This window comes from Hippoglossus stenolepis, chromosome 6, assembly GCF_022539355.2.
Source record: "Hippoglossus stenolepis isolate QCI-W04-F060 chromosome 6, HSTE1.2, whole genome shotgun sequence".
Lineage (NCBI taxonomy): Eukaryota > Metazoa > Chordata > Actinopteri > Pleuronectiformes > Pleuronectidae > Hippoglossus > Hippoglossus stenolepis.
The window spans coordinates 9214483-9502840 of NC_061488.1; the positions used below are offsets into that span (position 1 = coordinate 9214483).

The 288358-nt window shown below is 42.4% G+C and overlaps 10 protein-coding genes and 1 long non-coding RNA gene across 27 annotated transcripts in view; 6 read left to right on the forward strand and 5 right to left on the reverse strand.

Moving 5' to 3' along the window:
* The first annotated feature begins 925 nt into the window (after window positions 1-925).
* LOC118110542 (sodium- and chloride-dependent taurine transporter) lies at window positions 926-16549 on the forward strand. Its single transcript, XM_035158388.1, has 14 exons — window positions 926-1070; window positions 3198-3427; window positions 3532-3666; window positions 5802-6036; window positions 6610-6742; window positions 7423-7557; window positions 7801-7904; window positions 8045-8169; window positions 9602-9714; window positions 10858-10995; window positions 11421-11523; window positions 13163-13263; window positions 13409-13579; window positions 14811-16549. The coding sequence occupies exons 1-14, from the start codon at window positions 1060-1062 to the stop codon at window positions 14964-14966; spliced, it is 1890 nt and encodes a 629-aa protein (XP_035014279.1). The 5' UTR covers window positions 926-1059; the 3' UTR covers window positions 14967-16549.
* LOC118110545 lies at window positions 7299-9968 on the reverse strand. Its single transcript, XR_004696974.2, has 2 exons — window positions 9428-9968; window positions 7299-8218 (listed from the first exon to the last, which is right to left on the reverse strand). It is a non-coding gene; the product is annotated as an uncharacterized LOC118110545 (long non-coding RNA).
* A 978-nt stretch (window positions 16550-17527) lies between the features above and the next one.
* LOC118110541 (glutamate receptor-interacting protein 2) lies at window positions 17528-47448 on the reverse strand. Of its 4 annotated transcripts, none has more exons than XM_035158385.2 (24): window positions 46876-47448; window positions 43315-43395; window positions 42451-42586; window positions 39894-40039; window positions 38095-38178; window positions 37921-37996; window positions 36826-36971; window positions 35613-35760; window positions 35369-35538; window positions 31651-31779; window positions 31287-31448; window positions 30388-30574; window positions 28237-28382; window positions 28055-28135; window positions 27643-27706; window positions 27096-27241; window positions 26460-26604; window positions 26051-26190; window positions 25269-25451; window positions 25016-25175; window positions 22568-22682; window positions 22024-22251; window positions 20825-20971; window positions 17528-19491 (listed from the first exon to the last, which is right to left on the reverse strand). In XM_035158385.2, exons 1-24 carry the CDS (start codon window positions 46913-46915, stop codon window positions 19294-19296), a joined length of 3258 nt encoding a protein of 1085 aa, XP_035014276.1. In that variant the 5' UTR covers window positions 46916-47448; the 3' UTR covers window positions 17528-19293. The 4 variants fall into 4 exon arrangements, with proteins under 4 accessions (XP_035014276.1, XP_035014275.1, XP_035014277.1 ...); XM_035158384.2 differs by having other exon boundaries at window positions 42451-42589; XM_035158386.2 differs by lacking the exon at window positions 46876-47448 and having other exon boundaries at window positions 42451-42651.
* Window positions 47449-52117: 4669 nt separating this feature from the next.
* On the reverse strand, window positions 52118-55462 carry rpl32 (ribosomal protein L32). Its single transcript, XM_035158391.1, has 4 exons — window positions 55316-55462; window positions 54549-54649; window positions 54258-54439; window positions 52118-52282 (listed from the first exon to the last, which is right to left on the reverse strand). Exons 2-4 carry the CDS (start codon window positions 54642-54644, stop codon window positions 52153-52155), a joined length of 408 nt encoding a protein of 135 aa, XP_035014282.1. The 5' UTR covers window positions 54645-54649; window positions 55316-55462; the 3' UTR covers window positions 52118-52152.
* Window positions 55463-55604: 142 nt separating this feature from the next.
* ssuh2rs1 (ssu-2 homolog, related sequence 1) lies at window positions 55605-61869 on the forward strand. Of its 2 annotated transcripts, XM_035158389.2 has the most exons (14): window positions 55605-55829; window positions 55922-55953; window positions 56051-56118; window positions 56652-56771; window positions 58404-58479; window positions 58656-58785; window positions 58926-58986; window positions 59400-59521; window positions 59629-59691; window positions 59789-59871; window positions 59957-60049; window positions 60229-60334; window positions 60914-61021; window positions 61135-61869. In XM_035158389.2, the coding sequence occupies exons 2-14, from the start codon at window positions 55931-55933 to the stop codon at window positions 61273-61275; spliced, it is 1194 nt and encodes a 397-aa protein (XP_035014280.1). In that variant the 5' UTR covers window positions 55605-55829; window positions 55922-55930; the 3' UTR covers window positions 61276-61869. The 2 variants fall into 2 exon arrangements, with proteins under 2 accessions (XP_035014280.1, XP_035014281.1); XM_035158390.2 differs by lacking the exons at window positions 55605-55829; window positions 55922-55953; window positions 56051-56118 and adding an exon at window positions 56213-56441.
* Window positions 61870-61900: 31 nt separating this feature from the next.
* Window positions 61901-76233, forward strand: LOC118110540 (DDB1- and CUL4-associated factor 1). The gene is made up of 25 exons (XM_035158383.2): window positions 61901-62116; window positions 63510-63630; window positions 63726-63802; window positions 63887-63960; window positions 64072-64185; window positions 64919-65056; window positions 65235-65831; window positions 66445-66546; window positions 66643-66801; window positions 67125-67304; window positions 67487-67696; window positions 67872-68041; window positions 68164-68288; window positions 68683-68918; window positions 69738-70813; window positions 70903-71101; window positions 71366-71448; window positions 71966-72050; window positions 72142-72375; window positions 72862-72955; window positions 73336-73440; window positions 73628-73701; window positions 73833-73928; window positions 74023-74263; window positions 74890-76233. The coding sequence occupies exons 2-25, from the start codon at window positions 63518-63520 to the stop codon at window positions 74943-74945; spliced, it is 4638 nt and encodes a 1545-aa protein (XP_035014274.1). The 5' UTR covers window positions 61901-62116; window positions 63510-63517; the 3' UTR covers window positions 74946-76233.
* A 2963-nt stretch (window positions 76234-79196) lies between these two features.
* On the forward strand, window positions 79197-125551 carry LOC118111673 (dedicator of cytokinesis protein 3). Of its 4 annotated transcripts, none has more exons than XM_035160472.2 (54): window positions 79197-79555; window positions 85823-85906; window positions 87051-87091; window positions 89724-89779; window positions 91987-92083; window positions 93526-93674; window positions 95263-95347; window positions 96664-96705; window positions 97749-97975; window positions 98189-98270; window positions 98352-98412; window positions 98521-98668; window positions 99680-99768; window positions 101903-102028; window positions 103331-103455; window positions 103604-103766; window positions 103904-104010; window positions 104987-105158; window positions 105260-105357; window positions 105651-105734; window positions 105838-105938; window positions 106036-106117; window positions 106538-106708; window positions 107325-107517; window positions 107648-107775; window positions 107976-108122; window positions 108242-108340; window positions 108429-108523; window positions 108716-108791; window positions 108944-109044; window positions 109140-109198; window positions 109751-109899; window positions 110034-110119; window positions 110228-110254; window positions 110366-110461; window positions 110543-110603; window positions 110687-110780; window positions 113529-113677; window positions 115612-115698; window positions 115933-116037; window positions 116974-117115; window positions 117613-117779; window positions 118963-119049; window positions 119172-119351; window positions 119470-119553; window positions 119650-119766; window positions 119945-120087; window positions 120188-120323; window positions 120950-121031; window positions 121246-121361; window positions 121446-121530; window positions 121612-121734; window positions 121843-121925; window positions 122675-125551. In XM_035160472.2, the coding sequence occupies exons 1-54, from the start codon at window positions 79519-79521 to the stop codon at window positions 123281-123283; spliced, it is 6333 nt and encodes a 2110-aa protein (XP_035016363.1). In that variant the 5' UTR covers window positions 79197-79518; the 3' UTR covers window positions 123284-125551. The 4 variants fall into 4 exon arrangements, with proteins under 4 accessions (XP_035016363.1, XP_047196426.1, XP_035016365.1 ...); XM_047340470.1 differs by having other exon boundaries at window positions 119966-120087; XM_035160474.2 differs by having other exon boundaries at window positions 97821-97975.
* A 2329-nt stretch (window positions 125552-127880) lies between these two features.
* On the reverse strand, window positions 127881-160124 carry LOC118111391 (poly(rC)-binding protein 4). Of its 4 annotated transcripts, none has more exons than XM_035159952.2 (14): window positions 159956-160124; window positions 147873-148062; window positions 147657-147680; window positions 146307-146339; window positions 144355-144471; window positions 140698-140829; window positions 138934-139062; window positions 137669-137743; window positions 136044-136115; window positions 134220-134261; window positions 134044-134119; window positions 133468-133517; window positions 129935-130104; window positions 127881-128890 (listed from the first exon to the last, which is right to left on the reverse strand). In XM_035159952.2, exons 2-14 carry the CDS (start codon window positions 147978-147980, stop codon window positions 128554-128556), a joined length of 1365 nt encoding a protein of 454 aa, XP_035015843.1. In that variant the 5' UTR covers window positions 147981-148062; window positions 159956-160124; the 3' UTR covers window positions 127881-128553. The 4 variants fall into 4 exon arrangements, with proteins under 4 accessions (XP_035015843.1, XP_035015841.1, XP_035015842.1 ...); XM_035159950.2 differs by having other exon boundaries at window positions 134023-134119; XM_035159951.2 differs by having other exon boundaries at window positions 134220-134276.
* Window positions 160125-174211: 14087 nt separating this feature from the next.
* LOC118111429 (dystroglycan 1) lies at window positions 174212-186166 on the forward strand. 3 transcript variants are annotated; one of them, XM_035160011.2, is made up of 4 exons: window positions 174212-174515; window positions 178996-179119; window positions 180505-181069; window positions 182276-186166. In XM_035160011.2, the coding sequence occupies exons 3-4, from the start codon at window positions 180647-180649 to the stop codon at window positions 184583-184585; spliced, it is 2733 nt and encodes a 910-aa protein (XP_035015902.1). In that variant the 5' UTR covers window positions 174212-174515; window positions 178996-179119; window positions 180505-180646; the 3' UTR covers window positions 184586-186166. The 3 variants fall into 3 exon arrangements, with proteins under 3 accessions (XP_035015902.1, XP_035015901.1, XP_035015904.1); XM_035160010.2 differs by lacking the exon at window positions 178996-179119; XM_035160013.2 differs by lacking the exons at window positions 174212-174515; window positions 178996-179119 and adding an exon at window positions 174773-175165.
* Window positions 186167-196801: 10635 nt separating this feature from the next.
* LOC118111447 (metabotropic glutamate receptor 7) overlaps window positions 196802-288358 on the reverse strand; it is a 94367-nt gene continuing 2810 nt past the window's right edge. The window contains exons 1-10 of one of the 4 annotated variants that reach the window (XM_035160056.2): window positions 257076-258655; window positions 234366-234582; window positions 228781-228916; window positions 227984-228138; window positions 223299-223436; window positions 221188-221388; window positions 214320-214459; window positions 209602-210537; window positions 200893-201145; window positions 196802-197795 (exon numbers count right to left, since the gene is read on the reverse strand). In XM_035160056.2, coding sequence (XP_035015947.1) covers window positions 197692-197795; window positions 200893-201145; window positions 209602-210537; window positions 214320-214459; window positions 221188-221388; window positions 223299-223436; window positions 227984-228138; window positions 228781-228916; window positions 234366-234582; window positions 257076-257579 — 2784 coding nt within the window. In that variant the 5' untranslated portion in view covers window positions 257580-258655 and the 3' untranslated portion in view covers window positions 196802-197691. The other 3 variants (XM_035160058.2, XM_035160059.2, XM_035160060.1) reach the window with 3 other exon arrangements.
* Window positions 283887-286967, forward strand: LOC118111448 (amphoterin-induced protein 3-like). 2 transcript variants are annotated; one of them, XM_035160061.1, is made up of 3 exons: window positions 283887-284074; window positions 284296-284342; window positions 284946-286967. In XM_035160061.1, exon 3 carries the CDS (start codon window positions 284994-284996, stop codon window positions 286380-286382), a length of 1389 nt encoding a protein of 462 aa, XP_035015952.1. In that variant the 5' UTR covers window positions 283887-284074; window positions 284296-284342; window positions 284946-284993; the 3' UTR covers window positions 286383-286967. The 2 variants fall into 2 exon arrangements, with proteins under 2 accessions (XP_035015952.1, XP_035015953.1); XM_035160062.2 differs by lacking the exon at window positions 284296-284342.

A 288358-nucleotide genomic window follows, 5' to 3' on the forward strand; every position in this document is an offset into this window, starting at 1 on the left:
AACCTACTTTTTCTGTCACTGCCCCATTCAGTGTATGATTAATTAACATGTGTCCTTTCATAAACCCAATCCGCCCTCTCAGCAGGATAAAACCTGAGGTGTGGCTGCCCCTGTTTAGCTGCTGGGGCTGAAAACAACGTTCCCAGACTGTGGACCTGGAACTTCAGGGATCAATTTGGTTTAAGTTTTATGGTTTTCAGGTAACATCTCTCCTCAAAACAACACAGTCACGAACAACCACATCTGCTCCCCACAATGTGTGTGTGTGTTTGTGTGTTTTTGTGTTTTTGTGTGTGAGTATGTGTGTGTGTGTGTGTACGTCTCATCATCAGTTGATGTTTAACATTATAAACCCCTATGAGGAGTTCATCAGTTTGAGTTGATTGTCGAGTGCCAGACTTTGTCAGGCCATTGTGCTCTCTGAGAACAGTGAGTGGTAACCAAACAGACTGCAGACGAAGGACGCAGAGGAGACATATTCCCTTATTAGGCCTTGTTATACGCTGATACTGTACTGGTTTACATTTCCCAGATAACAAACCAGAGCGGAGGACAGTGATTCAGACTGATCGCAGCACACACACAACCATGAATAAAGATAGTTTTCACTCGAAGATACTCGGAAGTGGCATGGCGATGTTACGGAGGGAGCTGGTTATGAAACTGTGTTGCATATACAGTAAATAACAATGTAAACAAACTCAACTCTGCATTTGTAGCAGATCATAATTCAAGACCAAGCACCAAGCACAGCTCTGTTTTTCTCTTCCCCTGACTTGTCCTCTGTGTCTCCAACATGAATAAAGAGTGTGTGTGTGTGTGTGTGTGTGTATGTGTGTAGTAGTGGGAAGTGGAAATTTACAGTCTACCACGTTGGTACCTGAGTTGTCAGTCACAGCGAGGCTGCGTCCAATCTCCACTTTGGATTTAATTGTCTTACAGTCAGGGGGCGGGTCCTGCTGTCAGCTCCACTCCTGGTGACCCGTGTCTGCATAAAGACTTTCAGTACAGTGGAATGGTGACAGCTGAGAGAGAGGGACATTACACACAGCCGCAGCCATGAAGGAAATGTAAGTTTACTCTCATTTGCTTTGCTGGAAAAAGAAACTTGATTTGTTATTACCCTTTAGTTTGGATGCGCTTTTTTTGGTGGTCTGTTTTCATTTTATATTTATTATTTGTTGCATTCGTTTGCTTAAGAATAACCCGTTAGTTGGTGTGTTTAATATTTCAGTTTGCATGTTGAAAAGGTTGAATGAACAGAGGAAGCACAGCGAGTGTGTTATCAGAGCGATCCGCGTTGGACCGGTTTCAGTCGCGCATCTTTCGTTTTTTTATTTTTTATTATAAGGGAATTTCAGGTGAAGTGCGCGTCTGGGTTTATTGTCAGGGACAGTTTGCGTTCGGTGTTATCTGACGGGCTCGTGACAGCAGGCAACCAGGTGAGAGAGAGAGGAGTGCACGGAAAGAGGGATAAAGAGAGATAGAGAGAGATAGAGAGAGATAGAGATAGAGAGAGAGAGAGGGAGAGAGGGATTGAAACAGGATGAGAAACCGAGTGGGCAACTACTGATCCAGTTACGTAAGAAGGTTTGGGAATGGAAAGCGGTTCATGTTGACTTGTCATGCATAACAGGAAGAGAAAAAAAATCCTACAAAACGATGGGACACACACACAGACACACACAGACAGACACACACACACACACACACACACACACACACACACACACACACACACACACACACACACACACACACTCTCTCTCTCTCTCTAAGGGGATGCAGGGCTTGTTGTTCAAGCGTTAATTAAGTGAGGAAACGCACAGTTCCCAGTAGGAATACTAGAGGTTTCTTCATGTACAAGGCAGCTCCTGAGAGGTGGATGTTAGTATGATCATCATCACTCTTTTATTTGAAAGTCTTAAGTTGCCATCCTGAAACCTGTTCACCGCCTTCCGCTTCTTGCACGTTCCACAGTTTTCCACTGTGTTTTCAGCAAAGGTTGTCATATTTTTCAGCGTAGAAACTTTTCCGTACAAAATGTTCTTTCATCTGAGCTTCAATGAACAAGGCAGTCTGAATTTGTTCTTCTTCCATTGGCCCACAAGAGTTAAGGGGGAGTATTTGAAGTCGCTCTGCCAACTTCTCTTTTAAAAAAGAGGTATTTTCCTCTTGTATTACTACTACTCTTGTATCTTAGAGCAGATGATTCATTTGAGCTTTCTCATTGTCCCCTCCTTTGTTCCATATGGTGTCCCAGCCTGGGAGCTTAAATCACAGTCACTCCTGACACATAGTTTATCCTGTCCTATTAGGGTTTCTTTTTGGCTCGAGCAGGGGGATACAGGACACCTCAGCCGGTATAAGAAATCCTGTCTTTCTTGGAAAGTTTACAGTGTAAACACTCTGGGAACTTAAAGCTGTTGCGTCTTCCTGTGTGAGACCAGTGCTTAGGGAATGCAAAGGGGTTATATAACCCCTCCCCCTCTAAATTTGGATTACGGAGGGCTGACCTGTTGCTGATACAGTAGCATAAGAGAAAGCAAAAAGAAAAACGTTGCCCCAGGTTCAGGCGAGGTCTCGGCAGTGTGTCCAAACATTCCCTTCCTCTTCCTCCAGTGACAATGTGCCCCCCCTCTGAGCAGAAAAACTCACCCTGAGAGCGAAGGGTCACACTACTGGCTGTGCCGCATGAATACAAAATAAAACACATGATATATAGTATATAGATGTTTTTACTTATCTAGAAAGTGATTGGTTGATTGAGGCTGATAAATAAACACACTGGGTATTCTCCTTGTTTGTTTGCCCCGGAAAACTGTGAAATGCAAAACCTGTGTGTGACTGGGCTTGTCTTTTATCACTAGTCTCCATCGCATACGCTTGCATATATTTTTCATTTTCTAACTTGATTTTGCTCCATGTTTCCACCAATCGTTGCTCCAATCTGAATGACCTCAATGCATCAGTCTTTCAGATTAGCAAGATTAGCTGCATAGTGCTGTATATCATGTACGCAAGCTGTAACGCAATCAGGAGACAGCATTATCTCCCTAATGCTCCTCTCTATCTGCGTCTTATCCCTCTCACCTCTGTCACTGTCTCTCTCTCTCTCTCTCTCTCTCTCTCTCTCTCTCTCTCTCTCTCTCTCTCTCTCTCCATCAATGTGTCCTTTTCCCATCCGCCGTCCACAGCATGGCACAAAAAGAGAAGCTCCAATGCTTGAAGGACTTCCATAAGGACACCCTGAAACCTTCGCCGGGGAAGAGCCCGGGCACGCGGCCCGAGGACGAGGCAGAGGGCAAGGTTCCTCAGAGGGAGAAGTGGTCCAGTAAGCTCGACTTTGTCCTGTCTGTGGCCGGAGGCTTTGTCGGATTAGGAAACGTCTGGCGGTTCCCTTACCTTTGCTATAAAAATGGTGGAGGTAAGCAAAAGCTTCACGACAAACGCCAGAGCTAAAAACACGTTGCGATGAAATCACTGCAGCTCTAGGATTACTCAGAGCTGATTCCTGTTTCCCTTCCCCAGGTGCATTTCTCATTCCTTACTTCATCTTCCTGTTTGGGGGCGGCCTGCCTGTCTTCTTCCTGGAGGTCGCACTGGGCCAGTACACTTCTGAAGGAGGCATCACCTGCTGGGGCAAGATCTGCCCCATCTTCACTGGTCAGTCCAAACACATAAACACTGCATAGATTCACACACAGAAATAGAGGCTGTTTATCGCAGTATAAATATCCCCTGACAAGATCATCTAATATTCATTGCTGAGTAAAAGCCTCATTTGCTGGAACAAGAATTCAGCCCTGGTTGTCTTCCTGTTTCAGTCCAGTATTCAACAGTCAGATTTTGTGTTGTGCCAAGGCCAACACCCCAGGTAATTAGAACAGTTTTACTTCCTTCGGGTGGTTTATTTTGTGTAAACAACATTTTACAGCAAAATGAAGCAGGAGCTGAACAACGAAAGCACAGAAACATGGACAATCAGGGAGAATGAATGATATAAGTGCTTTTTAACTGCAGCGGTCCGCCTCACGTAGAGGGTTTACAAACATACATGCACACACATGTAAATGAATATAGATAAGTATAAATATATAGATTTTAATGCAACGTAATTACATTAAATATAAAAAAATACAAAGAGCACATGCTTGAAGGCACCCCATGTCATACAGTCATCTTTGGATGGAAGATCTGGTGTGTGTAATGGTTTTGATGAGGTCTTGGTTACCACGGAAACCAAAAGCAATAAATAAATACATAAATAAGTCAAGTTGCCGAGCAATGGGGACTTATGACGATTATGTGATGGTCTTTGTTGACATGGAGCTGCAGTGTGGATCCACTTGTTTTGTTTTATATTATAAATGTCCTCTGTGGCCGTGTTGTCAGGGTGGGGTTCTCTCACCATAAGTTTACTCTAAGACACCCGAGGGCCCATCATTCCTCCGAGGTGCAGCCCCTCTTCTTTTGAGCAACAGCTGTCGCACTGAGCAGCCTCAGCAGCTGCCGTGATGCCTTTACTCATGTTCACATGGGCAACGTTACATGAAAAGGGAGGAAACTGCGCGGTACCGGATCTCCAGCAGCTGCAGATGGGCTCAGCTATTCAAGAAATGCTGAGGCTGCTGCCTGTCCATCTGGCGTCTGACACGGGAGTGAAAGTCCACAAGTGGCCACAAAACGGGCGACTCACAAGTCTCCCATTGTTCCTCCCACCTCCTTGTGTTTTTATCACACTGTGAATTCATGACTTTACCCAACACACACAAACACACTGTGGACTACACACACACACACACGCGCACGCAAGTCCTAGAAATTAGTTGTCTATCTGTTTGCATTCGGTATGTGGGAATGAGGAGGTGGGGGCGATAGAGATGATGAGTTTATAAATACTCTGAAGCAGTGGAAGAGTACCGGGGATTTCTGCGTCCAGATTCATGGCAAAGTCATCTAAAAATAGCCTAACACTAAGAACTTAACAACAGTTGGTAATGTAGTCAGGTAAGTTCATTATGAGTTAGTTGTTAGGAGTTTGCTCAGCAGCCTTATCCCCCATGAGAAGTCAAATTGTTTGAGTTTAAAGAGTAATTTAATAATGTGCTGCATCATAGAGTGCTCTGTATTACACAATGCAACCACACCCATCAGTGATGGCATACTGCACTGACACGCCCAGGAGTATAATTCTTCATCATTGCAGCAAGATGAGAAGTTTCATTTCTACAACAATGCATCACATTACATCTTAAATATGAATTATGAGTCTTGTGCCGCTGGTAGGGACAGTTTAAAGACCAGAGAAAATGTTGTAGACCTTTCCCCTGGAGACATTTTCTGACATGAACTCCAGACAATGTCTGGGGAGTGGCTCATGGGCAGATCATGTGAGGCAGGACTTAATCTATAAATTCTGCTTCGGAGATCATGTGTTTTTGTTTCCAGCACATTGACCCTTATCACCAAAAGATTTTTTTCAGTCTTGCGTCTGTTGCATTCTAGAAACTTCATCAATGTGCCCAACTTGCTGTGAATTGGAAATGGACTTAATCCTGAGTTTTTGTGAGGGAGCTGGCAGGAAAAACTCCAGAGCCTCTGACTCTGTGATTTACATTCTCACTTACACCCTCTTAGGATAATTTCTGGAGAATAAAGTTCAGCGCATGTATGAAAGCAGCTTATGTCATCCCACAAACAAAAGCTCATTTGTAAAATGTCTTTTTACCAGAGCAGAAATCAAAATGCTCAGCCGAGTTGGTTGATATAGAGCTAATCCAACCTCTGTTTCTCCCCAGGTATTGGATACGCCTCTGTTGTCATCGTATCTCTCCTGAACGTCTACTACATTGTGATCTTGGCCTGGGGTCTCTACTACCTGTTTCACTGCTTTCAGCCGGAGCTCCCCTGGGCAAAATGCAAGCAGCCCTGGAACACAGAGTTCTGTGTGGAGGACACGGTCCGCAAGAACAAGACCCTTTGGTTGGCAGCCAACATCACCAACTTCACATCCCCCGTCACAGAGTTCTGGGAGTGAGTATTCACGGACGGCACGCCTAACGCACACATGCACACATGAGAACATGAGAACATGCACGCAACTCACTGCCATCTTATCTTGCTTGCACAGTTTACTTTAGAATATTAAATGTCGGCCAGTTTATTATAAACTTTATTTGTACTGCACCTTTCATGTGTTACATGCAAATCAGAGTTTGTCAAACTAAACTGAAATACTAATGTTTTTCATGGCCTTTTTTTACCCATTTGAATTTGATGGTAATTCATCACAACAATTAGGACTAAGTTAGAAGTGTTCATGGTGCATCAAGGCTTCGGCTTCAAAGTTTTTCAGATAATCTTCTTCACATTTAATAGTCCTCAGACTCTGGACAAGTAGCAGAACACCGATGAAAGGCCAAGTTATGTGCCTGTTTCATTTCAACGAATCCTATTCCTTATCCTCTTAATCATTCTCTTGTGTTCATGGTTTAGAGTTACTACATGACTTCTGTCTTTGAGAGTGTTTAAAAATGTGCAAGATAACTTTTTTATGTTTCAAATCCCACAAACTACCATTAACTGGTGCCTCTGTGTCGTCTGTAGACGCAATGTCCTGAGCATCTCCAATGGGATCGAGGACATTGGACCCATAAAGTGGGACCTGGCCCTGTGTCTCCTGGCAGTTTGGGTTATCTGCTTCTTCTGCATCTGGAAAGGAGTCAAGTCCACTGGGAAAGTGAGTGATGTAGTGTATACTTTACTTATTGTGTTGCCTGGAAGCTGTTTGGCCTTTTACTTTTCTACCCCAACGAGTCGGTGACAAAACCCTGTTGCTCAGAGAACAGCCACAGTTTTAGAAACAAGCTTGATTTAGTTGATCTAGAGACACAAGTCTCAGCGCTGCCCTGGAGGTTGTTTCTTGGCCAGACTTTGTGTCGCTCCTCAGCCCTAAGTGTGTTTCTGTTAGCTGGACAGAAACCGCTGCTGTGTCTCAGTTTGTGTTCTTCTGTACTCATTATTGCTATTGAGCACAAGTGCTTTCACACTGATACATATGATAATATAAAGGACAATGCAAATTCTCAGTTGTTACATTTAAAATGGCCAAAAAGGTGAATGCGAAATAATTGACTTTAGAGGTTTTCTGGCTGATTGGATCACAACCCACCCTCAATGCATCTTCAGTGAATTTACACTTGTAGTTTCATGTGGTCAAACTCCTTCTCATTGTAATTTGATCACCAGAAATGCATTGTTCTATTTGGAAAAAATATGAGTAAGAGTCGAGGAAAAAAACTTAGGGAAGTCGTGTTTATTTGGAGGTAGAGCTTATTCCGTTGTATCTCAAGGTTGATGAGTCCTAAGTCTATAACTGTTCTCCTGCATTTTTAGTAACAATTCCTGTGTCCTGTCTAGGTGGTGTACATAACAGCGACTTTCCCATTCGTGATGTTAATTGTGCTGTTGATCCGTGGTGTGACTCTGCCTGGGGCAAGTGAAGGAATCAAATTTTACCTTTACCCCAACTTGACCCGACTCCAAGATCCAGAGGTAAATTTTAAAACCAATTTTTTTTATTAACATTTCTGTCCTCAGGTGTCCTCTTGGAAAAGATGTTTACTTAGTGAGTTGCTGGTAAACTAGATCAAACTTTCAAGCAAAGTTTGAAGCTATAACCTGCAGCCAGTTAGATTATCTTAGCATAAAGACAGAAAGCAACTAACAACATCCACCATCTTCATGAGAGTGATACCAGTCGTCTCAAAACCAAGTCCTCTTCCTCTGTCTCCTCAGGTGTGGATTGATGCAGGAACCCAGATTTTCTTCTCCTACGCCATTTGCCTGGGAGCCATGACGTCACTGGGGAGCTACAACAAATACAAGTACAACTGCTACAGGTGAGCTGCGTTTCCGCTGGGATGAGTGAGACTGTAGTAGTGACAGCAACTCGTGTCAGAGACGGTTGCGTGAAAAGAAAATGGGAACTTCGGTTCCACCTGTGTTCATTAACAACCTCCTCGACATATGTGTGACATAGGGACTGTTTGCTGCTGGGAGGCCTCAACAGCGGAACCAGTTTTGTGTCTGGCTTCGCAATATTTTCCGTCCTGGGCTTCATGGCACAAGAACAAGGGGTGGACATTGCCGATGTGGCAGAGTCAGGTACGAGGGTCGAAGGTGACAGTAGCAGTAACGGTGGGTGCTGCTGCTGCTGCGGAAAAGAGAAAGACAGACAATTGGAAACCTTATAATAAGCAAAATTTTTAAAATGATGGAAAAAATATAGATATTTAAGTCTCGGAAATCATGATGCTGAAATGTAGAGGTATCGGCAACTGCACACTCCTTGAAAAAAAAAAAGCCTTCAAAGAAACAAACATCGAATTGCTCATGTGCTGCGTGTTTAAGCCACAGAACGAACTGTGGTTCTGCTCCATCATCATTATTTACAGGCGGTCAATTGCACCCGGTGTCCTCACGTGCCACATCCAACCTGCTTATGTCATGTAGTTTACTTTACGTCTTTTTGACCAGGGGACATTGCTGAGACGATTGGGCACCCTCCTGTATGTACTCTACTGTGTGTGCACTGTTCTGTTAACAAGCTGTGGATCTCCTGAGCGAGGTGGACGCCACCGGTTCTGCTTCTGCTTCTCATGTGGACTTTGAAGGAGATGCGTCTTATTTCAGCATGCCTGCTCTTTTCTTTTAAAATCAAACTTTTGCTATCTGTAAGACTGCAACTTGAATATAATGATGTGAAACCAGTGACAATGACGGTGTTTCTGTGATGGACATAGTCGTACATGTATGTAGATTCTGTGTGCGACATAAACACATAGATTGTACATACGTATTCCTTTATATATGAAATCACAGAAACTATTTATTTGAATTGTATTGCTAAACTCCTCAATTGAGGCATTAGTCTATGTGATTGTTGACTTTGTGTCTCTTGCTTTAATATAACCTGTTAAACCAGTTCATGGTTTTGCTAAAATCTTCAACTGCATTATTTAGATTAGATTATTTCAGAATCCCCTTGATTGCACAGAGTTAGCACCAGTACAACACAATACAGTTTAACATCTTACAGACAGTAGCAATTGCATATATAAATATATATAAAGATTATCTAATGTAAAGAATGGATGATACACCAGCGCAGGAACAAAATGATGTAGCTGTGACATGTGCAGAACAATACGTAAAATGTAATGCATCAAAAGAGCCTAATAAATAGTGTTCTGCTTATTTTATGGATAATACTGTCGGCAGGTATCCAGTATGTCGTGAGTAAAAGAGTAGACAATGTAGTTGTTTATATCTGTCCTGCAGCTACGTACACGCAAGACGACTGTAGAGTGGGAAAACCCTGTAACCAAAAAATCAACACTCAATCCAGTTAAATTTATCTTACCTCAATTGATGGCCAAATTAGATCGCATTTCCTGTCAGCGTCTCTAGCTCAGCTCAGCCTTTACATTATTTTTTCAGATCCCCTTACCGTATGTCGTCCAAGCTGAAATCAGATAGAAATGTTAATTCTGTCCTCTGCCCCCTTCTCCCCATCCCCACTCTGTTCTGCTTCCAGGTCCCGGCTTGGCCTTCATCGCCTACCCCAAAGCTGTGTCAATGATGCCGATGCCAACCCTCTGGGCCGTCCTCTTCTTTATCATGCTGCTGCTGCTGGGCCTTGACAGCCAGGTCGGTATGTTCACAATCAATCTGCTGTCAGCTTTATGCAGGGTAGCTGTTTGGTATAGGTTAGATGGCTCCTGCCAAACCCTCAATGTGTAAAACACATTTAGTGTCCCTCTGATCCATATCTAATGTCTTGAAGAGATCAGATATCTGACAGCCAAGTAATGCAGCCACAAAGACTTTTTACGGCCATGCTCTGTGTAAGGTCTAAGGCCCCTTCTCGTGCTCTGTAAAGCCACGAATTAAGTTTTTAGAAGCTGTTTGTCAAACATTTAGTCAGAAGGAGTCATCATTATAGCTCGCAAGCCATTATCTGGCTATGATAGGAGGCAGAGCTTTGATTGATACGAGATAATCTAAGTAGACAAAACCCAAGTGTGCACCAGAGTGATTATTTGGCTGTATCACATTTCCTGCATCCATGTGTAATTCTAGTCTTGTGCTAACTCAGTCCTGCAAATGGCCGGCTACTCATCTCAGCCAAATGCAAGATCAGGCCAATGCTCTAAATTTGAGCCTATGTAAATAGTCAAGCAAGTGCAGCTATTTAGAAATGTTGCCAGTGACGGCATGTGAGCGTGTGTGTGTGTGTGTGTGTGTGTGTGTGTGTGTGTGTGTGTGTGTGTGTGTGTGTGTGTGTGTGTGTGTGTGTGTGTGTGTGTGTGTGTGTGTGTGTGTGTGTGTGTGTGTGTGTGTGTGTGTGTGTGTGTGTGTGTGTGTGCGTGTGCGTGGGTGCTTTGCTCAACCATAAATTTCATGCAGATTTGTAGCCCTGAATGCTACATATTGTTAACATGGCTCACACACACACATGCCACTGTTATGTAAGGGGTTTTTGTTTGGTCCTCATGCAACAAAGAGGGCCTGCCCTCGGAGCATAAAGCCACTGCACATTGATAAATGGGAGCAAATTCATAATGTTATGACATTATGTAGCTTATGAGGAGGCACAGCAGAGACACAGACGGTGATTCACTGTTGTTTTGTTTCTGTTGTATCTTGGTATATAAATAACATAAACCAGTGTTACAGATATAAGTCTTATTTACAAGATCTCATTTTTAGAGCTCTGAATAAAAAGAGACACTGGTTGTTTAGTTATTCTTTTGTCCTCTGAGAAGTAACCAGTTGCTTTTGCCTCCACAGTTTGTCGAAGTGGAAGGACAGATCACCTCTATTGTGGATCTGTATCCATCAGTCCTCAGGAAGGGTTACCGACGGGAGATCTTTATAGCTGTGATGTGTTTCATGAGCTATCTCCTGGGACTCGCCATGGTAACCAAAGTAAGTTCACCAGCGGGCTCCTCGCTGAGCTTCCTCTGCTGCTCGACCGTGTTTAGAAAAGGAAAAGAGACCCTGTGCATTCGGCTCTACAGTAGAGATAACAGACTTTCCACTTGCTCGCCGGCCGCTGCGCGTTTGCGACCAAATATGGCTCCCTGCGGCGTTCACCACTCGCGTCCTGTGTGTCTGAATGGAGCGAGCTGGAATGCCGTTTTCCGTTTAGCAGTTAACCGTGTTTCAATGACGTCGCAGCACCTGTTGAACTCTGCCTCTATTGGTCAAGTGCCAGCATCCTTGTACACTGCTTTCAACACCCCCCGCCTGCCCCCTCTGCTTCAATGTCCCCATCTATCTCTGTGATTCTCTTTCTCTCCATACACACCAGAAGGATAATTGATGCTCTTTTCTGTCTTTTCCTCTTCCAGGGTGGCATGTATGTGTTTCAACTCTTTGATTACTATGCAGCCAGTGGTGTGTGCCTTTTGTGGGTTGCATTCTTTGAATGCATTGCTGTAGCCTGGGTTTATGGTAAGTGGAAACAACTCTATGTGATAGATTTCTGTCGTGCGTGTTTTTTTTTTTTTAAGTAATTACAGTGAGTTGAAGTAAAGCACAAATGAGTTGTATGGGGGTAATCAAAGGTGTCCATTGGGGTTCAGCACTAAATAAGTTTAACTGCCTGCAGGGGTGTGACGAGTGGGGTGGTAGTCCTGGGGTGTGATTGGATAGCCGTGGTTCTCTCCCCTCACATTACACCCATCATCATGAAGGAAGAACATTGAGTCTAATTAGAAAAACCCTTATTTAAACTAAATCAAGCCTTCCAGTAATAAACTACTGAGATCAACATCTAATTCTTTCAATAACAATAAATCATCATCTGACATCATTCAGCAACCACAGTATAGTGTACACACTGAAAGGCCCTATTATTCCAAAATGTTTTCCACCAACTGCCTGTGTTAATGACACTGTGGTTAAATCATGCACAACAGTAGCCCCTCTCACTTTTTGGTTGGGTGTGTTCTACACTATTAGTTCCCAACTTGAGGGTTGGGATCCCTCGAGGGAGCATAAGATAAGATCTAAGGAAGTGAAAGATTTCTTACTGTGAGAGTACTACATGCACATTTTCTGCCAAAGTGAGAGTAGCTTTTGGATATTTTTACATATCAAATTCATGTATTTTGGTTACTCTCTCTGTTCTTCTCACGTGTTTGAAGTGTAGGCATATTTGTCTTTATTCCCAGGCCCTTGTCAATCAAATCTGCTTGATTTGCTTTTTAAACAAATTTAGTGCATTTACACAAAATTAAAGGCTAAACAAAATAGAGGATTTTCTCCTTTAAAGACAGTAAAGCGCATACCTCTGCCAAGGCCCTACAGTCTCCTTGAATTCATTACACTACATTTCATTTAGCTGACGCTTTTATCCAAAGCGACTTACAATAAGTGCATTCAACCATGAGGGTACAAACCCAGAACAATTAAGCCTCACTAAATTACACACACGTAGAAATCTGTTCCCTAAATTTGGCTGATTTCTTTTATCAAGATCAAAAAATGATTCCCTGGTAAATCAGGTAAAATGTCAGAAAACATTGAGTTCAAGAAAACTTTGTCCGGATCCATAGCAAAATTTAACGGGTCGTACCCTGGCCCATTCTTCCTTTTAAGTTTCAAGAAAATCGGTTGGGTATTTTTCTTTGCTGAAAGACAGACCAACAACAATGAAAACATTGTCTCATTGGTAGTGATAACAACATAATGTTAACATGTCCAAACAGGCTTTATCAGGGACATCAGCCACGTGTAAAACACAGCACACTCCCCAGTCAACAAAGCAATAAAACACATTATTATCGCAATCAACACAGGAAGCATCAATATTGACCTAGTATCCTAGTTTTAACTGATAGAGCTCAGACAGTTTATCTTATATTGGGACATGGCCCAGTTGAAATATATGCTGCAATTTATGGCGGACAATAGAGATAAAGTGTTCATAAATGTTCTAATTTCCATAGGTAGTTATAAAGGTTGTTCTGTAACAGCAAACAATAGCACGAGTACAGTACAGTGATGATAACCTATCTTATAATATTCATTATACTGACACACTTTGATTCTGTGAGGTCTCATGTTTTTGTGTCTTTGTGTCTGACAGGAGTCGATAATTTCTACGACGCAGTTGAGGATATGATTGGCTACAGACCAAACCCATGGATGAAATGGAGCTGGACCGTAATCACTCCTGTCCTGTGCATGGTGAGAGATCAGAGTCGGCCTATTGTGTCAGAGGGATCAGAGATACTGTTGTTGATGACAAGTGACAAATGTCGACGGTACCTTCAAGGTCACAGGGAGCTGTGCAACTGAAGAACTAAAAGCAGCGTGTGTTTGATTCCTACAGGGCTGCTTTATCTTCTCACTGGTGAAGTACAAGCCCCTGAAGTATAACAAGGTGTATGAGTACCCTGACTGGGCCATCGGTGTGGGCTGGTGCTTGGCCCTGTCTTCCATGATCTGCATCCCATTGGTGATGGTCATCAAGATCTTGCAGTCTGAGGGACCCCTGATCGAGGTTAGCCGACACAACCCTTTTTTTGGGAAATATGCTCTTTATATTTGCTCTGTTGTCTAGAATTAGATGAGATGATCAATGACTTAGCGAAAACAACTGTGTTTCCAGGGGAACCAAAAAAGTGCTGAACCTGGCTGTAGTTCAATGCTTTGAAGTTATTGAGGTCTGCTACTTGTCAGTGGTGATGGAACCTCACAAAGCACTTAACTAAAGGCAGGTTCATCACTTCTTTGGGTCCCTCGGAAACATTTCCGTTGACAATTTCGCAATTTGCAGTGCTATTCTATATTTGCATGCGTTGTATGTGTTTTCTTAATTTGCAGTACGTTGAGCTCTCTCGGCCACTGAATTCCCCCTTAGTGACTTTAACCAGCACTATAATGAATGTAACCGCAGCACTTCCAAAAGCAATGGGAGGCTGCTTTAGTGTCAGACGTTAATTTGGGATAACATTACTCAACATCTGGTGTGCACAGAAATATCATTGAATGAAGGGGACAGAGCTCAGTGAAAGGAAACAGTTGGTAGGGAGTCAGGTCAACCTGTCTTCTATGCAAACAGATAAGAACACATTTTTGAGCTGAAACATTTGGTGATTCATAGACTTGCAAACACAGACGGGACTGTACAAAGTAGCAGGTTGAATATTTCTATTACACCAATTTATAATTATTTGACAGCAAAATATTTCAGTCTTGCTTGGTCAATGTTGTCAGTCTGCATGCTAATAAGTCGCTATGCTAACACCATGGGTCACCTATCATAAGGTTGCCAGGCAGCCAGGCAAACTTTTACTCCCCGTGTCTCTTTTTATGCTAAGCTAATCTGCTGCTAGCTGTAGCTTCCCATTTAGCATACTAACGAGTGTGGTATCGATTTTCTCATGTTACTTGGCAATGCATGCTACTTTAGCATCTAGCAACCAGGCTAGCTGGTTACTCCTGCTTCCCGTTTCTATGCTAAGCTATGCTAAGCTATGCTAATCTGCAGGTGGCTACAGATAGGAAAGTGGTATCAATCGACGTCTTGGCAAAAGAAAGAGGAACATATTCTCTTATTGAAATATTATTTCAATAAAATGCTAACATGACGTTAGTTATGAATCGTTGACACAGAATTGATATAAGTTCAATTACGATGTCGGACATTTAAAACGGCTTTGAGCCCTGAACCGCCCCTTGTATAACACTGGTTACTGATGACTGTCTAACCTCTGATCTCCTTCCCTCAGAGGATAAAAGCAGTGGCAGCCCCGGCGAAGTCCGGTGTGAGCTCTCGCCCAAAAGAGTACAACGTGAAGGGCAGCGAGCTGACACAGCCCCTGGACCCAAACGGGAACAATGGCTTGATCAAGCCCACCCACACCATTGTAGAAACAATGATGTGAGCGCTCTCTGTGAGAGGAATACGATTGTTGTGCTTTCTGCTATATCATATTTGCTAACTTTGATCATGGTAGGTTTACATTGTCCATATATTCACTTTAGAGAAACTCCGGATTGATTTCTATGGAGAGTTATTATTGTTGTTTTTATTTTTATTTTTTACTATATCAATATTGTTGATGTTACACTTGTCGCTGTAGTTGGCACTGATCTCAGTTTAGGCAGTATTTTGAGGTAGAACATATTCAGTGTTTACTACCTTTCTGTTGATTTCTGGAGAGATGAGGAATTTTATTTTATTTTTGTATAAGAAGAAATTATGGAATTCTCACTTCTCATAAATTAACTAACCTAAACAAGTTATTAACCATGTAAATGTAAGAAAATGTTTTAACACTCTGACTTGATCGTGGCAGCCCTCGCTGCCCAAGCTAACTTCTAATCTATTACTGTTGTTGTGTATCCCACAGTGAAAATGAATGTACCTCTGCTTGCGGCAGAAGCAAACCAGCCACAGCTCTTAGTTTATATCCATAACATGTTCAGTGGAAACATGCGTGGCATAGATTGAATTTTGCTTGACATCCTTCAAGTTCAACAAGGCCTTTGCCAAATACTGTGAGAAATGCATTCATAAGAAGATACATCCTCAAAAACTACCAAGACAAAAATAAGGAAAAATCAGATAAGGAAGAAAAAAGGAGAAATGGAAAGTGGCATTTTTAGAGTATTTGTACACTGCCTGTGTGACTATTATAGTCAGTCCCAGTGCATTTATTGAAACCTCTCTTTGCACTTTATATGTCGTTTCACCTTTAATGTAGTATTTGTTGTTTTTGTTGCAAGGTATTGCAGATACCTTTGCAGCACATTACAGGAGGATATATTTTTAGCTTCTAACTTTTTGATATTGTAAACTTTGATATACAGTATCTAGTTGTCCCAATGATAAGACAATGACAAAATAGAGTAGAAATCTAAAGTCAAATTTTCTGACTCATCATTAGTAGTAGGGCCTGTGAGAACATCACTTAAATTAATAACATTTATTTTCTAAACAGACTGACTCTCCATCGTGCTCATTTCAATATCAGAACTACCACTGGATTAGTGTCTAACGTTCACTGTAGACGTTTGTTTGTAGAAGTTGAATTGTTTGTAATTCACATATGCCTTTTTGTAACAATTTTATACTGTACATCATATTACACCATCAAGGATCCTACTTAAAACTCAGCAATCTCACTTTTCAATATTGATTACATTGTGAGCCAAGATTCAATTTTTCAGCGTCCACTATTCTATGAAGCAATGACATTCTCTGCTCCTTCAAAATGCATCAAATTGAAAGTAAATGTAATGTTTATCACTGAATCTGCCTAAACAGTTATATGTAAAGTCCGAATGAGTTGTTATCCTGAAGCATGTGCAAGACTCATCACAGTACTGTGCTGCTTTGTCCATGAAAATCTTGTGCTTGGAAATTCATGTGTACCAAAGTAATTTTGTCTCACAGTTGTCCCCTTTGAGATGCATATTGCATCATTCTATAGAGATTACAAATAAACGTCTTTTTTTCTTTGGATCCATTTGTCTGAATGATTCTTTCTTTTTCTCTCAATATGTCTCAAGCATTTTCTCATAAATGCACCTGCGAAGTGAATAAATGGCTGTTTTTTCTGTTCTTTCCTGTGTTTGTAAAATGGAGATCTCACACGTGCATGTACAGATAATTAAAGAGACTGAATTTCCGTGCAGTATCATCTTATCGGTCTTCACAGACATCCGGCTCAATGTCACTCCTGCAGGGCATATCACTGCAGCGCTTAAATTCAATACACATGCGTGCACAGCCACAGAGGCTGCAGTTGTTTAGTAAGTTGTTGCATACTTTGTTCACTGCCATGAATCATTTTAATGAGTCTTGGACTGCAAACTGTTCATTAGATCTGTTTTGAACTGCTCCCACTTACAACTTTCATCAATCTATTTTCAAGGAAGTACTACTTGTGCGAATCGCAGCACGTTTTGATTCCACCCCTGAAATAGCGCTCTTTATTTATAATATTTATTTCCTTTGAAGGCCACCCATGCCACCCCCACTCCCCGCCATTCCCCTGTGACAGCTCGTTGACACTTGTCCTACATTTTCAGGGAGGGTGTCCGTCCCACCATTAGTCTTACACCCCCCTAGCAGGTGGGAACTGCATTGACAGCTCACTCACAAAGGGGAGACTGGCTTATTTGGGCATGGCTGTGGTGTCCCACTGTCCATCCTAAGGGCTTGAAAAGCCAAACCCCCAAAGACTTAAATTTATGCATTTAAAGAACAAATCAGATGCTAATGTGATCATCCTTGGGAGAAAGAGTCTAAATAATATTTCATCACAATCCTTCCAGTATTTGAAATATATTAGTCTGGACAGTTCAGTGGAGCAGTCAAATTAAAATCAAATAACTTGGCATTACACCTTCTGTTAAGTGTTGACACATTTCCTGGTTCAGTGTGAATCATCGCTGTGGTTAAATTAAATTAAACAACACACTGTTGACAGCTGAGAAAAACTATCTATGGTTTCATAATTTTATTTCCATAAAAAGAAATACATTTCTTAGTTTATAATAAATTAAATAACAAAAATAAAATAATATCCAATTAATCTTTCAAGTTCTTTCGAACAGATTCCTGACATATTCAGGGAGGATGTGGTAATCAACCCAAAGAAATGTGCAGCCACATTCAGTATCACAGCTTAAATGAAGACACTACACCGTATGTTCATGTACGATCAATAAAAATAAAGCACTGCATACCATGATACATTATACAGTAAAAATAAAAAGGTACAATACATTAAATTAATATAAAATTTCAAGAATCGACGTCAGTACATGACATTTAATAAAAGACATGATTCAGAAATAAGATTTGAAAAAGGATGAACCCGTCTCTGAGAATGCTCTTAATAAAACCGCAATGATCTCACATGTTCACATCAGGCAAGACGTATTAAATTAGTATTAATTTCCAGAGAGGCAGCTTGATCGACACCAGATTTGTTACACATATGCTTTATAAAAAAACAATTTCATGATTAAAGAAAAAGGGTGAAGCACTCGCACAGAAATCCAGTTGGTGCAGAGATTAATCCAGTGTTTTGTTTTTTTTTATGTTTTACGAGGAAGAGCTACTTATGCATGCTTAACATGCTTATAGATACTGGTATGGCACAAACAAATCCCACTGATGGAAAAACCTTGTCAGACGTAGAGTGAAATCATTCGTCACTGAAAATGTAAAAGGCATTTCATCCTCTGTTCCGGTAAAGGATGTGATTCATTTAAGGAAAAAAAATCAGTGATAGACCACGAACCATAACAAAAAATATTCTGGTGCCACAAACAGAAACTCAAACTCACAGTGAAAGTGAAAAAGTGAAAGTGAATTTTTGGATGAAAACGTGGGCTGTGTATGCAAATGCGGTGTTGAAAAGAAACTTGCAGAACGTGCAAAACAATCTTTGTAAACTTTGTGTGTGGATTAAAAAAGAAAGTAACCAAAAAATTATAATAAATACAAATTTGTGGTATTTAGATATAAGGGGTGTAAATTATAGTTCATGATACTTGGAAAGTAGCTGGGAGGTTTCTGTCTATTTGGAGGCACTGTCCATTCTGTGGGGGGGGGGGCGCAGTGTGGAGGAGAGACTGGAAACAGGGGCAGTGAGCCAAGACATGGCTGAAATAACTCAGTCCACCCCCACCCCCCATCTATGTGTGGGCGGGCATGTGTGTGTTCTATGCATATAGAGCAATGCATGAGTCTTTTGTGTTCAACATAAAGAAAAAAAAAATCCACTTTGCACAACTGGATTCTTGTTCTTTGAATCAGAACATGAATCCCATTACAGGAAAGGAAGGTAAATGTATGCTGTGGTTACGTGTGTGTGTGTGTGTGTGTGTGTGTGTGTGTGTGTGTGTGTGTGTGATGACATCCTGGCTCCGTCAGAAGCCATGAGACCCCTGTTATATAACTCTACATATGGCTTTGCCTCTGGTGTTGTGGGGGAGGAGGGGAGGTGGGAAGATTCAGAGCCTCCACGGAACGGTGCATAAAACCGGGAACAGTGAACAACATGCACTTGTAGCTTTGTGAGTGACAAATGCTTTCAGGGGGTGGAGAGTGGCGGTTTGTGTTTGTGCATGTGAGCGGATGCTCTGCGAGCGGAACATGAGTGTGAAGGTCTCTCTGAGAGGTACAATGTGACAAACTAAACTGTGCGTGACGCGTTTGGTGTGTGTCCCAGGACCGGTGTCTTTTCTTTGCGATCACAGGGCGATGCTGCTGGTCATGTGTTCGGGAAAGCAGAACAGTGAGTTTGAGGGTTCGTCACAGTCGTCAGGCAGCCCGGTGTCTGCTGCTGCCAGTGGATTCCTGCTAATGACCAAGTCCAGACTGTCTCCAGCCTCCATAATTAGGGGCACAGTCAGACAACAGTCCAAGTCCCTGGTTCTCACACGGTTCACCTGGAAGAGCAGAGCCAATGAAAACTCATCGTTCAACGTGCTCTTACATTCACATGAGCAGTTTGACATTTTGAGACAGGAGAGGGCTCGTTGAGTTTAGGGAAAACAAATAAAATCTGCCAGAACCACTTAAGCCAATTATCCTTTATCTCATCTGTTGAATCCAAAACCTGAGGTGAGAAAAAGAAAAGACTCTGGTTGTGTTCCAGATTATTTCTTGTCCATCTGCTGTTTGCTTGGAAATATCACAATAATCTCATAAGAAGTCCTTATGCTAAGATGGACATTTTTATCTAGCCGTCACCTCAGCTTCCACTTTTTACGCTAAACAAAGCTAACCAGCTGGTGCCTTTTATTCAGCACATATTTAGCATTCATGTGATTGGCTAATTAGTGAGATTTAGAAGTGCATAGAACCTATAGCATATTGTTGTGTTTGCAGTCTTCATGCCAAACCAAGATAACCAGCTGGTCCCTTTAATTTAGCACTTAAAGACATGATTAGCTAATTATTGAGTGCTACAAGTGCACATTGTGTCATTTTCAGTCTTTAAGCTACGCTAACGACATCCAGCTTCACACTGAACAAACACTATTTGATCTTGTCATCTGAGTCTTAGCAGGAACGCAAAGAGACCATTTTCCCAATATGTCAAACTATTGATTTAAGGATCAAGTCTATGGGCAAAAAACGTAGACTGTATATAAAGATGGACGACACATGTCCACTTCCTCCCACTATCCAGAAATGAAGCCAAAACATCAATGATGCAAACGCTGGAATCCTGCACATTTGGAGCCCGAGTGTGCACTGTAGCGATTGGTGGATGGAGCCAATGGTAGCGAGGTCGATACACATGCTCGACCAATCGTGTCAGTCTCAGCTGTTTGTTTATATGGCATCAAATAACTAATTAAGACTAAACTTACCCCCAAAATCAATAATTTAACAAATACATTAGTGTGATCAGAACCATTTAAAATGAAAGAAACCATCTTTGAGAAATTTGTGTTTTAAAGGTTCGTAGAGAGGACCCACTCCCGATGTAAAGATACAGTATTTATATATAAAGGGCCCATTCAAGGGTATAGAAAACATCACAAGGATTATTTTATATTAAATTTCTGCCAATAGATCCCTCTCACCTAAATCTTACACACTGAACCTTCAACGAGAACTTTGATCAATGTCCCAGCCACTAACATGGAGGAAGCAGGGATTATGAGCTACACTGCAGCCAGCCACCAGATGGCGATCGAGATGCTTTAGTTTCACTTCTGGGGTACTTTCATGTTGTCCACCCTTATCTACGGTCTATGGCGAGAACAGTACCTGAAGAATGCGGTCGAAAGGCTTTACACCCGCCTGATCAGCTGGGCCATCAGGACGGATCATGTTGACGAAAACCCCTTTCTCCAGGAGCCCGTCAGACACACTGAAACCAAAGTCATGGCTCTCCAGGTCTTTCCTTACGGTCACCTGCAAACACACGGGACCTTAGAGTTACACAGAGATTACATTGCACAGCACATATTCATAAATATCTATCTCTATCTGTAAGAGTCAAAGATAATGGACACTCTTCAATCGAAGTAAGAATGCAAATCAATGCTGACTCCTCAAAACTTCACATCTGTGCATCGCACCTTGTGCATGTCACAGGGTGAGAAGCAGTGATGACAGCAAACAGTGCTCAGGTAATGCTGTAATAATGGGTGTTGTGTGCTTTTGTCATACACACGGTGCAGGTCCTGACTGGCCAGGTATCCACTGGGTCCAGTTATAATGAACTGAAAGCAGGAGTGAGTCAAGTGGAGGAGGCACGCAGGTCTAAACTTTATAATGGGCAGGTTCCCTCGGGACGCTGTTGTTTGTACCTTGTTCATCAAGCTGTGAGAGCAGTTGGGTGATCAGTCAATAATGATATAGATGTTTTGATCACGCCTCGGATCACATCTTGCAGATTACATTACGAGTATATTGTTTATAGAGTATGAGGTTTCAATAGAATGCATAAGGTGGCTGCATGCAAGTACAAGGGAATAAGAAAAGAGGGCAACAGCCAATGTTTTAGTGTTTCCGGTGTAGACAGTGGATATTCAGGCCGAGACACTATTTATAGTCTGATCCTTCTATCACATGAATCCAACATCTCTCCACACAAAACAGGGATATTCATGTAGGGGTTTTAGGTTCAGAGGACATTTTTGCGAACATCTGCTTACAGCTATCTGCATATGAATGAATTAAAAAGCCCATAAGCCAATGCATTTCAGTCAATGGGTTGCACCACACATACAGTTAAGCTACGGACAACTGAACTCTGCTCAAATGTAATTGGTCAAACTAAAGAATGGAAACCGGAAGATTTTTTCGGCCCAGAATCTTGTCCCTTGCCAACAGATTCTAACATGTGGAGTGTGTTTATAGAGATTAGGTCATAAGGTGTAAAACCTTATTGTTGAAGAGGGACACGTTACACTTATTCACGCTTGTTCTGATGAGCGATGTTTAGAGTGAACACAAACTACCTTGTGCAGTGCCAGGGTCGTACTGGACAAACCGTCGCAGAGGTCCCCTCTGCCCCTGGCCGCTGCATTTCTGGCTCCAGCCGATGTGTTCAGGCTACTTTTAGTCTTTGACTCCGTGTGGTTGATTCCCTCCCTTTTAATGGGACTAAATTCAGACTGAAACATCAAGTCCTCATTGGTCTTGGTCTCCTCTAGGTATAGACTAAGTGCACTACCTGTCATGGATGCCTGAAAGAGCACAAAATTAAACTGATTATTATATCATCATGCACTAAAAAGACAAAAAAAAACTACTTAAGTACACACACAAGCATAATCTCTACTATGTTGCACACAATGTGATTAGAGGCAGACGCTTTGCACAAACCCTTCCTCGGTCAGTATGGCAGCGAGTGCCTGGCCAGTCTTGTCAGATTTAATAACAGATTACACTCTGGTGATTATTATAATGCTTCATCTGGCATGATCATTTAGGTCGACACTGGTCATGAGGACGAAGCAGATGGAGGAGGAGAGGAAGCAGGAGAAGGAGGGGTGAGCGTACCTCCAGCTCCCTGAGAATCTCCGATTGGCCGCAGGTCTCGAGGTCCTGCAGAGCCTGGGACCAGAAGCTGTCGTCATGGTTTAGGGTGCCATGGCAACGAGGAGGGCTGACGAATCTATATGACAATGCAGGAACCAGAACGTGAGAGCAGCCCTGCAGTCTGGAGGCCGGTACTGCGTACAAAGGCAGCATGGGAGATGCCGTTTTTTGGGCCGCACGCTGGAGAGTCCCTTTTGAAAATCTCACAGGACCAACAGTGAGGGTTTATTGTAAATCCGCTAGATTAGATAAAGCTCTTAAAAGAGTTCAGGTTTACAAAAGTAACGTCGCCCCCCCAAAAAAATACAGAAAAGTGAGAACATGTGACAGAAGAGTTCAGGGGGAGAAAAAGAATTGAAATGTGAAGAGACATAAGCCTGATGTATCCGTGGACGTTTTGAGGGGTTTTGTTGTGGACAAGGGGGTGACAGAAAAAGATGCGTCTATGTGAAAACACCAAAGAGCTCGTGGGCAGTTAGTAAAGCAGATGAGAGAGAGAATACCTGAGAAAACAGAAAAGAGGACAGTTTGGAAGAGCACAAAATATGAAAGCATACAATACAGAATGAAGAGAAAGTAGCTCAGACAGTGCAGTTTGCTTATGTCAGTGACTTTGAAAAGTAAAAGGTGAAGGAAAGAAGCTTTTACTCGTGCACAGTGGTGGAAATAGTACTCAGATTATCAGAATAAAAGCAACGATACACCACGTAAAAATAAGCTATTACAGTCAAAGTACTGCATTCAAAATTTAGGTGCATAAGTATTATCAGCTAAATACACTAGAATCCAAAATAGAAGTACTCATTCTGCAGTAAAATGACTCCTGGGACAAATCAAATTTTTGGAATATATGTACCTGGATCTCTGTATTAACTTGGCATAAAATGTGATCTGATCTTCATCAACACAATGTTCATAAGAATATAACACACAAACAATTATAGTCTTATTATGGAACACGCTCAATCATCTACAGTGCTGGTGGAAAAAATAAGTGACTCCTTAAATTGAATAAGTGGTTGAACCTACTTTGGCTGCAACGATCTCAGACAAGTACTGGAGCTGTAGTCAGAGCTGCACAAATGTTCAGGAGGACTTTTTCTTGAAGTCATTCCTTAGAATTTCTGCTGGGTTAGAGTCTGGGCTCGGACATCAGGAGGTGGAATCATTTCGTTTGAATGAATTCTGTAAAACATTTACTTCATTGGTCCCAGAAGGGCTACAAAGTGTCAAGCTGCTCTTTGGCAAACTTCAAGTCACGTCTTCTTCTATTCCTTTTGAAAGGAGCAGCAGCTTCCTCTCCCGCTGTCAAGCTCATGCTTCATGCAACCACGCACCGTGATTAGCACAGGTTGGACTCAAACAATGACGTCAAACGGCTCCCATGATTCCTCCGTCTTTACCTCACTGAGCATCTGGGTTTTGTGTTCGGAGCCATCTTAGCTGGGTGCCCGCCTCGAGGGAGAGTAACAAGTCGTCTCTATTTAAAGACACTCTGCTATCTCCGCTGCACAAGATTATGTTTTCACCCCTCTCTACAGGTTCACACACAAACTACAACAGATTTCCAGGAAGATGGGAAATGGGCTAAGAAAGAAGCGAGATAGTGTCGTTTTTTGACATTTTCATCTATTTCTCAGGGAATCATTGATGAATCAGGCATATTTAGAGAACTGTTGGGCTGAGGGACGTCCTCTACTGCCATTCTAATTGAGCTATATGAATTATGAATATCTAAAGCCTTTGACATTGCTTTTCAACCCTTTCCAGGGAATTCTTAATCAAAGTCTCTTGATCCCTTCTTTTGTGATAATTGGTTCACGTCAGCAGATTAATCTCAGAATAAGTTTTTTAAATAGATGAAAGAAGCTCTAACCCACGATCTTTTTCCAACCTACACTGTGAATGCTTGAATGATATATTCAACATGAACAAGAACAATACATCTGTAATGAATCAATGATTTAGTTGTATTAGTTCATATAGATTGTTTTTGTTCATAATTGAAACATACAAGGAGATCTGACCATATCTTAGACACAATTTAAAGGTAACTTTTCCATTTTAGCTAAGATGACCTCTGAGATGTTTAGAGGGGATGTATTTGTTGAAATATCAACAACCCACATATCAAACCTGTATTTATATCTGAATATGAAAAGCAATGACTGGCACTCAGATAAATATAGTTGAGTAAAATGTACAATATTTCCATCTGAAATGTGCAGTCTAGAGTTGCATAAAGTGAAAATACTCAAGTTAAATTTTTACCAAAGTACAGTTTTCCACCACTGTTTATACACATAATGACTTAAATTAGATTAAACATGTTTTTTGCTGTGAAATCAAAAACACCTAAAGCTGCACTGACATCAGACAAGTTATTGACAGGAATGAAACTGCACTCACCCTGGTATCTTGTCCCACTCATCCTCACTGAACCTCCCGTCATACAGCGCCGAGTGGTGGACTAAACCCGCAGAGCTTGAATTCGTGTGGCTCCTGAGCTGAGTGCGCCTCCAGTCGCTTGGATTGAGCAATATATCGGAGGTTTTGTGAAGATATGTACCTGGAAATACGAACACAAGAAAACGCCACCGATCTAAATTGATGAAGGGGAAATGGTTCATTTTTAGGCAGCGACCATCCAAGTGGGCCTCACCTTGGCTGCTGTACCCCGCGTCGAACCCAGAGCTGTCCCAGGAGCTCATGGCAGAGTCTATACTGGGAACAGTGGCAGAATAGACCTCCGAGTGTTTACTCATCTTATGGGAGTCCATCAGTTCGTCCTCTGGATCACTGAGAAACCCAGCTTCTCTGTCCAGAGACTGTCGACCATCAGACTCTGAGAACAAACACTGACTCAGGTCACGATGACACGCGGAAGAAATTAACAATTACATTTTTAAAAACACGCAAATAAAACTTTAGAATAGCATCATAAAAGCACGTTTTATAGCATATTTTCTGATTTACATTTGTGTCTATGTTGTCTTCTGTCTCATTTAATAACTCCTCCTCTTTCCCCTCCCCTTCGTTACCAAAAGTGTTTTTTAAATCAAGTTTATTTTGTGCTAGGAAATGTATGATCAGTAAAGGGAAGGTGTCGTATATATGAAGGGAATTTGATTTTTTTGCTTCAAGAGTTGATGCAATTGACTTTTTCATTGTAAATGGCACCCAGTCACTAAAATAATGTCTTTGCCCACAGAGAAAACAAAATGAAAAAGAAAAGTGAATATTAGTTTCTCATTGTGTCATTATCATCATCAATCTATCTGCACTTTTTATCTAATTACATTTTGATGTTTTTCAAAATATCTCTTGTTTTTATCCCAATACTTTTTTGTTTTGTTGGATTTTCTTATCTCACCTCGTTAATGCAATTGGAAATATGAGAAATAAAAAAAATGAAAACAATTTGAAATGAAAAACCAAACATACTGTCTGCTTGTTTCTTGATCTTGAGGGTGACGGACTCCCCGGCCATCTGCAGGTGGTGGATGGCCTCGCTCAGTGGCTTTCCCTTCAGACTGACCCCATTGATGGCCAGGACTCGGTCCCCTATATGGATGGCACCGGTCCTGCAGGGTTAGGAGGAGACAGAGATACCAGAGTATACCAGACGGTACTGACAGGCTGGGCCAGGAGACCGGCCAGGCTGCCAATGTGCTGACTGAGACGGACACAAAGAGGCTTCTTGTCATAGGCAAAGACGAGACAGCCATTGTTTACTGTCTCGCTTACGTTAAAAAAAAAAGTGCTTTCAGAGTGGGTCACTACAGATTTGACCAGGCTCTGTTTAATGGAAGTGTCAACATCTTCATCCTCATCCCCCCCGCCCTCCTCTCACCTCTCTGCCAGCCCTTTCCTAGTGAGGCCAGAAATGACGATGGGGTCGAAGGGCTCCTCTGTGCCAGAAATCGTGATGCCCAGTGGTCCATTGTATCTCTTCAGCTCCACTGTGTAGATTATAGAGCCGGACATCTCCAACTCATCTGCAGCACATGGAGAAACAGAAACAAAAAAAAAAGAGTCAAGATTATATAAAACACAAAGAATCCTGAGAAGAAACAAAACTATTTAAAAGAGTAATTTATTTGAGCTAATGGGAAAATATACCCAAAGCATCATAATAATATGACTTTAAGAGAAAAACGGTTATTAAAACTGATGCATTGATGCATTAACAGCATTTTACTGTGGTAGCTGGACACGGTGGAGCTAATTTTAACTATAGTTATTTAGTGTAAAGCTGAAACCAACAGTTGATAAAATGATTAGTGAGTTGACAGAATATTAATCTGTTGTACAATATTGGTCAATGAACTGTTTAATGTTTTAAGAAAAAAATACTAAATGGATGTGGATATTTGTTGGATTTACTTATTTTCTATGATGTTTAACTTGAAATCATCATGTCGTCATTTTCTAAATGTTTAAATGAACCCAAAAATACCATGGTGTGTGTTTTAGGTGATTAATGTACCAATGTTGTCCTCGTCCTTCTGGATCCGCAGCTTGACCATGTCCTCGGCCTGCTGAAGGACGTGCATGGCGTCCTCCATGGTGCAGTTCTCCAGCCGCACGCTGTCGATGGCCAGCAGCCTGTCTCCGGGCTCCAGGGTGCCTGTTCTGCCAGACACAAGAGCGAGAGGATCACAACTATTAACTGGGACCAGAGAGCTGCAGCTCCTGACTCACGGTGGGAATCCTATTAGCCTGGTGTCTCGGTGGGATCCTTGGGGGTGACCCTAACCTCACCCTCAACCTAATCAACACTGAGCCCTGCTGAAATTCTGCTGCTCTGCCCTACTGATCCAGTTATGATTGCTCAATCCAATTAGGCTAGTATTACACAATGGATTCACAAAACTATTTTGTTTCACTCATGAATAACCCCTCATGAGCCTTGTTCACTCTGAAGTGTTCAGAAAAACCTGCTCCCAACTGTGACCAGCATCCGAACTGAAGGCCACAGACTGTTTTTGTATTTACAAGAAAATGCACTTGACGTCTTTGTTGACAGGACTTACCTGTGTGCTATACTTCCTTTTCTGATGTCGGAGATGATGAGGGGTTTGCCAGGTTTCTTACTCGCTGGAATAACAGAGGAAAGAAAACTGTTATGTGATGATAAAAAACACTGTAGCTGTGAGCAAATACTTTAAATGAATCAACTTCGTTTTCTCTTTGCTGCTCTGCTCATTCTTCGCCTCCTGTTTGTGTCTTTTTCCCGAGCTAGTTAGTGCAGAGAGGGTCACGATGAATGCTGGTACAGACCATTATTATTCGGAGTTAATGAGCTATGCGCCCTCATGCTTTTGCAACCATGAGTTTTATGGATCACAGCACATTGATTCAAAGGAAGTTTACTGTATGCCGGTCCGTGTGGGATTATTGAGCAACACTGCCCCCTGGTGTACACTTTGCTGCCAACAAACTCACCACTGATGGTGATGCCCAGCTCCACTCCTCTCCTCTTGGGTAGTTTCACATGGAAGGTGCCACTGCTGGGAACCACCGACTCTACGGGAGATTCAGGGTGAAGATTTAAGCAGAAGGGCACAAATAAACAAGAGTCCATGAAGTTAATCAGGTTTAAATGGAGGATGTCGGCTGGAGGATACCTGCTACGTCAAACTCAACGTCCACTGTGACCTTATTGGCCAGAGCCGAGTCTCTGAGCAGCTGATGAGCTTCCTCCAAAGTGCCGTCCTCAGTTAGGATCCCGTTGATGGACAAGAGTCTGTCTCCAACCTGCAGCAGCCCACACCTTTACACACAACAATAGACAGGTTTTAATTGTTGGAGAACTTATTATAGGACGACAGATTTTCAGTGAGCCTGTGTACGCACGTGTCAGAAGAAGGTTATGATTTGAGAATGTAAAGTTAAATTTAACACCGCATCATGGGCTGAATGTTTAAAATACCATCTACAAAACAGAGTACAGCCTCTGGGCTTGAAATACACACTTTTCAAACTGACCTTATGTGAACCTGCAACATAACCTCAGACAGACACAGAGCGAGAAAAAAAAAATAATCACACACACACATCACACGTTTGATCAGACCCCCATTTGTGAGGGCAAACGCAGAAGCACTGTCAACTGATATTAATTCACCGACGACCGCTGCTCATTAACCTTGCGTGGAGGCTGAGATGCCAGCATCACGGTCGGATGCTGTACTTGACTCACTCCTGTCCAACCCGCTGCTGGACTCATCATGTAACCAGACCTCGGGGAGAAGGCCCAGAGCTGCCGGCACAGACGCCGTCATTAATCGTACCAGACAAGGACAGATACTACGCGCTGGCCTGATCAGAGCTGCGTGGTAATTGGACTGAAACACGTAGAGTCGATCGATATACAACACACCAATACAAACACTGGCTGCTTCAGTGGACCATGGATCCACTACTGCTGCTCTTAATTTGTCAGAAACACTCAAGACTAGAGTAACTGTCCTGATGATTTTCTGTTGATGTGTCAAGATGATTTGTTTTGTTAGTTATTTAGCTGCATTGCACAAACACTAGCAGACGGATGAGCATTAAACTTGGTGGAAGGATGTTTAATGGGTCAGTGAAGAGCCCGTTTCATTTTGTTGTTTATCCGGATCAGGGAGCACTTACAGCATTTGTCTTTCTTTCTTGAACATTTTGTGATTGTGAAGCCATTCGTTTTAACATCTTTGTGAATTTCTCAAGTTAAAATGCTGAGATCTTAATGAAAAAAGGAAAATCAGCCATCCATGATATTTATTCGGTTACTGTAGAGTAAAAAAATAAAATTGAATGAAATTCTTTTCAACTATGTCATAGAATAAGTGAGGTTTGATGTCAACAGATTGCAGAAAACATCTGTCCACATATATGTATCTGATCTCAATACATAAAGTGACCCATCAGCCTTGGTGGTATGTGCTCTCCGAGTACCCCTGTAGTTTTTAAAGTATTTGAAAGTGAGTTCCTGATGAAGGTACAGTCAGCAGCCGCCCTCAGACCCTCCGAGGCCCCACAAGTGTGTGTGTGTGTGTGTGTGTGTGTGTGTGTGTGTGTGTGTGTGTGTGTGTGTGTGTCTCTCTCTCTCTCTCTCTCTCTCTCTCTCTCTCTCTCTCTCTCTCTCTCTCTCTCTCTCTCTCTCTCTCTCTCTCTCTCTCTCTCTCTCTTTTTTTCTCTCTCTCTCTCTCTCTCTCTCTCTCTCTCTCTCTCTCTCTCTCTCTCTCTCTCTCATTTAATTTGTCAGATAACACTGAAGTAGATTATGAACCATGTTGTTTCCCTGAGGCTCTGATCATTTAGAGGGAACATGTGTCAAAATGACTGAGTTCGTGTTGAGCTCATTAAAAAAGCTCATTGTCAAGTTGTATTGTAGTGGTGCTATAGTAAAAGTCGGAGAATCACCAAACTCACTGCAGGGTTCATTCTCTGGGGACCATGATTGTCTGTGTAAACTTATATGACAATAGATTCAGGGTGGAAAAAATTGTTGTACAGAGCGAGCACAGCTAAATTAAAATAAAGCAAGTACTATATGGAAAATAATACATATAACTTTGTCTAACAGATATTATGACCCCCTAACATCTGATTTGCTACCCGTTATGTGGGTCCAGACCCAACATGAGATTAATGCATCTCTCCTGCACCAGGCTATAATCTGACTTTTTTTAAAAACACATGATGTTTGATTGCAGAGCTGAATGATCTGCAGTCCTCTGGTTCAAGGTGACTGTCTGTGTGTTTACTGGTTAGGTGTTAAGGCTTGCTACCTCTCAGCTGGGCTGTCGGGCTCAATAAAGCGGATGACTGGGGGAGCGGACAGGGTTTCTGTGGCAAAGACACCCCCCTGCAGCTGGAGCCCGAAACCTGTGAGCGGATCCCCCCTCAGGAAGACCTCGCTCGTTTCCACGTGAAAAATCTGCCCCCCCGGGCCGACAGAACTGGACGCCAGAGACACTGAGGGAGAGGCAGAGAGAGGAGGAGGGGGGACACATCAGAGATAGATAGTGGTGGAGACGTGGCAGATAAATGGAGCACGAGAAGGATTGTCAGCCACAGAAAAAAAAGTCAGGAGGGTTAGGGGAAGAGACGTTGGGAATGAGTCACGGATCAGAGTGTACGTCAGTCATGTTTTACGTCAGTGATCAGTCACATGTGTTCACACAGTGTGGTGGAGAAGCAGGAAACAGAAAAGGTGTTTCAACAGCTCTGCAGCAACACTTGAAGGGTCAGCACACTCAAATTACAGAAAACATTTTATCACTCGAAGTCTGATTTAGATTCTAAACCTATAGGCTGCATTTTAAAGTCTGCGATTTGAGATAGGTGGCAGTCCAATTCAAGAGTCCTGCAGTAAACCTCACCGCCATGGAGGATATAATGTTTTTTATCTAAACTGTTTAAGATTTTGGAGGATGCACTTTGTGGCTGAGGTGTTTCTGTTATTCAGTCTATTCTCATTGATATAAACTGGGCAGCCAAAATTACAGAGACAATACAAACATCAGGTTTGGTTTGATGTAAATACGTCAAACCTGAGGAGATAAAAACCAAAACTCTGTGCAGTAAATTGCCATTTAATAACAAGAAAATATGTTTCTTTGTCATTTGCTTGAACTGACCCTTTAATGTGGAATTTAAAAAAAAGATAAAAGGAGTTTTGCCATACGTGAGCTCTTGTGGTCCTTCTTCCTGTTCCTCCTCTTGCTGGTCGTGCTGCGGGGGCTGTTGGGCGCCATCGGAGGGACGGAGCAGGGCAGTGTGTTGCTGCCCTGGCTGCTGAAGCCTGAGGTGGCAGTGGAGGAAGGGGAGAAGCCCCCACTCACCAGAGCTGTGAGGAGACATTGGTACAGTGAGCGTACACCACATGACAGCTTTAATCACAGCAGCAGCAGCATACAGTCCTGGGAACATGCAACAAAAGAGATGAGGTAACAGTGTCGGAGGGATAAGATGGAACAAACGTGCAGGAGAAAAAAGGCTCCTGCTATGGTGTCTCGCCAGTAGCACTGCTGTCACAAGTGATAACTTACATTTGCAGTGGTCTTGCTGGTTGTGTGGGTGGCTGGGGCTGCTCCATGTCTTGCTGTGGCTGGCGTGTGGGGGATGGCAGTAGTTGCTGCTTTGGTCCCAGTGATGATGGTTGCTCTTCTGCACTTTTACTGCAGCGGCAAAAGAAATCTATTAAGTTAGACCAGATCCCCTCCTCTAGATCCAGCCGCACACATTTTTCTAAATACGACCCATGAAATCACGCTTTCATTCGCCACGTCTAAATTTGCACCACACCACACAGAGCCTGGAGGCAGATTGGGAGCAGAGTAATTGATATTTAATGTTGTCGTCACGGTGCACTAGATGTAATCCTGTTGTTTAAATGTGTTTTGATGAGCATCTGAGAATCAGTTAGACACTGGGAGCTGAATTGGAAGAAGAAAATAACAAGTCTTACATTTTCTAGCAAGCTTCCACAAAACTGAGTGTAGATTGGAGATCATTTTTATCATTTCATTTTCCAAACAGCCCAAAGGTGCGAAAACAGGGTGAGAGAGTTGACCGGGGGCTCTCATGATGACAGAGAGAGGAACTCTGCTCGGATGCATGTGCCTGCACCTTGATTGGTCACAGCTGAATGCTTGATGGTTGATGATGCAGGGTCAGTGTCTGCATCAGGGCCAATCAAAACGATTTGCTCTAAATGTGCCGAGATTTAATCTTTTACTTGATTCATATGCATGTGTTTTTTCTTTCTTTCTCTTTTTAGCATTTCTGGGGATGTTTCCTGCTTTGAACCAAAGATAGATCAGAGATTGTTGTTAAAGGGATAGTTCACCCAAAAATGAAACTTCACTCATTATCTACTCACCATTGTGCCGATGGTGTTTGAGTCCACAAAACACTTCTGGGGTCTCAGGGGTAAACAGCGTTGCAGCCAAATTCAATACAAATGAAGTAAATGGTGACAACGTCTTTAAATGTAAAGAAACTACATAAAAAAAACATTGAATGGCTCCATACTGGTCCTGTGGTGTCATCCAAGTGTCTGTAAGCCCCGACATTCAGATTTGACTTGAAACAGCATCATTTACACCATGTTTTTAGCGTAAATGTCCTCTGATATCTTCCTCTGGAACCGCATTCACGTGTGGATCACTTAGGCTTAAAGATGGTGTAAATTACACAGTTTCGAGTCAAATCTGAATGTCGGGGCTTACAGACACTTGGATGACACCACAGGAGCTGTATGGACGTTTGAAGAATCTGTCACCATTTAATCCAACTGTATGGGATTTGGCTGCAACGCAGTGTACCACTGAGACTCCTAAAGTGTTTTGTGGACTCAAACACTTCACCCAATCCTTCCATCGGAGTAGATAATGAGTGTATTTTCATTTTTCGTTGAACTATCTCTTTAATTCTTAACGACATCTCATCCCTCATGTCAAATCCTGTGCATTCACTCAAACAGTATCTATGAAGTATGCAAAGGGAAGCTGACCTACTGCGAGATACACACACCTCAATAATTAACTTTCCTCTGCGGATTCACGCAGCTAAATTTGTCACTGAGTGTTACATGTGACAGTAATCCTTGCTGCTTCATTTGCAGGGGTCTAATCGCTGACAACTCGCACACACAGACTGGGGGGTGGGATTTGCTGGGGACTACACTAGTGCCTGGGATGTTTGCCACATTCAGGGGACCTGGTTAAATCTGACTGTATATAATCAGAATACATGCAGGAGAACCTCGGGCCCTTCTCCTGAGAACCGGTTTCCATTGGACTCAGTCAAACCTGTAAAGCTGTGGCTCTGCCGGCTTACGCTAAGCCCACCTAGGGGAAGCTCTCCAAGAAATGGTGTTTTCAGTCTGTGCTGGTGGTGGGAAACATTAAATCTTAATCTCTTAGTGGCCATATCAGTCTTATTAAATCCCCAGAGGAGATTAGACAAATTGCATCTTATAATCGCGTCTTGTCCCGAGGGGGAAACTGTAAAAAAATATATCGTCTCATCGTGACGATTGAATTTCAATTTCTAAAGACAAGATTCACGACTGAAATGTTATAGAGGAATGACGCATGTGCTGCTTTGAATGGAGACGGTTCAATAGTCAACATGAGCCCATACAGTTCAAGTATTTCACTGAGATGTGCTGAAGAGTATTTATATATATCTTTATCTTTATCTCTGGGCATGGAGGAAACATAGCACAAATTTTAATCAATCCATTAAAATGTTATATTACTTATACATGTCAAAATATCATAAAAAATATGTACAGATTAAAAAATCCATCCATTGGAAAGGCCAGTCCAGAGGATTTGAATGTCAGTGGATGAGAAATAAGATCATCAAAATGCAAATACTGTGTAGATTTGTTCTGATTTGATTTTCGAATAATAAAATCACTTTATATAAGATAAGAGTATTTATCGTCATTTTTACAAAGCCGTGTTTTCTCACGTTCAGATTTGTTGTCCATTGGAATTGACAAATAAAAGTAGTTTTTTTTAATGCTACTGATTTATGAGTGCAACTTACGGCATTACAATATTATTTTGTCTTAGCACAATTATTCTAATCTGAATGAGTACATTTTCACTGTGGTCTTAGTACTCCCTCCAACACTGGAGGATTTCACTCTCTACTAATCTCAGAAACTGATTTGGCACATATGGAAAATAAGTGTCAAAGGCAGTTGGAAGAGTCGCCTGCAGGCTGGACCAGGCAAATACACGAAGACGGGGATAAAGAAAGATATTAGAGGAGAGGATTCCGTCATCCCATTAAACTGCAGCTTATTTCCCTTTGTCATGTTGTATGATTCCTCCCGTGCTCGCATGTTAAATAGCTCCTGCAGCTGCTGACCCACAAATAGGTCTGCAGAACATGGCACGAACATGATATCCGAATGGGGAATGTATGCGTGTATCTGCATGTGTGGGAATCTTCTTGGTATGCATATGAGGTCAAGTGCGACGGCAGGGGGATTGTGGCTGGCAGCACGCACACACATACGCACACACAGTGGCTGATTCACATGGAAGAGGGCATGTGGGAGGACATGGCTCTTTATGCCTGCAGGTAACGCAGCTAAGAGCAGAACAGTCACAATAAGGCGAGGGCAACACGCTGGAGCTAGAGTCTGCATACTGTTGATTTTCTACACAGATAGAAATGATGTAGTGGTAAAAACAATTAGTCCCAACAATTAGTAAACTTTGTGCTCTGTAGGTCCTTTGCATTGTGCTGCAATTTTGTATATTTATAAAACAGACACTGCATTTTAAGATTTTCAAGATGTGTGCTATGTTTTTTGTTTCAAATGTGAATTTTTTAGCCTTGTTGTTAAATATGTACTGTGTGTTTTCAAATGTGAATTGTATTGTTGAGCCCTGTCACTTTGGGACAGACAATGAAGTTTATGCGTCTGTCTGTCTGTCTGTCTGTCTGTCTGTCTGTCTATCTATCTATCTATCTATCTATCTATCTATCTATCTATCCAAGTTTAGAGAAGAAAAGTATCTTTGGTAGATATGTTAAATAACCGTACTGTAAAGTAATAAATCTAAATGTAGTGGGGTTTTTTTTATGTGGTCAGACAGAAACTGGTCATGTGAAGTTGTCATCTTGAGCTCTGGAAATGATGCTTCCACAAAATGTAACTGACACTCTCTGTGACAGCTTGTGTCACATGATGTAATGTTTCACACCGTGTTTCTGTGGCGGCTGCAGGACACACAGTACCTGTGTCTTGTGGCCTGACAGGAAGTCTGCTCTGACTCGCTGGGAGAATCTCCAGTTTGACGACATCGGAGGTGCTGGCGAGTAGCTGCGTGGCCTCCATCAGGTGGCAGTGCTCAGTGCTGGTCCCGTCTATGGACAGGAGGATGTCCCCTGCATGCAGCGCTCCACACCTGACAGCGAGACATTAGTCAGACTGAGCCGGGAGAGGCCTGTGGAACAGTACAACACAGGAGGCTGGTTTCACCTCTCCACCACGCTCGCTGCCTTGATCTTGTCAATGATAATAACTTGTTTGCTCCTGTATATTGTTGTGGTGAGGCTGATCCCCAGGCTGGCAGAGGGACCCTTCACTATCTCCACCAGCAGAGGGCCTGAGGCTTGCTGCACCGCCTCTGAAAAGGATAATACACACAGAGGTGATAGAGGCCAAGATTGTGTCTGAACATCACACAATCATCACAACACTGTGGTGAGATTCAAATTTTCATTGCATTACAAATAAATGTAACTCTCCAATCCTGAATAATTTTCTCAGGACATTAAATGAATCTCTTGTTGCTTGAAACCAGAGATATATTTACACCCGAGTACATTTTTCAACATTTTCTCACATTCAACACCCGACACCCAACCATCACAACCACTCAATTTTAAGTGTTTCGCATATTCATTAATCTGGTATGTACATGGATGGATTACTGAATATATATATTTTTTCTGTTACCCATTTGTACTTTTTTAGTTTTTGTTTTTATGACTTAACATTCTTTTTCTTTGTACATTACCAAAAATATTATTTTATAGCTGCTTTTTTCTACCGTTACTACTGTGGATGGGTAAAACACATTTCTAACAGAAAGCCTGTGTAAGAAACTGAGGATGTTTCCCTAGTTAATAAAAAAGATGTTGACAAGCTGCATCATGGGAACTGTAGGATAAACCGAGGAACTAAAACTTAATGACTATCTCCGCCTCTGCTGCTTAAATGTTTAATAACTATTCAGAATGAATCGCCCAACTTTACAACTTCACAACCCAACTTCCTTACAAGTGCAACACTAAATCACTGGAGTGTCCCTTTAATGCAAAGATTTAATACACAGTTTGTTTTATCTTCTAAAAAATATCCATGTAAACGAATGTTCCTGGAAGTTGTCTGCCTGAAAAATAAAAGTCAAGCCTTGCAATGACAGAAAAAATAATAATACCTTCTAGAACAAACAGAGATTAAACCTGCTGTAATTCAGGAGAGGAGAGAGACATTATAATAAAGCCCTGGATATTACCCATACCCTTTCTCTGCTGAAGTGTGCTCTCAGGGCCAGAGTGACTCCCCTGGTGGCGTCTCCAGCACCGACACTCCCCCGCATCCACACAGCCAAACGGCCACATTATTTACCCTCAGAGCAACGCTGCCCTGCCATGCCTCCACATATTCCCTGTGTTTGTGTGCTCACCCATGACAGAGACGTCATACTCAATCAGGAACAGAGCTTCCTGGCCGCTCTGCATCAGCATGGTCAGAGCGTCAGCGTGCTTCTCCCTGTTTAAAGGCATCCCGTCTATGCTCAATACTCGGTCCCCGGCCTTCAACGTGGCCTCTCTGCAGACACACAGATGAAGGAGAAAGAGAGAGAAGCACAGAACATGGTTAACCATACAGGCGTTGAAGCACCGGTCACAGTAAATCATTCAAGAGTTCCACATGAGAGTTCCCTCCCAGGTGAGATGAAGGATAAACAAGATAAACGGCCATAAAAGTCTTTGATGTTGAATTATGTCTGCTCCACTGTTTTGATCCTCGCACTTTTCATGGGGAAGTGCAACGCTGCGTTAGCCTCAGGATGAGCACTGCCCTTTCTGCTTGGAAGATAACATACGCTATATGTGTCGCAGCCACAATTTCATGCAGGGGCCCGAGAACACGCTAATACACAGGCCACATTAATGTGCACGTAAATGTATTGTTGTTTAAACCTGAAGTAATTCTTAAATATAAGGCAATTAGCAAAACGCACATACATTCATCTATACATCCAAACGCACACAATACGGAAACACACATGCAGGCACAGAGACTAAAATGTGAATAGGCTCATTCATGCATGATCAAGAGATAAAATGGATACAAGCCATATAAATAGCCTAAATTGCCACACTTGTGCACGCACACACACACACACACTCAATTCTAGTGAGCTAGTTCAAGCAGCTCACTCTCCACAATCCTCTCTCATACACACCCTCCCAATCTGGTCTATTTAAGCTGCAAAGATTTCCCATCTCTCCCTTTGCCTGTCAATGCCTCTGCTGCCCTGTGTCAGTGTCACTGCCTGTCGACTCAGCCCCTCCACCCCCCACCCCACCCACCCCCCCCAGCATCCACCTGTAGGTTCTGACATGGAGGTTGAAGATATTTGCTCATCACTTAAGTCGGAGCCTAGATGCCCAGCTCTATGTGTGACTGTGTTCTGCTGCTGCAACAGACATTTCAATCGCGAGTTGTATGTATATATATATCTCTATGTATGTAGATGTATATACGTCCTTACCTGTCAGCAGGACCCCCTGGTCTGACGTAAGTAACCACCAGTGGACGAGACCTGCGCCAGTCTTCATGGAAGCCTCCTGAAAATCCAAAAATCAAATAAATAAATCATTGCAAATATAAAAAGCTTACTATTCTGTCTGAATTGTTCATAACAACTATTTCACCTTACACGTACCTCTCATGACAAACCCAAAGCTGTTTCCCTCCTTGTGTAAACACACCTCTATGGATTTGGTTAAGACTCCTGCAGGGGACTGGACTGAGAGTAAAGAGGAAATAAACAAGTATTACTACAAAACTTGTAAAGTTTGAATGTTGGTGTTCTCTGTGTTGTGTGTTGAATCAAGGGAATGAACGAAACCTTGAGAAAATGTCTTTAATTGATCTCAGTGGAGAAATTAATTCTCAGTATTTGCTCCATGTTATTGATGCAGTGAGCAGTGGACACGGTGCGGCCCCTGGGGAGCAGCTCTGCGTCCGAGGCCTGATGCCTTGATCTGGGAAACACGATAAGTATCGACTTGGTGATTTGCATCTTAAAAGAAGTCGAGATGTGGAGGTTAAAATGAGACTAAATAAAATAAAGGAACAAAAATATCAAAGATGACTACAGGTTACAACTGTGGTTCAAAACATGCAAATGCAAAAAACTAAATTTCATGTGACCTAGATGTCTTTAATTGTACGTGTGTGTTCAACTGTAATTCTCATCTCTGCAAAACACTTGAGCTGCTTTACATATGTTGTTTATAAATGTGCTCTGTGAATAAATTGACGTGACTTAGATGCACGTGTTTTGCTGAGGGAGGATTTTACATCAGCTGAGCAACACATGAAAACAGAAAAGAAATGCAAACATGTTGACCTCAGTGCTTCTGGAGAGGCTGTGGCCTCGACATAACTCGTTCATCTAGATGTCCAGGTCTGAATTTGTTAAATTTTTTACAATTTGGTCCCTCAGCTAAATATTCTAGACCTTTATTGTCATTGGATAAACCCATTGAGATGTATCGTCTTGTTTTCAAGGGGGTAAATAATATGGAACACAACCGAAACAAACATAAAAAACAAGAGAACAAATTAAGGAAAGAAATAAAAAAATAAACAAATCGTATTTCCTATTTCAGTGGCATGTTTATAGTTCTTGTGAAGAGGACCCTCTTCAGCTGCCATTAACAGACTTGCTCATCTTCCTGGGGTCCATTAATCAACACATATAATTTGAGCTCTATTCATTAACAGATGCTTTTAGACGTTATTACAACACAGCTCTGTATTTAAATAGACCTTTTAAATAATATGTTTCAGTTCTTGGATGACAATTGACCCTTCATACCAGTTCTAGTCAAATATTTTAGGTGGTGTATTCACATAAGAAGATGTTTTTTCTAATGAACACCAGGATACTAAGTGAAGTCTGGTTTTCCCAGACGGATAAGACCGTCTGGAAAGCATTTTATTAATGCTAGAGAGATAAGAACAGTTTAAAGCAAGTCCAGCAGCTCTTTTTGCATCTTTTCTGCATCCCTCCTTCTGGCTGCAGCTAAAAAAAAAAGAATAATATTCAATGTGGGTTACAACCAGTGATGATATAACTATGTTCACGATATCTGGAGGGATGTAGAGAGAACACTTTCCTGCTGAGGCTTCTGTCTCTCCCAGTTTCTATTTTATTATCAGAGTGCAGAGACCTGGAGAGACGCTGGTTTGAAGTGATACTCGACAGCCTGGTGTCTTTAACTTTGCTCCGAGGGGGAGAACTTACAATCAGATTGTGTTCTCTTTGTGAATATCTAAATATTTTCTACATATGGACTTCTCTCTTTACACCAACATTTAATGTTAAGTCATCTGAAGGTTAAATGTCTGCAGATTGTAAACCAAAGTTATATAGTCTTGTTGATTAGGAACCTTAATCTTATCTTTGTGCATTTAAAAATCCAATATAATGTTTCAGGCACTGACTGCACCCACCGAACGGGGGCAGCTCGTACTCCACCTCCAGCACGACTCGCTCCCCGATGTTCTTCAGCAGGCTGATGATCTCATCGTGGCGGAGCTTTGACAGGTTGATGCCGTTCACTGACTTGATGTAGTCTCCTACGTTCAGCTGGTCGCTCCTGTGGAAAGAGACGGACACACTCACACATTCACTCTGCTGGTTTCTGTCCTTGCAGGCTTGTTGGTGATGCTGAAATATCAGCTTGATTCTGCATTAGCACCTGATATTATAGTCAGGTTTAACATCTTAAATGTGCAAACATCTGTAATCTGGCTTGTAATGATGAACCCGCTCAAGGATTTTTAGTTTTTGCGTCAATGAATTGACCATTTATAGCAAACAGTTGAATTTAGCAGAAACTTGCTCTGCTGTTTGAGAGGAATAAGAGCAGCAATGAAGATTCTGCTGATATTCACATATTCTGCTAATCTCCATATTAATGATCACCTACATGAAGATAATGACATTCAGTAGAGCACAAACCTCCACTAAGGCCCAAAGGTCCCCCTCTGTTTAATCAATCTGCAGCAAATCACACACTCATAGATATTAGTCCTCTAAATGTGCCGGATTTTTTCATCAAGAATTATCATTCTTTAGGAAATTGAAGAAAATGGCAAAAATGTGTCTTCTTGCAGTGTTACTGAAAGGGACAAACAAACTTCCTGGATCTGCCCCCCGGTCTGGATCTGAGTTATCTGTCAAGAAGCAAACATACAAACCGACCTAGAAACAACCGGGCAGGGGTGAAGACAACCTTGAGGTTGGGCTGGTGGAGGAAGATGTGGCAGAAAACGTCACTGGCTCCAGCGTCGCCATGTGAGTAACAGTCTCCGGTTGTGCAGTTGAATGATTTGTGAATGAACCAGTCGTTGAACAGCTAGTGCCAATCATTTTCTACAGGCACCACTTCAGCCTTCTTTCACCGCACTAACATTACGCTTATATTCAGCTCATTGTCTTGGTCTTTTTTTTTTAGCTAAAGTCTTTATAAGCCGCGTTTTTGTCACAGTCAGGCCCAACTATATCAGCTCAACAGCACATTTTGGCAACAAATGTCCTCTTTACTTGATCTAATCATGATGAGATGAGATGGAGCCATTAAATCTGATTACAAGCTGGTTTTTACTGCACAATCTCGTGGGGCGGGGAAAGGAGCAGAAATAAAAAACTGATTCAGAAATAACGATACGTTGAATATCAACAGAGGCAATCATGATTTGTTGCGTTAATCCGTTGTGGTAGTGTAATTATAAACCATTTTGTGGTATGTGGACTGACACACAGAGGCAGCTGTGTCGAGCGATGTGTGTGTGCGACAGCTGAAAGCCTCCCGTCTTCAGAGATGAGTGTACATGGTGTCTCACATCTGACATTCTGAGTCAACACACTGCTCATTGGAGAGCTAATTAATTAAATGGATGTTCTGCCCCGCTCAGCCCGCTCACCTTTGGGCTACTGCTGCCAATCAGCACTGACAACAGACAGACAGACGTCTCGACCAGCAGAGCCGAGCGGCCTGTCATCCCGCTCCGGCCTCATCACAACCCGTCCCCCTCTCTCCTGTCCCTCCACCCAGTAAATTAGCGAGCACTTCCACACAAGCAGGAAGTCGGCTGTGTGAAGACAAGCTGCTGGGAAGAATTAGCACAGTGTCTGTCTTTAAACCTCCGTGGACCTGACAGGCGATGGCATACTTGGCCAGGAAATCTTCAGAGGGTGTGTGTCATTCTTAAAATGTGTGTGTGTGTGTTTTCAGTCACACGCTGCTTAATCATCATGAAACGCAAGTCCTCTGCTACATTTTTTTTTCATGTTGTTGATGGATAAAGTCAGAATATGAAGAGCAAACCCATGAAAGACTCACCACCATGCTGTGAATTAAGCGCATGATAAGTCAATTTGACCACTAGGGGTCTCTCAATCAAAACGCTAATAATGAAGACCTGTTTGGTGATATTCTGAAGCTTCGTGGGATCATGGGGGTTGTTGTCTTCACGACCATCGCCGATGAAAATCTACATGATCCATTACGAGTGACCGATACAAACAGTGGGCGGAAAAAACTGGCTAACTGGCTAACTGGCTAGCAGTGTGTTTTCCTTCTTCATACACTGTTCGCCCCAGAAGCAGAGACGAGGAAACAAAAATGAAACGTCCCGTTACCTTGAATAAAATTGGGAATTTCTCAGGTTTGAACATTGTTGGAAACATTTTGGATAACGTAAGTACACAAGTCAAATATATAGGTTGTTTTTAGACATTTCACTGAAGAATTGAATAACGTATTATATATTAAAGCAAAGATACCCCCCCAAAAAATCATTGTTTCTTGGAGACCTTACTTAAAAACAAGCCTCTGTTGGGGTTTTACTCTGCAGGTTGGAGTCAACGCCCACAGTTCTGCAGTAAGGGGGGACTGGTGTGTCTTTGCAACACGTGCACGTTTGTGACAGCAGTCGTGTGACACGTCCGGACAGCTCGGTGTGGTTGCCAGGTTTTAATCACATCACAGGGCAGAGATCTCACCTGGCAGCTAGCCCACCTGGCCGTAGGTTTGACACTCTGGGCTTGCCGTCCTTATCAGACCCTCCGGAGATGGTGAGGCCGAGGCTGCTGCCTTCCCTTTTCATCAGGTCCACCGTGGTCACCCCTCGGTACTCCTCTGCTGACAGACACAGGCACAGATCCGCAGTCAGCATTAGCATCTGCTTGACAGAATCGCCCCATCTGAGAGGCAAGGAAAGAGTCTTTATCATCTTTCCCTCCTGACTCTCTCACCGAAACGCTCGCTGACACACAACCGCAGACTTTATTCTCTCACTTTGCTGTCTTTTCCTTGTCCCTTCAAATCTCTCAGTGTGAGTGATTCTGTGTGACGGCTTCAGCAGCAGGAGCACGAGGGAGATGAGTCCTGTTGTGGTGTTTTACTAAATACTGAAATCAGTGCACGATTACAAACCGTACACCAGTTGAGAATTACAGCAGATTCATTAGGTCATTAATTGAAAGCCCATTGTTTTCGTAAGTGAATGAAAATTCCTCATGTGCTCTGGTGGATATGTGGTTATATGTTGTCATCAGAGGACTCATTCTGTCTTGTCGTCCACATTGTGCTGAGCTCTCAGATCACTCTACGTGAAGTCTACCAAGTGTGGTTTAGTACCAATGACAGGTGTGCCACACCAGCGGTTTTTTCACCTTACGTAAGCGTTCAAAACAACGCAACATCAAACAAAATGCAGCAGACGCACGACTCTGCGTGCACAAAGACAAAAATCCCAGTCAGACTCTTTCTCTTTTTGAGGACACAGGTGAAATAGGTGCAGTAGCATGAATCAGACAAAAGACAGAAAACAACATGATGTGAAGTCAGGTTTGACTGGATCGTACCTGAAAGGCTGCGCCTCCTGGACAAATGTGATTGGTCAGGTCCCCCGGACTCCTTGCTCCCCTTTGAGTATGGTCCTTCATCTGAGGAGACAGCAGTGAGGTATAGAGGTGCTGTTGGGAAACTGTAGTTACACTGTATAGAGAAACTCTGCAGCAGAAGGCTGAATGAACACCACCGTGCTTTGCACATCATGACAAGTTAATGCCTTGAACTGCACCCTGGGTAACGTGGGGGCTCTGGGAGCGAAACATCCCTAAGCCAGCAACCACATTTGTCTGCCAGGCAGATGAAACTATATCAGCCTGAACTCAGGAACCTGCAGCTCCACTTTGTTTCCACCAAAATCCCCCTAAAAAAGGGTCAAGGGTTTAAAAATTGCTCCTCTCCGACTGCAGCAAAGACCCTTGAAAACCATTAATTTAACACAAGAATATAATTTCAGAGAGCTTGATGTCTGCAGCACTAAAGCATGGAAACTCTCCTGAAGGAACAGCATGCGGCTAATGGACTGTTTGTGCACAGAGAGAAAATTATCATTTTCATGTCATTTACAGCAGCTGCTACAGAAAGCTCGGAATGTTCAATCTGCTCTTCGGGGGGAAATGTGTGTGTGTTTTTTATTTCATTTCTGACGCAGCACTGGGCTGGCCACAGATTAGCGGAGCCGCTGCACGGCCATCTGAACATGAATGCAGCCGCAGAGACATGTCAGCAGCCACAGTGATGAGAAAACTGACTTGGCACTTCCCTAATCCTGTCCACTGTGGATTACCTTTTCAGCTCTCCAGCACCGACTGAACGGTATATTGCAAAGTTAAGGAAGAACTGGCAAGTCTTCTTTTTAAGAGCGGAGGGTGCATGTTAGTGTCGAACACTTCGCGGATCAAGCTCCTCTGCCAAGGAGGTTATGCGTTTGTTTGTTTGTTTGTTTGTTTGTTTGCTAGTTAGCTAGTTAGCTAGTTGGAGTGGATACGGAGAAACGGGCAGATCCAGGACATTTTTCATAATTTTTGTAGTTTTTTCAGAGAATGATTCATGGTTCTGTAAGAAAAAAAATCTGACATGTTTAGGGGACCGATATTCATAAGAGTTTGCAATTTGGTACAGATTCAAATAAAAATGCAGAAGTTGTGAATTTAAATGGTGTTTTGTTAAGGGACAGTTGGGCCTTGGCGGAGGTATGAGACCTGAGTGCCAATCTAGTGTTTTCATTGCCGTTTATTTGTTTTTAGCGGGATTACTCAAAAACTACTACACCGATGCCTATGACATTTTGTGAATGAGTGGGATATGACCCAAGGAAGAACCTATTAAATGTATATAGATAAACTGGCAGATCCAGGAATTAGTTTTTTTACTTTCTCCAACAAGGTGAGATAAGGCGTTAGACATGGTGGAGGTATGCGCTCTCTGAGTTCCCGTCTTCCTTCTGGTGTCCAGTTACTGTGTCAATAAGTGCAGACACTAAAATCTTGGTTTCCTAACAGCTCTTTCAGAAATAGTGTAACCTTTGAACCAGAGGTATTCAAAGTATGAGACAGGCCTACATACTCATTCTCAAACAATGGAATGTTAGCTATTGCCGTCTGTACCATTGATTTGGCCTGACACACACAGCAGCAGTGACTGTTACACACAGCTCACAGAGGCTATTGAGATACTTCTAAAACCCATAGAGCCCAAATATTTCAGTTTGTGTCAAAAAATCGTATTCCTTCTCATAACTCCTAGATTTCGTGCAATTTGCTCCATCCAAAGTTATCATGAACTCTGACGTTCATCTGAATAAACGTCTGATCAGGAATTACTGAAAAAGATGCTCCAGACATAGATATGAGAGATAGAGTTGATTGAGAGTCATTATTATTAAGTTTAAAATTATATATATTATTAAAATAATCCAGTCTGTACATCCATGGGTTAATTGCAAACAGGAATTACTAGCAAATTCTGCAAACTTTTATTGCTAATTTGCCAAAATGTAGAGAAATACTGACTTAACTGTTCTCAAGTTGTCGTCCACACTACATTACACTTCCTTTGTATACTCCAGCAAAATATGAATAATAATAAAATCTGTTAATTTCATCTTTACTTGTATACTTAAGGCCTATATAATATTATATTATATCGGATCGGAGTCAGTCATTGTTTTCAAGGTAACGTCTCAGAAGGTTTTTCCATTTGACATGAAAAAACACATTTCAGTTACTCTAACATGTCCTTGTCTTTCTCTTTGACCTGAGCTGATCTGTAAAGACGGGACTGGGGGAGGACAGTCAACCCCCTGTCTCCTCTCTGTCCACATCAACTCGCCACGTGTGTCCAGCTAAAGAGGAAGACACCTTCCGACAGCTCAGAGGCAGATCTTACGTCAAACCTTCCCTGACCTGAAACCTTTGGGCAAACTCTGGATATGAGGCGTAATGAAGAAAATCCAGCCTTCTCTTGCACACGGCTGCATGAGTCAGACCTCCGCTGCAGAAATATCTTCACTGGACTTGCATATTTTAGTGATACATACAGTACATATGCGTAATATGGTATTTCACACTAATTTACGCACACATCCTTGCACAAATATCCCTGTCCAGTAGCTGTGAGGCACAAACACACACACACACAAAGCGAGTGACACATCACAAACACGTTGGGCTGAGCAAAAGCCTCGTACCCACGCGGGCCCCTGAGGGCCCTGACAGTCCAGCAGCTGTCATTGCAGTCAAAAGGCAACATTAGCTCTGGGTTACACAGAGCCGACGCAGTGCACGTGACCGAACACTACTGTACCATCAGGCAATCCCCCAGCCATCCTCCTCCAGTTCACAACAGCCAATTCACCCTGGTGACGTGGATAGTGATCAGGATGGAGCTGATTAATAAACAGCCCAAAACTTCATCCAGAAATGAAAGATACATTTGTCTTTGTAGAGGAAGTTAGTTTTTGGCTTGAGGACGTGATTAACCAGCTAAAACAAAGGACAAAAATACAATTCTACACTCTCGCATGAATATGTGGTGAGTTAATTAACTCCTGATTTAATTCAGGGCAGTTTGCGCCATCCCTGTCATATCCAATCAGAATGTAGGTTAAATATGGGGGGCAGCGCTCACAATGACATTGAAATCATAATGCTATTTTGGGAAAGTAAAACTTTATTTATAAACCGGGGCCTGCCAGACCCAGTTTGTGTTGCTATATCTGCCCCGAATACACATGACCGAGCACTGGTGGCTGAGGTCAGTGACATTTAAATCTCTTATGATCCATCACTGCCATTATGCAAACATTGAAACAACTCAACAGTTTAATAGATTACCAACATAAACAAATCCCCCAAATCTAGTTAATAAGAATAGTTTAACATATTGGCATTGAATTAACTTGTTATGGCTGAACCATCAGATTAATTCATTTCAGACACAAGCTGCTGTTCACAGGTGAGGAAAACGATCCAGGTGATCACTCGCCCCCTCCGGCGATAAAATCCTCCACTACAACACACCAGCTGACACCTCACTCACTCTGCACTAAGAGGATCAACGTGCGCTGCTCTTACCAGTGCTGTTCTTGCTGTCCCTCCTCAGACCACACAGCATGGCTGCAGTTCAGTCAGCACAGGCACCCTCAGGAAGTAACCCTGCTGATCTGCAGTGGTGCACAGAGGACCCAGGATCCACTAGAGGAAGAAGCAGGCAGACCCACGAGTCTCAGCCGCTCGGACAAAACAGAGAGACCTTCTTCATTCTCATCATTCCTTCTATCTCCAGTCCAACATTGGTTTGACCCTTGTCCCTGTGTGAAAGCCCAGTGAAGTCTGGAGCTCCAGAGGGTGAATTTGATCCTCAGATGGTCTCTAGTTCCCTTCCCTATTTAAAGTTGCTGGCAAAAAGATTGGATAATTCCTCTCAGTGCTCAAAAATATGCATCTGCTTAAACTCTATCTACGAAATCCAAAGCATGGAGAGAGATGGTCTTGCCATCTTGCTGGGGTTCTGCTTTTGAGCTATTCAGACTAATCACTCGTCCTTTTTCCAGAGCATTTATCATCCCTCGCTCATACACACATGAGCTCACACATAACCCTGCTCTCTCATACAGAGCTGGAGTGAGTGTGTTTGCTTGTTCCCTCTCTCTCTCTCTCTCTCTCTCTCTCTCTCTCTCCCTCCCTCACTCTGCCAGAGGGGTTCAGTGAGGCGGGCGCACACGATAGTCACTCCCTCCCCCAGCGTGCACACACACACGCACGCATGCACGCACGCACGCACACACACACACACACTTTATCCATTTCCCACGAAGTCAAACACATCCTCAAACCCACCCACCAACCGACCCACACACTCCGATACACTTGTCTCTCTATAGTTGTGAGGACTCTCATTGGCATAATACATTCCCTAGCCCCTTGCCCTTACCTTAACGATCACAGCTAAATGCCTAACCCTAACCCTAATTCTGACCCTAACCCTAAAGCCAAGTCTTAACCTTCAAACAGCCCTTTGAATTTGTGAGGACCAGCCAAAGAGTCCAAATGTCCTCACAATGATGATATTAAACCGTAATTGGCCCTCATAACTATAGATAGACATGTGTGCACACACACACATACACTCAACTCTTTGCACAATTAACACCACATGCATTGTCAGACTGAGCCTTTCACAGTGTCACGTTTTCTCACACACAGGCTGCACCCGTATCACACAGCGTGTAGCCATACAATTCTAGTATCTCTCACTCTCTCTCTCACTCTCTCTCTGTCTCTCTCTCTCTCTCTCTCTCTCTCTCTCTCTCTCTCTCTCTCTCACTCTCTCTCTTCTTTCTCACACCCCCCTCCACACACACAGCTCACTCTACAGCAAATGAAAATTCCCGTGCAGCTGTTTGAGAACACGTCTAACAGCTGAAATCCATTCAAAATGCTGTGCAGTTGTTGAGGGCTGTGGGTTGAGATTGTCCTTATGTGAAAAAACTAAATGATGAATGATATGCATGATTATAAATATATAAAAACCAATGAGTAGAATTGTGGCAACTGTGTGAAAATCAAATGTACGTCATCCGGAGCTCGACTTCTCTTGTTTCCCCCTCAGGAGGTTGAAATGACCCACTGCTAATCCTAGGGCCCCTTTGAGACACCTCCACCCAAACACAGACGGACTAATGGCTGTGCCGACTGACCCATGGCCACACCTGTCTGGACATGTGTCGTGCACAAACGCCTCGACGCCTGCCACTTCCTGACCTCCCACTGCAGCCAATACCCCCAACAACCAATGCCTTCCTCCAGCCTCACTGGCCGAACCTTCATCTGCATTGTTTGTGAAGAAAATGCAAGGCACGACTATGATTGTCCGAAACTGTGGAAGCAGGGAAAAATCAACACCAGCAAAACCAAACAGCACATCAAAATATACAATCCAAAGAAATTCTGTGATTTTCAATGTGAAATTAGAGCCTGTATTCTACAATATTATAGATGTGTAAAGTATTTTCAAAACAAACATGCCCATGTTCCTACCTGCTGTTGCATGAAGCCTAATTAGTCACTGGACACAATGCACCTCAGTGTGGATAATTTCCTCAGAGACTTTTGTCCTTAATACCCCATTTACAATGTGAGTGAGTGTAGTCTTTCAGAGCGAGACTAATTAATTTCCAACAGAATAAAGAGCTCCAGGAGACGGAGCAGTGTGCTGGACTGATAAAAACCTCAGGGAACAGGGTGGCAAGTGTTGGGCTATAATAAAAATGTACTCTCCTGCACTTCCTCGAGACTAGAAATCCACATTATTGATGCAGGGGGGGGGATAATGTAATCATTTAATCAGGAAAGTAGAATTATTGCAGTGAGACAGAGATTCTGAAAAAAAAGTGCAGAACTCCAAAGAAGAGAATAATGTGTTTTTGCAGTATTTGATTGTAAGTGTTTGCGAATTTTTCATCTAGATTATTTAAGAAATCGTTGTGTTTTACATGTTATTATACATGGCAGGTATTCTATAGTCAGTGTTAGTCAGTGCTACAAACTACATCCTCATCCACACTGCCACCTAGAGGTGATCAGCTCCAGTTGCATGTGAAAAATCTGAAAAAGCCAAATGACTAATTCAGTTGTCAGCCAGCACAGATCAGTGTGTGTCCAAAAAAACAAACATCCTGAGGACACGGATGTGTGACACATCCTCGCAATTTATTTTTAACCTTAAAGGTCAGATTTTAGTAATAGTAGGTCTGCTGCAAACATACACACACTTTTACTCTTTTTAAAATGACTTCAGATCATTTCTGTCATCTGGCAACTCTTTATTATTTTATTCTTTAATTATTAATTAATGTATAAAGTTGTTGAAGTCAAGTAATTTAGTTTCGACAAAATCTTATTGTTGAAATTTTTATATTCCCCCTATTTAGCATTTACAAGCAACAAAAAAACATATAAAGTACACATAACACATAACACAGTGTAATATAGTTGAACTCAGATATTGTAGGTGTTTATTGATATACAGAACTTTGAACTGTGTTTTAATATATTGCCATTCGTAAACTGGAGTTATATGACAAAATGCATTACTAAACACTTATGCTGCTTTTATCTATAGTTAGTGCATTATAAATACTTTGAAAAACTGAGTACACCTGTATATTTATTGCTATTTTTAAATTTGCTTATGTTTGTATTAGCCTTGTTTTTCAGATTTTCCTTGAATTCATATTGCATCTTCCATTTTGGAATCCCCTTTGCTGCTGTCACACAACGAATGTCCCACCAAAACTAATAAACAAATATGTTATCTTCAAGTTTGACACATCTTTCTTCACAAAATTTAAGACATTACCATTTCTGAAAACTGGAGCTTGAATTCCTAAAGGTTTTACCCTACCTCGTCCTCTGATGATGCCCAGGCGACATCTGAGAGAAAAGGAGAACATCCTCTTCTTTCCTCCAGAGGACCGGCTGCCTTTCCTCAGGGAATCAGTCTGAGGGAAGGCAAAGGAGAGCTGCTTGGGAGCGAGGTGTCCCTTTCCAAACACTACCCGTGCTGACATGTTCATTTTATGACCAGTGACAAGGAAATAAATGGATTCTGTGCTCTCACCATCTCTCAGACTCTGCAGCCTCTGCCTGTCCTGCTGTTCTCATGTTCTCCCTCTCTGGAGAACTTCCAGTCCTCTCAGGTGAGTCCTCCAAACCCACTCCACAAACAGAGGAAACACTCAGATCCAACAATGCCTCTTTTTTCCCCCCCAGCCACTATTGGTAACACTCTGCCACATCCAAACAGCCACAAGCTGACTGGCTAATAAATGTTATATTTTTGCATCTCTGGCAACGTCAGGTTTTACATGAACAGATGGCAGAGGGCTCAGGGCTGTGGGGCACAGCTTGCCTGCCAGAATGCAATGGAAACTTTCTCTGCAGGGAGTCGGCTCTGAACACAACCATGTACATTCTGAGCTGGCCATTTCAGCACAATTGCTTCTGATGATCTCCCATTTAAATTATTGATATAACAAGTTAAGCAATTAGAGGAGGATGTCAGCTGAGAGTTTGTCTCAACATGCAGATACATGGTGCCAAACTGACTTGGTCCAAAACCTGTGAGGCGACTGTGAACTGGCATCTTCCCTGCTGTCGAGGATATATTGTTTATGTGTGGGAATAAGATCCAGTGGGACAGAAGTGGGAACTGGTGACAAAGGAGAAATGGGAGGTGCTTCAGTAATTCAACACAAAGTATGGGTAAGTAAAGTGGACCTGTGTTACGCTCATATACGACTCAAGAAAAGCTGATTAGAAACATAAGTCGTTTTAAGGTATGTTATTTAGCTTGAATTTCATTTGGCACATTTTATAATGTTGTAACTACAGGTATAATTAGAGAAAGGTCAAAAAAAATTCCCAGAATAAATAAGAGGCCTCAAGTGAACAGAAGAATCATGAACATTTTCTGCTGAGAAAAATATGAAATAGTGATTGACTGTTTGTTTATTGATTTCTAACCGTTACAATGAAGGACAAACAGCTTCTGGCTTAACCTTCAATTAAATGACTAAATTAGTTCTTAACTTGCTTTACATCTTCATTATCAGTTTTCCCCCCTAGTTATTTAAGCAAGAACTTGACCAACTTTGTTAAATTTAAAAGAAACTTCAGTCAAGAATGTTCTTTGACAGCAAAAAGCCCTCCGAACTGTACAAGCCCTTTTACATAAGCAACCCTAGATCAAATCTTGGAGGCAGAACAGAATTTCTACAAAAGTTATGAAGGCTCTTCCATTTATAATATGGTTCAATTCTCTTCTTCAGGCAACTTGCCCCTTTTGTTCTGCTCCAGCATCCAGTCATCTGGAATCAGATGAGGAATAACCCGTTTACCCCGGGGGAGAACAGTACCAGCTGTGGCCTTCACCAGCATTTCTTTACCATTTTGACACGCGTGCAACAAGCAACATTAGCTTGTCATGGAAATATCACAGCCCATAAAAACTATATATAACTCCCTGTCTACTTCAATGGATGTTCATGTTCCTTTGTGAAATTAGATTTCAGTCAACCAGTGAGAAATTTAAAAAACAGAAGGAAACCAGTTTTGATGTCGAGGACAAATGTTACTCATTCAACATGAATTGTAGGTGTACAATTTAAAATGACACCAATATGTTCCCAGATTGCCTTTCTTTCATCTGAACACACCCGAGACCCACTAAATTGAAAAGATGTGCAGATGCTCATTCATATCAATTTCTGTACTAAATCAAGTTATCATAAGGAAAATAAGATCCATGAGACAATTTCCATTTTTACACATTTATTGTTAATAACCAGTTTATTCGTTCTCCTCGCTCCTGAGCCTGGCGTTGGGGTTGGTGATCTTGATGGCCAGCTGAGCTGCCCTCTCCACAATCGTCTTCCTGTTCTTGGAGGAGACGTTGTGGGCGATCTCAGCGCAGTGAGTCCTACAAAAGGTTAAGAAAAACAGTTTTAGTCATCGACCAATGTTACTGAATGTGATGAAGTAAGGGCGGTGATGTGCTGAGGGTTCAAGTCCATATTCTTAGAACAACCAAATGTAAATGCTGACTACTAATACAGTAGTGTCATAATTAATGAAGAAGAATTTAATATAAATATCATCCTGTTGTAGAAGCTCAACCACAGAACGATGGAGAATGTTCCTCCGCACATCCTTAGTGTTTTGGGGTTTATGCTTTAAAACACACTTTAAACATTTCTACCATTAACAGCCTGTTTGAATTCACCACTTGTCCAAAGAATCATTTTACAAGTGTGGAAAGCAGTCAAAAAAAGTTTGAAATATTGATCCAACAGTTGATCAGTTTGAAAGGTTAACTCGTCTCACATAATCACAGGCACTAAATCCAGGTCAGATTGGTTCATAAAACAGCTTAGTGAGCCAAATTATACTTTCGCAGACTTTTCTTTAACTTGTTAAGATTAGATCTTACTTCTCAAATCAAAATGGCATTTTCATGGATGTATTTACTCAATAGTGACCAACTCCTAAAATTGTCAAACATCTGCCTTGACAGAGAAACAGTCAAATCTTAAAGCTCGTTCTGAGAGATTTCTCAAATTGTTTCCATAAAGACTTAAGACCTGGTTTACATTGCATGGTCTACTGGCTCCAGTGGCCTTGTGCTGACTTCGAGGTATGCTGTATAACCTGCTCTGTTGAATTCTTTTAAAATGCAGTTACAAATGGGCAATACTCTGAACAGCAGATCAATCTCTGCTCTGAAGTTTGCTGGACTATGGTGATGGTCATAACTTTGTAGGTCAGTCAGTCAAACTCTGCTCATTCCAAGATTAATTGAGATCAAAATGGTAAAAGCTGTTTTTACCTTCTTTCCTTAAATTACCAGGATGAGGCGACTACTGGGATATGTGGTGAAAGTAGCAACTCGCCTCAACTTGTCTGCTATTGATTTTTTCAACTTCCTGGTTTTATAAATATCCAAAGATCAGACTCTAAGCCCTCCAAGTATCTAAGTGTTTACCCAAGTGTTACCAAGCTCAAAGACTTGGGAACTCTGCTCTACAGGCAGCAACATGCAGTATTGTATTAATCACCCTTTAATCAAATCCAAAGTTGAATCGTGGCACAGTCAAAAGAAAGAAAATGTCAGTTCAAATCTTGTCATTCAGGAATGAGTTTACTCAATTTGTCCATAGGGTTTCTAAACATGTCATTCGTCTCATTAGCTTTGGTTTTTGAGATCTGTGACAGAATTCTGCTGCCACTTCAAAAGAAATTGTAGTTTTTAAGTTGCTCAAGGCAGGGAAAAATTATATTTAGAAAACTAAACAGCAACAACAGTACTCTAGTCAAACAAGATAGGAAATGCTAATGTTAAGTCATTTCCTTGATCAATTTAATGGTCAATAAATCGGTTCAAACTTGAAACTTAGTGTGAACTGCATGTTCTCTATAAAAACTAGTCAGCTTGACATGGGCAGTTTATGCAATGACCAAGCATCTGAATTTCAAAAGATAAAAAATGTTCAAAGCTGCTGCTTCATCTATTGTGCAACAAATAGTTGCATATCATTTCACAGGCTTATCTTTAAAGCACAAAAGGAGACAGAAAGAGTTCAGCATGACACCACATTAAATAGTTGCTACACAAGAGGTAACTTTTGCAAGGGATATTGCTAAAGAGGTATGATAACATTAACAAAAAAAACCCAAAAAATTATGTTTCTAATTCATAACTGTAGAAGTAATGGGTGTTTTTTTATGTTACCTTTCAATATATAAACACCTTAAACAAAACTCTGTTACAATGAAGAGAGAGCAAAGGTCTTTGCAAGTATCTCAAACCCTGCAAACAAAACCCTCCATGTGCAAGTCTGATACCAGTAACCCTGCTGTGTAATCCACATGTTACTGTGTGTGCTCCCACTACTTACTTGTTGCTCATCATCAGGACCTCGAGTTCCTTGATGTTGTGAACCAGGAACTTCTTGAAGCCACTTGGCAGCATGTACTTGGTCTTCTTGTTGCTACCATAACCGATGTTGGGCATCAACATCTGGCCCTTGAACCGCCTGCGGACCCTGTTGTCAATACCCCTAGGCTTACGCCAGTTTTTCTGTGGAAGATACGTTGAAATGCACAGATTAATTCCTCGTGTATCAATCCTAGAAAGAAAACGCAGTAGTCCAAATCTGACGTGCACCTTGTGTGAGATAAAAACTTACCGCAATCTTGACATATCTATCAGACTGATGGCGAATGAACTTCTTGGTTCGCTTTTTGACAATCTTAGGCTTTGTGAGGGGCCTGAGGGCTGGCATGGTGGCTGGGGAGGGGGAAACAAAGTCAGAATCAAGTTAAGATCCAAGTTAAGATGTTACGTCAACTTCAGAGTTGTGACTATAACACAACGTGCTGTGATGCGAGGAAATGATTAGCTGTTTACTAGCAAACATAATAATTAGCAGCAACATTGAGATGAGCTATGGCGACTGTTGAAGGTTATTTATTGTCATGTTAAAAGGACTTAAACTCACTGAGTGCCTGACGATCAGCAATAAAGCAACGTGTTGAGTTAGCATGCAGGTAAACGTGATTACCAGCGTTAGCTAGCTATCGGCTACAGTGCTTAGCTAGCTCGTTAGCCCATGCTACTGTACTTCCAGCAGCAACAACTCCAGCCGTTTGGCCCGAGTGGTTCATTCATAATAAATTCACATAAATCCCATGTTTGAAACCGGTAGTTATTTTATTTCTCAAAGCTCACGTGTCCGCGTCCACTGACGGCGACAGCACCATTTCACGGTGAGAGCGTTAGCAGCCGCTTTAGCAGCAGCGGCGCCTCACACGTTAAAAATCATGGAAATAAACTAATAGAACCGTCGATATAATCCCACATGTGTGTGAATAACGTGTTTGATGCACGACCCACATCAGGATGATCGACTAAAGACCAGAATCACTCGGATTCTCACAGATTGCGTGAACTCACCAGCCGATGTGGATCCGAAAAGGACCTCAGAGACGGCGGAAGGGAAGAAAAGGGACTTCCGCGAGTGCTGCAAAGCCTTGTGGGTAGTGTAGTTGTCCTTCCTTTGTGTGCACGTTAGCGCAGTTTATCTGGTCTCTATTTATTTTTTTTTTTTTTACAGCGTCTGTGCTCAAGTGGAATTTATTCATTTTGCCTTAAAAGCGTGTGAAGTGAAACAACACGAAACTTTTTAATGTGTATCAAATGTGACGTCATGTATAAAAAAAAAACTGCGCACAACATCTGGAAGCCCACTTCTTGCATTTGTTTACTGCGGTTGGTGCGCACTTCCCGGACATAAGAGGGCGCATCGGGGGTAGGTAGCAGAGGGGGCTTTGTGTCGGAGTGGTCGGATTAACATCGAATATCTGTTCAATCTAACAGAGGTGAAGTTTTATTCCCTCTTTCGAGCTGTCAGAGAAGAGGAGTCAGCTGACTGGGAGCAGTGGGAAGTCAGGGTGTGTTGTGATAAAAGGTGCGTGATTTACTTGGTGTCACATGACGGTTGCAGCACACACTGAGCACGTATGCAGAGTTTATATTGATCTTTTACTTGTCGTGTTTCAGCGCCTACAGATGGCGTATCAGCACCTTGGGAAGTGAGTGTCTTCAGTTCTTCACACCACACTTTTTTTAGGCAGTTCTCTGTGGATCCCACCACACCGGAGTTAACTTTCGTTTCCCGTTACTTTGCAGCCAGCAAAACCGAAACTACGGAGTAGCCAACCCCGGTTATGTCCCGGCAACAGCGGCAGCGGGACCCGGTAAGACATGGAAGGTCCATGTGTCATTTGACACTGAGTGTAAAAAGAAATTGCTGATAATGATCTGTTTTAAAAAAAAAAAAACACGCATTAGTGTGGTAATTACACACTTCCGTGCGGCGCACACCCTAGAGTGACGTCACGGTGGATCTCCAGGTGGATCTCCAGGTTATTTGAGGTTTGAAGCTGCGCGAGCTTCACGAGCGGCGACTTTTACCGCATGACTTGAAGTTTTTACCAGATCTAGGTGGAGATAGCGAGTGTTTAGTTTCACACTGTTGCCGTAGAGCCTCTGAGAATGGATGTGAACACGGAGGGGCAGGGTAAGTCTCTTTCTCTCCTACCGTCTTATCGTTATGTGTCTACGGAGCCTCATATTTCAACTGGATTCCCCGAGAAGAGAAGGGTGGAGTCACACTGTGGTTTTGTTTGATCGTCTGTGTCAGAATGCAATAAAGGTTTAGTGGAATCAAATCTTTTCAAACGTCTACGTTTGTGGAAACGACTGAACCTGTTCTTCTGGTTTGTTGCAGCAATGTTCGCCCCACCCGCAGCAGCGGGAGCAGCAGCAGCCACCGCGGCGGGACCCAGCGCTCCTCCGGCCAGCATGTTCGACAGCATGCCGGGCTACGAGGGAACAGTGGCGGGAGGAGGTAAAGTGAGCCGCACCTCTGTCATCCTCTGTGACACAGAGGATGACACAACTATGTGCTCAAATATAAGTTGGAATAAGGACTTATATTTAGTGAATCCAAATCAATTTCACTCAGATTATTAGTAAATCTAAATGAGCTTTTTATTTGCAGATAATTGGTAAATCAAATTCACCCATAAAGTTGGTAAATATAAATTCATTTCATACGGAAGCCCTGAACGGACATGGAATCATACATTATGTTTCCTCTGTTTTTCCGTGAGTTAATTTGAGTTGTTATCTCGTGATAACAAGATAATTAACTCGTTATCTCGAGATAACAAACCTTTTTTTCCCTCGAGATAACGGGATAATTAATTTGAGATCACGATCTAGTATTTTTATCAATCAACGACTGATAGATGACTTGACAACTCGTGTATACGGGTAAGCCTATTTCTGCATTTGTTTTGTGCTTTATAAATGCGTTATCCTAAATTAGATTTTGAGTAAAATACTAAATGAATGTAGGTGTTCGGGTAACTGGAAGAATAATATGATGTGGTGATCAAGCTCTTGCTCATCTGACATTGCTACACTGAATGGGACACTTCCTGTAATGATAGGCTTTATGCAGACTTATCTCAAGATAACAAGGTTTTTATCCAGTTATCACGATAACAACTAAAATTAAGTCCCATGTCCGTTTAGGGCTTCTGTAATTTCATGCAGATTGTTGGTAAATCTAAATTATTTTATTTGCATATAATTAGCTAATCTAAATAAATTTTACTCTGAAATTTAAATAAATTCTACCCAGATAAATATTACATTTAAATAACTTTTTCTCAAATAATTAGTAAATATAAGTATCCTTGGTTTGCCTAACGTCATCAGATGAGCTTGCTGATTGACTGGTCACTTTATTAGTTACACATCTTATTGTGCACAAGCTTTATGAGCTCTAACGGCAAAGTAAGGAGGCTTTTACCGTTAACTTTATACAAAAGCTCAGTAAGAACTCAAATCCATATGTAATGTGATCACTCTTTGACTTTAAAACACCAGTTCTCTTGATGTTGCACAGTTTTACTTGTCACGCAGGTTGTTCCTGGTCAACATCTTGGTGAACTTTACCACAGTTCTGTTGATTGAGTCTGTCTCAGTGTCGTCTGTCCCTTCATTTGATCCCAGCAATCCAGATACAACAGCTCTGTAACATGATATACCTTTACAACGCCTATAATGGCCTGTTTTTCATTTCAACTTCTTGAGAGGTGTTGATTCATCAGTGTGTTTTGTACTGGAGTCATATTCAGTGGTGGTGTTTTACTGGATCACAAGGATGTGTTGTAGTAAAGTATTCCCTGAGTGTTGGTTTATAGGGTAGGTACACACATACCATTAGAAACACCTCTTACACAGTCCAGTTCAACACCTCTGCCCACTTCGATAATAATCATAAAGGTAAATGAATACCTCCCTGAACAGTATTGTCTCAGTAAAGTTAGCATTTAAGGCCAAACTGTTGTTTTAGGTCTAAATGTGGACCAAGTAAAGTTGTCACTAAGTATATACTGAATGTAAAATAAATGATCGCTCTGATAAATGATAAATGAAACACTACTAAAACTTTCAAAATGTCCTGTAGGTGGATTTCTGCCCCCTCCAATGCCTGCTTACCCAGTTCCTGCGCCTGAGCCTGGACCTGAACAACCACACTGGAAGTAAGTCTCACACTATTCCCTCTCTTTCAATATTACCCGAATATTTGAGAATATTTTCCATGATAATGAAATTCAAGACTTAAAGTTATGCAAGCTCAGTGCTCTGGGTGGTATCCCTTCCTCTTAAAAACTGAGACTTGAGGACTTTCTGTATGTCGTTCTTTCACTCCTCACAGTATCCCGTCTATAACTGAAGACACTGCTCGTGCGGCATTCATCCTGTATGCCTCCAGCAAGTGCTGCTACAGTACATCACCGGCCAAGGATGGTGTGATCACCAACATGGAGGCATTCAATACATACAGGGTGGGACAATGTCTGTTCATGTGTGGTTGGGAATTAGTGTTGGACACTATTGAATTGTATGATAGTTTTGGATAATAAGCAAAGAAATGAAAGTAGATTGTTTAATCATGTGTGTTTTCTACACTCCGGCTTTGTTATAGTATCGTCTGGAAACCTTTACTGAAACAAGGTCTACAGAGTGGAGTCATGAGCCATATAAAGGTACTGTCACTTTACTGTCACTTTGAGCATCTTCTGCTCTGGATCTGTAACAAACCATACATTTTTTATTTTACAGTAATATGTTGATTTTCTTTTTCTGATGATAACATGTTAGAAAATAATGAAAAATGCTCACCAGAATTTCCTTGAGCTAACGAGAACATTTTCAAGTTGTGTGTGTTGCCAGACCAACAGTCCTGACCACAAAGATTTGGACAGATAGAAGTGTCCAAATCCTGACAATAGAGATGCTGGAACAAGCAAATGTTGCAATTTAAAATACTGAAATTAATCAAGTACTTGATGGTTCTATTGATCAGGTTATCAGTAAATTATTTCAATACTCTTTTCTAAGGTCAGTCAGCCATTTAGTTTGACTCCTCAGTGACGATCTGATATGTTGTTTTATTTAGGGCAGACAGTGGATGCCTACGCCCAACCACCTCCAGGGCCTTGGGATGTTCCGGCTAAAACCCCCAGTTTTTTTCTGGAGGACAAACAGGTTATCAAGGTTCCCTACACTTCATCTATGAAGGTAAACAATAACAATACTGCAAAATACACAATGTGTCTGGAGAAGAAAGGCATCCTCTCCTTGTGTTTAGAGATTTTCTTTCCTGATAAGAAACATTTCATCTACAGACCTGCCACGCTTGTGTGGGAATGGGGCGAAAACCTTGCAAAGACTGTGCCGGTGCTGGTAATGTAAGTCACTCCACCAACCAACCACAGCAAAGGTTACTACAATACCTGTAGTTGGGCAATCACATGATCATGTGATTTATTTTCTTGCTCCTGTCAGAAAGTTTGTTGGGTGTGCAATGGGTCGGGTTTCCGCAGCGGAGACGACCGATGCCACCAATGCAATGGAAGAGGAAGGGACAAGTAAGAATCACCCACAGATTTCTGAACATTACATTGTGCTTCCTCTACAACATACAGGTAGTTATTAACCGTTGTTATGTTACAGCTGCAGCCACTGTGGGGGGCAAGGAGCAAAGCAATGTGAAGTGTGTCAAGGAAAACAACAGCTTCTGGTCTACATCAAGCTCACTGTGAAATGGTGCTGTTTCCTTCTTATGGTTTATCTGTGAAGAATATGAGATAACTAAAGCAATGAGTGGATTTTCGTAATGATCCTGAGCTCATCAACATTTATGATTATTTTATACTGTTAATCCATGTTTAATAGTTCTAAAATTCAACTGGATATCCTCTTTTTTTCTATTTATATGCATTCAGGATCAACAACTGTGACAACTATGTTGTTGAACAGTTGAGCGGACTGCAGGTGACCAACCTCAGCACAGTGTCTGGGAAGGAGATGTTCAGAGACTCTCAGTATATGGTAAAATATTGTTTCTTACTTTTACAGGAGGCACAAGATATAAGTGGGCGAGTGTAAAAACACATAGAACAAACGCATTACCTAGATTTTGGTGAGGAAATTGTACTGGTGTCCTCAGTTCACCTGCATCTATACATCTGCTCAAACAGGCTCACACGCTTTCCACACAGAATGTGTTTCAGTCATTTTCTAATCAATAAAGCAATTTTCACAGCTCACATAACTTGTTACACTGGTGCTTTTCGAGGGTAACTGCTTCAAGTCTATTTCCTTCAGTTTGATTGTGTGTTGTGCTCTCGACACCGTGAAGTAATGGGTGGTCCACACAAAAGCGCTGTTGCTGAACACATCCTGTGTGACACTGATGGAGGAAGGAAGTTGCTGCTGCTTATCTGCTGCTTTTACTTTGCAGCCTGTGTACTGTTGCTGGTGTTGGGTATAATACTGACCCTGTGCATTCCTCACAATAAATGGACAGCTAAAATGTTTGTCACCTGGTATGATCTGTCAACCATATTCATTGGGATTTAAACATGAATAATGATTCAGCACTTACATTTTTCTGATCCCTCTGTGCAGGTATACCCAGTGATGGGCTTCCCAGACCCTGCAGTGGTGAATGCTTCGCAGCGCCTTGTCAGTGAACACCAGGGCAAGTTCTCCCAGACATCACGTGTTCTACAACAGGTATTTACAATATTTTCATGTAATGCCAAACATTTAGTTTGGATTGGACAAATCTTCTGATCAACTTACTTCTGCGTGTGTAACATGCTCATATCTGCTTTTCTTGTCTGCAGCGCCATACCATCGAGCTGATCCCTGTCACCAAAGTGACCTACATGTGGAAAGCCAATTCAAACATTTACTTTGTTTACGGGAACGAGTTTAAAGTTAATGCAGACAACTATCCTGCCACCTGTTGCTGTACTGTAATGTGATGTGACTGCAGTGGCTGTGTATGAAGGGGCTCACTTTCCAAGCAAACACACTTCTAAATATGTTACTCACAGGTCAGTTCTATGGATTAATGGAGCATTCCCTGAGATGTGGGCAGTCTCGACCTTGTTTAAGTTTGTCATTTGACATAGAGGTATTTTATTGATGAGCTACAATGAGGTAGTAGAACTCGTGTAGCTATTTGAGCAAGCAATCTACACTGAAAGTCTATTTGCCTCTGACTAATCATGACAACATCTAATGTCAAGAATTCACATTGTTATGTGCCATTTGTATGTGCATCACAGAGAATCATGTTTACTTATCTAAACCACATCCCTTTATACCTGACACTTTTGTACTTTTATATAATATCAATGATTTATAATCAGTAAAAGCAGATATTTCATACAGAATATTATTTGCTTGATATTTTAATGTAACTAAATTAGCATTTAACCAAATCCGTTTGCTGTCTTTGCAACATTAATTATTTTTATATTAATTAAATGTTTATGTTCTTACAATACAATACAAAAAACATGTAACTTGTATGCAATGATTCATAATTTTTAATAAATGTGCTTTCACAACTGTTTTGCTCCCGAGTCGTTACGTCATAAAACGTCGACCGTCGCTGGCTAAACGACGTGAGGAACGTGTTCGCCATAATGATAATAAAGCGTGAACACGAAGCTGTAATAAAGCAAATGAAGCTGCGGCTGTGACACGCGGATCCACACGGAGACACCGAGGAGCTACGGAGGTCGGAGCGACACCGGTGGACGCGAGTCTGGGTCCATTTTGGGAGAAAGCGGGGAAGAGCTTGAGCGGAGCAACGAGGTTAGCATGCTAGCTCAACGTAGCCAGGCTTACCTGTGATGCTCGCTAGCTAGCATCCCCCAGCGCCTGGCTTCATGTACGGGCAGGTTTCGTGTTGGTGCGACTGTGATTTGAATCTCACTCAGCAAATAGGAACATGTCCGGGACGGCTCGGTGGTCTGAAGCACGGAAACCGCCAACAGCGTTCGCTAGCAAAGCCAAATAGATTAGCTTCCCTGTTTAGCCAGAGTGGAGCTGGAGCAACATCGCAACAGGCTCTGTGAGAGTTTGCTGCTGCTGCTGCTGCTGCTGCTGCCTGGAGCTGTGAGTATCTCCTGTGAGTATCTCCTGTGAGTATCTCCTGCGAGTATCTCCTGCGAGTATCCCCTGTGAGTCGGTGCAGGGGGGACGTGGAACGTGTCGGAGCCGAGACTGAAGCTCCACAAACAAAACCCAGAGAAGCGCATGAGGAAGTGCGAGCTACGTGCTAAATGCTAAGTGAGAGTGACAGTGTTTGACAGTTTAAGTCCCCGGAGAGAGGCTGCACCTGCTCGGATGTTTGTGAAGCTTTTGGATCAAATCTCTATATATTTGTTCTCTGGATCGTAACGAACAGTATTTTATGTGATTGTTTGATTAAGTGCTGCAGCAGAGTTTGTTTCAGCCCCTGTGAGTTGTAGATGCGTGTGGAGAGGGAACTGTAGAGACAATATTAATCTGTGGTTGCATGTAAGTAAGAACATTTATAGTATATTTTACAGTACTGTTGCATTTAAGTACAAATTTGAGGTACTTGTATTTTCTTTTCATGCCACTTTATTCTTCTACTCCACTATTTACTACAGCATTTACTCCATCACACTACAATTTACTTACTACACTTTCTCCATACAAAACATATGAGTGGTTTGATGGTAGATGATGCTTTAATAGTGGAATTGCTCAATAATACATACAAATATAGTTTAATGATGAATAGGAAATTCATTTATTCAACAACAGAACATTCATTTCTGTTTGTCATCTCTCATGCAAACATTTCCTGGTTCCTGCTTCTCGTGTGATGATTTTCTGCTTTTTTTTAATTCAATGATTTAATCGTTTTGATTATTGTTTTTAATGATTTTGAGATTTGAACCATTGGTTGGACTAAAGAAGTACTTTTATTACAACTTTTAGAATTTTTAACAACAAAACGAAATTGACTCACATTTTCACTACATTACACTTTCACATTAATGAATGAGTTATAATGATCTGATCGTGTAAGATATAATAGTAGATCAATCACATTTACCTTTTTTTTGCATTTCAACACTTTAAGCACTTTTTAGCATTTGCAATTTGACCTGATTAAAGGATTCTGGTTTCAATAATGAAAGTAATCTATATTACATGTATGCCATCCTGACAGGCAACGCTATGGCGTCAGCATCTGCCAGCGTAGACTCCAAGGCAGAGCTGACTGCTCTACTGGAACAGTGGGAGAGAGAACAACAAGGCAGCACCCAGGAGCTGGTTAGCATCCTCACAAAGTAAGGAGTCCTGCTGCTTGTTATTGTGATGTCACTGGGCTGAGCTGATGGAGTCACAAAGACATTTAAATGTGTTACTTTGCTGTAACTTCTAGAATCTCTGAGCTTGTTGAGAAGGAGACAGAGGAGTACCACAAAGCAGACCCAGACCCTTTTGATGATCGACATCCTGGTATGACAACGAAACGCATAAAGCCAAGATCACTGGGAAGTTAAATGTTATGAATGTGTCTGACATTTCCCTCTTGGCCACTAGGGAGAGCTGATCCAGAGTGTGTGTTGGGACACCTGCTCAAGATCTTGTTCAAGAATGATGACTTCATGAACGCAGTAAGAGTGAACTGACACTTGTTGTACAACACATAGAGCCATTCTTAGCGTCTGAGTCAGAAGGTGATTTTTTTTTTCTCTCAATGTTTTACAAATTTCTTCTGTTTATAGCTGGTGAATAGCTATGTGATGACCAGCAGAGAATTTTCCCTCAATGCAGCGGCTTGTCGTCTGCTTCAGAACATCATGCCTGGACTGGAGACAGCAGTGGTCTTTCAAGAAAAGGTACAATATTCCTGACTTCATTATTAGACCCTTTTTTCTCATTTTTTATGCCCAAACAACGTGTTTCCTTTATTTCAGTTATTATGGTAGCCTGTATTGTTATAGTTTTCCAAATACATATCCAATATGCCCTTTTTAGTGTTTAAATGCACGTAAGGAAATTATGTAATGTAGTACATTTAATTACATGACCTCTACTGGCAACATTACTCATTCATGTGTAGCAGGCTGGTATATAATAAAATCACACATACTACAGTGAACAGGAAGCTACAAGAGTTTTCAGAAAGCTATTTCTTCTACTGTCCCATGTATTAAAGAAGATTCAAATGCAGTAGGGGCAGATGGTAAAGGCCGAAGTGGCCATGAAGTTTTCACTAAAAAAATATTAGTTGTATAAAGTAAAGAACTGAAGCCTCATCGTCGCAGGACCTGACAATCCCATCAAATTCAGATAACTGGCAACAGCTTTCATATTTGTTTGTGGAGCCACAGTCCAACCTGCAAACTTCGTTACACTTTGAACACCTTGTAAACTGAAATTTATAGACATTGATATCTGATTCTTTTTTTTAACTGAAATATTTGTTTAAATGTAACTTTTATTTAGAACTATGCTTGTCAAATAGTTTTTGAAGCCCTCATTTTTTATATTTTTTTAAATGATTAATTATTGGTTCATATTCTTGTTTTTAAATGTAATTGACTTTTAATCTGTGTTTGTGTTTTTCAGGAGGGTATTGTTGAGCGTCTTTTTAAGTGGGCCCAGGAGGCAGAGCAGCCCCTCAGAATCTATGCCACAGGCCTGTTGGCTGGTGCCATGGAGAATCAGGACATTGCAGCCAACTACAGGGAGGAGAACTCTGTTTTGGTGAGTCGGGGATTCTCCTGTGTCAAATGTCAGAAAGTACATAGTGGTGGACAATGTACTACAACAGCCAATACAATTCTATTTCAACAAGCATTAGAACTATTTGCTCATCATCAGTAGGTGGTGTGAAGTCGCAGCTGTCGATTAACTTTTAACTTTCCATGCTCTGTTTCGACAGGTGCCTTTGATGCTGCATCGGTTACGTGAGCTTCAGGATAAGGATGCTGAGAACAAAAGGGAAATCAAACGGCCCAGCCCCAGGAAGAGTTTGAGTGAGCCTCTGCTACCTTTAGATGAGGAGACTGTCGACGGAGGCTTTGAAGAGAAGCCCTTCATGCTGGGCAGAAACGGAGCTGAAAGGGAGGGGACGGGGCCCGAGGGGGATGGAGAAATTCCCTTCTCGGCCATTGAGCCTGAAAACGAGCTTTCGTTCCGTCTCAACTCCCCTCACAAGGCCAGCAGCCATGCCAACTCCGCTGTTAAAACCATGATGAAGCCCATGTCTGCCCCAAGTTCACTGTTACACCCTGGCATTTCGGATGGCAGCAGTTACCTAAAAAGAAAGGCAGACAGGGAGCTTGGCAGGACCTCAAAACAGAAGCTAAATTTCTCTTTGCCAGATCCGGAGAGGAACTTCAGCGAGCTCTCCAACAGCAGCTGGTCCGAAATGAGCCCCTGGGTGATAGGCAACAACTACCATCTGTACCCTCTGACCCCAGAGATCGAGCAGAGGCTCATCCTGCAGTATCTCACTCCTCTGGGGGAGTATCAGGAGGTGGGTCTATTGACCTCAGCCGGCTCAATTTACAGAAGCATTTAGAACTGCAACAATTAGTCATTAATTGATGAGTAGATATTGATTTGCAACAATTTTGAAAAGCAATTAATCGTTTTGGCTAGTTGTTTCTCAAATGTGAGGAGCTGATGCTTTTCTTTGTCATATATTGTAGCAAACACAACATCTTTGGGTCTTGGACTACAGAAATGATATCAAACTATTTTTACTATTTTATGAAAATTCATATAAAAAAGGATATAATGAGAAAACGATTGGCAGATTGATCAAATTAAATGATCTTTTGTTGCAGCCATGGTATTTTGCAGCATATGTAACTTATCACTGTAGGTTGTGTATGTGTTTCCTTGTGTTGTCACAGACTTACCAGCAGATGTCAGTCTTCTTTAATTATGATTAAAGATATGATTCTGTTGTGACATTAAAAAAAGTCCTTTTTGAAGGGACACTGCATGCTCAGTTTATACAGGACATGTTTTTAGCAGGCATTATTTTAGTTGAACTATATATTATAGCAATTAGCCAAAAGTGACAGTGACATCATTTATGTGCTCTTCATGCCTTCTCCTCCTCCTCCTCTTCTTATCTGCAGCTGTTGGCAGTGTTCATGCAGATTGGAGCTCGCGAGCTACTCATGCATTATATGGATCTAAAGCAGACCAATGATGTGCAGCTCACCTTTGAGGCTCTCAAGGTAAACACACTCTCATGTAGTTGACCCCCCCCAAAGTGCTGAAACACGAGGTCAAGCTCTCTAGACTTGTCTCTCTTCTCCCCTCCCCTCTCTCAGTACCTGGCATCTTTGCTGCTGCACAAGAAGTTTGCTGCTGAGTTTGTGGCTCACGGAGGAGTTCAGAAGTTGCTGGAAATCCCCCGACCGTCGATGTCGGCCACCGGAGTGTCTCTGTGTCTCTATTACCTCGCCTATAACCAGGATGCAATGGAGAGGGTACAGAACAGACACACACTACACAAATACACTGCGAGCTACGTGTAATATGTACATATATTTATAAAATGTGCCAACCATGTTTTTATTGCAATTCTTTTGGTGCATATGCCAATTTTTAATTTAATATTCTATATCGGCATTTGTTTGTCTTTTGTATGTGAGAGAAATTAACTACAGATTCCTCTACCTTTTTGGTCATTTATTTAGAAAATCCTCTGTAGCTCTGTATTTAATGAAAATTATGTTTTGATTTTATCAGTATCTCCTGGATTCAGAAGCAATTCACATTTGTATTCACTGCTGTATCTTCTCCTCTCAAGGTGTGCATGTTGCCCCACTCCATCCTGTCCGATGTGGTTGGTTACACGCTGTGGCTGCTGGAATGCTCGCATGCATCCGGCTGCTGCCATGCCACAATGTTCTTTTCCATCTCCTTTTCTTTCCGTGCTGTCCTGGAGCTTTTCGACAGGCAGGACGGGCTCCGGCGCCTTGTCAATCTGGTAAGTACAAACCAGCAGCTGCCTTCTCGCGATCCCAACCATGTAAAACTAACCATGTGTATCATTCATAGAAAATACTGTGTGTTTCAAGAACTGATAAGCCGAGCAGTCGCTGTGATATCAAGATGTAACAGATGCTGATTGTGTACCAATATATATGATGTCGAACTGATTGTTTTCAGATTAGCACACTGGAGATCCTGAACCTTGAGGACCAGGGAGCGCTGCTGAGTGATGATGAGATTTTCTCCAGCAGGCAGACGGCCAAGCACACCTGCATGGCCCTGCGCAGGTACTTTGAGGCCCATCTGGCAATCAAGGTGGAGCAGGTTAAGCAATCCCTGCAGCGCACGGAGGGGGGTGCCCCCATTCACTCTCAGCCATACTACAAGGTACACACACACAGAGGACAAACAATATCTGAGCCTGACATTACTGTACACCTGATTTCTTAATGTATTATTCAGATATTACGTGTAGTGCTCTCTTTATGTTGATGTTGTTGTAAAGCTGATGCAGGAGTTTTGATTCCTGCAGTAACCATTTGTGTTCTCGTCTGTGTCCCAGGCGGTCAGCTATACTCGTGAACAGGTGGTGGAAATGATGGAGTTTCTGATAGAGTACGGACCACTGCGACTTTACTGGGAACCGGCTGAGGTCTTCCACAAGCTGTCGTGTGTTCAGCTCCTCCTACAGCTCATTTCCATTGCCTGTGACTGGAGGACCTACTATGGCAGGTAAAGATATGGCTGTCCTTTCACATCCTGTTTACATCTTTTAACATTTCCCACCTCCAGACTGAGAGAGTGATTAGTGACATCGTGATACTTATTGTTTTATGATTTTCTTCTCCCTGTAGGAGTGATACAGTTCGTTATGCCCTCGACATCCTGAGTATTCTAACAGTTGTTCCAAAGACCCAGCTGTTGTTGTCTGAAGCTGTTGCTGTGCTTGATGAAGGAGGATCCACTGTTTCCACCGTAGGTAGGTGTTATCAGTTAACTATGAATAAACTTGACTTATTGTTAGACATTTGAGGATATTTAAAAAGTGTTTTCTATTTTATCGGAAACAGTGTAAAATTACCTGTCCAAAGCCAAGAGTCATTAAAACAAGCACCATGCCATATATAATGTGTTAGCAGCAGTTAATATAAATGTTTCGGTAGTGCTGACATGAGTTCAATAAACCATTAGAATACTTCTTGCATGGTGTGAACATTAAGTTCAATTATCAACAGCACAATAAAAATTATTATTACCCCCCTATTTTTGTTCATTTAATAAAACTGTGCCCAGCTCTGCTGAGAGATGGCAAAACTCCAGGTTTTATTTTTCTGCAAGGTTTTTCATTTCATTTTTGGATTTTGCTCTTTCAGGAATCAGTATCGTCTTGGCAGTGGCAGAGGGAGAGGTATTTGTGAATGATGCCGAGATTCAGAAGTCGGCTTTGCAGGTTGTCATCAACTGCGTCTGTGCTCCAGACAAACGCATGTCCAGCATTGGCAAGTTCATTGCAGGCACCCCCCGCCGCCGCCTGCCCCAGCAGACCAAAGCGAGCGAGAGTGTGCTCACCAAGATGTGGAATGTGGTGCAGTCCAACAATGGCATCAAGGTAGAGTTAAATTATACCAGTGACTGAAGCGTGTTCGATTTTTCTCTCAATTGGCTTGGTTCAGTCAAACTGTGTCTGAAGTTGTCCCAGCGGCCAAAACGTTTGAGGTAGATTTGTGCACCTGGATGGAAGCTGTTAGGTGCTGCAGCAGTAACTGGACAGGATTTACACACGCATTAACACACCAAGAGATCCAATGCAAGGCTCTGACCTGCACTTCAGGACATTTGGAGCTCAGTGTAACAAGATGTAGTTAGAACATTACAGAATTAAAACAGGGGAAACAGTATAACAGGCTAATTTACAAGGAGAAGGATGGACGTCCTCAGCTTGCAATAAAAATGTAAGAATGTTTAGTTTTTATTAAAACCCTTTTAGAGACGTGTTGAATGGAGTACACAGTCATTTTAGAGGAGGAAGTTTGTGATGTTTTTGAAATGTGTTGCATCCTACAGAGATTTGTTTCTGGAATCTAACCAACACCCATTTATATCAATGGAGTAGAGAAAATAATACAAACACCTGTCAGTATAATGCAATACATTCCCTTTTTAGTAGTTTTAACTGGTTTACTTTATATACTTGATGTCAGGTTTCTCATTTGCACCTTCCAAGGATAAAAGTGAGAGCAGAGAAATCACTGAAGCTCACTTCCTTACCTTTAAAGGTATTTGTCCACCTCTCATGATGGGTGCTTTTTAGACACAACTGGGTCAATTTATTGATTTAGGAGCCTTCTGTTAAAAATAATTATAAGCATTCCCTCAGTTCTGTCTGCCACTGTTTTTTTTTAACCTGCATTCTGCGCCTGTCCTGCAGGTCCTGTTGTCCCTGCTGACAGTGAAGATGCCCATTACAGATGCAGATCAGATCCGAGCTCTAGCCTGTAAGGCTCTGGTGGGTCTGTCTCGCTCCAGCTCCGTCAGACAGATTATCAGCAAGCTGCCTTTGTTCAGCAGCGGACACATCCAGCAGCTCATGAAGGAGCCTTTGCTTCAGGACAAACGCAGCGAGCACGTCAAGTTCTGTAAGTTTGCAGCTGAGCTGATAGAAAGGATCTCTGGGAAACCGCTGATGATCGGTACTGACGTGTCACTGGCGTGGCTGCAGAGGGCCAGTGTGGTCGCCCAGTCCAGGATCACTTTCCCTGAGAAAGAGCTGCTGTTGCTTATTAGGAACCACCTTGTGGCCAAAGGCCTTCATGACACAGCCACCATACTTACCAAAGAGGCAGAACTCCCGACGGCGTGTCTGTCTCTTACTTCACTTTCTACTTCTGCTTTCCCTTCGGTTGCTCCTCCTCCACCTGCCACTCCTGTTGCCACTCTCCCCCGCACACCACGGCTGGCCAATGGTGTCGGCTCAAGACTCGTGAACCATCCTTCCCTTTCATCCACCCCCGGTTCCAGCCATCCACAAACGCGTCCTTCAACATCACAATCCACTGGGTCCTCTTCAACTGCTTTCCCCTCTACGTCTGTCCCCCTCTGTAGCAATGGATCCCCACTGATCGGACGAATCGTTTTCTCTCGTGAGCGACAAGCGGGCTGCCCTGTGGTGAGCTCCAAGAAACCACGTGTTCTTAGGCAGAAGTCAGACCATGGGGCCTTCAGCCAGAGTCCAGCCATGAAGAAGCAGTTTGACAGGCTCTTGCCCTCCCCCCCTGCATTAGACGGCATTATCACAGAGTACCTGAGGGAGCAGCACGCGCGCTGTAAAAACCCTGTCGCAACGTGCCCGCCTTTCTCTCTCTTTACACCCCATCAGTGCCCCGAGCCCAAACAGAGACGCCAAGCACCAATTAACTTTACATCCCGACACACACGGAGAGTCATATATCCTAAATACGGAGGAGTAGATGGAGGCTGCTTCGACAGACATCTCATCTTCAGCAGGTAGGTTTCCAATTCACTTTAGGCTTTGCCGTTTCCTCTACAACAGTTTTTTTTTTTTTTCCTACATCCTTTATTTTCTTTTTGTCTAGGTTCCGTCCCATCTCCGTGTTCAGGGAGGCTGATGAGGATGAGAGTGGATTCATGTGTTGTGCCTTCTCAGCTCGCGAACGGTTCCTGATGCTCGGGACCTGCACAGGGCAGCTCAAACTCTACAATGTGTTTACAGGCCAGGAGGAAGCAAGCTACAGCTGTCACAGTTCAGCCATCACTCACCTGGAGCCCTCACGGGTCAGTACGGACAGCAACCAATACATCATCTGTTTCACAATCTGTCTGGTAGTTCCAGTTGCTGTGTGTAATCCTGCATGTAAGATATTTGACGATCTACTTGAAAATGTGTTTTGCCAATTGTTATTTAACCGGGATCTTTGTCCGAGGATTGGATTTTTGTGGAAAATCCATGTTGGGCACAATATTATTTCAAACACAGTGTGTTTATGTCTTAAAATATGTTTGTGGACGATTTTCAACAATCGTATTTTGTATTTTTAGGATGGCTCTCTGCTCTTAACGTCAGCCTCTTGGAGTTACCCCCTGTCTGCACTGTGGGGCATGAAATCAGTGTTCATCATGAAGTAAGTGATGTTTTCACATGAGGCTGAACTCATAATTTCACAAGCTAAATTCTTTTACGTAAAAATCCTGAATAAAATATTTCTTGAATTATTTGGAGCGGAAAATTACCCAGAAAGCACCGACCACATGACAGCTCTCTGACCACAGACAATCGATCCACAGTTCAGTTAGGAACTTGTCTGTGATTCCACTGCCTCCATGTATGTGGTCTTCTCTGTCCAATGGTAAAGCAGCTTTTTTTTATGTCAAAACAGGGAGCTGCCAAAAAGAGATGACATGCTTTTTAATTATGCACGCTAACAGCCTGAGGGCTGCAGTCTTCACTTCATGGAACACAAGCACTTGGCTTCATTCATCCGCACAGTTTAACCAAGGCATTACCGAGACTCAGCCGATGGAGTGATTTGTTGTACCATGTCTTTAAGCAGTTACAGTTTTAACTATTCAGATTTTCCACACATACTTGACTCTGTGTTTTCGATTTAAATGTTGAAATGCTGCTCTCGTTGTCTCCAGGCATTCCTTTCTCGGTGACCATTATGTGGAGTTCAGTAAACTTTCACAAGATCGCGTCATTGGAACTAAGGAGCATGTAGCACGAGTACGTATGTCAGCATTTTTTGAAATCATTGAATACAGAATAAGTTGAAATAAAATGGTAAACGCTCACATGATTCTCTTCCCTTCGTCAGATCTATGACATCCAGACGGGACAGGTAACGCTGACTCTCAACAACCCAGACCTGGCTAACAACTACAAGAGGAACTGTGCCACCTTCAACCCCACGGACGACCTGGTGCTGAACGACGGCGTGCTGTGGGATGTGCGCACGGCTCAGGCCATCCACAAGTTTGACAAGTTCAACATGAACATCAGCGGCGTGTTCCATCCCAACAGCCTGGAGGTCATCATTAACACGGAAATCGTATCCTAGACACTTGATGAGAATTCAGTACAGTAAGAGACATGCCTATCGACTGGGGAGTAAATTAAAGCCCAAACTCATCCCTTATCTCTTCATAAAATGTAATTGGCCTTATTAAAATATGTGAGGCAGTGCATTGAGTACTGTAGCATTAGTGGTAAAAACATGGATCTTTAAATCCTCTAAATATAAAGTCTAAAGTTGCAGGAGTAATCATTTGATGATTTAATTTAGTGCTAAATAAATTGCTAAAGTTATCGGCTAAAAGTGATTGCATTCAGGATGTAAAAAAGAAAGCTTGTATCAGTGATTGAATTTGTTGTCGCTTCAATTATGGGACGACTATTGAGCTTTTACTTCACTGCTAACCATTAAATATGTATTGCAATGAAAATTGATTTTTACCTCTCAGGGGACCGTTTTAATCACTGGCTAATTAAGTTTGTGGCCTGTTTAGTTGATACAAAAACTTAACTGGAGTTTTAGTGGGATCTGCGGACCTTCCACCTCCTCCACACTGTTCCCGCTCTGGACCAGTGCAGAATAGTCTTCAACAACAACGGCACCGTCATCTATGGAGGTAAATAAGGACACCGCTGCATGATGGGAAATGTAGAGCTTTTGGCATCAAGCCTACAACTCCTTTTTACAGTCAGTGCAAGTGTGTGAGGTTGTGTAATTATGGAGCGTGTGTGTGTATTTGGAGACTGTATGTGTGTGCGTGCCCGATTCCACTGTCACTTCGAGCCATATGGGCAGAGGGAACAGTGTTGGACTGGCAAAAGACAAAACCAGCTGGTTCGCGCTGCCTCACAGGGAGAGAAAGGGGCGTGGCGTGGCGGCTCTGATCGCGCGAACACCACTTTAATCTCTCAGGAGCCAGAACCCCGGCTCACCAGCTCGCTGTGCACAGTTTTTATTTTCTCTCTCCCACTCCTCTGTGGCTCTCTGTCTTTGCAGCAATGTTACAGGCCGATGATGAGGACGACATGATGGAAATGCAGATGAAAAGTCCGTTCGGTTCGTCCTTCAGGACCTTTAATGCCACAGACTACAAACCAATCGGTAATCAGGCTTTCTGCTTTTGCTTCACTTCAATTGATTTTTCCCAAAAGTCTTAAGATAATTAAATGTTTCACTTCGTTACCTTTTATATTATACCTTGTAATAGCTGGTGATAATTTAATTTCTGTAGTATGTTGCTGTTTGTCTTGTATATTGACTCCTAACCTGTTCTTTTCTCTCCTCTCAGCCACTATTGATGTCAAAAGGAATATATTTGACCTTTGCACAGACACAAAAGACTGCTACTTAGCTGTGATTGAGGTAAATTCTTATCATTGTGGCTTTAAAATGCAAGTACTTTGTAATAATTACTATTATTAGATTGTAATAATGTCTATCTGTAAATATTATGAAGAATTTCATATTGTCCTCCTGCTTTATCTGTCTCATAGAACCAAGACTCATTTAACACAGACACGGTGTGCAGATTGTATGAAGTTGGCCGGCAGAGACTTGCAGAGGAAGAGGAGGAGGACGAGGAGGACCAGGTCGTACTTTATTGTTTTATTTTTTATAATAATAATAATTGATACAATAATAATATTTTTGATAATAATATTTTTTTTGTCATTTGTGCACCAGGAGGATGATGATCAGGAGGAAGATGATGACGATGATGACGACTCGGATGATGATATCGACACAGACCCCCTTATCGCTGAGCTAGAGAACGGCGGAGAAGACGAGGATGATGAAGAAGAGGATGATGGGAATGAGGAATTTTCTCCCTCTGATGAGGAGGTGGCTCGTCTTCTTGAAGTCGATGACGATGACAATGACGACGATGACTCTGATAATGATGTTGATTTGGATGGCGACAATGGTGAGTAGCGCTTCATTTTAGCTACTTGTTGGCTGCACTGCATCGAGTTCTATTGATCCATAATTTGAACACGTCTTTTTTTGCCCTCGGTTATTCTGTAATTCTGTAATTTAGTTTTTAATTGTCCTGGTGGTTGTGTTATGTGTGTGGAGAAAAAGTTATTAAAGCTAAACCTGCAAAAATACAAGTTAATTCACAGTTACCTGTTTAAGATTTTTTTAGGGTTAATCATATAAGAAGTAATTTGAAACACAAATGCTTTCTGTCTTCGAGGGAGGATGATTTTAGATGAAAAGTGAAAAATTCTTACAATCTATTTGTGATAAATGTGTTAAATTTTTATAATTTAGAGTAAAATATATAGCAAAATAAAATGGGTACCCTTAAACTTACCCCAAAAAAGAAAAACATGAATTCAGTTGAAACTGTTTGACTTTTAACAGAAAACAAGATTTGTCATTTGAACACATGGACATTTGAAAAGCGCTTTAATCTGCTGCATCAGGTTCACATTATGCCGGAGCTGTTTTGTTTTTTAGTTTTTCCTCTTCACCCTCTGACCTCTCCGGCGCCACATCTGTGTCCCTACGCTTCTAAATCTGTATATCTGTCTGTCTCACAAACAGACAGCTCTGACAACTCTGACCTTGAGGATGACATCATGTTATCCCTGAACGAGTGAGGAGACTTCGGCGTCTGGGACCGAGGAGCTGGACAACATGTCAAGACTTCTGCTTCACAGACATTTGAGTTGCGGAACAGGAGGCGCGAAAAAGAGAGTATCAGCAGATGAGGTGGGAGATAATCTGGAGCACTGCCAGTTTGTAACTGTAGGTGTCTGCACACTTTGGGAGTGACAGGACCAGGGAAATCCAATAAGTGGTGGGCAAAAGAAATGATTGTATATGATATAGTTTTATAAAACAAAAGTGGGCTTGATGGTGATTGAAAAAGCCAGTGTGTAGCTGCAGTGAAGAAAAGTTTTATATTTGATCACATTAGCGGCTCTCTAATGAGCTTCTTTATTTGATATTGATTCACTCACTTTGTGAGCCTCTGGTTGGCCACAGATTAGTGTTTTGTGGGGGAAACAACTTCCATTGCCGGGCTGTGGGCCTGCAACTGTAGAACCGAGGATACAATACTTGTATACTTGTTACAATGCTTGTATTTCACCACACCTGGAATAATCACAAGAACTTACTGAAGTGCCGAGTTAGGCAGCTAATGTGATGCACAAACATGTTGCTGATGGTTCATCAAGCGTCAAATCCCACTTTCAGGTTTGACTCTCACCACAAACCGACGACCAAATTGCCACACACAGCAGTGCCATTTCTGACTTTGCCTCCTGATTTCATTGTGTAAATAGATAAATCAGCTCGGTGCTGTTGAATCGCTCAAGACACCATAACTAGTGTGGCCATCGTAACCAAACTGTTACATCTGCTCACTGTCAGCACATGACAGACACAGGGTTGTGCAGCGCTCTACCTTTGTGTTATCTCACTCACCTTTTACTGAGCCGTGCCATCATTTGGGTTCAGTTGATGACGGCACAGGTTCAGTTAAACTTAGTTTTATGTTCAAGAACTGAGGATATATCTCAATGTCTTTGGTTCAGGACTGAAAATATGATAAGCTTCATTCATTGGATCTAACTCGATCTTTAAAAAGAACTTGAATCATTGAAAAACAGGAGATACAGCAAAACATATTCACGTGCGTTTCCTCTGATTGACTGACAGGAGGCTTCGTACTTCAACATTGTGAAAACAGATGCCTTCACTTGCACACTTTTTTGAAAGCTGTGCAAACATTTCATGACTTTTCTCACGGTTTTGATTTGTATCTAATAATTTTGCCTGTTTTCTTTTCCATAGGGAGACTTATGTTGAGTTTCTTGAGACAATTATGTACATCTTGTATGTATTAAAAGTATTTTTACTATAAATAAAGTTGCAAAATAAGTTGTGTGTGCTTCTTTAATGACGTGTGAACGATGCTCGAGGATCAGTCGATGGTTGATAAGCTGTTACAGCAGAGATGTCTTAACATGTGTTTTTTAAACTGTGCCAAGAAAACTAAATAAGACAAATGTGATCATAATATCACATATTCTTAATGTATATATTTATATGTCCCCATATACATAATTTATACAGTTTTATGGATGTGTGTCTGTGCTTCTAAGTGTTTTATATCTTTTCACATCTTAACTATGTAAAAACTGAAAACCAATTTCACCATGAAGTAAAGTGGCATGAAGTCAGCTTGAAGTGAGGTTATACATTTTATCCATTTATTCCAAATGTCTGTTTGGATCCCTAGAAATAAGCCAATATTTCCATTTTAAATAAAATTATTTTACAGAATTCTTCAAGGGACAGTACATTTAATACAGAGGTTATATATCTCATGCTACATGTTTTGCATGAGAACAATTGCATCTTTGAGCCTGTAATGCCCTTTAATTGTTTCTACATGTGCATTTCCATGAAGGGGCATTGCTCATGTCTCTTGATTGCTGGATTGTGCATGCAGGGATTTGCCACTAAATTTCCCTGTGACCTCCCCCACAGTTAATAATAGAACACATTAAAATAGTCACCAGAACCACTTAAACAGGGATCAAATAGTCTTAAATTGGGCGTTTGTGTGTGCGCCTGCCTGCAGAGGCACGTGTGCAAGGAGCACTTAGTGTGTGAAACGTATGATCCTGGGGAGTATAAAGAGATAAGAATGTGTGTGTGTGTGTGAAGGCAGGTGATGGATGAGATGGTGGGACATGCTTCTTATTACCTCCTCGGCTGCTCCTGTTGTCTGCTGGCTTTGGGAGTGTTGGAGCAGATAGCAGCTCTCACTGTGTTAGACGATCCCTGTTTGCAGTAGAAACAGTGTCTCGTCCTCGCAGCGCTGCCGCATCAGAGCAGGAGCTGAATGTAGCCACTGCAATTAAAAAGTACATCAGTGTTCTCTGAAAAATATTATGTAATAATTTAAGATAACCTCTTTGCTTTGTTTTTGCATTAACATGCAGTTGTGTCACTTGAGCACCTTCTCTGCAAGTTTGTTATATTTACATTTTTTTCCCCCAGATATTTATTAGCAGTGATGCATATTTATTTCGCTTATAAAATGCTCCACGAGCCTCCAGCTTTATGTATGTGATTTGAACACCGCCCACAGTGTTCCACTTGAAGTAAGAGACAGATGGGAGTCAGTCACAGAGTCGCTGTGATGGAGAGAAATTACCCTACTGAATACTGCCCTCCCTCCCTCCCACACTACATCAGACTCACTGGAAACTCAATATTTACAGAATCACTCGTCTTTGTTTTATTCTACTCATGATTGCTTTGCATGAGAAAGTTCTTGGGATGTGTAAATTATATATATTGTGTGTTTTAACACATCATTTGTCGTCTTTGCACAGTGAAGTGGTAAAAGTTCAAATCAACAGCTGGATAAGAGCATTTTTAAGCTAAAACATCGTCGGTGTTCCTGAAACATTCGCACAAGTATTAGACTGTTTGATGAGTATGTTATGTGCTATAAGGTTTAATACCATTCAGCTTCACTGACTAATCAGAACCATATTGGTGGATTTCTGCAGCCTGTGGCTCCACAAGCTTAAAGCTTCACAGCTAAAGGGTGTGTGTCATATTTATCATCACCCCACAGACTATTTTAACAGCACAACACCCTTCATAATCAACTAGTGTGCCGTAAATCCACATGTTACTTTGTGCACAAATCTCAACTAAATATTTCACTTTAGTTTAAACCAATAAGCTGAAGGTTTAACAGTGTTCTCTAAGTCAGAGGTGGCAGATAATTGATTTCAAGGCTGCATCTACTACTGACAACACTAAGAACATTATGGATATAGAATCCTGGAGCCAGTTTATTGTCTACGATAAAAAGAAACTGTTTTTAAGACACAGTATTTTCTTTAGTCAGTATATTGAAATGTGACATTTAGGCTTTCAAGACATGAATAAGTATAATAAATGCGAAATTCTTCTCAAGAACTTTGTTCCAAGCAGGGTGATGACTTCGAAAGTTGATTTACACCTTCAGGAAAAGTTACATTTATAAATATAACCAACAAATAACAAAATATTATACACATTCAGTTCTTGTGATGTAACTCACCACTTGATATGGATTCAAACATAAACAGCAAAGTGTTATTGGAGGTCTTGGAACTATCAATCAAGTACAAAGGGGAAATTGACTTGTATTGGAACTGTTTGCATCTGATGTGTGTGGGGGGGCATGACTGCACTATGACGAAGCACCACTGGTGTATAGTGGGTCTGTTTCTTTGAAATGACTCAACCAGGAGGAGCTTCCCCCACATGGACCTGATCTGATCTGTAAAACACTTCATGGCCACCAGCTCCCAGAGCATCACACTGAATCAGAGAAAAGGCCTGTTCACCATGCAGCCACGGTCCAGCGTCCTATAGAGGGAGAGGGGAAATAATGCAGGTTGTGTTTGTGATGGATGCAGAGAGAGGAGGAGGAGGCATATATTTCCAAATGTTTGACACATCAGTGTTGACAAAACGAGTCATGTGACGAGCATGAAGATGGCGCATCTTTCGGTGTGTTGCAGCTCCCTCCGTGTTTTCTTGCAGCAGCCGCTCGACACTTCACATCGCGGAGCAGCACCGCGACCTATTACCCACTAATCACCCGCGGATCGAGCCGCGCTCGCGCTGCACGAGCGGCCAAATACCGTGGATCAGCTGGAGCTGCGCGCGACCGGCTGAGGAGGAGGAGGAGGTGGAGGTGGAGGAGGAGGAAGAAAAGAAAAAAAGATTGTAAAGAGGGAAAAACGAAGAAATGAAATAAATAAGAACCGAGGAAGAAGAGATAATATCCGATAGCTCCAATAGCACCTCTTGTCTTTTTTTTTGGAGGGGGCAGAAACCCGCTCACCGTGTGCGTGCATGCGTGCGTGCGTAATTGTGCGCGTTGCATGAGGTGGACACAGAGACTGCATCAGACTGGAGACACACGCCGGGACATAACACAGAGGAGACATCGAGGCTTCACTCTCTGTCCTTTTCCTCCCTCACTAACACACACACACTCCTCGGGACACAGAGACATGTAGTGTGTGTGTGTGTTCAGCCTGGATCGCCTCTAGCCTTCAGCCCTCCTGTGTTTTTTCTCTCCAGCAGCAGCATCAGCACCATATCGACATAATGTGGCTCGATCTACCGGAGGGGAAATAACCAAATATGTGGATACCTACAGAAGAGGAGAAGATCGGAGTTGGTGAGTCAGTATATCTCTTCCTCTTGGGGCCATTATTGTTCATGTGCGACGTTCGCTTTCTATTTATAATTGACTTTAATCGTTCGGATGGCAGCTCGTGCGTGAGGAAGCAGCTCCATCCTCTTCATCGACATCTCCTCATCTGATTTTCCTCCCCCCCCCTTTGTTATTATGGCCATCACACCCCAATGGCAAACACTTATAATGGCTGATATACGCGGGCCAGTGGATGTATGGGAAGGAGGGGGGGGGGATTGCGTGGGATGCTGATGGGCTCCAGCCTCCAGCCTCCAGCCCACCACCCTCCGAGACCCCATCCACACGGGCGCAGGCGGTGCTTCACCTCGGCTTCGTGCTGTTAGTTTTTGTGGTTTAAAAAGAATGCGTCAGTGTAGCATTGGAGACCTTTTTTCTTCTCATATGTGGAGGGGCGGCGAGTGGGAGAGAAAAGGAGGTGGGTGGGTGGGGGGGGGGGGGTAAAAATGCCGTTCGTGTTCAAAACCACGAGGGGGCGTCGTGACTGCGTACCTCCAACAGGTGTAGGCTGGAGTGAAACAGTACCTGTGGACCAGAGAGCTGCATGCACTGCTGCAATGGCTGGGCCACACCGTGCACGCCCCCTGCATGTGTGCACTTTGACCTTTGATTAGGAGGGAAACGTGCACACAGATCAACAGTTCCAGGTCCAATCATATTTGCATTTCATTGGGGGGGGGGCACTGCATAGAGTCCAATCACAAGGGAGATGTGTCATATATGATTATAATCTGACTGCTGAGATCCACAGTAGAAATAAAAAAAAGTCTATAGCGTAGGATTCTACTAGAAGGTTTTCATCTGGGGAATGAGTCATGTCTAGATACAGCTTGTTAGTTGCAGGGTATACTCGTGCTGGCGTGCACATGACAACACGCACACACACACATACACACACCTACACATACATGCACACGCCCACAGCCTCACTTTGTTTGGAGGCCTCACATGTGTCATGATCGCATTTAATGTCGCCACTTCTGCTGTGAGGTTCATCTATGCATCCATCATAGAATCACTGCGGCTCTCTCATAGCGGTGAGTGTGCGTGCGTGTGTGTGGTTGTGTGTGTGTGTGTGTGTGTGTGTGTGTGTGTGTGTGTGTGTGTGTGTGTGTGTGTGTGTGTGTGTGTGTGTGTGTGTGTGTGTGTGTGTGATGAAGCAACAGTTCGGCACAGCCTCCGCATCAGTCGCTGTGAAGTGACCTGGCGCTGTCCGCGGTGCTGAAACGCAGGAGCCGCTGTGTGTGAACCTACACACAGAACACACTGTACCTTGTAAAAGTCCCCCCACCCCCATAAAAAATTTAATTAGTGTGGTCGACCCTTATGTTGAATATTTCCCCAGCATCATTGTGGATGAAGCCCACGCTGCTGTTCTGCCAAGTTTAATCCCCGTATGTCTGTTATCATCGCTTCTCCTGCCTCAGCCGTGACTCTAGTTGCACCATTTTGCACATTTATCATTCTTCTTGTCATTGCCCGTAAATTGTCTCTCACCAGTGTTACCATAACACCGATAGGAAACAGAGCTGTGGTCTGTCATCAGCCAGCCGGGCCTTTCCTTTCTGTTTTTTCTTTCCCTTTCCCCCTCCTGGGTTATCTTAATGAGCTCCATCTAAACAGGAAACAGTTGGAGACCACCTCATGAAACGTTAATGCCTTTCTTAGAATCGCTGCCTATTCATTATTTTGTTCCTTGTTGTGTTTATGCAGGAAATAATGATAATATTAGTTTGTAAATCACTTGTAGAGTGGCAGCAAAGGCCAGCATCGCATGTACTGTTGTGCTAATGATTATTTTGTTAACTAATAAAGTATCCAGATGCTGATAGTCAATGTGCCATGAAGTATAAGCAAATATATTGTAGATATTTGGAATTTCGATTGATAAATGACTAATACATTATCAAATATATAATACATGATATGAGTACATTTCAAAACACAGTCACAAGGTGCTTTACAAGTTAGACATGGAAAATGTAATGCAACAAATCACAAACAGTCTAAAAACAAACAATAAGAAACAATTTAAATGCAAATTGAAGATCACACAGCATTCGAGCACAGATATGACACATATTCATTATATATTCATATATATTCACGATCATCATCACAGTTTTCATTAAATATTTTGGTTCTATAAGTTCGACGTGTATTTTTACTCATTTGCAAATGAGTCACTGATGGATTTCTCTCATTCAAGCAACATCACTCACAGTATTTCTTTACGCTGTAATTGGGCCGAGCTGTGACTATAAGTCAGTACCTGCCCACATGAGACAGAGTGAAATGAATCAGATGGCTCATGGCCTCATAGCTCACACACAAACTCCTGTAGCGCCACATGAAATAGTCGCGCTGACGAGGCCACCATTATCTGAAAGGGACCAAATACTGTATGTTCATAGCAGAACAAAGGATGGAACTAATGTTCAGCTGAGAGCGGGATTAGAGAGATTAATTTTGCCTAAAGTAGCTTTTCCCTATGAATTTGGACACGATTTTAACCCTTCATGAAATCTCCAAATGGAAGTTGCACAGTTTCATTTTGGTGATCACCTTTTAGACCCATGGGCACCGGATCACGAACCTGTGTACGACTGTAGCTTTCTGTGGCTTAACTGACAAAACCAAAAAGTGCTTCATGATAAGTTCATCATCTCAGAGCACTGCAGTCGGGCATGCCTCGGCTTCTGTGACACTGATTTGAGATCAGATATGGTGAAATATCCCCCCCCCCCGCCTGTGTGGCAGAATTCCTGAGGTTAGCAGGACTTCCGTGCAGTAATGTGTCCCAGTAAGTGAGTGTGCATTCAAGTCGTGCTAAACACCATGACTCAGAGGGTGAAGCCCAAAGACCGTTGGGTAATTTTTAACGTTTGCTAGATCTGGGACAGGACTATATTCAAGCCAGGGAAGCAGGACCTCCATGGTCTCTGTGCTCATAATGCATTACTGGAGAGGTTTAAGGAAGCCTTCAGTCAGCACTTCAGCTGAACCAGTTTTGATTGAGACTGGAAGTAAAAGGACTAAAGAAAAGCTCAAGAAATTAAGTTCATTCATTGCTGCAGTTGAGATGAGCACAGTGTCCTTTTTAATAAAATGTTCTCACAGCGGTGCAATTAGCACCCTGTGCTTTTGAAGAAAGACAAACAGCAGAACATTTAGAATCTATAACAGTGTTTGCTGTTGTAGTAGCAGGTATTTGATGACCTCTGTCCCTTCTCTGCAGCATGTTCCTCCCCTGCGGGTCATTGTACATTTACTCCCTGTATGTGCAATGCTTGTTCTGTTTTAATCTTCACGATATTACATATAGAGGTAAACATTTTTCAAGAGGTGACAGCATGTCAGTGTGTACACTGAGTTATGAGCTTCACTTGCTCTATTGTATAAAAGAAAAAAATCAATTTTTATTAGAGAAAAAAACAAATTTCCCTCGAAACAGGGACGTGAACTGCCGACAAGGGAAACGGATCAAAGTTCAGACACAAAGAAGTACCTTAAAGGTCGCTCAGAATAAACAGAGTGAGATTATCTTTTCTGGCCTGAATATGTTGGACTGAAGTTAAAACTGGAGCAGATGCATAATAAATGGGACTTGAACATATTCAAACCTCTAAACATTATTACAGTTTGCTGATGTGATACAAGACAAACCTCTCAACATGGACACGATCTTGGTGGTGTTACATCTTTTTCTTCCAACAACCTGGAGAGCTCTGAATTACCTCACACACCTGTAATCTTCACATTCACACCGAATCCCATTGTACACCGCTACACTGCAGGATTTAATCAACAATGGAACCTGGTGGTTTTTACCTCGTTTTTATTGAAGAAGAAAATAAAACACATGTCTGTCACATGCCATTTTTATTCTGGTTTTATTAGGCATGTTTTCCCACGCTGAACTGGGGGGGGGGGGAATTTAGAAAAACAAAGGCATAATAAAGAGCGATAATAATTCTCGCGCAGGCTGCCTAAATAATTTAAACTTATTTTACTCAATTCACTGAGTCTGTTTGTATTAAACAGCGATGCTTGATACTCACACTGGGATTTGTCCCCCTGTGATTCTCAGTCATATATAAGACCAGTGTGACATCACGGCTTATTTATTGTAACTTTGTGGATGAAATAACCCAAGATTATTATTTGTCCTGTGTTCTCACTTCACGCCAACATAGACAAAATGGATTCTTAAAAGACCGTTTTCAGGCTTTTTGGTAAATATCAAAAGAACACAACTGGACAGGGAGAGGAAAAGGTTTAACATTATATTTGCTTCTGGATAACACATCATGAACATCCTATTATTATGAGTTTGTTTAGTTCATTAAATCTAAAAGCATTTAAAGTCATCTTGTTTTACTTTACGTTGCAATCTCACTTTAACATTTTTGTAGCTTTTAGAAGAATGACTATATGACTTATGCAAAAGCTCTGACTCATCAAACCTTTGATTATTGATTGATTAGAAAGCGTTGTACCTGGGTGAATATCAGTTTGTAACTCACAGGCTTTCAGTATATGACTGCATATGAGGGTTTGAGTTATGACCAATGGGAAAGTGTGGAACAGTGGGAGTCTCCTCCTACGCTCAAACCCCATAATTCAAAGAAAGAGAGGCAAACATTCCTCCCAGTACCTGGTTACACAATAATGACCGTGCAGACTTCAGCTGAATGGAGGGACAGTCTGGATCTGATCCGCCGCTGAGTAGAAACGTTTGCTTTTGCCAGCATTTTTTCTCGCTGCCCGTCCTGTCAGTCCTTCCAACATCCTACGTTCAGCATGTTGAAGTCCAAAGGTGAATTTCGTCGGTTTTGTTTTTGAGGATATGCTAATGCTCTGCAGCTTTTAGGCACAATGAAATAGTGTTTGCACAGCCTGGAGGTTTTTGTGAGGGAGGACTATGAAAATATGAGCCTGTGTGATGCGCCCATCCCTCGCGAACATGACAATCTCATCTTGTTCCGACGTGGCCTCCACTGAAGAGTTTTCAGTGCGGGGTTTTTGCTATTCAAATGAAATAGAGGCCATTATAGAATAGGTCTCTCAAATAGGAAATACTTAGCCCTGGCAGGAAGAAGTCCCAGAGGCCGACTGGAAAAGGTGACAAGCCGGCTCTTTAAGACTATCCGTCTCTGTCCCTCTAATATGTACTGAAATATGCTTGACTTGAACTCTAGTGCCGCGCAGCATTCATAAGCTTGCCATTTTAAAAACGCCTAGATCCCTGCAGCAGTTACAGTGAAGAAAAGCCCTCCAGTTTGTAGATGATCTGTTGCCATAGTTACCCGAGCACAGGAACTGAGCACTCGTTACCCTCATACAGGCAACGGAGCCGAGCCCAAGCCCCTCCTTCTCTTCCTCCCCCTCACTGGGTCCCCTGGCTAGTTCATTAGCATAATGATTCACACCAAACCCTCCTTGAAGGGCCACCATTTGTAGGTTTTTTAGAATAGTCAGTGGAGCCCCGTCATTATTAGATAAATCTGTCCTTACTGAGGATTGCACACTGTATATTACGCAGCAAACTGCAGTGCTGCATTGATTAGAAAGGAGGTTCCAGGGGTTGCACCATTGTATGTACCACCTGAGTATGATGACGATAAAGACCTTGAATCTTGAATCTTGATATCCTGCTGCGAAGGCCTTTACTGTGGCATCTATCCCCGATCATGTTCCTAGTCAGGGTGAGAGTCACATGTTTTCCTGTATACGGTCAAAGATTGCATGATGCTGCAAAAGCAGGTGGCAAAGAGGGTCTACGCTAATAACGGCCTATGACAAGGCAGCGTTAAGCCACACTACTTAGCAGCCCGTGTGGGCTTTACTTTGGGAGACAGTTCAATTAACTTAACGCAAAAATCAGGCCGCTTAAGAATTAATTGCCTATTAAAATGACTTCCCACTTCAGGGTGGGAGCTTGTTTACAGTTCACTAAGCAGTGGTTCCCGCATGATACTGTGCTTAGATGTTTGCATTAAACAGCTTATTAAAAAAAAAGCGGCAAAAACAGCCCTGCTTCAACCCCAAAACACGTTCTGTGAGGGGACACGACAGCGTGGAGGCTGCACCTCGTTTGATCACAGGTCACACGTTGCAAACATAGATGGTTATCTGTGATGTCAGGAGTTAGAACTACAATGAGGTCAAGTATTTCTTCATCGCGGCTGTCTCTTTATCTGTTTCCCTCTTTCCTCCTTCTCCGCACAGTGATCTGCAACTTCCGGTCCTCAATATGTCAGGCCCTGGTCCTGGAGATTGGGGAAACTGTACAGATTCTGGAGAAGAGCGAAGGTAATGACAGTCACATCTCTAACGGCAATGCACACATGTCATATGGCACAGTTATTGTGATTGTAAATAATCACAGGTCTTAACTGCAGGTTATCAGGGAGATGTCAGGTTGTTAAAGTGAACACTAGTGGGAAAATGCAGGTTTTTGCACAACATAAGAAAAGTCTTTATTCTTCAGTTAAAGCATAAACAATATTCTAGCCCTATTAGCGTCATTATTTAAATTAGACAACTTTTAAAGCAAATTGGTAAATAAAGGATTTCGTAGGCGTCTTTCTCAGTCAATTTGTTCCTAGACTTGAGAGGGCTTTGAAAAATGTGTTATGCTGCGTTCCGTGACACCTCGGAGCTCGGCCCTCTACATGACGTCACACCCAAAAAACCCGAATTGATAGCGCACAGGAACAATGTTTATGTTAGCCAGCTAGCCATTGTTAGCAAAACCAGTTAATAATTACGCATTACGTGTATTAAAACATCTACAGACAGACATTGCACAGTACCATGTGTACGACACATTTAATGACAGAAGTGCTAATAAACAGTAAAAACTAGAGCTTCACTACTGTTCACATGTGAAGAGGTTCTTCCGACCTTCCAAGTCGAAATTCCGATTTGAGGGGGCGTTCCAGTTGCAACTTCTGACTCGGGGGTCAGAAATTCCGAGCACCGAGGTTTAATGGAACGTGTCATTAGACCTTTACATTAAGAAGTGAAAATTTAACTCTGTATTTTACAGGAATGTAATTAACTAATAATTCCCTAATTAACTAAGAACTACATAATATAGTGCTAATCAAAAAGGGAGGCAAACACACTTTAATCATTTTGTTTAGGCTGTTCAGTGGAAAGTCTCTGATAATATAGTACTGATTAAAAAATACAGGCAAAATCATTTTAATCTTTTTGTTTAAGCTTAGTGATGTAACAGGTAAACATGAATAAATACACATATTTTGTTGTATATTGTGAGAAAACCATATTAGAACAGCAGATAATAAAATGTAGTGTTTGTTTAAAGCTGATTTGTAAACCATAGAACTAAGTACCACAGCAAAATGGTGTAATGTCCCATACTGAATACAAGAATGTGTTTTATTGTGAGGTAGCAGGTTTACTGATGTGTATTCTGATCTTCCTTTAGGTTGGTACAGAGGCTTTTCCACCAAGAAGCCTTCCATCAAGGTAATTATAACAATATACACAGATACTGAGTTTACACTGTGTTGATTCATATATTGGCTACATAGAGGTTTCTGTATTCTGATTATATTTGAAGCACGAGGGACAAAGATAAAAACTATTGTGATATGAAATGTAACATGACTAAACCTCTTATTAACAAATACTACAATACAAATACAAAAATAATATTTGGCCACCCCTTGTTTAACATAAGCTCATTCGTCAAATGCAGTGAAAGCAGCACATCTGTAAATGGAAATCTGAATCTCAAGCTTTTATCAAACACCACAGCATTTTTATGAATGATAATATGATGTGAGAGACGTGCATCCCAGAAATAACTCTGTCTCGACAACAAAGAGCTTAATGACCGATTAACTTATTGAGCAGAGCTTTGAACAGACAAAAATAGAAATCTCCTGACCTGTATTTCCAGAGGTGCTTTAACAAAGGCACCGTTTTAACCATGATATTCTGACTTCATAGTACAGAGGCACTAAATATAATGCCATCCCCAAAAAGGATTACAACAGTGAAAAAAAAGTGTACGTCGCACCTTGGTATGACGGCCCCATCATTGTCTTTTAAATTGCAATATGAAACTGTACAGATGTGCAGTATTACTAGTATCGTGGGTGGCTGTGGCTCAGGAGGTAGAGCGGGTGATCCACTAACCAAAAGGTCGGTGGTTTGAACCGCGGCTCCTCCAGTCTGCACGAAAGTGTCTTTGGGAAAGATACTGAGCCCTAAATTGCCCCTGATGGCTGTGTTGGCAGTGTGATGGAAAAAGTGCTGCACTTAATGTGTGTGTGAATGGCTGAATGTGACCTGTAAAGCGCTCTGAGTGGTCATTTTGAGCAGAAAAGAGCCATATAAATTCAGTCCATTTATCATTTACTACTGCACTGTTTTCCCTCCTGTGCAGAGTTTGAGATCAAATTCTGTTTTCTTTTCTGCCAGCAGATGGTGCAATTAGTAATTTGAAAACCAGTCATTTTACCAAAACAAGGTTTTTATGGCAGTTTAGATGTAAATTTAAATGACTGCTGCAGGACATATATAAAGAACATTAGGATGTAATGTTTTTGATTGAAGCATAGAGAAGTCTTGGTTTTCTTAAATCTAGATGGATGGATGGATGGATGGATGGATGGATGGATGGATGGATGGATGGATGGATATATAGATAGATAGATAGATAGATAGATACTTTATTGATCCCAAGGGAAATTTAGGCCTCCAGTAGCACAACAGTCAAACACAAGAGCATAGGAATAATAAAAGGTAATAATTAATCAATAATAAGTTCACTGCACTGAGATGAAAGTCTCGCCACCAGAACTACTACAAAGCTGTCCCTGTAAAGAAGCTTGTGCTCATGGAGATATTGACAATACAAATCTTTTAATTATAAGGGTGATTGAAAGACTCAAGTAACCGATGCAGAGGATCGAAGTCAAATATTAATATAGATTTAAAGATAAATAACTGAAGCTGCACAAAGTTGTGCATTAGACTAACATAGCCTGTAAAATGATGGTACAGCAGAAGTGGATTTAAAAAAAAATGAAAACAGTACAAGAGTAGAGACTACAGATATAAAAATATAAAATCCAATAAAGATATACACGGTAAATGTCTCAGGTCTCAGCACAGAGTTTGTTCATCCAGTATCACTGTGATAGATCCTGTGCATCATGCTCAGTCGGAGGAGAACATACAGTAGGTGCAGAACTCTGAACAACACAACAGCATCACTCCTGACAAGAGATCAATAACCTGCACTGCAGTAAATGGTTATTAAATCTGACTGACAAATCTTTTCCTCCCATATTTTTTTCAGTATGGAATGTATATGATAGGTGTCATCAATTAGAACCTGTGGCAGAGCAGTCTGCAGAGTCACGGTACAAAGAGAGAGAGCGAAGATGTCATGTCCGTCCATCCGCAGAACAAACAGTGGTGTAGCAAAAATACCAGATATATTATTAGAAGCATGAGAGCAGCACGTAATTCCTGCTATTCTATATGTGGACTCTGCTTTAAACTGAAATGTCAGGAGCTGAAGTGTTATGTGATGCTGCAGAAAGGTTTTTAAGAAAGCAGAAATCTGTCCAGTCCTGGTAAATGTAGGTGTTAGTGGCTACACGCTGTCCTTCTCTACTCTCATCTGCTATTTACAGTTCTCGCTAACACCCCTCCATTTTGTTATGTTCTCTGCTGCCCACAGCCATTCGCCCCCATACTCTCTCTGTGCTGGGAGAATTAGTTGTGTTCACCGTGGCCAATTCCTTACATCTGGGAGATTAGAATTAGAAAGATGAACTGCAAGGGTGGCAGTTGGCATCGCTCGGTCTCTCGTGCCCTTCCCCGGCTAAGCCGAGCCACAATGGGGCTCCTGCACGTTGCTGTGTGTGGGCTCAGAATCCCTTTCCCCCCTTCATATGGATGAGAACGTCAAGCAGACATTGTGCATTTCCTTCAACGTATGATGTGACACCGGTAGAATAAAAAAAAAGAAAAGACGATTTAGTTAATAACACAAACGTAACCATGCATTTCTATTGCGGGAGAATTAAAGACACCATCCTGTCACACTTGCTAACGTCTCTGCTCCTTCTTCTGTCCACAGGGGATTTTCCCAGTCAGCTACGTCCACTTGAAGAAATCCACAGTGACCAACAGAGGGTGAGTTGCACGATAAAGTGTTTCTGTTTATTTCAGCTTTTGCAGTATCAGAATTAAGAGCACACTGCTGATCCAGCTTTTATTATTTTTCATTCATTCGAGCATAAACAGAAAAAAAGTATTATTCACAAAGAGTGATGAGGAAAAAAACAAAACAAACCAGATATTCGAGAAGAAATGCAAAACGTAACTTTTATTTTTGACAGAGACGTCGGCCTGAATTGCCTGAAAGGGTTAAAAGACAACTTGAATGGTGCATTTCAAATAAACACATTAAGCTACACTCAAGAGGGGGCATCACTCAGCATACACTATTTAGTCGAAGTGGAGTATATTTGGTTTTATGACATTATCAATAAAAGGACCACAAATTTATTGTATCTTATGAGTACCTAATCTCCTCCATAACCATATCATCCAGCCACTTCTTAAAACAAGGGGAAAAGTTAGATTTGCATTCTCTTGGTGATTAAAACGTAAAGAAAGTGTAATTGTACAAACATTGATTGACCTGCAGGGTCTCACCTCTGACCCCACATGTTTCCTCTTGATACTGATTCAAATAAATCCTGTGTGGGTACGAGTGCCGATAAGATGACAGTGATCTCTAGAATGACTGTGACGCAGAACTTTATATTGACAAAGATATTGTACGTACATGTAAAGGCACAGCGGTCACCTACAGTTGCTGTCAGAAAGGCCGTCCATGGCTGCAGAGGCCAGAATAAAGACGGAGACAAAGACAGACAGCAGAGCTCTTTATCAGCCTAAACTCATAGAAGTTAAATCTGCAGCCTGGGATCTGTGGTTCAGTGCGGACTGGGACTTTGCTGTTATATCACCACCCTCCAGTTGATTCACCACATAGCAGGAGCACTCTTGTTTGCACTCAAACAATTAAAAGTGCAGACTTGGAAATTGACATTATTATACTCCCTCGCACTGGGAGTTGCACTTTGGGAAATCTGCTTTGCTGTCTCATGGAGTTAATGAGGTGACACACCTACTGCATCTCTATAGTTCTCCCAGAGCTTCCTCGCCACAGACAATCACCCCGACTCAAAGTGTAATTGAGATGTTTCACTGATACAGTTTCAGCGTTCACTCTTTGCAGCGTAGGACAGAGCTTAGTGAGCAAAGTGCAAAGTCTCACAAGAGATCTAACCTTTGGTGTAATGTTCCTCTATGAAAGTGGTCACACAGGCAGGAAGTGTGTGGTGGTTTGTACCGGAGAGCTCCACCCCCTGTTTCTAAGTGCAGCCAGAGAGAACATCATTACTATAGTTCTTTTTAAGATGTTGAATTCTTATGAAGTTGTTCTGAAGCAGTGAACTGCATGCATGTTGTTTTGTATGCTTGCTTCAAATTTGTACGTACCTAATTCCTTTTAAAGAGCAAAAGTACTGATCACTAGAATGGGACTATGCCTAATTTTTTCATTGAAATCCATAAATTATTCTCTGAGAAAACAGTCCTATCTCATAATTTTAAAGAAAGGGGGAAAACAAAATTCCTGGATCTGCCCCCTTGATTCCGGATCCGCACCAAAATGTAATTGGTTCTTTTTCCTGAACCAAACTCCATCCTTCCACCAAGTTTCATGGAAATTGGTTCAATTGTTTTTGCTTAATCCTGCTTAAAAACAAACACACAAACCGAACAGGGGTCACATTTTACATCTTCTGTATTTAACATATGTTAAAAATATTGTGACATTGTAGTTAAACAAACAAACTTAACTTTAACAGCAGGTATTCACTGACCGTCAATAGCGAACTGAGCCCTAACGTTAAACTAAAGCAGGTGATAACTGAATGTGGCCCAGTGGTGAGGGTAAGATGAGCAATTCAGCAAAAAACATGTCAATAACACATCATATCTGTGGCCACATTGAAGCATGACCACAGAGGGCGCTGTTGTGAGGATTGTACTGTTGTTGCTATTATTAGCATCCAACAATACTTAGATACGTCATATTTTAGTTAAATCTCCAGGCACAATACTGTCAGTCTTTTTCAAGTGGTTCATAGAGGCACAACTAGAATACAAATTTCTGTCATTGTCTATTTCCTCAACTGAATTTCCTGAAAATTCCCAATGTGCATGTTTTGAAAATCACAATGTAGATTCTACACTGACATCTGTATGTGTGTGTGTGTGTCCTTGTGCGCGCTCATATTCATGCAAGTCTTTTTTTCCCACTGCAGGTTGTGTGAGACGGTGGTGCCCCTCGAGGACCCTATCATCACAGAGACCACCTCCACACTGCAGGAATGGGGGGTCTTGTGGAAGCAGCTCTACGTGGTCAGTAGCACTTACATCAGAACAAGACACTAAGCTGAAATAAATGTGAGAGTGGATTCGACATTAGCAAGATTTCCAAGGGAGGTGAAAGAAAAACGGCTTTTTGCGAGAAGAAATTGCATCTATCATTGTTTCATTTGTATCCTCCTGAGGGGGTTTGATGGACTAAGCTTCTAGAGTATGTTTTTCTTCTCCGCACTCAGGAGTGGTGAATAGCCTGGGATTTAGCCCAAACACGCATTGACACTTCCTTTACATATTTCCCCATAGCACGTCATTCTGAATCTCACCCTACATTTTCACATACTATCTGCGTAGGGACAGAAATGGTGGCTGGGGAACGGATAATGGCCCGCAGACCTGTCATATGCGATTTCATGCTGTGTCATTCAGCCATTGATTGATCCCGGCCTGCCTCTCAACGTTTTCTGCATCATCTTCAAATCCACCACCTTCAGTCAGCCTTTACTTGCCGGGCAAACGTGATTACTGGAAACTTAAGGCGTCCTTAATCCCGCTAAGTGTCGAGGGGGCAGGCAGAAGTGGTTGGTAGGGTTTTGGAGTTTGGAGCTGAGTGGATACGTTGCAGAGCTGGCAGCAAGTTTTTACATAACCTCTCGCTGAGGACTGCTCATGCTCTGAGCAACCAAGGAGCCCGAGGCATTGGTGTGGTGATGTAACTTCTTCTGAAGCCTGACTAATGTGAAGGGCTGATTTAGCAGTGCTTGTTTTGGTGCTCACCCCCTGTGTGATATGGGCCATGTTGCCGCAGTTGCATCCACGATAACAGGGGGTTTTCGCATTGGCTGGATGTTGATGCATTTCACCTTATTGCTGCCAATTAGAATTCATGGTGCGACTTCAGGGAACAATGGCCTAAGCAGAACTGTGTATCCGTTGTAATGTACACAATGAGCCCTGTGGAATAGTCGTCCAAAAGGGCTCATCAACCCTGACAAAAACCTTTGTTTTTCAGCAGCAACCAGCCGCTGAGAACATGTACTGTTGTCCTCATTAAATTTACACGGGCACTGTGGCGGTGCTTAATCTTTCCATTTATGTAAACAAACCTGGGAGGTAATGTGGGCCTGTCCTGTCATTAGGCAGAAAAGTGTTGTCCTTATTCTGTGAGAAACACTGATTTTAATTCATTACCGTGAGGGGGTCAAAGCACACTTACCAGGGATATGAGTTTTTTGCTTCGATAACAAAACCCGTGGAACATGTTGTTCTTCTATGTGCTGCACGAGTTGTTTTTTAAACTCACTGTAAAATAAATCACCAGATTCTGTTGCACATACTATTCTTTCCTTGTTCAGCTGTAATATTACACATAGTATGAGGTGAATTCTGGGATGATTTTCAGTATTAGTCTTTATACAAATACCACAGTAGTAGGATATGACATATCCTGGCTAAGTCTCTTTTGGCTGCTTCAACAGAAACACAAGGTGGATCTGTTCCATAAGCTCCGTCATGTGATGAACGAGCTCATCGACCTGCGTCGGCAGCTGATCCAGGGTCATCTCGCCCAGGACCAGACTCGTGAGATCAAGCGGCACATCACAGTGCGGCTTGACTGGGGCAACGAGTGAGTAACGCTTAATACTGAACGCACTGCATCAAGAGACCGGGCGGGATTGAATGCTCCACAACAAACATTTGTCTTTAACTGTTGGCCACCAAAGAATACAATATTTCCTTGGCACTAGGAGGGATCTACAATGCCGGCTGAGTGGGTGCATAATAGCATCCTCTATGATGTAATTTTATGGTCATTTAGCAGATGAGTGAATTTCAAGCAGCTTAAAGTCAACGCACATCCCCCTGGAGGAACTGTAAAGCTGTATTCCTACTGTTGCCAGTTTCAGACTCCATCCAACTGAGCTCAGACAGGCATCCATATCAGAGATAAAGATGTGAGGGCTCCAGCTCGGCGGAGGAAGAACTTTATGTGGACGGGCCATCTTTCAATTTAACATAAGATTCACAATTGCACATAAAAACACTGGCACGTTCACTTTGAGCTACATCACAGGGTCGGTCAGCGTCACAGTGTGGGTGTCATGATTGAACAGTATGTTTTAATGTTGAGAACATTCAGAAGTAGAGCCTGAGATACTGTGTTCAGCCTGTCAGTGGTCTGTGGTGCACACTGACCTGAAAGCTGCAGTGATGTGATTTCATGGTCACCGCAGCCCTGAGAGAACTCTGTGACTTCAGGCTGAACAATTTTGCTTAAGTAAAAGGTTATATATATATATACACTAGTACAGCATGAATCAGTGGTACATGTATGCCAAGTATATTCACTGCAGTACTGTACTTAACCCCTTCATTCCCACACTGAGTGAAACATCACTGTTAAAACCCATGAATCCTCGTTCCACTGAAGAATCCCACTGTTCCCAATGATGCCAAACGTGTCTTGCAAAGGAGCTGGAATAAAATGATGCACACGTCAAATCTAAAATTATCCTTCGGGCGCAATGACGTAGCAACCGGAGTCTTCTGTTTAAATATTTACAGAGTTTGTGGTAAACTGATACAGAATACAGTTTAATTTACAGTATAAATAGAAGTTGAGCTGTTTAGGCAGGAAGTTGGGACCTTTTTACTCCTCTACTTTTCTGAGGTGGAGCTTAACAACTTTAAATCCTGTTGCTATGAAATCTATAAGTATTCAAACAACGAAGTTTAAGGAAATATGCTATTATTAACTATTATTAACCATTTGCTACCACTGTTTCTTGGCCATGAACAATTGTTTTGCAACCAGCACAGACCAACCATAACTGTACCACCCCAGTACACAGGCTCATATCCCAAATTGTCAAACTACTCACTATCAGGCTATTATCTACGGATACCCGATGAATGGTGGAGTAAACAGTACATTATTCCTTCTGAAATATACTGTTATAGTATAAAGTACCATGTAGTATAAATACTCAGAGTACAAGTACCTCCGAATTATATCAAAGTAATGTAGGCAAGTAAATGTGCTGAAAAGTGTTTATAAAAGAAGGTTTTTAAAGATTTTAATGTGTTGAGATAAACATCTGATAAACTTTCACTTTTCACTAGAAATTGTATTATGTGATATTGTTTGACTCAGAACCTCTTTTTTTTTTTAACTCTAATTTCTTTCTTCTTCTCTCCTGAACCCTCTTTCACAGGCACCTGGGTTTAGACCTTGTTCCCAGAAAGGAGTTTGAAATGGTGGATCCAGATCAGATCAGCGTATCTGAACTACACAAACTGGTACGTTAGATAACATCATATTTTAAAAAAGTGCATGCTGTACAAATTCCTACCCTGAATTATTAAATAGATTAAATTAATGAAGTGAACGTGTGCATATGATTAAAAATGCAATAACACATCCCCAGCGCATGCACACACTCACCAGTAGCCGTGACTCAAATGATGCTGCCTTTATGAGTTTTTCTTTCCCACTGTGCGCCTCTGTTTCCATTGCACAGCGCGGTTTTACATATAAGAAAGTGTTGCTGGATGTGTAGGGATGTGTGACTGTACCGATTATCAAATCATCCATAAGAAGGTGACTCACAAGAGATGGAGCACGATGCAGCTGCTGGAGCCGCCTCATGTGACCTGTTCTTTATGCTTATCTTACCGCCATATTGAGTGTGTCCCTCTCCGTGCGTCCACGTGACTCCCACCAGCCTGATTGCTGGCTCGCACTGCAGACGTAATGCAAAGTGACAGGGCCAGGTGAGGCAGGGGGTAAATACATACCAATGAATTATTTATTGTTTCTTTTTGATAACTTAACATAACATACTTTAGTTCTGGTTGCTCTCACCCCCCCAAACAGACTGGAGATACATTCCCATGAATAAATAATGTCTCAAATGTATTTTGGCTGTAGCGGTGTTGGACTTCCAAACCTGTCCAGGGACACAGGGGAGACTTTCAGAGGCAGATCTAATTTTAGAAGCACGTGATTACAGCACAGATGTTATGAAATATAATGTAATTCTGCTGGAGATGGTTATCTAGCAGGGGGATCCTTTCAGGTTAGTAGCTGAAGCTCCATATGCTGATCAAAACATTTTCCACATGCCCTGCAGCCTCCCATTATCCCGTTGCCATGTTTCGCACACGCGGTGTTTGTGCACGAAATGCTCTGTCCAGAAACAACAGCGTAGCTCTGCCTTGGCAAAAAGCCACCTGACTCTGTCGATGAAAGTGAGCTAGTTTTTTGGCAGGGCACGAGGTCTTGGCACCTCTTCAGGTAGGGGAGTAGAGGAGTTCTTTTAGGCTGCTGAGCAGAGAGGTATGTGTGGGCGACAGCGGCTTTGTCCTCTCCTCTCCCACACGCTCACATTCTGCCTCATGTGGGCTTCTTTTAGCGCCGCAGGAACAGTAGTGCCGCCACTCTGCATGTACGTAGGTGAGATTTCTGTCCAATTTGAATCTTCAGCTGAGGCCTTACTCTGGTAGCGTGTGTCTGAAGCTGCTCTGAGGTAAATAGGTCCAGCTCTGTGTGGGAAGAGGAAAGGACGGGCCGACTGATCTGACTTCTTTTTCTTTTGAACTTCACTCTTTTCTAGCACGTATCCAGCAGACACTGTGGTCAGCAAAGCACAAATCAGGTACAGTCTTTTCAAAGCTCTTCTACTTTCTCTTCATCTCTCATTTTATATTTCTTCTCCCAAACATGCCATCCCCTTCAGACTCGTATCTGCTGGTTGGCTGTAATCCTGGTGATCTATAAGAGCATGTAGGGTTAAAATTAAAATTACAAGGCGTCACTGCCAAGCTCTATAAGAAGCTCACAGCAACGCTGCCAGGAAGTGAAGGTTGATTCCCACTGGGACCACATATGCCCCAAAGTATGCATGAATGGTGCTTTAAGTCACTTTGAATAGAAGTGTCCACTGGATTTTATTTGTCTGCGAACAACGGTTTAAGGACCTGTTGATTTTTGACTCCATTAAGAAGTGCAATATATTTGACTTTCTGCCATAGTTATCGTTATCTAAATTCTAGTAGATTTCTCATGGAGGCTGAACTGAGCTTATTTATACTGAGAGGAGGCTGGGAAGCAGAAGTGGGCAAAAAGCAACTCATCAGCCAGATGTTTTTCCCCTCGATGGAAGTTAAAGATTTTATCAAATATAAAAAGAATGTATTCAAATGTTCTTATTTTAAAGATATCAGTTATACTTTATATTGAGATATTAGCCTTTTTTCCTATATAAATAAATAACACAACATAATAGCACAATTAATAATGAATGATATACTAATAAGAAAAGCTATATCTGTGCTTGAATACAATCGTAAACTTTTATAGATGAATTAAATGAAGTACAACAGATAAAATACAATGACAACATGTTGCACAATAAATGTGAATTCAGTTGAGTCTTTACTGGGGCAAATTTTTGACTGAAATTTTAAATTGTCGGTCACCTCAACTTAAATGGTTTATTTTTTAATAGTTAGCCTTCAGTAGTCATAGATCATAGGAAAACAGAATCGTTCATTCATTGTTTCTTTATCTGGACGACACCCTGTATGTCGCCCTGCAGTAAATCGTGTGTTCTTTGATGGACAGGATGTAATAAAGTATAGAACATATACTTCGTTGATACCCATCATTGATCTGTTAAATAACTTTATCTATAAACAGAAGAGCACTTGCTTGGACTCCTCCTCAGCTGGGACCCGTCTACTTAGCGGTCACTGTCTTCTGCGTCCCCAGGGCGACAGCACGAGACAGCGCCATGGCGACGGTTGCCGTGTCCCTGTGTCGCACCACCTCTTCATCAATCTGAAGAGCTTCACTTACAACAGCATCAGCGAGGACGCCGACGTCTTCTTCTCTCTGTACGACACTCGCGAGGCCAAACAGATCAGGTATGTGGAGGAATGTCAGTGAAAGCATAACGGCCTTGAATGGTACACATACATGCGCACACACACACACACACACACACACACACACACACACACACACACACACACACACACACACACACACACACACACACACACACACACACACACACACATATATCTACTCACTGTCTGTTGATTCTGTCGCTGACGGACTCTCGGTTTCCTTTGCAGTGAGAAGTTTATGGTGAAACTGAACAAAAATGGCGGACCAAAGAATCCAGAGAAGGTTGATCGTCTGTGTGCTCTCTTCACGGTAACATCCTTCCCCTTCTCCCTGTGAATACAAATATTCAGTATTTCTTCTGCTGACGTTTGACATCTCATCTCTCTTCAGGACCTGAGCAGTAAAGATTTGAAGAAGGACCTGTACATCGTTGCACACGTCATAAGAACTGGTAAATAAACTAGTTTGGTGTCATACTCCTTATTTTTAATGGCAGAGATTTTTATTTTTTATTATCCGTGTTTCCCTCTTTGCATCTTCTTCTCCTTTTTGTGTCCAGGTCGTATGCTGCTGAACGACTCAAAGAAAGGCCCCCCCCATGTGCAGTACAGACGACCTTATGGCTGCGCTGTTCTTGCCATGAGCGATGTTTTCCACACCATCACAGACCTAAAAGAGGAGAAGGACTTTGTGCTCAAAGTTTATACGTGAGTATAAGTGAAGCTCTTCTTCCTCCTCCTTCCTCTGGATTATAAATTCCTCTGAAAAGTGAATAAAAATGACTGGTTGCATGACTTCTGGCCTTTAGGAAGTAAAAGCATCTAAGTATTGAGCTACAGAGGTGTAAATATTGTGCAAATGTTGTGCATGATAACCTAGTGCCTCAGTGTTGATGCCGGCTGTGTTTCGACCAGAATGATAATGAAGTGTCCTCTTGAAAATCAATAGTTGCTCGCCCCAGGCCTGAGATAGGACACTTGGCGTGTTGTGAATCTGGCTGCTTCTGTTAGGCTTCGCCACAGAGAGCCACTCTTATCCACCGGCCGACCCGGGGAAGGAAGGAGACGCAGAAGGAGAGAGGAAGAGACTGAGAGCGATGACACATGGATAATTGAGCAAAGTTAGAGGACAAAGGAAAATAACAACAAGCTCAGCGTTTTCTCTTGCCAGTCAACAGCTAGAATGTCTCCCGGTGTGTCCTCCTCAGTGTCCGCTTGGGGTCAGAGGTCATTCATACACTTCCATCCTGTTACATGACGTTTTTCTTGTGAAGCAGTGTATACTTTACATCTCGGTGTGAAATTCTAGATTCCTGGAATAGAAAGCTGTCGTTTTTATTGGATTTCTCTGCTGACGCGCAGAGCTCTTCCCTTTGAAGAGCAAGCAGTGATTCAGTAGTGAGCTGCCTCCAAACTGTCGGCTCCTATAAGGCTCCAGCCTGTGCATTTCCCCATGCCTTTCCCAGGGGCCTACGGGCCCACAGTAATGAAAAAGGCTGGTAGAGGGCTGGCTGTCAGGTTTGCTTAGTGTGCTGTGCATTTGGGCTAATGTGTTGCTTGATAGCACCTCCCCCTGCTGCTACTTTTCTCCAGGAGGAAATCGGCTCTGGGACACATGCTGTTCATATAGTCCCCATGCACAGAAACCCCATCCCTCCATCTGGACCCACTAATGGGCGCGGCGCTACAGCCCTGCACCCTCCTGTCTTTTCTCTCCAGGTGTAACAACGAGAACGAGTGGTACCAGATACATGAGAACATCATACGCAAGTCCAACACCAAGTACTCAGCTCCCAGCACCAACTATGGTAAATTTGTTGTCTCTGTAGATCTGTTAATTATAGTTATAAAGTCACTTTTTTGTGGTTGAAGTCACAAAGATATTTATGTATTCAAAAGCAAGGTATGCAGTCATCATACAATAAGCATTCCTAGAAATTTCCCCAGAGTTTGAGAAGCACAACTCCAAGATTTAGAGCTGAATCAAAACGTCACTTCTGATGTGCAAAACTGTGAAAAATTACATTTGAAATAAATTCTTCAGCAGCGTTTCTCTGCTTTGTTCCACTTACCCTGAATAATCTACAGAACACACTATCGCCATTTTTTATACACTATTCATTTATTTTTTATATTTACTGTTTCCAAGAAGTTGCTCAGAGGAAGACTGTGCTCAGTGAGCTGCAGTAAAACCACTTACCAGAGACAAAATGTTTTTTATAATACATGTGAACCATGACTTCATAAAGAGCCATTAAACATCCCTTACTATGTAACAGTACTTTTCACTGTGACGAGTGTTGGGCTAAATATGACATTACATGGTTTTGATGTACTGTTTTTACTGAGGTATCCATTTGTCTAAAATGTTATATGTTAGTTAAAATAATCAATTTTGGATACAACAGATTAGACCCTTGTATTTAAATGGGCCAAATGAGTGCATATGTCAGTATTGAGTGAAGTAAATTAACTAATAATAACCTATAAACACATTAAGTGTATTTACTTTAATTTTAAAACTGCATACACAAGCAACATAACATATAGGTTAGTAAAACCTATATATTCTGTTGCTTGTATATGACAGCAGGAGATTTATGTGATGAAGTATTTCAAACAAAATCCAAAACATTTAATTCATTATTAACCAAACTGCTGCAGCAAGTCGCTCCAAGTCTGCAGGCACCAGGATAATATGCACAAGCTCCAACTGGCCAACAGTCTCAGAGTCCACTAGGATTCTGGTTTACATGAACGTGGTGAGCCCTGAAGCTCCCAGGCTCTTTGGTGATGTGAGTTCTCTTCAGTCACTGTCCCGAATCACTAGAATCAGGTCATTAAAAAGATTTGTTCACCAAATCGTTCAGTGCTTGACCGGAGCTCAGACTGCGTCTACGTCGCGCTCACTGAACTGAAACGTGGCCAAATCAATAGTGTGAATTCCTCATGATCCCCGGAAGTGGAAGTTCTGTCGCTTTAACAAACTCTGTTAATAGTTCTTAATTTTTTTTAAAGTTTCCTCATTAAATATTAGAGATGAAGACTGTTTTTTAATGAGCTTTAAGTCTTTTCCCCCGATCACAGTCTCTCTCATTCTGCTCTGACATGAGTCAGTCACAACATTTTAAGTTTGTGTTTATCAGGGAAATCTGTTGAAACAACTTGAACTTAAGTTGTTGCCAATTATTTTCTCGTTGATAATCTAATCAATTAACCGACTACTGTTATTTACTCTAAAAGTGAATATGTATAAAACGTCAGGCAATTCCATCCAAAAACAGAAACTCCCTTCCAATTATTGTGAATTCATTAAATGGTTCTGCAGTTAAAGTTTTATAAAGTTGAAGCACTTAACATCACAGATGATTGTTTCAAAATTGCCCACCCACGTTAAATACAATTATAATAACAAGAAGAAAGAAACATTACATCTTAGAAATCCAGTCAGTGCAGGTCACTTCACATCTTCGGTATGAAACAATCTCTCTGAGCAGGAGTTTACAAACTGGACTCACTGTTTAGCTGAACTCTTCTAATTCACTGTTACTTCTACTCTCATGAGCGACTCACTGTTTAAATTATGACTCATGCCTCACAAAAACCTGTCACAGGGTTTGTGCAGCACCCGTAATTCTCTTTGTTTCTTTGTGTAATTCCACAACACAATTCCTCCTCCCTCTCTCCGTTCTCCCTGGCTCTGATCACGTCTCTCCATCCTCTCTCTTGTCTTGTCTTCACCTCCCCCACATTCTGACTAATGTCTCTTAAATACCCCTCTGTCCCTCCCTTCTCCTCCCTCCCTCCATTTTTGTCTCTTCGCTGTCTTCCCCTTCAATTCCACTTTCCTCCCACAACCCCACACCTCCTCATCTGGCCTCTCCCCCATTTACACACACACACACACACACATTTACTCCCACCACCACCACCTGCCCCCAGGCCTCATCATTTCCCTGCAGTTGCTGCGGGGCGAGCTGGAGCAGATCAGACGGGAGAACCAGGCTGTGTTCAGCAGGGCCCTGGCACTCACACGCAAGCTAGGCTTCCCAGACGTCATCCTGCCAGGTAAGGAGGCAAAGAGCAGTGGGTGGTAATGGGGATGGAGAGGTTCAGGGAGGAGGTGGAGATGAAAGGCCACTTGCTCTGGATGAATTAAAAGCAAATGAAAGGACCAGGGTACTCAGGGTGCAAATGAACGAGGAGTGGAAAAGAAGGATGTGGGACGAGTGAGATCTAGGGGGTAAAAGAGTGAAACAGCAGGAAATAGCCTTAAAGGGATGCAGGAGAGCAGAGTGGGCTGTGGTGACGAGGACATTGTCTGTTTCACAGCACACGATGTACAGTCCAAATGTGAGATAGTTATTGTACAACTCAAGTTTCAGGTTCAAAGAGGTTATATAGTTTCAGTGTTTTACAAAACAACCAAAGATTAAGTCTAGATTTTCTTCTGTGAGGAGAAATTAGATTTTTCTTAATTCCTACCTCATTAATCATCCCACAGCCCCTGAGATTTGTCTGGTAATGTTTTGAAGGGGTGCACTCCGAGGATGGATACATAACTATTGTACATGCATTTGTTAGAATAGACACACACACAACAGTAAAATATAAAAAAAGGTCTTCAAAAAGAAAAGAGGAGTGACAGTTTGTTTATTTTGGTATATTTCATCACCTTATATTTCGCTTTGTATCTACTGAGAATGTATGCTCCTCTCCTCTCCTCTCCTCTCCTCTCCTCTCCTTTCTCTCCTCCTCTCCTCTCCTCTCCTCTCCTCTCCTCTCCCCTCCTCTCCTCCAGCTCTTTCCACTTTGCCTGAAATACCTCCCAGTATCACTCCTTGTGACTCATCTGTCCCCAAGGAAATGACTTGGATATAAATAACCATAATCTGATTTTATAAATAACTGCAATATCTTCCTGCACCGTTGCCACTGATATTTATTCCATTAAACACTGACCTCACAAAACAAGGTGCTGCTGCAGTCATGAGCTACAGTGTGTTACGGCTCAGCAGGGTCACTTCTCATTGACGGGAACAACAATGTGTTCTTGCACATCTGAGTCCGCACAGCAGCTTAATTTATGTTGACCACTCGCAGTCCATCTGTAGAGCAGAGGCTGACATGTACTTATTAACATCGCCTGGGAGGAGACATGATTGTAATCATCGTCCTATGAATTGTCTGAGATGTCCTGCTGGTGTCATTAAAATTGAACCTCAAGCTGAGGGGGCGGGGGGGGATATTCCACCAGGATAACATGTACTTCTATAACATTGTCGAGTCAACAACGGACACTTAAATAAAGAGTGAAACTGTCGCAGCAGAACTAGAGATTTGACTTTGTTATTGTGTTAATTGTCATAGGAGACACACGCAATGACCTCTATCTGACCCTTGAGCGTGGCGAGTTTGAAAGAGGCGGCAAGAGCGTCCAGAAGAACATCGAAGTCACGCTCTACGTGCTCTATGCTGACGGCGACACGCTCAAAGTATGACACATATGTACACTAGTCGTTCTGTCCCATATCACCCATGCATGACTCATGATGCGTGTAATGTTCCTCCCATCCTTCCACGCGTTAATTTGATTAACCGCTTATGTCGTTTAAAAATGAATCTCTTTTCTTCTCTTTTTAGGACTGCATCAGTTTGGGCAGCGGGGAGCCCAGCAACAGCGAGTACCGCTCCTTCGTCCTTTACCACAACAACAGCCCTCGCTGGAGCGAGATGGTCAAGCTGCCCATCCCCATAGATCGTTTCAGAGGGTCCCACCTACGCTTCGAGTTCCGACACTGCTCCAGTGAGTCAGTAATGCGGCCCAGTGGCAGTCGTCCCTCAGCACACGAGTTTATTAGGACAGACTGGATCACGCTCCGAGCTGTGCGAGTGTGGCGTGCGCAGTGATGATGCATGATACTATGATGTGCTTTCTTTCAGCTAAAGACAAAGGGGAGAAAAAACTGTTTGGTTTTGCCTTCACGCCTCTGATGAGGGAAGATGGGACCACGCTGTCAGATGAGAGCCACGAGCTGTATGTGTACAAGGTATGAGCAGGTTTCACACACACACACACACACACACACACACACACACACACACACACACACACACACACACACACACTCGCGCTGGGAGTGTGAGACGAAGACACCTTTTGGTTTGCCTTTATCTTTGACCTGTGTGTTTTTAGGTTTTCAATAAAAATGATGATGGCCTGGCTGCGGTGGTGGTGGTGGTGGTGGGGGGGGGGTGTTTCTGTGTTGATGGAGTGTCCCGTCCTGGGAGACAGCTTCATAACATGTTTTCAGAGTCTTGTCAGATTTTGACAACGTGATGAAATGTGTGTTTTTTTCCTGCTCTCCATCATCAAAAACTGTAGCTGCTATGTGATCAGGGATCAGCCCTCCATGGTCTAAAAACACTGTGATTTGGTATAATGGTAAAGGTGTTTTTACCATTATATACCATTACATTTTAAAATGATCACAGCTTTAGGGCTGTCACATTAATAAATCAATGTCATACTATTTTGGGTGTTGAGGGAGTTCCAAAAGGAAAGAAATAATGTATTTTTTTAACTTTCTGAACATTTGTGTGCAGTTCACAAACCTAAGATGTTTTCATGCCACTCCAAACTGGTATCGGGCCTAATCCAGGTTTCTGAAAACATAAGCAGTTGTTTATCAGATCACAACATTCCAAAAACCCACTATCAGAAACCTCCAATCACCAACAAGGGCCAACTATTATAAAATAAGCATATCTGGTTTTGTCATTGGTCAGAAGCAGCCCAACAACAATTTCCTACAATTACATAACTGCTGCAAGATGGAGAAGCCAATAAAATGTGTCTGTGCTCTCAGGCCAGACATTAAAAACCAACCTCACTGACACCCTGCTGTAGTTATGTGAAGGCCACTCATCCACCAACACTTTGTTCAGTGACGTGTGTGATGATATTTAACAGTCTCCAAGGCCTTAATGAACGATCTCTAAAACCTCCTGTGTCCGACCCACTAGTGTGATGAAAACGCCACCTTCAGTAACCAGGGTCTGTATCTGAGCCTGCCCTGCTGTAAGGAGGACTTCAACAGTTGCCCCAACCTGCCGGCCAACCTGCCGTTCCAGAGAAGCCCCAAAGAGGCCCTCTGCGTCTCCACCATACTCTGCTCCACCAAGCTCACACAAAACGGTGATCTCATCTCATCTCATCTTACCTACTATACTCCTCTTCCTACATTTTCACTTGACCGTATTCATTTGGATTAAACTCTGTGTGATTTCTGTTTTCAGTCGACCTTTTGGCTCTTCTGAACTGGAAGGCCCATCCGGACCGGGTGTTGGACATCCTCGGTCGACTGCGTCAGACCAGCGGCGAGGAGATTGTCAAGGTCGCTGTCTTCAGATCATGTATCTAATGATGTGCAGGATGTAAAGAATATTTATTGTCTCTGTGGCTTCCTTGACCACACACTACATCAAATATTTAGATTCCCTGGTCATAAATAATCAGAATAAAACATCTGTTAGTGTGTGAGACAGAAGAAGCCACATTATTATTTCAGGACTTATTGCCTTGTGTGTTTTGGATGAAGGGGGCTACCCTTTGTTTCTATTCTAGTGCTCAGCGAGGCCTTTAATGTGACGGCTGTTCTAAGTGTTGTCTTCTGTTTTTTCCTCACAGTTCTTGCGAGATGTCCTGGATACACTCTTCTGTCTTTTAGATGACAACACAGATAAATACGGGCCACTGGTTTTCCAGTCACTGGTAGGAAATTTAATAAAACGCACACAACACAAATTGAATAATTTAATGTGACTTGAAGCAGAGGAAATAGACATAACATCTTTATATACGTGTGTGTGTTCAGGTGTTCATCATCAACTTACTCAGGGACAGCCGTTTCTACCACTTCAGACCTGTCATGGACGCCTACATCCAAAACCACTTTGCTGGAGCTTTGGCATACAAGTACGACAACATCTACTTGATTCATCTCGGTAAACATGACAATTCAAATACATACCCACACCGTTACATGTGATATTGACTGCCATCGTCTCTGCAGGGAGCTGGTTCGATGTCTGAAGTGGTACATGGACCGCTCGGCCGAGGTCGTCCGACAGGACCACATCCAGGAAGCCATGAGGGTAAAGAATCACACGGACTTCTGTCTGGTTTAGATTCAGAAAGGCAGAATAACACAAGTGTCTTGGCTCCTTCTACTGGGATTAATTGGTATAAGACATGTGGACATGGTCAATAAGGATAAAGATAAGGGCTGATAAGGAGTAATGTGAGTAGTGAATTCCCTGCAGAGAGAAAAGCTAATGAAAGGAAGTCATAAGAAACCTCTGCAGGTATTGATAAGTGCAACATTTACACGTTTTTTTAATTGTCTGATGAGATGATAAAATTTCAGTTTCGATACCTGAAAATTGGAAATGTTTCATTAATGTATTGATTTCCAATCACAATCCGATTTAGTGCTCAGTTGTTATTCTATGTTACGGAGCTGATCATTTCCTCCCATGTGACGTGAACCTTGGCTGACTGCGTGTCTCCGTCAGGCTCTGGAGTACCTGTTCAAGTTCATCGTCCAGTCTCGCATCCTGTACTCGAGGGCGACCTGCGGGATGGAGGAGGAGCAGTTCAGGGCGAGCATCCAAGAGCTCTTCCAGTCCATTCGCTTCGTCCTGAGTCTTGACAGCCGCAGCTCAGAGAACCTGGTTTTCACGCAGGTCAGACAGATTAATGTCACCTGTCTTTCTTTATTTTCTTTCATAAATGTGTTTATGTTTTTCATTTATTCATCTTCACAGTTTGAGTTCAAGTTTCATTGATTTGTTTTATTAACTTGTTTCTCATTTCGTTCTTGTGACTTATTCCACCTTTTTGTTCTGTGCATTTGGTGATTGATGCTTTAACCCCTCGACCCCCCTGTTGCCCCATCCTTGGCTTGCTCTTGGACAGTTTAGGGGTGTGACCAGCTGCATGCCTGTCTGTGGTCACGCTCAAGGGCTCTCGTCCATCTCAGTAAGTCACAGCGCCACCCTGTGTTGGCTCGACAATGCAACAGAGGCTGTCATGAATAGCAGCCTGTTATAACAGGATGATGTATATTTTGGTGATAAGCAGTGAGTGGTTTAGATTTTTTTACCGAGATTGAATATGAAGAAAGTTTTCCGACAGTAAGATCTTGATCTCGTTCCTTTTGGATTATTGATAAAAATCTTAACTCTGGGATATTCTCTCATGTCAGTGTGTGTATAATTTTTTGTGATGTTTTTATATATGTAAGTATAACATGCTACACTCTACAAAACTCATCTCCGTGCTCTTTGTTTTCCCCCTCAGGCAGCGCTGCTGAACAGTTTCCCTGATATCTTTGATGAGCTGCTGCAGATGTTCACTGTTCAGGAGGTGGCAGAATACGTCAGGGGCACCCTGGGGAGCATGCCCAGCACAGTGGACATTGGCCAGTCTATGGATGTAGTCAAACTGCAGTCCATAGCTCGTACAGTCGAGAGCCGCCTCTTCTTCTTCCCCGGTGAGACAAATATGAAGGGTAACAAAGTGTTTGTTATTCTCTGAAGTTACCACAGCAACCATGTGTATATGTGTCTGTATATGGTTGTGTATGCAGCATTTAATTTGTCATGCTTTCTCTTTTTATTCAGAGTCTCGTAGTATTTTGCTGCCGGTGGTTCTGCATCATATCCACCTGCATCTGCGCCAGCAGAGGGAGCTGCTCATCTGCTCTGGTATCCTCACCAGCATCTTTTCTATAATCAAGACCAGCTCTATGGTAAAGTACATTGTGTTTTATACACACATCTGACTGAAAAACCCATTTGATGACAACAAAATGTTATTTCTAATTACAGAATTACAGTAATACATCTGTAGCTTGAACAGACTGGAGTCTTTCCATGAAGCAGCATGTTTACATCTCAGTTGTTGACTCAGTGTTTCCCTGCTTCCTTGTGCCTGTACTCTGTGTCTCAGGACTCTTCGGTTCAGGAGGAGGTGGAGATGATGGTGGAGAGCCTCCTGGACGTGCTGCTGCAGACTCTGCTGTCCATCATGAGCAAGTCTCACTCTGTGGAGACGTCCAGAGGACAACGCTGTCCGCAGTGCACTGCCGAGATAACTGTAAGCTTCCGCTCCATGCTCCTCTTCAATGTGCAGTCAAAACAAGTTGGATTTAGTGATTTTTTTCAAATTTGATTACCCTTTCTAATCATATACGTCCATGTCTGTCTCTCGTACAGGGGGAGTATGTTTCCTGTCTCCTGTCTCTGCTCCGACAAATGACAGAGCTCCACTTTCACCATCTACTGAACAACTTCCACAGCAAGGAGGAGCTGAAGGTGAGAAACCTCAAAGCAGAGCAGTTTTCTGTGGCCTGTTTAACACATATATCTAGACTGCATAAACATTGTTAATATATTCACGCAGGAGTTCCTGTTGAAGATCTTCTGTGTGTTTCGCAACCTGATGAAACTGACTATCTTCCCCCGAGACTGGAGCGTCATGAGGCTTCTAACTAGTCAGTGAGTCTGCTTTTCCTCCTCTGTCACACTGTCATTGTCCCAGAGATGGTAAGGATGCACAGCCAACTATTAGATCAGACTCTCTTCAGATAATCCTGCTCTGAAGGTGACGCTCGTGTTGCAAATTGTTTCATCTATTTTTGGCCGCTGCCTCGTTTGGTAAGCTGACAGTGTAATGTTTGCCTTCTGCAGAATCATCGTAGTGACAACACAGTTCCTGTCTCCGGCGCTGCACAAGAACTTCTCAGAGGCCGATTTTGATTTCAAGGTGTGTGCTCCGACAGCGGGGGGCTGGTGTTTTGGGGAACTCACTACACTATAAAACCAAAGTATATCAATATTTATCACATGAAACTCACAATGATTTGTACAATTTAACAATGACAACTAATTGTTGCTTTTGTCTGTGGTGTGTGTCAGGTGTGGAACTCCTTTTTCAGTCTCACTGTGCTGTACATCAACCAGCCCAGTCTGCAGCTGGAGGCCCTCGGCCCTGCTAAGAGAAAGAAAGTCCTCGACAAGTGAGAAACTACCAAACACTTAACATTCTTTATGACTCTGGTTCTGTTATTGATTTAACTCTTTAACACTTGTTTATCCACTGTCTTCTTTGCAGGCATGGAGATATGAGAGTGATGATGGCGTATGAGCTCTTCAGCATGTGGCAAAAATTAGGTGTGTCATCTCTCTTCAAGTACCACAGTGCACACCACAACGTGCCACACATGTATATGTTGCTTCCTGCATTTAGATCTTAAAGGTTCAGTGTGTAGAATTTAGAGACCTCTATTGGTGAAGCTGCATGTTGCAGCTGAATACCCCTCATCTCACCCTCCCCTTCCAAACATGAGAGAGAACCTGTGGTAGCCTTTGATTGTCATAAAAACTCAAAAGGTGTTTAGTTTGTCCAGTCTGGGCTACTGTAAAAGACATGGCGGCCTCCGTAGAGAGGACCCGCTCCTGATGTAAATATGAAGTATTTAAATATAAAGAGTAAAGAAAACAACAATTAGTACAAATTAAATGAAACACACTGGGGAAAACATTACTAGGATTATTTTAGATTCAAATTCTGCCAATAGAACCCTTTCACCTAAATCTTACACACTGGACCTTTAATGAAATCAGCCAGAACAGTTGCTCACATGAACATGAATCTCTCTCTCTCTCTCTCTCTCTCTCTCTCTCTCTCTCTCTCTCTCTCTCTCTCTCTCTCTCGCCCTCCAGGTGACAATAAACCCCACTTTATCCCGGGAATGATGGGGCCCTTCCTGGGAGTCACCCTCGTCCCTCAAACTGAGGTTCGAAATATCATGATCCCAATTTTCCACGACATGATGGACTGGGAACAGAGGAAAAACGGCAACTTCAAACAGGTCATTAGGACGTTATCGTGTCAAGGAACACAGACTGTGCACTGGGGCTGTTGTGATAAAAATGGACAGCTTTTTGCCACGCACTGTAATCATCCTTTTGTTTTTTTCGTCTGAATGTGTTAATGTGTGTGTAGGTGGAAGCGGAGCTGATGGATAAGCTGGACAGCATGGTGTCAGATGGGAAAGGCGATGATAACCACAGAGAGCTCTTCAGCCTTTTGTGAGCATCAAACCTGTTTATTCGGCCTGTGGAGTGATATTCAGAGTGAAGCTGCTCTCATACTATCCTAACACACTTCTCTTTGTTGTCTGGCTTTTCACAACCCAGGACCCAGCTGTTCGGCCCTTATCCGAGGTGAGGTGTGACGCCTGCACGGCCAAGGCCAAGAGACGTCCTGATTCATGTCTATTTACTTCCTTTGCTGCTTATCTTGAGTAAGAACGCCTCACTGTATTTTCTGTGCAGCCTGCTGGAGAAGATAGAGCAGGAGACCTGGAGAGAGACGGGGATCTCGTTCGTCACATCAGTCACACGACTCGTGGAGCGATTACTGGATTACAGGTACACTGAGATTATGTCACGCATGATAAACGCACTAGTTTGTGTTGCAGAACAATGAGAATCCTGAATCTTTATGTTTAGGGACTGCATGAAAGGAGATGAGATGGAGAACAAGAAAATTGGTGGCTCTGTCAACCTCATGGTAAGACATTACTGAGAGTGTCTGGATTTGTACAGTAATAATTCATGGACTGATTTACTTTTTATTTTATCATTCACCTCCAGAACTTCTACAAATCGGAGGTGAACAAGGAGGACATGTACATCCGTTACATCCACAAGCTGTGTGACCTGCATCTTCAGGCAGAGGACTTCACAGGTAACTAGGTGCTGGTTTCTGTGGTGTGACGCGGTTCAGTCGAAGGTTTGGTGGTGTCTTTGTTGGCTTGATACAGGTTTTCACAAAGCCACTTTTGGTCTGGCGCTGATTTTACTTATCTTAGATGATTAGATGTCTTCTATGAATTGATCTGCTGATTTTGCTTAATGCAGAATTCAGTTTTATTGAACTTTGACATTTGAATTCATCAGGCTCTCCAGTCAGTTGGAGGGAGGTGGGGGACCGACTGCTCATTTTGGAAACACTTGTCATTTGTGATCTTGTTTCATGACTGTACAGCAGCAGAGAAGGAGGGATGCTGCTCTGTCCTAGTGTGTGTGCGAGCACAGTGAAGGTTAATGACAATCATCCATTTAACGATTGCAACTCTACCCACGCTGCTGACACGACCCGCAAGCTTTTAGCCACGCCACTGACAAAAGAATTTCCCTGGGGTTAAATCCACTCTGCAGGATTGTGTGTGTGTGTGTGTGTGTGTGTGTGTGTGTGTGTGTGTGTGTGTGTGTGTGTGTAACTGTATTTGTTCAACATCTCTGTCAGTTAATTTTCATGCTCCTGTCAGGGCAGGACAAATCTTTATCATTAACTTTTATGGCTATTATTAGCAAATGGAGATCAGTAACCTCACGTACTTCTCATCGCTCCACTGTAACCTGTGTATATGTGTGTGTGTGTGTGTGTGTGTGTGTGTGTGTGTGTGTGTGTGTGTGTGTGTGTGTGTGTGTGTGTGTGTGTGTGTGTGTGTGTGTGTGTGTGTGCAGAGCTTTTAAAGGTGATAGCAGCAGGGCCCAGACCCTCTTTTGTTCAGCAAACCGTTTTCTGTAAATAATCCTAAATAAGCCTCAGCAGACCAAAGACTGAGTCTGGGGGCAGCATCCTTTGAAAACTGGTGAAACCAAAACCATAGTTGATTGGATTTCTTGATCAGCCTCAAATATGAAAGATCATGGATAAGAAAATCGTATGATGAAAGCAGAGGTGTGGAAGCTAATTATCACACAGAAAGACCTTAGCCTGTATTTAAAGATAGATGACACATCTCCAGTTCCTCTCTCCATTCAGAAATTAAACTTGAATACCCTGGATATACGAGCGCTGCCATCTTGAGCATTGGGAGTCTGCACAGTAGCGATCGGGGGATGGAGCGAGATCCTGAACGAACATCAGTGTGATAATAACTGCCTAAAATGACAGAAACCACATTTAATACACGTTAAATTCTATTTAACATGTTTTTTTAATTTGGTCTATGTCCCATACACATACATGGAGGAGGCAGGATCTATGACCCTTTACCAGGTGATGATCCAGATGTTTTGGCTTCGCTTTGGGTCAGCAGTCTTTTCATCTATCTTTACATACAGTCCATGGTAGAGACACATTTTAAAGGTAGATGTCAGGCAAAGATGGGAAAAGATAAATAAGACATCAGATTATTGCTTCATCGTCTCCACAGGCACCAGTTGTTTTAGATGTGTCTTGTATTTCTGACATTAAAATCGTATTCGTTCATTATCCTTTCGAAAAAACAAAATTTGTTATATGGATTGAGGTTGAAGCAGATTTTACTTAAGGTGACTTTTAATCATGTAAACAAGAAATCAGAGGAGCTTGACAATCTGTGTAATCATGTAAATAACTCTAAGTGTTTCAGCGTTACCCTCATTATTGACAGTGGTGGTTTTTATTGTGTGCATGTAAATGCAGCCAAATATGACTAATTGAGTGCAACCTTATCCATCACTTTTGTAAAAATAAACAAAAGGCAGCTGGCGATATATTGAAATCACATTTCAGTGTTGTGCAGAGTTGGCTGTGATCGCACATGTGGATTCTCTGTGAATCACTGTCTGCCAAAAACATAGATTCTCATCATTCATCTTCAGAAAGGGAAATGTAGCTTTTGGTCCTATGTTGTGAAGGCAATGGATTCATGTTGTTGCATTGGTCAGTTCAGGGCTGCAGCTACTTATTACTTTCCTTGTTTATTGATCTGCTGTTTTTTTCTATTAATCAATTAATCATTTTATCTTTAACATTCGAGATTTCTAGGGATGATGTCATCAAATTGATTGCTTTCTCTAATTCGCCGAACAAAACCCAAAGATATTTCAATTATGTCATAAGATAAAGAAAAACTGCAACTTCTCACGATTGAGAAGCTTTGTCGCTCAATAGGCTGGTTGATTATGTCTTTTGATAATTTTCCAGCACTGCTTTGACAGTTTCACAGTTGTTTGCTGGGAACACGTCATGGTTCAGTCTGGTTGGCTCACTGCAGAGGAGACACAGAACATCTTTGTCCCTCTCTGTTGTCTGCATAACTCACACCCTCAACACATTCGATATCTGTGTGAAAGCAACAAGAAACACTGTTCATATTAAGTTGTGACAAAATGAACAAGACATAATTTCACATTTGAGGATTGTGCCACAACAAGTGAGATAAACTCTGAGCGGGAATGAGAGGAGATGATTACAAGGGTCCAGGTGCTCTTTGCACCTCTGGTCGACAATACACCAAAACATCTTGTGCCACTGACTGCGCTTTGTGTCACACACCATCTGGACCCGAAATATCTGGGAGGTATCGGTTCATCACTGCGGCCAGATTGTGTAAAACTCCTCAACATCTGCAGCTTTGCTAGAGAGCAGACGAGCAGGACGAGACGCTGTCGGTGTGCTGACCTTTGACCTGCTGTGCCCTCTCTGCCCTCTCTGCCACAGAGGCAGCGTTCACCCTGCTGTTGTACTGGGAGCTGCTGCAGTGGGAGGACCGGCCCCTGAGGGATTTCCTCCACTATCCCTGTCAGAGCGAGTGGCAGCGCAAGGAGAACCTGAGTCGTAAAATCCTCCACTACTTCAACAAGGGCAAGGCAAGTGGATTATTTTACAGCTTCACCTCTCTCTCCTGTTTTTACTCATTTAAAGCAGTGCTTCGTGGAAATGTTAAAGGCCGACAATGTCTGACCTGTGTTTGGCTTCACTGCATCTGAACTTATCGTTCAATTCTATGCAGTTTTATTTGTACAGCACCAAATCACAGCATACATTTTTCCAGGCACTTGAAATAGTAAGGTTGAGAAACAGTTCTCAGCAAACACTGGAAACTGTGGACAGAAGAAACTGGATCCAGACAAAAGTGATGGTACAATATTAGGAGCTTTGTGCTCAACACTACACAACACAAATGAAGTTTTATAGCTTTTTAAAATATATATATATTTAAATAATATTCCAGTAGCTGTTTGTTGCAGCTGTTCCTAAGATAATTAAATGTTGCCCTCATTAACACTGGCACAGAAACAGAAGCCTGTAGTGTTATGTATAATGTTCCTCCAAGTTCTAATCTATCTCCAAACATTTTTCAAGTCCCCATAAAAATGTACTCTAATAATAACATGGTAGCTTTTTAAATTTACTTCTTTTACATTTTAGAGACTATGATTTGATGTTTTACTGATATAGACTGTATGTTAAAGTGTTTTTAGCACTTTAATATTGCACCTTGTGGACGTGGAGCTTATTTTAAACTCTTTATATACTGTTGAGTTGCAAAATCTTTATTGTTGCATCACAGAATCACAGTAAAGCAGATACATGTAATGATGTAGATGCAGGAAGCAGCTTAAAATGAATCTACTCCTGTAACATACAGCAGTGTCTCTTCTACGATGCTGAAAGTTACCCCAAAATAATCATATTGCTTTCGAGTACCTCCTGAATTCTAAAATACTTTTTTGTTTTAAATCAAACACTGAGTACATGATACTAACATGTAGGGTTCACCCACACAACTATACTGTAATGGTCAGTTGAATAAAATGTGATTTGCCTCCTCCTGGTTCTCATCCACTAAATTACATTAGTGGACTGGTCTCTGTCGTTCGGAGAGGACAATGCCCTCTGGACTCTGGAGCAGCTAATGGAAATAAATGTGGCCTCCTTCATGAACTCTTTGTCTTCTCGTGTTTTTATCACTGCCCTTAAATTACAAAAAAAGCATTGTGAGATTGGTGTGTCAAAATTCTTCCAGGGGAAATATAAATCTAAATGTTCAGTAAGACCAACTTGAAGGTTTGCGACCTTAGTGAATTAACGATGAAAAAATGATGTAGAAACTGGATTTAGGGGGAAAAGGTCTACACTCACTTCAGTTTTCACTGACATGGGAAAGGCTTGAATCTGTGCAGCCTGAACAAACACAACAAATACAAATTAAAAGTACCAAATGACTCACTCGATGACGAATGTTCAGACTCAATACCACCTAGTGCCGTAACGTGCACTGTCGCAGGATCAGTGAAACAACTAACTCATGTGAGAGCGCAAAGGTTTTTCCTCCTTATGTCATATATTAACCCTTCAAATGATTATTTCCATGAAAGATAAAGATTAACTGAGTAAGAAATTCAACCCAAATTGTGTTAATATTGTTTTTATGACACTATCATTTCAAAATGCAGTGAATAGAGATGCATGTTAAACCACATACAACCTCTTGGAAAGAAAAAAGAGCCTCATATCACATCATAGACATCATATTGGCTTCTGTGCAGTGATCACACTGTTCACTGTAAACATGTGTATCTTAATCTTAATCCTACTAAAGAAAGATAAAGAAATTAGAGGCTCTAACATGGATAAAATTAAGATAAATGTGTATTTTTCTGGACCATTTAATGCCAAAGTTTTCCAGTTCTCCCAACTTTTCCATTTAAATAATGATTTGTCTTGATAGTAGATGATAAATCTATCTTCACTGATTTCTTCCATTTGCTCTTTATCTCATTTGTATGTGACTCTGCAGTGCTGGGAATATGGAATCTCTCTCTGCCGGGAGCTCGCTTTCCAGTACGAGACTTTATACGATTATCAGAGCCTCAGCTGGATTCGGGTGAGTGAAGTCTTGCACGCTTCCTCTTCCTGCCGTTATTATCGAACAAGCATCCTCTGGTGATGATGGCGTGTGTGTGTGTGTGTGTGTGTGTGTGTGTGTATTGCGTCAAACACAATGTCCTGTTTACCTGTGCACGCCCACGCTCACCAGAAATTGCAGAGAATTCAGTTACGTGTGTGACTGAGTCATTATTCACGGTGACTCTTCTGCGCATTTCTCCTTCTGTGACAGAAAATGGAGGCAGCCTACTATGACAACATCATTGAACAGCAGAGGATTGAACCCGAGTTTTTCCGAATGGGTTTCTACGGCAGGAAGTTTCCTTTCTTCCTCAGGGTAAGACTTACGAAAAGCTCGTCTTCCTCTTCTCTGTCCTGACACAGTTTGGATTCTGCTGAAGCAGCCGCCGCCTCACTGCTCAGTCATGCTTCAGCAGGACAGACAGCCTGGATGGGAAATTGATGTCAAAAATGAGAGTGGCACTCAGTAGAGCTCATTCCTCAGCCTAACGCCCAACAGTCCCCTTGGAAGCACACTAAATTACACACACTCATTAAGATCAGTCCCCTAAATGTGCCTGATTTTATTTTCATCGCTATCTATTCATTATTAAAAGGGTGACAATGTTAAAAAATTCAAATAATCCGCAATTTATCTCCACTCTTACATTCAAGAAACACATCAACAGCATCAGTGAAGCTTCTTCTTCCACCTCTGTTCACCCATTTCCTACAATGTCAGATGCTAAAATTCTAACTTAAGTATTTATCTAATCTGAACAACAAGCTGTTTCCACTGTGTAGCGGTGAAAGATGCAGCTGCTACAAATCTAAATTGATGAAGAGATTTAAACCACATAAAAACTTTTATGGTCCCCTCACTGGCTTCCTGTTTCATCCTGGACAGACTATAAACTTCTATTTCTTAACTTAAAAACTCTCCGGAGATTTGCAGCGTCCTATTTTTGGCAGAACTCCTCAGACCTTGTGGGACTGAAAGCTCAGCTCACACAGTTATGGAGACACATTTATACAGTATTTAAGAAAAGTGCAAGTCGTTGGGAACAGTTCAAAGTGATAAAGACGTCAGGAAACATCTACATTATTTGTTGCCATGGTTTTGCGAGTTACTAAATTTGAGTTTAAATCAGTGATGTTATAAATGTGTAAAATGATTTCTCTATACGGTTGTGATTTGTATTTATTTCTGCTGACTTTTGCCTGTCACTGTCCGTCTTGTCTAACTCCTCTTGTTATCGTCTCCTCTCTGCAGAATAAGGAGTTTGTCTGTCGTGGTTATGACTATGAGCGGCTCGAGGACTTCCAGCAGAGGATGCTGGGGGAGTTCCCACAAGCCATTGCCATGCAGCATCCCAACCAACCCGACGACACCATCCTGCAGAGCGATGCTCAGTGTATCCTTCTTGTGTCACTGTGGCTAGTTGTTTAGTTTGCTTGTTTATGTTTCTTCTATTATGAATTAATGTGTTGTTTGTTTTTAATATGACTTATTTATAATTTCATATAATGTTTATTATTGTATATTTAGGCTGTTAAGACTGTTAGTTGGACAAGGTTGTTTTTTGTGTCATAAATAGAAAACTTCTAATCTGCGCATTTGAGAGGAATATTTGGCATTTTAACCAATTTACACCTGATGCAACATACATATATATTTAGGCTACAGTATATAAATGTAATGATTACTTGGTTTTGATTAATGATTGATTTGATAAATTAATTTCTTATAAGCCTATATTAGAATTTCCGAAAGATAATCGGGTACAGTCCTTATGGATTGTAATTTAGAGTTTGATATCCAGTTTGATGTCAGCCTTTCCTCTGAACGTCCATCCTCCTCCTCTGCGAGCGGACTCGTCTCTCTGTCGCTTCCTTGACTCTCTCTTTCTAGATTTGCAGATCTACGCGGTCACTCCAGTGTCAGACATCTCTGATGTGCCTCAGCTGGAGCGTGTGCCGGAGAGGATCAAGAGCTTCTACCGCATAAACAACGTCTGTCGCTTTCACTACGACAGACCTTTCCACAAGGGGCCCAAGGACCGCGAGAATGAATTCAGGGTACGGTGAGCCAGCAGCGCCACCTTCAGTCCACGGCTGCCTCACAGTTTAGACACAAAATTAAAATGTAAAAATAGAAAAAGTCTCAAGGTTGACCAAACTGTCAAAGAACTGCTGCTGATTCATGCAGAGATTTGTTTGTCTAAATTAATCTGGCCTTGCAGATGATGTAAGCAGGTGTAACACCCCCTGGTGGCCACAGTGGAGGACATTCAGCTTTTAGGCAGAAATGCCTTTAAAATCTAAATTCTGTAAATCTTAAGTATTTGTCTGTAAATTTAAATCCTCATGACTAAAGAGGAAAAGATGAAGTTGGTAAAGAAATATCTGGGTGCATTTGTTTTTTGAGAGTTAAACGCTAAAAAAACAGCTTCATCAGGAATATGTGGGTTTGACAGTTGCCTGGCAACATGAGCAACCCACTGACTGTCATGGGATTGTGATGTTTGTCAGTCACAGCCGCATCAGGTCCGCTAAACATCAACTGTAAAGTCATGTCACAATCACATATGTCGCCACTAAGTTCCAGACTTTGTTGACTTTGGTCCATTAAATCCTCTCCAACTGGTAAATTCCCTAATATGTTGAAGTCTAAACATTGTTATTGTGATTTTAGATATTCATCAACATCAACAATGATATTCACTCTACAATTATATATTAATTATAATTATATAAGACTCAAAGCTGTCAAATCATTTTAAAAGGTTTGAAATAATGGAAGTGAAGCACATTTTAATTAATTTCAATGATAAAACAGTTTTTAGAATTGTTGAGGATTCTTCTCCTGTTTGTGAATTTACAGACTGATTTGTTTCAGAGTATAATTCCTCGTCAGTGTGCTCCTCCATTGTTCTGCTCCCTCCACCCAGTTTTTCTAGTGTGACTACAGCCAACAGAAAAAAAAACCCATTCAACCTGCAGGGCTTCAGAGACTTGGACCAGACATGAGCTGTACTTTCCTCTGACACACTGACCCACATTAGGAATCAAACCACATCAGAACTTTATCTCTCCAGTGAACTAGATGTGACGCTACATCACTGAGTTATCTCTTTGCCCAGCTCTGGTTATTTATGGATGGTTAGACACAGTCAGCTCTTCACTGCACCTCCATCTTCATGATACTACCGGATGTGGTTGATAGTAAACTGCACGATGTGGTTCTCTGCCTCTTCAACAGAGTCTGTGGATTGAGAGAACGACCCTGATTCTCTCACGTCCTCTGCCTGGGATCTCCCGCTGGGCGGAGGTGGAAAGGAGAGAAGTGGTGAGGAGTTATTTATTCTATCATCTTACATTGCACATAAACGTTTCTCTTTAACGTGTAGTTTACATAGACACACACACTTCCTTCCCTTGCTGTGGGTGAATATGTGTATTTCTGTCCAGGTGGAGGTGAGCCCTCTGGAGAACGCCATTTATGTGGTGGAGAATAAGACCCAGGAGCTGCGGACGCTGATCAGCCAGTACCAGCACAGGCAGCATCACGGTAACATCAACCCACTCAGCATGTGCCTCAACGGGGTCATAGATGCTGCTGTCAACGGAGGCATCGCCAGATATCAGGAGGTACTGTCACAGGGTAATGGGAGGGAGGGAGGGAAGGAGGGAGGGAGGGAGGCGGTGAAAGCTGCAGAAATGATGAATCTGTGATCGTCATCCTTTGACTCACCCTCTTCTACACCAGGCGTTCTTTGACAAAGACTACATCAGCAGTCACCCAGAGGACACGGAGAGGATCACACATCTGAAGGATCTGATGCAAGAGCAGGTCAGACGCGGCTTTTCACATTCATGATACGACGAAGCCCTGGTTTAACAGACTCACGTGATAACAGAGTGAATATCTTTATTGACTTTATAACAGGTGCACATTCTCGGAGTGGGACTGGCGGTTCACGAGAAGCTGGTGCATCCTGAAATGCGTCCCCTGCACAAAAAGCTGGTAGATCAGTTCCACATGATGAGAACAGGTTTACACCATGTGAGTACTTGTGGTTGAGGTTTCTCATCTTTCAGTTTTGAGCAGTGTTTTGTTTTCAATCCTGGCTCACGTACATAAAACTGTTTGCAGAACGTAAGATGTGATGATACAAAGGTTGCTGGGTGTTTACATGCAAGTGCCTTAATGCCTGTGTGAGCAGTGTAGTTATTCAGAGCAGTATATGGTTGGGTCCCAGCAGGGTGTGCCCAGCGTGGATCGATTTGGCACCGCAGGCTGTCAAGGGGTCAACTCTTCTCGAGGCATCCTTTCCTCCCACAGCCACATGAGCCCTGAGAGCGTGCGTCTCTTACACAGACACAGGTCAGTCCCACACAGAGACGCACATCTGTAACGGCGGCCCGAACCTCACTCGCCCCTGCAGCAGTGATACATGTTTTTCTTACACTGCCTCTGTCCACAGCCCCCTGAACCTCCAGGGTTCGATCCGTCACTCGTCGTCCTCCCTGTCGTCTCACACGTCCAGTGAGGCAGGAAACCTCGTCATAATGACTGACGGCCTGATGGGGGAGCACCCAGAGGAGGGGCTACACATGCAGGTAAGGCCTGGAACAAAAACACACATAAATGGAATGGAAATTATTGTTGACAAATGCAACTCACTTTAAACTGGTATTTGTAAAACATATAGACAGTACTTAAGATATAGCTAATTGTATATTACTGCATTTATAGGATACATGCTATATTTTCTATCTAATATTTAGGGAACTTTCCTTTTAATTTCCTAAAATAATATCTGGTATTTATCTGTAAATTACTGCAAAATTCTGTACTAATTTGATACTAAGTATTAAGGGTCGTGGTGAAACTGGTGAGTGCTACAGTTATTAAATACCAACTTCTTATATTCAAGAAGAAACACTACAAAACTATGCAGTATAGGTTTAATGAATAGATCCTATATATTTAAGAGTGCACATACAGTATACTATAATAATCAGCTAAATATTACTTAAGATCGAGAAAATTATAATGAAAGTTTCCAAGAAATTAGCCAAAATAAAGTGTTACCATGTTATTAATGCTGCTTTTGTAATGTACATGACGCTTTACCTCTAGTTTTCTGTCCCTAGATGAAAAGAGAAAGATAGAAAGATGTTTTGTTTTCCAGATCAGTGCTTTAATGGCTTTTGTTATATTTAGCGTACTTTCTGTTTTGCAGCCGAGCCCCTCCTCCTCCAGCCTGAGCTCCATCCGCTCCAACTCTTCTCAGATTATTACCTCGGCTCCCTCGAGTGCCAGAGGTGAGTAACGCAGCTGCACAGAGTCACACCGGACACGGAGACAGAGACTGAAATGATCATTGGGACCAACGACAATATTTCTGTGTCTGCGTATATTCTATTTCTTCTTGCATGTTTTACCAATAAGGGGAGTTAAGGGGAGCACAAATTAAAAAAGATCCTTCACAGATTTCTCATGAATCATCCGTACAACATGCGTCTCTTCTCCATCCAGGCTCTCCATCTCTACCAGATAAGGCCAAACACAACCGAGAGGTGATGATACTGTTGCCGTCTCATCGTGAGAGGGTCAACAACGCCATGTACTTCAACATGGCCGAGAACGGACAGGTGAGACACAACCGCAAACTGTACAGATTGGCGTTTAAACATATTAACCTGCTTTGGATTATTAACTGTACTTTATTTTCTCAGAACAACCACATGCAGCGTGCCTTACTTCAGCAAGTCAGCCCCTGTAAGCCGTGTGCTGATCCTCACATGAACCTGCCAGAGAAAGGTAACACACACCCACACACACGTTAAAAAAAGATCTTCCTATCACAGTATGTGTTGATTTACTTGTATGTTCCCCCTTCAGTCTTTCCCAATGCTGCCAGCAGCTGGAGTCTAGATGGAGAGAACAGGGAGCAGATGTCCTACATGCCAGGCTCTACTGGAGGGGTAATCATGCCCCCTGTCCCACCCAGGTCCTTCCCACCAGGTACTTTCATCTTTTCACTTAATCGTCAGGGTTCAGAACATGTACTTTCATTTCAAACAGGCTTTGAGATCTTCTCTTCGCTCGTATGACTTTGACGTCTTCTTGCAGGACACTTCCTGATGCACTGTGATGCGTACCACCACCAGAACAGCGAGCCTCCCCCCGCCCTGCCTGTCCGTTCTCTACGAAAGGTGCGTGAGAAACATCTTGTTACGTTGAATTTACCAAATTTTATTATGTCAAGTGGTTGCACAAAATAAATGTATCTAAATTAAGATGTACATTTTAAGTAAGTGTACATGTTTTTATTAAGTTATTATTTTTCAGTAATCTAAAATGAATTTAAAATATATGTAGGGTTCAATAACACATTAAATGACTTCAACTTTTTGTAGTCAGATAATCCGAGTTTTGAGATCATGATGGACAAGATAAAATATTGATAAAACTGCATATGGCAACGCTTTTTAGATTTATTTAGTTTTTTGCTGTGTTCATGTTTTAATTGCTCGTCTGGACTGAATTTTGTTAACAGTCAAACTGGCTCTCTCTGTATTTCTCCTTAATTGTCTTCCTCCTTCTTCTCGTTTTCTTCTTGCTCCTCTTTCTCAAATTATCAGCACTTTGTCTTCATTTACAGTCAATTTATTATATATACACACCATTGCAAGTTAAACGACTCATCCCAAAGTGCCTGTGATTGAGTGTCGACACCAGCCAAGTCATAATTACAAAGCAATTTTCAATGTTTGAAGCGTGAAAGATGAAGCAGCTGCTGACTCTCTATCTTCTTTTACTTGAAGAGAATTCCAATATTTCTGACAGCATGTGAAGGCAGCATGAGTCAGGTTGAAATTCAGGTTGTTGGAGTCTCTGCCTCGACTGTAACTCAAAATAAAGACTCCCATGATGCTCACTGTCTCTTTATCTCTGTCGCCAGTCTCCTCTGCATCCGATCCCCGGCTCCCCCACCAGCCCTCAGTCAGCTCTGGGGGGCAGTAACTCCACCCTGTCAGGCAGCGCCAGCAGCGGCGTTTCCTCCCTGAGTGAGAGTAACTACGGAGGTCAGTATCCAGACCCTGGCCCCATCCGGAACGACGCCTTGGAGCCTCTTCCCAGCCACCTGTGGTCCCCGCCGGACGAGTACCTGGCCTCTCCCTACCTGCACATCCACTACGGCGGGCCAGAAATCGACTCCGTGGACCCGGTGCGCCCCTTCCATTACCGCAGCCCTTCCTCTCACCCGCACAACCACCCACACCCTCACGCTCACGCCCACCCGGGGCTGGACAGCCATTCCCACGGGCCGCCGCCTCACCACCACGCTCCCACCCACGGCCCTCACCACATCCCTTACCGCCGGCCTCAGCCCCCAGCTGTGCCGCCCAAACCCTACCTGAGGGAGGGCTGCATCCCAGAGGAGGAGCTGCCCCCCCAGCCCATCCCGCTGCCCCGCAGGATCTTCCACTCGCCACACGGCCACAGAGAGGACCAGGGCAAACACGCCTGGGAGCAGTGCATCAGCGAGGAGCACGAGGAGACGCAGTGATGAGGAGGAGGAGGCTCCACTTTGATTTCAGTCAGAGCTTTTTACTCCTTGTCGTTTTTTCTCTCTTCATCTGCACTGAGTTAAAGGAGCAGTTCCAGAAATGAGTCCGGCATGAATCTGTGTGTTCAGTCAACGCTTCTCGCTCTGTGTTTTAATTCCAGTGCACGTGAAAGAAAAAAAAAACAAAGGAGTGAACCTCGATGAATCCACAGTCTGAGGCTCGACCACTGCTCCGTGTGGCCTCTCAGAAATGATTTGAAGAAAATGATCAGCTGAACGAGACAGATTAACTTTGTTCAAACATTTGATATTGATTGTACACGACTGTACAACTCGTCTGTGAGCATGTTTCGTTTTTTTTCATTTGAGAAATAATACAGCAACAGTTTTGTGAAATATGATGATCAGAACCAACCAGGTGCAGTATAAGCTCTGAACTCCCTCGATTTCTGCTTTTCACGTCATTTTCACAACGACAGGTTATTATTCACAGTGAAGTGACTTCTCTGCTTTAAATGCTTCATATATACGATATTCTTATTTTGATAAATTTGCTACATTATAGTGTTTTCAAAGGCTTAAGTCCATTATGTTTTTCAAAACACTGTTAAGTGCTCCTTAATAGTGAATCATATCAAATGGCGCACTGTAATACGTGTTGCTGCTGGGCTGTCATACACAGCAGGTCTCTAGGGTTGGACTCTCTCCTCATGGACCGGCTTCTCAAGGGATACGAACTTCAGTCGACGGCAGACTGACGATTTCCTGTCCGTACCGCGTGTACGGAAACCTACGTGAATGTATTCAGATGAGATGTTCTATTCGTATTGCACAAGCTGCAATCCTGGTTTTTCGTTTTAAGTGCTTTAAGTTGAGTCTATGTTGAAGAAGTCTCTATTTGTCTCTTTTGTGTGACAAAGATATCTTGAGGGGGGAATGAGAGCGTCAAAGCGGACTGATGGGGAGGGTAGGACAATGACAGGCAGGTCCCTACGAGCACTCTCCACTTCACACCTCAACCACCTGCTGGACTCTAACACCAGTACTGCTCTCTCTCTCTCTTCATTTCCCTTCCATCTTCTCCTTCTCTGTATGGTTGTCAGACCATGCTAAGCAGTGAGGGCTGAGCCTGGACAGTTGCACTGGCATCTGATGACACTGTCTAGAGCCTGGCCCGCTGAGTGGCCGGTGGAGGGGCCCACTCAGACAGCGTTGGAATTGCCTACCTGCCTTAAGTGCACTCAAATGCAGTTTGACCCCCTCATCCAGACTGTGAGAAGTTAATTTAGCGACGGCCTGCTCTCCTTCTCATTCTGTCCGCTGTACCTCCTGAAGGGGAAAAAAAAAGATATCTACCTACAAGTAGTGATGTTTTCGTATGGTTTCATCCCGCTTTGGTTTCAGATTGTTGTTTGGTTTGTTGCGCTAATATTTCTTATTCTGCCTGCGGCTCTTTCTCGATGTGTGCGAAAATTGATGACGTGTTTAAGAAGATCGTTGAGGCCCGGACTTCAGAGGGAGGTTCACGTTACGTGGAGCAGAGGAACAGCGCTGTTTATTGAGACGTAGTGAGGGTGGAAGGATATAGCTAATATTTTAACAATTACTTGTTTTCCTGGTTGTTTTTTTTGTTTGTTTTTTTGCAGGTGGATGCTTTGTGTTACTGTACATCAAGTTGTCAGCTGACTAGACAACAATCTATTTTTGTATGTGAGATCATCAGTTGTGTGAACATATTTCAGACCGAGACAGAAGGCCCAGGTACTGCAGCTGTACTTTGTATGGAGATGAACCTGAGGTTAGATATATACAGTATGTGAGTATCTCTTGTGAGCTTGATGGCACTGAGGATAACTGGTGACTGAAGTGATGCTCAAAATATGCGTACAATAGAGTTTTCAATGTAAATTCTGTTATTGTACATACGGCAGTATTGTGAAATATTTTTGAGAATTATTGCAGACACCCCAAAAAGGTTTATCATTGTTTTGTGTATATACATGTACTCCAGAGATCAATGTAATTGATAAATATCTATAATCAGTGTTTGAAAAAGGACAAATCCATTAGACTGTGGCTGTCTCCACCGTTCTTGACTTTGAGTCTTCTCATATAAATACTTTATACACTTTTCAATGTGCTTTCCTGTACATATGGTGTTAGCATGATCAAACAGTGTTTGGTTGTAAAAGTGGTTTTCCTACTCCCATAACTGCTGTGGTATGGAATTCATTAACAATGCCAAACATTAAAGACAATCTTTTATCAGCTCGAACTCCCTCCTCCTTACCTTTGCTGGGCTGTGATTGGTGGAGCAGTGTGCGGCGTCGACAGTAGAGGGCGCTGTCTATCATGGAATTACAAGACTGTGATACCAAAGTGGTGAAAATGCAGTAATGTGTTTGTGTGCGTGTGTGTGTATATGTGTGGGTGTGGGTGTGGGTGTGTGTGTACCTGTGTCTTATTGGTTCAGGACATTTTGACTGTGACCCACCTTCAAAATGCTGCTTTAATGGTTTAATGTTTCAGGTTGTCCAGGTTAATAATAGGTTTAGGTTAGGATCAGGATATGGGTTAGAATTAGGCATTTAATTGACATGGTTAAGGTAATAGGTAGGGAATTAATTCAATTCAATGACTGTACCACCCAAATATAAAATGTGTGTGTGTGTTCCTGTCTATCTATTGTTATGAGGCTAATTTTGGTTCAAAACCCTCATTGTGAGGACATTTTGATTGGTCCTCACAAATTCAAAGGCCTTTTTGAGAGGTAAGACTTGGTTTTAGGGTTAGGGTTAGGGTCAGAGTAAGTGTTAAGCATTTAGTTGTGATGGTTTAGGTTTGGGTAAGGGGCTAGGGAATGCATTATGTCAATCAGTGTCCTCACAACTTCACATGTGCACACGTCTTTCTGTGGTTGTGAAGACCAATTTTTTGTTACAAACCATTTGTTATGTCGTCACAACTTCACAGAGCTTTTTAAAGGTTTACACTTGGTTTTAAAATTAGGTATAGAGTAGGTTAGGGATAAAAGAAACCTAAAAATGTAAAAATAGATAAGCAAACTTGAAAAATAAGAAATTGAATAATTAAAATTGTGTATCCTCATAACTATAGACAGACAAAAAAAATTATGATTATTTTTCAAAACATTCAAGCTTCACATATATTTATCTTCACAAGCACATAACAGATAAAAAAGGAATATTGAGTGGTGTGTGTTTGTGCGTGTGCGTGCGTGTGTGCGTGCATGCATGCGTGCGTGTGTGTAACATGACACACGATCCCAGTGGCTCCACCGCACATGAAAAGAGAAGACAAACTCTTCAGCTGCAGTGACAGCTCTGGTCCCTGCTCTGCACCAACTCAAGCTCAACTCTGTCACTGACATCGCACTTTGATATTCAAATGTAAATCCATGTGTTTGTGTATATTTCATCTGACGTGCGACTGGAGATTAAGTTTTATTTATGCGAATAATGAAAGAAAACCCTCAAAAGCTTTTTACAAATAAATACAGCCGGCAGAATTAACACATCTTTCTTCATATATCATGAACATAATGACTGAGGCATGGTGTGTGGCCTACAGATGGCACAAGTGACCTGATGAGACTAGATTCACAAGATTCTAATGTTTGAAAGAGCTTTAGTTCAAGGTAATCATGAGAAGAGGGATGAGTGGAAAGAAGGGAACAAAAAAAAAGCTATGAACAAAATCAAACTAAAGCGATATGTCAGACCAAGCTAGACAGAGAGACAGATAGACATGTCCAAAGGCCGGTGGAGAGACAGATACATAGAAAATGCCAAAAGAAAATCAAGAATTTCCAGGCTGTGGAAGACTTCAGCTGAATAACAGTGACATTGCAGGCGTGGGCTGTGTCTGTCCGCCTCTGGAAGTGAACGTCTTTGGCACCGATGAGGACGATGCTCTCTGTGTGTTGCATATCCATGATGCAGTCACAGGAATAAAAAAAAACAAAAAAACAGAAGAGCTGGGATGAAAGGATCCGTGCTGCCTCTCCAGAGGATGATGATGATGCTGCGCTGCATGCTGATGCAGATACTGAATTTTTATTTTTGCAGCATCACTATGGCTCTTCTAATTTTTTCCACTTCTCTCTCTCTCTCTCTCTGTTAGCGTCTTCTTCTATTTCTTCCTCAGAAAGCTTGTGTTTTGTCCTGAGGGACTTGAAAGGGATTGATTTCAGTATATAACAATGTGCTCTCCACACAGAGCAGCGTGTGATTCAGTATCTACTCTTGTTTGTGCAACACTCACTTGCATGTCGCTGCATTATTGCTCGGCATGTGGGCAGAGCTCCTGTCTCTTCCCCGAGTTGCACCGTCTCATTCTGCAGTTATTGTTCGGTGCACAGGAGCACAGGGATGGGAAAAGCAGCCCTCATAAATTCTGGCAAACCGAATGAGAAGCTGTCATCCAGACTGTGTTTGGAGGGGAAACAAAAATAACCTGGATGTCGTTGTTAAGGCTGTGTCCTCCTGAATGTGTGTGTGCTACATTTATCACAGATTTTAAATTTTAGTGTTAAATCCCTGTGATGCAAGAAGAAAAAAAAAGACATAAACTTGGAGACGATGCATCCACCATGTCAGGAAACAAAGACTTTTAATAAAGGAAACAATACTAATAAATAAAGATTAATCAAGTCGCTCATTCAAAAGAAAATCCAACAAAAAAGAACATAACACTGAACAGTAAAGTACAGTACCATAGCACAGATTATTAAAAAAAAATCCCCCCCCCTCCCCCCAAGACATTTACAAATTTTCTTAAAAACTTTATGAGGCAAACATAGACATTGTATAAAAGCATCGTACAGTAGAGCATTTGTCATCTGAGTATAATTTACAAATTTATTGAAGGATAAATACTCACAGCTGATTATCTAACTTGAGACACACATGTCAAAACTCTCATTTAAACATGTGTCTCTCAGGTGAGGTTCCAGCCCTTTATTTTTTTTTTGTGTGTGTGTGTGTGTGTGTGATCAATATCAGGGATGAGGTGACGATGAAAGCAGTCCATCAATTCATGGGGAACTCACAAATTATCTATAACCGTAAATAACTGTTTTAATAGCTTTGTCCACATCTCCATTGGTCTCTTCTCTGTTGGTGCATCACAGAATAAAAGTCAAGAGCATCTCTGCCGGCGGATATGGCTACATCAGGCGTTTGTGGAAGAACACTGCTCGGGCCGTCCTTCGTCCGTCTCTGCAGGACTCGAGAGACGCCGAGGCTACATCAGTAGGGAGCGAACTTCTGTCTCTCAGGCTTTTTGATGCAGTTGGCTGAGGAGATTTTGGCGGTGTAGGCGGCCAGAGCCGAGTGGGAGGGTGCTGCAGTGTTGGGGGCGGGGCTGGACAGAGTCAGGAAGGGGACAGACTTCACCCCCAGCAGGCCGGAGAGGGGCATGGCTCCGTACGGGGAGCCCAGCATATGAGCCGGGGTCAGGCCGCCCATAGTGGCCAGGGTGGGAGTGGGGGAGGCAGCTGGGGAGGCTGGCTGGGTGAAGGCCATGTTGAGGTCGACCGGAGATGCCATGGTGGCTGCCTGGGCTGTGGATTTGGCTGTCTCTAAACTATGAGGGCAGAGATAGGAGGAGGGGGAGGAGGAGACAGAGACGGGGGAGAAAATGAAGATTAGTGGATTATACTGTTGCTGCAACACTGAGGGGAGGTTGTGGAAAATTATTAAAGGGGAACTACTTTGTTGACTGAAATACACAAAAACTACTGAATGGATTTTCACGAAACCTGGTGGAGGGATGGGACATTGATTCAGGAGTTTTATTGTGACGTGAGGTGTTTTTATGACATTTTCACTGATTTCCCCCGAAATAATTCATGGATCTTCATGATGGTGATTTTCCGCCTCTGTGTGGTAACAAATAAGGCTATAGGGTAATCAGCAGTTAATATGTGTCTTCAAAATTTGTAGAGTTTATGGGGACTGTTGGGCCTTGGCGGAGATACGCGGTCCACTGAGTGCAGTCGATTACTGTTTACTGTAAAGTCGATTAATGTTCTTGTTGAGAAGAAAAACTTCTAAATCCTCTGTTGGTGCAGACTTGTGGGTGAAATCTGACACAACTTGAGTCAGTGTTGTTTGGGTTTGAAGACTAATAATCAGAAAGTCAAAAACACGGTGTGGATTTGGATTAAAAAGTGAGTTTCGAATGTACCACTACACGGTCGGTGGACAGGTTGCATTGTGGGTAATATAGGCAACAGGATTTGATAAGGAGAAGAGTTTGTGGAATTAAAAAAAGCACCATTGCCTGACAGTGTTGTTGGAGTCAGATCTTAACTCAAGGTCGTAAATAGAGTTACTGCCACATTTCGGCTTGTGTTGCACAATATTCTTTATATTTTAGAAAGATTCATAAAAAATAAGGACAAAGAAAATTTATATTCAGAGCCGCACTGCAAAAATACTGAATTCCAAACTGTTACTACGTCATACAATACAACCACGTTTACTTATTCCCACAAGGCCAATTAACGGCTGCACAAGAACTAAGCCTCATTACTGCTTATCATATCATAGCATGACCTTTGACCCTGAGAAACCACTTCTCCCTGTGTTGACTCATTAGACGGCTGTACGTGCTGCTGGGTCTCACCAGGAGGTAATGAGGTACTGGGCCAGGTTGATGTTGACCGGCGTTCCTGTGATAGTGACATGGCGGTCACTTGTCCCGTCCAGCTGGCTGCCGATCTTGATCTGCGCTCCTGACACCTGCCTGATCTCGTTGATCTTAGTGCCCTGACGGCCGATGATGGAGCCGATCAGCTGCAGGAAGAGAACAGAGGTGAGGAAGATCGGTCAGTTTCACTGAAATGTTGAAGGAGCAGAGGAAACGCTTTATGAGCGGAGGCTTCAATAAATCATTTGACTGAATTGAGCTTTTTGTCAGAGCTGGATCTGTTATGCTGATGGAAGAGATTCTGATAAGGGCCTTAAAAAAACACTACGACCCATAAAAAATTTAAAAAAAAGGGCGTGTAGTCGAGCTGACTTCATGCAGACCACTTCAAATATTGCAGTAAGACTGTTTGTCTGCAGTGGATTGGTCATCCATCATGCATGTCAAAAGCACTTTTCCCCCCAAGAGTCTCCCTTAATTGCTACTGCGTGTGCACCGGTAAAAGAGACGAGAGACGGCACATTTGCCTGTCATTAATCTGAGTGGCTAAAAGGTTATTGATTCCTTGGTGTGGTGATGACTTCCCAAACAAATCACTTCCCAAACACATGCCAGCCAGATGCATCTCTGCGCTAATGGAAAACATAATGGGAAAATAACTCAAATATATAACGTACAGTCCCATTGGCTGCAGCGTTCTCACTATACCAAGAGGAGATTAGACAGAGACACAAGTTTTTATTGCATCCCCACATACATTATCACTTTTTCTCTGCTTCTATTAACCAACCTGGACCCTCAGCTATTAGTGACAATAGATATTTAACAGGCCGAGAGCTGGAGGCTGCGTATTAGCTCAAGTGCGGGGTGTCAGGGCTCAGTGACATGGTTACGCTGCCAGATATATAGTGAACAGGACAGACAGTGATTAAGTACTTGTAGTCTGTGTGTATTGGCAGCTTAACAGCAGCTGACATGGAGGTAGAAATACACAAGGCGCATGCGAACACACACACACACACACACACAAACACACACTAACACACACAGTGTTCTTGCTGCACTTGTCCCTGCATTTCACATTCCTTTCCTGAGAAGTAAGCAGCCTGTTCTACAATGTCTGATTTGTCACACCGCGACCTGGTTGGTCCGCCTGGCTATTATTGGCTCAGCAGTTTATTCTGGGGGTGGGGTAGAGGTGCGTCTCAGTATGTGTGTGGTATGTGTGTGTGTGTGTGTGTGTGTGTGTGTGTTGGGTGGGAGACAGCTTGAAGCCTAAAGAGCAACTCGCATCTCATGAGACAATGGCCAGGACAGCCCCTCGAATCACTGATAACGTCTCTACCCCACTGGGACCAAGACTCCCCACTGGCCTCTGGCCTTTTACACCAGCTGTCAATGGATACCAGCTGTCAACCCCTCGCCCACTTTGGCGAGCATGACCTCATTCAAAAGCATTCCAGTATGAACAACCTAAAAAAAACCGCAAACAACCTGAAACAACACTTTTAAAATGCTACGAGAGCTAAATAAATGACACAGGAGACACCGGGCGTGTGCTCGCCCCAAGTGATTATTTCTTCCTAAGCATTCGAATAACGGTAACACTGCACGGTGCTGCTGGTCGTCAACTATAAGTGGCCTATATATTGTTGAGTTCCTGCTGAGGCAGTCATTTGAAAGGACACAGGAAGAAGGATGGGATGGTGAGGGTGCAGCCATTTTTCTTCTGGCTAAATCTTCCTTTGCGCAGTATTACAGTACATCCTGCTGACTGGGTGTAAGCAGTTCCTCAATGCATCTCTGTGTGTGTGTGTGTGTGTGTGTGTGTGTGTGTGTGTGTGTGTGTGTGTGTGTGTGTGTGTGTGTGTGTGTGTGAGAGAGAGCACAGAGCGGGATTGTACAGTCGTTGAGTGTGGCCAGCCTGAGGGGGGGATGGAGGGCTGAGGAGGCTCAGTCATGGCTACAAGTCATCTCTTGTGGAACAATGGCTGGAGCTTACAGCTGTCCCTGTCACGTATAGCACTGGACTCCCTCATTCCTCTGATGCATTGTGCCACTCGCCATGTGGGGCTTTACTTGGGAGGAGAAAAAAAAGCCTTCGGGCATTTCAGAAATGTTGTACGGTTGTGGCGGATATATCCTGTAGAGCTGAGTGAAGCCTTGAGTAATCAACGCTTGTGCTTTTGTCTTATTTCTATTGTAAAACAAAGAGACATTAATGTATTGTCTCTGCAGATATAACTTAAATACAAACTACACATTTGAGAGTCACACTGTGTTTGTCCTACATCGTTCTATTTTTTCTTATTGTTCATAAATCCCATGACAACAATGAACTGATCCTACTAACAAGTATTGAGTATGAAGCTCAGCCCTGATATGTTGTAGTTTATTCCTCTCTGACACAGACCTCTAATATTTTCCATAAACTGAATGATGCCCCTTTATCACCCAACATGGCCGCTGTAGAGTATTTCTGAGGCACTCCCATGAATACTATCTTGCTGCAATAAATACTTTGAGTGCGTATCCCTCCGCAGTTGAAAATAGTCCCCGACAATTGCACAATCAGCTCCTGTCTGCTAGAGAATACAATACCCAGCTGTTTTAGGAAATTACTGAGCATTTTCAAACAATTACATTTTGAAAAGTTAAATCTTCAGAAGGATTTAATGAGCTTAAGGAACGCTTTGTTAGTTTTGGTCTTTTCATTTGTTCACATTAACACAGAAAACCAGCAGCTGTAGCTTTGAATCGTCTGAATCTTCAGCATGTCGCTCTTTTGAAGGATTGTGGTTCGGTTATTACACCAGATATCAAAGCTGCTGCTATGAAATCATTAATTACAAATAGCTTCATTATGAATTTGGCTTCATAACTGAGCTTTCGTTATTATACTTCTAAATGAAATTCAAAAAGAGGGAAATTACTGCGATTAATAAACAGATGCTCACCATGTGTTAATCTCACAGAGATGATATGCAGGGAAATGCGGTCTGACTTTATTGTGAAGAAGTGAATCTACGCATTCTGCCCTGAGATTGCGACGTCGTTTCTTCAAACCCCGGCGAGGGCTAAGTGAAGAGGGAAAGGATCTTTGTCTGTTTTCTTATTGGCTGTTTTGACAGCAGACAGCTTCTAAGTAGGTCAGGGAACATGAGAGGATTTACTGAGCACTCGTGGGACTCACTCTGAGGCACTGCAACTGCAGCCCAGACAATAATGCAAAAGGATCTATATCAGCTCAAAATCCCTTTAACCTTGGGTTAGTCGGAGGTTAGAATAATGAGGGTAATGAGCGGGTTGCCAACATGTCTCTCGTCTCTTTTGAAGTCACAGCAGATGACTTTGCAGCATCTGCATCTGAAGTCACCTGCTGCAGAGATGCGGTGTACGTGCAGAGATGAGCGCTGACGTTCCTGTTGTTTTTCTCGCGGCTCACGTGGGACCAAACAAACATCATAAAGACAGAAAACTCTCAAGTTATGAGTTTCTTTTTTTCTTACATCATTGGGAATAAGCAGCTCCTGAGACGTGTGAGAGTTCGTGTCCATCCCTGAGAAGAGAAAACACAAGCAACAACCGAATAAAATGGACAAGTCAGATATTTCTTCCTCTCCTTTACTTAGTGAGGCCACACAATCTGCCACTGTCATACTGGGAAGAAAAAAAACCTTTCAGTGGAGAACTGCCAGATACAGTGAAGCTGTTACAGTAATTTCCATTTTAATGGACTGATGTTTAACACAGCTCTCACTCTTTTCTTTCTCCCAGTTCTGCGACTCTGTGGAACGTATCATTTCATGTAATAGCTTCGCTCCAAGACCGGGAGATATGAGAGAGCTATAAAGCCTCTTCTACTCCTGCCTCAGTGACACCACCCCATAATCAGAGCCGCTCATGACAGCGAGCGCTATTTCTCACATCTGAAGGCAGGTAGCACATCTTTGACAGAGTACAGATAGAGCAGCAACGCAAAGATACTGTGCGAGTTTGATAATTTTTACTTAAAGCATTTTTAAACATAACCATGAACTTTACAAGTTAGAGCAAATACTTACTGATACTACTCCCGTACATACCGGGTATGATAGTCGAAGCCGGCTGGGCCATAGGACTCAGGCCTTGCTGCATTGACAGCTGATGTAGCTTGGCCAGCTGTAAAAAAGAAAAAGAGAAAAAAATACTTAAATTCATTGTATAAAGTATAAAGCATTAATTTAATATTGAATTATAACATATCTACACATGGTCGTACCTCTGAGTGTGGAATGCCGTATTGGTTTTGCAAAGTGTAGGCCTGGAAGAGAGCGTCCTGCATTAGGCAAATTACAGTAATAAAACATTACACGTAGGCAATAAATCCGCAGCCTCTTAATGGAAGTGCTTCACTGTCGATACCTGCTTTTCTTTTCCAGAATAAGTTAAATCAGTTTTTATAGTTCAGCCCCAAACGCATACAGACAAAGAATAACCATATTTTCTCATGTGCACAGACGTCTGTGTCGATGCAGATGTCGTAGTTATGGTTTTAATTGGCCGCAGTTGGAAAATTCTTGTCTCAGGTTTCTGCCTTTCGCCCAAATAGTCAGGGGAATTTTGTCACAGCATCGATGACAAATAAATGATTCAACGTCTCTGTCCCTGTTACTTTGAATTCTACACAGACCTCAATGTGACAGTGGGACTGTTTGATCAGGGAAAATTGTTGGTGGAACATCCTGAGGAACCGACACAGTTTTGTGAGATACTCACAACTGTTAGATTTTATTTTAACCCATATGTTTAAGAGGGGCTTATACCTAGACTCCAGTGCTGTGTGTGTCAAACTATTTATAGCTCGTTTTAAATTTTTCCCTTCTGACCTGGTTAAAATCTCAATATGTTTAAAAGGACTGAAGTGGTGAATTTCCCTTTTACAACAAACTGCTGCTGCTTTTGATGAAGTTGAGAAAATACATAAATGAGAATTTAATAATTGTTATAACACCAAATACTTATTATTCCATGTCCTACAGCCTATGACTGAACAATAATATTATAATATATATTGCTGTAAAGAATACAAAAAAACATATCAAGGCGCCAACAGACGTCTAAAAACTCAAATACTGTGTCTCAAAACCAGAGGAAATTTCATGGGGTAAATGTGCATTTCCTTATTAAGGTAATTAAGGTAAACCGATTTTCTAATAGTATGTATTCTTGTTGGGCGCTGTAAAAGATCATTTGTGATATCCTGCCTTCTGCCTGCTCACAATGTAAAAAATGATAGTGGAAGCTGCCTAAAATCTTTTTATTCTCCACAAAAAAACATGGTTTATGATTTAATTATGTGAAATTCTAATATCTATCCACAGTAATGAGTGAGGGTGGAGTCTGTGCAGCTCTCCGTCGTTACACTCATTGGTTTGAGCAGACAGCACTTAGCTTAACTCGGGTCTGCCTGACGCCAACAGTCTGGCTACTATTACCAGCATCCTGTAGGGTCGTAAAGTGTGTGGGAGGGGGCTCAGCTCTTGTATCACTGCATTAGAGCTGTTTTTATAAAAGGAAAACACACAAACAACAACAATTAGCAGCAATAATCCAGCTCTTTTACGGCTCGAGTGATCTCAAGCTTTGGAACTATTTACATATCGTTACCCACAATTACATTCCCTTTGTAATCTCGGCCTGATTTATCAGACGCTGCTGTGTCCATTCTGATATCATGACAGTGTCGGCTATTGCTGTCATGGTAGGAATTCTCCTGAAGCCCAAATGTTTCTGGTGCAGAGCGAGACAGGACTAAAAGAGAGACGGCAGAGCTGCGGCGGCGGTGGTGGTGTGATGGCGTCGTGTTTCGGGCGAGGTTATAGCTCTTATGACAGGCTAGAACAATAGCCGCAGCTTACGCTCAGCTGTTGTTGCTAATGCCTCATGCCAGATGATGGACTGTGTATATTTGGACACGACCGCCTGCTCTCACTCGCCACTCAAATCCTCACAGCCCTGAAAACTCAGGACATTTTAAGGGCTAGGGTTAGAAGCGTGAAAGCTGAAGAACAGAGACTTAACATGAATAATTATTGTCAGTTACCTGCTGGAGGTCCATGCCACCTTGGGCGACTGAGTACATAGGGTGGGGGGCATATTCTGATGCATCAAACACCTACAAACACAGAAACACAGGAGATAATGAAATATGTTCTTCATTACCGAAATATTTTATTGACATTGATGATTAGTGTGTATTTATCAGCTAAAGCCTTCCATGATAAACTTGATGTGAAAATAATAAATGAAAACCTCCAATGTCGTCTTTTTCAGGGCGTCACTACAGATCAAATTTGGTCCGAGCTGCATTTTCTGACACTTTAACACACCTAACAAGCTTATGGGCTATGACTCATCTGCAGGCCCTTTCCCATTCCACTTCATTTTCACCCTCTGACAAATTGCACAAACATCCCTTATCCCCGTGCCGCCTTCGTTAAAGCCATCTCCCGGTGACCAGAAACTCGCCCCAGGTTTAATTTGATAGCCTATTATGAGGGATATCAACAAAAAAAAAAGGCCATTCCAGACATTGACCAGAGTCTGAGGCAGCACAAACACTGTCAGGACTGCTGACAGCTATGCAGAGTATCTGGGTGCTGCTGCAGCCAGAGGAGACGGCAGGTCTCCAGTCCCACTTGCTAATCTTGTGACCTGCTCCATAGGAGGCTGGATATCTGTCCCCTCTCAAACAGAGGGAACTATAGCACTCAACCCTAGCCTCTCTCTCTCTCTCTCTTACACACACACACACACACACACACACAGACACAAATCACCCGATCCCCCACTGAGGAGCACCTACACGAGTCTTGTTTCATCACAGGGGCTCGCCATGACTCCGAGGAGACATTTGATTATTGACAATGCCTCCTCAGATCCCTCTCAAATAACCGTTTGGACCTTTAAGTAAGTTGTGAAGGTGAAGGGTGTCACCTCCAAACACTAATCCAGTGGTTCTCAAATGTTTTAGCTGCCAGTCGATGCACCACTTTGGTGCGGACAAAAATATCTCTACAAAAATAGGATGAGTTACCATAAAATTTTCAACAGGCAGCCATGGCGCATGAAGCATGAATCTGAATTCCAGCAGGTCAAATTTGTCCCATTCTGCCCCCCCCCCATAACTCCTAACCCCCTGTAAAGCTTTTATGTTCCTACAGGGGGCCTCACCCTACAGTTTGAAAAGCCCTTTTTCCACTGAAAAACCCACTAACATCTGGATTTTGTCTGCAATGGGAATGCAAACAGTCGGGATGTGTTTTAACCGGTTCTTGTTTCCGATCAACAAGGATGAAAACATGACACCTGATAAAACAAATGACTTCTTCATTTTGGCATTCAAGACGCTGAACGTGTTCTAGCAGGACTTTGTGACGCGCATTGAACCTCCGGGCGTTTGTGCGTAAATATCCATTACAGTTTGTGTACTTTACGTGTACGTTTTTTACATTTTGGGAACAACATACAACAGCAATATTCTTCTTTGCAACACTGGTTCCGCATTGGTTTCTGGTGCGTTGATATCGAGCATGTCCCACTGTGGGACAGCAGGAGAGCAGAAGAGCAAAATCCTCCACTGGCAATGGGAAAGTAATCAATTGCATGTTTTATCAGATTGACCCACATTTGCTTTCCAAGTAATGCGGTAAAATCTCATTTGTTTACCTGGTTCCCTGCGATGAGGAGGGCGGCTGGTGAGGGGCTCGGTCGATAGGGGATGGTGGCACCCTTCGGTGGAGACTAAAGAATCAAAAACAGAATAAGGGGGTTAGAGGTTGTAATTAATCGTTATTATTTATTTCATAAACATGAAAATGTTGTACACATCTTTTTCTTTTCTTAAAGATTGAGCCTCATGAGGTCAAATGTTGTTAAACTCTCTGCTACAGTAAAAATTATTGTTGAATTAAACTGCTAATGCCACTGACATTTTTCCCTTCCTTGTTTTTTTCTTAATTAAACTAATCATTCATTCAATAATTGAAGCAGTGTGGTGAGATGTCTTTGTGGATGATAGCTCGGAGCTTCAGTTTGTATCAGACCTGAAGGCTCGGCAGTGGTTTGCCCTCTGGGTAAATCGAGCATCCGCAGACAAGGATACATTTTAAGATAAATTTCTTTAAACACCAAGAGAGAAAAGAGGAGATTATATGCTGTACATGACCGTGGGTATCTTATCGACTAACTCTAGTTTTGGTAATAGCGTTTTGGGGTTTAAAATGTAGAGCATCTTTTCTGCTGGAACAGACACAGTAAATTCTTTGTATAACTTTGCATAATTTAAATCTCCGAGCCAAAAGCAAGAAGCCTCTGGTGCAGAATCCTAATGAAACTCGCAAGCCTTTGAAGAAAGCCTTGGAAAACTGGATCAAGCTGGCAATTAGTCAGTCAGGTCCAGCTGCAACGCTAAAACAAAAAGGACTTGTGCACCTCCACGAACACAAAGGCAGAAACTGTCCTTGGGGCTGTTTTTTTTTTTTATCTCATCTCCTCCTCGCTTTTCTCAAGAGGGCTGTTGTCTTAAGGTGGACAGATTCTGCTGCAGGTCGGTTTGGGTTTCTCCAAAAATACTGAGCTCCGATTGGAGGACTGCACCTCTGACTTCATCATATTTTTCCCCGACGGCAGATTGCATAACAGAAGGTCAAAACAATAAAGAGACCGCTTCCTTTGTTCTAGTGGAGGATAGTGCTGCAGGATCTCGTTGACTTCTATGCAACATCACGGTTGGTAACGTTACATAAGGCTGCTAAAAATGCATTAGAGGCTGCTGCAGTGGAATAGGAAATAAGTGCATGTTGGTAAAAATGAAAACATGAACGCCAAAAGCAGTTATTACCTTTAATGTAGCTGAAGCAGCAGCGCTCCGACTGGATGTCAGCTATAGGTGTGAGTATTTGAAGTAAAGAGAGGAATTGCATGCTTCTTACCTCCAGGATTACTGTGCAGATGAGCTTGACACACTGGATTACTGAGTCCTGATTCCCAGATATCGTCACCCCTCGCTCAGTGGAGTTGGGCAGTAAATCCCCTGCCACCTGTATCTGAGCCCCGGTGCTCTGAAAAGGATAGGGGGGGGGGGGTTAAAAAAAAAGAGAGATTAGTTTGATTCAGGAGATAAGACAAGTTGTGATTATTCTGCCTTTATTATTCCCAAGCCTCCCTGCTGGCTTTTTTAGTTTTGTATTCTGAAGGTGACGGTCTGCCGCGTGGTACGTGTTAAGCGTCAAGTCCTGTCAGGTTAGAGATAAGTGAAAAGTCACCCGCGAAAAGAAAAATGTGATTCTGTTCATTTTAGCTGACACATCCCTAATTTAGCACGTCTGCAGGGGAGGTGGGTAAATTCATCTACATATGCTGATGCCGCTAACAGAGGATTTCTGGAGGCCGATGCTGAACTGCACATATCACAAAAGTGCCTCTGCAAGGGAACATGTGTCCGTGGAAACAAAACACACAGAAGAAAACCTGCAACTGAAACTAATCTGGGACTCGAACACGTTGAGAAAGTCCATCGGAGCTCGTAAAATCATGCTGCTGAAGGTAAAGGCTAAAACGAGAGACTCTATTTGTAGAGCGGCACGGAGCTAAAGTAACTGCGTCATATGTCTCTGGCAACAGATCTGATAAATTTAATCCTAATGTTTCAACTGAGCCTAAATGTAGTCAGGAGTTGTTTTTCCCTTTCAAAGCTGCCACTGCTGCTGAAGTGATTTATCTTGGCTGCATTGTTTCACTAATTTCCTGCCTTAATGGTCTCAATCCAATTTTAGTCAGACACCGACCTCAGTGCAGACACATGGTATCTGCCTCAAATCATTATTTCCTATTGTTTTTTGTTTTTTAAAATGTTGCGTGCTTTGTGAAAAACAAAATTTGTGTTTTCCAGGATTAATTCTCATTTATAACTAAATACCTGCAAAACTAATAATATTCCCATCAGCCTCAGCTGAGTCCAATCGTGTTTTCACGTTCATTTTTGTCTCTTATGATAAATCTCGTTAGATCTCAGTGAAGGGAGAAAACTATCCAATGGTTTTGTGTCAACAATAAACAACTATCACCTCTGGATATTTAGTGGGAGTGTGAAATGAAGAGCATTGATTGGTTAACAGATCTGAGAGGTGGTGGAATAGGTGATGCAGACAAAGATGGTGAATATTTTAGTAATGGAAGTAGTCAGTATAACATTGTCAGTGTGAGCATGAAGATATTAGCATTTAGCTCAAAGCATCGCAGCCTCACCGAGCTGTTGACATGGCTGCAGACTTGTACTTGTAAAATGTAGCTTGCAATGTAATTTTTTTTTTTCATTTACTAAACTAAATTACTAATAATGTGAGTGCAACTGTATTTTTTTTTCTATTTTATGCAAATTCAGTAATTCAAATTTGTCACATACGTGCTTAGCTTGCAGCTCTTGTGTTAACTAACTTGATCCCAACATTTCCAGCCTCAGAAAAACAATATACTTGAACTGTATTTGTAGTGATTCTCAATAAGAGCATCTAATATGCACCAAGAATATATTGGTGCAATTATGCAGCAGGGCAAAAAAAAAAACAGCAAGACTGTATGAAGTGAAATATCTCTCCATTCTGCAGCTTTATCCTGCAGGTTTGTTCTCTTCATATTTCAGTGTTCGACCAATCTGTGAAGTGAGGATGTGGTAGATTTGTGTTCTGGACGCTCACCTCCCTGATTTCCTTTATCTTGGCCCCTCCCTTCCCGATGAGAGAGCCACACTGGCTGGCAGGGATGACCAGCCGCAGGGTGACTGGTGGCTTGGAGCTGATGGTGCCGTTGGCCACCAGTGCAGTGAGGTCCTGGGGGGGGTTACAAGAGAAGATTGGTGAGAGTCGGCAGGAAAGAAAAACAGGAGTGACAGAAGGAGAGAGAGCCCCAGAGAAGAAGATCAAATTGCAGGGGTCAAAGTGGAAATGGAGGGAGAGTCAAGTCACATCCACTGGTGTTCACTCCAACAATTAGGAGGATGGATAATTCCATTCATACGTATCTTAACCCACATCAATTTGAGTTTTATCAAGTTGTTTCTCCACACGTAACAAACTGAATGTTTTGGCACCAACCCCAGTCCATGACCACATAGATAGATAGATAGATAGATAGATAGATAGATAGATAGATAGATAGATAGATAGATAGATAGATAGATAGATAGATAGATAGATAGATAGATAGATAGATAGATAGATAGTTTCTACAGCGTTGATATCAGTTTCTACAGCGTTGATATCAGTCACAGTTCAAAGTAGATCTTGATTCATAGAACTAGCAGGTGGAGTTTTGGGCGCAGAGCAGAGAAATTATATTTGAGTCGGTGCATTGAGAGTCCACAGACGTCCACAGGAGGCCGGTCAGTGATGTATATTCAGTGTGGGATCTGAAAAAGTCTTTTAAATTATTCTTTATGAAAATGCTGAATTCTGTATGAAAGGGAGAACATTAAGTGCAATACGGGTGGTGAGCAAACCGTGCTCTGAGCTTTTCACTCCGCAACATAAAGCTGAGCCCGGGCACATTGTCTACATGTAATTCCTGGTGTCAGCACGCTGAACCTGCTCTCCTTGAGATTTCTCTCTAAAGATATTCTGAAATGAACCAGAATGAAGACATTTATCTTTTTTTATCTTATCTCATCTTTTCTTATTTGTAGAATTTAAGGTTTACAGGGATCACGCCCATGCAATGTGAAGATATGTCGTGATTATTCTTCATTTATTTCATCCAGAGTGAAAACAGAACTTTGCTGTTTTTTTAACCTTTAAGCTCTAACTTATATTTAATGAACAGATATGAGTGCAGTATCGATCTTCTCATTTAAATCAGCAAGAAAGCTAATTACATGGTGGCACTGAAGGATGAATACACTGCAATTTAAGAAAACATATGCAACTTAACATCATTTAAACAAAAAGAAAATGTAATAATCTCAAACCAATCTAACCACACATGCATAGCATTTAGAAACTAGAACAGCCCTCAGTAGAGCACATACCTCTACCAAGGCCCAACAGTCCCCTTATGAAACCACATTTAAATTCACTTGATCCAGATTTTTATTTGGATCTGCACCAAACTGCACACATTCAGATATCACTCCAAAACATGCCTGGTTTTTTTTCATCAAGATCCATAAATTAATCTCAGAGGGAACGAAAATGTTGAAAAACACACTTATCTCACAATGTTAAAGAAAGTGAAACAATTCCTGGGTATGCTTCCTGACCCATACTGCATCCTTCCACCACATTTTGGTGGCAATCTAATCAAATAACAAAAATCCTGATAAATAATAATAAATGAAACGAAGTGAAAAAACACAATCTAATGCTTAAGCCTGCGTCTTTTTCCTAATTTTGCTTCTCTTTGTAAATAAGGATCTTTCTTAAAACTATTCCTTTAAGCTGTCATGTAAACTGGACAAACCCTTTCAAGAGGCTTATTGTGATAGATTATCAGTCTAATTATACTTTATACTTTAAAGATCTATGCCAAGATTTATCAGATTTTAATAACATCCTGAAAAAGAACAGGTGCAGAACATGTCCATTTTATATAGAATGTGTTAATTAGGTATTTTGACAAGGGACCTTCTGATTTCCAGAGTGCTGAACAGTTTTTTACGGAGCAGGTAGCAGACGTCTGCCGGCTGCTGTGGGTGGAGATTGAGCTTTTAATTAATGAACAGTGTCTCTGTGAACCTTTGAAATGTAAATACATCACCCTGTCTCTCTTCCCGTCAGAGTTCAACACTCAATAAATGTGTCACGGAGCGATGTTTTTGTTTGTCAGGTTTGCGTTTGGGGCCAGTCTGCAGTAAAATTAGAGTTTGACTTAAGAGGTGACAGCGTGGATGTGTAGCCTCAGTGGATTTTACTCATGAAGAGAGCCGTATAATTTTTCCAATAACTTTAAATTTGAAAAGCACATTCTGACGTGGCTCCTGTGCCTCTCTGCTCCATGTCTATATTTAGTGAGGCGGATCAGGCTCTCTGACGTCTCGTCTCATTAGAAGAGGAGCACACAGCTTGTCTGTACAATCAGAAGACTTTCTTGATTTGATCTAAAAATATAAACCACATCTTAACAACTGCGAACGTTCCCCATATTCTCCTGTTCACTCGCAGGGAAAATAGACTCCCAGCAAATTGGCAGAAATAACACAGCGGGTTACACAAGCACCACTTGCGAAACGAGTTGGTGATCTTAAATCCCCGAAGCATATTGTGTTTCTGGTGGGATAAGGATGCAGATATAGAGAGATTATGGGGCTTTTATGCATGCTGTGCCTCGACACCTGGGAACAAAACACACACATAATACTGTAGTGCGTGTCTTGTGTTAACAGATTATTAGATCTCTATTTTTTTATATATGTGAGAAACATAGACACACAACTGAGCCTGCGTTGCCGTGTAATCATAAACTATCGAGACAGAAACAAATTCTGCGTCTAATACTCGGTGGCCAAAAAGCCGATTACTCCCGCTTGTTTTTAATTAAAGGTGTCAGACATACAATAATTCAACTACGGTGGAGGCCGTGGGTCGGCCAAACCCCGTTGCCATGGAAACGCAGGGAAGTTTCAGGGTTGAAAAGAGGTGAGTCTGAAAACATCTTTTATTAACACTGCACCGCGCTCCCAGCCAGAGTGTGTTTACCGAGGGCTGTCGACCTGAGCAGGGAGCACCTGTTTCCTCGCCAGCAGGGTCTGCTGTGATGCTAAATCAGAGCGAGGGCGCCTCTCGCTCCACCGTATTAATTAGCACAGTGATGGACAGTCACCATGGGGATTAAGAGCATGTGGATCCTGTCATCTATAACTCATTAAAATACCATGAAAACATGTACGAATCCTTCTCATTAGCAGATGGAAATTCATGTCATATGCGCCGAGTGGATTGAGCACGTGCAGCACAATAAAGGCATAAAGGCATTTACTGAATGTGAAATGCCTGAAGACAAACAACTCGACGAGCCAGACGAGCCCGTCCACTTCCAAAACTTCAAATGTTTTCCTTCCATCACTTCACTTCAGAGCATAATCGATAGCAGTAAAGTGCATTAGTGCTAATGTTGAGATGTTGAAGCTCGGGAAATGATTTTTTGCAATACTGGTGATGAAATTGCTTCCTGCACTTTTTTTTTTCCATCTCTCACAAACAACTAATTCTGTCTCATTGTATCCTGATTGATTTTTTTTCTCTATATAAGAAACTTTGTCAGACACAGAATGACCTGGATTGGATTGGAGCACTGTCATGGTGGCTTGTTTGAGAGGAGATGACGACATGAGGTTGTGATGGAAATGAGTATGAGACACTTACCTCCTCCAGTTTAAATGTGATCATGGTGAAAGCTCTGAAGACGCTGTCTGTGGAGCCGGTGATGGTGATGATCCTCTCAGGACAGGATCCCTCTGAGATGTTGACCCGAGCGCTGCTCTGTGGGGACAGAGGTCATCAGATCAACATTTTGGGATAAACCCTTTTTAACTTAGTCACAGACACAACATATTAACCTCACCTATTGGCCTGACACCCACTGTTACCACAACTACCAGCAGCTACGGAGCTCACTAATGAACATGTTGTATCTGGATAGAAACTATAGGAAATCATTTCTGGTTGTCCAGGGAGTTTCGTGCTGGATAACTAATCTCCTGTGAGTAATTTCCTGTTGGCACATGTTAGTGGATATTTGTTTTTTTAACCTTTGATTTTCCAAGTTCCATGACATTTTTTGGAGGGGTGGGGGGGTGGGGGGGTGACCCAAGGAAATAACCTGTGAATTTTGGAGCAGATCCAGCCAAAGGGGCACAGCCAGAAATGTGTGATCACCATCTTTAATGTTGCAAGATAGGGTGTTTTTCCCAGTAAATAATTCATGGTTCTTGATGAAAATAATCTGGCATATTTAGGGGACTGGTATCTATGAGTGTGTGAATTTAGTTCAGCGTAATTTAATTCAAGGGGATTGTTAAGCATTGAGATAGGAGTTCTATCGAGTGCCATTCTTCATGCCAGTCTTTATTTTAAGCTATAAGCTAAACTGACTGCAGCTTCATATTCAGCATAAAGATGTGAATCATCTTCTCATCTGACTCTCAGCAAGAAAGCAAATAAGCACATTTCCCTGAAATGTCAAACTATCCCTTTAACCTTCCCGTGGTTTGGGTTTCCAGAGGCACAGTGGCTGCAGGGCACACCCACAGGTAGGGAAGTCAAGTGACATGACGTAAAGGAGGCGAGGCTGACAGCTATACAGCACAGTTCTGTATCTCTGTAAATCTAATAAAGTTTCTCCTCGGGGCATTGCCCTCAGACGACAGAGCTCCCATACTGCGCTCCTCTCCCTCCATTTTGTGCCCTTGTATTTGAGTTAAATTCACGTGAGCAGAAACAGGACAACACTCTGACCTCCAGGCCATTTTCTCCAGTCTTTCCAGTGAGTCATGCTCCCACTGTAGCTGTAAGCCCGGGGGACGGACTGACAGGATAAGGCTCATGCAGTTGGGAAGTGACAAAGGCCAAAACTGGCAGGCTGACTGGATGAATGGATGGATGACTATCATGGGTGAGTGGTTTATCCAGCAGCTCTGTGGGGCTGCATTGTCCCATGACCTCACTATTCCCCTGTTTATCCTTCTGCCTCATAAAGTACAACATAAAACCTTAGCGGCAAGCGAAAGAATCAAATGTGCCGCCACAGTGTCAGCCGAATTACTTTTTTTTTTACAAAGAGTTAACCAAGCGGCATTAGTTTTGCTGCACCCTTGAGATTTATAAAGAGGGGAGGAAGGAGAGAAGGGGAAGTTGTTTGAAGCAGGCAAAGAAAGAGAAAGGGATTTGGAGAGAGAGAGAGCAGCGAGGGGAGGTGTAGTGACTGATGGAGAGAGAGGATTTAAATTGAAAAGGTGCTGTTATTGCCCAAAAGGCAATTTGGACAATGTACACGTCCTGTATGCTTTTCAGACTCAAAACTCCCAAACAGGCTTTATTATCAGCTTCCTCCCACAGCTTTATTATTAATACACGCATCTGAAATAAATCCTGACCAGTTTCAAAATGAGCCTTTGAAATTAAATCATGGTTTTCTCTTCAGATGGACCTGCTTGTGGAAAATAAAAGAGACGTGGCTTCGGTTTGAGGGTTAGTATCGGAAATAGGGGGCAAAATGGGCTTACTTCAGCTGAACGGCTGCTGACACACGCACACAGCTCAACACACCGACTCTGAGATCAGTGAGAACATGCTCATAAATGCACAAATTAACGTACCTCTTCTCGTATTCGTTTCACAGTCTCTCCTTTCTGAAAAAGAAAGATGAAGGACAGCTTTAAGGACAGCTTTAATCAGAATCAAATGCGCTCCGTTTGAAAATTACAATTGCATCAGTGTCCTTGATGTCCGAGTGAAACCAGCTAATACAAACCCGCGTCTGATTAGAATTCATCACAGCGAGTTTGCACTAGAGTTTCAATTTGCAATACATGGCGGTGGTGGCCTCTGCACTGCTGTCGGAAAAAGATATGTACACCTGCCCTATAATGGCCGTGTATTCAGCGTGTGAGACGAAAGCGCATTTTGTCAGACTTGTGTCGCAGCTCTGGTTGGGATTGCTTCTTTTCCTCTCCCCCATTTTTCTTTTGGCTAATGTCCACCCAAGCTGCCGCACCCTTCGTTTCCCACCTTAAATGCACCCACTGACAATCACTTTCTTACAGGAGCATCAAAACCAGTATCATCCAACACCCTGGGCTACACCGTTATTTATGTTACGCTGTAGGAAAGCCTATTATTTGTGGACTGGTGTCGGCCCTCTATTGATGGGAAAGAGATGAGAGGTTTGAGATAGGAAGAAAGAAATGCTTGGAGGGTGGAGTGGCAAGTTATTAGTCGAAGTGCTGCAGATCAAGTGCCTCTCTCTGTCGAGCTGCTCGGCGTGAGCCAAGCTCATCTCTCTCCTCCTCCCTCTTTCTTTTTATTCTCAATTTCCTCCGAGGTATTTTGATTTCTCTCGCACGTCGAAGCATCCATTGTGATGTCTTTCTTTCCAACGCTCTTCACGCATTTTGTTTTCATCTATTCTTCCTTTTATTGATGTGTGTTGTATGTGTTGTTTTCCAGTGAACACAGTGCAGCAGGGCCCTTTCCTAACAGACGCTGAAAGTGCCCACAAGGGGCCGACGGTAATATGTCTTTGGAGCTCAGTTTCAACAGGAGGCTTGCAGTCAATGCACTAATGTTTTTGTTTGATGGATTACTGTGTTGCATTATGGGTGGTGGGGGTGGTGGGGAGGTCTTAAGAGGGTTGGTTTTAGGGCAATTACATTTAGGATGGGGATGTTCAGAACAAGAGGGCTTTGTGCTCTGCGTTGATTTCAAGACGGAGGGGGAAATTATTTTACAACGGCTTATTATGAATTCACATAAATAAATTTGTGGCTTTGCTCGATGGGAAATAAGTATAGATTTGCATATCTGACACAGGTGTAGCATTTTAATACATCTACCTGATCTCAATAAGGATTATTCATCTGTCTTTATGATTATTTTATATATAAAATATATAATATATGAAATATATGCAGTATTTTGTATAATAGAAAGAAAATAGGACATCTCACCTTTCCTATGATGCTGCCAACCTCCTAAAAGACAAAAAGATTAAAGTATTTATTTTCAAATGAAAATAGTTTTTAAAAAATGCATATAATCCTGATAATAACCTTTCATAATTCATCATGTCTATTGACCATGAAGCTGTAACGAATGTGCAAAAAAAAGCCCAGAGAGCTACAGCAGGCATTCATTCATAAACAATGCGAGCAGATGGCTTGTACCTTTCCATGCATGAGCAGTCGTAGTGTGAGGGTCACTCCCAAGCCCCCGTCTGCGAAGTCCTGCTCACAGTTCATAGCGATGTGGGAGTGGCATGCAGGAAGACGCATGAACAAGGCTCACTCGCTGGTCACACAGTCAAACGAAGGCCAGCGCTCGTTCTCTGGCTCTTCAAGGTTCTTCAGTGCTGCTCTGAGAGAGAGAGAGACGGAGAAAAAACTTAGGTTGAAATAAACTGTCAAGTGTTTCAAAGGAATTTGCTCAGGAGCATAAAACACGACTGTTCTCTCGTGTTATAAAGTCATAAACATGTGCATTCATGCTCAGCGTACAATCACGATGTATCTCATAGCTGCACACACGGGACTCCCTTATCAAGCAACATCATTATTCACTGAACACCATGTACCACTATTAGAACTAATGGCTGTGTTCTAGTTTAGTTCTCGGAAACCACACGCTTGTTCTGTATTTAACTGCACTGTTGACTGAATGATAATTTCCCGGAGATGAAAGACATTCAGCCGAAGAGAGGACAGATAAAAAAATAAAATATTTAAAAAAAACACTTTCATGCCATCAAAGACATTTCAGGCGGCGCTGAGCTCAAGTTTCTCTGTGAGGAACTTCTTCATTAGTTGGAGTCGATGTAATATTGATGGTGATTCATAACAAAGTCATAACGAGGAGCATTGTGTGTGCAGGATATTGACCATAAGCACCAGCAGTGTCAGCAGTGTTGCAGCTCATCAGAGCTCTGGGGTCCTGACAGACTGCGGGCGGCCATTGATGACTAACACACTGTCTGTGTCTTCATTAGCCGACAAGCAGTTTCTCTCACAGTGAGACGAGTGATTCTTGAAATTGGACTAGAAAAAAAAAAACAAGAGAAAAGGAATTTTCCTTTCAGACGAGCGCGGCATGAGATTCATGCAACGTTAATCAAATTCAATTTGAAATAGTTTAAGTAACATTGGAAAGTGGTGGAGTTTCTTCGGGGACCTGGTGTTATCGGCTCCATCACAGTCAGCTGGAGGAAAAAATATACAAATAGTTCTGAGGTGACAGATCAGAATTTATAGAGCGACAGCAAATGAAGAGCATCTGTAATGATCCCAGAATAACAATGTGGTGGCAGCTACGTGCGTGTCAGTTGTGTGACATACAGTACGATGAACGTGTGTGTCAGCCAGCTGCTCACCGTCTCAGTATAATGTGTACCATTAGTTCATGGACTCACTTTCCACCCTGATCTATATTTCCTTACATCTGTCAGTGAGGAAGTAGATAGATCAATATGTGATAGTTAAAAGTAGCTGCGTGATTAGTGGAACACATTTTCCAGATGTGGAGGTAGAAAATAAGTCAGTAAATGTATTCAAGTCGTGTACAGTTTACAATATTTGATACCTTCAGCTACAAAATCCACAAATTGATTATGATGCATTATTATAAACTGAAGTCAGAACTAGCCACATCTCAACAGCTGCAACATTTAAGTGATGTACACACTGATAAATCAATAACTATAATTCAATACATTTTATTCTGAGGGCCCATTCTGAATACTTTTACACTTGGTACTTACACTGTTGTAATTATATCTCAGTTACGTTATGCAGACCCTAATAGCAACAAAGTATTTCTATAAATCCGAACACTTCTCCCACCACTGCTCAGATGATTGATGAATGCATATAATTTCCACTAACCACTAAACTAAGAATAATATAATTATGCCAGTTCTCAGTTTAAATGCATCATTCAAATGTTTTTAATGCTGCTTCTCAATCATTCGGGTGAAAACTGTGGAATTCTTTACTGCCATAAATCATGTTAAGCACTCGCATTGAGGAACAACACAGAAACAAATTATTCTCCCCTCTTTGACTTATCAAGGCCACTTGTTTGTCTGCCAAGTGAATTCCAACCAGCCTACAGAGCCACTGTATACCAGCCCTGTGCTACAGACAGCGCCTGGCCTGTGTGTGTGTGTGTGTGTGTGTGTGTTTTATAGAAATCTGCATGCTGTTTGCAGATCTGTTGAGCCATGTGAGCATATCATGTTTAATAAATTGGTATTATTTTACAAGATCCAATTCGTATGAGACTTGTTGTAGGTGGGCTTATTGCCTTTGCTCAGTGCACAAGCCCATTGCTGCTTCGCTGACTTATTTATGCACTGGATGCTTTCAAAGCCACGTTCAGACGCTCGCATGCTCGCTGCTTTAAGAGCTTCACTGCCTGTGTGAGTTTTGTATTCCCTCCATGGCTGTGACACAGTTTGACGTGGCAGTCTGTCAAAACGTGGCAGTAAGTGGAGCATGGTGTCATTTTGCTGTATTAGATTGTCGTAAATCCAACTTCCCCCTCTACTCTTTTGGAAGGGATGCTCATTGATATTATTTTAAAAAAAAACTATCATTTAGAAACTGATCTCCATACGACGTCCATAAATATCAAACAAAGACCAGGGGGTTGACTGGAGATGAACAAAAAAAACTGGAACATTTCGCTCGCTGTCAGCTACAGACACGGGGCCAAGTAATCATGACTTTAAGCTTGATCGATGCATATCACAGAGCACATTTGTACAACCCGTGGGCTAACTTCATTATGTTTAAGCACTGAAGGGCATGGCTAAAATGTTAGCACTTTATTGCATTAGGAGTTAATGGTTTGAGGGATCATTATGTGCTGCTCTGTGGGTTGATAACAAGGCATGTGCTCTGCGTTTGTGTGAGGGTGGTGAGCCTCTGAACTCCTCATTTCCAGAATCCCAAGCAGCAGCGTTCCGGGATGAACAGAGCCCCTCTGTTCTAAATTAGACCTGGTAACACAGAACAGGGAATTAGCGTGGTGCAGACTGCAGTGCCGGGCTGCCAAAATACAGTCCGACCAGGAGAGAGGCACAGAGCCCATCTCCTGTCCTGCTCCTCTATCATTGACTGTTAACCTTGGCCCTGCTCTGCCTGACTGAACCCAGTGTGCAGGAGCCCCTGTTGTGAGTCACTGCTTGTATTCATATTTATATAAACTATAATAAGCTTGACTTTGTGAAATCAAATGACACGAAAGCAAATGGCCACAAAGCCACGCCTCCTCTCAGTCTGCTAATACACAGCTGATGTAAAAAAACAACAACATTAAATGCAAATTCTGCTCTATTACAACTTAAACAAGACTTTTTGCACAACTGGCAATCACGTCTATCAGTTATGATCCCACATGAGATGATGCTGTAAGTGAGTCCACCTGAATTGTTGATGATGATCTCTCACTGCACAGTGTGTACTAGGTCAAAGCTGAACTACAATGTTGGTCTGTTCATTGTGTTAGATGCTTACAATGGGCAGTCTGTGAATTAATGTTATATTTAGTTTTTAGCCTTGCAAGCAGCAATTGCTCTTGGGATGCGAGCGTCACGCTATCGGTTGATCCACCACTTTTTGTCTAGCGCCAACACCAGGTTGACATTTATGCCTTTTACTAAACTATGTAAAAAATTATTGGATGGATTGCAATGAATATTTTGTACAGATATTCATGATCCCCAGGTGGTAAACCCTGATAACGTTGGTGATCCACTGACTTTTCCTGTAGTACCAGCAGCAAGTCAACATTTTACAGTGAATTATTTTTACACCGGCCCACTGGGATAAATCCATGTGACTTTGGTGATGCGTTGACTTTTCCTTAAGTGCCAACCATGAGCTTGACAGTAGTGTCTTTGAGGGAAATTCCCCAACCCTTGGATCATTGTGTTAAAATTAAAACTCTGTTCATAACAAAAAACATGCACAACTAATGACGTACCTGCTGTACTTTGTGTTTAATGCACATTAGCACATGTCAGCATGTTAACATAGATGTGGAAAATGGTGACCATCACATCAGCCTAACACCTGCATGTAATACTGTCATTGTGAGACAGTTAGCAGACCTTAAACCACCTCTGTGCTACAGCTACATGAGGAGTGGAAGTAACAGAAATTAACTGATAAAAATGGAGATGATGAAAATGCGTACGAACTGAAAAATGGAGCGATTAAAAATGGATATGAAATGAAAAGCTGAGTGATGAATTATCAAGTGATAATTGATCAACGATTGATTTACAGCTGATTTGATTAAAACAGTTGTGATATGATGAAAACAGAAAACAGTTTATTCATATTCAAATTATTCATCCTTTAACCTTAAAATTGCCATTTATCATTTGAGGAAAGTACCTCAAGGGTGGAAATAACACAACATAATGATTGGGCTTCTAAATTAATAACCGAGGTGATGAAGATGCATGTGAATTGAAAAATGGAGTGTTAAATTCTCATGTGATTTGATTAAGTTATTGACATTTTATTATAGACTATTGCTCTGATAAATAACTGGGCTGTGTTTCTCCATTCATCATTCACCCAACTGACATTTATCCTTTACATGCAATTTATGTTTTACTGTAATTAAAAAATATACTGCTATTCTAACACTCAAAGTAAGAGTACTACCTTATATATATATACATACTTGGGTTTAGCACTGCCAACCCATAATACACTTTTCAAAATATACATAAAACTATATAATAACATGTGATGGCATGAATAAATTTACCAGACACAAATATCTTATAATTATAATTCTGGCAGTTATAGAAAAAATACCCTTTTTATCACCAAACAAACAATGAAATAAAAAATATCCTTTAATATATCCAGAAGTATATTTTGACTTCCATGAGGCGTGCATCAAAGATGTCATGGATAAAAGCAGCCAGTATACATCCCTCGACAGCCGCCAGCAGTATTTCTTTTTTTTCCTGGCCCTGTTTTTCAGAAGCATCTACTCAGCGAGACTGTCAAGATGAAAAGGATGCTGTTCATCCTGCTTGTCTGGAGGACTGGACACCTGTTCTGAGACAACTGTGTCCCCAACAGAACCAGCAAACAGACGGGCTCTGAACCAGCTTAGAGGAAACGAAGAAGGAATGAGGGCACGCCTGGTCTCCATGGCGGAGGAGGAAAACAGAGCTCCCTTCTGCATACAGCACATACAGAGGACCGGTGGTATTGAGTGTCTGCTCGATAAACCCACAGAGTCGGCCGGGATGGGGTGGGGTGTTCCTCGGGTGGGCGCACACCGTATGGAGCCATAACTGAGAGGGTGTCAACGTGTGTACACGCGCACAGCGAGGGCGAGAGGTGAGAGACCATTGACACATGCGACCCTACACACACACACACACACACACACACACACACACACACACACACACACGCATGAAGCCACATTCCCATGTCTCTGTGCACCAAAACAAAGAACGCACAAACCCACATACAGCTGCTGGGATGAAAGAAGGCAGCAATTCACACACACAGAGAAGTGCACAGCCCAAGTGTGGACAGACTTTGATCTGCTGAGAAGGGCCACACGACGTTCTGCAGTTATCCGTCACGGACAAACTCCGACGACATGACTACGTGGACGACACAATGAGAGTGTCGTCCGCTGAAGGGAAAAACGACTTCGAGAACAAATGGGAAAGTAAACCTCTAGATTCCTCTCCACTAGTGATCAGTCACTCTCCTCCAAACTTAAAATAGACGCCCGGGGAAAAAACACGGGGCACGCACAAATCCACAGAAGGACACACAAGGGTGCACACAGAAACACATGTCGTTTATGAAGCTGACTACATCCTGTACACGAGCGAGCTTGTGTAGAAGCTCTAAATAAAGGAAGACGTCGAACTAACACAGCTAACGACTGCATATTAACACGACGCTGAAAAGGCTCCTTGATTAAATGAACTCAATTCCAGTTGAATGAAATATTCAAAGAGGCTCTGAATGTTTGGATTAGCTTTATGAGCTGTGCGGCAGAGAATTATTAAAACAGCAGAGAGGAGAATGTATAGATAACATTAACCTCTTGTGCATTCATTTATTTGGAGAATGTCTTAGTTGAAAGTGACGTACAAATGAGGCTGAATCCAAACAGACAAGGCGCTTTCAATCCCTTATAGTTCCATGTTCCACCTGACACAAGTTTCCAAGTAAACAAGTAGTAAATCCTATTTTAGAAAGAGCTAGAGTCTGATCAATAGATGGACGGATAGATAGAATGATAGAGGGAGGGAGAAAGAGAGAGAGGTCATTTTAGAGGAGTAAGTATACTTGACAGAAGAACAGATAGGGGTTCAGCCGACTGAATCGAGTAAATGAAGTCTGCTCTTAAACCTCCTCTCAGATGTTCATGTATCTTACTGTCAGCTGCAGCTACAGCCAACTGGACTGTTCGAGCTCCCGAACACTTGGTTTCAAATCTCGAGTTTTTCTCAGTGTCTTTAAATTGTCGTGTGACTAAATACACAATAAAGTCAAGAACCCTCAGTGTTTTATCCTCAAAACCTCAGCTAATCCTCCTCCTCACACAGTGCTGACAACCGTCAATATTTACATTTAAATATCATCAATTTGGAATATGTGCACAAGACATCACTGAATCTCACCCACTTTGATCCACAGAGAAAAGAAAGACTACTTTCTTATAAGAGAACCACCATAGCTGATCTGTCTTTGGTATGAAATTGTGCGTCCATATTGGACCCCATCACTAATAATAATAAGTTGATGTTTTCCTGTCTGTTATATACGCTTACAATTTGAAACATTTGATTAGATGAAATGGTTTCTGTATTTCCAAAATCTCTCCATCGAGATGAGAGAGAGAGAAGAACAAGAGACCAGGCGGGGGCTTAAGCTGTGAAACAGGAGAGGCTTGAATATATGGAGCAGTGTTTCATCTCTCAGCATGTCTGTCTCGGCTGTGTCATATGTAATGGGAGGGGTCAGGCCTCAGCGCAGAGGGGACTGTCCTCTCCCTATCAGCCTCTGGCTTTATGTGGTGTTAATACACAACTGTGTCGGCCTACAACGCGAGCCGCCAGTCAACCTCAGGGCCCCAGAGAAGGTTATCAGAACCTCGGGGCTGCCCGCTGCTCCTGGAGCCAGCTCGGCTTCCCTGCACCAGAAGAGGAGGCCAACGGCAGCATTCACTGCAGCCACTGCACCTAAATGTGGGCTGATCAGATTAGCCTGAGTGCTTTTTTTAATCCATACTCTGTGGCGTTTCAAAAAAGACAGTAAAACTACAAGATTTTCCTGCAGACCGTACGAACAAATCTGCCGAAAGGTTGCAATGAAAGTTTTCTAATTCAAACCGCTGTGACAAAATGACTGTCGCAGGGATTTCTAAGCATCTTCAAAAGCTGTGTGGGTTGACTGGCTGACGTGAAGAATTTGGAGCTCTGTCATGTTGCTTAGTAAATGAGCTTCTTGTTTGTGACAAAATTCTCCCTCATGCCCAAACCATGTTTTTTTTGACTGGATCAGAAATAAAAGTCTCTTATCAACACACAGAGGCAGAATATATAATCAACACATTCCCCTTTTATCAGAGCGATGACAGCTCTGGAGCAACAACATTTACAAATAATTGACACCAGAAACGGCATCTTTTTTGCAAATCCTGTCATATCTCAAAGTGACAATCAATACTTCCGGGGGCTTCGTCGTGTTACACCGACTCACAATCGCGTCGATCTGTCTGCGCCGCATCGACACAGATCACCTTCTGAGTCAGAGTCTGCATAATAACGGGTGAATCCGGTAATTAATGAACAGCAGGGTAATTGACACTCTATTATGGCGGTCTATCCTAAGCCCTCAGCGACTGTGACTGTCAGACTGGTTCTAAGTTAGTTCAGGCTCAGTGGTTATTATTAAGAATACCTTTGAAAGAACATGGCCACCCTGTGAGAAACGTACATTGATCGAGTGTTGTTTACACAAAGGATCCTGTCTCCTCATTAGGTAAAACTAAGTTCCTTCCTCCTTCTCATTATTGCCGCTGAGGATAAAACAACACAAACATACAGATAATGAAGCTTGCAGGGCCGTGTTTCTGAGCCGACAGTTGCCTTCTCTCAAGAGGCTGCTGGTTCCAGACACAAAGTGACACCGCCGGAGCCTGAATTTACACTAGCTTCATTTAGTGGTGGGGTTAGTGTGGCCCGAGCCCATAGGCTGTGATATGAATAGTTATCTTTATAACTTACCAGACATGTGTGATGTCTTCTAATTCCTTGTTTTATCTCCAAGTATCTGTCCAAAGCCTGAAGATATTTAAAATACTATTTATATTAAAAGAAAAGAAGAAAGTCATCTTATTTAAGAAGCTAACACCATGAAGGTTTTGCTTTGATTATCAATCAATCATCTAATTAATTCAGCTCTTTCTCAGTTGTAAACTGATGTTTTCCATGTTTTAGGTCTCTTGCAGTTATTTTAATGAAATAACTAACTGGGTCCGAATGTCACATCCTGTTTTCATTCGATTATACAGTTTGACTTCTCCAGAGTGTTTGTCCCTCTGGATTCAACGTTGGAATTTTCTGGTCATTTGCTTTGCCTTGACTTACAATGGTATGCTTCTCCTTATTAGAGAGCTTCTATTAGGGACCATATATCACTCTGAATGGTTTTTTTTGGCATGGTGGAGAATACACTTTGGCAGGGTATTAACTCCAGCTTTTATCCCATCCCTCTCACTGGATGAAGGTCACACTCTCTATCTGCAAAATGACTTTCCTCTCTTCTCTTTCATCCCTGCTTTCCTCCCATCCTCCACACCAGGGCATGAGTCAGAGAATCTGACACCTCGGAGGGAGAGAAAGAGGGAGAGAGAGGAGGGAGATAAAGATGGGGGAGAAAAATTGGGAGAGAAAGAGGGACAGATGGGGACATGCAGCCGGAGAAAAGAGGAAAGGGGAGTTGATCAATATTTCAGAGAAACAAGTAACCCAAGAAGATGTGGATTGCCCCTGCCCCCTCCTCGACGTGCAAGGCAGCAGGCAAAAAACATGGAGATTAAATTCATCAGCGCACAGATGCTGCAGGAGTCCTCATTCCGATTTTACTGTACAATATTCTTTATGGTGGCGTACAGCCTTGCTGCAAAATCGTACTGTTCACAGCATAACTTACAGCCGAGCCAATGGTGTGCTGTTGGGTGTGCAGTGGTACTGTGCACGCCAAGCTGAAACTACACATTACATAAGCCCCACAACAAACTGAACACAAACCCAAAAATAGTGCAGTCCCTGTTAAATATTTCAGGCACTCAGCAGCTGAGGGAGGGCTGGGGGATAAAAAGCATCTCTCCTCCTTGGTCACAATACAAAAACACACACACACACACACACACACACACACACACACACACACACACACACACACACACACACACACACAAACAGATGCAGATGGCCAATTGAAAGAAAAAACCTCCATTTAGCATAGTGTGCAGCAAAGCGGATTACCGTCACGAAGGCAGACTTTTAGCTTATTCGCCTGATATACAGCACTTGCTCACTGGAGTGGCGTACTTAGCATGCACCTATCCTCATTTCTTGAGGCACTCTCTGTACAGTAGAGGCGGCATGAAAGCTGCTCTTTCAGGGTAACTTCTGAACTAAATAAATCACGCTCATGAGACTCTTTGTAGAGACACAACAGCAGAGTCATGAGGCCTGTTGGGTCAATCTCCGGAGCTCAACACAGTGCTATCTTTTCATAGCAGGGACAGCCCGCGGCTCTGTCAGCCACTAAAGCAGTCTTAAGAACGACGGGGAGGGTCACACTCTGTTTTAGAAGAAAGGCTCCCTTCATTGCAGAGCCAGAAAGTCCAAAACAAAAGGAAATCTACGCTGTTTATTTGCATAGAGGCGTTCATGTGATTTTTGGTCCATGACTTTCTTGCACGACATGGCCTACTTCATGGTAAAACAAAGGGTAATGAGCGCAGCAAAAAACGGGGAAGGTATGGGAGCTAAGCCTCAAGGGTCTGGAGTTATTAGATAGTGACAAGCACAGGTTAATTACCCAAATGCAGGTTAATTGCTACAAGGGGGTTATCTCAAATATTGGAGAGGAAATTAATTTGTTTCACAACAACGCTCCTGTGACAACAACATCTAAATGAATGTCTGAGTAATGATGGGGATGCTGAGTTGCCTCGTAAAATGCAAAGCCCAAAAGCCCTATAAGCTACTCCAGGTGTTAAGTCGGAATAGAAATAATTCGAGACTGAATATGGAGTTGACGTGACATAAGAAAATAAAACAAAAAGTCTATACGAATTAAGATGTTTGGGAACAGTTACGCTCCACTGTGATGTTGAAATTATCTTGAGAAGCTCGTCTTTTATCCTGCTCGACAGTAAAAGTTGATTGAATATCCACGAGCTCTCTCTGCAGATCTGTTTAATAGAGTGAAGCCACTCAACTGGGCTGCATTTACTTGATGACTGCACACTAAAACTTAGCATTGTGCCGATTTCCCTCCCCCCCTTCAGTCTGCAAGAACAGCACCTTAGTAGATGAGAGGGATTATATTGGCAGTTCGCAGATGTCGGAGCAGCACGTGTCAGGTCTGGCTTCTGTTATTTATGAAGCCTCTCAGCCCCAGCCCTCAGTCTGCAGCAGGGATGCAGGTGGGGTTTCATTATTGAAGATGCTCTTCCACTTCTTATTAGATCTCCGACTCTCAGAGTGCATTAAGGAATTGCATTTGGACGGAGAGTCAGCAATGCATGATGGTCTGTTATTGTGCCCCCTGGAGTCCCGCTAAAAGGTACGTGTGCCTCTCGAATCAGCCAAATTGTACGTGCCATTCCCTTTTCCCTTTTCAAGAACAGACAGTGTTTTTTTTGCACTCAAGCAGATGCCCCCCTCACTACACACACTCAGAGAGACATAATAAAATCCCATTCCTTATTGATATCCGTTATGTGCCTGCTGTGAAGATAAATCAGGAATATAATCACACTGTTGCTCCCTAACTGACGAGCGATTCTCCAATCGTGTCCCCGTTCTATCCTATTTCAGTTTGAGCAGATGCATAGTGGAGGTGCACATGTAAGATTCACGAGCTTCTCCTCAGGGCAGCAAGACCCTGGATTTCCTTAATCAATCGCCTGACTTTTTTTTTATCGACTGCGTTGTACTTACAAGTCTAAAGATGAATATTATATGGGCCTGTTGTGCCCACACCATGCAAAATAGACGAGAGAAACAAAAACAGGTCCGATTTTTTTAGCAATTTAAAAAAATCTGAAAGAAAATATCAAAATGAATTTGTACCACCCAGAGTATAAAGAATTCATATGATAACAAGTCGGTTTTGCCATCTATGCTGAATGAAAATAAGCCACTGGCTGTTTATTGAGTCCAGCAATTAAGCAATCAGGAAACCGTACAAGCAGGAAGACTAACGCTAATGGAGGCTAACTGTATGTTACTTAAATCTGAAATCTAATTGTGGAATAAAAAAAAAATAAGAAAACGAGTCCAACCAAACAACATCTGCACTGACTTTTGATTTCATTTGGGTCAGCTCATCAGGACAGTTTTTTTTTTTTTTTTCTCCATCCACTGTAAGACTAATGCAATTAAGGCATCCTGGTGAATAATGGTGCTGTCACACACACTCGCTGCCTCAGCACCAAGCAGGCGCCCACAGGATCTTGTTGAGAATGATCTTTGTGTTCAGGGCTGGCCCGGCCAACGGGGTCCACTTTCATTATCGTAAAAACACACACGCACACACGCACGCACACACAAGAGACCAATTGTCTCCTCGGTCTCATTGTTGTCCCCTTGCTCATCTGGCGACTTTCTGCCATATGCTGGGTGTAACAGCCCGGTCACTTTATGGCTCCATTAGTTCAGCTCGGACGCGTGAACATAGCAGATTATTTTATCCTTGAATCTAATCTACTCATGTGAGCGCGTCCAAGTTAAAACATGACACACTGTGGTGATTCAGAGAGGCAAGGGTCCCACTAGTTAACAGACCCGATTGAGGCTTTTATTCGTTAAATACAGTTAATAACACAGTGGAGGGTTGTAACACTGCGTTTTGACGGTCGCGAGCTGTCAAGACCGTCACCCACTATTAGATAGGAGCGGTTTCAAGTTGGAGAATTGGGAACACGCCGTCCGGAAACAATCGGAGCCACTTACCGGTTCTCCTGTAAAAGGTCTCAGGCTGCAGCTCCCGCTAAAGTATCCCCATGTATCTGCGTTGACCGGGCTTTGCATCCATGTAGAGTCCAGTGACGCGGACGTTGTAGTGCGCACTGTCCTCCCGGTGTGTCAGCAGCCTGGAGTGCAGGGGAGGAGGAGGAGGAGGAGGCACACACACACGGAGAGAGGGGGGGAGAGAGATACGGGGGGTGTGGGGGTGCACGTGCACGCAGCGACCACCCTGCTCACCATTAACCGAGGAAGCCCGTGGGAGAGGGCCGAGTGCTCTCTGGGTAAAATAGATCCTGTGGCCCAGCTGCGTTCAAGCCTCCGGTGCGTCCAGTGTCCCCCGCCTCGGTGGCTGTGGTCCTCCCTGTCCCCACAGGAGCTGCTGGGAGCGTACCGTGCGCTGCAGGACACATGTGCACATCCTGGAGCTGCGCTTATAAATCAGATGAATCAACCATGTCGATCAGAAATGTGCGGTATTGTGTCAACTGGATTATTTACAACGCTCAGGAGAAGTCATACCTTTTATCTAAGGGTTTAGGCAACTATAAGCCTCCTATGAATCTCAAACCGAATTTAAACCGGAGACATGATTCATTGTCTTCATCAAACTTGGTGCAGATGTGAGGCTGATGCCCTTGACGTTTTCTTTTGAAGTTTTCGGTGTGAGATCATCGGTTCACTTTCTCTCAGGCAGCGCCATCTTGCGTATTAGTCGTGGTGTTGCATTGTTTTCCCAAGCGACCCAGTTTTTCATTGCTGGGCAAAGCAGAACAATGCAACTATCCATCCATCCATTCATCGTCTATACCTGCACAGGCTCTGGATTGTTGTATCACAAATACTACAACTAATACTAATAATAATCATCATCATCATCATCATCATCATCATCATCATCATCATCATCATCATCATCATCATCTTCATGACAGTTACCATTACAAAGTCCGGGTATCCATAGCAATTGGCAGATGCTTTTAAACCTTTGTCATTTGTGAGACAAACAGCATGACTGGGACCCAGTGATATTTAGATCGTAAGCAAAACGCTCCTGTTTTGAATTTCCGTTTGACAAAATAACTCATCAACTTAAAGACTTCAGAGGAAGACATGTCGACAGCTCCCACTGCTGCTGGGTGGACGGTTAATTTGAGCGAGACATCTCCATCTATTTCCCAAATTATCTCAGTTGTTTCTCAGGTGCCTCTCATTCACATAAAAGAATAAAAAAAAGGGGGGACAGATGTGAGGTTGTATTTATAATTCGAAATAAAACACACTTCATTCATCGTCACTTGACATTTTTGTATTATCGTCAGTTGTGTTTTATTGGCTTTGTCTATCTGATGGTGACGTTCTGTCCTGGCAAAATAGGACTGAGAGTCTAAAGTGAGTAAAGATCAGCTCTGGGAATAGAAGCAGATATTTACGGAAGATATATTCACGCTGTTTAAGGTTATTAGCCGTTTATTTCCTAAATGTGTGATGAAAGTTATGACTCGGGGAGCTGCTCAATTTGAACCCTCGCAGAGTCACTTATTGAGATAAAAGAGATGGAATTACCAGGCGTGATTACAACTCTAACCCAGATCAGAGTGAATAAAGTCACATTAGACCTTCAGCTCGAGGAAAGACAAATAATCATGTGTCTCAAATCTTTTGGCAGGGAAACATAACACTGAAGGAAGCAATTGCAGAACTATACGCTGTCATATTTTATAATATGTCAACCACTGCAAAAGGCAGATCTATAGCTTCTAGATAATAGCACCCTATGAATCAAGCACTTATCCGTGTAAAAGCTTTACTGAGTAACTCGCTGTGGTCCACCTGGCCCACTGACAGGGTGAGATGTTGTGTTTCAAACAGTAGGAGGTGCTGTGTGATTTCAAATCCATCTTGCAGAGACAGGGCACTTTGTTATGAAAATAAAAAAAAGTGCAACCACCATAGGGGTGTGGGCCCGAGACCCGCTGCAAACAGCCATCAGTCACGGTAATGTGGCTTCAGAACAGCTAAGGTGCACAGTTGGATTTGACGCAGCCATCAACTAGGAGAGGGAATTGTGATTGCATCCGTACAATGCAATGCAGATGCATCACAGAGATTCACATGTTAATTTAGGTTGAATTGAATGGGTTGGATTCACTTTTCAGTGCCTGAACCACACACATGGGGGATTTGCATTTGAATAAATTCCTATTTACTTTGGCTCAGCCTGAACTGCCTGCATGCGTTTTCACTGTAATATCACGATTTTCGAAAAATCCAATAGAGCTGGAAATTAGATAGTGATGTCAAATTCACAAAAGCGTTGTTTGCGATGAAATCAGCCATAATAGACAGACTCCCATTTTGCTTTGGCAAACACAATGTACATCATCCCTGCTTGTCTGGGAGCATATAAGCTTAACAAGTACCTCTCATACTAAATGGCACTGAAACAATGAGAGACGACACCAGGGCAGCAACACAATTACTACAATTACTCAGACGTGGAATATCTCTCTTCTTCTCTCATGCACAAACAAACACAGTTTAACATTCTCTGCATTGGATTTCATGGCATTTTTGAAAAAAAGTGTGTCCTGACAAATGGTGATTGAAGACACGTGGGGGTGGGGGGGGGGGGCTTTTGTCTGCTTCCACATGCCGGAGCTCAAAGTGGGCTTGCCTTTCATTAAAGGAACTCCTGCGGGAGCTTGATCTTCTTGAAAGCTGAAATCATCTTTCATTCCCTGTCAAACAAAGAGCAATTGACGTTTTTCTTTTTTTTCTTTTTTAATGTTTGCTCATTAAACATGAAAGCGAGTTCTAGTGAAAACTCCAAAATAACTTCTTTCATGATTCGCACGATACGAACCGCAGACGCTACAGGTGTTTCCGTGTCTGCTCTACCTGTTTAAAGACCGAAACAGTCCCATAAATAAAATACACTTGAACAGTGAAGTCCTATTTAGGGTTTGCCACCGTGACAGTGATTTGCATTTAGATGCTGAGTGTTGATGTATATTAGAAAGCACATTTCCATATATCCTTCTTTGAAGATTTAAGGCTTTGCTTTGAAGCAAGTATATTAATTACAACAATGGAGGCGAAGGAGACATTGGACAGAACAGACTGGAGTTGGAATACTAATAGAAGACTTAGTATTAAACAGGATTATGTTTACCATGCTCGGCAAGTGTTGTTTTGTATATACTTCAAGGAAAATAACGCTCAGCACTGAGGACGACAAGCTGATTCCATATTTATTTTCCATATAAATGGAATATAATCAGATTTAATTTCTACCTGCTTCTTTTCCCATCAGTCAAAATATAATAAACGTACTCTGGAGACAGTAAATAGAAAAGATCGAATTAAATAAAAGTTAAATGACAGTTCAACAAAAGCAGCTTTAAATAAATCTACAGAATTAACTTTTAGTTGTATTTTCGATGTTTGAATCAAATCTAAGATCACTATGACAAAAAAAAGAGGAATAAAAGATTTTCCGCTGTGTTCAGTGTGTTCAGTGTTTTCAGTAAGTCAGTGAGTCCTCTGACATGGTCAGTTAACCAAATCACCAGATTTTAGGTGTGATACTAATACCAATAGAGATATTTTCATTAATGCAGTAAAGAAATTATGTTGCATATATGGAATTTAACAGGAGTCATCTACAACTCTTTGCTTCACAGTATGATTCAAAATGTCCTCATGACATTTACTATATACTTACAATTAAGAGACAAATATTATATTTTTCATGGCACTACATCAGCCGGGTGCTTACTTTGCATATTATGATTGATAGCACAAAAGATGTATGATAGATTTATATAAAATCTAATTTGATTAATCCCTTTGGGAAATTCACAATATACCCAGCAATATACCCAGTACTACATAAAGTAATAGGTGAAAAGAATTATTGCATCAATTATCATATTACAATATAACACTGACTAGACTCTTTTTTTTACAAAAAGAGTCTCTTTACTTTCGGGAGTTGGAGTTTACTTTACTTTATTTTTATTTACTTATTCTCTTACTTTGGGACTTTTACTTGTATTTCTACACTGCAGTAGGGCTGATGTAAAAGATCAGAGAATTTCTTCCACTAGAGAGCATTGGTGGCTGAAAACAGTCAAGTAATTACGTGACATGGACAAATATATGAAAAGATTAAATATGTCAACATGGCGATGTAATCTACTTAAGTCCTTACATCATCTTGTAAGGAGCAGTGCTGGCCTAGTTGTTACAGAGGCAGTGAGGTGAAAGGTCACATCTCAGCATTGGTCAGTGAAATGTGGGCTGGAGAGTGAATTATGAATGCTCACTCTTCTCAGCTCTCATCGACGTGTCCTTGAACAAGGCTTGTTCGCTTGCTTCTGACTTCACAAACATGGCTTTGAGGTGAATAAGCACATTTAAACTGCTGCAAACAAATAATAATTTCATATTCCACATTTATTTATCACGATAAAAGTGCAGAATATTCAGTACACTTTTACCATGGTATATGTGGTGTTCAAGAGTGATATGTAACCACACCACAGATGATAAAACAACTATATATCTTAAATAAAGATTTAAAAGCAATTTCCACAGAGCTGACATGACATTGCGTTATCGCCTTTGTCCTTAGATTTAAAACTGAACATTACACCGTGGCACCCCTTTATGATAAAAAACATCTTCAGGACAGGACTTTAAAAAACAATATTTTAAAGCCTTGTGGAGGCAATACTTTAATGCCCTCCTTACTTTTATTGAAGAGAAAGATCATAACTACATTTCTCTTTCATCTAACAATAATGAGTCTCCTCCTGCACCCGTATAAATTAAGCTTTGTTCAAAACCGTGTTCCAGTTATAACTGAATCAATAAAAAAAAATAAGATTTCATGCAGGTTCCACTTTTCCATTATTACAATCATGCAGCAAAGCCGAACATGTAACTGGTGAATGTCTCAATGACGAGACACAGCCACGGTGCTGGTTGTAGGTCCCTGAAATCAGTATCTGATTTAAAAAAAGAAAAAAAAAAGGCAGAGGATGACATCATGCCAGATGTGAGAGGAAGTGATCCTCCAGGCTGCGTCTAGAACAGGCCAAAGGATCCTGTGTCATCAGCAGGTGAACAAATATGCAAGGTAGGCAACATTACGACAGTGTAGTTCCTATGCTGCGGTGGGAAACAGCCTGAAGGCAGGAACTCAATCTGATAAGTATGGTGAAAGGTGTGAGAAGTTCTGACTTTCAAAGAGGTGCAAGAGAGGGAAGAGTAACTCAAAATGAAACCAAAATTATCGGAATAAATAATCAGTTTGATGAAATGTACATTTACCTTAGCTCATTTGGGAAGACACTTATAAAAAGCTACTTATAACTGAGGAACGACACTGGAGCCTAAGTGTAGACCTAAGTACAAATAGCTAAATCTGTTCAATTAGAGTCTAGATCCAATAATAGTAGGAGATCGGGTATAGAAGTGCACGGTAAGTGCACTTTCGGTGCTCTTAGGAGAGATGAGTTTTCAAGAGGTTCTTGAAAACAGAGCGGGGCTCTGTTTTAATGCTCCGATAGCATTCGGTGGCTTGTGCCACCATCAGGGAATCACAGACAAGAATACTCTCAACTGCAGCTGTCCAGTAGTGTTTGAAGGAACTTTGGGGTCCCAAGACAGAAGGGAGATGGAGGGCGCTACGTTGTTCCAAATCAAACTATTACTAAATAAATTACGAAGCTGTTGTTAGAAAGCTAATGGCAAGGGGCCTTATTGGTGGTATCCAACCTTAGGGTTGCTGTAGTGGCCTGTACATAGCTGATCAATGAATTCGAGGGGGTTCTCACAGAATTGTCATCGGTGAAGTGTAATGAGGTATTCTCTGGGGCCCCCTCTCAGCTCGGGGACCAAGGGCAATTGCCTGCTTTGCACTTCATGTTGCAACACCCTGAAACTGCCTTATGCACAAGGATGGCGATGTCAGACAACGTTGAAGGATGGAGTGTCAGAGGAGGAGCACAGGATAAAATGGAGCTCATTACATAGAACGGAGCAGATTTTGTATCAGTCATTTGTATTGAATCTTAAAATTCAAACAGAAAAGTGTGAAATAAAGTTTTTACACAGCTTGATGATAACTTGCTGTCCCAGGACATCAAAGCTCTTGACTGTGACGTCAGAGACAGGGTTATCTGCCGAGTCTCATGTATCAGGTAGGAAAAGCACCTTCAAACAGCTTTTGATCTTGAAAGTGCACTGAGGTGGGGAAACAGGTAATGAGATCTGTGCACGAGCACAATACTGTACTTGTACACAATAGCACAACAGTGTGGCAACACCAACCACTTTGAAGTTCTTCAGCAACTTTGGCAAAAAAAACGTTATTGTGGCTGAACAATATTCAAAAGAATGCACACTAATATTGAATTATGGATATGTTTGCAACTTACAATAGTTTTACACTACAGCAGCTTAATAATGAGCTCCTCATATACAAAGGTTTTGTCAGGCCAACAATAGAGCACATGATTTGTGGCGATAAAGGGCTGACATAAAGGATAAAGGCCGAAATGTTTGTAACTATGCCAACAAAGGACAAAAACAATTTACAAGAAACATGCTGTGAGAGAGCTGGTTAGCGTGCCAGTTTGTGCCTGTTTCTGTGCCCCGGGCTTTAATTATTGAAACCATTGTTTATTCATCGGTTATTAACCCTGTGTTGTCCCAGGCCTTATTATGCAGGGCACATAATGAAAGCTAACTAGATTAGCAGTAATGTTCTCCTGTTATCTAATGAACAGTATGAGCAGGGGATCAGGGCCAAGTATTAAACCGCTAATACCTTGGTGAGAGGTGACATTTCTTTGTATCAAAGTATGTTAGAGCTTTAAGTGCTGTTAAATACTGGCAGGTCATCTGCACTATCTGTCATCAGGTAGGCCCTTAAACTTAGTTTTACATCATTTGAATACAGAAGCATGCAATTGCAGAGTTGCTTGCATTTAATATTCAAGAGTTCTCTCTTTATGAACTTAAAAAGGTTTTTATAATAAATAAACAACAAGTGTATAATTCTCAAAGTAAAAGCATTATTTGGGGTGTTTATGGAAAATAGTATTGTACTGCTTAAACGCAAAGTGAGTCGATAGTAGAGAAAAGACTGGCGGCCTATTTAGGAGCCAACAGACTTTAGGTTTATGGGCATACTTAGACCACAGATTATTTTTCATCAGGTCTATAAAGCATCCATACAATAAATGGTGAGAAATTACAGTTAGAGGCTTAGTGCAACCAACATTTTCATGCTGGACACTGATTAACTCAATAAATACAAATGTTTTTGCACCAGCATTATCCTTCTGGTTGGAACTCCAATATAAACAGAAGGTCTAATGACCACATACAAAAGAAAAGATAACAATTATAGTGGATACATTTTTTCAAATACATTGTGATTTACATTCTATAAGGGCACGTCTGAGCTTGAGGGGATAAAGAAGGAAAAGCTCCTCAAGGTTTTGTTTGTCTGCACATGTCTGTACAGATTCCAGGAATGTGGAGAATGGTGAGTGAACAACAAGAGGGGCCTTGTACTTGAAGGTCTATCTCCTGCCCACCCTGTAGATTAGCCCCTTATCTGTTAAATGAGACAGTGCCGACGGATTTGAATAACAGTGCTTTGGCTTGAGCACCACGCTCCGTGCACAGAGAACTCTGCTCTATAACAGAGAGTCCCTGTGCAAGAGCTAAGCAGCACAGGCAGCCTTGGACCAAGCAGTGGGTGGATATGGCGAGAGACATAATAGGCAGCTTCAGACGCTGCTGTTCCTTCTCCCTGAATGCCGCAGTTTTTTTCCTCCTGGTTGTCTTGTATTGTGGATACGACAAACATGGGATTACGAGTGATTCGCCCCAGAGTCTAGATTTAATTCACACTCTCCCACATATCACCTGGATGTGTGGCTGTGATTCCCGAAGCTGTTAACTCCTTCCATCTCGGTCTGCAGTGTTACCATGTGACTAGCCAGGCAATGAGGCAGGCTGAAATGCACCCTCCATCTCGGTCTCATGATTTCATCTGGCTTGTAGTCTACCTCACCCCGGGCCGGAATTGATAGGCGGTGTTAAGTGCACACCTGGGACCCAACGTTAGGTTTTCCAAACTTTCTCCCTAAGCCCAGGGCCTCAGTTATCAAGCAGAAGGGCTCCAGCGCAAACTTGGCAGCCCATGCAGACTACTGAGACAGAGCTGCCGGCCACGTTAGGCGTGAGTGCCAGTCACCGTCAGGTCCAATGGACGAAACTAGAGCACATTCCTGAGACCTTACACAGTCTTTGCTGGTTAATAAATCTCTCAGCCTGCCGAGGACCGAAAACACAGGAAGGTGATGATTATCTAGACCAGAGAGGTAACAGAAGAGGACACGAATCGGGTTACACTGAACAGGCTTGTCACTTTGTGCAGGGATTGGACTTTCCCAGATATATAAGCCGCACACTGGAGGTAAATCTGACATCTAAGGTTACCTAAAGGGAAAAATAAAAAAGATTTAGAGTCAACAGCAGTGATAGCAGCTCTTTGGGGCTGTACTTGGTGCTTTAAAGCTAAATGCTAACAAACTCACATTATAATGTTCAGCAGGTATAATGTTTACCAAGTTGCCCATCTTTCTTTTGTGTGATGGCATGCTAACATTTGCAAATTGGCACTAAACACAAATTTCAGCTCAGGAATGTCATTTTAGTGATAAACCACCAATATTGGACAATTTCAAACTTGATGGTGGCCGTTAAAAGTGAAGTCATGACCAAAGTCATTATGATTTATGTAAAGTGTAACATAATGTGTGTGAATAATGACTGACAAGCTGCTAGCCACTAGCACGGCTAAAAATGTCCACAGTATCGTGATTGTAATCCCGCCAATCACTTGATTTAATGTATTCATGTCACTTCCACACAGAATTACAGTCATAACTAAACTTAAGTGTTTGTGAGTCGAACCCATTAGACTGATTACTACAGTTTCTCAACCGTTGGTAATATTTATAACGTGCGAGAGAGTAATTTGGACTCCTGTTAAGAAAAGTGCAATCACGTTACGACAACGTTGGATTGGGTTAAAGTTATTTCAGGTGATTGCTGAAGAGTTGCCTTCCACATTTAGGGGCTACAATGGAGTGCTAATCACTCATCTGAGTTCTGATTTGATTTCTGCTCCTCACTGGGGTCATCCTGTGGCCACGCCATTTGCTGATCTCTGTATTTGCTGATGTCCTCTTGATGCGTTTCAGTGTCATTAGGACTGTTTCTCTGATAACAAAACTATTACCCCCTAACAAAAGCCATCAGGGGCTTTTCCCTCAGACTTTCATTTATCATGTGGCCTCATTGAGGGTTGTGCGTTTACTATGTAATGGAGTAGCCTGATCTGCCACTGGTCGAACGTACAGAAATGCTAATGAAGAATCCACTGTAATTGCCTTTGGGGTCTCTGAGGGTGGATTAATTATGCAGTGCAATTTGTGAATTATCAGCTAAATTGCCTCAGCAAGTCTCCGACGGGATTAAATTACAGTGAGATACGTACATATAAATAAGACAAGATGAAACTACAAGTCCCAATTTGCATTTCAATAAGACGTAATATTCGGTAAATCATTACTTTTTCGAGCGGCGGCTCGCCAACAATCATTTTCAGTGTCAACATGTTCAAGTGACGATGGAACCTCTTGGAAAACCTTATTTGGCTGAGCTGTGAGAAGAGAGAACCAGAGGGCAGGAACAAACAAGAGCTGCACTCTGGTCTATAGAAACTGTGCCTGAAGGAAATCCTCACTCTTCCTGTTCTATTATCAAGCAGACACCCACTGCAGACCCGAAACAAAACCTAACAGGTAAATGGTGTGTTGATGAAACATTCTTTACGTTCGTGTGACAACGTTGATCAAATGCTCCTGCAAAATACTGTAGCCAGCTCTCTTTCCACAACAGGAACAAAAAAAAGCTATTATATGGCAGATATTTTAAATTATGACCGTGACAGGAATTGTGTTGAAAAAGAGAGATCTCTGAGAAAAAGAGAGATCTCCGAGCGCAGCGTAGAAAAAGCAGAAAAGGGTCTTTCCGTTTGTTACCGATTAAAGCCGAGAAGGGCTGTCTAAAGTAATACAGCGTTGTGAGAGAGAGGAGATTGGCTCCATTCAAGGGTCTCGCTACTCAGCCAAACCCCTTAGTGGTCCAACAGTCTGCTGAGAATAACCCCTCTAATAAGTCACTTGGAAGAAAATGTGGGGAGTCAGCTGATTCCTAATCCGCTCGCTTTCTCGCCCTGTGCTCACACATCAAGAGTCAGATTGATATGTGCAATCACATGAAAGCCCCTCTGCGGTGGGGCTATCATGGTCTAGTAAAGCTGCAGGTGTTTTTGTGTATCTGTCTTTTTGACGAAATGAGAGCCAGGCGATGCATTTCCAATGGAAATCCCTCATCCATAATATGCCTCGAGGGTAAACAACAGGAAGAGAGAACAGCAACTGTGGGGAAATGCGTGTATTCTTCTCAGCGGACATGATATAATTTACATGTGTCTGTTCTGATGATGTATTCATTACATCTAGAGACAATTAAGAGGCGTAATATAATCATGAGAGAGATTCTCATTACTCTGCATGCGCTATGTAATGTGTAAATTAAATCAGGTATTTAAAAAAATGAATCTATTGAACATCAATGTATACTCTATGAGATAATACATTTTTATTAACTCGTGATTATTTTACATTAGGAAAATTATTAAGGAATTTCATCACATGCAAGCGTTTGCTTTGAATAGAACATTACTTTATTATTCATCAAACAATCTCTTCTCTAAATGTCTACATGCAGACACTGAGTGCACATGCTTTTTTCTTACTGTTGCCTTGCAGGGGTGAACCAGTCAGAGTGATTCCGATGATTGACAGGTCCATGAACTGTTAGAGACAGACTCTGTTTCTCTATCTTAAAATCCTAATCAGGCTTGCCAAGGGTTTTATTAGTATATGACGGCCCTTTCTTTGTTGCCATGAACATCAAGTTCATTTTCGCTCCAAGATATTCATACAGTGTACAGTTTATGTTAATGTGCGATGATAGCATCACATAGATGGCACTACATATTTCACGCAAATATTGTCAGCGCGGTAAAAGACAGCTAATCAGTTGTTGGCAAAAGCGAGTGATAAGAACAGCCATTTCCTCTGTTTTATTTGGCAGCTTTATTTGACAGTATAATGCAATCTGTGATTGCTGTTTCATGCAGAGTTTTTGTTTTTTCTGTGCTGCTTCTTCAACTCTGGCTGTCAGTCGAGGAGATGTTCCTCTTTTTTAAACTTTTCCCTGCTCTTTAAAGTATAGTTCCCAATAGAGCTCTTGGCCTATTTAAACCCATAATAATACAGGCTAATATAACCAGTCATTCATGAAAGCTCAAAGAAATCTCAACAATGAAACGGCTGCTTCTTTGTATGTATCCGTTTCACCTTAAAAGAGGAAGGTAGGAAGTCGTCAAGGTGAAAAAGAAACAATCTCAAGAAATCCTCTGCAGTGCAGAATGCTGGAGAGCAAGAAGTGGTTTAAATGACTGGCCCACAGAGCCCCAAACCAATACGGACTTCTCCAGGATCGCAACAACAATAAGTGAAGTAACAGACAACAACAGTGTTAAATAATATCTTTTTTTGTAAAGATTGTAAAGAGTTAATATATGAAAGCCTGGATTGGACGTTGACTAAGTTAACTTGATCTGACAGCTCTTCATCCTTTGGTGTTTGAACCCTTGAACTTTTAAACAACCACATGCTCGTGTCTTGTGACTATTATCACAGATGCCTTCACTCAGCAGTCAAGTGTTTCTCTGAATGCACTGATGCAGGCCACATTTTTTTGGAAACTGTGTGCAACACGGTGGTATGATAATCCTTCTGTGCCAAACTACACTACACGCCTCATCGATCAAATCCCACAATGTCTCGATTTTCAATTCAAATATGCTAAATTATTACACAAAAGTTCTTAAGGCACTTTACAGATATATTATATCAATATATTAGAGAGAAACCAAGCAGCTCGGCTACAATATGATCTTCATCTAGTTGCCTCCTCTGTAGTTTGGTTTTCTCCATGGCATTATAAATATCGATGCTAAAATCAACGTGAGACTTTTGTATTGACAAAGAATCTTAAATGTAGATATGGGGCGGTACAGAGATATTTCAACGATTAGTGTAAATGCTGACATCATTTTGCAACTGTAAAAAGAGAGAATAAGTCTTTTGTGTTGTTAATCATTTCAATACAGCTCTTTGGACAAATATAACCTTTAGACTGTGAATAGTGTCGTCTCAACTGTGTGACTTGAGAAAACATTGACACACAACTTTTACACGCATTAACAATCTATAGCTATTAGACCCTACAGGTAATGCTATGAAGTACAGAGGGATCAAATCAGGAATGTATTTTATTTTCAACACTAAAATAGAACACCCAAGGCGGGACATTGGCGTTTTAAACTTTATCACTGAGATACATTTTAATAAAACAGAACAGGCTCTGCCGGTTTATACTTGTCTTCACTGTTTGCACTTCTGGGTGGGCAGAGAAGCCGATATAAGTTTTGAGTTATAGCATAAGTTCACCTCATTTATGTCTTTAAAATGCACCACTATGCATCCTTTGCTGTGTACAATTCCCTTTGCTGCATCATTTCATTCTGTGCTTTTTATTATGTGTAGGATCATTCTCTCTAAAGTCTTTCCAGATATACTTATGGTGAAGGGCTCAATAAAAAAAATGAAAAAACCTGACATTTAAATGAAATACAATGAATCTTTATTAAACTGTCCTTCGAGAAAGGCCGGCACTTAAGAAACAACTACCAGCTTTAACTTGTCAAATGTGATAAGTCATGATTATATCTGTGACAGTAAATCTTTGCGCTGCATTTTACAAATAATGAATGGATTTACGTTTCATTTAATGCTCACTGTATTATGAAAGAAAATACAACCATAAGTAATCTGTAATGGCAGGAGATAAAGCCGTGAAGGTCCAGGCCATTCCTGTTGGCTGATAGTCGCCATGCAATATCGCAGAGAGAGAGGAAGCGAGGATATTAAATATTATGTATTTCTCCGTCTATTCTATTGTCAAGATGTTTGTTTTGTCCTTTTAAAATGAATAAAGGAACAACAGAGTGTCCCACATAAAACAAACATGCCCACGGCGACTTTCCCACAGCCACAACGTTTATAGAAAGAAGTATTCTGTTTCATTTTTACAGCATGAAAACGAATAAATCATGGCAACGACTTCAAGGTCGTAAATGCATAAGCTTGCAAGGGCCACACACTGTTACTGAATGGCGTTGAGTGTTCTTAGAGATATGATGAAGAAGCCTCATTGCTGGGGGGGGCTACACAGGGAACTTTTGTTTTTGTCCCGACAAAGACATCGAGACAAAATGTGTTCAATCTGTAGACTCCAGCCTTTACCTTTTTTTTATACTATTACTTATGTTTCTTTTATCCTTTTGCCAGCACATATTCGTATAACACCATTTGCTGTCTTTGATTTTAAATGACATTGGATTGTCCAAGTACTAACAAAAATCTGGTGAACTGGCTTCATCCAAGTACCTGGATGACTGAGAATCTCCACACAGACATTGGACTGATTTGATTCTTGTTTTTGCTGTTTTGTATTCTTGTTTTCTATCCGTCCTCTTTGTGAATCACCTTGTAAATGACTGTTTTGAAAGGTGCTGAAGTTGCTATAATTATGAGCATGATTGTGATTTACTCCAGATCACTCAGATGACGACTAAACCTCAATCTCAGTCGGGGGAATTCCTGTCCAGTGGTTAGTGTGAGGTGTGGTGCTGTATTAAAAGCATCCATCAGTAATAACCCAGTTATGGATCAGTAATAACCCAGTTATGGATCAGTAATAACCCAGTTAATGATCAGTTCTAACCCAGTTAATGTCAGTTCTAACCCAGTTAGTGATCAGTTCTAACCCAGTTAGTGTCAGTTCTAACCCAGTTAATGTCAGTTCTAACCCAGTTAATGATCAGTTCTAACCCAGTTAATGTCAGTTCTAACCCAGTTAGTGATCAGTTCTAACCCAGTTAATGTCAGTGAACCCACCAGTGTTATCTTTTCACCTGCATGTCTCCAAATCAACGGGAGGCGGAGTCACACAGGACCGGACTCAACTTGTGGACCTGTCGGTGAGGAGGACAGAGGCAGCCGGGGCAGGGAGGGGTAGCTGCCGACATAATTACAGTACACACAGCGGTGGACCTGCTGCTGTGATTTAACAAATCTTAGGAATAACACCTTCCCTTCGTCGGGGGCTCAGAGACGCTGCTGCTGCTCATCTCTCTGCGGCGGTGCGGGGGAAACAGCGCTGGTTTTAATGGCGTTTGGGAAAGTCTCCGCGGCGCTCCCCGGGCACAAGAGGAGACATTACGGCGCGAGTTAGCTAACGTTAGCTCCACAACAAGGTCAGTTTGAATGGTGGCTTCTGTCGCTCTCCTATTAAAAATGGCACCCACGTCCCCTTCGCTAACTCCGCTCATTATCCCCACACCATCCACACAGGACAGGTAACCGCGGCTATGTTTGTCATCGGGCGCTCACTCTTAGCACGTTAGCATGTCGGTTAGCCCCGCTCGGTGGCTACCGCGGGTCGGTTTTTTTTTTTTCCTCTCCACCCGCCTTTGATGCTCCACGTTCGGGCAGCGGTTGGCGCTGACTCACGGTAACCGCTGCGGTGTGTGGAGGTTACGGCTTCGGGAGGAGGCGGCGGTACCGGCGGGTGTAGCCGGGGCTCGGGCTAACGTTAGCCGCAGTGTTTTGGAAAGAGCCAGGCGCCGGAGCGGTGGTTTTTTTTCTTTCGTTTCCGCCTAGAATAAAAACAGGTGCACCTCTGCGCTAACCACACAGACGCAGGACAAAACACTTAACGCAGCCACTTAACAAGGCGGCCGTCTGTGCGCAGTCTTTGGGGGGGATACTTCCACCATGAAGACGGGTCTACCAGTGCGGGCAGCTGGGTGGTTTATCAAGGTGGAACGTCGAAGGTGGTGTTAACACTTCCAAGGGCCTCGTCTACCGAGTCCGGCAGAAACGGGGGCAAGTGAAGCGGGGCCCGGTAGCTAAGGTTTTTCTCTTTTTTTAGTTAGCTAATGCTAGCTGCAGGACTAAACTGGCTACTGGGACATAACAACCTTTAACCACTGACACATTTGATTATAACATCAATGTCTGTTTTATTCAATCACACCGAATTGGGATGTGTTGTAATTACAACACATGATTGGTAATGTTTCCTCTCGCAGGATGGATGTAGCCTAACCTAATATTAGCCTGGATTCCCCAACGTGTTTGACGTTGCAGTAGATCCAGTAGGTTTGTTTTCACCTTGTGTAACGAGCTGGTAAATGTGTGGCCGCAAATGACCTGTTTTTTGTTTTTTTGTTAGTAGCAGGAAATGATTCAGTTCACAGGAAGCGAGATGACCATCTGAACATCTGATAAGTTGTTGAGAAGCTCAGCAGAACAGATGTTTATCTTCGCCTTTTGTTTTCATGCTCGAAACTGTGCTCTCGCCTCACGCTCCTCTCAATTCATGAAAAACACAAATGATTTGTTGACTTCCACTCTGGGGTTTGACAGCACATGGCGGTGGCTAAACGAGTTTGCTCTGTGGTCATCACGCTAGGTTACACTTTAACTCGGCCAAGGCCCATTTTGTGTTCTCCCTCTCCCCACATGTTTCATCACTTTGCTGAACAGTGCGGAGGGCAACACAAGGGAAACATCCAATTGCAGAGCAAGCTTGTCTTGTGGATATGTTTGTTATTCAGCTCATGCACTATCCAGAGGCTGCTGGATGTGGTACGTCAATTCAATCGCCCCGAGTGCCACTGTGCATCGGTGTCCTAATTATTTTTGATGGTTTTCATGTTTTAACTACAGTTGAATTGCAGAAAACATGGATACTGTGGTTGTAAATGGTTTTGTCCCCCTAGTCGTGCAGACCTCAGAGCGTAGTGGGCAGAAATCACCCACACTCCAGCCACTTTCATTGTTCTATTACAAAAAGTACAATGATATAAATACAAAAAGGTCCTGTCATAGAAACTGAGGTTTTTAAAGTGTTTAAAGTTTAAACAGTTGGAAAATACACCCATCTTATTATACTCATTTCCCCAGAATGAAGATCTTTACATGAGCCTTGATACTGAGGCTTTTGAAACTATATCTTTTTTTTTAAATATTCTAGCATGAGTGCCACATAGCTTGGGGCCCAATTCTGTTCTAAAGAAATGATCAATATGATAACAATGAGGCACAATTACTCCCTCAATGACCCATGTGAATGTCTTTAAAGTGGGTGTGTTCATGGATACTTTTACAGGCAGAGTGATTGTGATGAAGAATAATGAATGAGGGTGTAACAGGTCTCAGACAGGGACTCAAACCGTGATCGTATTGCGAGACAGGATAATGTAACGATACCCTAACTTTACTGAATGGACCTTTAGTCAGAGATCGATGTCTGAGCTGAATCATGGATTTATAGAATCAAACGCCTCAAACAAGCAAGTTTTGCTCAAGCTTCTCAAGGTCAATCTGCTGAACTACAGGCAACACAGCTTGATTTCTAATCTTGTCGAGTCCTGTTTCAGTTACCTGTTTCCTCAAATAACAAATCTTTGTTACTGTTAAGATTTACCCATCTCAATTGCAACCTATTGTGTGCGTTTCATTTTAATATTGTTTAGTTGCTCATTAGAACGGCGTGTTGAAACACTGCAAGTCAGCATATGAAAACGTTTCATATTCCTTAATGAGCTGTTTGAATTGAATTCTGAATTACTCACACTTTTAAATGAGAGTGATAAAATCTAGGCCACATTGTGAAGAGATTACTTTGATGCTCAGATGGGTGTTTTTTTTCCTTGCATGGCAACAGCCTGAGGTGAAGTGTAGTGCTCAAATCTTTATTAAATTAAGCTTATGGGCTAAATCTATTTTGATGTTAATTTGTGTTTTACATATGAACACCAAAGGATGGCTGAATCAAGCAATACGTTTACACTCAGCTGACATTGTAAGTCATTGAAGATTTGCCTTTGATCGTTTTTTCTTATCAAACTGTTAAAGTTTCATTCTTACGTAGTTTACCACTGGTAAAATGTCTTCATGGCGGGTAGCCACGCCAAAGATTTTGGTCGCACATGGGAAGCAGTTGGTTTGTACCATGTTAAAGGGCAACATTTTTACCTGCTTCACACAACACAAGACATACACAGCCAGGACATCCGGGTTAAAGTGACTGGAACGATTCAGATTCATGGTCCAACACCATTGATTAATAGCTAACAGAGATGAGCAAACACAAACACACACTGTATTAGGTTAGTATTCCACTAACCTAATACAGTACAAACCTTAAGGCTCATCTAAAGCATAATCATCCTGTTTACCGAGCTGGTAACATATATTCTGTGCCAAATGTTTAATATTTATTCAAGAGCAATTTATGTTAGCAGAGCTAATAATGTTTTATTTATTCAGGATATTTAGCTATTTTAAATTCGAATTTCGAATGTCAGACAGAACATTCAAGAACTAAAGGTTCATTGCTCTGTGAAAGGTTTTACTTGCATGATTATGCTGCAATATGTCAGTGGTGTAAAATGGTTTCAAGATAACAATAATATCATTTATCGCAATCATATCTGGGACAGTGTATTGTCCAAATTTGTCATTGTGGAAGGCAGACCTAATATTTTTAATAATGCACCAAGTAAGATGTTTCCCTGCACAATTAATGTCTGTCAAGGAGGTTACGTTTTCATCTTCGTTTGTTTGTCTGTAGCACGGATTACCACGAAACTTGTTGGAAGGATGTGACATCGGCCAAGAAAGAACCCATAACATTTTGGTTTCATTTAAGGGGCCTGTTGGGCCTTGGCAGAGATATGCACTTTACTGAGTGACATTGTAGTGTTTTTTTTATCTTTTGGAGATTTTCTGATTCAGGAGGAGGTGGACTCGGGAGAAGGTCACGGGGTGTAAGTAAATCCCTCTGAGTGACTGGGTAGATAAAGATCACAGATAAGGTACATGTCTCAACCTGGTTAATGGGTTAGGAGAGACATGACTCAGGACTCGCTATATCTGATTGTCATAGATTTTTCTTTCTGTAAGACTTCCATTCAGCAACTAGACAAAATGGTGACGGAGGCTACAGGATCCCTGCGGATGTGAATTGATTGTATGTTTTAGTTGTCCCAGCTGGCAGTCTAGTCACAACAGTCCACTTCTGTAGACAATATATACCCACAGTAGATCACCATCATTTCCACTGAGGACATAATTTCACGATATAGTTAGAGTTCTTTTGTCCTGCTTTTAATAGCCTACATGTTTTTATTAGTCACCAAAAGTAGACCATCTGACAGAATAGATGTTCCCAGCAAATATATAGTACACATTTGCTGCCTCTGTTATCTTTACAGGTTTTTGTCCAGTGATGAATCATACATTTCTAAATGCAAAAGCAGTGGGTTGGTCTGTGTCAATAGCAATGAGATGAGATGTGCGCTCCTTGCAGTTGAATAATAAAGAAAAGCAGAGTTAAGGAGACGGACTCGGCTCAAATTCAAGCAAAAATTGATTTTAGTGGTAAGATTTTTGGCCCGTTAACAAAAGGCTGATATTTAATTTGTCAGAAAGGAGATAATTGCAACTACACAATTCATAGTTGTACAGGCACTTGATTTTTAGTGGCCTTGGTAGAATTAGAATTAAGTGAAACATTTGATGTATTAGCATCGTTTCAGTTATAAAAGCGAGATACAAATACAAAAGGCTGTGTTGTTGATTATTGACCTAATGTTTTATATGTAATGTGTTCCCAAAAAGGTGAAGGGATATTCTGATAAATTTTTCTGTGTTTTATTTGTCTAGTTTTACTTTGACACCAAGAGGTCTATACTCAGACTCTGAGGATTCACAGCCGGTTCCCACAGATCTGATCGCTCCACCTGCAACAGTGTTCTCTATTGAAAATCCTTCTGCCCCATTCAGCAGGGTAAATACAGGCACTCATGTGTTTAATAGGGCACAGTTAGAATACATGAATTGCAAACAAGTCTTTTTAAATGGGTTGTAAAGGTGTTTAGAAAAGGCTCAGATAGTAAGAACTAACTCAGAACACAAACGTTATGGTGATTGTGTCCTTGTGTGTCAGATACTTTTTTATTATTACTATTTGTATTTATATTATTACTATTTTATTTCCTGTAGGAACATATTTAAACTAAATGCGTAAATGTAATATATCACATCAGCAGTGATAGTTTTATTAGGATTTGATTGGAATGGTACTTTCTTTTAATGTAATTCAGGTTTGGGCAAAATGTATTAATTTGTCTTACTGGGCGAGTGAGAGGATTGAACTACAAGACATGGTTTGCATGCACGGCTGATTTAAAGAATCACTGCCTTTTTATTACGCTTATTAAATTTGATAGATTAGCCTCAAACATTGAAACTGAGCGACTTTTACTGCCTGTGTTGGATAAATACATAAATCGTTTGTTGGCCTGCGAGGTGACTGTCCCATTGCAGTGCAGCCATATTTTACTGGTCATTTCTTGATCATTCATTGGTCATGAGTCATAGGGATGTGGAAGGGTGAGCTCAAACTGCATAGAACAATATTAGAGGAATTATTGGAGGAATTTGTATAAAATACCTTCTACTAACACGGCACAGACGTTAGAAGCCATGTGCCAGTCAGGCATTAGGGTTCCCGGCTACTGGCTGTCCCCGCTCTGTCCGTTTGTGAGTGCTACAGGATTGGGGTTGGCTGGGTCAGCACAACGGAGGCTCTGGTTCCAACCCTCAGGGCATCTAATTAAAACTTACAAACAACCTTTGACACTCGTACATCTCATGAAAAGACTGTTACTCAAAATACAAAGACAGATAAGTGAATACCGTATCAGTAGGATAACCTGTTCTTTAAGAAAAATACATAAAGACAAGGGGGAGAGTTACTTCCAAATATTGCTTCAGTTAAAAATTGTCGTGGGAAGACAAATACTATGACCACTCTGCTGTTGACTCATTCATTACTTCATGTATAATAGACACTCTGTGGAGTTTGCCCTGTAATGAGCCGTAAATTTTAATTTCGGACATGAATATCTGAGATGACCTATAAATCATTGCCAATTAGTGTCATTACTGAAGGTGTGTGTGTAGGATACTGATGAATCCTTTTAAACTGGTGTTGAACACACAAGATGCAGTTCTAAGAAGCAACATACACTTGTGTTAATAGCGTTGTGGTGGGGAGAGCAGGATATGAATCATTATGAGCAGAAAGTTTACTGTGTAAGCATGTTTGCATTCCACTGATGTTTTTGTCTTTTGGCACTGACATTTGTTTTGTATTCTTTTCTCACGTAGCTGGCTGATATGGCTGTCTAACAGGCTGCCGGAGATATATTCATGGATCACCAAGGACAACAAAGAAGGAAAATACATCTGTGAGCTTAGCCAATAACTAAGGAATCTGACTCATCAGTTTATCATCAGACTGACTCAGTGCATGTGGCCTCGTCAGTTGTTCATAGACATCTGCTGGGCAGCCAAAAGCCCTGTTGCTATGCACTTTAAGAGGAGAGACATGGGCCGAGGGGATGCTTGGAGGAGCGGGCTTCCTTCATGCAGGACTATCCCCCTGGTAATAGGGCTTCTAGTGACCATGGCCCAGGGCGCTCTGCCAGAACAGCGAGAGACAGTGGTGGAGATGATACCTTTCGAGTTGGAGGCTTCCATGCAGTCCTCTGTGCTCGCTGAGCTCCAGGCTGCTTCATCATCTATGGGTGAAGGGCCACCTACAGCTATCCTAGACTCCTCTGCAAAGAATGGGGGAGTGCACACTGGCATACCTGACTCCTCTGCAATCGTGGGCCAGGTGTTCCAGTTGAAGGTTCCAACCGGGCCTGCCAATGCAAGCTGTAATGTCCATGTAAGTACACTATAGATTTGACATAACAAGAAAAACTCATTTTTTTGTGGAATTTACAAATAATTGCATTAAACACCTTAATTTCAATGAGATCACAAGGAATCAGTCAATTAGAGCAGCATCTGTGTGAATGAAAAGAGACTAACAATGTGGTGTGGAATTATGTTGTATCGATGGACTGACGTTTACTTTTATTTGTTTGTTTGAATTGACACAACACAGTACAAGGTTCATGGTTAACATTAAAACTATCTAAAATGTATTCCTCCCCGGATGTTAATGCTAAATAAAATGACTAAAAGCTGAGCCTAATTTTGTTACAGTATATACAATAACACTTTATTTTGGCCTGAGCTATACTCATTGTATCATGAAAGATGAGGCCATTTTTTATGTGAACTTAAATTCACTATTACATTTGTTATTGTAGATTTATGTCCCCACAGGGACTACTTTGTTCACATGGCCAAAATATGTTTTGTCATTGTAGAAATACACAATATACTGTTTGTATTCCTCCAGTCAGATTTGATCACTGTATCACTGCTGGTTGAAGCTGCCTGTGGTGCAATTTGTTCCAGTCAGACTTTTGAATGAGATGAGATTATTATTGGCCCAAGTGGTGATGGAGAATGATATCCTGTCATACAGTAATAACTCAAAATAAAGAGTGATGACTCACATAGTGGTTATTATGAATAGCAGCGCACTCTGCTTCCTGTTCACATTTGGCACGATTTGATAAACTGAATGGAACTGGGAGGGGTTTGAGGTTGTAGAGGTAGTGAAAGCTTTTCTGCTTTTGCTCTACATATTTTGAATGTTTAACATTCATCTGCGAGAATTTTGTAGTTGCTGTTTAACTGCCAACTTGGTCAATATGAAACAGAGAACTGAATACAGAATTATATGTTTGATCATTGATTCACTGTTTTAGTTGTGCATCAAATAAAACCAAACATCTCCCAGTTTATACTTCAAAGATTTCCTTCTCTCATAAATGATAATAAAAGTTAAGCTCCTAGTCTGACTGAGTAAGCACTTTTCAGTCATTACTTGGGTCCTGGGAACTTTTTATGTTCAGTTTCTGATATGATCATCACTTAAAGTTAGTAATGAGTTTTGCAGTTCAGTACTTAAGTTTTATCTCAGAGGTTTCTCTATAGTGTAAAATGGTATTGATGATATGGTTTTTTCCTCTTGTAGCTCACTGAAACGGGAAAGGAGACTTTACCCACCTGGTTATATTGGGACAAAGAAAGCTGCATCCTGAGAGGTTTGGCCCTGGAGCAGGATAAAGGTGTGTATCATATCTTGGTGTCTGGAGAGGAAATAACCGAGAAGACTGGCAGCCAAGTGTTCCCCAGTACAGTCTTCTCTGTTGAAGTATACCCAGAAGAAAGGGCAGACACTGAACCAGCCCTGCTTACGCTACAGTCTGACATCAGTGGCCTCCAGCCTTTCACCTGTGGCTCTGAGGAACCTGTCACTGTCCTCACTGTCATCTTGGATGCTGATTTGACAAAGATGGCTGCTGAACAGAGGGCCAACTTACTGCGCATCATGAGAAAATTCTCACATGTGCCCCTGGAGCACATGAGGGTGGTCCCTGTTGTTAACAACCGCTTATTTGACATGTCTGCTTTCATGGCTGGACCAGGGAATGCTAAGAAGGTGGTGGAGAATGGTGCTCTACTGTCATGGAAACTTGGATGTGCCCTTGACCAGGGCAGCATCCCTGATATTAGCAGTGTCCAATCCTCAGCAAAAGATGGGACCATGTCAGCCAGGCTGGGGTACCCAGTGGTTGGCTGGCACATTGTGAACAAAAAGCCCCATGGAGTGAAACGGGTCAGACGGCAATTGAACAATACTCCTACACCAGTGCCCTCTCTGCTTCCTCCAACTTCCCACCCAGAGCCCCCTATACGTGTTGTTCCCACCCCGACTTCGCCCTCTATTGCCCCAGCAACAGACAATTCGGCTCCGCCTGTCCGAGGCCCTTTGCCGCTTCCAGTGAAGCCTACAATGAGGGTCAGGGATCAGATTGCCCACACACCTGTCTTTGGCCCCCCCCAACCCACAAGAGTACTAGGAACTACAAGCACCATCCCTATCCAGCCAACCATGACCAGGCCAACAATTGTAGAGGCCACTGCTGTGCCAACACCCCCAAGCACCACCAAAAAACCCAAACCCTCTTCCACAAGGAAACCCAAGAAAGTCAAAGCTTCCACTCCAGCTCTCCGGGAACCCAAGTCTACCACAACTAAACCGCCCAAACACACCACTCCTCCCCCCTTGCCTCCAGACTTGAATCAAACCCCAGAGATCCGTAATGCCATTGATCAGGTGAATGCGTGGGTTGGCACTTACTTTGAGGTTAAGATTCCTCCCGATACCTTCTTTGACAAGGAGGATGGTACAACTGATAATCTGCGTTTGACTTTGAAGAAGACCCCAAAAGAAGCAGTGAGCGAAACATCTTGGATCCAATTCAACAGCACTATTCAACTTCTGTATGGGCTTCCAGAGGAGCAGCATGAGGGGAAACATGAGTACTTTATGTTGGCTACTGATAAGGGCGGGAAGAGCATCATGGATGCTTTTGAGGTACAAGTCAACCGATGGTCTACAAACGACAAACCATCAGTTGTGTTTGCTGCTCGTTTTCATGGTGACCCCAAAACTTTAAGCAATGATGTTCAGAAGAAGATTCTTTTGACTAAAAAGTTGGCCTATGCCCTTGGTGATCGCAATAGCAGCACAGTGACCCTGAGGAGCATCACAAAGGGCTCCATTGTGGTTGAATGGACCAATAACAGTCTGCAGCAGAGTCCTTGCCCAAAGGACCAGATTACAGTTTTGAGCAACAGGATCTCTGATCCCCAAGGTACACCTAAACTGGCCTTCATCAAAGCCATGGAGCCCGACTTCAAACCCATCAACATTTCCATTCGTGGTACTAATAAATGTCACAGCTACATATTCATTCCACCAGGAGAGGTGCCAGTGCCTGTCCTTCCTACAGCTACACCTTCACCTGGGACAGGTCGTAGGAGCAGTGATGATGTTTACCTACACACTGTTATTCCAGCTGTAGTGGTAGCAGCTCTACTGCTCATCGCCGGGATCATTGCTATGGTCTGCTATCGGAAGAAGCGCAGAGGGAAGATGACCATAGAGGAGCAGGCCACTTTCATCAAGAAAGGAGTCCCTATTATATTTGCAGATGAGTTAGATGATTCCAAGTCACCCCCGTCTTCCAGCATCCCCCTTATCCTTCAGGAGGAAAAGCCCCCCCTTCCCCCTCCAGAGTACCCTAACATGGCTGGCCCCCACTGTACCCTGCTTAACCAGGATCTGCTAGAGGAGTATTCTGTTTATCAAGATGATGACCCTAATGCCCCTCCTTACATGCCCCCACCACCATTTACTGTCCCCATAGAGGGAAAAGGCTCTCGCCCCAAGAACATGACATCGTACAGGTCACCACCTCCTTATGTGCCTCCCTAACGCACACTGGAGCTTTCAGTTTGGAAAGCAGGTGCAATGTAAGGATGCTTGTTGAAAACTACTGCAGGAGCAACTTTAATGTTCAATGAAATGGCTTTGACTTTGTAGAGGAGCAGGCAACCATACCCATATATTTGACCATCATGGATAAAACACTGTATCTCTCAAATTCTACTACTGGCACAGGGCAAATGGATGGGGAACAGTTTGTAATTGCCAGCACTCTTTTTTTTTTTTTTGTTGTCCTTCAAATCTGCTTTTGACTTCTTGCATATTCTTTTTTTGTCAGTTTTATCTTCAATGACGTACTATTTCTATTGTATAGAAAATAATGAAGAAGCAGGAAAGACTGAAGCCCATGGGGCCTTTGAGCAGATGTCACCATGACAACAGACTCGAGGCTCTCCCTCACAATGTTAATCTTTATAAGTTCTATATCACTCTATCTGTCCTTCAGCTAGGTTTACTAAGATTTTGCACCTGTTATTTCTAGAGGGGAATGAAATACAAAAAGCCAAACTGAAAGCATGAAACACTTAATTTACACAAGAATCAGTTTGTTTCTTCTTCTTGATCTTTCTGTGTTCTGTTTTATGCTTTGCTCCCTCTCGATAATAACATGCAAACCTTGCACTTATGCAAATTCTTGTTAAACCTTGCACTATGTGTCTTGCACAGAATTGAACACACTTAGGTGGTAGTCCAATAAAGAGAAGAAAATATCTTTTTGTATCCTTGAACTCGCCACATGACTGAGATTCCTCTGGTAATTGATCACGAAGGACATTACACGGATCATGCCTGTTGGGGATGTAGCCTAATTAAGTTACAAGACAAATAACTTCTTTTTTTTTTTCTCAATGTTTGTGCTACTGAATCTGCTTGTGAGATGACTGGTTTTTGCTGTTGCCAAGGTGACGTCTGTGGGCACAAGGCAATCCTTTGAGGGTTGCTACAACAATAATGAACGGGCCAATGGAATTCTGTGGTCCACAGCGAGGGGAGAACTGTCAACGAGGCGGATCCACTGTCTTATATTGAATTGGTTGTATGGGTGTGTGTGGGGTGGGTGGACAAGAGTACTGTAATATCACTGCTCTGCCTCTAGGGGTTGCACTGTTCAGTTGAGTGCTCTGCCTGTTGTCGGCTCAGATGAGGCATGGGGACGTGGGGATGTACATAATTGTGTGCCTGTGAAATTAAACAACTCCATAATGTTAGTGTTTTATCAGTAAACCTAGTCGGGGGGGGTGAAAGGGGAGGGCCAGCGTGGGAAATTATTTTATTTTTTAATTGTATGTCTAGATTTATGATCACAATCATGAAAAAGACTTTATAGTTTGTGACGGTACAAAAAGAACGTTTACTTACCCATCACAAAAAAAAAAATAATGCATTATCTCAATATGATGGGCAACAAAGAAACAACAACAATATGTGAATTATGTACATTTCATATCTGATATCACCATAAGAAAAATGGTTAAAGATCTAATGTTTTTACTGAGTTTTTGATACAGTCTTAAACTTGTTTTATGAAAATATATTAATAAAATGTAATACTATTTGTAAAGCCTCAAAGATGGTGTACCGTTCATTTTTGTGGAAGCAAGTGGATTTACTATGTTGTATGTACAATATTAAGGGCTAATCAACAACATGTCAGGTAAGTAGAATGCAAAATACAGTAAAGTCACTGTGTTCTGTTTTCACAGTCGGCAGCTGACTCAAAGCAGTAACTTCATGAGAAGTCCAGCCACTCATTCTTCATCTGTGAATCTACAGCAGCGAATCAAAGACCTGTGTCATTTTTGAAGTCTTGCTTAAAAAATATAGTCTTGACACAGTTTGGGAGAAAAGCCCCATTTGGCTGGAATGGTCGGCTGCGTTTTGGCTATAACATGAGCTTCACACTCTTTGTTGTAATAAAGAGACACAGCAGGCTGCCCTTGCGAGACACTGATATTTTTAGAGAAGCGCTCCCTTTCTGTGGCATTCAGGTGGGCATGGCTTTTTTTTGTTCTGGAGAAATATCAATAACGGTGACTAATGGCTGCCCTTAAATTCTTTCAGCACTGAGCTCGTGTGATGATGACTTACTCAGGAGAGGTCAAAACCTTCCATTGGACGTCTCGTTGCAGACAAATGAACATTTTCAGAGAAAATTGCAAAATGAGACCTTATGCTTGTGATGTCGCAGAAAGAAATCCCTCAACTGCTGTGAAAGCTTCTGTCAATAATGTACGATGTTTTATGAATTCATCAAAATATTCTCCCATTTGTACCATCCAAAAAAAATAACTCAAAACCCCCTGGTGGTCTCCTGACTGATCTTCCAGAAAGGGAAAAACATAATTTTTAGCTCCCTGAAAAAAGCTCATACCAATCATGTGTTCACAGTGGTTGTATATATTTATGATTAATTTACTGTAGGGACTGAAACTGAGAAAGTATTTTTTAATGGCGGTGCTATAATTACGTTTTGTCCTGATCTCATTTGCTCCAGTCTTACCAGTCCAATTTATCACTCTACATAATTGGTAATTATGAGGTTGTGTTGCAATTTGAGTAAAAGAGTCATTTATCAATTAGGCAACAATCGTCTAAGTGTGGGCGACTGACTCCTTCACAGCAGATATTAGTAACATTGGACTTGTAGCTACAGCCTTATTAAACACAACTCATTCTGTGCATCAATATACAAAGAGTATAAAACATTCAGTACATTACATCACAATATAATCACGATGTCGCCCACAGTAAGTTTTAGAAGCAGAACATTGTTCAAGAAGGAACGGAAATTACATCTGACTTTTAGATTATCCAGCTTTAATATCCCAATTTGAATGGAGTTTCAACAATAAGTCTTATTAATATATACGTTTAGAAACAACTAATTCTGTAAGTCAGTTTGAAGCTGTTATGCTAATTGATGGTTATAAGGATTTGCTGTTTTTTCTTAACATCTATTTATTATAATAATAACTATTCATGCAGCACCTTTCAAAACAGCCAAGCTTCACTTTGCAACAGCTGTTTTGAAAGTTGCCATATAAATAAAGGTGATGATGTAAACTTAAGGAAATATTTCACTTTTCTTTGGGAGGTTTTGTAGAAGAATCAATTGACTCCACAATCAGATTATCTGGTGATGAAAATAATTGTCGGTGGCAGAGATGGAAGGTTTTAAAAAAGGGTTTGACAAGTCTTTTTTTTTTTTTAATCGACTCTTCATTACACATAGTTTGTGTTCAGTAAGACATCTGGAAACATACAGCTGCAGGAATAATGACCTCTGACGCTCTTGAATATGCACTTGTTGGATGTTTTTGATCCTTCAGCACATGATGGACTTGATGGGGGGGGGGGTTGCTGGTCACTGAGGGACACGAGTCACATCCTTTGATATATTGCGACTGAGAGCAGCTCTTTGCAGCTGAGGTTGGAACAAAGAACAGAACCGAGGACAATTGCAAACTTATAAAAAAAAAGATCTGAAAGTATTGACAAAGTCGAACTTGTTCAAATTTACCGAGTCACCTGTATTTTTAATGACTTCTTTAATGCCTCAGTGGATCAATGAACTGCAGCTTGTACACCGGGACTTGAAACAAGTACACAACCTACTGTAATTCTCTCAAAGCACATCTCCTGAACTCTGGGCTCTGCTTTCTATTAATACTCCTTGAAGGATCATCTAAGCGCTACAACAGCGGTTGAGTAGTTTGAATCTACAAATGGACTGGAGCTAATCGATAGCAGCAGCCAGTAGGAGGGATAATGTGGGTGTATCAAGATGAGGAGCCGAGGCTATTTCATGCCCTGCCAGTCTCTTTCTTCATCAACCTCCTGTGTGCGCTCATAAATAATGTACAGGGAATTAATGTTAATGTATGTGATGAAAAATGTATAACCTCATGAAAACCTATAGGAGGGAGTGACCTATAAGTTGTTGATGTGTCTATTGCACTGGGCTTGAAAGCCTCCTGTTGTGGTCGCTTGCATCGCCGCGCACAAAACCACTGAAGGGAGATGACAGCAGTTTAAAAGGTGCAGATGAATGAATGTTTTGCTGTGTGGTTGTTTGAAAGTGCTTCAGAGAGTCGCTGTTTACGCAGCACCTTTCTGTCAGGGCACTAATCTAAACCACTGTTTTATAAGTGTGTTTTAAGATCCTGTGGTCGTAACCACCTCTAATTAGGCCTGTGGCCGCGCCAGGCCAAAGCCTCAGTGTTAACAGGAGGATCATTATTTCCTCTGCTCAGTTTCATTGACACAAATGTATTTTTTCTTGATTGAGAAATGACAAAGGAACGAGTCCTCGTGTGCAGCACCGAGCTGGAGGAGGCGGGGAGGTGATCCGCTGTGTGATGGTGGGCAGCGCCACACGATGTGGACAAGTCAGTAATAGGCCTCATTAGATCCCCAAAGCACAGGAAATGTGTCACTTTGTTTCCCATTCAGCTGAAAGCACAATGATCAAAAGACACCGTGATGATAAAGGATGATTTATCCTATAGTCAGAGAAGCAAGGGCGGTATATATGTTTCATATTTTCATATTTGATCATAAATAATGTGCTGTTACAGATACAGTTCAACTGGAGACCAACTATACAGATTCTAACGGATAAGCATAACAAACAGGAAGTGAATCAAATTGAAGCCAGTTTCATTTATCCTGATATGAAGCATGTTGATCCTTTGACAGTTTCACTTTGCTGTTGGAGGTGAAGTCGTTATTCCCACTGGGATGTGACGCTGTGAACTAAATGTGTTTGAGTGTTTATGTGTTTGAAGTATTTTAACAACGTGTTGACACCTCTTTCCAACATTTACATAACAACAAAAAGAATCAGGTGTGAGGGACGTAGAAATCGTTTAAAACATATACACGTTCGTCTGTTTGGCACCAAAATCTTCGACGACTTGCCCATTTGTTCCATGTTGAGATGCCGTAAACATTGATTTACCCAGTTGGGAAACCATTTTTAGGATTATTCCAATATCACATGTTCGCAGGGTAATATTTACTGAACAGGATCAAACGCAAACATGTCGGCTGATGTGATAATAGTCATGAAGTGGAAAAACACATGACTCTGACCAGCTTGTTGAGCTTCTCAACACGAAGCCAACTGATCGTTATAAAAATACTGTCTGTAATTTAAAATGACATGATCAGCCCTTTAAAACAGTTGCATGTGTTACACGACCACAACTTCCCACAGTTGTGTTTATGTTTCACTCAGAAAATATGGTGAAGACAACAACTGCAGACTTCACCCAATGTCTCCTGCTGATGTCTTTCTCAGTCTCGTTGATTTTCTGCTGTATCATCTCTTTCCCTGCTGAGAAGAAGCTGGGTACAAAACCGTTGGATCATTTATTAGAGTGCAGTCTGGTGTCGAGGGATAAACTGAATAGTTACCTGGTGTTTGCCCAAAAAAAGAATGTGAATAGTCGGTAAATCAGTTGAGTGAAACATTTTGTGAAGGTGGGAAAAGAAAGATATGCAGCATTTCAGGAAATGTCACCTGTCTCCTTTTCCTAGAGAGTGATAAGATCATTTGTTTTTCTCACGTGGTTTTAGATAAAGCACGAACAAGGAATCAACTCAGGGTCGTGACCTGTGAACCCTGAGGTCACAGCAGGTCGGGTTTGTTGTGTGCATTACAACACTGTCTCTGAAGTGTGTTCTTAACTCTATTTGGAACTGATTTGATGCTTTGAGTAAAAATGGGTTGTTTATTTATTTGACTCTCAATGTGAATTTTTATGTCAAGGTTATGTTTTCACCCATTTTATTTGTTTGTCAGCAGGATTATGAAAAAACGACACAAGCGAATTTTCTGATTTTTTGGGGGGGGGGGTGCATAACCCAGGGAAAATACAGGATTTTTTTTTTGTTTACTCTCTTTAACAAATGCAAAATAGTGAGTTCTCCAACATGTTCCTTCATTTCTCAGAGAATAATTCATGGATCCGGATGGAAAAATAATCAGGCATGTTCAGCCGACCGATATTTGAAAATTGGTGCGTATCCAAATAAAAATCTAAAATTTAAATTTGGTTTCATAAGGGGACTGATGGGCCTTGGCGGATTTATGCTCCCTACTGAGTGTCCTTCAGTTTTTTGTTTAAAAATTAAAAAATCTTTTTAGGATTTTCTGAGTCAAAAGAAGGTGGAGTTTTGAATTATTATGATTGTATGAAGAACTCTAAGAATACAGGATCTTTTGGAGCATGGAAAAGTTTTGGTGTTTGTCACCTGATCTAAAACCAGGCCTCCATTTCTAACAACACATCCAAACACTGGTCCAGGTTTTTCAGGTTGGAAAACAGTCGGTTTAAGTTATTATTAAAGAAGTGATTGTCACTGAAGGCTTTGTCGTCCTTGGTGATAAAAACAAGTGTGTTGTGTCTGTTAGTGCAGCACTGACTCTCTCCCTGATGAAGCAAAGTCCTCATCTCAACTCAGGCTGCAGCTCTTCCTCCCACTGCCAATGACTGCAGCTCCATCTTGTGAAAGAACGAAGCAAGTTCATCTGACTGCTTCGTCAGTGCAGACACAATGAGCTTGTTTGCCCCCGAGCGCTGAACAGGAAGTCTGTTCAGAAGTACGTGTTGTCATCCTGCGGTGGTGGTCGTGCAGATCTTACATTTGGAGACAGACAGTGGGAGAAGCGTGGCTCTGAGGCACGACGGGGCAAAAGCAGAGGGAGACAGACATCACTGCAGCATCAGTAGATGGCAGTAGCATCACACTGAGGCCCAGCTGCTGATTAATAACCTTTACATGAGATCATCATATCTTTCATAGACAAAGGAACAAGTAGCCTTGAGCTGTGGTAAACAAAGTACAGCCACGATCATTTATCAGGAGCAGCGTGTGTGGACCACAAGATCCCATCGTGAGATATTTGGTGTTAAAATCAGTTCCCAACCTGAATGTGAATCAAAACATGTGACTGATGTCTGCATCTTTATTACAGATCATCAGCGAGCGAGTGTTAATTCCTGTTAATAATAAAATGTGCGGACTCGCCGCGAGTCGCAGTCGTAATTGGAAAGGGAGATAAGTTAGAATAGCTGTCATCATTCAGTCACAGATTTAGAAAGTGTAGACTAATTGCATTTTCCTTCTTATCTCGTAAATTGGATCCATTCCCGAGCCGGGGATGGAAATCCCCGTCTTCAGTCAAAGAAGGAGGCCCATTCGTGTGCATGCTGTGGATTTTCAGAGGCGTTGAAAAAGTGGCTGCGGCATAGAAGGGGTGGGGTGGTGGGGGGGTCATATCCAACTAGAGGAGAAAACATGACAGATGCTTCGTTGTACTGGCTGCATGCATCGGCGTTAATGGTGTGAGCAGCATCTGAAGCCGAGGCTCGCTGCAGGCGCCAAAGGCAGACACTCGCCGTGTGAGAGGTTATTAGAAACATTTACATGGATGTGCATTTGAGTGCAGAGAGGAAGCAGTGGTTCTGAGGTCAGGTTAGACCCCCCCCTGCTCTGCAACGTCTAAAAGCAACCGCCCGCCTGACGCGCAAAGATCACAGCTGAATCAACATGATGCTTTTCTTCTAAATTATACACAACGCAGCAGCGGGATCACTGTCTCTTCACGCACCGTGCACCACATTCCTGTCTGTGGCCTGCGTTGATCTGGAAACTCTTTCCTGCGTCATTACTTGGAGCTCAGACAACAGACAAGATCTGAAAATAAAACATGAGGGTTGCTCGGATTGCGCTCACGGTGCAGCGTTTCTCTCCTTTGCAGGCGCCGTGTGATCTGCCAGTCTCGTGTTAGCGCAGGATGTCTGTGCAGAGCTTTGGTCTCGGCGTCCTGCGTGCTCCCTGCTGGCCCGATGACCAGATGGGTCAGTGGCTCTGTAGCTGGGGCTTGGCGGGGCCCCTTCTGTTCTCGGCGAGGGTCCACTCATGGGATTGAAACCCCAGAGTCCGGAATCATAGAAGTGGGATCACAAGCTAGATGGGTCGCAAGCTGAGCTGAGACATACACACACACACACACGCATATGAATTCAGTGCACACGCAGGTACATTTACAACGTGCACAGCAGGCCCGACGTGAGCTCCATAGCAAACTCCTGCAGGAGATAGATCTGTCACAGGGCAGAATGTTTACAGATTAACAATGGAATTAACAAAAGAAAATGTGATTTTATTCAACGTGCCCGGAGCGGAGGAGCTCTTTTATCGTTTCAGACAAGCTGTTGAGGAGGGTTGCATTACCGACGTGAGATTTCTCTCCGCCATGTCATGTGGAAATTTAGTCCAGTCATCTTCAGCTGTTATTGCAGTCCATTAACTCCATTGTGAAGATACATAATTGATGCCGCCTTTGGGTAGAGTTTAATCAAATGGAGAGCGCTCCACACTCCAGTGCCAACTGAAAAATGAGACACAGAATATTCAGCGATGTAGTTTGCGAGGAAAGACTATAATTCACGCTTTGAATTGATTCATAATCATTTGAGTGTACAGTGTCCTGCACAATGCCCAGAGTCCAACCCCACCCGTCGCCGCTCAGCTTTCAGAGGTGGATTCCTGTGAGGGAATTAGGAGGCAGAATTGGGATCAGTTTTTAAGGAGAAGGACACGAGGTAGAGACATTTGTTTTCTACTAATCTACTCCGAGACAAACAAAAAAGCAGGAATGGGATTTGTTCCCTGCACCTTTTGGGCTTCTCAATGTCACTTCATCTTTGTTTGATGTGGATTTCTATCACTCCTCCCTAACTATTCATTTCCATTTCAAAATTTGTTTCTCTAAGGGATTTACTTTTCTTTGAAATAACAGTGATCTGCGTGGGAGGAGGAAATGCATTGTTTATGCCGTGCTCCTTGAAAGAGCTTAGCTCTCTAGTCAAATTCCATAGCCAGCCAGCACTTATCTCTGTCAGCTCCTGTTTAAGCTACAGATGATCTGCCTCGGTTCAAATGCTGCTGGCTTTTGTCGGTGTCGTGAACCTGAGCTGCGATACGACGCTAAAAAAAATCGACTACTTTATTTTACATGAGCTTCTAAAGGTTCACGCAGCCGAATCACAACAAACATGCAGCACAGTCGCAGGATGTACGCCAGCACTTTGTACTTTATTTTCTCCAAGACAGGGGGGGGGGACCGGGGAGAAGCAGGCAGATTAGTAAACCTACTCGGCTGCGAATTCAGGAGAGCGGTTCCTTCATTTCTCACTCCACCGTCTTAATAACACAACAGTCAATTAAATCCACAAAGAAGTCAGATATGTAATTTTCAAACAATCATTAACTGGAGGGGAGATGGAATTGAAACTCGGATGGGGACGAGATAAGAGGGGGAGACAGCGAGAGAGGTAGAACAGTAATTACAGTAGAGGCAACACATTCGAAATGCCCCAGCCAAAAGATGAGTGGAGATAAAGGAGGTGACTGAGCTAATTGTGTATTGTCAGAATCCATATCTCCCACCACTGTCAAGTGAGCAAATTTATAATGTATTCTCTCCACCCACCCGACTCCCCCCCAGGAGAAAAGATGGTGCGATGCAGGGAGAGAGATGGAGAGAGAGAGAGAGAGAGAGAGAGAGGGATGAATAAACACCAGGAGACACTAATGTGATGAGAATGATGCCTGGTCCCTTCCGCCGATTAAAAATGCAATAAAGCCGTGACACAAACACACGGTGCAGCCTGAGCACGACGGGGCGAGGAGTAGCTCCCTGAAGTGGCACCAAGTGACCCCAAACTAATGCATACACTCCGAAACATAGGAACTGATTCTTGGGTCCCCTCGTAAAAAACAACAACAAATCAAACAAACGCAGTGGAGATGCATTCCCGAGATTTGCATGTAAGCTTCCTCTAGGTGATAATTAGGGCCTGTGAGAAGGAGGAAGGTTTGAGTCACATCTAATCACTCTCTGTCTTATTGTGCGGCTAATTATGAAAATCCCAGTGTCACTGTGCTGGTAACAGTAACTGGCCTTGTTTGCCGAGAACAGAGGAGATGCAGAGAAGACGCCGGATAAAGAAAAAGCCTCGTAAGGAGGTTTGTGAGTACAAGATGCAACTGGGGGGAAAAAATAAGAAGAGTGAAGAGTGTCTTTATCCAGCCCGCATTACATCAGGCCTCAGTTGGTCACTGACAGGAAGCAGATAAGGTTTCACTCTGGCTGGAGTTGGATAATTGGACATTTATGGAGAGATAGGAGAGCCCGGGGCCCAGGAGCCATGAAACAGAGCTAATCTAGAGGCGGCATCAGTAAATTGTCTGTGAAAGAGCGCATCAGGAGTTCTGACAAGATAAAGAAGGCTTTCCTCAAAGGCGGAGCTGGACCGAAGTGACATGAAAACTCAGACAGCGAAAAATACCCCCCCAAAAAACACCCAGAGACTTTGATGCTGCCATTTATACATTTCACATGAGGCGCAAAGTGAAATGTGCGTTTAATAGAGCAGCGGTGTCACCTTGTCATCTGAATTGGGTCATGCAGACTTGTAATTCCTACACGGTGCGGACAGTTTTGACAACTTTTGTAACTAGACAGCTTTTAAGAGTCAGATCTCCTGGCAAGCATGCACAGCGTACATCTTTTTTTTTTTTTTAAAGTCCATAAACTCTATTGTTCAACTTCAAATGTTCCACATGCGTAATAATCCGTGAGTGACAGTCGTCAGAGTTTGAAACATTCAGGTCCCGGTGGAGCGCGCCTTCCTCGCCGTCCACCAAGATTAGTTTCATCCCTTTGATGTTTGCCGCTGTCGACTTCTCCCAGGGAAGTGCAGCCTGCCGAACAGGTGCACACGGAGCAGGTGGGCCCCTCGCGCTGCAGCCACGGGGGAACTGGAGGGAACCAAACCTCACGCTATTCAAGGAGAGAAACCTTCCCCCGGAACGAGCCAAGCTTCGGTTTGTAAAGGTCCAGTGTGTGAGATTTAGGTGAAAGGGATCTATTGTCAGAATTTGAATATAAAATAATCCTAAAGATGTTTTCTTTACCCTTGAATGGGCCCTTTATCTTTAAATACTTTATATTTACATCAGGAGCGGGTCCTCTCTACGGAGGCCGTCATCTTTATTACAGCAGCCAAGACTGGACAAACTAAACATCTTTTGAGTTTTTATGACGACTGAAGGCTTCCACAGGTTTTCTTTCAGGTTTGGAAGGGGAAGGTGAGGTGAGGGGTATTCAGCTGCAACATTCAACTTCACCACTAGATGTCACTAAATTCTACACACTGAACCTTTAAATATTTACTGCATTTCACAGTTTCTCTATTTCCAAAGATCTAGAATGCAATGGCTCAAGCCATTTAGCATTTCTGTTCTTTTCGCTGAGCTGCAAATCCAAACTCTGTTCAGCCCCAGCTGATTACTTACACAGACACTGACACAGCCAATTAATTTGGTGGGGGAGAGGCTAGTCTTAATTGGGCATAAGTGGGATTTTTCTTGGCCGCGTGCAGCAGAAAATGACAGACTGTGTGTATGAGAAGTAAAGACCATCTGGTCCCACAGGAGCGGAGCGAGATGCCAAACAAATAGAAAGAGAAACAACAGAAAACCTGTGTGGGAAAGGATCCTCTATCCCTCTATTTCCCCCCAAAACACAAACACACACAGACAGAAAAGAGGAATCAGCATCTCTCAGTCATATATCATGTGCCAGCCTGGAGGGAGAGGCTTACCGGCTGTGGAAACAGGAGTCCCCCTTATGAGTGCTCTATTCATGTTTTTATATAATAATCAATGTCGAAAACACCAACATTATGCTTGCAGGCAGGCACGGGGATGACGAACGGTTAGCTCGTAAAGGCCTGGTCATCAGCAGGACAAATTGATCTGACATGTTATATTATTAATGTGGGGGGATCGGTGGTGAGACGTGGAGGGAGAAGCAACGGGGATGAGACGGACCGAGCTAAGGGTGAGCGGAGGAGTGGACGAGCGGACGTCCCCTCCTCTCGCAGGGGTCTCGTCTCTGCGTGACAGCGCTGCTCAGCGAGCTCGCTAATGTGCCCCGTCACAGGGTGAGACAGTAGACGAGCACATGACATTCACATCGGTTTACAGAAACCTGTCAACAACACAGTGATTAATTGTTCTTATTCATAGGCCAGTGTCAACATATGAAACACAAACATGCCCACACACACAGACACACACAGGGACTCACACACGCACAGAAATAACTGTGATATGATGTCAGGCTTCATTGTAGAAAAGATAACAAAATGATTTTTATTACATGTTCATAATTTGACAGATATCACAACATACTTGCATGGTTGCTCTGTTAATAATGTCACCCAATAATGTACGAAACTATGTAAAACAAACATGCTTGCAGATTGGGACGGGGGAAGGTCACCAACAGATCAAAGCCATATTCTGCAGCTCAGTCCTGGTCAAGAAGACACCGCAGAAGGATGCTGAAGCTCATCGTCATTTTCAGAATTTATTTCACTTTTTTTTTTTTCTTCTTTTGTTTACATCAAATATAACAGACATACATTGGCACATGCAAAGTGAACACTTTGTGGTGCTTTGTCATTACCATCCAAATCCAATTGAACAAAGACTGGATATCTAGTTTTGTACTCCAAACATGAAAATACTCTCAAATATGTACAAAAAAAATATACTTACAATGCCCATCACTCTAACATAATAATCATCTGGGACTGATCGGAGTTGATTTTGGTAAAACAAAATACTGTATGTGGCAGAGCTTGCTGTTTCAAGGTCATCAAATTAACTTAAAAGAGGCACAGAAGAAAATCACTCAGAAACAATACAAAACAGAAATCTGATAATGGGAACCCCAAGAGAATATGGCTTTAATGACATTTCAAAAGAAAATATCTCGTAAGCAGATCCGTTGTATTTTTTTTCTTTTTCTTTATTTTTTTTTTTGCGTCGGTCCTCTTTCACAGTGACCCCCTTTTAGCAGGCAAGTTGTTCTCTGTCAGAGAGAAGGGGGCCACAACACAAGCTTTAAAACTACAGTTTGGTTTCTGGAGGCCCAACAACACACCGGCCTACAGCTGTGCTAGTTTGCTGCCAGGACTCATGTATCATGTCTGGATGAAGGTTGGATGCTATCCACAGTCCTGGAGTGCATAGGTACTGCAGGTGCTGGGATGCCTGCGCTGTCTCTCCTGTCTCTGTCTGTCTTCCTCTGTTCCGCTCCCGCTCCCTTCCCCTTTTCAATCACAGATAAAGGACAAACTGCATTGATTTGCAAGCAGATCAGATCCTGAGGTTGTTGTAACTCACATATGTTTTCTTGGTTGCTTGACCTGAGAAGAGAGTATGAAAAAAAAAAAAAATAGAAAAAAGATTAAGATTTACTTTGAGAAAACAAACAAAAGAAAAAAAAGATCCTTCAAATTTGTGAGCAGAGGCGGACAAACAAAACGCTTTGGGAAACTCATCCTACGACGCTGTTGCCGTCTTATCATCATCTGTGTGCAGTCGGTGGCATCGCTCTGTGTCCCGGTGTATTAATCCAACTCTCAGTGCCCCCGTGTAAAGCCTGAGAATCTATTTTCAGATGGTAACTAGTGATAAAAAAACACAAACACCACACAAGTGGGCACCAAACAAATGCTAGGGCATGCAATGTGATCCCAGTCTGCATTGCCATGGAAACATATCTGAATGTGGCGGAGAGCCTAGGTGCTGTGTGTGTTTGTCCTCTCGTTATATCTGGCGTTGTGAAAACCAATTTGAGTCTCAAACCTTTAGGGTGAGGGAATTCTTTTGTAAACGTCGGCCCCTCTGGCTTCTCATGACTTCTTTAAACGGCTGTTTTAGGGCATGAATCCACTGGTGTTAAGGTTATTTCTTTGGATTCAGTTGATATTTGGGCAGGGTGTGATGCTGCGGTGGGTAAAACTGGGATAGGATGAATGAAAATGTAGTAAGCGAGCAGAGGAATGTGTATTTCCACTCACACACGCAGTGCAGTATGCATTTTCTTAATCACAGGCATTGCTATAAATTCACATTCTGCTGCTTTAATGTCGCTATGCCGACCAACTCCCATGGGCTACGCAATTAAAGTCCCAGCATTTCTTTACAGCTGCATTTTGTAGTCTCGGCCAGAAAGAGTGATGAATAAAACATTAGGAAATGTACAACCGATTCTTGCGGGTAAACCACAAACGGTCTTCAGGAAGAGCTGCCACTTTGATGGAGGTGGTTCCGTTTGTGTCTGTGTGTGTTGACTCGTCTTGGATCTACCTACACTATCCTCTGAATTGTTAATACTGTTGATTATTCATGTTTGTTAGGTTTTCTCACCACAGCACTCGTTTGTTGATTAAATGAATTATTACTGGAAGGAATCGGAGCATCCACGTGTGCCTGTTTTATTCATTTGCGTGTGAGAAAAACAGGACGGTGATTTATTTCAGGAGAAATCCTCCATTACACTGTATCAATACCACCAGAAATCAGCAGAACCGTTAATGCTCCTAATCCTATAAATCACAGCAAGTGGTCTGGTCCGGCGCTGACGGGCCCTGAAAGGGGGGGGGGGGGATATTTGGCTCCCTGATGTTTACAGGAATTGACGGACAGTCTCCAGGGACGGTCATGGCACAGTTCAGGTTTCGGGTCGGTCATGCACATAAATTCGGCATTAATAAATGTCACTTCCACTGCTGCTGAAAAAGAAGGGCGAGAGGGGGAGAGAGTGCGCTGGGAGGAGCGACGAGGCGATAAGACATTCGTGTAGGGGGAGACAGAAGGTGAGAGACGCGCAGAGCAGATGACACGCTGCACTTTTGGGAGGGCCTCCCGGAGACCGCGTGCCCTGCTCGGGGACTTTTGATGTGCTGCCGCGACAGATGTTTAGGTTTTCGCCCTCCATGCAGAATGTGTAGGTGCTGGAGGAGCCACATGTGTGACTGGCAAGGATGTACTCCCAATCCCCCTGATACACTTGCATCATCTCTCTGACTGAATGTGCGTAACTCACACATTCAGTCACACGCTGATACACACGTTGCAAAGCGCACGCACAGATGAACTGTCACAGTTGGACACACACACACGCGCGCGCACACACGCACGCACACGCACACACACAAGCTCATTCGGCTCATGACAGATGAGTGTGACAACTGTTGGTTGTTTGGAGAAATTCCCGGGAAGATCTGTCATCACACAGGCATAATTCAAAGAGGGGCTGAGGGGCTGGTGCACCTGTGGGTGCCATGATCGCTCTCTGTGATTAGAAGCGTTGCAGGAGAGGAGACCTTTGGAGCCTGTGATGTGAGATTTTGCATGATCTGTCAATCATCTCTGTCTCCATCGTGACAACACGAGAGCAGCTTAGAGCTTCCATGGCAACACTGGGTTCAAATACAGTTGCTGCAGTTTGCCAGTTATTAGAGTTGGTGTTTCCCCATCACCTACCTGGGAAGGTGTGCAGGCTACCCCACTCATGCACTAATACCCAGCATTATCTTTGCTAACAGGATCATGCTTACTGTTTCAGATGAAGGGTGGTGTGAGTAACACACAGCTTCAGAGGCAGATTATCTCCCTCTATTCTTGGTGACAAAGCCCTGCTTCTTCAAATCTCTTCACAGAGCAAGTCCCCCATCTTGTCTCATTCTCTCTGCCGTGCAAGCGGGCTAAAGGTCTAACCATTTATCAGGAGACAAGATGACTCCGTCCATTCTACGGGACATTATACATACTTTTTTACCCAAGCAGCCACCCAATTAAACTGCTGGAATGGGTCTTTCTAGTCAAGAAAGGATATATGAGAAAGATATGAGACCGAATGGGGAGACATCTCATTCGCTCTTCCTGGGAAATTAACATTTATAACCAATAGAAACTTTTATTGTGCAGATACGATAGTTAAGATCACCTCTTTTGCATGAATCAGTGGTATAGAGGTACAAGGGTTTATAACACACTACTGTATCATGTCCTCATAAGCAAATATAAGTGTTTATTAATATGTGTCGGCTGGTGTCTCGAGACAAATAATGACAATATAGTGAGACGCTGTTCTCAGAATGGGACAAGTCTTAGTTTAATAATGAGCACTTAAACTGTTTTTATAGCGACTTATATTATAGTGATTTGCTACTGTTAAATATCTGAATACTTTCATTAATAATTAACTAAGAAGGAGTGTATAACTTTTGTGTTAAATCCATTCTGACCAGATGTCATCTTTTAAACATTGTAATCTAATATAAGCTTGACTGAACATGGTTCGTGGTGCATATGCATGTGGCTCTGAGGCTGTGCCATGGTCTCGGTGGGCCACTTACTCATGGGGTCAGCAGCGGGGTTCTCACACAGCTCAGTCTTAGCCTCTCCGTTGGGCCTCTCACTGGGCTTCTGGGACAGACGGGACGACATCGTGGCAGCTGTGACCACAGCCTTGAAGCTACGCTTCCTCTTCTGCACGTTCATCTCGGGGTGGAAGATAATGATGTACACCTTGGGCATGTAGAGCATGCCCAGTGCTACCGAGGCACTGAGGTTCATGGAGATGGTCAGGGTGGTGGTCTGAATGTACAGCTGGAACAAAGCACAGACAGGTAAAAGACATTTTAGTGCAGAGTGGAAGAGCAGAAGCAGCTTGAACAATTCCTTGTGGCATAAACTTTAATTTGACATCTCTTAAAAAATGGGTTTAAAATGGGGATGTGCATTTAAATTCTAATCAATAAAAAAGAGGGACAAGACAGCTATGATGGCCAAACATCTGCAGCCAATTACAGAACAGTCACACTGTTGAGCACAGCAATGAGGCAAGACCTAATAATAACCACCGCCTGTTAACACGATATGAGCATCCAGTGAAAAACGGTCGTTGGTCGTCCTTTTTCCAAACCTGAAGAGAAGAAACATCCCTTGACGCAGGAGCTGGCGTCATCAGGAGATATTTTTGTTTGATTTACGGGTACAATATAAAACTTCCTGGTAATTTCATTAAATAACAAAATTCCTGTTTTAACGCTGTAACATTATTATCAGATACTTAGGTGGTCTGTATATTTGCTGTGTGTAGCTGTGGGGACAGAAGCATCCATGCGCACAGTAACATAATCCAGCAGCATTTATTAAAGCCTGACCTGCAGCAACTCACTCAAGTCAAAGACGGTTCAAGCGTATTAATGACAAGAGCGGAAGCATCACCGTGACTTGGAAATGTCCTCGCATGGCCTCTTTTCTACAACACTGTGCGCTCGGACCCCCCGACTACTGACCCTGACTGGGACTTGTTGCAGTCACCTCTGTTTTACCTTTATATCACTTGTTATATTTCACCACTCAAGCATTCGTCAGACCAGAGGACACGAGTCATAAAAAGACAAACTCAAATTTAAGATTTTGGATTTGATTTATAACCGATAAGTTGATAGAATTTATGTTTTTAATTAAACAATTCCATTTTTAATCACGTTTTGTTTTTGACCCCTTTAATAGATTTGCAGTGCAATGTGTGCAAACCTAACAACCTAACAACCTACCCGCAGAGCCGATGCACAGGGTAGCTTTCATGTAGGAGGTATAGTCCGAAAATATTGAGATGTGGATTTGAGGATTATGTTATTATGGTGTTGATGACAGCAGTAAGAAGATGGCCGTGCTATGCAAGGTCTGCAGCTCAAAAGTCAGTGACATGGCTCCCACCAAATCCACCTTAATCCATCACTGTAAAACCCACGGATACAGATATGTGTCTTTTCAGCTGGGGAGTTAGCTGCAGTGCTAACGTTAGGTTTAAACTAGGTTATGCCAACAGTTCACACAATGTCCATCTGACATAACCTGGTCGGTCGGGTCGGGTCACAAATGGTGACTATTAGTTTCACATGCTGCCGTCTAACATGCATTATTAACACACTGGCAAACACATAGCCAGACTATTTTTGTTTCTGCTCCATATAAAATGTTTGAATTGATTTAAATGTGAAAACAGGAGTAAATCATCGGTGACTTGACTTTAATTCTGACTACAGTTACATGCACTTGCCTCAGACTTGTAGATTAAGAATTGAGATTTGCTTTTGACTGTCTCATGTGTGACCGCTGCAATCTGCAGCCACCGAGCATCTCATTCCTCCTCTACCGGTTCCTGTAGCCGGGCCCATTTTGATGCAAAATACAATAAAAGACTAAAGCACTGTATCTGCAGTATACGGCGGGTCTGCGTTTGTTATTTTTTTCGCAGCTCTGCAAGCATTGGAGTGCCGCCTGTGAAAGGCTCTCACTGCGTTAAGTGGTAAGATCATTCACAAGATTACCATTCATGTGAGCCTCACACTCGTACATTCTCTTTTCATGACATTCCTTTTCAGAGGTTACATAATTGGCAAAATGTAATTGTGAGCTTACGTAACCCGCGTCACGCCATGATTCAGGTTAGCAAGGGTATCCTACAGTGACTTCATTAAAAAGGTAATGATTTCACAATGAGGTAGTGAAGTCAGTCATTCAGGAGACACATGAGACCCTGTTATTTGATTTAAGGGTCTTCAATGAGAAAGAATCCCTTCAAGAGGGGACATTACTGTTTCAAGAGCACGTCAGCGAATGCTCCTCACTAATCTACTGCACTTGAAAGCATCAGATGTCACTTATATGCAGCCTTCCAGTCAGCCACTGGTAATGTGGACGGGGAGAGGATACAAGCGTAAGCACATTAGCCACCACAGAGTATCTGCAGAGCAGCAAAACGCTCACAGATTCACAGAGAGGAAGAAATGTCACCATTTGCATAGAGTTTTTCCCTGGTAAACATCACGACTAATGGTAATTTCTTTCATACAAGAGCCATTTACATGCCAGTCATGCCTTTGTCTTCCGATCTCCGCCAATCACTCGCCTGCCTGATATCATCAACATGCCAATACACTCTACTGCTTCCCCCTCTCTCCAACCCCCTCCCCGCTAGTCTGTGGAGAGCGGCATCACAGGCAGTCATCTGGCTGGTGCACCATGCATTAATAACTGTATGAATTTCACAATGCTCTCGGTGCTCTCGGAGCCACGTCGCTCTAAGCAGGGGGAGGACAGAAATGTTGTCCCTACTCTGAGAGTCCTGAGCTGCGAGTTGGCAGCTTTTACCGTTAGATATTGGGACAAGTGATCAAAGTATTGCAAGAAGTACAACACGGTGTCAAATATAAATCACGGGAGGATCTCCGCCCGGCGCCGTGTTTCCATGTTTGGTGGTTGGAAACCTGTTTGGTATCCATAGCAACACTTCAGAGTTTGGTGCGAGCAACTAAACACGGCTGGAATACGCTTTTAATGAGATTCTGATGCGCTAGACACTGCAATGCTGACCCTATCGCAACTGATTTATTGACCACGCAGGAGAACTGAGCAGACACACAGTGAGCATTAGGTGCTTGCTCAGATATATCACAAACAAAAACACACACACACATAAATAAATACGTGTTGGTATATAGGCTCCCTCTAATGAAGCTAGAATCTCTCTCTTCCCGTCTCTAATCAGCGAGACAGGGTTTTTCTCTGCCTCTCCATGAGCTTGACCCAAATTCGTAGCCCCTCTCACCCACCACTGGAATGTTTAGCTTGTCACAGAACATTCATAATTAATTTCTGTTGCTTTAACATAAATAAATACATGAAGTCATTTTCACAACTGCTTGGCAACCCTCTATTTATAGCCGGCGTGATGATTTATTCACGTCCTCATCAGGAATCAAACGTTTGATTTTGAGATTTTTACATCTCATTGACAAGACAAACGCCAACAGCCAGCCACAACAAGCGGCATGTGTTTCCATTAGACAAAAAGCTGTGGAGGGTAATTCTCATAATTACGCCCACGAGGGATATACTTACCGCAAAAGCAATTTAGTTGGGTATAGTTCAGTTGTGGATGGTTAGTATAAATGCACACAGAGAAGAACTTGATTCTGTAAGCGGCGATTAGGATGCTCTCTGCCCCATTAGAGAACGCCTTCAATAATGGATCCAGAGTATTTGAAGTCTCCTCTCGACTACCTGCGTGTCTCTTGTTGTTTTGGGTGGCCTACTTTCTCGCCCGCCTCGTGTCATGAATAACTCTGTCTGGCTTTTTCTGCAGCACACCCCGACTGGAGACACAGCTCTGTGTGTGGATGGTCTTCCCTTTATTTTGACTCTAAACGAGTGATCCCCATTTCTTGGCTGCAACATTGGCACAGAAAGAGGCTGTGCGACATAAAACCTGCTCCGCCTGTGTTAAAGCTCATGGGCCCATGTTTATTTAAGCAAGCACCGTAGAGGAGGAAATAACTCCTTACTGGTCAGGCCCTGGTCAGAGTTTATGGGAGCTCCAGCGATACTGTTTTGAAGAAAACATAGTAATTTTGTGGCTGACACTGTGTTGGAGCAGAGGGGAAAACACACTGTGTCTGCAAGAAGCAATGTCCTCACAATGTTAGGCTTTTTTTTCCCCAGACAAGGAAAATAAAGGGTTGCAACAGTGATTCTGTCACAGGGCGGTTCCAGGGGGGGGCGGGGGCCAGGGAGGCACTAAAATCGAACTGGCCCCTGCTGTCAAACCCTGACCCCTGTCCTGTCAATACGTCACTTACAAACAATAAAGTCAATAAGTAAATTAAAATATTTTTTTATTTAAATTTATGTGTGCTTACAATGTGCTTGAACAAAACCACCATTTTCTAAAAGTAGACAAGGTGTTACTAAAATGTGAACCTTACCGAATCAGGAATTGTGCATTAATGTTGGACATATAATTGCCCCCCCCCCCAGATCAACCACTGTTCTGCCAGGAGCAGTAATTACAGCTAGCATAAATTAAATCAAACTTGAATCCCATTATTTCTGGTCAGATAGAAATATAAAATTGTATTATTATTTTGGAGTTGTTGGTTACACTTTGCTGTCTCATCTTTCAGAGGAAGATTCCCAGACCACCAAGGCATCTTGCCTAAGCCTGCACATGGTACTTGTTTATTTAACATTTGTTATTTTCAATTTGTATATGCAAATTGATAAACTAATTATCATTTAAAAAATATTTTGAATTATAGTTTTGCATACCTTTTAGCCTTTCTATCTAATTATTCCTGAAATCTCCGTCTGTCTGTCTATGGCTCGCATTCCTTGAGATTACTGTTTATCTTGTCGGCTTCACACCTTGCGTGTGTATTGTTCAGAGCCCAAGGAAGTGCAGTGTCGAGTTTGATAGGATTTGGACACGCGATTCATTCAATATTAATGAATTTTAAATAAACAGGCTCTGTGGTAGCAGCGTTAGACTAATTAAAGTAAGTGACGTTGTTGATCATGGCCACAGAGTGTTCATAACAATGCACGTGTAAAATTAAATAACTGCAAGTCACTTTTAGAGTTGCAGAAACAAAGCTGCAACCAGCAGAGCCAACAGCTCATTCCCAACAGGCAGGTTTACAATGGACCCAGCACTAGTACAGAGCAAAGCTAGGAATAAAAAGTGTAGTTACTTTCTGCACGACAGTTTTTCCGCCTTGTCTCATTCTGTAAAACCACAACTGAAAACTACAGCATGTTATCACAACTTCTACTTTGCAGCTGAGGCGTTTAAAACAGGGACGTCACGCTTTCTCCTGCTTGATAAAAAAGAAGAAGAAGAAGCTGGTGGTCATGGTATGTTCTTCATCACGACGAATGTTCTACATCGATTTCAGAATAGAAATTGCAACCTGTCTGTCTTTGCACTACACTTGACCAATTCGACTTAGTTTAGTTTTTGCCTGCAGTTTGCCTCTGGTGCAATCCGCTGAAGGTTTCAAGCATAAAACTGATCGGCCTGGAAATCTCACATTACTTTGAAAAGAACTCCACATCTCGGCAGGAAGTGTCAGGTCGAACTCCTGTCAAGTGCAGTTGTTTGCAGAGAGACAAGAGGATTATAAGTTGCAATTGTCGTTTAACCTGAAAGATGGAGTGAGAACGCTTTCGCTAGTATAGTTTGTCATTGCTAATGATTCTTGGCAGGATGGTCCATCTTTGAGAAGTTCATGCGGGTGCAGGAGGCGTCTTACAAGAGCCTAAGTGGTTTCCAGACATGTACGTCAATTTTATTTATTTATTATGCGAGTTTCATTGTATGTTGTGTGAGTTTTCGTGACATGATGTTCTCTTTTAAAGCGTGACTCGTGTGGGTGTTTGACTCGAAAGTTTCGGAGCCTCAGGGAAAGTGTTTCATTGTATTATCAGTTGTTCTGTTTGCTGTTCTCGTGTTCATTGACAGAATCTTTACATTTAGAGTCACGTAAAAAAACTGGGTTTAACAATATTTTGTAGTGGTGTCACTGAAACATTGGTCGACCAACGTGAGCAGACTAATCGATATTGGTATTGATATTGGCCGAGGGGGAGATATTCAACTCTGTGCCCTTAAGCATGACATTTTGAGGATGAACACAATGGGCACTCCAGCCCTTGGAGGTTTACACAAAGACTTATTATATTAGATGTTAGACTTTTTCTGCGATTTTACCTCCTCCATCATGAGTCCTGCATGTTTCTCTACATCTATACATCCTATTGAAGGTTGTATTGTTATCTGTGGTGTTACCCTGACTTCCCCTAAATGATGTGTTTGATGATATACTTTTTATGATTAACCTTGGTTGATGTATTTTGTACAATATTTGAGTCAACATGGATTGTGGGTATTTAAGATGGCGTATCTATGAGAAGTTTTCAAAAAGTCACTACAGCAAATAAAGCCCTTTACCAGGAGCTTGTAGGTGTGTCGATGTTTTTCAGACATGCAAACATTTTCCCAAAGTTCTGTTCTTTTTTCCGATAATCCAGCAACCATCAATTTTTTACTGGATGTGCACGAAACATTTTATTTTACAGAATAAACAATGCAGTAGAGAAATGCATTTAGGGTTACATTTTACAGGAATTCCTTTTTATTTTCTTCATCTCAGTTTTATCTATTTGGTTGTATTATAGTTATTTAAAACAAAGGTTATGGTTAAACTGTAAAATATCCAGCAGATTCATAATGTTTGTATATATACAACACGCTCTAGCATTTTGCAGATGTCTCTGGTGGGTGATTGTTTCCGAGTGTGTGATTGTAGTGACTCGCAGGCCTGCGGTTTGTTTTCATAAGTGATTTGATCTCTTGGCCCGAGGACAGATGCATTTTGATGCTGGTGACTCTCACAGTCATTAACTTGAGAGTGCTGAGTAGCTCACTGAGCACACGCAGGTGCAGAAGAGGCGGACGGGCAGGGGGCTGCTCTGTGATCTTTTGCTACCATTTCCACACGGTTTCCCACAACATGAGTTTGAATGAGCAAACCAGAGGGAGGGAGGCACAGGTGTGGAAAATAAGGGCATTTAATGGTGCTGAGTTAAAAGAAACACACAACTTCCACTGCAGCAGATTGTAACAAAACAACATGAGGCCGTACACGCAGCATTTCTCTTTTATTATAATTGGAAACTGGCATCACATCATCTCAGTGTCTTTTGATATTGGACAACCTGCAGTGAGAGAGATTACTCCAATCTGTGTGGGTGTTGAGCCACATCTGCACATAAAAACCCAATAGGGCAAAGAACATTAAATGAGGATATAGTCTAAACTATCACATTTAGCCTCCAGTAGTTTATTCATGTGCGAAAAAAACAATGTCAACGCTATTTATCACCTAATGACACGACTTTCCTATAAATTTGTATTTTGTACCATTGGTAAAGTATTCATGACGGAGGTTTGTTCCCCAGTAAATACAGCTGTAGCAGAAACAGATGTGAGGAATGTGTGCTGAAACCCTCAGCATAAACAAGCTGAAATGATGGATAACCTGGCCTCACTTCACCTTAACTACACTGCAGCTTTTGCAGAAGGATGTTATGAAGACATGTAAAGGCACTTCGCACCAGCAGTGGCCGGGGAGTGTGGAGAAATGCACCCGCAAATGCCATTACAGCAGGAAAATGTGGTGTGAACTGGAGGTGAGCGGGAGTGCAGGAGCTGGTGTGAAGAAAGAGTTAACTGGATAAAGGGGAAACATAAACACATTACTGCTTGCTCGTCACCGGGAGTAACATAATGAACTCCTAATCGCTGCTGAGGGTGTAATTCATCTATGAAATCAGTGGCAAACTGAGATGAGGAAAATCAGTTTCTGATCCATCTCAGTTCAGTGGCCGAGCAGGAAGGATATTGAACGGTGTGCCTCTCAAAAGGTTAGGAGTAACACTTTCCTGTCAGCATCGATGTCCCGTCGGTGGAAAACTCCCCCCTCCGCCATGCGGCACGCGCAACTTATGAGTCCGGCAGATGAATGCATCTGTATTCTGCCCAGCGCTGGTGAGATAAGCAATGACTAGCACAGAAGGTCAAAATGTCATATTCTCAATCAACTCCAGTAGCACCCAATGTCAAATGCTTTGTTGAGTGGAGCGCAGCTGTCAGGAGATGGAATGTGTCGAATCCAACTTCTATTTACAACCCCTCCCCCCCATTCCTCCCTGGCTTCCTCCTCCTTCATCTCCTCACCCTCCTCTTCATCCACCTCCTCAACCCGCTTGTCTCCCTCTGCAGAATAAGGCTTGATGCTATATGTTGAGCTCCACGCGTGAGAGCTAAGATAATGGCATCTGGATCTGCGGGCACCCCCATCCGTATTACTCCTCAGGCATGAACATCAACTCATCCTCCGCCTTTACTGTAAATGCCTATTTTTGTCTGCGGTGTCCTAGTGTAGGTTTCCTTGCACCACGTGAATAGGAAATCAAAAAGAAATTGAACCAATAAGTGCACATGCGTGTGTGTGTGTGTGCCCTCTTTATGTTCCGATTGTGTTTTCATTTCGCATTTGCACAAATGTGCATGTCTGCATGTGTTTGGACAAGATAAAAACAGGTTTGAAGGAATGAAAGGGAAATTTGTGAGAGGAGGGAGAGACAGACAAAGAGAAGGATGGTGACGGAGAGGGAGGGAGAGAAAGCGAAGAGGGGAAAAAATGACTCACCTTCTCTGCCGACTGGGCTGTGCCAAAGAAAATTGGGATGAAGGCCAGCCACACTATACAAGTGGTGTACATAGTGAAGCCGATGGGTTTGGCTTCATTGAAGTCTTCCGGTACGTCCCGCGTCTTGATGGCGTAGATGGTGCAGGTCACCATCAACAAGATGCTGTAGCCCAGTGAACAAATGATCTGAAGGTCTGTGATGTCACACTTCAGCACGCCGCGGGCCAGCTTGGGGTTAATGGTTTTCTGCTCATCGTAATCGATGATGGTGTTTGGTGGGTCCACTGCGAACCACACCAGCACGCCCAGCAGCTGCACACAGATCAGACTGGAAGTGATGGCAATCTGGGAGGTAGGACTGATGAATCGCGGGGCCGTCACCGTCTGCTTGCCCTGCTCGAAGATGCGGTAGATGCGGTTGGTCTTGGTGAGCAGCGCGGCGTAGCTGATGCACATGCCCAGGCCCAGGAAGATCCTCCTGAAGGCGCACACGGCCACATCGGGCTTAGCAATCATGAGGAAGGTGATGATGTAACACAGGAAGATACCCGTCAGCAGCACGTAGCTCAGCTCTCGGCCCGACGCCCGCACGATGGGTGTGTCATTGTAGCGCACGAATGTCGCCATGACGAAGATGGTGGCGATGATTCCAAGCATGGCCAGGAAGACGGGGATTATCGCCCATGGAGAGTGCCACTCCAGCTTGACGATGGGGATGGGCTGGCAGGCGGTTCTGTTGGGGTTGGGCCTCATGTTATAGGCACACAGTCTGCAGGAGGTCTCGTCGTACTGGTACTGGTAACCATCACAGAGCTCACAGTGCCAGCAGCATGGCATGCCCTTTACCCTCTTTTTCCTCTCTCCAGTCTTGCAGGGCAGACTGCACACGGAGATGGGCACATCCTGCTCCCCATCTGGCCACTGAAGCTCCTCCAGCTGGGAGAGAGATGACACAGCACGAGTAGAAAAGTTAGAGACAGGCAGATAAACCAGAGTTACCAATAGAGATAAGCAACCATGTGGATCGTGAAAAATACTTTTACTGCTCCGACACAGCCTATTAACTGGCCACTAATTAATACTACTATTGCCTTCTTTGCAAAAACAAGGAACAATGCAATCAAAGGAGCAAAAATAATTCAAAGTAGTCAAAAAAACGATTAACCTAATACAGTGCAACATCTCTCCTGCCAATTTCTTAGAGGGATTGCCTTTCCCTAATACTTGAAAGTAATTGAAATCCCCATGGCAACGCAGCTTACCTTTGTTCGTTGAAATAAAAATAAAGAAATGTGAAATGCAAAAGACATTATGTTTTAATACAGGAGCCAGTGAGGTATGAAATATGTGATGAGAAGGAGAGAGAATGGGATTTGGGATTGCGAAATGCCTCATTTGGATTTTGCAGAGCTATTTCTATTTATGATCCTGCCATCAAAATAAAAAAAGTGCAGTATACAGATGCACTGAAGAACGATCTGGATCCCCGATCCAAAACACCCCGAGCTGTTTCATGATTTAAGCTCAAACTGTAGTTTTAATGTACAACTCGGCCCAAAAAAGCCATGAAGAAATTGAATTTTTTAGGGCTTTTGCATATTCTGGTAGGGGAGTTAAAAAAAGCTTTCATAAAACTCGGAGCCGATCTTTTGATTTATTATGAACATGTACTGATCCATGACTCTTAAAGCACCAGAAGATTAAAGATGCATGGTTTAGGCAGTTTCACACCAATATACAGTATCAGTGATTACACCAGGGTAAATAAAATCATTAAAATATAGAATAAGCTTAGTACCGGTAAAATTATTAAACATATTTTTATTATCCTCTAAAACTGCTGATATCAAACAATTAAAAGGTGCATTAATCCCTGCATTAAAGTCACAACAGCGGGAAATTCATGTTACATTACACCTTGATGTGAAGTGAATTCATGACTTAAATGAATAGTTCAACATTTTGAAGTATTATTCTCTTTCTTGCTGAGAGATCTATCATTTGAATCTGAGGCCACCATCAGGAGACAGTGAGCTTAGCTTTACATAAAGACTGGAAACAAGAGGAAAGGTAAATCAAACACCTCTAAAACTCACTGATTAGCTCTGCTGAGGTTAGGTTTTCACCCCTGTACCTTTGTATTTTTGTTTGTTTGTAAGCGAGATTACACAAAAACAACGGCACAGATTTGCATGAAACTGCACTGGTGTGATATGGGTCAGGGAAGAACCGAATATATATTTTGGAGCAAATCCAAAACAGGGGGCTGACTTTAAAATTGCAGTATTTTCACAACTTCCCCACGGAATAATTCATAGAGCCTGATTGAAAAAACCAGGCATAGTTTGGGAATCAATATCAGTGAATGTCCAAAAGTTGGTGCAGTTGGATTGATTTTAAACTTAGGCTGTCGGACCCTAGTGGAAGCATGTGCGGACATACTAGTTACTGACTGTTATTTTTCACGTGATCAAAGACAAAAACTGACTGCTGATTGCCTGGCAATGTCGTGATGATAGCGTGACTCCAGGAAGACTCCTAGAAATAGTCCTGCACAAAATCCCCTGCAAAACCATAACTCGTTATCAAAAAACATCGGTAGATATCACTTCTCCAGGTACAAATACCATCACGTACAGTATAACATACTGACAAAAATAGAATAGCCTTCTCACAATGTGACAGCTTCCTATAATTGCAGATACAAAAGGTGCAGGTATGCAGCAAACACACAAACACACACACACACACCTTTATGACAAATGCGTTGTTTCTGTGGTGTCTGTGTAGATTATCATCTGCCATTTATCTGGGGGCATGAAGGTGAATTTGTTATTTGGACAATAAATGGAGCTCTCTGGAAAACCTCCCGATTACACACAGTGTGGAAACAGTAATGAGACCAAACGCTCTGTTTCCATGGAAACCAGAAGCAAGATTTTTTGACACCTTGGACTCGTATGGCTGCTATAGTTTTCAGTTGGGTTTTTGCTGTAGCTGATAATTTTACAGTTAATTTGAGCCTTTGCGAGCTGGGCTGGTCTAATATTGAGCTTTATGGACGGTGGCAAAGTACATCAGCATGCTCGTTCCGGGGTAACCTTTAAATTACATTTCTCTTCATGTGTTAGTGAACAAGGTAATGTCTACTGCATCGGAATATAATTGTGTTGTAACAGCATTTGGTTTGTAATCACACTTAAACAGAATGAAGCACTAAACTACAGCAGCAGACATTGTTCCACCTGTGCTATCAAATCCCTTCGACTGAATTTAATTCTTCTGATCCGGGGCACTATTATGCAAATGTTACCTCATCTGTATGTAAATGTCATGTTTTTCTTTTATTATAATTTGAGTTCCATGGAAAAACATAAAACTTCCAGCTCAGGTGTCATTCTATCATAGAGTATGTGTAATTTTAAGTTAGCGCTGCCCCAACCACTAATGTGGTAGTAAAAATATTTTTTTTATAGGTGAATTCAAGTTACTTAAGGATTCCACGAAATGAAAAATGACTCTTCCATTCTGTTACCCCATGGGTTCCACTCCTATCATTTGGAAATGCCAAAAATGAAATTACATTTTCACTTATTTTTATATTAAAATCCTTGGAGTACCTAGAGCCTTCCATATGATTTATCTCTCACTCTGGGGTGCACTTTAAATTTCAATTTTTGGATCATATATTTTGAGTTCCATCGCGTACAGTACAGTGAAACCCGCAGTAAAAGCTGCCGAGCACCAACTGTGACACGGGAGATGTGTATTTAGACATCGGTTTCTAACAGCGTCAACATCTTCAGCTGCTCTCTGCTGCCAAAGACTGATCATATACGGACTGACACTTGGGTTAAAAACATGTTCTTTTTCTCTTCCTCCCACTCTCCTTCACCGTCACTCCTCCAACCTATGCAAGTGGGAGAAGCGTGATCTCCAGCAACCGAGTGAGAGCGAGCCTCGCTGTTTTCTTTTCTTTACTGCTTTCTTCTTTCTAATGTTGGGACCCTCAAATCAAATCCCTGTCTGAGGTTGTTGTTCTGCCCCAACATTCATTTACAGGTGGAAACAGATTAATAGCACACAACACGCATCGCACTATAATTACTGCCTTTTATTCTTCTTCACAATCCCGAGTTTAAAATCTATTGTGGGTTTAATTGCGTGTTTTTCTCTTCTTAAGAGCAGCTGTTTCGACGCTAATAACCTCTGAAAAAAAATGTGTTTCAAGTACAACTATAAACACTTAATTTGTGAAATAAAGTCTAAAAGTAACTCTCTGTAGGAACATGGGATATGATTCATCATTTGAATGCGTAAGCAGGCTGCACATCAACAACACTGTGTGTTTGAACATGTTAACTGCTGGAGGACAACACTGCACCTGATGGAATTTTGAAGAGTTATCTGCTGGGTAAAGAGCAACACTTTGTTTTTCTTGCTAAATTGCACAAACAGATTCATTTTCTGCATCTAATATGCATCAATTAGAATGTAAGTAAAGCCTGTCTGCAGCTGAGTGCTCTCCGTACTTGAGATGCAAATAATATGCACCTCCTTGTCACATAGGAAATTTCAATTTTGGAAAAACACATAAAGCCATCAAGTGGCTTCAAGTGAATCTTTTGCATCACTGAGTGTAGATACCCTGTTTAGACACAAGCATACAAACACCATTTTACATCATTTGGGCTCCTGGTATCAGAAAAGTGTCATACCCTGAGCTGAAGCGACTCCACCCACTGTCCTACCATCTTGTACTCTGGGGTGGAGGAGTTGGTCACCTGGAACTGGAACAGGTCATAGCGTCCTGGAGCATCGCCATTCTTATTAAACACAACAGAGGTGCCGGCGCTGCCTGTACATAGCAGGAGAGAAGGACACAAAAGGACAGCAGAGGAGAGAGGTGTTAGACGCTGGTTTTAGAGGGTAAAACACCTCCTGTTATATGAGGAGAAACATGAACTTTTAACCCCTTGCCTTTGGTTGCGTGGCAGCCCACACGTGGACAACATGAAGGATCTCAGTGTGTGTGCGTCTGTTCCTCCACACATCATGACCTACATGCTGAACCTTCATGATAATCTGGGGCAGGGAATCGGGCTCCCCACTGACCAACATAACGCTTCACTCACCTGCTTCCTATGCATCACCGTGGCTGCACACCGGTGACAGGGGGGGAAATATTTTCACATTCAAAACACGGTCGGACATGTGGACTCTCAGCTGCGCCCTGAAATCCGACATCGACCGCTGTTTACAATGAGCGTGCACCTCCTTGGGTTAAAAGCACCGCGTTTCAGTCACGCAGTGGACAACAACAGGAGATGTAGCGAGGATAAACAGGTCAGCCAAAGCATCATATGGTCCCCATCTGCTCTCAGCGTGGAGCAGCCTGTGTCAAGCAGAGCCCCGAAGATTTCACTAATTAGCTCAGAGAGGACTGCAGACACCTGGAACACACGCATGAGGAAAGGAATAAAATAGTAATAGAGTTTTTTTTTAATGTGTAGCTGTGGGAGCTCTCAATCCTCAGTTGTGCCTCCACTAATGTGTGTGGATGTGTGCAGGTTAATTCAATAAAACAATCCTCTTGGCTGCGGAGTGAGTGCAAGGCGGCGTTTTAATGCAGATGTCACTCAACATGAGCTCTCCCTCGCAGCAGTGAATGTTGAAAGGCATTAATGGGAACAATGGTTGTGCTGTATTTTATACATGAGGGCTGAATGGTTGATGAGGTCATTTCTACCGTTGCACAATGCTGCAAGAGAACAAAAAAAAAAATGCTGCAAGTCTATTCACCTTGGCACCGAATACAGTAGTTCATCAGCTCGAATGGAGATACCATTTTTGAAATGGGACGGGGGAGCCTGATAACACTTAGCATGGGAATTAAGTACTTTAATAGCTCGGGCTATAAAAAGTGGAGAGGAAGGAGCAGCAGCATACTTCCAAAACACTTTTGGGAACGTGTTGTCTTTTGTATCTAGAACAGAGCTCGTGGCTTTCGGATGGAAGGCCACTGAACCTTTTCCTTATTTTTTAAAGCCAGGAGGGAATTTCATCTCCCTCCATTTTTTTTTTTCCAAGGACGTTTGTCATTGAACATTGTACAAAAGTTTCAAGGCAAAAGACTTGTGAAACAAAAAAAAAAGCAGAACTAGCCAGTGAAAAAAAACCTTCACAGGCCAGTGAGGCCAATTTAATAAAACGCTCAGTACAAGCAACCAAATTATTTTTTTCCCTGACTCTGTGACACTATTGTGCATTAACGTCAGCTGATAAGACTTAAAGCAGCCACACATCCCTCACTATCGGCTGTTATGCAAAGTGGCAGCACACATATTCCACATTAACAATACAGAAATGGCACCGCTGGAGTCATTTGAACCATCTGTCTTTTCATTTAAAAGTCGGGGACTATTTCATTGAAAAACCATGTGTCAGCACAGGGAATGAATCTGGACAAGTGTTCAAAATGAATTCAACTGTTCTTATGAAGCCTTTTCATTCGTTCATTAAGTAATTAGCCGTGGGACTTATCCTTGCGAAGCCCCTGTGAAGCCCATGGTGAAAAATCTAATGAAAACCAAACTAAAACTTGGCGGGTGGCAGTCACCGTCTTGTCACTTCTGCTTCCACCAAACACACGACCGACTTGTTGACACACTGTAAAAAGATGTTGACAAGGTATTGACTCATTGAGGCAATAACCGTGGCGGGGTTACTATTCTTACTCCACGCCCCCAGCACGGGAAAAATCTAACAGCTTACACAAATAACAAAAACACACACAGTTGCTCAGTTAAGTGACACGAGTGATTGGGCACTTGACGCTCTTCAGCTTTAGAGCAAATAATTAAGTGCTGTGTCTGTGTCTGTGCAGATAAAAAGGCATTAGAAATTCCTTCCCATCTTCTGTTGGCTATTTTCGCGGGAACAAAATTCGTGAGACCGCTGTCTAAGATGACAGATTCATGCATTTGCATGAGGCTCTGAACTAAGACCTAACAAAAGTGCACGGCTGCTGTGCTGAGCAGTGTGGGTGGACTGGGGATCCACTGCTGTGTTTCTCTCGCATCATTATTCTCCCCTTCTTTTCTTTTTTTCTGCCTCTCACTCCTCAGCTCTGTGACTCCGGCGCAGTGGGGGGATCAACAAAGGAGGCCTACACTCCTTCACTCTCAAACACACATTAGCGGTGGCACGTACACAGGATAATGTGCGTGGTTCCAGTCGAAATGCAATGAGGGACAGCGAGATATGCCTGACGGAGCTGCGGGAGAGCAACATTCACTCGCCGGTAAAAAATGGCAGAGAATACAACGGCAAGACAGGAGAAGAGGTAGAGTAGATGCAGAAGGTGGACATCTTATTGTTTGACTCAGGTGAAATGAGGCTCCTTTGTCAGAGCCACACTCAGACGCTGAAAACCCCCAGAAAAGTCAACAGAAGCCCAGATGGTTATTGAGATTGAACAGCAGCTTCCCGGTCCCATGCATGAATCTGCACCTAGTTAAGGTGTCCTTGGACTTTTTATTTTCTTCCTTTAGTTCCACCTTAAAATCGGTGGGCTTCTTGCCTTCTGGAACTCTGCACTGCTGCCATAGCGACCGAATTAGACAAAGGCAGGCATGTCTTTAGCTCTTAGCTCACTGGGAAGTCGCTTTCACACATTTTTGTACATAGATAATCATAAAGTGTAACTCTTACGATGCCTTGACTGTACACAAAACAAAAGGAAGATGAGATGCACTACAGGATTAGAACCCAAACGTTTAATGAATCAAGATCCTTATTATACTTTAATTATGCCAAAACATGTTAAGTGATATCTTATTCCTTTTTTGACAACAAATCCCATTAACAATGTAATGAGGAAATACCAACAGTATTGTTAGTGTGGCCGAGTGTAGCTTGGTAGTACATTTGATACCTCTGTGCCACAGGCCTACAGTGTTATCCACAAACTATTTTAAAATGCATCACTGCTCTGGATGTTCCTTTATTTCAGTAGTTAATTCTGATACACTTAATATACAACTGAACGTCCTCAATGCACCATTTAATTCTGCTATTATGACTCCTGTTAATGTCACATTAGCTTGATTTAGGGCTTTTAAAAACCATCCATCCCTCTCTACACTCCCGTTTGTCTGAATGCAGAATCCAGCAGCATGAGTTCTTAAAAACACAAACACATAAAGAGCCCACATCACTCCAATTTTAATCTGTGTCCACTGTTTGCCTGTCAGTCACCGAATACATTTTTAAATTCTTATACTAGCTTTTGAATCACTGGAAGGCTTTCCCCCCCATCTTACCTGGCAGACATGCTTAAAAAATATGTGCCTGCGCGGTCGCTGATATCCTCCGACTAGAAAAAAACCTTTTGATCGTTCCCGACGTCAAAACTAAAAGTCGTGGAGCGGCAGCCTTTGTTAATTACGCCCCAAAACTGTGCAACAGCATCCCTGAAGGTCTTAGGGGCTCTGCATCTACTGACGGTTTAAAAAGAAACCTTAAGACACGTCTTTTTATAATAGCCTTCCCCCGACCTTTTTTTGTTTTTTTTAACCAAAAGGTTTCTTTCTTTTATCTCACGCAGCTGAATTTAAAAGGTTTTACCTGATGGCTGTTGCTAGTGAATCGCACGGCCAAGATTCAGAAACAAACAATTACATTCACATCTACGGACAATCTAGGGTCTCCAAATAACATCACCCCGGTCTGCATGTCTTTAGATTAAGGGAGGAACAAATGGTCGCCACAGGAAAAGAAGAGCAGTCAGAAAGTATTAAGAGAAATGAATGCATATGGTGTTTTATTGGGATTTGAGCCTTATCTTATATATAATGCTTGTAGGAATTTCAAAGGCTGACTCCAGACCTTTGAATCACTGCCAACATCTTTTGATGTTTTTTTTCAAGTCGGTCTGTTGGTGTATGGAAGTAAAAACAAAACAAAAATAAGGCAAATCAGAGCTTTGTAGATAGAATTATGAATGGACATAAAGGGATTAGGCCCTCTGGAATAAAACTGTGATTCAAATACGGCAAGTGCGTGAATATCGAAGAGCAACACATGTTCCTCAGTTAAAAGAAAACACATGAATGCAAACAAAAAGCCCTATGTTCAGAGATGACTGCAAACGGGCAATATCAGATCCTTTTTGAGACAGACTGCTGTTCTGAGATCAGATCTAAGGAGAGATATCCCTTGTGCAACAGTATTGTTAATGTCTATTTTTAGCTTTAACTGGTCAAGCACTGCGCTGTGTGATCCGACAGCAAGCCACTACCTATATAGCCTGAAAAGGGTGTTGATGGGGACCTGGCTGGCACCGATCGGTTTGGGCAAAACAAAACAAAACATCTCCACCTGTCAGACAGAAAACAGTTAACGTGAAACATCTCTGACTGAATAATGAAGTGAAAGCAAATCCTAATTTAGTCTGATCATCAGACCTGAGATGAACTGTAGGTTCAAGAGAAAACTAATGACTTGATCTCTGCTGCCCACACTTAGTTCGTATTCTTCATGGTGCAATCTTTTTAAAAAGCCTGTCTGTGTTAATATTTTCTTCAGTCATTTATTTAACCTGGCAACGAACCAAGATTTGTCTTCTCCCTGATCGTTTTCAGCCATGGGAGCCTGCAGTTTATATTATATACGTGAGAAATCATGTCGGAAGTGTACACATAATTACGCTGAGAAATAGAAATGAAATGAAATAAAAGACCTGGATATTAAGGGATTCATTAGAACGATATGTCGAAACAAGTTTACATTTCCCACACGATCCATTAAATTACATCAGTGTTTTTTTAAAGCTCAAAGTGAGCTGGGTCTACCTCTAAAAGTAGGACAGTTTCCAGAGAAGATTACACGGATTTCTGATTTTAAACAGCAGAATCTTATCTAGAACATTTTGTGAAGACACGATGCACTTCAGAGGAGGCTCTAATGATCACTGGCTGACATACATACCAGCATATTTGTAAAGACAAAAGTTTCTCTTGTTTTAGACCCCAGCTCCCATTTGGCTCTCCTCCTCCACTCCAGAGTATTTGTCATTTATAGCTACTTGGAATTAATTGTTAAGTATCATCCACATCACTTTGTTCACAGGGCTGAATTATATAGAGGTTCAAGTACCGGTAGACCCATAATACATCACATGGGCTGAAAATATTACATAGATCAAGAAAACATTGTGGTGCTTTTAACTATAAATGAATCTAAATGCAAATGTAAATTGTAGTCAGCCCACAAGCGACTGCATATGATGCATATCACAGAGGAGGTGGTAAAGTAAGAATTCATTACCCAATTTTTATAGTCCGAGATGACTCTGGCTTTTATGTCCTTTATTTAGTTTTTCTCTAAGATATATTTTATCTTGACACTGGAGAGAGATATGAACACGCAGCACCTTTGTGCAAAAATATTCTCAGACAATGTAGCAGTTAAAGATAGTTTGGTATTTCAATTATTCTTATTTGCTCTCTTGCCAAGTCTGTCTGGTAAAGATTTTGTTGAAGCGAGAAGATGATTAGCTTAGCTTGGCATAAAGACTGGAAACAGAAGGGAAAGAGCTAGCCTGGCTCTTTCCAAAAGGTTAAAAAACAGTCGCTCACCAGCACCTCTAAACCCAATTAATCAACACATTGCATCTTGTTTGTTTAGTCTATTGAAAAACTAAAGGGTTAAAGCAATTTTCCATTTTACAGTGGGTCACACGTAGGAGCAGCAACTATTGGCAGAGTAATCGTCCGTAAAACCATAACCACACTTTATTTTAACAGATTCAAAAAACATGTTTTGGTGCAGCATGCATGGTTTAACAACAAAGAGGTTCCCACATGTTCTCCCTGTGTCTGAGTGAGATCTCCGCAGGTATTCCAGGCTTTTCCTCACACAGTCCAAAGCCGTGCAGATTGAGGTTAGGGTTAATTAGAGACTCTTAACTGACCGTAGGTGTGAATGTTAGTATGAATGATTGTTTGTCTCTGTATATTGGCTTTGTGATAAAATGGCGACCTGCCCATTGTGTAACCTGATGTCCGTCCAATGCCCGCTAGGATTGGCTTCAGCTCCCCCTGTGACCCTCAAAAGATAAGTGGTATAGATAATGGATGGTTATTAATGTTTTAAATAGCTCAGCTAACTGGCTGCCGGCTCCTGCTGCATATCTACTGTACAGTTGGGAGAATGACATCCATCTTCTCATATGAGTCTCAGCAATAACACAAAATTTTCCTTTAATGTTCTAGTGGCTGTATAAGTTCATTTACACTCATGCACTGAGAGAAAACATTATATAATTTTAAAGACAGATCTCATATTATGTTATTGCTGGTTCATCCGTAAGCACATTATTCTAGTATTTCTCAAATCGACAGTATGCTCGATTGATCTGTATCCACACAATAGAGCCTGAAACATACTGTTGGAAGAAAACAACAGAAGAGAAATCATCTGCAGCTATGATAAGCAGCAAGTGATCTAATTTGAGTCTCCAAGACTATTTCCCTGTTATGATCCATGCTCTCTGTAGGAATCTTCCCACCGCGTGTCACTCACCGTTGAAGCTGGTGTTGCGTATATACTTCAGCAGCGTCTTCCCTTCCGCAGACTCCATTTGTGGACAAATGCCAAGATGATCAGGACACAAGTCCCTCTGCATGTTGTGCAGAGCGTGGGCCATGGCGTACACCGCGTCAATCACGAACTGCACCTTTCCCTCCTGCTCGTACTTGGAGTTGATCCCGATGCGCTCCTGGCCTGAGGGAAAGAAAAAAAAGGAAAGAGGGATGACTAACAACCAAATAAACCACGAGCCACTAGACATTACATTCTCTCAGCACGCCTCATCATCTCCTGCTTGGTTTTGTTGTTTCTCGTCCCCCATTCACCATTTGCTTTGAATTTAGATTTTGAAGGAATAACACCTTAAGGGACGACGTGGCACAGAAAATAAGAAAACACATTTTGTCCCGGAGTGGAAGATATCAGGCTGAACTGTGAGAAAATGTGTTTGTGGCAAACAGAGCAGATTCAGATTGAATTACTGTGGTGTATTACAAAGTAATAGGCTGCTAAGAATGTATGTCATTTGTCCCATCTGCAAGGTGATGAAGATCACCGTGAACTTTAGTAACATGCTCTGCTACAGTGGCTTCCTGCTCTTTTATATCCTCCTCCCAGTCTACTGCTCTTTCACGGGCTGCTCTAAAGGTTTTTGCCTCATGCTGCTGAGACACCGCTTGAATAACTAATGTGCCACCGCTGCTGGATTTTTGTTTTTGTTACCAACCGAATTAGCCATTTTATACTCAGGGTAGATAAAAGCTGTGTTTCAAAGGGTGAATGGAAATAATCACAACAAAAATACTACTGCTAATTTTAATGATAATCATCACCATCACCATCATCATCAAGATAATCATACTATTCAAGCTCCCGGATAACAAACCTGCATCATAAACATAAAGAGAATTACGGTGAATACTAAAAGACAATTTTCTCTTCGGTGATAGCCGGTCGTAATTTCCAAGCTGAGTGGAGGAGCGCATTATGTTAATAGGACACATATGATGATGTGGGAGACTTGCATAAACTGAAGAGGGTCAAAGGCAATCTGTGCTGACATTTCAGCCAATTTCTCAGAACTTAACACACATTTCAGCCCACACGTAACCTTTTTACCTTTTCGAGCTGTGCATAGAGCGCTCAATGGACAGTGGTTCAATGCAAAAGCCTTCAGTTCGTATTTAACATTCATAAATACCGAGCTTGACTCTAGATGTAAAAACAAATTAAAGAGAGAATAAATTGACAGTGGTGCAGTCGTCTTCAGAGCAACTGGAGAAAAGATAACAGACATTAATAGTCATTTTACAGAGGGTTTGTGGGGCACATGAAGTGGGACAACCATCCTCGGTCTTTGATGCATGACTAAAGATGCCAAACAAAAAGATGATAAAGGAAACAAAATCCCTCAGCAAACAGTAATTTGTGTCACACTGTTATTACCGTCGTCACATATGAAAGCAAGATTAATACAGCATCCCAAATCACAGGCATCATCCGCGTAGATGATAAACGCAGCGCATTGCCTGTCACAATGTTGGCAGCCACAGTTTAAGTAATAGGAACATCCCAGAATGTTATCAGCAGCTCTGTCATTAATGCTGCCACAATGGTGGCAATAAAGCAGAACGGGGGGCATGGACAGTATTTACTTAGTTTCCCTTCCTGTAATTTCCAACCTAAATGAAGTCCACTGTGGCGCAGTGCAGTTAATATACGCGTCATGACTGTGCTGAGCTGTCAAGGTGACTGGGTTAAGGGGGAATATAGAGAGAAAATGGGATTTTAGAGATACAGGACATTAGCCACAGGAGCAGACGGTCTGTAACTGTACTATGACTAAGACCACGTGGTGCATTATTATTCTAATAATAAACTCTGCCTGTCCTGCACCCGCTGGGCAGAAACACCTGGCGTTAGACTTCCTGGCTGATCCGCAGACAAGAGAGGTTGAATTAAAACCCCAACAGTCTATCTGCAGCTTCTAATACGAACAAAAGGTCAAGTTCACTTGAGCATGATTCAGGAGAGGGAAATTATGCATCATCCTTTAGTGTTTTACAGACATGTTTCCTAATTTGCTAATGTCAGAACTCATGTACCTGTGCATTTGCGGCTGGTATCCTCTCTCTTCGAGGCGCTGAGGAGCCTGCAGTCAAAGTTTTCTTCCCAGAACTCAGCAAACCACACGTTCCTGCGATTGTTCTCAAGGGTGAGCGCCGTAAAGTATTCATCAAACCCTGGGAAGAGAGGAAGGAGGAGAATGGCTAAGATCCGGACCAATTATCGACCAATTCAAACCTGGAGGAAACGAAGCGCAGCAGTGTGGCGGCGGCGGCGGCGTGATGCTGGGCCGCTAGGTGTTGGAAGTACACCAGCAAGCGCTTCTTCATCACAATTTGACCATGGTGGTTCCTCTTCCTCTCGAGCCCCATGGAACTTTAATCACTTCTTTCATCTAGGAAATTACATTAATTAAAAAACAGGATGCATAATAAATAACGCAGGGATTGTAAGTGGTGCCACAGCCTGTTGCCTCGGGCTGTGAGGTCCTGTAGGTGCTGAACAGGTTTTCTTCAATTCATAAAATCCATTACAACAGAATCAGATTGAAGTAATGATATATTAGCCTAATAGGGCTTAGGTGCCTGTATGATGCATTAGCTCAACGAGAGATAAGTTGCTGCGACAAAGCAGAAAGAAAAGAAAGCCTGCGTGCTGGATTTTTCTCTCTTGTTTGTGCAACTTCCCCACCCAATGTGGGTCAGGGAAGTAAACGTCACTGCGAGATTCACGGCGCAGTGTCTTTTATCCGTCTTTGAATTATGAATTTCACATTTTAAAGTTTCTCCGTCCAAGTCTCCACTCTCTTACGCAGTCATATCAGCCGAGTCGTGGGTAGAGGTGATAATGGCTAATCAGAGCTGAATGACTCAGCTTATTTTCCTTTCAAAAGACCATCAGTGATGCATGGTGGATTCATAATTTTTCTCGCTGCCGTCAGAGTGTACAGTCGTCCTGGCTAGACCTCCCCTAATTAAGCAAAGCTTCACAAAACGCAGACTTAAAAATTTGCTCAATTGTAGTGATGAACGGTTATTAGGCCTGTGACACTGGACAGAACATTAAATGAGGTGGTTCCTGCTGAGGACCTTCTATTTGTGTGGTGAATTTGTACATGTCCTGGCAAATGCGGCGTATAATTAGCAGCATAATTTCCCCATCGTCTTCCTTTTTTCTTGCGGGTGGACTATTTATGCTGCAGCTTTAGAGAGAAATCCACCACCTAAGCACATAAAAACAAGCAGTAATGGTATTTCATTTGGAGTTTATCGGCATAAAATGTTGGAAATGATCGAAAGGGCAAAGAGAATTCCAGCTATAGACTTTTTATATTGTGTTTCTTTCCATAACGATGCAGAGATCAGTGATGCCAATTGTTTCAAGCAGTTTGAGAGAGGAGATTATCAACTTGTAAAGCAAGTAAGCCCACGCTGATCGATGTGTATGTGACATTCACTGGTTCAGGATTTAATAATAAAATAGCCAATATTATCCAAACGGATTTTAGTCTGGTCGTGTACAATAAGCACTAATGTTAAAAGGTCATTCTTGCTCTCTGAGGACTGTTGAAAGCCATTCAGAGAAAAGTTGGAAATTGCCGACTGAAATAGAAAAGATGAGACGGAGGGACAAGAACAGAGAATAAAAGAAGCGAAATAAAATGTCATCTCTGAAATGCATCGTCTATCGCAGAGTTCTGCACAGCACAGTATATCTATAATGTGTTTCTTAGATCGTACATTTAATTTCTTTCAGTGTTTGCACTGATTTCCAGACATTGAAGCTGCTTTCAGACATGCACTGAACTCCAGATCACGTTTTCCTGAAATGATCCGGAAGGGGCTGTATGTGAGATGCCAGTTGCTCAGGATTGTAAAATATCCAGAACATGTGCGCGTTAGCCCTGCATGTGAGAATCGAGAATACAGCAGGAAAATGTCCAGAAAATTCACAGAGAGCGAGAGGGCATTTTTCTAATGTGCAACAGAGGCAAATCTGAAAAAATTTACATTACAAAAGAGGTTTGATGTGCGTAAAAGACGCACATGAAGATGTCAACTTTCAGTTTGACAAGGGGGATAGGGGATCCGAAAACGATCACCTGCTGTGTTCTTCTAATGTGAAAGGCAAACTCCGGAAAAAATGTCCACACCAAATTTCCAGGAACTTAATGTCTGAACAGTTTTATATGGTCTTGTGAGTGAGTCAGGGACACATGAAAATGCTTTTAAAATTTTTTTATTCTGTTCTTCAAGTGGTACTAACAATGTTTTGTATTAATGGTGCTACTTATTGAATGTAAAAGGGATCGCTCATTAATCCAGAGACAATTATCGTCTGTCTCTCCGGTTCCCCTCGGCTCTGAGGAGCGTTTCATTGTCTCTGAGCTCATTGTTTTTTTTACCTGAAACTTTACCGTTTACTTCACCGTCCTGCTGATTCACTCTCACCTCCTTCATTAGCATCATCTCAAGCTGCATCGGGCTGCTTTATCTTTTTTTTTTTTTTCACAAAACGCTCTAAACACTCACTGTAAACTACCTGCTCAGCATCAAATGGCAGACAGACGCACTTAGAGACCAGCTGGCGAACATCGGGGAGCATTTAGCAGCTAAAGAACCAGATATTTATCTCAGGAGTCAGTAAAGACCTAAGACAGAGCTAAAAGGAGAGTGACTATTGATCAAACATTTGCTCAGAGGCCAGAAGCACAACTTTAAATGAATGCTTAAGTTCCCCCTTATCTGCTGGAGGTTTCAACAGGCAACAGGGAGGATGTAGTTTGTGCTGTTATTGAATTCTATTGCATTATACGGACAGGTGTCTCTTTTTATTTCACTCTCCCATTTATATCGGTGATGTTTGGCTAAATAACAGAAACACATCTCTTTACAATGCAGCTCAACAGCACCACAAACTAAATTGTCCACAACGATCAGACTGTTTCACTCACACAGAATCAACACCTCTCTGAAACAGCGTCATTAAAAACGGAACATTATAACCGTCATCAGGTGGGAGTTACTGCAGGACTGTTGTATTAGACTAAATACATTTTTGTGGGCTGTTCTTAAAAACTGTTATTAACACAAACGAAAGCAAACCAGGCATAAAAAAAAGGAATTTGTACCAATAAAATCATATAGTACATGTGGTGGACTGCAGTATATAGTATACAATAATTATAATATAATATGACATTATTCTACTTTAGAAGTACCTCAGAACGTACTTATCCCAGAGAGCCTTTCTTGATTTTATCTGCACTGCTTATTAATTTTATCTCTCTCCTTTCATTCACTTTAGAAATAATTAGGTCTTAAATTTCCATGTAACTTTTTCCCAAGTTCAATGTAAAGGGTCACATTTAATAACCCTGAGTGTTTTCTATCATGTCGAGTTAGTGTGAATAGACCAAATAACTTCAGAGTGATTTAATAACAGAGTTAAAGTTATTATTGTGGCTTTATTGTTCTTACATTGGGTTTATCCTCTATCTTAACTTTCTTGCTTACTCCTTCTCCATATAACCACTTTACGAGCGTCAACAAGAGACTGATTTACGCGTCGAGTCTGCAACGGTAAAACGACCGTGTTGCTCCCGGCCGTAGCTAGTTTATTGTTACGGAACCTTTTCCCCATAAAAGATTACTTCCTAACTTCCTGTCTATGAAACCAGCAAGCGTACTTTCACAATAAAACAAACACAATGGTGCTTACATTTATACATAAATATATGCATTAAGCTCACGCTTTATTGAATAAAATCATTCTTACTCTTATTTGATTATTCCCATGCAACTCAACATGAAGTAAAACCCTTCATTAAATGTGACCCCTTGCAGTGAGTGTATATGTAATAAAATTACATTGAAATTTTATACGTAATTGTAATCGATAAAGTAAAAGTTTTAGGCATAATTATAGTGTTTGTTGTTTTGCTTGTGAAGCACTTTGTAACTTTGAAAAATGCTATACGGATAGAGTGTATTACTATGATTATTATTATACAATATAATACTGGAATGTCACTGAGTAGAGCCCAAACCTCCGCCAAGGCATAACAGTCCCCTTATGAAATTTTAATTCAAATTCGATAGATATGGATTTTTATTTGCATCTGCACCAAGTTGCACACATATCAGTCCCCTAAACATAACAGATTTTTTCATCAAGATCAATAAATTATTCTCTGAGAAATTGTTGGTGGAAAAAAAACAAACCTCATCTTGCAAAGTTAACCTGATGGTGCACAACTGTTCTTGGTCTCTCTCTCTCCTCTCTCTCCCCTCTCTTCCACCCTTCTCCCCATTTTTCTCTGCGCACCCCAACTGGTCGAGGCAGATGGCCGCCCACATTGAGTCTGGTTCTGCAGGAGGTTTCTCCCAGTTAATGAGGGAGTTTTTTCTCTCCCCAGTCGCCAAAGTGCTGCTCATTGTGGGAACTGTTGGGTTTATCTATAATATTTAAGGTCTTGACCTTCTCTCTTAAGTGCCTTGAGATAATGTATATTGTGATTTGGCGCTATACAAATAAAATTGAATTGTTAAAGAAAGTGAAAAAAAAAATGACTGGGTCTGCGCCAAAATATAATGAGTTGTTTTATGGCCCACATCCCACCCTTCCATCAACTTTTGTGGAAATCCATTTGGTAGATTTTGCATAATCCTACTGACAAACAATATACGTGTGAGTGAGTGTGTGTGTGTATGTGTGTGTGTACCTCTAATGGAGGAGCGCTTGGGCAGTATAGTGACTGCTCCCACCGCCACGTCTTCAAGCTGGTGGATGGGACTGCTCTTCGCTCCCCAGCTGTCGGATCCGATCCACAGGAAATGGCCCACCTGATTGGCCCTCTTGGTGGCATTGAGAACCCCCCTGCAAGGACATCCGTGTGAATTAGGAGGGAGCGATCTAACGCCTATCACGCAAAGGAACAGCTGGCTTTAAGGAGCTGCTTGGACATTACAGCTCTGTCATTTACCGTTCTTCATTCATTCTTCACATCATAGGTGAAAAATAAAGGAGGGAAATTAGGGTTATTTTGCATGAACTGGTTTATGTTTTGTTTTGTGTGAATGAAAGATGTTATTTTTACATCTCATTTAAACACAATAGGACGTATGAGTTAAAGTCATTGATCTCCACGTCCCTTTCTTGTCTTTACTTTTTTAATTTATTTAACTGGAGTATCCACTTCTAGATCCTTCATTCTGACTTCATAGGTACTAAATGTTTGATTCGGTGTTTCTTTACATAAACATTCCCCACAGGGCATTGTAAATGAAACAATATCTCTGCTGCTTTGTTGGGATCTCTATTCCCTCTTTTCCTCTGAGGCGCGCTGGTGTTTGTGTTGTTGGAGGTGTATTTGTGTAGCAGACATCCTGTGCACATGGTAAATCTCTGCCTCTAGCCTGACTTCAGGAGCTGCGACTCGGAGATTAAAGACCCCAACATGGCAAGTCATCAACACGCCTGAGCGACATGGATGAAGGCACAATGCACTGTGCTCCTCACCGTATGTCTTCTTCACTGGCAAAGATGACGACTGCCCGCGAGTGCTGCGTTTCCAGCAGTTGTTGGATGGCTTTGTCGTAATCCTCCACCTTGGGGTTGTGGGGTATTTTCAAAGACTGGGCGACGCAGATCCCACCTTTTAATGGGGAAAGAGTAAGAAATGATTAGGCCTCTGGGACGATCTCGCCCTTTCACTCACTCTCACACACACACAAACACACAAAGCCTGAGGTCATAATGGCTGCTTTTATTCTTATGGAAATCTCCCCCATATGGAAATGAAAAAACGCATCTGAACACAACAGCGAGGTTTTAAAGATGCCGTCATGCTCGCTGTACAGTCTGAACAATAGCCCTACAGTGTATACATTTACATTTTGGCAATGATCGACAAACCACAGCAGCATGCAACACAACACTCCGACTGCGCCTCCCGACTGAGCACCAGCATCATTTCACAGAGTGAGGGAGTTATAAACATATCTGCTATAGCGAATCCAATAATCCACACCAACAGGGACGTAAAGCTACAGATTTTATATCATGGATCGGTGAAAATCCAGCAGCTTTTCATTGACTTTTCATTTAAAGTCATTATCAAACATCTCTTGCTGGACCCTGAACTAATCAGATAGCACAGCTGGCAATAACAAACAAAGAGGATATTAATACTGACAATAAATCATTCTCAGACAGGGCACCACTAATGAGTTTTAACAGGATGAAGGGTGCCGACCGTTTCCGTGCGTTGCTAAATATTTGCTACATACTGTATTAAGCACGGTATATAATTGCAAGTGTGTAAATTGTTAGCTATGGTTGTCCTTTGGGTTATATTCCGTAGCTCATTATCAGATAGAGAGGCAAAGTAATAGTAAAAAAGTTTTGCTCCGCTCGGTAATTACAAGCGCTAAGTACAGGCTAACCTTTAAAGCACTTTGGATAAACAGATACGATCACCTGTGTGAGAGAACATCCTAACTATTGTAGGCCTAGACTGAGGCAGCAGCCTGTGTCCTGAGTCAACAACAAAACTTTACACAAAAAAAACCAATTAAAATTTCTCCCACTCAAGCATTTTAATAGCCTACCCAATAACCTTTCAGTTTGAATTTCCCCTAGTAGACAGAGAAATGGAAGGAATCTCCTAATTGCCGTTCTCCTCAGGCTCATTACTTTGATATAAACAGCTTTTAGCTGCCAGATCACACATCTCCAGTCACAGTTTACTGTGGCATTTCTAAAGGCAGAAGATAGCAAAACAAGGATTCCTGAACCGCATCTTAACTATACACTCTTCTATTATCAGCAGGCAGGATTAGTGATGTTTGTTGATGCAAGAAAAATACTCTGGGATGGCTGCTGTTATCCTGCTTAAGTGGACCACACGCAAAAAAATGGAGACGCTGCCAATGGTCTGGCTGTTGCTCAGGGTTTGTGGCATCCTGTTAAAGTGAGACGTGCTCGGTGTCATTTGAGCGGCGCAGCCTGCATTGTTAGGTCTCCAAGGGATGACACGATTCAGAGCAGAGATTTTAGTTGATTTCAGCCATAAATCCCACTATATGACACTGCACTTCCACTGTTTAACATCTGATTCTGGTGTATGAGCAGCTCTAGGGGGAACAGTATGTCTGCAGGTAGGTATAACTCACATACACACACACTAGAAGAAAAATGTATTATTGCCATTATCTCCATTATGACATAAACCTTGTTTGAGGAGTTACAATGGTAAAAGTCTTGAACAGAGATGTATTGTACGTCACAACAGTTAATAACAGAGGGAGCGACCACACAAGCCACTGATGAAGATAAGAAGCGCTTGGAGCAGATTTCATCTACAGAGAAAAAAGAGCACCAGAGCTGAACGGGCTTGCTGGCTTTCGACTGCCCTACAGGCTGCGGACCGGTGGTTGTGCAGTGGTGGCTAAATTATTGAACGCCTGCAGAATGCCTCCTCTGTCAGTCAGTCAGATGGTCAGACAGTCCTTTAGTTCAAGAGGCCGGCATGATGGAAATGCAAGTACTGTGTCGTGTGCTTACAGTGCATTGTGCTGTGGGCCGAACTGGCTTCACCTGCCACTGGAAGGCGATGTGAGGACTTGAAAGAGTCCTCGATTCAAACTGTGGACTTAAAGAGGAGCTGCGAGTGTCTGTCTTGGCTTGGAGATGTGGGACAGATAAATGTCAGGCTCTGGGAGAAAAGAGTGTTTTATTACCACTTGTTAAAGTTTTCTATAGTAACACTGCACTGTCCAGCTGTCACTAAGAGACAGTGAGAAAAAAAGTGAGGATGATGTTTGTTTAAAATCCATCTAAAACACTGAAAACATCAGATTTCTGCTGACAATAGAAGTAAGGACGTGCTGGTTTGACGTGCAAATTTGAGCTGCACCCTGTTAATTTACCTGATGATTCTACAACATAATACAAAATGTAAATACATCGTTAACCTCTACCCTCTGCTCCATATTTGATTAATATATCAATGGCAGCTTAATGATCATGATGGTTAAATTCCTCAGGTCTTGGAAGTTCTCCACTTATCTGTCTAAGTGCCATAGGTCATGCACTGCATTAACTGCTTTAATTATTCATCCTCTGTGCCCTTGGTTCTGAAAATGCACTGCAGGGCGAGAAATCTAACATTGCAATTTAGCTTAGTGAAATACAAAAGCCTTTAATTTTAGAAGCTCCCGATTGGTCTCCTCTCCCGCCTACTCAACACCCTGCAAACCCAAATCTCTAGGGGACCCACAACACTGCAATTATATTTATCACCTTGACAGTCAAAAGGCAAACCTGCTCCCGCCAGTCTCTCCTGCCTGAACACGTGGGAGAACATCAAAACGCACTGACACGCAACTGGCATCTGTGTGCCCTGCATTCCTTTGCACTGCTGTTCTGGGAACTGTCAGATGTTGGGGGATCATGTAATGGTGTATTTTACGCCATTTTCCCGATGCACCGGGTTCTTCCCACTGTCCATACCTACTGCTAAAAATGAGTGGTTCACTTTTACTGGATATTTTCTCCCCTCACACGGCTCAGATCTGATGTAAGCAAGCATCGTGTTGGCAACTTGCTGCAATCAATTCCGCAGGGGTATTCTGTGGGAGGTTTTCCTCAAATGCAAGTCTTTTTATCAAATGGGAAAACTGAACTCAATCGTTCTGGCTTGAGTCCAGACAGACACAGAAAAATACAAACAAGATTAATCTCTGCCAGCTTCACCTGCAGCCAGGATGGAGGTGCGCAATGGAACAGTGCCTAAACTGGAGAGAGAATGCAGAGCGAATAAAAGAATGGAGAAAACAGGAGAGATCAATACAGGCTGACCATCACTCCGGTCTCAGCTTGGGGTAATGGGCAGCCATATTGCATTAGTCCTCTGGAAGGTTCTCCTTGAAGTGGTGAAGCGAGAATCCTACTAATGCATCTGACATTTCACTGCAACCAAACAAGGCAGCCACGAAAAAAAACGTCTCAAGGTCTCATTGATCAAGTGGCCGGGATGCTGCAACAACATCCACCCAAAAGTGTAACTCTGCAGCTGAGCAATTTCTTAAAAATGATGCATGTTTAATACATTTACTTATAACACACTTTTCTAGATAGTCCCCTTTCCATATTCACTAAGATGTTTGCCTCTTAAATTCAATCCATCTTAGTCAGTTCTGGTGCGGAAGGGCTTCCTCTGAGTGAATCCTGCGAATGTATAGTCTTGCTATTACATAATTAATGTGTTTATTAACGATAAGATGGCTTCGGCACCGGAAGCTTTCCTGTAGAGGGTTTAATTCCCATTTGTACATGAATACAAAATATAGCAAAGTGACTGCAGCTCGGAAGCAACAGGATGAGTCAACAACAACAGTGGCTTATGATTCCATTTTCCTCATAGCTATGCAGGAGTCATAATGTTTACCGAGAAAAAAAGCGGGAAATGTATCTGAGAAAACCAGCTGGAGGAAACTGCCTTTATCACAGGATATAAGATGAAACGAAACTTCCAATATGAGCCTTAAAGCAGGGCGTTTATTTATTTGTTCCCATACGAGCTTCATTCTCTCTCGCTCTGTCTGTCTCTCTCTGTCTGTCTCTGTCTCAATGCAAATTACGCCACCACAAACAGCTTCTTAAGGTTTTAACGAGTGATCACGGTGGACATGAATGCACACAGATAAAATATTCATGCATGCTGGACTTCTGATCGGTGCCTGTGGGATGTCATTAGCTTTCCTCATTTTAGAGGTTTCCGCACATTAGTCTATTAGAAGAGACAGAGATCACTCCCTGCAGATTCATAGGAAATGGATTGGGATCCCCAAAAGGGGGAAGGTGAGAAGCAGCCAAATACTTGTTGCATGGATTGTGCTATCAAGGATAATGGAGGGTCATTTTTCAAAACCCGGGTAGCATTCTCTCAAAAGGATGGAGACTTGAATTGGAGTCTTGAACACAGCGATAGCCGACCTCTGTGCACTAAAAACCCTCTTGCAATCATCCAGTGTGATTGCTGAAATGTATCCTGAACGGCTCCTGGTTCTCATGTACCACCACATGTCGGCAACGGCATCAATGTGGAAAAAGCAGTTGAGTCAAGCATGTCCACAATTTTCAGCCCAGTTGCAGGCGAAACTGCAACATCCTGTCTGCATGCAAATCTCTGCTGTACTTTAAGTACTCTTCAAGGTCCTTACAACCTCTCCAAAGACACATCGAAACATAACAATTGAACTGCTAGGGCCTGAGCAAAGATCATTGCTACTTTAAACTATCAACATTAATGTTACATTACACGACCCAACAAACAAGATTCTAATTGCTTGCTTCCCAGACCATACAGTCTCTCTCTCTCTCTCTCTCTCTCTCTCTCTCCGTCTGCTTTATTCACATGGTTTCCTCGGAAAAAATGTCTAGAGGCATTCAGCAGAGAAGCCGGGTTCTTTTCTCAAACAGACTAAATATGTAAGATGCAGATCCCCGCTGCTTCTCACACACACCTACACCCACACACACACGACTGGAACAGAGTGGTTTGAACTGACTGCCCGTAAAGCTGACGGACCATCATTAACGTCCTTAGAGCCGTGCACTCTCACTAGCGAGAATAAAAAATGAGGCTGGGTGAAGCAGGAAGGCAGAGTGTAAAACAAAACTCTCCCACATGACTAGTTGCCAGAACGTGCTCTCCACTCCGTTGGCCAAAGAGACTACATTAGAACATTTGAGACAATCCCTCTTCTGAGGCTGCACCAAGCAAAAAGCTGAAATGCTTACATTTAAAAAAAAGAAAAAAAAGCAGGGTATAGAAAATGCTCGTTATTGTTATGTGGCATCTTCGCTACAAGCTGTTTCTCTGTCTACATTTCCAGTAACACTCCACAACTCACTGGGGAACCAAGGCAGAAGCTGCCAAACAGATCAATAATTCATCCAGCGAAAAGCGATTTCACGGTGAAAAGGAACACTGAACTTTCTCTGGGTCAAAAATGCAAGTTCATGTTTAAAAAAAAAATATTTGATTAAAAATGTGAAAAAAGTATTAGAACCTTTTGTGGTGTCCATGACGTCCTCACCTGCTTCTTTGGAGAGTTGTGTGAATGCCTCTATTCCCTTTTCTCCGTAGCTGCCCTCGGAGGCAATGGTGGAGACGTACGTCCATCCCAGGGCTCGGATGATGTCCACCATGGCCTGGGCCTGGAACGAGTCTGGAGGAACCACCCGCGAGAAGAAGTCATAGCGCCTGTCGTCACTCAACTCTGGGGCTGTGGACGCGTAGCTGATCTGCGGGATCTTGGAAGAGAAGAGGTGGCATTAGGGAGACTTGGAATACATTCGCTCATGTGTTGGTGTTATTGTGGTTCAGCATCACATTTGGTTGCTATGGTGACTGTTCTGATAAAAACACATTTTTGAATAGCCAAGTACAAAATCCCTCCTTATACACTGAGATGTGCTATTCACCATTTTATTTGAGTGTCCAACCTTTCACCCTTGAAACTAATCTATCTGTGCAGCAACTGAGAAAAGTCCATCAACCGAGGACCATTGGATGCAGTTGAAGGCTACAGAAGGGGATAGAAAATACGTTTTTTTTATAAATCTCTCAACTGGATTTTGTTATAATCTTAAGTCTTTGTCTGGATCTTGTGAGTAGAGGTTGTGCAAGTTAACTTGCAGTTGTACAAAATGTTCCCCTTCTAACGGAAAGCAGCGTAATCACACTTAATTATCACGATCAGCTAACAACTGCCACGTTCAATCAACCTAACAGTGGGTATCTCATGAGGAAATACAGAAAGGTTTTATCAATCAAGCTCTGCAGAAAGATGCAACACACTCACTTTTCTTAATGTTCAACAGACTCCTTAATAGACCTCAGGTGTTGCACTTACCCTTTAACATTTGAAATTGCAGCCAAGCTAACAGCAAAACTCTATGGAGGTAACAGTTGATCTGTTAATTTGTGTTTTGTGATCCCTTGATTTAATTTTTTTAACGTCATCATCACATTAAAATGTGTCCAATAGTTTTTTGGGTTATGACTAAGTATTGAGTTGTACTTTGTGTTTAGTGCTAATTGGTAAAGCATACTGAGATGCTGTCAACATGTCAGTATGCAAATTTAGCTCAAATCACCTCTGTGACCAAACACAGTCGCTTAGAGCCAATGCAGACGACTGAGTGTTCACGCAGAGTGTGAAGTGACTTTTGGAGGTGGTGAAATTTGCCTACAAAGGGAATAGAAAGATATGATTAGATGCTAATTCACCGCGGGTGTCGCAAATTGCTGCAAAAACGTGTCTGTGTGTTTGAACTTTACTGAAAGATCTGCATGTCTCGCATGGCTTTACCATTCTGTTTCATAAACACAAGAGGAAAAGGGGGAAATGCAGGAGGGAAATTACAGAAATAACGAGGAGTCTCTGGCGAATTGATGCTGAGCAGAACGACACAGACACACTCCCGCAGACACAGTCGCCGTGTGTGCCTGTTGCTGGCTAGCTCACGGCTAACATCTGTACAGTTGGTGCAGTACACTGGCTGCTGGGGGCAGTTTGGTCACATCCACAAAAATGGTGCAAGGTGAAGATTCACTTCACCTTCTCCCTGGGCGCACCCTCAGTCTTGTTAAACACAAGCACAGCAACTCAGGAAAGTAAATGTAGGAGGTAATGTCTCTGTCTGCACTAACATTTTTCATGGTAATCATCAAAAGCCCAGCATCAATTCAATTGATTGCACATTGCTGCCTGATCAAGTCCTGAGCATCTCATCATCAGAGGTTTTGAAACAAGCAATCACACCTGTTGGTATGTCTCGGATCAAAATGTCCACCTCCTGTTCGAGAAGTGGATGCACAAGCAGGGCCCTGCATCTTTCTCTTGAACCCAGCGCTGTACCTCATCAAACAGCCTAATCTAAGCACTGTATGAATGCCATCCATTTCTGTTAGAGTGATCAAAAGCAGGCGGACGCTGGGGAAACACAGGAATGAGGACACCGCGGCACGCTGATGGGGTTGCTTCAACTCCCAGAGTGTGAGTTATAGCTTTGACCCACAACTCAAAGGGGGTCAACTGCACAAAGCTGACAAATTGAGGAGCAAAGCAGGTGGTTGAACTCAAGATGACTCAAATGTTTCACTTCAACAAAAAATAAAAATAAAAAGCTAATCGCAAAATCAGAGAGCGCAAAATCAGTGATGCAATTAGACAAATTCACACGTGGGAACGCGACGGCGATGTCACGAGGTGAATCACTGCAGCGCCGTCTAGACCGAGCGCACCGGGTCGTAGAGGGAGCATAGCAAAGTAATGGAAAAGCAACAGCTCCGGTGATTTGCATTTGAAAAGAGCCTTCTTTCCGAAAAGTAAAGTATATATTTGGAGAATTTGATACTGGATCTATCCTAACAGAGCTGCTACAGTAATACTATGGAGTCAAAGGGTGATATACGTTTGTTGGATCACGTCCCATCTTCGCCCCAGCTGTGATAGAAAGCTGCATGAACATTTGTCTCACTGGAGCTTTTTGCTGCGGGACACATTTAAGATGGCGATGTCTTTTTACTTTGTCCCAGGCTGCTACCCTGTCGATATAATTTCTCCAATCCTCCCAATTCCCCAGGAATCTACAGCTGGCAGAACAAACATCCACATTTACAGCCTTTTGCTTTTTTAATTACCACTTCGATCTCCAGGAAACAAAGGGGCTTGATCGAAACCTTGATTAAGAAAATGCAGAGGTGTGGGGAGGATTAAACCTGCTGGAATCACGACACAGGGAGCTGCAGACTAACTGACACTGATTACAATCTAACATCTTTGTGGGGTTTTTTTTACCTCCCTGAGAGCTAATGGACTATAAATTAAGTTGAATGCAAGTTAGTAATTCAACCTTCATTATGAAATAGATGAGTGAAGTTAAACCTTTCTGAAAGAGATAATGCCTCAGTAGATTTCAAGCAACAAAGTTTAACTTTTACACTTTGGTCAGAGTTTTGATGATTGATACCCATATAAAAATAGCAATTAAGCCCTTGTTGCTACAAATTGCAGCAGATCTGAATTTCTTCACCGCAGCTGAAAAAACAGAGATAATAAGTCAGGATGTTCTTATCAAGATTTTTCAATTATTTTCTGTAAATAATTCGATTAGAATGTGTATGAATAGGGGATTATTTTCTCTTAATCCTGACGTATGAGGAATTTGCCTTTCTCTCAGTTACACCTGACTCTGTTTGCACATCATTTCATTTGAAGCTATTACATGTGAAGCATGGCATCACACACAACAACATGATAATGCTCCAGCGTTAGCGAGGGCAAAGTGTGACAGCGATGCCTGCGAGCGGCCGGCATTGGTCGTCGACTACGAGAACCGCAGACCGATCGCGAGCGACTGAATTCAGGCCAAGAACGAGTGGTTAACAATGCCCCCATTCAGTATCACAATTACCCAAAGCTGATGTCTGGCACCTGTCATCTGCAGTATAGATCAAAGTTCGGATTGCTGAGGGTAATCGCACTGGCTTGCTCTTGAATGTATCTGGGCTGACAGGATCGATAGGAGGAAAACACAGAGGTCTGTTATAGGGGACACTGTTATATTGATTTACCACCACAAAGTGCTGCGGCCGCCCTGAATAAAAAATCTGTTGCTGAAGTCTAAAGGGGGTTTTGAGAAAAAGACGAAAGGGAGGCCGGGTGGGAGGAAGCGGTGGTGGGTTAGGGGGGGGGAGGTAATCTGCTCACTGACATTAAATGAGAATTTCAACCTGTGTTTTAGGAGAAGAGGTGACTAAGCAAGGTTGTGCAAAGGTTAGACACGTTCACACACGGAATGCCAGGTGAAGCTAATTAGAGTGTGTTGGCCTTTTCCGTCGCATTTTCACATACAGCAGCCCACATGCACCAGGGGTAGGCGCGGAGAAAGGCGAGAGAGTGAAATGTTTGTGCTTTAACCGTCCTGCTCTGCTGATGTGAAGGAAATGATTCTGACGAGCTGAGAGCAGTTCGTGCAGATGCAGCTTGCTGTGCCGCACCGGCTCCGTCCTCACTCTCTCACGGCTGATGCAGAAAGAAATGTTATTTGAGGAAAAGCAGGCAGCATATGGCACCACACGACTCTCGGTCGGGGTAATGGCAACCATCTATCCTTGCCGTCGGAGAAGAAGGTAGTCTGCAGATATTAAAAGGCGGCCTGTCTACACAGAAGAAAACCTATGACAAAACACAAAAGCTATCTTTCAAACACAGATCTTTTATCTACAAAAGGCAGCACTGACTAGACACCATTAGTGTCAAAAAATGAGGCATGGAAAACTAGAGACTTGTCCAGACTGGCTTTGGTATCGATTAATGAACAGCACTCAAAAACACAGCTGAAAAGTAGCTGTGAGTGGCAGAGCTGAAAAGTTTCCCATGAGCGGCTTTAACTGGAGCGAGGGCAGCCAGGCAGTTCCTGTTGCAGGAATCCCTGTGCCTCTATTTGCTGCATGATTAGCTTCTAAGTATATCTTGACATCAGTCAGGCTCGGCTAGGCTGTTTGCAAGAGTCTCCACGGTGACGGCGGACATGACAGCGGGTTCTGACAGACCCGACTCAAGCCCCATGCTGCCAGTGGCCGGATGCCAATGCACAGATTGTCCTTGTGACACCAGCACAACGACACGTACACACAAACTGTAAATATGATTCCTATGTACAGGCTGAGGAGCCATTTTGAAACACTACACGCCCCCATTCACAGTGGAATAAATATTTTCTCGGGTCCCCCGTCAAAAGATTTATTTGTAGCCCCAGTGCCTGGTGCTGTAAAACAGCAACGGTCAATATCTCACGAACAAAAAAAATCAGTATGATAAACAGGCCTATAAAGATATTGAGCAGTTATCACGTTTTACACCGTTCCTGCTAAATCAAGGCTCTGCAAATCTAGCAGGGACATGCGGGGGTCACACAGTCATTGCTTTGCATTCACACAGCAGCGCCATTTGTTAGTAGGACAGAGGTAATGACTGTGTCTATACATGCTACCTCGGGCTGGGCTTTGGTAATCTCTCTTCACCAGAGCACAGCGCAGCAGAGGAGGCGGGGAGGAAGGGCGGCGGAGACCGACAGCTTTCCCTCCCTCTCTCTGTCACTCTCTCCCCCTCTCTTCCTGCCCATCTGTGTCTCTCACTCAAACTCTCCTTTTGTCAAGGCTGCGTTTCATCATTGTGGCCTCACGCAACCTGTGACTTTCTGCCTCGCGCCCTTGTTCCCCGCCCCTCTGTGTGCTTCAGCCCCGTCGAAGAGACAAAAGTGAGTCCCGTCTTCCAGAGTGTCTCTCTCTCCATCCCTCCCTCGCCGTCATCTATCTGCATGCAGACACGCCCACACAGATGATCAGCAGACACTTCCTGCCCACAGAGGTCCTCAGGCTGCCAGTTTCCCCCCAAGTCGAGACAATCTGCCCTCAGTCATTGGCTCGAAGGCCAGCCAACACTCCCCTCCTCCATGTCCTTAGTGTTTCTCTTTCCCCCCCAATTTTGTCCCTTTTTTTCATTTCAACACTAAATCCTCAAAATTGACAGTGTTTTAATAAATAATGAGCCTCCAGCGTTCATTGCCAATGCAAAAATATTCACATGAACATATCTGCAAACCAAGAATTTGTTTATGATATCCACTTGTAGCAATTAAAGCTTGATATTGCAACATACATCCTCCTTTTAATACTCACATGTGCACATTGCTGTAACTAACAACTACAACCAATCACAGAGCTGGCTTTCTTGCCAACATTGCCATGCTAGCTGTCCATGCAATGCTATAGGGAAGTACGCAGCAGCCTCTGCCTCCTCTCCCCATCCTCATTTTGATGTTTGATGTCAGGCTGGACCTGTATTTCCATTTGCATGACGTGATTGGCTTGGCCTGCTCTCGGGCATTTGATTGGGTGATGTATGCACTAGAAAAGTTGAGCTTTTCTGAACTTCTATCTTACGCAGCAAAAGCAAAATTAAGCCACGGAACCACAATGCAGTGTGGCCATGCATAACATCACCCATTTAAAGTGAATGAGCCCTGGCTCTGTTTAAGCCTCCAACGTGTGCGTGTGAGTGCTCCGTTAGCTCTGTTTCCCACCAAGTCCTGAGAAAACATCTGGTGCTGTAGCTGCTAAAATGTTCCAGTATGTTCATCTGCCACTGGCTAATGAAAAATGTTAAAGTTGGCTAAAAGACACTGAAATACTTTGTCTATTAGAGGGAAACTGCAGAGTTGTGTGATAATTCAGTTTGCTCATCACTAGAATCAACAAAGTCATGGATTATACAGCTTGAGCGAAACATCATGGTCACTTGCACATAATGAGAAACTCACTGCTGACTTGGATTATCAGACGAGACAAAACACGTGTTTCATAATTTAGTGCTTTAGCTGTAAATACCATAACATAAGACACAGGATCAGTCTCCACTGTCAGAGACCTTGTGCTTTGTTCAGCCAACCTTCAACGGCAACCTTGTATCGCCCAGAAGCATTGGTGGTAAATATAACCCAAGCTGATTTTTTTCCCCTCAACCTGGTATTTGACAAATACCACCAAGCACCTACTGTACTTTCTCCCTCTCCACCTTACCAAAGCCGGCCTCCCAACACACTCCCACCACAACTCTCAACAGTTTTTTAGGCCCTTATTCTTAAAACAAACTTACCTTGTCTGAAACCTCACTGTATTTTGCAGCTTTCTTCCTACAGGAATCACAAACACCACCCTTTAGACTTGCCCACACTGCTGAACTAGCCTTGCTGTTACATGACAGAAAGTTAGGCTTTCATAATCCTTTTTTCTAACACGACCTTCCACCGTCTCCTTCTTTCCACCCACTCCTCTTTTTTCCTCGTCGATTCCCTCACCCTCCGTCTCTCCTGTTCGCTCCATGCCAGTCCCCTGGGCAGCTCCAGTCCTCTGTGCTGGGCCTGAGCTCTTGCATGGCTGCACTGCCAGAGTGTATTTTAAGACAACCAGCATGTTTCTCCATGGGTATAGAGGCTAGGTATGACTCACAAATCAGATATTTGACCAGGAGAGCCACACAGTAGAGTAGAGCCGAAGCGTGGGAGGAAAGTGTGGATAGCTCACAAAGGGAACCCGACCGACCTCCATCTTTCCATCTGGTAAACAGACTGCTATTCCAACTCTATTGGTATTTCAAAGAAATAAACGTTTCCCAACAGGTCTCAAAGCTCCATTGGAGAGTCTGTACCTATCCAGTGGTGTGAAGGTGTAGATTACATGTTGCAAATGGAGCCAACACGCAGCGACACTTAAAGTCATTCCATTATAACCTCCGATTCAGGCTTCGCACAAGACAGAGCAGAGAACAATGGAGTTCAGTCAAACATCCCTTATCGTCGAGGCGCTGCTGTGTGCTCTCTCCAGGTGCGACAGAAGCTCAACTCACAGTAAGAATAAAACACAGCCTGCGGGTTTATGACTAAGTGTTATTAAATATATGCCTTTATATCCACAGGGTCTCACATTACAGATGGCTGTATTGATTTTTCCTGACTGCAAAGTGCACTGGACAGAGCTTTGTTATCTCTACGGTGCTCTTTACAACCTGGATGAAAACTTATTTTTTCTCGGAGAAATATGAAAGATCAATAAACCCCAAACTGAAATCTGCATGCCATTATGCCTAGAACAAGAGCACTCGTTCACGAGAGCCATCAGAATACAAATGTTCTCGTTTAAGCTGCAGGTATTGTTTTATACAAGCTCTGCCTCATTACACCGTCCAACCCTAATATGGCCCAGACACATCATTCACCACAGAGCGAGCATAGGTGCATGTTTTTTTCCAACCTACACCTGGAGCATGCAGGGTCTGACACATTCATTGTCAGTAGTGCACCTGCAACACTCTGACCTGCATCCCAATGATTCCCTCTGTACTACCCCCCCCCATCTCTCCCTGCATAGCTCTCTCCTCGGATTCAACAGAGCATCATCTCCAGGCCCATTTCTCCCCTAATAGCGCAGACAATGAGGGTGAGGCTCTTCAATCTTATCGCTCCTCTCTGTCTGCTCCTCACAAAGAATTCTTTAGCAGGGCCATGTAATTACACACTGATCACAGCAGTGGAAAATATCACAGATATCCTATTCCTTCTGTTACTGTGACTGAGCCCCACCGACTGGAGATATATGTACTGGATATACCGTATGTACTGGTTTAGCACAGAGCAGAATGTTTTAATAGTCATTTTCTCAGTCGGTATCGCGTGCAATGCTGCCTTGGAACTCTCTCAGCGTTAAGGTTATCGTATTGCATCAGCCACACCTGCTTTTCACTACACACACCAAAATCCACCCTCAGCCTGTATGGACCTGTGTCAGGGAAGTCGAACAACAATGTGCAGATTAATAAACGCTCCAGCAAAAGACATCTATTACAGGAAATAAGCAGAATTAGCTTCTTAAACTGACATTCATAGTAAAATATTCATACTTGGTGACTGCCACTTTGCAAAAACTGAGATAACAGCTAAAACAACATTAAAATCAATAAAAGGAACATTAAAAACCAGAAAAACATTCACAAGAGAACTAATTAAATTGAATTGGAAGAGCAAACGAAAGAAAAAATTAATAAACAAATGCAGAAACGGATCAAACATTCAAAACATAGCTATAAAATTGTTTATAAAGAGGCAACTGTGAGTTGTCAAATAAAACACAGAAAGATCTTGGACTTGGACTCTAATTGGTCCCCCATATTTTAACCCTATGTATTTCATTGGTAGTGTTTTTTTGTGGAAGTGTAGCAACAGCCCGGGAGGCTCACTTCAGGGCCATAAAGCCCATCTACTCTGCAGACTCTGGGTCCTTTAATGGCGAAAGCACAGTCTCCTTACCTCCTCTGTCTAGACGACAGGGGACAGTCGCAACAGCCTGGGGATCTCAGTGTGATTCATGTTGAAATAAAAGTTCTGATCAGAGGTTTAACTTTAAATCTTGTAAACAAGGATGCGATGCCAAAATTAAGGCTGGATCGTCCCTTCCTGGTTAAAATTCTGACTGCTGCATTTTAATTACTTGGCTGCTCAAGGCAACAGAATAGAAAGTGGAAAAATTCTCTAAATGTGAGAGCAAAAGTTTCCTGATCCTATTAGTTTTTAAAAAATGGTTGTTTTTCAAATCTGCTATTTAGCTGTGATCGCTAGCGCTGATATGTGGATGGCAATGTCCGTCTGTCAGTCTATTTCCTTGGTCACGTCCAAAATATGTCGACAACCATTTGATGGATTGCCATGAAATTTTGTAAGGACATAGACACAGGCCATTCTTTTTGCTGCTACATAGTGGGGTGACTGCTGCAGCATTGTAGAAGCTTATTAAAGTCTCCGTACGTCTGCCATCCGCCCTGCGGCTCTCACTGATGAGAATGATCCTTTGTCCTATCGTGACCTGGCCTGCCATGGGCTCTCTGTTCTGCTCTGTGCTGCTGGTGTGGTGCATCACTTGGCCTCTGATCTGGTAGTCCTCTCAGCAACACACTGGCTCCGCTGCACAGCCAGAACAATGGGCAATTGTCCACTTATCGAGCACAAGAAGCTTTTTCCAGTGCCGCACTGAATAACCTGCCAACTCTGGAGAAACTGGACACAGTCTTTTGGATGGAGCTATTCTGTGTAAACAGACTCTCATTCTCACTGAGATTATGATTCATCAAAGCAAGTGTCTCGACTAATGGACCGAGAAGATTTATGTGGAATGTGTTTCTGTGACACGCACATTTCACATAACTTCCACTCGCAGTGAGACAAAGTGTCAGAAGGCAGCGCACTGACATGTTTTTCAGAGCCAGAATCAGAGATGCGCAACAGACACCAGATCAGACAATTACCCTCAGACAAGTTAACCAGCTGTAACAGGAATGGGCCATACTCAAACACAATGGAACTGTCACACACGACTACTGAAGGGTTATCTTTATTTTCAACAGGAGCACTAAGATGCATCTTTCTCAATACAGCTCCTGCATCTCAACTCTGCTAATAACACTATCTGTCAGAAGAGCTGAAGTAAACACAAACACAACAACACCCTAAATATATATATATCTAAAAGATCAGAAAACAAGGCTTTTATACGTATCGGTTCATTGATCATCCGAAACGTGTTTTTGAAAAACTGCTTTTGAATTTAAAAGGAGATTTTAAATCCAGTTTATTTTCAAGAAACCCATAGCTTTCACCATCAGAAGTATTTCAGACAGTAATCCAAATACATAAAACATAAAAGAAATGATGACAGGGTCCAGAGAAGGAAAATTCCTCTGTAGCAGTATTACTGAAGCTGAATACAGTATTGAGGCAAGATAGTATTATGTGAGCTGCATATGTCCGGGATGTAAAAACACAATCACAGGTCAGGTGAATATAAACACATCAAAGTCTTGTGGTAAACAGGCTGTTCCAAGCCAATGGTAGTATGACCCAAAGAGTGAGTGTTCATTTAGTTCTTGACTTTAAGTTCATTTGTTGTTTGTTCAAAACCATGTCTGGCTCATGGACGGTTCTCTGTGGAGGGTTTCTCTAAATAAGCGTGTTTCCAAATGTGCACAGTAACTGGAAAATTGCTTGAGCACTGAGAGGGTAGGATTATTGCCACCCTGAGGATTCACACAAACACGCTTCCATGACTTCAGAGGACATTACGTTGACACACATTCATTTCCTGTAGACTTTTTCGGGCTCAGACTACACAATATCAGCCTAATCTTGTGTGGTGTGTCGTCATGGACGAGAACCTACACCACATCTGGGAACGCCTCATAACAGCCTAACAGAGAGACTAGCATGTCTGATCTTTCTTCACCGTTGTGACATTGAGCTCAGCTGACAGTGCTCTGCTAATGTTAACATGGAGAAGCGAAAGAGGAATGTTGTTCTTGGTGTCGCATGTTGGAACTGTGAAGCAGAGGAAAGGTTCATTAAGCGGTTGCACCTCCCACCTTTTAATGTTTCCTCAAAGGATTACAGAGGGAAACCAGGAGGCCCTGGAAGTCAGTCACGTGCACTTCCTTTCCAGTGATGACAAGCACGCCGTAAAAGACGACAAACACTGATTGGTCAAGAAGCAACGTGTAATCTGTCATATCTCTCGCCAAGACTTGGCAAGAATTTATGACTCAATAATCTCCTCCTTTGACACAGGGGTCATTTTAACAGACAAAAATATCTCGTCTACTTTGACACCAGCATCTCTCTAACCTTAACAATAACTACTGCTTCTCTAACACTTAACCTAACCTTTACATTATGGAGACTTTTGGCCCCATAAGGAAGTCCCCATTATGTGACTGTGTAGACAGACATACACCAGTTAGCATAACCACAGCCCCAACCACAATGCTAACCTCAACCTTTTCCCATCCTTAAAGGAAACCCCCCCAAATAAAATTACCTTGTAGGGACCAGCTCATCTGTCCCCAGAGGAAGGGTAAATGATTAATGCAATAAAGGAAACATGCAAACACTAATGTGGACTAACATTTATCACCTGCGGCCTCACCCAACAAGTCCTCCAAATTAATCTACAGCATATGTCGTTTTGTAACTGCCCCTTGGAACAACACACAGTGTGAGTGTTTTGTGATCCGATGCCACAGTTGACAGGACAACATCACCGTGTTTTCACTCATCCACATCGACCTCCCTCCTCTGTGCTCCTTGTTGCTCTATAACAACATCACGCTACTTCTTCCTTTAGTCCCCAAGGACAAGTGTGATAATTACTGCAGCTGTTACAGAGGTTTACTGCTTAGATGCAAACAGTCGTTGTTCTGGGGCATTTGCTGGAATTAACAATGCTTTCCTTTTTCTTGGGAGGACAGTCTCGATCTACCCTAACCTTAACCACTTCCTGACTAACATTCACCAGAAATGTGCTGGTAAACCTCGTGGGGTTAAAAGATGGGAGGTGAATTCCCATAATGTGATTATTCAAACGTATTTCTGTCCCAACAATGTGATCAGGACATGTGCAGGTTTCTAACAAGAAAAAACCATCAGCCACAGTATGAAAACTGAACAAAACTGATGGAGGTTTTTGATCAAGATTGTACAAAAGTAATGTAATTTATTTTCTCTACTCGCAGCAGTGCGGGGAGATAAAGGTTTGACTGGCAGCTGCAGCAAATGGATGGTTTTCATTTCCAGAAGCCCAAGTAAATCTACTTTCAAACATGACATCTGATTGGCCTTCGACCTCCATGTACAGAGCGAATTACACCTCTATGCATAATTTATTGACAAATGATACGCTATTGATCCGCTTAGGTTCTCTCTGGGCCACATGTGAATGCTCCAGCTCTGATAAGGCAGTTAAAAAACACTATATTCTGTCATCAATAGCTCTTGTCCAGTAGTCAATTGTCGTTTAAGCAACCTTGTTTGAAAGGAGAGAGCTTCCCTAATTTGTAAAATGTCAGTGGTGATTGAGGTCTTCCCCTAAATCAATGTAACTGTCACTTGGAGGCGTTTCAGAGAGCACTTCAAATCCTACGGGATTTGCATCTGAAAACAGTAATCCTTTCAACTGATTTTTTTATGGATGCTCTGGCTTCCGCTGCACAGTATACTTTTCAAGCTCAACAGAACACACAGACACACACACTCACACACCACTGCGCATCCAGCCAGACGAGGAGAAAAAACACACTCACCAAAAATATGACAAAATGGATCTAATGAAATCCCAAGTTCCACAATGTGTCATGTAAAATCAACAGGTATTTGAGCGTAGCAAACCGAAGCCTGTGTGGCACTCTAATAATTCAGTCTCCCTGTAAAGGTCCAGATTGCCCAGGCCGATAATGATGGTAATATATTAATATCTGTTGTTAGCAACCGGTCTGATGCACCCCCAGGCTCTGCCGCAATAATACGACTGAAGGACAGGGAGTGAATCCTGATGACAGTTTATTATATATATGCTGTGCGAGTGCACACTGGGCCAGGACATCACTGAGATACGTAGAAATGCAGTGCACGCACACACACACACACACCCACCCACACACACAGACAGTGAATTTAACATTTTGTATACATCACTTGTCTGTAGAGATATGGACACACACACACAGTAGTTTTAGTTCAATTAGGCCTAGATTTCTAACACTGGCAGGGCAATGTAAAATATTTTTCAATGTATGATTACTAGGATTGTATTAAGTGTACAATTCTGAGCTACTTGTACATGTTATGCTTTGTAATAGCTTAACATTAAAGGATAACAACATATTTCTACTTCACTACATATATTTTATACACACAACATTTACGCTGATAAAATATTATAATACATCAATTGTTATTGATTGAATAACTCATCAAAATATATTGTTTTCAAAACTCGCTCCAGCTCGCTACAAGTAAACACTCAAATACTATGATTAATTCCACATTAGCACATCATAAATAATATTTACATAATATTTCACATATAATAACATTCACAAGACCAGATCTTCTGCATTATGATTACTGTAACTGTAAAAACATTTTATACTGCACTGGACTGTGATTTAGCCGACAATAGTGCTGCACTTTTACTTGCAGCACTATTTTATGTAAGATTTTGAATGAGGACGTTTTTTTTTCCAAGATCTGCCAGGGTGGTTATGTTTTTGTCTATGTTTGTTTGTTTGTTAGCGGGATTGTGCAAAAACTACTGTAAGAGCACGACCCAAAGATCAGAGCGCAGATCCAGGAAATTCTTTTATCTTTCTTTAACATTGTGAGATAGATGCTCTTTTTTCAACATTTGTATTGATTTTTTTAAAGAATAATTGATGGATCTTGATGACAAAAGATATCAGGGATAGTTAGGGGACTCATATATTAATGCGTGTGTAATTTGGTGCAAAAAAAATCCAGATCAAATTAATATGAATGTGGTTTCTTAAGGGGACTGTTGGGCCTTGGAGGTACGCCCTCTGAGTGCCATTTAACTTTATTTTTGTGTAATTTTATTGCTTCTTGCCGCACTATGCGCCACTAAGATTTCTGCCACAACTCCAATGCAATGAAGGTGAAAGAGAAAAAAAACATACTTTCAACCGAATCAAGTGCAAATTTGTTTTCAGAAATAATGTCAAAAGCAGAGCACATAAAATGAAAAACGACTGTATCTGCACGGCTCGATACCACTAGACCTAACTGAGAAACTACAAACACTGGAGCAGAAGGACTGTTGTGTTTTCTCTTCCATCTCTTGCAGCTCAAGCTGGCATGCAGTGACTGTGTCTATTTCTTGCTGCTCTTCAGTGGCATGCCCTATCTACATTAGGGCCCTCACATGGGCATGCAGTCTAAACACAGCCTCGTGCCACCAGACTCCGGGGACAGCAAGACTGCCATGTGACAAAAGCACCTCCTGTCCCTATAAAAGTTGACAGAACACTGCACAAAGTTTGTTTTGGGATTCAACGTCGTGTTCAGTATGTGGTGGACAAACCACACATTAAGTACTTTCAGATAGCAAATCCCACCACCTCCCTCCTTACCCAGAACTCCTCTCGCTGAAATCCAATTTAGAAAATGAGAAGCAAGAGACAAACATGAAGACAATAAGCAAAAAACAAACAAACACAGATTCAATATTGCTCACCAAACAAACGTATAGAAGTACTAACATCCAGCATTTAATACAAGTTGTGCCGTGGAGACTTAAGTCAAGTGGTATCTCTTGACTTTGGTTAGATCATCAAAGTAAATCAGAAAAAGGCATCTCGACTTTCAGAGACTAATCCTTGTCACTGCTCAAGGTGAATTTTATCTTCTCCAACTGATCCATCTGTCATGAGACGGAGGTTTTGAACTCCTCTGGTGTAAAATATTAGACGTCAGGCCAATGACTTAGCGAAGGCAAACGCATTATATATGTTTGAGGGACAATCAATCTTCAAGACATATGCCGAATATAGCAGTTACAGGATCGGGTCAATATTGAATGCGTCACTCTGGGTGTTTATTGTTGCAAACTGAAATGTGCATAAAGCAAAGCATGTTAAAAATTATGTATCAGGCACCTGGCGCATGTTTACTCCAAGCCAGGTTGGGGTAAATCTTTGGCCAGTTTAGCCTTGGTAAGATGGACACAGGATAAGAGCATTTCTGCAGCTAGAGTGTACTTGATCTAAAAGTGCATCCACAGATCATTAGAGAGAGAGAGAGACGTGCCAAGGTCGTGTTTCATGAGGAATCTAACGGTAGCCACAGACTGAGGATGTTGGCTAATGTATCATGCATTGGCCCCGTTTAGACACATGTGACTGTTGCTGTTGCGTGAGTGGGATTTAGACACAGAAAATGTGCTGAGCTTCAACATGGTTAGTTTGTCGATCCACCGCTTTGGTCCAGACTATCTTTGGTCCGGACATTTTAACCACTATTGGATGTATTGCCATGAATCTAGAAATAGTTTGGATGTTTAAGATCTCCAGAGGATGAATCCTTATGATTCTGGTGAGTCCCTGACATTTGAGATTGACATATGTGGTTTTAGGTGGGATGTTAATTAATTAAATGTATATAGCAGTTAGGCTAATTGCATTTTATTACTCCTTCCTAAATTATCTGTTTCTGCACCCACATCTACGTAGTTGTTGATAAATTATTAACAACTGAGGACATACATTTTAGTGTGGTACAAACATGTGTATCATACTGCTTATAAATGTTGAATAGGGGGACTTCAAATATGCTGGACTTCAAGGAAAAAGGAAGCAGACAGAATAAAACAAGGCCAACACTTTATTTTATGTGTTGAGAGGGAATTCACCCTGAGAAGTAGATCCACCGGATTAGTGTGAAGTGCAGTGTAATTTCTGAGGTGCCTTGTGATTCCCGAGCTGGATGTGGAAAATGGCAAGAAAGCAATCAAACAGAGAACAAAGCACAGAACCCAGGTCTAAGAGGAACCATGCGGCATCCTCCTCCTTTTGAAGCTGCAGACTCTCTCACGGGCAGCTCTGAAAGCCGCCTTCTAACAAATTCTCTTGAGTCATTTACCAGGAATGGAGAAACTGTGTTTGCCCATGGTAAAAAACAGATCAAATTTAAAAGGCAAATTTCTCATCGATCTATGAAAACATTTTGAGCTCTTATGAGATTTTTCTGCTGTGAAAAAAGGGTCTTGAATGTTATTTAGTTCAACGGCGCAGAAGTCCACTATGGTTGAGTAACTTTGGAAATCCAGGCTCTGTCCATAATGCTGCATGGATCACACAACAGAACACTGACCCCTTTAAAAATGGCTGTGAGGATTGTCTTCTACCAAAGCAATGGTGACAATTTTACTTTTGGTACGATGAATGAGTTAAGACCAGCAGCCAGCCGAGACATGCTCATGATTCTCCACTCATCTCTGTAAGAGGATCGGATGTAATGGGGTTTCTACTTCTCCGGCTCACTCTGCTCGCCAGATAAACCGCAGAAAACTTCCAGCAAAGTCTAAGAGTGCTATTCTGGTCACATTTTACAGCCACGCCGACAATACACTTTGAAGGAATGCCGGTGTGACCTCACTGTGAGCGGAGCTAAGCTGTTAAGCAGGTGCCCTCCTCCCCCTCTGATGCAAAAGGGGAAAATGTGTGTAATAACCCGAGTGGGAGAGTCAAGCTGCCACAATCATCAAGCTAAGACCCCACACCCCAAGCATTAATGAGGGATGGCCCTGCATTACACAAGCTGAATCAATATTTACCAGCTGTGATAGAATCATTACAAGGCTACAAACTCGAATATGTCTGAACACAAATGAGAGTTTACCACCCCTCTTTCCATTGAGAAACATTTATTCATATAGCATGCTATTATGTAGCTGAATAATCAAGTGCACCATCCCCCCCAAGGCCTGTGGGAATAGCCAAGACCTTAATATAAGGCGTGCATGGTTTCTCATATTCTCCCCGTGGCATGCTGCTGACCTAATGACCCCATGTCAGCACCAATGACAACTTGTCTGACACAGGGATATTTTATTCATTTTATTAATATTGCATCAGCGGCTCACACTGCATTGTGTTTGCGTGTGTGAGTATAGACTGTACCTACTCCCCTGAATGCTGAGGGCAACAGCGCTCCTTCACAACACTGTTTCTACCTAAAAGGCTAAATGAAGGGACATTTGGAGAATCAGACTGAAGCACACATTTCTTTGTGTGGTTATCAGATTAGTTGCTGGAGCACAGTTCCTGCTCCGGTTTTATGCTGTTACCTCTGCCAAGGAGGTTATGTTTTCGCTCCTGTCTGTTTGTTTGTTTGTGTATCTGCAGGATTACACAAATACTACCGAACAGATTTCCACGAAACTTGCTTGAAGGTTGGTACACGGGCCAAAAAGAACCAATTAAATGTTGAGGCAGCTCCAGGAGATTTGTGTTTTATTTGACAATTTCCCCGATTTCCCAGGAAATAATGACTGGATCTTGATGGGAAAAGGATCTGTCATATTTTGAAGACTGATGTCGAAGAGTGTGCGCCATTTGCTGCTGCTTGATTGAATTTAAAGGGACTGGTGGCCTTGGCAGAGGTATATGCTCTATTTACTGCCATTCTAGTTTTCCATTCATTATCTACACTGCTTATGTTTTGAGGGCCATGGGGGAGCTGGAGCCCGACCATAATCAGCATTGGGAGGGAGGTGGAGTACACCCTCGACAGGTCGCAGGGCCAACATATTGAGACAAAAAACCCTAACATTTACACCTACAGACAATTTAGAATTAACATAACCCAATTCCACATGTCTTTGAAGTAAGGGAGGAAGCTGGAGTATTCGGAGAAAGCCCACACAGACACAATGAGAACAGGCAAACTCCACGCAGAGAGGCCCCTAGCCGGGATTTGAACACAGAACCTTCTTGCTGTGACCATGGTAATCACTGAACTGTGCCGCCCTGTCAGTCTATGTTTGTTTTATTTCGTTTTGTCTCCATACGATTCTGTCATCAAACCTATGCATTTCATCGCTTCACTAGATCAGTAGTTGTTTGGTTTCTAAACTCTGCCCTGCTGCCATTCTGTCCAGCCTGACAATTTCAGGTAAATACATCCCTCTTCGTCCCAGACCCAACGTCATAAATTAACTCCCCATCATTTCGAAGTCTCACCTTGTCGGCTTCTCGCACAGTTTAATCTGATTCAACTGTGACCTGCGAAATGACCGTGATTCGACGATATCCAGCCAATTGGAAAGAGCAGGTGGGATTGACCTCCCCTTAAGTACCTATTGATTGTTTGTATCCTTGTTTGTATAACTGCATGCTGAAAGAACCCAAGCAGCAGAAGAGGGTTCATGCTGTGTGGCTGGAAAGGACAAGGACACTGATGAAGAAAGACAGAGTAGAGAATAATGTAATTGATAAATCGGTGGCAACTGATCCACTTGTGGAATGCTATTGTTAGCGTCTTATCCATGCTAACACATGCTGGTTGTGCTTGTAACTCTGCCCACAATATATCCTGTCCCACCTGCTCCTTGAAACAGTGTAAATGTCACCTTGCCAATTCTGGTCTGACGGGGCCATAAGTCAGCGTCTGATTAAATGGCTGGAATGAAAACCAGCAGGCTCTCATTCCCAAGGACTGAGAATGATGATCAGTAGCTTTTCTACAAAATCTGCATAAATGTGTTAGTGTAACTGATGACTCAATAACGCTTTAAAGACGGTCAGCCATTTTGTTCCGTGCGAAAAGGGAATTATTAACGACAGAAAAAAATACACATACAGAAAGTACCTACATATGTGAACTATTTGGAGAGTCGACCTCCAAAAGTAATGTTCATATGATTGATGTGGGTATTAAGAGATCATTGCCTGTATTTCAATAATATGCAGCATTGTCCTTACATGTATAGTGTTATTATGAATGACCACATTCACAGATGATGCATGACGTGCCATCACAGCTAATCTATAAATACACCTCAGCTCACACACCCACACCCCCACCGGAGGAAAACCAGTTATGGTAAAATGTTGCCGTGTCCTTTAAGAATAAAAGAACTGGGGACTATTAACTAATATCTACTACTATAGTAGATTATAATTATAATAATCTATTATTATCTGAACAAAGCGGTGTTTGTGTGGGCATTTTTTTTGTTTTTTTTTTGTTCAGATTGTTGTGTAATAAGAACATGTTTCAAAACATGAACAAAAGATCAAAAACATTACATGTTTGGCTTAAGCTTTTTTACGTTTTAAGGAAGAGAGTGAACATTACTAGTAAGTTGGTTTAGAAACTGGAATAAATTTCTTTCATGAAGTTATTATGTACAGAGTGTGTCGCACTCAATTAGTAAATGATGGAGCGAAAATGCAACAACCAACATCACTGATGTGGATCATGAAACATCCATGAGACAGTTTCCTTCAGCAGTGGTAATGGAGCTCTTTGTGTGTGGAGAGTATGTGTGTGTGTATCTCCTCATATGCTGCATACTTGACAGCTGTGATATCTCTTGCGATTGGGCTAAATACAGTACCAGAGATGTGACTAATTGAGCTGTGCCGCTTCCTGCATCTGTGTACAAATGACAACCGTGTATGAAAAAAAAAACATATTTAACCTCTGACATTTGGTGTCAGTTTCAGAGCTTGTTATGTAAGACACACACACACACAGTCCTCTGGTGTCCCTCTTTACCCGTGTCAGCTGCGCAGATCACACTGCAAGGCTTCAATCTCCTTCAAATCAATCACAGATATGATTGTGTGAAAGAAAAGGAGATAAAAAGGCGGCCGGAGCCTGTCAGGGCTATGAGGGCCGACAACGTCAATGCCTCACTTAGACAGCTCATCTGAAGGGGCTGCTTCCCCAGACAGGGGGGGGCGAGACGGAGCTCACCTGCATTCAGAACAAAGTTTTGTCTTGGTCTTTGGAGAAGAGATGTGACAGAGGACAGCAAGCGGCATTCCCTGATGTAAATGTCATCTGGATAAAAATCAATTTCATGATTCATTCAAGAGGCCAGGACTTACAAATGGATAAAGTTGCCCTGTCTATTCAGGTGCAGCGTTGTCCTCCCTGAGTATGACTGGGTGCAGAGGGTAAAGGATCGGACGATTTTTCAAAAAGGTGCACAACATCATAGCTCCTGGTAACAATCCAAAAGTTCGGCTGATTGATTTTTTTTTTCCTCCTGTGGCATTGTTGCCTCTCATTTCCAACACAGCATGAAAGGCAGTGAAATAAAAACATCTTAGCAGCAAATCGGCTTCACCATGGCAACTGTATTGATCAACCCTCCTGGGTCCTCAGAAAAATCTATCCCTCATGTCAATTTCCCAGCATTAACAGTTGAGCAGCTACTCATGTCCTGAATAGACAGCCATGATATTCAGCGTCTGGCAATAAAATCTACAATCACTATTTAGCTTCCCAGATGATTCATTTATCACAGGGGTGAAACAGAAAATGACCTGATGAGCTTCACTGAGAACAAAGCGACAAGTAGGTGGGAGGAGAGCTCAGGGAGAGGTCACTGTCCGCAGGCTTCAAGTGTAGAAAATTGAATGCAAAGTTCATTACACTGCTTAGTTATGCAGCGTATCCAATAATCAATCCTAATTTGAATCAGGTAAGACGTGAAACTGAACACTGCACTGAGCCCATTTGATGTTTCTTTCACTTTGATTGGAGAAAAAAATATCAGCTTTGCTTCTCTGGTTATATCTGAACAGGTGTTCTCTCGAGCTTTTGACACTTTTGACTGGAATCATTTGATACTTGATGGATTGCAGTTCAAAGCAATCTCAGAAACTTGTAATTGCGACCACACACTAATCAAATGCTGTAAGACTAATGAGAGTAAATGGGCTGGGAGCTTTCACTCCTGGTATGTATTGATTATACAGTATCACGCTGCTTCATGTTTAATTGATCATCGTTATTATCCGTCCTATCATCACAACTGGGACCAGAGGAGGGGGAAAAAATGAGTGTGCTGAAGGGCAAGCAGATTCAGAGGTAGACTGAATTTTTCTTTCCTGGAGTGTGCAGATTTGGCTGTGGTGATTAATCCACTTTTCTGGCATCAGAAGAAACGAGAAGAAACACAGAGTGATGGACAGAGCCGCATGACAACCGCTGTCAATCCACACATTCCTCGCGCTTGATTAAAAAAGTCTGAGCTGCAGTGCAACATCACACATGGTCTACACCTACACTCCCACAGCTTGACACTTACAGAAATCCTGCTACACCTGTTGTGAGGAGGCAAGAGAAGTGGGCATTACAAGATGTTTTTTTTCTCCCATTAAACCCTCTCAATTTCACATGCTTGCCTGGAAAAAAGGAAGAATTACAACACTCGCATTCTGCAACAAACTAAGAGTGTATAGTGAGGATGCTTCAAAGCATGACTGGAGGCATTTACTAACTTGGTATGATAAAAAAATTAAATATTTAAACTCAGTCTTCAAAGAATGAAGAAGAACCACAGGCAGGCTGAGGGTTGCAGTCGAGACCCTCAGTCTATCCGTTGAGCCAATGGGGCCAATGGAGTCATTGGGGATGGTTGCTAAAAGCGTGTTAAATATTTTTGAGGTTTTACAGTGGCATTTCAACAGCTACTTGGAGCCAGGCCCATGGTTTGTCTGATTGAACCGAAACAAAACAGACAAGACGTTGAGTTACAATCCGCAAACCACAAATCTTTGGCATCAACACTGAAGCTCAGGTAATCCTCCTCGAATGAACACCGCTCTCTTCACACGAGTCAAACGGAAGGGGAGTGTGTATGTTTGCAAAAGCATCCACATTTTCAAGTTATTAGATGTTTTGCTATGGAGATGTACGTTAAATAATTAATCTGTTGCACTGGTGCCCTGCTGCGTTTCCCATTCCACTGCAGCGCCAGCAGTGGGCCGACTCCATTAGTTGACTCGCAGCCAACAGGAATAGAGACGTGTTCCCATAAACCCGAGCTAACTCATTTTGAAATTAGTGGTGCAAATTCATTTCATTTACTTTGCAGTCATCGAGCTCAATTAGGGCGCAGACAGTTTGAAACCACCTCATTTCACCATGGGAACCCCGTAGATAAAAAACAAGGCAACTCGTCCATAAATCACGGCTTTCAGGTTCAAAACAATTCATAAAATGCCTGCAGTCTTGCCATGTAGGAGGCTCATATAATCATGTGCAATCACACGGAGCAGGCCTGTTATTCTCAGGAGGGGTTTGTTGAGTTTGGGTGTGATTGTGTCAGGCTGCCAGTGCCCACTCATCCAGACTCCAGAGTGAGGCTGGAACAGACGGGAGCTGTTCTTTCAGCACCACCGGGAACAAGCAACAGCACATTCAGCCGTCTCAGCCACATAGATTAGAAGAGGGTAAAAGAAAAAGAAATACCCTCACCGTCCTCTTATTTCCATTTATTCACATGGAGAGAATTCTTTACGAGAATTAGCCATTGCACAAAATGAATACAAAATTGAGTAAAGTAAAAATAAATGGATGTTATCGGCTCGGAAAGCAGATTTGTTTTTCTTGTAACAACAATCTTTTTCCATTTAAGATAAGGTTTTGGGTTGTTTACCACTTGGCATCCCTTCTCATCTGCTTCCCGTTACTGGAAGCAGTGAGGAGGCGCATCACTGTGACTCTCTTCCCATAAAAGCTGATTATAGAGCACGAACATTTTTTTCAGCTATTAGACTATCCTCAGTGTCCACACGAAAAGTACTGCACACGCTCAAAGACTTTACCTGAAAGAGGCGTAGGATGTTGGCGACCATAATCGATACTGAACTCGCCGAGGCGCCGATGACTCCCACCACTTTCTCAGGCTTCACGAACACCGGTGGCTCCCCGTTGGTGCACCTCACGTCGGAGGTGTCCTTCGTGATCAGGGCTTGGACGAAAGTTAAAGACTGCTCCAGCGCGTAGGTATCCCTCGAACAAGTGTCCAGCACCCGGGCGCCTAAGGTAATGTTGGGTAGGAGTTGATCCTCCTGGTTGATTTGGTCCAAAGCGTACATCATGGCCTCAAGCCGCTGGATGCCGTTCTCCTTCTTGAGGTCCCCGCACGGTGTGCCGTCGGCCCCGCGGGCGTGCACCGGGAAGAGTCCGCCGAGGGTCAGGTGGCCCTCAGTCCGAATTGAATGGGGCGCGTAAGTCTCCTGTGGCAGCGCGAAATCCACCACGGTCCTCATGAGCCAAAGCGCTCTCCACACGGTGCTCAGCTTCACGCACACCCCGGGACGAGCCATGGCGAACTTTTTAAGGGAAGGACGGAGTCTGCAATCCGCCGACGATAGAACCAGAGTTTAAGTTGTGTTAATACGAACCCATTCCTGTCACCAGGGAGGAGATTCAACAAGCGGGGCTGGGGAACCAAGACGCTGTGGATGGCTCAGACAAACTGCGCCCATCGCTTTGCGGCCAGGAGCGAGTGCAGCTTGTTGAATAGAGACGGTGAAATCAGTCCCTTCGCGAGAAGGAAGGAAACATCCATGAGAAATTAAAATATCAGTGAAGGAGCACGAGCAGCCGCCGCGGATGAACTGGCCTAATTTTGTCCGTTTACGCCGAAACCAAAGCGCCTTATTGAAACACAACGAAGCCTCCGCTAATAACTGGCATATCTTCACAGCCTGGAGCGGCAGAGACCTAACGATTAACACGTAGTGGTTTAAAAGGGTGAATATCTCTCAAATCCAGCACTTAGATGTTAGAACCGGCAGAAGTGGGAGACATTCTCCTCGCTCGGACCAACTCCACGGGAGCGCAGGGATGGCTCGGTCGGCTGTGGTGTTCGTCTCCCAGGGGCGCATATCATCTCCACGGTCTCAGGGAAAAAATGGAAGGAGAGAAGGAAAAGAAAAACGCGTCTACAGCGAGGAGCCGTAACGTGCCTTCACGGAGCAGCCCTGCACGGAGGAGATCCAGCTAATTAAAGCCGGAGCTCTCTCGGTTCTCCGCAACCGGTCGCGTTTATACAAAATGAATGAGTCACAGCGAGGGATTCACTGCGTGCGCCGAGTTTTCAGCCCCCTTTTTTCCTTGCGAGACGTCACTCAGCTGGCTGGGTGGAGGAAAAAAATAAAAAATAAAAGTAGCATCACTTCAGGATTTTCAGGAAGTTGGAGCTTTAGTGTCTTCAAACATCAGTGCGAACGAGAAGGTAAACAAGACGAACACATGCACTTATTGACTTGAATAAGACAATTGTTCTTCTCTGCGCGCTGCGTCTCAGCCTGCATATAATCTCTCTCTCTCTCTCTCTCTCTCTCTCCCTCTCTCGCTATTTCCCATCCCCTCCTTTATTCCCCCATCAAACGCGCACACACGCGCCCACACACACGCGCAAACGCACTCACAAAGTCTAAGAGCGTTTTTTCTTCCTCTAATGCTGACGGTGGAAGGCATGAAACGGAGATCAGTGGCTGGAGGTATATGAAGAGCCTGCACCCGCCGACTAAAAAGTGCCGTTTTCCTTAAATTGTTTTGGATCCATCACTGATGCACCTTTAAAAAAAAAAAACGGAAGAGAGGGGAGGAGAGGGGGAGGAGAGCAGCACAGACACGTTTGGAGGGGTCCAGGCTGGTCTCCCAGGCAACCCTTCTTCAGAAGACACTCCTGATTCATCCTGTGCACGCACGCACACAAACACACACACACACTATGCAGGCAGCATACTGGCACACGAACTGGTGATAATTAACCACATCTTTAGCAGCAAGGAGCCCTCACATCTTCTTAACATAACACTATCATCACCAAACTATTTAACTGCACAGATGGTGCGTTTACAAACAAGCAGATTATGATAATTCGTTTTCGTAGCACGCACCAGCCAGGGACTCACTTGGCAATTTGTGGCAATCATTTTATTTTTTTTTTGAAAAGGGAGATGATTTAAAGCAAATGTCATTTTTAAGAATGAAATGATTGTCAGGCTCTAAATGAGTGACTGCTGTGTTCATTTGGAGGCTGACAGTGTGAGAAGAGGTGCCCACTGAGCACTTTGTAGATACATAATTCATTTCACCTTCATTTTCAAGCAACCTAAGAAACTGACCACTTCTGGACCAGCCACCATAACAATAGTCTCTGCAGGGCTGCCAGAGTTGAAAAATTACAGCGGCACTATGGGAAATTGTGTAACAGGAAACAGTGAACGGACGATATAGGATAAATCTGTGAAGTCGCCCGATCAGAGAGTTCCTTTATCGGGAAAATTATTATGAAGAACGGAATTCAATTTTATGAACATGTCCGTTTCATTCGTTTCTATTCAATTAAAAGATTAGGAAAGGCAATGTGCCTCTTATTGAATTGTGTCCTATTGACATCACAAACTTGGATGGACAAATTTCTAATTAAGTTGAATAGAGATTAATTCAAAGCTAATCCCGCCATGTAGCGTGTTTATCTCCATCCGCCGCACTGATGGCACGAATATCTTCCAATCGGTAAATCATGCATGTCCAAAATCCGAGGGTGATAATATGGTTCTGGTTGCACATACTGTTGAATTTAATATGAGATGCACCAAAAATACATTAAAGGAAACTGTGTGGGAACTGCAAGGAAGAGACTGCTGAAGGGAGAAATGAGGAACGTGAAAGGGGAGGTGGGCAGATGGCCTCCTCCACTGTGTGCACACTGAGACAGGCAGGCAGGCCTGGAAAAAAATGCAGCAATAGTCCCTACAAATGACACCCTGAGAGACTGGTGTCGCAACGCACGACACTAATTCCACTGCCTGGACTCCACGGTGAGAGCCTGACTCCCACTTACACTGTCAATGGAAAGGTTACTTTTGAAAAATGGGGCCCTCACTGTGATTTAATTCACTGACTAACCCCAGGAAGAAGGGGCTTCTCCCCCGGGGGTGGTGGTGCGATCTAGACTGAGATTACGCTTCATTTCGGTTTGGATCTTCTCTCTTCCTCCTTCCTCACTTTCACACAGACACACTGTCAATGGCATTGGGTGCACACACACACACACACACGCACACTGGGATAAATTCCAATTCAATTTCATCATGAGATGAAGTGGGAAGCAACAAGCAAGGAGGAGTGAGAATGTATCCTGTATGAGGTTTAGGTTTGACGTATAGCTGACCAAACAAATACAGCCATGGTTTCCATATGGCGGAGGTGCACAAAATTACTCGACAAATTACGGGCTCCTATGAAAAACCACAGCTTTGGTTTCAAGCATTCAGTAACATGTCTGCTCGATGCAGTCTTCTCCGAGTCAATTACAGGGCTGGCACTGCTTGCTCCTTTAGAGAATGACAAATCAAAGAACAATAAAAAGTCATCCTTCAGGACAAGAGGCAATAAGGTTTCTTTTTGGGCTGACACGGGGCACAATGGGGTCTGTCCGTCACATTAATTAACCTAGAAACCTCTTTAATTCCCACACTCAAATGAGAGGGGCCCATCGTATACACAGGAAAGGAACAACTCCAGAGCAGGAGGTAATTGCATGTCGAGGTGATTTGTTCGAAAGCACACAGGCGACCAGCCTGTTTGGAGTCATGCATATTCCGCGAGGGGTGAGGTGTTAATGTTAGATCAATGTCGGGGCAATGTTAGATTAGCAACATGAAGGTCACTGAGCTGCTGGGCCCCCATGTCTCATTTTGTACCATCTGCTTTGGAATAATAAAACCAGGCTATCTATGGTTTTCTTTATCACTGTAAGCAGCATCAGCGCCTGCGAGGAGAAAAAAAAGTGTGTTGTAATTCCACAGGCATGCTGTATGAGAAGACAAATTCTTGCCTCTTCTGCTGTTTATTTCCAAAGACAATGCAGGTGCACCGCAGCCCGGACGATAGACTCTCCACACTTTCAATTATGACCCTAATCCATCTGTCATACCTGCTCACTTCTAATTATGTCTCTGTGAAGCTGCTGCCGTGAACCTAGACACCATTCACACCCTGAAATGTGAAAGATAGACAGATAATGCACAAGTGACCTGTGGAATACATAAGTTGAGTGAATAGCACATAGTAACACGAGGTTATGTCCCTAGAGCATCTCTGAAACTCACCGGTTATATGACAGCAAATCTGCATCTGGAGGAAATGTGAGTGTGTGGCCTTTGAGATAAGAAAAATAAATTACATGAGAAAAAGTAGAACCGCAAGAAGGTCAACCTCCGGCTGCTGCTGTCTCGCAGATGTGTCAGATACCTGCTCCTGATTGGGAACCAGCCGTGTAGCGATAATGATCAGAGGGTTTACATGGTGTGTGGCAGTAATGGCTACAAAGGTGCTGACCTCCCACCCACACAGTCCTGGAATCTTCCAGAGACCCCATTAGTGTGTGACTGGGCCTCTGTTGTGATAGGTAGCCACACGGTCCACTGGATCCCTGTGATAAGTGGGTGCAGCTGCGATAGCTAGCCAGGAGGACTTTAGCTCCAAATTTGATTGGGATAGCAAGTGCCTCGCGCCTTGTGTCTGTTAATTAGCCGACCGTCTGAGCGGCTCTGGACCGGCGTGAATGATTTTATCGCAAGTGTCTTCATGGTGCATTGTGATGGACGAGATTTTATCCACAGCCTTTGTGAATGACTCATAGCCTTGCCTCTCTGCGTGTGTGTGTGTGTGTGTGTTTTTTTTGTGCGTCTGTGTGTCTCATGTGTGGGTGGCGGTGATGTGACGTGTCTGTGTGAGGATGAAGAGACAGGTGCAGATGACCAGTTCACCTTTCATTAGTATTTGCTCAAATAAAGGAAAGGTATATCTATTTCTATAACGCTTTTCAGTGGGATACAAGAACAGTTACACAAAAACAAGTGAGGAACAAATGGAGAATTTAATGGAGATATAAAACTCATTAAGTAGCCCCTGAATTATTCCAGGACTACACATAAAATAATGACAAATTACTCTTGGGCAAGCTTCAGCGTATGTTAAGGGAACAGAGTGTATGTCAGAGGAACAGTTTGACATTTCAGGAACCTTGTTAATTCCCTTTCTTGCACAGCGTTATGAAAGATTAATTTCATGTTTGTATATGACATGAAACTTAATACTTAGAAGAGCGCATACCTCTGTCGAGACCTAACATCCCCCTGTTTTTTCCAACTGCACGAAATTCCACACACTCATAGATGTCAATTCCAATTTTTTTTTTTATCAATATCCATGAATAAATCTTGTTGAAAAAACACCTTTCTCGCAATGTTAAAGCCCCTTAAGCCGGATCTGCACTAAAATATAACAAGTTCTTTACTGACCCATTCCACATCCTTTCACCAACTTTTGTGTTAATCCGTCCAGTAGTTTCTGTGTGATCTTGCAAAAACAACAAACAAATGGACAGGGGTAAAAACATAACCTCCTTGGTGGCGGTAACTCCAGCAGGTGAAGGTTAGTTTGATGAAGCATGAACACTGTAGCAGGCTAAATGTGAAGACCAGCACCGCAAACAAACTCACAAACCAACAAATTATATGGAGCGAAGCTTGCAAGCTAGTTCAGGCAGCCAACCCGAGCTGCGCTGCCGATATGCTTCACTCTCCACCTCACCGCTCAGATTATGCGATGTGTCTCATTCACCACAATTTATGACGCCCTGACAACCTCTATTTAAGCTGCAAAGACTTCCCATCACTCCCTTTGCTCGCCCCCCCTGCTGCTACCGCGTCAGTATTGCCACCGGTTGATTCAGCCCCTGCACCACCCCAGCATCCACCTGTAGGCTCCGAGGGGGGTGTTATAAATACTCACTCTCGTTATATATATATATGTAATCATACCTGAAGGAGTGATGAAGTCAGAGCCTAGACGCCAAACACGTGTACGTTTGACGAGTTGTCTGACTGAAATATTGTTTCTTTGGTTTGTTGAAGAGCCAAATTATCGTTTGCGTCACGACACAAAGATACAATTTAGTTTTCTGTATTAGGCATTTATGTTTAACACCGATCATCTTATTTCAATTTCAGCAAGAAAATGAATTTCCAAAAATGTTGAACTATTCCATCGAGTAAGAAATGGTTATTTCCTTGATTAAGCAATTTGCTGAGAGCTTTCTTCGTGATTAACTCTTAACTTTGGATTACCTCTGCATCAGCTGCCAGGTGACACGACATTAGAAGTTATTCATTTATTCTACTGACTTACTCTTACTTAATTACTGTAATCGGTCATTATTTTTGTGCCCACTTAAATAAAGGGATGAATCACACTGACTGAGCGGATGCATGTTTCTTAACGTGATGATTACCTTATGTATCATCAGTCTTTGTGTGTCCTCTTAAGGGAAGCAAAACATATTTTTCAGTGGGATTTCATTTGTAATCCTTTCACAACGAGGCACAGACAGAAATGTGGAAAAAAGATAACGACCGCACTGTGATAAACATCAGGTCGTTTTCTCAGTACAATGCAAGCTTAACTTTTTAGATACAAGATTAAATTTTTTTTGTTTGTATTCAGCAATGGCTTGTTCTTGTTTTGAATTGATTTCTGACCCCGCGGTGAGGATTGTGCAAGAATAAAGGCATTTTGGGAAGCAGACTGTGGTGATATAGCTCTGTGCTTGTGATGTGACACAAAGGAGAGCCGCACTCAACACCTACAGTCCTCCTTCCTCTGCCCCTCTGTCAGCGGAAACCAGTGCCAAAACGCCAGCGTGTTTAAATGGACCAATTTGGACAAATTAAAACAATCTTGATGTTAATGAAGACGCTAACACGGCAACACTGCACATACTGTAGTGCAGATGGACATCATAACCTCATCATCCCTTTCACTTTGGAAGGCAAGCCTCCTAGTTTGTTATTCAATCCAATTTATGTGTTGGCAGCTGGTCACACACCAGCAACCACAGTGAGTTAGCGTCGGATGTATTTGGGCTGCACTTCCCAACTATTTTCATTTTCCTAAAATGCTAATTGTGTTATTGGAACTAAAATGAGCTCATTCTTCTACTTTTCAGATGAACCTCACGCTTGAAAAAAACGCTGTCAATGAAAGTGTGTGGATTATGCCTATGCCTCTTGAACTAACTGCAGTGCTGTTTGTGTTGCAAATAACATATTTTCTTCATCTTACACAGCTCATTACCATATGGAGCCGCTAGCGAGACTGCGGTGGAGGGCAGGCCTACTTATTTTAGATAAGTGCCCCTGCAGTCTTCACCAGAGTTTTGAAAAGCATACACAAAGGTACATACACTGCACTTGTGCACACATTTAGAATACGAATTTGCTTTGCCCGACTGCAATTCATCATGCACATGAATTAATCTCGCTCACTCATTATGTGGAAATTAACTCGGTTACAAATTACTGCACATAGCTATCACAGAGGGTGGAACAATAAATCACTACCTTCACGTATAAAAGCCATCCACTTCAAGTCACACTTATGGTGGCTGCCTCCTACACTGTTCATCACCTCCTTTAGCTGGAGGCTCTGCACAATTAAAAGAGCTTCAAGTTAAACTGCTCCCCATTTTAACCGCGTGCAAGCCCGAGGAACGTGCAAGCTGACAGTAATCTCCTGGGTTCATCTGCTCATTGAGCTCAATGCTTCCACCGTCCCTCAGTGTCCCGCCTGTCCCTCAGCCGTGCTCTATCTCCCCCCAGACTCATGGCTCAATGATCCCAGAAGAGCACTGTGGCTGGAACTATGGGTCACAAAAGCTGGCTTTTCCCCAAGGCCGCTCCACTGTCAGCACACTGGGTGCCTTTTGGAGTCTTTCCAGGTGATCTCTGGCATATAGAGGAAGAGACAAGGGGAGGAAATGCATAAATTCATACAAAGCTACTTCCTGGGTTACAATAACCGAGGCTTGTTTTTGGATGCGCTCTGGAGATGAAAGAAGTCACGGTCAAGTCAGGGTGCCTGTCCCCAAGTGGCATCTTCTGCTGAGGAGTCAAGGCTCAATGTGAAAGAGAGTAACAGGGAGCACGCTGTGTTTACTGAGTTTGGAGAGAGGAATGATTGTGTATTGTTGCATTTAATGGGTGCCCGCCAGTGTCGAGTGAAAGTGAGTCCTGTCGACACAGGGCACAGCACAATACAGACAGAGCAGAATGGGACCTCTTATGGTTGCTTGGGGATTGAATAAAGCCCAGTTCATTTGCTACATATCACATTTTGTTACATGGTTCACGACAATTCCTCATATTTCATCCGTGGAGCTGGCAATGCTCGTTTTATATCCTTCCCATTTCCCCCACCTTTCAGCTCGCTTTAAGCCCCTCCATGTCATGATGGTGGTTTTTTCCCCCTCCTTTTGGAATTTCTCCCTTTTTTGCTTTCAAGCTGAAAATCAAATCTATAAATCAAAGGCAACGGGAGAAAGACATGGGAACTGAAGGACATTCAAATCCTTTCAGAGTTCCCAAAGCTTCAGAGAGTGAAATAAACAGGAAATTAAAATGGAGCTGGAAATGGCAGCAATCCCTCTTTTCAGGGGATTGAATCCAGGTGCATTTCTTAAAGCTTCCTGCTGCTTTATATTCTGTTCTGTCGGGAATAGATCCTCCTCTCCGTTATTAATTTCCTTGACAATGAAAAAAAGAACTACTATTGCACAATTTGAGAAAAGCTAAAAAAATGCCAATATGTCGTAATATATTCTTTTAGGTTTTTTTTGTGTATGTTCCTTGTCGGGTCGTGCTTAATGTGTAAAAAGACCTTCCAGCGCCAAGGTGCTCTTACACTGTATCCCATATGGGCTCAGTCTTTCATCAGATTGAACATAGCCTGCAACTGTGTCCGCTCACCTGGCTGTGTGTTGTACAGAAATGTTGCTGCTGAACAAAGTTGTTGGCTCACCTTCAGATTGACCTTAATTTGCATGAAAGCATATGATTAGACAAGGTGCAGCCGACACTGAGAAAACAAATTTGTTCACACTTGACGAGCACTGACCACATTCATGAATGAGTGAGTGAGCGGCCAAAGTTTGCTAATGATTGTCTGCAGCCACGTTGGAGGCTGGACTGAGATGCAGTGTTTAACGCTCAGCCTGTAAACACACTCACACTGACAATGCTAACATGCTTTATGTCAGATATCTTAGTTTACTGGTGGTTGCATGCTAATATTTGCAAATTATCACAAAACAAAATGCAGCAAGGGCAGATGGGAATGTTATAAGTTACCTTTGCCAAGGAGTTTCATGTTTTCCCCCGTCTGTTTGTCTGTTTGTTTGCCAGCAGGATTACGCAAAAACTATTGAACGGATTTCCACGATTTATTAAAATTGCTCATTTTTACATTGTGATTTCTTAGACTTTCACCCCAGGGAATGATTCATGGGACTTGAGGAAAAAATGTGGCATATTTATGGGGCTGATAACCCTGTGTGTGCAATTTGGTGCAGCCTGGTTGAATTTAAGGGGACTGTTAGGCCTTGACGTGAGGTATGCGCTCGACTGACTGCCATTCTAGTTTTGCGGGTATTTGGTCACAAATCAGAGTCCTTCCTTAAAATTGATCAAAGTTACAAGAGTTCATGCTAAAGGGGAAAAAGTATGTATGAAGTGACTGTCAAAATATCTCATTCAAAACCACAAAAGTTAACCTCGAGGAGCTGCTGCAGGTAAAGTCAGGGGATCATCAAAGACAGTAGGATGAATCCTTGTATCGATAAAAGTTTAATGGCAACCCATTCAATAGATGTCTAGATTCCTCAGTGTAAACCGTCAGGGGCGGACACAGTCAACCACCTACAGCTGCTACTAGTGGCTCAGCTGAAAGAGGAACATTAATAATCAGGAAATATGGAGCTCAATCAAAGAAAATGAAAAGGGAAAAAAGTCAAATTGCCTTTATACTCCTATCCAAGAATGTGGATCATACAGGGCTTTGTGGATGAATCAAAGAGAAATAGCTGTTTTCCCCTCAAAAATGCAGATTACACTGAGACATTTCATTGAAATCTTACAATAACATATTCAGATGAAAGACCTGACACTCACTCCTACATCTGTGTAGAGGAGCGGCTATCACAAGCAAACATTATGAGTCATGTAATTCTTCACAGCCTCTTTGCTGAATTTTAATTATAGCTAAGCCCAATGCCTACACATACATCACACTCTATGATCAGCCAGGCAATACCATTGACCAGCATCTTATAGATCTTTACATGTTAAGTGTAAAGTGGCGTTGATATTGAACATTCATTTCGCTCAACATTTCTAATAAAAGAAGAGCCAGGAGCTCGGCGGTGCACAAATACAGACAGATCTACTGCTTGTGGTTGCATAGATCAATATTTCTTTCCTCATTGTTTTGAGTTGACGTGTGAACATGAAATCTGAAACGCAAACATAATCACATCGAAATCACTGTTGTTTGAAAAATGATACGCCAGATTCTTTCAGTCAGGGAAAAAAAACCCTCCTGTACAATAAATTGGACGCCATCAAACTGAGGTTATAAATTATGGCTCTCCGAGGCGAGGGCAGGAGTGAGAGGCATGCTTTCCTTTTAAGTGGAGGCTTACAATTGAACCTCAGGCACTGGAGTCCATAAATCGCAGCATCAATTATTAACCCAAATCTGTTTTAATGTGCCAAAGGAAACCCCAGTGGACAAGCTAATGTAACTAGCAGGAAATGAGGAGAACAGATAAAATGACCAGTGTGGCCAGAGTCAGCCCCTCTTTACATTGGAGCTATCCCAGAGTGCAGGAAAGCATCAAACTCAAGCCCATCATGTCAGACGTCAGGGCCCATCAGGAGCCATATTACCACCTAAATAATGGAGATTTCCAGTCATTTGAGAGTGGAAATATGCTGGTATGTTGAGCCTTAAAGACATAATTGACGAAGGTCACGGAGAGAGAGATTCCAACAAAGAAGCAACATCCCCCTGTTTGCTCTCAGGATGCTTTCAGAAAACATGTGTCGAAGATCACAAGGCGATTCAAATGATTTGAAAGTGCACCCAAAGCAAATAGTAAACCATTAGGAGGCAACCTCAGCAATCACATCATAGCTGCGGGGATATAGGTATATCATGATCAGAGGCCGCGACCAAAAGCAAATAGAAATTCAGTCCCTCCAGGGTTAGTAATTTCCTGTGCGGTTCTTTTTTGCAGTAAACGTCTTTCAGTGTTTCATTAATCCCTTCAAGACGCAGTTCACTCAATGCAAAACATCTTAAGGACACTTAGCATGAAGGCTGTTGTGAAGAGATTTTAAGTTAACATCATTATCTCTTATCAGTTTCACTTGTAAAACTCAATCACAGACGGAGGAAACGCACATGAAAAGAAACAGGTTAGTGAAGGATGTTAGAGCTTTGGAAACAACAAACTGTACAAACGAAACACTGCGTGATATTTTTCTCCTTGTTCACTTCGGGAAAGATGCATAAATCAAGTTGAGGCGCAGATGACAGTTTCCTTGCTTTCGCTATTTATTATTTAATTATTCATCATGTTTTCTGTGGAGGATAAAAAAAGGGGGCATGCTGATAGGGGAGGGAGTCCTAATTTTGGAAAAGCGGGTGCTTGCCATGCGTACAGCAGCAACCCCATTGCCTCCACTCTGTGTACATGATGCAAAACCTGTAACCGTTTTTGATTTTCATGCATTAAAAACAGTGCTTGGGGCAAAATACACAACACATCTAGCCAGTCAGTCAGTTGTGGTTGTTCTTACTTATTTAAGAAACAGGCTTTATTTCCACTCAGTGATCACTGGGGAGGCTCTCCGAGACGCACTCAGATCACTTCCTTCATCTGACAGAGGGGAGGAGGGGACTGTGCGAGATGAACACTAAAGCTGTCTTATTAGTGCCTAACTCTCCTGCTTAGGCCTCCAGATTGACAGGAAAGAAAGAAAAAGTGTTCATACCGGCTGCGCCATAAACAGTGGCAGTGATAAATATCTGCTGTCACTTCCAACATGACTCACTTGTCTTAGTCTCGGCTTTGCTGCACACAGGGAGGCTGGAGCGGAGCAGCCATACACTGCTGCAAAAAATCCTTATCAGATTAGAGATAATAGATGCACTCTACAAAATACACATATTTTCAAAGGGTGAATGGACAGGGGGGGACACAGTTCAGCAGCAAATAGTGAATAATGAGTATAATTTTGTAAAAAGCAAACACAAGATCGGATACAGGTTCAGAGCCATGCAAGCAAGCATTTGTCTTAGAGTGGATGGGCCATTCATATCGTTTTATGTAGGCTTCAGTTGCTGCATTTTTTTTCCAAGTGGCCTCTCCACAGCGGCAGCAGTCACTGCAGAGCTGCCTGTCAGTTAAGGTGATGTTTTGGGTTTTGCAGTGAAGGAGGTGGAGGAGAGTGGGTCTTGCAGAGAGAAATTGGGCCTGAAATGATTTTTCAGAAAAATATATTCAGAAATATATTTCCTCCGAGGCAAGGGGCCATGTTACACTGCCAGAGCATTACAGCAATGGAGGGAGAATTCCGATCCTTCGCTTCAAGGTTATATACATAAACATCTCGCCCCCTTTGGAACCGATCTCTATCTCGGCCTTATAGGAGACCCTCACCTGCTGCCCTTGATAACATCAGTTTTAATTATACATTTGCTCTGCGCGTTTTTGGTGAAGAGCTCTTCTCACAGTCCAAATATATGTAAACCAGGGGGATTAATGACTCTAAATTACCCAGAGGCGTAAGTGTGTCTTAATGTGTGCATCAGTGATCGCTCAGTGATAACCTGGCTGTCTGGCCATGTTGTTTTACTGCCTTTATGCTGCGAAAGACTCCTCAGGCTCCTGAATAAGAATGAGAAATGAGGGAATTTTGTGAATTAAATTTCCTATTTATGAAGTATTAAACCAGCATCACCATTCAGAACAAATTATTGCTAAGCCTATATCAGCACAATGACATGTTTGATCCTTTATATTACGTTATATTAGTTAACAAACAAATTTAGCAGATAGGTGCGTTCAAACTCAAACGAAACAAGAGCGACATGTCATCAACGTGATCCTTTATCTTTAAAAGACTTTGGATGAACTAAGCGACAAGTAAAAATAAACAATGCTTTCTAATAAGACATGTTTTAGGGGGCCTTGTACATTATTGGTTTCATTAATCACTAATTAATTAAAACTGTATAGATCATTACACACCTCTGTAGTCACACATCATAGTCTGTAAAAAGTCCCTTTGGCCAGTGCACACACTTGCTTTATCCTTTTGGCTTTGGCAACAGCCGCCCAACCATTTGACAACTTATCGTCTGGAAAAAGAGCTGAATAGTCTGACATTAATTTATGACCAATTTATTAACGTTTATAACTTCAGACTTGCTATATTATAATATGGGCATTTAGCTGCAGACATCTGATGACTAATGTAGCGATAAAGTCATGACCATGAACAGTATTAATGGCTTGTTCCCATTTCAGGCGACCATCCAGTCTGCTGAAGTATCACTCTTTAAGACAGATGTCAGAGGAGAATTAAAAGAATTTAGGATTTTTCTTAGGAACCCACATACGGAGGATTAGCCATTAACCATAGTGTGAGTTAATTAAATCTTGTTTACTTGCAGCAATTAGCATGATTCATTTATATTTTGTTTCAGAGAAGTTCCCTTTTCACCTAAGTAATTCTGATTGACTACATCTCACAAATGCCAGACACGTCGGGATTAAAGTAGAACTGGCAGTTCTTTTAGAATTCCTCCGTTTGACAACATGCAGAGCACATACGCTGCCAAGCAGCTTTTGCAACAGCAACAAAAAAATATCTAAGGAATGCTCCAACCTGCCTTCAATAATTTCCTCTATTTGAAGGCACAAAGCAGCAGTAGAAACAGCATTATAGTCCTATAATCTTACAGCTTTTAAAAAGCTAATGTGAGCACGCTCTCCTGTATGCAATAAGCCACTTTGTTGAAAACTTACCAAGTGGCAAAAAAGCAGCTGCTATCTCTGCAGTCTCCAGGGGCTAGTTAATTTTAGAAAGATAATCTTCCTGCAATATGCCGAGGGATTAAGACGTTAAAAGTCCCAGCATGGGAAGACGATAAGGCTATATATTCACGGACTGCGAGAATCATCCAGTGCATTTTAGGAATAGAGACGCGTGTTACTTCTCATGCTAATCAGCATGCAGATCAGGAAAAACAAACACCAGTTGTTCAATGTCATGTCTATGTAATTGCCACAACCCCCTCTGTCTGTGAGCCACAAATGATCATCGTGATGACGGCAGTTCATCTTTGGCTATTAGCATTGTCTCCCAAGGCTGTGTTGCAGTACTTTCTCCTGAGATTACCTGCAAAAGAGGAATGCCACACCGAGCCAAGGGAACTACTGTCTGTGGCTTAATCAATGTCATTTGCATATGCAGGATAAAACTAATCCTCATCAGGGGGAGGTTCTCCACCTGAGGCCCTTTCTTGTCCTTTTCCGAGCGATCCTTCTCTTATTAAATGATCCCTTGACAATATTCACCTTGCCAGAGAGAACAAAAGCACGATATCACACTATGTATGGAGGGAGGGGATTCTACAGGGATGTTTGGACGCTGCGTGAGCTTGTGATGTGATGCACAGAATAAAGACCTAGGCTTAGCAAAATGTTGGGGAAAGTGTAGTGAAGCCCTGCTGTAAAATGCTGTTTGCGTCTGGAAGTCAACCAAACAGCAAGTTCCAGGTGAATAACAATGTGCAGCTTTGCAGGAATCAGGTTTAAAGTCTGAGGGAGCACAGCAAGCTTGGCCTGGCCATGCGTTTGCTTCCTGGGCTGCAGCCAAGGTTTATAAACACCCAGCCGGGGGTAACAGCTGGGGTTCCCGTGTTATTTCTCGGCTGCACCTGAACACAACACAAACCACATACATGGCAGAAAAATACAACTAATGTACCTGAAGAAAACCTGAGGATGGAGAAAGCCACTCCTCTGTGGAGGGATTTGTGTCAGAGGGATGCTGAGCAGAAAAGAGCTGCGTTTCAAAAGATCCCTTAAGGCCCTGTATTGTGGAGACAACCTCTTCACTCGCAGCGGCTCCATTCTGAATAAGATAAGCAAATTTACGCTGGCGCACAAACGTGACATTTTCCCGGTGCATGAAGGTGCTTAAGAGGAGACTTCATAGGTGGGTAAGGCAGATAAGATGACAGCGGGGATTGAAGGGACTGAAAAACCATCGTGAAAAGATGTTGACGGAAATCAGCAAGAGTGGGATTTCTCCTACCCTTTTCTTTTTCAAAAATCCCTCTTTGCAATGAATGCATCAACAGGGTGGGGTTGAGAGGCCGGTGACCCACCTGCACTCCGCTGGTGCTCCTCTTCAGGCCAATTTCTTTATGGTAATGTCTACCCCCGGGGTGCCGTTTGGCAGCCTTTCCTGACTGAGGCTCCTGAGAACCTGTTTAAAGGCTATCAAATGGATTACAGACTCATTATCAACAGTGCTGTGTGGCCATAGATGCCTGTTGTTTACACCACATTTCTACTGTGTCAGCCACAAAACAAATTCCAAGGCAGGAGAGTGTTGTGTGTCATTTTGGGATTGTGAGCGTGTGTGTTAGTGTGTTGGTGTGTGTGCAAAACCCAATACAGAGAGAAAAGAACCTGCACTAAAGGCATGGTTGATCCAGTTTTACACAATTCCTGGAGTAAGCAAACAGATTGGCCACTGAGTCGACCAACAGACTTCAGCTTCATGACCATGGTGGGGAGTTTATCCTCCAATACACAGCGGCAGTATAGTCGTCCCACTATATAAAAACGAATGGCTATCGCTACTTTATTTTTCCGCTCTATTTTTCTTTTCACTGCCCTGACTGCAGTGCTGTACTTAACATAGATACACATATCGGCCGAAAACAGCCACCATGAGGCATGTTAGTGTGATGTAATGTGACATCAAGTTTTCTCAAGGTCTGGGCTCAGCGACGCCATGCGTGAGACAGTTTAACATCACTGCCCATTAAGAATTTACCTGCGAAAGGTGACGGGAGGACTCAGCTTGGAAATGACAGCACTGGCCAGAGACTCGGTAAATCAGATTGATGATCCATTTTCCCTGCCCCGGGGCCACAGTAATGTAAGGGCTCGGGATCCACCGAGGCTGCACAGAGACAGATGGGACCTTGTCGGCTATGACCTCGCTGAGCCAATATTTCTCCCAGGCCTTGTCTGTTGCCTCATCATTAAAGGTGCCACGGCTATTAACATTGCAGGGATACTTCAAAGACACTGTTTATTTGGACAGCCCACTATTCGGGCGAAGAAAAATCACAGCAGCAGATTAACAAGGCAAAGAGGGATTGTTTGGCAAATGGTGTGTGTGTGTGTGTGTGTGTGTGTGTGTGTGTGTGTGTGTGTGTGTGTGTGTGTGTTTGTTTTTCCAGAGTTGTTGCCTGTACAATCTTTGAAAATCATGCAGACTGTGCAATTCACAAACGTTCAAATCCATGACACAGTGGTTCTGTGGCTGCTTTCACAAAGATTGTCTTATAGAGTTGGGCCAGCATTCTTTCTCTCCAATTTGTCAAATGTCAGTTAGACAATTGAAGAAAAAAAAAAAACAGACTGACCCACCTGACGCCCATGTTTCCATAGAAACAAACGGCGACAGTTGCCGGCCAGTGTCATCAATTTTGGACGATGGAAAATTGTGTCATATCTGCTCTATAACGTCTGGGGCACATGATGCATGACGAAGGAAGCACACACTGCTAGCCAGTAATGCCGTGGACTGTATTTTGATCCTTCCGCTGTTTGTATTGGTTACTCATGATGGATCATTACTATTTATTGCTGTTTGCTGCGTAACGTGAATAGAACTAAAAATACTCTACATCATCCATGAACATGTTTTTCGCCAGAGTCACGTTTTTGTACGTCATCAAACTGGGTCTTTTTTTTTTGTTTCAATTGAATGACCCCTAGTGGCCAAAGATAATAATGTTTACAGTATATATGAAATTATGCCATCACACCCAGCTCTCATGTGTTATCTACACGCCCAACGTGGCAGTTTATTTGAACAAGTGGCTCTTTTGCTGCTTTGTGCGATTTTAAGCCTCGGAGTACATCCACTGACATTAGGAATGGATTGCGATGCCGCAGTCAGACGGGGAAATATGGTCTAGGAAGCAATTCTGCGGGTCACTGTTACTCACCAGCAGCCAGTAAGAGAGAGATAAGGAAATAATCACAAGTGAGAGGCGAGGGCCAACTTCAACCAGACTGCACTGACAGATGGGCTCCCACGTTTGTTCTTTGCTACCTCTCCTCTCATATGTTATCCAAACTAACCAACGATGCCTCTGCTGAAATGCGTCAGCTTATGGAAACAAATTAGTATTTTATAACCCAAACGCTACTTTAGAGCTTAGAATACAATAAAGCAAAAGAACACCCCTCAAGCCCAAACTCCCTTATCTCCAGTTTCTTATGTCTCATTAGGTTTGGCCTGTGATGAGTGTTGCGGGTTTTGCAGGGGGAGAGTAATCTATTGAAATAACGTTTCATTTTGGAGAGACTTTATCAGCAAGCTATTAAAATTTTGATAATGAAGAATACTGTATATCCCCCTAGTGCCCTTGTACTGCAGCGTACACACAGCACAACTGCACACAGCGGGCGGTAATCATTGTGTAATCGCTCAAAAAACATTAAGCCCCCCAACCTCAAACCACCCCGACTGCAGCCCAGCCCCTGATATTTGCTGGATTTGCTCTGAGCAATAAGTAAATTCTCCTTGTTGCTTTAGAGCCAGATTGAATTGCAAAAAGACATTTTGCAGCTGGTGCATCGAGAACGAGGAGGAGAGGCCGCAGCAACAGCAGCGTCTACATTCACCATCTGATCGCTGATAATGATATTTGGTAAGTTTAAGGGTTGCCCTCTGCAGGCTACACAATCAGTCTCACTCAATCCTGTTTTTCGAACGTGCCGCCCCCCTTCTCTTTTTCATTTTTCACAGCGTGCGGCTGACAGAGAGGCCGCGTCTCTCCGTTTTAACCACCCCCCACCCCCCCAGCGCTGCATCACTATTTACTTTACATTTTGTACAATTGGTGTCTGCATTAGGGAATAATCAATGAGAATCACTGCAGGTGAACAGCAAGAGTCTAACCTGTTTATTGTGTTTACTCCATGACTCCACTATCCGCTGCAATACAGCAGGTCTGGCGCTGGTAGGGATCCTGTGTCCTGCTCAAGGACACTTCAGGAGGAAAGATGCTGATGTGACAGAAGCTGGGACCTACACTTTGTCGTTAAAGCAACTGCTTCCTCATTACAACCCCTGCTACTTCATCGTAAGTGTAGGATGCCAATACGGGCTGTATGTTCACAGCTTCCCTCAACATGAAGGTATAATGACCCAAATTGCCCACAGGGAACATTAAAGTTTTATCTAATGGGTTATAATGGAGTCATACAGACTTTGCTGAAGGACAGGTTAATACATCTGAAGCATCATCTATCTGATGTTGTGGCTAACCTGGACAGGAGACTTTTTATTAGTTCCTCCTGAAGTGCCAGCGATACATCACATCCTCTGAAATACCTAGAGGCTTTCAAACCACATTGGCATTTTCATTGTAACACATTTGCAATAATTAACAGAGCTTACTTTTTTTATTGTGATTAATAATGGAGTGGAAGATAGCATTATTGAGCCACACATTAAATTGCACTCATTAAATTGACTTTCCTGAACGCACCAACTCAGACTACTAAGTGGGACTGTGGAAAGGTCAGGGTGATCATTATATAATAGCTGGAGAACAATTATGAAATGGCCTAATAAGAGTGATTTCTAATGAGTGGTGTGGAAGCAACACCTCCTTTCTTCGCAGAGTTTATCTATCTAATTGTGAAACGCATGCATTGTCAGTTCAGCGCTTTACATCGATCCAAACAACCAAACCTGTTTCTAGAGCCCAACCAAAATTAATTTTTGGGGGGCGATGCTATTGGGAGTAAAAGGAAATGTCTGATTCCGCTATATCTGGTGAGATTTATTTTTTAAATAAATATTGGAATTGATTTCTAAGGTTATCAAAACCCTTTGTGACAAAGAAATGTAACTGAGGGGTTGATCTTTTTACAGTGTAACCCTAAACCTTATTATATAACAATAAATAAAAAGAAAACACAAATGCAACCAAATATATAGAACCTGAATTAAGAAAAAAAGCATAATTTTACGTATAATGTAAACATAAACTCTCTAATCTTTATTGCCTTGTTTATTCTTTAAAACAAATGTTTTCATATTAACCAAGGATACTGGTATGTCTGTGAAAGGCTCATATTAGCCAGTTCCTTTCAGATAAACCGATGGTGCTCTACCTGTTTGCAATTCCCAAATGCAACGCTGCGTCTGCACTGAAGCACAATTACTATTTGAACTTTACTTGCATCGTCAAGTCCACTACAGTTTAGAGGGAAATATTGAGCCTTTATCCGTGTATAGTCAGGGCTCCCTGTCACTTTTAAGATGTCTTTGAGTTGTTAGCAGCTCCACCAGCCATTTTCCCTTGAAACATCCCAGAGGGTTTCTTTCAAATAACTGTTTGAGCCCCAACAAGGTGAAATTAACCAATATTTCACATAGAAAACAAAGACTATAAAGAAGCCCAAAAAATAAGTACAAATTTGTGTAGCAGAGCCTCGTTTGTTCCTCCTCTCTGCTCATCTCATTACCTCCCCAGATGTAGTTTGTGACCCTGAGGGGACTGCTGGATGAAACTACCTTAAGGTAAAATACAAAAAAAACCAGCTCTCGCTCCACTAGCTGCAACGGTGAAATGCTACTCACAGATTTATGCATTGGTATGAATGAATTATTAATGTGATATATAATTATACATCTGTTACAGCAGTGGCGTGTTGTCAGGGCAAAGAGTGTTTGACCCGTTAAAGCTATAAATAGACATCAATTAAACGACACTGAAATGGAAGCGATATCTCTCCTCAAATCTGATCTCAGAACAGCAGTGTGTCCTATAAAAGATCTGATATAGCCTGCAGACATTCATTTTGTAATTTACTGCCCACTTGTGGGGGCATCAGGCTATTGTCTAGGGAAGCTAGCTTGACTTCAAGCCATTTTATCTTTCGCTCCTGTCGTGTGTGTGTGGGTGTGACCGAGTCCCGTTGACAGTGACTGGGGGTTTTCGAGCGGAGGGGAGGGCATCGGCAGCTCTGTGTAAAAATAACAGTGTTGGAATGAGTTACAGAGGCCATTTTTCTAAGTAAATTTACTCTTGCTAAGTGTATTTTTCTGATAATACCTCTATGTTTACTTGTAAGTTCCTCCCAGGCTTAACTTCAACCCAGGAGACGGACATAAGGTAAGTTTTTTTAAGATTTCCATTTATAAAAGAAGCATTTCAATTTAGTGTGTGAAGTACAAAGTGGAATTGAAAAATATATTTTGAAAGTTTGGGCACCTTGTCGGCTTTGCTACAAATACACTATTTTCCCTCCTGTGCAGGAAAATGCCTTTGAAGAGAGAGAAGTTGGGAATGGTTCCAGAAGACCAACTCTCCATTTTGCTAGCTTCAGCACTCAATAGCGCCATGATTAAAGTCAGTCTATTTTATTGATTGAAAAGGAAGGAGAGAAAACCTCGAACCATTCTACTGCTCAGTCTTCGCTTCTCCATCTGTAAAAGTGGTGGAAAAGCCTCCCTTCACCATGTCCAGGCAATTTGGGCGAAGTGGGCCTCCCCTGTTGCAGTCAGTGACTCTGGCCATGCTCTGTTACCTCATCTCATCAGCTGGGAAGGTATTTGTGCTTGTAGCTCCAGAGAAGGCGGCCACAAGTTAAATTGAGTTACCTGTTCAAAGATGGTTTCATTTTCCACAGATGGCCCCGGAGATCCTTGATGGAACTGCTAACTGCTCATCACCCCTCATGTCCCCCAGTGTCTGTCTCAGCAGAGCAGTGGCGGTGACACAGCAATAGTGGCGTGGCTCAGGTGGTACAGACAGCTTGCTGCGGGACACTTCACACTGTCTCAACTGCGGAGTGCAGTCACATAAACCTGCTCCGCATAAGATATTGCTGTTCCTGTCTCTTAGCTTTGTGAAACAACATTGGGTTTCTCTACTTGCCATTTCTTTGTCAGTACATGTGTGCAGATCATATACTAACACAAGTTTCTTCCAGACGTATTCGCTGCTTCTCTCAACTCCATTCAAAACCGCACAGCCGTGGAGAGAACAATTGGCTGCACTCATGGCCATATACAGGAAGATGCACCCACATGGAATCATGAATTTCAAATGATATGTGGGCAATAGATTCCCTGAGTGATAATATAATGATTAATTTTATGACTGCGGTATATATGAAATCTCTATATTATATAAGTTAATCCTTATTGATCAGGATATAATGAATTTTCAGAGATAGGTCAATATAGCATAAGTGATATGGAAGGTGAAGTGGTTAGAGGCTTGGCTGCATGTCCTGTCTGTCTCTGTTGATAACCACAGGGCAGCGAGATGAAAGGTGGAGGGGAGAGGTTTAAAAGAAGTGATGTGGAGAGATAAGAGTGGAGAGGATAAACCAAAGGAGAGGAGTAGAGGGTGTGATGAGAAGTGGCAGGAAGCAAAGTTAGAGAGCTGGATGAAGGTCTAGTGGACGAGCAAGGAGAAGGCAGAGAGGATGAAAGCAGAAGAAAAGAAATGACAAAGAGAGATGACAAAAAAGAGTGGAGAAGAAGAGGAAGGAGAGAAGACGCCGACAAATAAAAGAGCAGGGGAAGAGAAGACTGCCCGCCACCCCACAGTCACGTCACACACTTTACTGTGTTCTGCCCCATAATGTTTTATAGCACAATCACTGATAGCACAGTAGTCAGTAGTGATCTAATTTCACAACCCATATCCTTCAGTAATGTGAACACAAAGGGAGAAGCAGAGCCATTAGCAGCGTCCAGTGCTCATCCACTGCTACTCATGCATAATTGGCTTCCATGGAAGGAGGCAAGAAAGGGTAAACAGCAAGCAATCATATTAACTCCTGTGAGTCCTAATTGAAATCCGTTAACAATGAGCACAGATGATAGAGGCTGAGGAGACGTGGGGCTGTTCATACCCCGAGCCCTCTCTCCTGCACGCTGCTCTCCGTTATTGACACGCCTGAAAACGTGGGTTCGCATCGTAATCAAGAGTTAGGTCTGATTCCTGTGCTCACGGGTCACATAAACGCAGCAGCCAAACATCTGCACATGCGAGCATATGGGTGAGTTGTTACCTCGGTTAGACAGAGACTGATCTTTTATTTTTATTCAAATTGTCTCTGGTTGCTGTTGAGTGGACAGTGTGGAGTATGTGGATCTGAAATGGGGGGAAATTATTCAGGACTATCGAGAGTATAATTAACAACAATTTGAAATAAATCTTCAAGGAATAGCAAAAACATTTTGTGGAAATATTATTATTCAGAGTTGGATGAAAAGATGTGTGTGTGGTATGTGTAAGTTAAATATGAAGCTACTACAGGCAACTGATTGATGAGCCTATAGCATACTGGAAGCACTGCGAATCAGCAATGATAAAAAAAGATCAATCGAATAAACTGCACAAGTAATGTTCTCTTTTTAACAACTTGAATCTCTGTTATTTTATTCCAAAAAAACCTGAAGTCTAAAATTAACAAATTGTAGGGAGACCACTGCACCTGGCCAAGAAATACATGTACACAACCCCCAAGTAAAACCACAAACTTGTCATTATATGTTTTTTTAACTGCAACAAATGAGATACAACATTAGGGTTCATAAACTATAGGAGCCGGCATCTATCACCTGTGGACTAGATAGACTTTGTATGTAATTGAGCAGCAATACACAAAGACTACTGGGCGAGTAACCACTCAATGGAAGGATGTAGTATGGATCACAAGAAGATGAACCCATTCAATTTTGGTGTAGATCGGGATCAGTAGGAAGATCCAGGATTCTTCTTTCCCTTTCTTTAACATTGAAAGATTTTCACCAATTTCCCAGTGAATTATTTGTCACTTTAGATTAGAAATATAAGGAATATTTCAGCGCATGTGTGTTTGTGGGAGGTGTTGGGCCTTGGTGGAGGTATGCGGTCGTTTGAGTGCCAATCTTCTACACATCTACTACGCAAAGCATACGAGTACAACAATGTAAATAGTCTGCATTTATTTAAGTAAATAACAAATTATTCTGGGCCAGTATATTGTTGGATTTCTCACAAATATTTATACCAGTATTGGCCTCCAGTATTGGAGTAGACAGGCTAGTTAATCAAGTTGTATTTTTTTTAGTTTTTACCCAATATTTTGATTTATTTATATTTTTCTACATGGTATATTGTTTCTTTGTACGTTCATTTGTATTCTATTTGTTCGTTTCCTTTCGCACGAGTAGTGATGGGGAAAGGGTTGAATGCACTGGATGCTTCATCATTCCAGTCGGGTCTTAAACCACTAGATGGTGTGCTTGTCTCTTCCCACATACACGTCACGACAGCCACCAGATGGGTTGAGTGATAGAGCTGTTCTGTCTGTGAAAATAATGTGTGTGCATCTCACACTACGCAACACATAAACCCGCCGTGTCACCAGATTTGGGAGGTTTACAGGTGAGACGTTCTCAGATAATGCACGGAGGTCGCAATGAATACAGAGCACACGACACAATTCAGCATCTCCTCCTGCAAATAATCTTACTCTGTTCAAAACTCCTTTCCAACAAAGAGCTCATCCAGACACAGATTCACCCACCAAGAGAGGAGGTATAAAACTCAATCTTCCGAATCTTTATCCAGGCACTGACTCACTCATACTTGAGAGACTGGCTGCCAGCCATGCTAACAAAAGGCTGTTGAAAGGCAGAATAAATACTGAACGAGGGTGCATATGTTCAGGTTCAAGGGTTCATAATTGGCAGACAAGGCTTTGGAAACCCTTCAGGCTTCAGGGCGTGCAGGGTTCCTTTTAGATATTTGTGGTGCGTTAATGTGGCAGACAGGCCTTTCTCTTGTCATGTCACTTTGTCAAAATGTTAATAACAAATACGCAGCATTGTGTACCATGTCTCCTGTTTCAAATCTTTATTTTTCAAATGCATTGCAGCATTTTAGTGAATGAATAAATCCCCTGCTTGGATTATTTTGAATATAGATGAAAACTAATAACAGAATAAATATGTTTCTGCACACCTGCATTCCTCTGCTTCGGCGTTCACCAGAAATATTGCTGCAATCTCAATTTGTGTATTATTGAGCTTCGCTGCTTCTCAAGGGCGAGACAAGAGCAGACGTTTCCCTGTGCTGCTGTGTGTTTCTTATTTCCCCTCTTCTCTTATTCTCTGCAGCAGATGGTAAAGAGAAAATCACTTTCTGCTGGGGGCAGGATGCATCAGGGTCAAGGTTTAAGCTTCGAGGTCCACTCTGAACCTGGCTGATTTGACAGCACTATTTTGCATACGGGACGCGGAGTCTCATCAAATATATGTGAAAGAACAAGGCGGGATTTGCAAAGCAGCTTGATACAAAGATACTGATTAGATTAGGGATCTTACGGAACAGCAGGCTGGAGCCGCACTGTCCACTCTGACAACTTACACATGGAGGAACAATCTACAAATGACTGGAGAGTCTTAGAAAGATATGTTTACACTGAGATGAAGAAGGTGTTAATATTGACACGCCAGAGGACCTCACTCTGCTGAAACTACAAAGACTATTACGCTATGATGAGAGGCAATCAGCAGGAAAAGGCAAAAATAATTGTGCCATAATTAAAGTGAATAAGTGTACACAGAAACTCGTCTGTCTCTCCGTCTCGTTTGTCTGTGCTCATCCTTTGATTGAACTCATCTCAGAGGACAATGACAATTGATTGCACTCGAAAATGACGGATCCTGCACGAGATGGAAGTCAATACTGAAAATAATGAGCCACTGAAATTCACAGGTTATGTCAACAGCAGCAAAAACAAGGGCTGCTCGAGGAGAAGAACATATTCCCCGCACAATTATACTGTAGCTAAAAACAAATGCAGCCAGTGAAATCATGCTGGCACAATAATGCACCTTATTTAGATGCCTCGTATTTATCTGAGCGCACCAAACCATGAATCATTACAAGCTTATGCAGATGAACATACTGGTTTATAGGGCCTATTTGAGCCGTTTACAATTAAGGACTTATTACTACATACATGAGTGGAACAGCCAATTCAACGAACGGGAGTGTTACACAATACCTTAAAACGAACGATGAAGGATGAATATTTATATCAGGCCAGAGATCTTCTTTGGAGTGGGACAAAATTCAATTTGCAGGACAAATAGACAAATTATTGTTAGGCTATTTGAGCCAGGATATAAGACCATATACACATAACACCTTCAAGGAGAGCCTGTTTAGATTCCCTCTCTAACATATCTCGTACATGTGTGGGCGTATGTATTTCTTATATATTCCAGCCAAGCTGATGACTAGCCTTGGGACAAGATTGTGTGTAATGCCACAAAGCCAAAGACGGTGATTGTTTGTTCATTTCAACACAAATACGTCAAACTGCCGTTCTTACCCTTAATCCTACTCTTAAAAACAATTTTCAACTGAAGCCTCACACCTAACATCCAGCTTCGGTTTCCTTCATCCACCTTCCTGTCAACTACACATCCGCTCCCATCAGCCCACCTTTTTCGCGACGCTACCCCCATCCAGCGAACCCCCGAATCAAAGGAGAATCGGCTATGTGTCTCTGCAGAATGAATGAATGAGTGAGCGAGGGAGTGGGAGTCAGTCAAAGCCCCAAGCACTTATAAGGAGGAAGGAGGGAGGGGGTGTTGGGGGGGTGTTCACGGTGAGGAGGTGGCTGCTGGGAGGCAAAGCTAATTCACTGTGACAGAAATCAGAGCTGTCAGGACCACCATGACCAAGCAGCATGGACAGCATATATCCAGTCAACCCAACAGCTGAGGGGAAGCAGGGACGTCGGGGCTCAGGAAGAAAGCCGGGGATGTGCTTGCACAAGGCATTGAGAGGAAGAAATTGTGTGTCAATGTGTGTGTGTGTGTGAGCATTTGCAAGTGTGGCATGCAACAGCCATCCACTCAAAGCCACAAAAATAGAAACAACAATGTAAAGAGGTACACGGGTAAAAGGACAACTTCCGAGCGAGAAAGACTTTCAACAAAGACGCCTTCAAACTTCACAGAGACATGAGAAACGGGAGGACGGGATTCGTCAGATTCAAAATTCACAAAAACAAGGGTATTTACAAGGATGACATCCACACAGAATCACACAAACACACACACACACACGAAACAATAAAAGAACTACAGTAGACAAAGCTAAATTTCAGTCCTCTGGGATTACTAGTGTAAGGTTACAGGATAACAAATGTAAAATTCATGAGGAAAGCTGCTATGTAATACAAACTGTTAGTGCGCTGAATACTAAAAATGTAATGGTATAGCTTATTAATAGAGTATTGTGGGGGAAACTGATATCGCTGAGAGTGAGATAGAGAGTGAAAGCAAGCCACCAGTATCATTACTTAATGATGCGAGAGAGAGACACAAGGCTGGTCTCTAAATGACACAGAGAGGGAGGAGGGGATTGTTGGAGATTAAGTGAGCTCTGTGCTATTTGTTATACACTGCAAAGCACTGCAGCATGTTTGTTGAGCGGCACTCTCATTTGGGATGAAGAGAAAGCTGGTAGGGGGACCTTAAACTTGGCTCGGAAGGAAAGCGAGAGCATTGTTCCGAGGAGCAGATAAGGATTAGGCAGCAATGTTGTGAGTATTCATTGATCGGCTGCAACTTCGGGAAAGAGGAAAGGCATGGGACAGAATCTTATGTTGTTGCTAATCAGTTTACTTTGGATTCGGGGTTTGGAAGAGTTCTCTCTTCTTTTTGCCTCTTTTTTCCGTTTTCTAGAGGGGAGAATAGGATTAACTTTCACTTGTCTGGAAGTGGTATGAACTTTTCCCCTCTATATGCTTTCAAATTCATTTAGGCTTTAAATCGTCTGATGTCAACTGAGAGAAAACATCCTTTTAAAAGGTGAAGTATTTACCATTTTAAACACCAAGGTTTCATCGTGTGTTCGAATGTTTCCTTTTTAGTGGACACTGATTTAACTCACAGCAACAGTGTTAAACAACTGGTTGATTGTTGGGAAATTATGTTAATCATTAAGATAAAAAAAAAATAGAGTCCCTGGTTCAAGCTTCTCATATGAATATAAGCTTTGTTTTTGGCATCTTCATATAGGTTTAGGATTGTCTGTCGCATAGAACAAGACATTTCCAGGCTTTGGGAGAATGTTTTATACCGTTTCTGAGAATATACAAACCAATACAAACCAAATGATTGATTAAATAAACAAGAACAAAAATCTGTAGAATAACAGACAGTGAAAATAAACGCTGTAACCCTTCAATGATTACAATACCCAGAAAAAAGTGTTATTATTTCTTTGTGAATCAAAACACAAATAGAAACATTGAAGATTAAAAAAAAAGAGGATTTACACTGAGGGATTTTTCATCTCTTGCCATAAAGCTTCCTGTGTGTATTAACCTCATAGTCATCTTGTAGGTCAGCTGAACAGGTGGATCTTTTTAATATATAACGCGGTTTCTCATTTGATTGTTATCTAACCAGGGAGAGCTTAACGGAGCAGAAACCTTGAAGGATTCCACTTCCAGAAACATGACCTCTGGACTGTATCCAGGACCTCTGCTGATGCTGCTCTGTCTCCTCCACGTGTCTGAGGAGACCTGCCCCTCCATTTGCCTTTGTCTATCTGACACAGTGAGCTGTAGCTCCAGCGGTCTGGCCAAGCTCCCTCGGTCCCTGCCCTCTTTCTCCGTCACCCTCGACCTCAGCCACAACCATCTGTCCTGGCTGGGTCCGGGCAGCTTCAAAAAAATGCCTCGACTGGAGAACCTCCGATTGGCCCACAATCAGCTCAGTATCCTGGGCCAAGGGGTGTTTCACAACGCCTCCGGCCTTAGGCACATTGACCTATCCTCCAACAAGCTGCATGTGGTGGAGCAGCACTACTTCCAGGGGCTGTGGAGGCTGGAGGAGCTCCTGCTCTTCAATAATAAAATCACTCAGGTGGAGGGCAGCACACTGATCGGTCTGAGCAGCTTAAAGAAGGTCTACTTCAGCTTAAACCAGATCACACACTTCCCGTTCTTCTCCATCCAAGACCACACTCATCCTTTCCTGACCATGCTGGACCTCTCGTCCAACCGAATGAGCCGCTTGCCCTGGGAGGATGTCAAAGCTTTGCCCGGGCTGGTGCAGCGGGGGCTTTATCTCCACAACAACTCTCTGATCTGTGACTGCTCTATGTACAGTGTCTTCTGGCACTGGAATCTGAGGGGTTATGACTCACTGAGGGACTTTACGGATGAGCACACCTGCTCCATCTACGGGGACCAACGAGCATCTATCCGGTTCCTGCAACCCAACCGCTTCTTCCACAACTGCACTGTGGAGAAGGCCGTGTCGCAGCCTGTGACCGTGCTCCTCTCCCATGTGTTGGTTTCAGATGGAGACACGGTGCGTCTAGACTGCCAAACATCCCTGGATAGAGATAGTACAAACCTCTCATTTACATGGCTGTCCCCCAGCAAGGGGTACATCACCCAGACCAGCATAAATGACACGCTAATTAGCCTGTTTCCTAATGGTACCTTGGAGATCCAAGCAGCCAAGGTCAATGACTCAGGACTGTACGTGTGCACAGCTGTGGATATTAAACAGGAACTGAATGCAACTCGTGAGGTGAATGTTACGGTGCGGCTGCCTGCGGGAGAGACATTCAACACTGGCTACACGACACTGCTGGGCTGTGTGGTGACCATGTTCTTCATCCTCATATACCTCTACCTGACTCCATGTCGCTGCAGCTGCTGTAAACAGCCCAAACCTCCAGTAATCCCAATTGCAACCTATGACCCCACCACCCTATCATCTGTTTTCTCCCACTCCACAGGAGACCATTCCAAAATCCAAACTAATAAGCATGTAGCGTTCTTGGAGCCTATGCTAAGTGAAGAAGGAACAGAATGGACACCCGAGAGCTGATTCTGAACAGGGTAGATTTTCTTGCCAATTAATTTTTGGAAGGAGGAGAGAGAAGACTTTGGGACAATCCTCAGGAATTAGTGTTGAGATGTTATAAGAACTGAATGTTAATGAAGTAAAGAAAAGAAAGCAATATCTCCTGTTCCAATTCTGTTCTTCTCTGTCATCGAGCTCGGAAGATGAAATGAAAGTTTCAACTTTGCTTTATTACCCTCAGTGAACTGACACCGCTAAATCAGAGGGGAGCCATTGTCAGCCCTAAAAATCTGTTAATAACTTCTGTGAGCTCAGGTACAATGGGGCGGGGACGTATTTCTCGCGGGATCAGTGGATGAATCTGGCTCATTTTTCACAGAAAGTGTTTAACAAGGATTAAAAGCTCCGGAAAATGCATTAAGGTTATGACTGTAATGGGCCGGAAGAAGTAAGTTCAGTCGATTTATCTTGGATGACTTTCAGTGCTGTCTAATTAGTTGCACTGCAGTAGACCATATCTCAAAAGATATACAGCTTCAACATTGTAGGAAACTCCTGAAAACATTTCTTCCCTGTTTTCCTAATAAAGTGATCAATCCCTTTAGATCACTTGCCGGCTCTTGTGAAGTAGTTTTGGTTTTGAAGGCAGTTTTACTTTGGCAAAAATCATGATCCAGTATCATATAAAAAAGAGGAATTAAGATACAAAAGAAATGCCATATGAACGTGTCTGTGTGGAAGCTATAGCTTTTAGCGAACTTTCAAAAATCTTATCTAGCAGAAAACAGAGGGGCATCCTGCCGTGATCCATCATACATATACATATCTCGCACAAACCTGTTGCATTAATCTGACAGCGAAAAACAATGACGCTTTATCTTGGCTCGGCTTTTTTGGCAAACAATGAAGAACAGAAATCAGTGAGTGTCAACAAACCAGAAACACACAGCAATTGGACTGCTCTTCAAAGACGGCATCTCTCTGATCAAACACAGCGGGGCACTTTGAACACTGCGGAACAAACACACCAAGAAATTTAAACTGAAGTGACAAATACTTCAAGCAGCACTGACGCAAACCCCCTGGTGGCTCTTACTTTGTATAGATTTGTTATGGTTCAAGCCCTGAGGGGGCAGAACCTTATTGTTTTTGTGTCAATTAGTAGCTGGTGAAGTATTATGCCGAACTGGCTAAAATTGTCATCCAGAAGAAACACAAATCTTAGTCCAATAACTGGGAATGATGTGCATGTGTGTCCCTGAGAAATATGCTCCAAGTCAGTCAGAAAGTGGGTCGCTGTGATTACGGCTCAAAAGTGCCCTATTGGAAAGGCCACTTCCCACACACCTTAAGTCCAACTGACTTGAATTCTGATAGAACTGCAAATCAATATTTTCAACAGAAAACGTCTCGGACAGTGAAGTCTGCCATGATGGATTTTCTTTGCCATTTTTTGTAGCACATTTTTAGGATCTCATCTTAAACCAGTAAACTGCTGCCACATTTTCATTAGATCATCACTTCACGAAAAGTGTGGCTTCTGGTTAATAGTTTTTAAGATATTGACCAATAAACTTCCCAATGGATTTAACTCTTTAACATTTTGTCAAAATATCATACATTTTTCTCTTCAGTCTGTCTTTGGGAACAGGCCTACCAAAGCAAAGCAAGAATGGTTTATAGGGGGCGCTAAAAAATGTATACTTCAAAACCAGGTGGACAGACCAAATTTGTGAAGAAGATCTTGGGGCAATATTGATTTGTGTATGATGGTTTGGCCTATCATATATCCGCTAAAACTATTAAATCACTGGAGACATCCAGCACCATTTCCTGAACCTACACACCTAGTATCGTTCAAATCCAATGAAGGGGAACAAATGGCGGAACTTTTAGTGCGCAATTATCGAAGTGCTGTGGGCTTTGTGATGATGAAATAAGTGTGCGACTGTTTTTATTCTTCCTTTATAACAGAATTAAGGTATTTGAAATGACTTTGT

What these genes read in the sequence shown, in the direction of transcription:
- LOC118110542 (XM_035158388.1), top strand. An exon ending in TTGCTATAAAAATGGTGGAG is followed by an intron (nt 3,428 to 3,531) that starts GTAAGCAAAAGC and finishes TCCCTTCCCCAG; the next exon opens with GTGCATTTCTCATTCCTTAC. An exon ending in TGCTGGGCCTTGACAGCCAG is followed by an intron (nt 9,715 to 10,857) that starts GTCGGTATGTTC and finishes TTGCCTCCACAG; the next exon opens with TTTGTCGAAGTGGAAGGACA.
- LOC118110541 (XM_035158384.2), bottom strand. Translation starts at nt 46,915, where the DNA reads ATGCTGTGTGGTCTGAGGAGGGACAGCAAGAACAGCACTG. An exon ending in CCAGCAAGACCACTGCAAAT is followed by an intron (nt 31,449 to 31,650) that starts GTAAGTTATCAC and finishes GTCTCCTCACAG; the next exon opens with CTCTGGTGAGTGGGGGCTTC. An exon ending in GAAGGACCACAAGAGCTCAC is followed by an intron (nt 30,575 to 31,286) that starts GTATGGCAAAAC and finishes CCTCTCCCTCAG; the next exon opens with TGTCTCTGGCGTCCAGTTCT.
- rpl32 (XM_035158391.1), bottom strand. Translation starts at nt 54,644, where the DNA reads ATGCCAGCCCTCAGGCCCCTCACAAAGCCTAAGATTGTCAAAAAGCGA. An exon ending in ATAGATATGTCAAGATTGCG is followed by an intron (nt 54,440 to 54,548) that starts GTAAGTTTTTAT and finishes TATCTTCCACAG; the next exon opens with AAAAACTGGCGTAAGCCTAG. An exon ending in GTCCTGATGATGAGCAACAA is followed by an intron (nt 52,283 to 54,257) that starts GTAAGTAGTGGG and finishes AACCTTTTGTAG; the next exon opens with GACTCACTGCGCTGAGATCG.
- ssuh2rs1 (XM_035158389.2), top strand. Translation starts at nt 55,931, where the DNA reads ATGGCGTATCAGCACCTTGGGAA. An exon ending in AGGCATTCAATACATACAGG is followed by an intron (nt 58,786 to 58,925) that starts GTGGGACAATGT and finishes GCTTTGTTATAG; the next exon opens with TATCGTCTGGAAACCTTTAC. An exon ending in AATGGAAGAGGAAGGGACAA is followed by an intron (nt 59,872 to 59,956) that starts GTAAGAATCACC and finishes GTTATGTTACAG; the next exon opens with CTGCAGCCACTGTGGGGGGC.
- LOC118110540 (XM_035158383.2), top strand. Translation starts at nt 63,518, where the DNA reads ATGGCGTCAGCATCTGCCAGCGTAGACTCCAAGGCAGAGCTGACTGCT. An exon ending in ATGATGACTTCATGAACGCA is followed by an intron (nt 63,961 to 64,071) that starts GTAAGAGTGAAC and finishes TTCTGTTTATAG; the next exon opens with CTGGTGAATAGCTATGTGAT. An exon ending in TCACCTTTGAGGCTCTCAAG is followed by an intron (nt 66,547 to 66,642) that starts GTAAACACACTC and finishes CCCCTCTCTCAG; the next exon opens with TACCTGGCATCTTTGCTGCT.
- LOC118111673 (XM_035160472.2), top strand. Translation starts at nt 79,519, where the DNA reads ATGTGGATACCTACAGAAGAGGAGAAGATCGGAGTTG. An exon ending in AGCTCCCAGCACCAACTATG is followed by an intron (nt 99,769 to 101,902) that starts GTAAATTTGTTG and finishes ACCTGCCCCCAG; the next exon opens with GCCTCATCATTTCCCTGCAG. An exon ending in TAATCAAGACCAGCTCTATG is followed by an intron (nt 107,776 to 107,975) that starts GTAAAGTACATT and finishes TCTGTGTCTCAG; the next exon opens with GACTCTTCGGTTCAGGAGGA.
- LOC118111391 (XM_035159949.2), bottom strand. Translation starts at nt 147,980, where the DNA reads ATGCGTCTTCCTGCATGCCACTCCCACATCGCTATGAACTGTGAGCAG. An exon ending in GACTGCTCATGCATGGAAAG is followed by an intron (nt 147,681 to 147,872) that starts GTACAAGCCATC and finishes TTTGTCTTTTAG; the next exon opens with GAGGTTGGCAGCATCATAGG. An exon ending in TTGGCAGCATCATAGGAAAG is followed by an intron (nt 146,340 to 147,656) that starts GTGAGATGTCCT and finishes TTTCTTTTTCAG; the next exon opens with AAAGGAGAGACTGTGAAACG.
- LOC118111429 (XM_035160011.2), top strand. Translation starts at nt 180,647, where the DNA reads ATGTGGCCTCGTCAGTTGTTCATAGACATCTGCTGGGCAGCCAAAAGC. An exon ending in ATGCAAGCTGTAATGTCCAT is followed by an intron (nt 181,070 to 182,275) that starts GTAAGTACACTA and finishes TTCCTCTTGTAG; the next exon opens with CTCACTGAAACGGGAAAGGA.
- LOC118111448 (XM_035160061.1), top strand. Translation starts at nt 284,994, where the DNA reads ATGACCTCTGGACTGTATCCAGGACCTCTGCTGATGCTGCTCTGTCTC.